General features: G+C 47.4%; 7 protein-coding genes across 7 annotated transcripts in view; 2 read left to right on the top strand and 5 right to left on the bottom strand.

Moving 5' to 3' along the window:
• P2RX2 (purinergic receptor P2X 2) overlaps positions 1-3,226 on the bottom strand; it is a 16,876-nt gene extending 13,650 nt beyond the window's left edge. The window contains exons 1-2 of the mRNA XM_056859585.1: positions 3,096-3,226; positions 1,460-1,595 (exon numbers count right to left, since the gene is read on the bottom strand). Coding sequence (XP_056715563.1) covers positions 1,460-1,595; positions 3,096-3,226 — 267 coding nt within the window. The remainder of the gene's footprint in view (positions 1-1,459; positions 1,596-3,095) is intronic.
• A 5,635-nt stretch (positions 3,227-8,861) lies between these two features.
• LOC130485891 (2'-5'-oligoadenylate synthase 3-like) lies at positions 8,862-51,260 on the bottom strand. The gene is made up of 21 exons (XM_056859038.1): positions 51,051-51,260; positions 49,564-49,852; positions 48,539-48,711; positions 45,992-46,230; positions 45,299-45,437; positions 44,192-44,229; positions 43,304-43,399; positions 41,996-42,122; positions 40,866-41,090; positions 39,202-39,516; positions 38,162-38,356; positions 34,938-35,155; positions 34,143-34,281; positions 20,213-20,675; positions 18,732-18,751; positions 16,604-16,843; positions 15,117-15,405; positions 14,087-14,259; positions 11,536-11,774; positions 10,834-10,981; positions 8,862-9,383 (listed from the first exon to the last, which is right to left on the bottom strand). Exons 1-21 carry the CDS (start codon positions 51,258-51,260, stop codon positions 8,862-8,864), a joined length of 4,497 nt encoding a protein of 1,498 aa, XP_056715016.1.
• A 5,859-nt stretch (positions 51,261-57,119) lies between these two features.
• LOC130485892 (polyubiquitin-like) lies at positions 57,120-58,739 on the bottom strand. The gene is made up of 2 exons (XM_056859039.1): positions 58,734-58,739; positions 57,120-57,641 (listed from the first exon to the last, which is right to left on the bottom strand). Exons 1-2 carry the CDS (start codon positions 58,737-58,739, stop codon positions 57,120-57,122), a joined length of 528 nt encoding a protein of 175 aa, XP_056715017.1.
• A 9,418-nt stretch (positions 58,740-68,157) lies between these two features.
• Positions 68,158-97,984, bottom strand: LOC130485893 (2'-5'-oligoadenylate synthase 3-like). Its single transcript, XM_056859041.1, has 19 exons — positions 97,805-97,984; positions 96,011-96,299; positions 95,207-95,382; positions 92,620-92,870; positions 89,306-89,432; positions 87,048-87,269; positions 86,467-86,769; positions 85,734-85,928; positions 83,274-83,485; positions 82,268-82,406; positions 81,161-81,198; positions 80,273-80,368; positions 78,965-79,091; positions 77,835-78,059; positions 76,196-76,484; positions 75,142-75,344; positions 71,909-72,126; positions 71,114-71,252; positions 68,158-68,199 (listed from the first exon to the last, which is right to left on the bottom strand). Exons 1-19 carry the CDS (start codon positions 97,982-97,984, stop codon positions 68,158-68,160), a joined length of 3,471 nt encoding a protein of 1,156 aa, XP_056715019.1.
• Positions 97,985-122,193: 24,209 nt separating this feature from the next.
• On the top strand, positions 122,194-150,092 carry PLA2G3 (phospholipase A2 group III). Its single transcript, XM_056859042.1, has 8 exons — positions 122,194-122,668; positions 129,882-130,014; positions 131,894-132,028; positions 132,312-132,841; positions 133,693-133,822; positions 134,019-134,153; positions 137,147-137,364; positions 150,081-150,092. The coding sequence occupies exons 1-7, from the start codon at positions 122,194-122,196 to the stop codon at positions 137,331-137,333; spliced, it is 1,725 nt and encodes a 574-aa protein (XP_056715020.1). The 3' UTR covers positions 137,334-137,364; positions 150,081-150,092.
• Positions 140,004-181,592, bottom strand: INPP5J (inositol polyphosphate-5-phosphatase J). The gene is made up of 12 exons (XM_056859043.1): positions 180,739-181,592; positions 171,510-171,620; positions 166,017-166,125; positions 163,345-163,461; positions 162,468-162,643; positions 156,403-156,514; positions 152,986-153,095; positions 150,525-150,708; positions 149,737-149,874; positions 145,310-145,387; positions 142,934-143,038; positions 140,004-140,627 (listed from the first exon to the last, which is right to left on the bottom strand). The coding sequence occupies exons 1-12, from the start codon at positions 181,590-181,592 to the stop codon at positions 140,004-140,006; spliced, it is 2,718 nt and encodes a 905-aa protein (XP_056715021.1).
• Positions 181,593-205,690: 24,098 nt separating this feature from the next.
• SELENOM (selenoprotein M) lies at positions 205,691-213,965 on the top strand. Its single transcript, XM_056859214.1, has 5 exons — positions 205,691-205,813; positions 209,451-209,486; positions 211,025-211,059; positions 212,193-212,271; positions 213,660-213,965. The coding sequence occupies exons 1-5, from the start codon at positions 205,691-205,693 to the stop codon at positions 213,852-213,854; spliced, it is 468 nt and encodes a 155-aa protein (XP_056715192.1). The 3' UTR covers positions 213,855-213,965.
• The last annotated feature ends 3,194 nt before the right edge of the window (positions 213,966-217,159 follow it).

Genomic DNA, 217,159 nt, shown 5'->3' on the forward strand with positions numbered 1-217,159 from the left:
TGAGTGGGGGTGATGCCACTGATTCAGTTAACCCAGCTTCAGCCTGCCCAAGTACACCATATACTGATCTTAGCAATGGCCCACTTCCTACAATGAGGCTACTGAATGCCACCAATAGATCCTACCAAAATGCTCTGCCCCCTCCCGCACCGGGGTGGACGCAGGTCCCATCCCTTCCTCTCTCTTGGGGGATGGATAAAGGGAGAGGGAGAAAACAAAACTAACTTGTGACACCCATTCAAGGTATACAGACTGAGGTAAAGTTTCATGCAATGTGTGTGTGTGTGTGTGTGTGTGTGTGTGTGTGTGTTAAAGTGCAGTCAAATCGTTTCCGACTCATGGCGACCCTATGAATGAAAGTCCTCCAAAATGTCCTATCTTTGACAGCCTTGCTCAGATCTTGCAAACTGAGGGCCGTGGCTTCCTTTATTGAATCAACCCATCTCTTGTTGGGTCTTCCTCTTTTCCTGCTGCCCTCAACTATTCCTAGCATGACTGTGTTTTCCAGTGACTCTTGTCATCTCATGACGTGACCAAAACATGATAGCCTCAGTTTAGTCATTTTAGCTTCTAGGGTCAGTTCAGGCTTGATTTGATCTATAACCCACTGATTTTTTTTTTTTTGGCGGTCCAGGGTATCCGTAACACTCATGCAAGAGTGGTCCTATACCTTCTAGAGCACTGGTCTTCACCTGATGGATCAGGACCCCAAACTGGATCACCTGAGGTAGATCATCATCACACCAGGGCCACATCTGCTATTTTCTTTTGCCTTTTTAGATTTTTTTTATGTCAGTGGTCAGAGTACTGGACTTAGTCAGGGGAGACCCAGATTCAAATTCCCATTTGCCATGAAACCTACTGAGAGATCTTGGACAAGTCATTTCCTCTCAGCCTAACCTACCCCATAAGGTTGTTGTGAGAATATGTGGAGGAAGAGAGAACCACGTGTGCCACCCTGAGTTCCTTGGAGTAAGGGTGGGATTAAAATGGATTAAGTATCCATTAAGGATGAAGGGCGGAGTATAAATCGAAAAATAAAATAAAAACAGACAGTTGAGGGATATGAAGAGAAAGTGTGTAGGTGGGTGGGGGAGACAAGCAAGAAGATAGACCTGTACAGTAAAAAAATGGCTAAGAGGATTCCATGTAGCAAGGTGCATCCAGGATGTAAAAGAGATGAAAGCTATTGGTCTAACCCTGTGCACTCTTACATGAAAGTAAACCCATTACACATAATGGGACTCCCAAGCACTCATGCATAGATTCATGCTGCATAGCTACAAGACACCCCAACCCACCAACGGCTTTGCAAGGCCTCAGGCAAGATTCTTTCCTAACTTTGCCCAGAATCTTTTACATAACCCTGAAGGGTCTGCCCTTGGGCTCAACCACTGGCCTTAGGCTTTTGGGTGCATCTTCCCTGCCTGTAAGGGAGCGCCTCTCATGTTCTCCTCACCTCTGGTGGCTTCACGTACTCCTCCACATCCCAAACCTTATGTTGTGATCGGGTGACTCCCTTCACCTTGGTGATGACCGAGCTCTCGGGGCCCGACTCGCTCTCCTGGTAACCCTTCTGGATGATGAACACATACCTGTGATGGATGAGACTTTTTTAAAAAAAATGAGGAGACAGGTATCTTCCCCCTTCATGCCAGACTTGTAGGGAGACTGCATGTAATCGGTCACAGCTAGCCAATGCAGAAGGCTCTCTGTACATGCTCCAACTCTGACCCAGCCAACCTTTCAGTCTCAAAGGGGTAGGGGGGCGGATCTCTACTAATGCACAAAATGGGAGAATTGTAATAGAGTCCAAAGCCAAAGTCTGAAATACACTCTGGGGTTTAACGATATGGAACCTCCTGCTAAAATCAAGCGCTGAACCAAGTTCTTGGATTCATCTACCGGGGAGAGTTATTGGAATACAGAAGCATAGAGAATTGGTTCAATTTGGGCAAGATCAGTCAGCAGAATAGAAAACGTCTGTTTAATATTCTTGTTTCTTCTGCTAGCATTACAGAGTATGAAAAAGCAATGCCGGGAGATTGTCCAAACTGAACAGAATGCAAATTATATTAATGGCCCATTTCACACTTTCAAAAGTGAAGCCCTGGAACTGAATATGAGCTGTGAAGCAAGACTCTGGATAAAATGAAGCCGTTTGAAATGTTAGTATAATGAGGATGGGAAGACTGAACCAGGCCATTGGTTTATGCTAGGTGTCTCCCAAAGTTAGCTTCCTGAGATCATTTACCTGGAGATACCAGGGACTGAACCTGGGACCTTCCAAATTGTGGCCTCATCTCCTTAGGTATAAAGCATCAAACTGACAAATGGCAGCAGTACGTCTTTTGGCTTTGGCAGTGCCATCAGATCGACTTGAGAACCAGACCTCACAACCTGGCTCAGTTTAAGTGCAGGAATTTGAAATTGTACATATTTTTCACATTTTGTAAAGCAGATCTGTTACAGCAACATGCTTTTGGTTGGTATTTTAACTTTAATAGTGAAAAATTGGTGGTTATAGAGGGTACATCACTAGAGGTCACCACATACCTTATTTATATAAAAACAAGTCTACCTAAATTAAAATACATAATTTAAACAGTAAGTTCCTTGTGGGCAGAGACTTCTCTCTTTTGCTTAGGTGACTATGAGCAGCACCATGTTACACTGACTATGTAACCCAAATTCGCACACACACACACACACACACACACACACACACACACACACACAAATATATCCATACATCCTGTCTTCCTCTGATAAATACTGATTTACCCCACTTGTGTGTGTGTGTAAAGTGCCGTCAAGTCGCAGCCGGCTTATGGCGACCCCTTTTTCGGGGTTTTCATCGCAAGAGACTAACAGAGGTGGTTTGCCAGTGCCTTCCTCTGCCCAGCAACCCTGGACTTCCTTGGTGGTCTCCCATCCAAATACTAACCAGGGCTGACCCTGCTTAGCTTCTGAGATCTGACGAGATCAGGCTAGCCTTAGGTGAAGCTAAAAATGGAGGTGTGAGCTGCCTATGAAGAATAGTTCCAGACGCGCATCTCACCTCTGCCCATTGAGGATTTCATGGGAACACTTACCAAATAAAATAGACCAGGATAAGTAGCTGGACCAGTCTGTAGATCACTCCCAGCTGCCGATTCTTCACGATAATCACCTTGGAGGTTTCATAGTTCCAGAACTCCCAGAAGAAATCCCAGCAGCCCATCATGGATCCTTCCCCAGCCTTGGGGATGGGCAGGGGAAGCCCAGGCAGTTTGCACACACCCCTCTTGGGATCTTCTCTCCAACAGTCTCTTAGCGCAGCCAGGATCTTCTTGCTCCTTTCCCCCCCTACCCTGCAGCTATGGCATGCCCTCCTCGCTGGGCGCTTCGTATTATGGCAAGAGCATACCCATGCTTTATTTCCCCATTCTGTTCATCCCAGGGAAGCCTTCCTCAGTGGTACCGCAGCAGCACCTCCCATGCTTTCCTTCTTGCAATGAGCAAGACACCTTTGCTAGAAGCTGCGAGGCTGGAGGATTCCCTTTACAGCAAGACAATAGCTGCCCATCCCTGTGGCAAGGGTGCCCCCTGTGGCCAGAGATTGTCAGTGTGTTTCCGCCAAACAAGCACACACCATTCCTTCTGCCTCCTAGCCATTCCTCAATTGTGACCCCTCCACTCATTTTTACTCACACGTGTCATCTTGGGTCACCACCAGCACATCCTCTGGGGTACCAAGAACTGGCACAACCATGGACAGGGTACAGGATGGCACATAGAGGTACCCCATCAAAACCTTTTCACAACAAGCGGGTGGGTCGGTTCAACTCATGGTCAGGATTGGATTTTGTCCATTCATTATGGCCAGGAAGGACTTTCTTGCCCTGGTCAAATTGTTTGGGGACCAGGTGCTTTCCCCAATAGCACAGCACCTGCATGAGTCTCGGGGCCCATCGTGACCAGCATTCTGATTCAAACAGGTGCCAGAGAGGTGCTTCCAGGAAGCTTACAAGCAACAGCTATCTCCTGATACTCAGAGGTAGACTGCCTCTGATTATGGAGGTTCCATTCAGCTATGATGCTAATGATACTGATAGGCCTATACATATATATATATATATATATATCAGTTTTCATGCTGGTCAGCCAGGAAGTGACTGCAAAGCCGGCACATACCTGCTTCGCATTTTTTAAGAGCCCCTTTAACGCGACCTTTTGTGTTTGCTCCACCCCTGCATCGAAGAATCCCCTCAAGGAAGCATGCAAAATCACAGCCGCGCTTTAGCTATGCAAACTGCGGTTGCTAATGGAAGGAACGAAGGAGCGGGCGAGTGGGGGTGGAATTTCTCCTTTTGCGTCGGGACCGTGAATAGGCATTTTAAAGGTCGCTTTTAAAAAAAGAGCTTTGAGAGTACCCTGCATGAATGGCCGCAGAGTACCTTCCTATCAGTGTCACTCTGCACACACCTGAGGCATCTACATTTGGGGCGGTGTCATATTTTTAAAGATGGACTAAGGCCTTTGTCTCAGCTTTATTTACACAATGTATATATATTGCCTCTCCACAAACCTGCTTGAGGCCACTCACAAAATAATCAATAAAATCATAAAAGCAACAAGCATAAAGTTATCTATATTAAAACAAGCCATGAAAGCAATATTCAGCAGCTTAAAATGATGTCTGTAACAGCCCTCCAGCTAGAAGCAGACCCTAAATGTCATGTTTGGGGGGGCAGAATCTACAGGTAAAAGTCTGGGTAAAGAGAAATGTTGTGGTCTAAAGGTTAATAGAGTAGGTGCCATGTGAGCCTCAAAAGGGAGGGCATTCAGGCAACTGTGGTTGCCACCTGCCTCATTTCTTCTGGCAGGAGCACAGAGAACAGAGCTGGAAAGATGGTCTTAACTTTCAGATGAGTCAGCAGGGACAAGAACCAGCCGTTCTGAGTTGTGTCTGAAAACAAATGGACAACCAGTAGAGATATTTCAGCACAAGGGTAACACGATCCTAGCATAGTGTAGTGGTTAAAAGCAGCAGACTCTAATTAGGGGTATCAGGTTTTATTCCCCACTCCTCCACATGAAGCCTGCTGGGTGACCTTGAGCTAGTCACAGTTCTCTCAGAACTGTCTCAGCCCCACCTACCTCACAAGGTGTCTGTTGCACAGAGAGGAGGGGATTGTGATTGTAAGCCGCTTTGAGACTCCTTAAAGGTCGAGAAAAGCATGGTATAAAAACCAACTCTTCCTCTTCTTTGGTGCCAGAGAGAAGATCTGAGCCTCCAGCTGCAGGCCAGGATCCAGCAGCACCCCCAAGCTATGAACCTGCTCCTTGAAGGGGAGCACAGCTGCCTCCAAGGCAGGCTGCCTCCGCAGTCCTCAAGTGACTTTGTCATTGACTAACGGCATCACAGTCTTATCAGGATTAAGCTTCAGTTTACTGGACCTCATCCATCTCATTACTGGCTTCTTCAGGCACTTCTTTGGGACTTCCTCAGACCCACCCAACTCACTTGTTAGAGAGGAAGAGAGCTGGGTGTCATCTGCATGTGGGTGGCACTTCACAGTTCTGTAGAATATTACAAAACACAATTTTGCAGAATAGCACATGACCTGCCAGCTTGGACAGGTAACTTGTTTCCTGGCAAGGCGCCTCTGGCCTTTGCAGCTGAGGCCCAAAGTAAAGCGGAGAGTGATTCCTGAAACACAAGCCTGCCCCACGTAAGGCAAAAGGTGGGGTGCAATTAGGGTTGCCAGCTCCGGATTGGGAAATAACTGGAAATTTTGGAGGCGGAGCCTGAGGAGGGCTGGGTTTGGAGAGGGGAGGGGCTTCAATGCCATAGAGTCCAATTGCCAAAGCGGCCATTTTCTCCAGGTGAACTGATTTCTATCGGCTGGAGATCAGTTGTAATAGCAGGAGATCTTCAGCCACCACCTGGAGATTGGCAACCCTAGGTGCAACTGAAACAACCCAAGTGAGGCCTGGGAGGTGCTGAATCTTTCATTTCCTCACAGCCTCTACCTCCAAATCCTCTGATTCCAGAAGCAAACCTGACTGGAAGGAAAGATAGGGTTGCCAATTCCAGGCTGGAAAATTGATGGAGATTTGGAGGTAGAGCCTGGGGAAGGCGGGGTTTGGGGAGGGACCTCAATGGGGATGTGATTCCATACAGTCTATGTTGGAGTATTTGAATAATATAGCAGAGTTTGCCCAGTCATAGAAGTGGGATATTGTGTGCAGTAAAATAGAACTCCCAAGAAGTATACTGCAAAAGTAAACACATTTATTCAAGTAGATTCAGTATACATTCAGATTGCAGTCAAAAGAAGAGACACCTAGGCTAAAGAATACTATTCCTTCCACAAGTGGCCAGATAATCCAGCATCACATATGTGGAAGTATGACAGCATTGTTTCAACAGGAGAGACCTGGGGAGACATGGGACTCCATGAAGAGCCATCTGGAGAATGGGACAGAGCAAAGCACACAGAGAGAGGAGGGGTCAGAGGGCAGCTCCCAGGTTAAGACAAAGAGAGGTATCCCATTCAAGGAGATAACACTTATAAACACTTAGACTGATGTGGCGCCCCTAGGGTTGCCAGAGCGAGGTTGGGAAATACATGGAGGTTTTGGGGGTGGAGCCTGAGGAGGGTGGGGTTTAGAGAGGGGAGGGACTTCAATGGCATAGAGTCCAATTGCCAAAGCAGCCATTTTCTCCAGGAGCACTCTGTCACCAGGAGGCCAGTTGTAATAGCGGGAGATCTTCCGCAGCCACCTGGAGGTTGGCAACCCTAAGCACCCCCCATTGTCCAGGCACGCCGAGTCATTCTCTCCAACAGTCTATCCTCTGACACGGCCATTTTCTCCAGGGGAACTAATCTCTGTAGTCTGGAGAGTAGTTCGAATTCCAGGAGATCTCCACACCCCACCTGGAGGCTGGCAACCCTAGGGGACGGGGACTTGGAAGCAAACTGTAGGGATAAGAGCAGGCAGATCCTACCCCTTCCTTTCACCTGTGCACCCCTTTTATTTTATTTATTAAAACATTTATACCCCACCTGTCGTGGGTCAGTCAGGACTGGATGGCAATGAGGACTCATCAGAGGAAGAGGGGCCCTGTGTAGCCAGCCCAGAGCCAACAGAAGGCTGCCAGCATGGGACTGAGGCTCAGCACACTGTCTGTCTGTCTGTCTGTCTTCTGTCTGGTAAAAATCTCAGAAAGACGTGTAAACAGGAAGGGTACCAGACCCAGTCTTTTTTGTGGGGGTTTTGTTTTTATTAATATAATACTGCTAAAACTGTTGTGCCGCAGTAACCATATTCCAACACGCAAGCTACACGCATCCCCACAGAAGCCACTTGTCAGTGGCCTCCCCCTTTCCTTTAGCACCAAGTAGGCGCACACACATTCCAATGTGTGATAACGGAAGGCACCGACAGCCTTCCCTCCCCTCCTTTAAGTTTCGTTTCTCCCTGCAAGGGAACAATAGAGTCCCATTGTTTGTTGTAGTAAAGCTCGCGCACACGCCGTAGAAACTAATGACGTTGCATTGACAAGCTAACATCGAATGTTATTGGAATGTCAAACGTCTATAAAACCTCTTGCACTGCCCCTCCCTCGGTGTGACAGGATGGCAGAGCTCATTGTCTGTGTTCTGAATCACCCGGTTATGACTTCTTGGCCAATAAAGCAAGCCATAAAGCTCACACCAGCCTCCTTGCCTTCATTGACCCATTGGACTCTATGTCAATGGGGGGGCACTTCAAAACTAGCTTGAACAGAACATAGAAATGCAACAAGCAATGCTGGAGAAACATCAACAGAGCTAATACATTGAAGTATTGAAACAGGACCAAACAGGGAGTGGGAAGAGGTTTAAACCATCGAGTTTGGTTTGCAAGAGAACATCTCAGAACTAACCTCCTCCTTTTTTCAAAGGGGGTTTCTCCTAGGCAGTGGTTTGCAAACTGTGGGGAAGGCCCTACTTGGAAGGCCTGGGAGGCCACAAAGTTGCAGGGACAAACAAGATCCTGAGGCAGACCTGTGCTACATCAGCCAAAAACTAGTGTGCTGGGTGCCCCAATTTGCATATGAAAGGAGACAAGGGTGAAAGTAAGCTGGTACCAGCTGGTACAGAGTTAACAGGAAGAAAGTAGCTGAAGTAGTACTGCCCATCGTCTGCTTCAGGCTCCCCAAGAGGGACAATACCGGCAAGACATTTAAGTCAGTTTCAGACCTAGAAGAAGGTGTTTCCTTTTCTTTTTTTTATAATATTTTATTTTGATGGGGTACAGAAAGAAGAAGGAAGGGGGAAACAAGGGGAAATCAAAAAAGGTATACCTATAACTGTGTCCGAGCTTCAATATCATACATACACATTTCTTTGGCAATTAAACTAAAACTGCAGGTTTCTAATTCTGATTATTGATTTAACAAGCTTCATATTTACACACTAAAGAACAGAAAAGTTTAGAGCACGTGAGTAATGATCATACAGTGGCTGCCATTTTATCTTAAAATCGTCTATTATTTTCATTTTCATCAAATGCATTAATTTAGACATCAAAGCAAAGTCAAATTGTTATGTCTGGAATCGTACTGGATTTCCAATAGGTTGTATATAAAACTCTGGCGGAAGAAGACTGTTTCTAAGATGCCTCCATGTGTGTGGCTTTAAGAGCAGGTCAGAGAGCCTCTCCTCATGCCAGTGTTGGAATTGTTCCTCCCAGTTTACAGATATTTGCATGCAACAGCAGGCTGTATGTATGTGTGTGATGGGATACAAGGATCTGTGTGCATCGCTTTTGGGATAAATGACAATAGTGGGTGTCCCTCCCCCAAAAAAACAGCATTGAGAAGATTTTTAAAAATCAGAGAAACACTGAGCTAAGCTCAGGAGGGATGCTTGGCCAACGCAGCCGCCTCGCAAGCGCAGATTCAAGAAGATGGTGCTGTGTGGGGCAATGTCGTAATTGGACAATTTATAGCCATTCTCCAAAGGCCTCCCACCATAAGTCAGCCAGAACTGTTCTTCCCGGATGTTCTCTTGTTGCTGAACCCGGGCTCTGAAGTTTTCCACCTTCTCCGAAGGCATGACCTGGTACGTGCTGGTCCTGCCTCTGTCATTCTTCAGGAAGATGGTAATGAGCTCTTCGTTTTTTACCACCAGCATGATGGTATCTTCAGATTTCAGCCCAAACTCCGACAGCTGGGCCCCATCCCGCAGGTCAACGTGACTGTTGTTCTGGCAGGCCAGTTTCTGCTGATATGGTGGCACCCCTGATTTCTGGGCAATTTGGATTTTGAGATCCCAGATGGTTTTGCTAGCATGGATGTCCAGGGAATGCATCTGTCCTGTCAGCAACTTCACATTCAAGCGCAAGGCCTAAGGAAAGGAAAGAGCAAAACCCTTAGGTTACATACACTCTTAGGATAGGAACGTTGGTGGGGGGGTTTATATACACAACACCATACTGTAGCAATTCAGATAAACACAACCCCTTGGTACTGACTACGGTATGGAATCAACGTAATACAGAGCAATTAGTCTTTGGCATTTTTTTTTAATTGGGAGCAGGTAGTAGCAATGATTCAATTTGGCAAGTTTTAGAATATCCACACTGCCAACTGATACTGGGATAGGCCAAAAAAAGGTGCCCAAAAATCCCTACTCAACATGCACCAATTTTTAGGATTCCCTGAGCATTAAACCAAAACAGTCTATGTTGCAGATATTCTGAAGAAGTCCTTATGACACTGACACATTTTTGCATGTTTGAGGATGGCAGGACTGTAGGATACCTGATATGCACATGAAAGAAGCTTTTGGAAGTACCCCTGCATCAGAATCACCTTCTAGGTGAAAGCAGGGACATGCTTAGGGCTGGGCTCATAACTGGCTTTCGGCTTTTCATTTACTTCTTTCTCCCTTAAACCCAGGAAGGCCTTGTCGTCCTCTTTGCGCGTCTGCAGTCACCTTGCAAATAGCAGGGCAGGAATTCCTTATACATAAGTTGCCCCAGCCAGCTAAATCTAAAGCTGGGGCCCTGTCATGGAGCCTTTAAAATGTGAAGTATTGATTTACAGAGGTCACATCCAATTCTCTTTGCTTTTATTTGAATGGGCCAGTTTGCCTTTGGTTCTAAGAGCCAAAAGTGCATAAAGACTTCTTTTTTTAAAGATTTTGGGTTTTTTATAAATATAAACAGAAAAGAATAAAAGCCACATTGCAGACAACAATTACCATTACATCAAACAAAAAGAAAGAAAAAAACATGATATAATAAACAATCAGTGGGAGCTAAATGTTGCCCTGTGTCTCCTTCATCTGCTATTTTCATCTATGAAAACCAAGACCAAATTTGAGAGGGGCAGGGGAGACTTACCTGTCTTTCTGCAGCTGGTGGTCCAGGTGATTTTTGATATGAGTCCTCCCATGACACCTGCAGCTGAAACAAAGACAGGAGATTTGTGACTTATGGACTGACTACTCCATAATATCTCTTCCCTAGACTTTTGAGGACCACGCCATGCTCCAAATCTGGAAAGTAATCATCCTAAGGGCACCGATGGAACTGATCCATTGGAAGAATCTGGCATTAAACATCCCTGAAATGACGGCCATAATTGTCATATGTAATGCAAGCTAATTAATTCTGAGTATGAATGCTTTGGGTGGGAACTTTGTTTTGTTGCTCTGTTTGCTTCTTGAATATAACAGGCTGCCTGTTTTAGTAGAGTGGGCTTGGAGGATGGATGAACCTTTGTCGATAAACAAAATAAATCTTCCTAACACACGGACATTGGTGTGGCCATTCCATTCATTTCTGTCTCACCGGTACATCCCAATGATGAACTGAGGACACATAGTTGTTTGTGCAGCACTGCTGTTCCAAACAATATTCAGCTTCTCGTGCAAGTAGATCCCAGCGGCTCCCCTCTCCCAGGAGTCCAGTTGGGTCAGCTGGGTCCAGGATGACAGGTCTGAAATCCATCAACAGAAACAGCCAGTGAGGTATGGTGGTTAAAGTGCTGAACATGAGTCTGAGAGATTGCTAACACAATCCAGCTTGGTGATGTTTTTCTAGTAAAAAAATAAAACCTCTTCAAATGAAGACATAAGAAGTGACTATAGAGCAAATGAATACAGAATCCACCAGGTATTTAGCAATGTGCAGCCTGGGTGAGACTGATGCGGGGAACCTTGATCATGTGTGTGTATGCAAAGTGCCATAAAGTTGCAGCCGACTTATGGCCACCCAGTAGGGTTTTCAAGGCAAGAGACTAACAGAGGGGGTTTGCCATTGCCTTCCTCTGCATAGTGCCTCTGGTATTCCTTGGTGGTCTCCCATCCAAGTACTAAGCCAGGACTGACCCTGCTGAGCTTCTGAGAGCAGATGAGATCAGGATAGCCAGAGCCATCCTGGTCAGGGCATCCTTGATCATAGAAGAAGAATATTACAGGTACACTAGGGTATCCTTATATTCAGCTGCAAAGTGCAAGAGAACATGAAAGAGGAGAGTCATGGGAAACTGACCTGGGCTTCCGGAGCTGGCCTATCAGATATCGTCTGAGGGTCTCGTTCTCAAAGTCATAGTATTTTGTCCAAAATATGCACAGTTGCTTGTACTGCTGCAGGAGCCAAAGCACTGTCCGAAATCCTTCTGCCATGTCAAAATCTGTCTTTCCGCTTCCTTTCTCCCAGGCATAGACAGCCAGCAGCTCCAGCGCATATTTTGGGGGAAGGGACTCCCCGGTTCGGAGCTGCGATTTGTACTTGGATACATACACATGCTAGGAAAGGCAGGATAGAAAAAGCTGGAGTGTCAGTACTTGAAAGGTTTTATTAATTTCTGTTATGTAGTCAGGAGAATGCATTAGCAGTTGCACAGAGAAAGAAGAAGGGGGATGAAGGGGATGCTTGTGCTGTTACACACAGGACGTGATTGTTCTCATCTCGTTTTGTTATTGCTGGGGAAGGAGGGGGTCGTGTGTTTGATGAAACCTACTGTTAACAACCTGGGAGCTTTGACTGAGAAACAGGCTTTACAGTTGAAAAAAATAGCTCAGTTATTGAAGTTTTAAATAGTTTTATAATTTGTGGAATGTTAGCTAATAAAGCAAGTGCGATTTTTAAGTCAAGCCTTCCAAAGTTTTCATTTCATCATCATCATTAACCTTTATTGGCATGCCAGAGAACAAAAATAAAACAACAATATACCTCCAAAGGACAATACATATAATTCACAATTCGGGTTAATAAAACTTTTTTTGTTCTTTAAGAACTCCTGTAAGAAATTCAGCCACAGTAGCCGTAATTTTAGGATCCTGATCACTCAAGAGAAATGTACATTTCACTTCATTGCTCCTGTATCTCATGGACTGGAGCAAAGTAAAGAACAGTTTATCCCGCAGAGTCACATAAAGAGGTCAATCTAAGAGGATGTGATCAATTGTATCAAGCAAATTTAAACCACATGGGCATAAGCATTCATGCCTGGGGATCTGAAGATATTGGCCTGAGAGCATCCTAGATGGGAATGTGTTAATCCCAGCTAATAAAAAAACGCGGCGTTGAGAAGGTACCTCTAGATTATCCAAATACCTAGCCCTTTTACCCAAATCATTATTAAGGCCTAAAGCCGCAGGAGAACAGATGAAGGGTAGAGCTGGGTTAAGATTCTGTAGTTCTACATCCAGGAGACGTTGTTTAATTCTTTTAAAAATATAAGCTTCGTTGGCTAGGGTAAGGTTATCTAAATCAATTCCAATTTGACAAAGTTTAGATCTAATTAAATATGTCCCATGAAGAGTAGTGAAGTTCACTTTTCAAAAGATTTAAAAAGGAACCTGGCTCAGTTTGGAAATATAATTTGAACCAATTTCTTATTGTTTGAATCCAAGCTTTAGTGGTAATCAAGGTTTGCCCGATTTCGAGGCAAATTGTAAAATATGCAACACATTTAGGTATCCCCAGTATTTGTCTAAGAAATATGGCTTGGATGTTCTCCATTTCTTGATTAAGGGCTCCAATCCATAAGGGAATACCAAACAGAAATTGGGGGAGTATTTTTTGTGTTCAGGACTTTGATCACTGCAGGGACACATTGATTCCCTTTCGCGTAAAAAAATTTCTGAAGTTGGTTTAAGGACATCCTGGTAGCTTTGATAGTGTTATGTCGATGTACAGACCAATTGAGGTTATAGTTATAAGTAATCCCCAAATACTTATAGCTTTTAACTTGTTCGATTGAATCCTTCCCAATATGCCATTTATATAAAGACCATTTTTTAGAAAACACCACTACCTTTGATTTTGAGGGATTAATAAAAAGTAGGTTCAATTGGCAAAGTTTTCATTTAAGAAGGTGATCCTTCGATAGAAGTAAGTTTTGAGGGGGGATCATCCAGAGGAAGCAGCACTGTAATAATGGTGATTTCAATTATTGTTGATTTAGTACTGCATTTTTATCTTGCCCTTCCTCTTAGGAGCTCGGGGCTGTGTACATTGTTCTCCCCTCCCTTACAACATCCCTGCAAGGTAGGTTACGCTGAGACTAAACTGATCCTAGTGAATATTACTAGGGTCAACCCTAGTGGACATCATGGGTCAGCAGGGACTACAACCCAAGTTTAGTACTCTACCCAATCCACCACACCACCTCCCACATTGACTGAGTTCATGCACATGGGGAGGAGGGGTGAGAATGAGAACACTTCCTGAATATAATAAATAGAACCCAGTTCTCCAGATTAGAATCCGCCACTCTGAACCACTACACCACACACATTTACTTGGGAATAAGTTCCAGTGAACCCAGTGGGACTTATTTCTGAATAGACATGCATGGGCTTGTGCAGCAAGTTGGAGGAGACAAGTGATTGAGTACTAGTGCTTAGTGCACAAGTCACCAGTTCCAGATGGCACACAGATGGTACACAGCCTAAGGAAAACATGAAACCATTAAAAATCAGCCCCTCACTGGAAGACTGTGAAGTAGCCCGTGAAATGCTAGCATATAAAGAAAGAATTTGGGGGGACTAGATAGAAAATAGGACCCCATGCTGCCCAGGCAATTTTGCTGTACCTCTTTGTACCAGTGTTTCAGCAGGCGGATGAGGCTCTTCAGTTTAGTTGGCCGGTCAATGATGAAGTCCTTCTGTAACTCAGTGAAGCAGGGAGAGAACTCACCCCCTCGATGGCTGCTGTTGATCAGGTCAATGTACACTTGTGGGGAAGGCTTAGAGCCTGTTCTCTGACCTAGCACCAAAAACAAGAGTGGACCAAGAAGGCACAGAATGAAACCACTAAAAAATGTCATTTATGCTTACTGTTCTGTTTCAATAGGTAAAGGTCCCCTGTGCAAGCACCAGGTCATTCCTGACCCATGGGGTGTTGTCACATCCCGACGTTTACTAGGCAGACTTTGTTTACAGGGTGGTTTGCCAGTGCCTTCTCCAGTCATCTTCCCTTTATCCCCAGCAAGCTGGGTCCTCATTTTACCGATCTCAGAAGGATGGAAGGCTGAGTCAACCTTGAGCCGGCTACCTGAAACCAACTTCCGTAGGGATCGAACTCAGGTCGTGAGCAGAGCTTGGACTGCAGTACTGCAGCTTACCACTCTGCGCCACGGGGCTCCTACAGAACATTTTTCATCTGGCCCTAAGCAGGACTAGATTAAGACATCCTGAGCCCCTGACCTATTTGAAATTTAAGAGACCCCATAAAAATACCAAAAATGATAATACAATATTTGCGGTTTTTTGTATGCAGAAGCTTCTCCTAATCTGAGGCCCTACTCTGTAGTTTACCTCACTTGTGCATAAATACACCTCAGCCCCCAAGCCAAAGCTGATCGAAAATTCTGACAAAGGAGATAGTTAATGACCTTCCCATCCCGCAAGGTTTCAGTCAGTTATTAATAGGACTGTTCAACTATTGCAGTTGATGCCATAGTACTCTGGTGTGAAAAGAAGACAGAGGGATAGAGGAGAGAAATCAAGGAGGGTAGTGCCATTAGCACCACCAATCCTGTTGGGGGAGTTTGACCCCAGAAGTGGCACCACCCCCAGTTCTGGTAGGGAAGAAGACTCCATCCCTCATGCAAACATACGCACCAAGCGCATCAAAGGCTGGCAGCACATCAAACTCAATCGAATCCTTGAGGTCATAAGAGCGGAGCGTGAAGCTGAGCACACGGGGATTTGGCCACCTGGACGGCTCAAACAGGACATCTATATTCTTATCTTCTTTGTTCTTGAATTCTTTGAGTCTCTTCTCAATCTCCTCGATCATCTCCTTCCGGTGTGACTCCTGGTCCTTGTATTGCTTGAAGATGCTGAGAAACGCCACAAGATCAGCATCCGAGCCCCCTTTTAGAGCCGTGCCTTTCCCTGATGAGCCTCCCTGTGAAGGAGAGTTGTATACCATGAGGCTACATAACGTGACCAGGAAAGAGGAGCCAGGAAGGTTTGGATCACAAAGGCAAGAATCACCAGGGAGACCAACAGAATTCTTGTGCATACCCTTCTGTAAATGACTGGCTGTCATCCCCTTCCACTGGGAACAGTAATGAGCTGTGGTTTGGGATTTTGCTGTGATGGTGCCACTTTGTGTTTGGTACTCAGAGAACTGGGTGTGTTTGCATAAAGAGTCTCTGTGCACTTCAGTGCCATAGAGTCCAATTGCCAAAGTGGCCATTTTCTCTCTATCGCCTGGAGATCCATTGTAATATTGCCTGGAGATCACATGAACACACATGAAGCTGCCTTCTACTGAATCAGACCTTGGTTCATCAAAGTCAGTATTGTCTAATCAGACTGGCAGCAGCTCTCCAGGGTCTCAGGCAGGGGTCTTTCATATCACCTTCCTGCCTAGTCCCTTTAACTGGAGATGTGGGGATTGAACCTGGGCCTTCTGCATGCCAAGCAGGTGCTCTACCACTGAGCCACGGCCTTTGATCAGTTGTAACAGTAGGAGATTTCCAACTGGTACCTGGAGGTTGGCAACCCTAGCCATCCTGCAAGGAGGCCCTGCCAAAGCACCCCATTGCCAGAGGTCAGGGGAGGCTGGATGAACGGGGCTGGGAACAGCCTGGAAATGAGAACTGGGGTTTGGGTGCAAAGCCACTGCCCAGGGCTGTTGGGTCAGAGGAGCTGCCTCCTATTGTTCTTTCTAGGCCACCTTGGGGATCCTTCAGAGAATCCAATTGCATATCACATACATAAACCTTTATCGGCATAATGGCGACATTTCCAGATGCATATCACACTGCTCCCAGGGTTTAGTGGAAAAGTGTGATAAAAGTGCAACAGGCCTTGGAAGCCCCCCCCCCCCCATTCCTTCAAGTCTCCACCTCTCCCTGTTCCTCCAAAATGTATGCAGCTCTCAAGTGTCATTAGGGCTAACCACTGTTTCCCCAGGGATGTCTGCAAAAACCCCGAGGCCTTGGACGCAGATCTCCCTCTCCCATCCCATCCCCACCCCTATGTCAACCAACTGTATGACTGGCTCGGTTCCCTGTGCCGCCCCCGCCCCCCCGCTAGGGGTGACCCAGGCCCCGAACCCGACCCCCCACCCCCAAACCCAAGGCTCCAGCACCGACCTTGACCACCTTCAGGACCCGGGGCCGGGGCGGGGCGGCATCCTTGAAGCAGTTCTCCCGCAGGAAGGCGCAGATGATGTCGATGGCCCGGCGCACGTCGCTCAAGAACTCCTCGTCGGGCTGCAGGTGGTCCAAGATGAACTTATCCAGCCTCCCGGCGGCCGTCTGGTAGAGCGCCAGGGGGGCACCGAGAGAAGCGGAGGAGAGCATCGCCGGCGCCGCCTGAACCTCAGCTTGAGCCTGCAGCGAAAGAGGCGAAAGAGGCGCCGAGCCGGACTTTCGTTTCCCGCACCGCACAGCAGTTTCGCTTTCGGGCAGAAATGCCACTGGCCCCCTTCTTCTCTGCAAAGGCGCGCCTCTCGATGTGCGTGTGTGTTAAGTGCCGTCCAGTCGCTTCCGACTCATGGCGACCCTATGAATGAAAGTCCTCCAAAATGTCCTATCTTTGACAGCCTTGCTCAGATCTTGCAAATTGAAGGCTGTGGCTTCCTTTATTGAGTCCATCCATCTCTTGTTGGGTCTTCCTCTTTTCCGGCTGCCCTCCTGGTATCCCAGCCGCCGCCTGGCAGACGCCGTTTCAGGAGGGCTCCTTTCAGCGGAGAGATCACAAGGGGGCGGCTCTGCCCAGCCCCCGGCCGCTTTTCTGCTTCAAACCCCCCCCCCCCATAAGAACATCAGAAAGGCCCTGCTGGATCAGACCAAGGCCCATCAAGTCCAGCAGTCTGTTCCCACAGTGGCCAACCAGGGGCCTCTAGGAAGCCCCCAAACAAGACGACTGCAGCAGCACCATCCTGCCTGTGTTCCACAGCACCTAACACAATGCTCCTCTGATCCTGGAGAGAATAGGTCTGCAGCATGACTAATATCCATTTTAACAAGTGGCCATGAATAGCCCTCTCCTCCACGAACATGTCCACCCCCTCTTAAAGTTTTCCAAGATGGCAGCCATCACCACATCCTGGGGCAGGGAGTTCCACAATTTAACTATGCATTGTGTGAAGAAAAAAAACAGAGAGACACTTCAGGAAAGAAAATACCAAGACCACGGTCACACAGCCCGGATAACCTACAAGAAACGATGAACTCTGACCGTGAAAGCCTTCGACAATATTCCTTTTATCTGTTTTGAATCTCTCACCCTCCAGCTTATTACTTCTTTATTACACATATATTACCTAAATATTTCTTATTCTATTTTCATTTCATTTAATTCTGTTCAACTCCACTCTCGAAGCTGTGACCCGAAATTTACAACTCTACACTGTTACAAGCAGAGCAATTCTGCATGTGCCTGCTTAATGCAGAAGCACTTCACTGTAGTGCAGAATATCCTAAACACCGTTTTGCAGAATAGCGCGTGACCTGCCAGCTTGGACAGGTGACTTGTTTCCTGGCAGAGCTCCTCCAGCTTTTGCTGCTGAGGCCCACACTAAAGCTGAGAGTGGCAGGCCTGATTCCTGAAACTCAAGCCTGCCCCATACACATGTAAGGCAAAAGGTGAGGTGCAACTGAAACAACCCAAGTGAGGGCTGGAATGGAGGTGCTGAAACCCCCCCCCCCCCCGCAGCCTCTACCTCCAAATCCTCTGATTCCAGGAGCAAACCTGACTGGAAGGAAAGATAGGGTTGCTAATTCCAGGCTGAAAAATTCCTGGAGATTTGAAGGTAGAGACTGGGGAAGGCGGGGTTTGGGGAGGGACCTCAATGGGGATGTGATTCCCGCTCTGTTGTTCCCAGATTTTAACAAACAAGCAAAATGCTCCAGATCCTCGCCTCAGACTTTTTGCCCCCACCCCCCACCCCGCCCCAGGGGCGCTGCTGCTGCCTTTGGCCATTTATGCAGGGTCAATTTTGAAGCTCGCTCAAAGCTTTTTTTTTTTTTATGCGACCTTTAAAATTACTATTCACGGTCCTGATGCAAAAGGAGAAATTCCACCACCACCCCTTGCCTGCTTCTTGTTTGCATAGCCATTAGCAGTGGCATGGCTAACGTGCAGCTGTGATTTTGCATGTTTCCTTGAGGGGATTCTTTGCGATGGTGGCGGAGCAAACACGAAAGGTCGTGTTAAAGGGGCTCTTAAGTAATGCAAGTAACGCTTTTCTCATTACTGGCTCTACATGCTCATTACCATCCTCACCAGCTTAATTTCTGATTTTCCCACAGGAGAAAAGACAAGAGCACTGCCACAAGAAAGCTGGGCAACCCTGCTGCTGCTGGGGATGTATGTTGCAGCTCTATGCAAATGTTGCAGTAGTGTGTGTTATTGGCTACCATACCGAGCTTCCTGTTTTGTTTTTCAAGTAAGTTTTTGAAGTGACCCAATTGTCTGTAGAGTCCAGTGAAGACAATAAGGAGGAGGTTAGATTAAACTAAACAGCTCTTTTATTTGGCCAAAGAAGAGCTGGGTGGAAACAGACCGCAAAATACAGGAGCAGAAAGCTGCCACCATGAACAAAGGGACAGGAAAGCTTTTATACTTTATTTAAAGAGGCGGATACCTTTTACCATATAAGGCAGAATAGTGAACACACTTCCAAAGAATGCGAAGAAGCAAGCAGAGCTCCTTCTTGCAGATGCAAGGGGGGGTGGGTTTGCAGATACGCAGGCGCACAGAGAAGAAAAGCTCTACTTAGTTGAGATGACGCTGGATTCAAGGCTATGGGTGATGTGGTCCCCTAATGATCGTAGAGTCCAATCAGACAATGAGGGAAAGGAGGTTGATATTGAACTTACAGCTTGCTTTATTGATCAATACATCGAGCCGGGTGAAAGACAGGTCCACAGCCAGCAGACCCAGGATCCAGTCCCACCCCGAGGCGTGGTCACAGTAAAACGTACACATTCCAAGCAAAATAAGACACTTTCTTTGAACAGGGCATCCTGGCTGTCAGAGTATACACGTGTATTCTACTTTGCAACATTAAATGAATAAAGCCCTTCTATGCAGTTCAGAGCGTTAGGAACAGAAGGTCTTCTCAGCCTTTGGAACTTGTGTGTGTCCTTTAGGGCAGGCTAGTTTCCAACTGAAAGGGAGCGGGGAGCGGGCTGGAATGCAAGAGAGGTGTGTGTGTGCAGGGGGGGGGGGAGCCGAAAGGGCTTAGGAGGTCACTTAAACTCGGCTCCTCTCCTGGACCAGCCCGGGAACACCCCCAGAACGTCCCTGGGAGGGTGGCACACAGAGGTGTGCCAGCATCCCTGGGTAGCACTGCCACAGCAGTGCCGGGAGGATGGCATGTGTGTCCCCCCCTGGCATCCATGCCACCCTGGGCAGTGTAAGTGGAATAGGCACAGGGGGCCTGGACACTGGTGAAGCCCCTTCCTGGCCTCCTAATGGCCTGTAAGATGCCTTCATGCAGATGGCTTTAGGAGTAGGTCAGAGAGCTTCTTCTCTTGCCAGTGTGGAATTGTTCCTCCCCGTCCACAGATATTTGACTGCACCAGCAGGCTCTATGTATGTGTGTGATGGGATACAAGAATCTGTGTGCATCGCTTTTGGGATAAATGACAATAGTGGGTGTCCCTCCCCCAAAAAACAGCATTGAGGAAATTTTTAAAAATCAGAGAAACACTGAGCTAAGCTCAGGAGGGATGCTCTGCCAATGCAGCCACCACGCAGGCGCAGGTTCAGGAAGATGGTGCTGTGTGGGGCAATGTTGTAATCTGACAGTTTATGGCCATTCTCCAAAGGCCTCCCATCATAAGTCAGCCAGAACTGTTGTTCCCGGATGTTCTCTTGTTGCTGAACCCGGGCTCTGAAGATTTCCACCTTCTCCGAAGGCATGACCTGGTATGTGCTGGTTCTGCCTCTGTCATTCTTCAGGAAGATGGTAATGAGCTCTTCGTTTTTGACCACCAGCACGATGGTATCTTCAGATTTCAGCCCAAACTCAGACAGTTGGGCCCCATCCCGCAGGTCAATGTGACTGTTGTTCTGGCAGGCCAGTTTCTGCTGATATGGTGGCACCCCTGATTTCTGGGCAATTTGGATTTTGAGATCCCAGATGGTTTTGCTAGCATGGGTATCCAGGGAATGCATCTGTCCTGTCAGCAACTTCACATTCAAGTGCAAGGCCTAAGGAAAGGAAAGAGCAAAACCCTTAGGTTACATACACTCTTAGGATAGGAAAGTTGGGGGGGGGGCTGATAAGGGGTTGATATACACAACACCGTGCTGTAGCAATTCAGATAAACACAACCCCTTGGCCCTGTCTAGGGTATGGAATCAATGTAGGTCAGAGCAATTAGTCTTTCACATTTTATTTAATTGGGAAGGGGACTGCCTTCTCCTATGAGCATGGTAGCAGCAATCATTCAATATGTCCAGTTTTCAGATATCAATACTACCAACTGATCCTGGGTTAGGCCCCTAATCCTAGATACTGTAGTTTGGTGAGGGTGCCAAAAAAAATCCCTACCCAACATGCACCAATTTTTAGGATTCCCTGAGAATTAAACCAAAACAGTCTATGTTGTAGATACTCTGAAGAAGTCCTTATGACACTGACATGTTTTTGCATGTTTGAGGATGGCAGGACTGTAGGATAACTGATATGCACATGAAAGAAGCTTTTGGAAGTGCTCCTGCATCAGAATCTCCTTTTAGGTGAAAGCAGGGGATGTACTAAAACGAATGACAAGTCAATCCCTGAAAGCAGGGACATGCTTAGGGCTGGGCTCATAACTGGCTTTCGGCTTTTCATTTACTTCTTTCTCCCTTAAACCCAGGAAGGCCTTGTCGTCCTCTTTGCACGTTTGCAGTCTACCTTGCAAATAGCAGGGCAGGAATTCCTTATACATAAGTTGCCCCAGCCAGCTAAATCTAAAGCCGGGGCATTTGTCATTGAGACTTTAAAATTTGAAGTATTGATTTATAGAGGTCACATTCAATTCTCTTTGCTTTTATTTGAATGAGCCAGTTTGCCTTTGGTTATAAGAGCCAAAAGTGCTTGAAGACTTCTTTTTTTAAAAGATTTTATTTTTTATTAATAGAAACAGAAAAGAAAAAAAGCCATATTACAGACAACAATTACCATTACATCAAATAAAAAGAAAGAAAAATGCATATGATATAATAAACAATATAGGATGCTAGCAACAATTATGCTTCAAGTGCGTGAAGACCTCTGATGGGCATGCACGAGGACAAGGCCAGATGTGCCCTGACCTGCATCTTAAACAAGGGAACCTTCCTAAAATCAAGCCCTGGCCACTCCATCACCCAAGAAGATAGTTTCAGAGGGAAGCCGTGTTGGTCAGCAGTAGAACAGCTAGATTCGAGTCTAGCAGCACTTTAGAGACCAACAAGATTTTGGGGGCAGAAGCTTCTGAGAATCAGAGCTTCCTTTATCAGATAATCTGACAAAGGGGTATCTGATGAAAGGAGCTTTGACTCTTGAAGCTTATACCCCCAAAATCTTGTGGGTCTCTAAGATGCTACTGGACTCGAACCCAGCTGTTCCATCACCTAAGTTTCTTATCAATCTGTTTACAAAGCAGTCTTCCGTCTGGAGTCAGCGGAAATGTTGCTCCCTGGATCCCAAGAAGTCAGAAAGACTGGCAGCATCCCTCTTCCTTTTAACCCAGTAAGTGGTAGCAGCAGTTAGTATTTGGGGTGTTTTAGTGGATTTCATTCCAATTGTCAAACTGGAGCTGCTAGGCACACATCTAATCTGGTTTCCCAAATGATTTCCTAGGGCTAGGCTATCAAAGTTAGGATCCTCCAAAAGACCTCAGGGGCATACCAGCCTATTTAACTGGTCAGAGGGGACTTAGCCAGCAGATGGTATAGTCGTTTTCACCACTAAGGTAGGCTAAGGGGGTCACCTCCCCAAATGAAATTGACTAGACCATTGGGGGACACTGATAAAACACCTATGTGCTTTTTTGTATGAGTGAAATGCTTCTTAAGATAAAGTTGTACAGCAGCCTGGGATAGCAACTGTGAGCAGATTTTGTCTGCTGTTTAAGTAGCTGCTTCTTCATGCATTATGTTCTGGGGCCCTACCCTATGTCAGAGGAGCCACAATCACACCTGCGTTATGGGTCCTCCTCGATGCTTACTTGTGTGGTTCTAAATTAGGACCTGGACCACATTGCCCATGGAGAAGAGGCTTCACCCCCACCCACCCCCCATTTTGAAACAGCAAAGGGGGGCACCATTGGGGAGTTTCCTGAATTTCCCCAAATTAGTGCTCATGGGGCTGTTTCAGGCTGGAAAAGTGGCAGAGAGGGGAAGGCGCACTGTGGTCCTGAGCCGAATTCAGGAGAACCCCCAACTCACACAGCGTCTGACACAGGTTGGGGACGAAGTGCGAAGTGGTGTGTCCACCTTCACAAGAAGCAACACAGGGAGGCCTGAGCCCCTCTGTAACGAGGAAGCCCAGCTGGATCACCAAGCATGGCGTTTGTGAGTGAAGGGGGGCGGAAGACTAAGGGGCCAAAACCTCTCCAGGTCTCCCACCTTCCACAGAGAGCGGCCCCACTGGGAGAGAGCGGCACAGCAGCTCTGTGAACCAATACAGCGGGTGCCTGCAATCCAGTCATAAGGACAGGCGTTTTGCAACATTGCCATGATTCTTCCTTCCCCCTTAACATTTTCTATTTACTCGTCAAAAAAAGGGCAAGAGCCCAGTAGCACCTTAAAGACTAACAAAAATATTTTCTGGTAGGGTATGAGCTTTCGTGAGCCACAGCTCACTTCTTCAGATACAGCTAGAATGTGAATCCATCTGTCTAAGTAGAGGAGAGTGAATTCAGCATTAGTATGTAAATGTAATTCAAGCATTAGTATGTAAATGTTAACAGTATGTCAATGTGAATAGCAGGCGTGATGGGATTAGGTGTGGTATGCAGAAGAGTCTGTGATGTCCAGGGGAAAGATGGGTGTGGAGAAATCAGCATTGGTAATGAGCCATGAATGCAAGGTCTTTATTCAGCCCAGGTAAATGCATTGACTAAACTGAGGCTGTCGTATTTTGGTCACGTCATGAGACGCTAGGAAAAGTTGAGGGCAGCAGGAAAAGAGGAAGACCCAACAAGAGATGGACTAACTCAATAAAGGAAGCCACAGCCTTCAATTTGCAAGATCTGAGCAAGGCTGTCAAAGATAGGACATTTGGGAGGACTTTCATTCATAGGGTCGCCATGAGTCGGAAGCGACTTGATGGCACTTAACACACACACACAAATGCATTGGCTTTCGTTTGAATATCAACTGTAATTCAGCAGTTTCTCTTTCCAATCTCCAAAAAAAAATCGTCAAAAAAAGAACAGCCCCCCCCCCCCACGCTCCAAAAGATCCTGTTAAATAGAAAATAACTATTTACGGTGTAAGGAGCAACTTATTGCCCCACCCACATCGCAACTAGCCTCCCGATTCCTGCCTTTAACCGAAGCTTGATGGGCAAACATCGCCTCCCTCCCCGAAACCGTTCATCCTCCCTGTCAATCCCTGCCCAGAGCGACTTCTGCCCCATAGCTGCTTTGCAAGACGCCAGGACAGGGGCAGCCCGTCCGATTCCGGCCAGCCGGCCGCCCGCCCCCCCTGCCAGGACGCCGCTGCCGCCTTCTTACCATGTTGGGGAGCGAGGAGGCGAGGCTGGTGGATCGCAGTCGCGCAAGGAACAGCCGGCTGGGTTGGGTGCTGCGCTCCGCGGCGCCTTTATACCCGCGCTGTTTTCCAGATGTCAACAGCAGGAGGAGCCTCCGATGAAACAAAACCACCGCAAGTCTGGTTTTTTTTTTTGTTTGTTTGTTTTTGTTTTTTTAGGAAGGGGATTCCAGTTTCACTTTCCTTTTCCTCCGCGGAGAAACAGAAACGGAAGGAGGAGGGAGACCGAAACTGAGCGGGGAGCTGGCGCAAGATGCCCCCGGGGGGTCATCGGTCCGCCTGCCTTTTTTTAGCAGGAGAGGTTTCTCCGTTCATCACCCCCACTGGCCAGGTTCTCCCCATACCTGCATACTTTCCCTCCCCGGGAACGTAATAAATACAGTCAATATTTTGTCGAAGGCTTTCACGGTCAGAGTGCATTGGTTCTCGTAGGTGATCCGGGCTGTGTGACCGCGGTCTTGGTATTTTCTTTCCTGACGTTTCGCCAGCAGCTGTGGCAGGCATCTTCAGAGGAGTCACACTGTCCTTCAGTGTGACTCCTCTGAAGATGCCTGCCACAGCTGCTGGCGAAACGTCAAGAAAGAAAATACCAAGACCACGGTCACACAGTCCAGATAACCTACAAGAACCAACAGTCAATATTATTTTTTCCCTTTAAGAAGGAGAGCCAGTGGTGACCTGGGTTGGTTTCCCCTCTCCTACACGCGAAGCCACCCTGACCTGGATGGCCCAGGCTAGCCTGATCTCGTCAGATCTCAGAAGCTAAGCAGGGGGTCAGCCCTGGTTAGTATTTGGATGGGAGACCACCAAGGAAGTCCAGGGTTGCTGGGCAGAGGAAAGAGCAAGAGTCCAGTAGCACCTTAAAGACTAACAAAAATATTTTCTGGCAAAGTATGAGCTTTTGTGAGCCACAGCTCACTTCTTCAGAAGAAGTGAGCTTCAGAAGAAGTGAGCTGTGGCTCACGAAAGCTCATACTTTGCCAGAAAATATTTTTGTTAGTCTTTAAGGTGCTACTGGACTCTTGCTCTTTTCTACTACTGCAGACAGACTAACACGGCTACCCACTGTGAATTATCTTCATGGGCAGAGGAAGGCACTGGCACACCACCTCTGTTAGTCTCTTGCCATGAAAACCCCAAAAGGGGAAGTGGTAGAGAAAGCCAGCATATAAAAACCAACTCTTCCTCTTTTTCTTGTCATATTGCTTAGAGTGTTGGGCTGGAGAGATGAAAGAGCAAAACGTCATGGGTTCGAATCAGCCGTGGAGTTCACCAGGTGACCATGAGCATAAAATGGGGAAAGGGCAAATCCTGAGCACCTTGGAGGAATGACATATTCCGGTGTCGCAGTAGCAATGATCTCATCCCCAGTACAAGGAGACATCTGTTTGCTATGTCATCCTTTGCTTGCAGTTTTAGTTTTTAGCTGAGATAATTGGGGAAAGTTTTTGGGAAAGTTTGGGAAAGTTTTAAAAGGTTATTTTGATGAGATAGTTTCTGGTCTTCTATCTAGCTATTTCAGATATGTATTGATCATGTGATAAAGTGAACAGATGTGTTTATGCTGACTTGCTTATTATGATATCTAACCAGGTACTTCGCAAGTCACATGATTGTGATAAGTGACTTCAGAGATTGATCAGATAGATACGTTTTGCTATAACTATGCATGAATCTGAGGACCAAATCAGATTTCCTTGAACTGAAGCTCAGAGATTGAAGGACCCTTGCTTGGTAAGATATTAGGATCCTTTTGGCTTAATTGATATTCCTTAAGAGCACTGAATAAGAGACTGAATCCTGATTTATTCTAACAGACAACTAGTTTTAATATGCATTAAAATAATGTTAGGAGAATTGATTATACTTGCCTGCTTAATTACATTCTGTATAAGTTCAATAATATTAGTATTATATGTTATATTGTCTTGTTTATTAAAAAGAACCTTTCCTTTTGTTAATAAAAGTTGGAAAGATTCACACAGGTGTCAATTCATTTGCTGGTTACCTAAACAGAGAAACAAAGGACCTATGTCCTGAGAAAAATATTGTAATATCAAAAAGGTTGGATGAGGTGTTAAGCCTTTTCTAATTTGATAAAACGGGGAGGATTGTGATGCTGTGAATAGCGACGAAGAGCAAAGCCTTGAGCTATTTTCAGTTCATACCGTAGTTCTCTGAAGTTACAGGCCGAAATCCAGTCTGTTACACGGGGTTGCCGATTCCCAAAACTGTAGGACCCCCCTTCAAGTGCTTTCACAGCCCAGGTTTACTCAGGAGTAAGAGCAGTCATGTTTAACCGATTCCAATTAAAACTTTTTCAACTGACTGACCCTTTAAACCAATAAATGTGATACATGTAAATAAATAAACCTGTGTATTAGTCAAATATCCACAGAGGAGTCTGTGTGAGATATGAACTCAGTGTTTCATTTAACTTAATAGAAGTAATTACAAAAATTAATTTTGAAAAATAGTACGTTTCTTTTTTGGATTCCTTAGTACAGGAACTCACCACAACCAAAATAGCCCCCAACAGTAAATAATAAACCATGGATGTATTGTAATTTTTAGTCCAATCTTATTGCAACGTTTAGTATATATCTTGCACTGTTTCTATAGCATCCTTTCTTGGTGAGAATGTCAGATGACGCATAAGTTAGCTAGCTGACAAATGAAAATTTGCCTCACCACTTAAAACTGGCCTTCACTGATAAATCAGCAAAGGTGCTGATTTTGAAACCAGCTTGCCCCTGTTAAAATATTCCTGGGTTTCCTGGAAGTATTTCAGGTACCTGCCAAATTCTTGTAGATGTTGCCCCACAGGCCTAACCAGCATGAGATCCATTTCTCCAGCTCTCTCAGTTCTACCCCACCCACTATCCTGGTACGCTATGCTCCTTTTGCTATGCAATTTTTCAGATTCTTCTCAAAACTCCTTCCGCAAATTTACCTAGCGTTTCCAACTTCCATGTGGTGGCTGGAGATCTTCTGCTATTACTTCAGATCTCCAGGTGACAGAGATCAGTTCCCCTGGAAAAAATGGCTGCTTTGAAAAGTGGACTCTATGGCAGTATACTCCATTGAAGTCCCTTCCTTACCCAATCTCCACTCTTCTCAGGCTCCGTCAAAATCTCCAGGTGTTTCCCAACCCGGAGCTGGCAACCCTATTTAAACCAATTGATCTGGCTGGGCCTACCTTTAACCAACAGAAAAATACAAGTCTTGCAGGAAGGTCTTAGTTGAGCCAGTTGACATACTCATTACCAGTGGGGATTTAGTTTTGGCTTCTCTCTCTCTTTTCAAAACACACACAAGCTCTCTCACACACTGGAGCTGCAAAATGTTGTGTTCATTGCAGGGATGGGGATTGAAGTTGATCTAAGCATCCCCCCACTTTTGTATGGGTACAAAGATTATCAGACAGTTCCCACAAAAACCTTTCCCCACCTCCTGCAATGGCAGATTTGGAGCCCTGCCATGTTTTTGTAAGTCTTACTTTACCACACATAAAAGTTGAAACCATATGTAGTATTGTATGACAAACACGTAATTTGTCAGTGTGTGCATGCAAATTGCCCAACTCACGATGTTTCATTGTATATATGAAGGTGAACTGGCAGTGCTCCCTCGTTGGTTGTGAGTGGCAACCTTTGGCTCCACCCGCCACAGCCTTCCCCGTGTTAATCTGAATGTATGCTCACGTTTGTGGGGTTTGGTAACAGAAAAGCCCAAAGGATGGGTGGAGACCATCCTAACCTCCCTCAGTCCTGAGACTGTAGCACTCTTGAGGGCTGTTACAGGGAGACATAGCCCAGCAAGTATGTTGGGCTCAGGCTGTTTAGAGGGTTAAAGGTTAAAACCAGCATTTGGCAGCCACTGTAGATGTTTCAGGTTCTCAGCACTATGGAAGAATTCACTAGCTTCCTTCAGCAACTGAGCAGTCGCATTTTTTATTAATTGAAGTTTCTGAGCTGTCTTCAAGGGCAGTCCTTCACCATACACCACATTACAGTCCTCTAGCCACAAGGGTACAACAGTCTGGACAGTATCTCTATCTGATTATCTGGGTTGACAAAGAATAGCAGCAAGATCTCATATTGTACAATACTCTTTTCTGAATTTTTTCATTACTTTTTAACAAGCTAAACAAATATGCAATGCTCAACAATATAAAAACATATACAAATATTTGTGAAGATCAGAGCCAGCTTTGTATTATCTTTTAAGATGATGTAGGGAAACAACCAAGGCACCATATTAAAGCAGAACTGTGGGGAAATACTATTTTCCCAATCTCTGTGCCCCACATACACACACACACAAGATAAACAAAGAGCAAAGAAAGAAGGGAACCTGAAGTAGATGAAAGAGTCTTTGAAAACCTCCATCTCTTTGGACATCAAGTGCTCAGGTTTTACTGGGCAGGGAGTGTTTATAAATATTCCTACAATTCAGAAATATATATAATTGCCAGCACATGCAGGCAAGGGACAGATGGGCCTGTGTGGCAATGGAAATAAGAGAATAAGCAACATGGGAAGAGGCAGAAGGCTCAATGGTTGTACTGTGTGTGGTTGTGGCAGGCAGATGTGTACTGTTTGCACATGTGAACAGTAAATGGACAAGTTGGCAGAAAATAATGGATCAAGAAATCTTCTCCATAGCATCAGCCTCATGGTGCATGTCCCCTCAACCTTAACTGCCCTCCCCCCATCTTCAGGAAACTAGCAGCTGCTCAGGGATCAAGAAAGCCATGTTCTTTCTTCTGTTGTCTTTTTTTTCCCTTCAACTAATTTCAACATTTCATAGCTTCTGGAAGGCAATGTGCATACTGAATCATCATTATGCAGTTCAGGGAGAGAGGGTCTTTTGGGGGAGGTTTTTTTTTGCAAATATTTATTTGCAAAGCTAGAGTGTCCTCTGAGCATGCAGAAATCCCAACCTTTTCACTGCCTTATTGGTAAACAGAGAAATAACGTTAGGAGCACTATGACTACTGTACAATTGTGAGGAAAAAAGAAGAGACAACAGATTGGGGAGGGTAATAAAGTATTGCAGACAGACAACATGTACACATACAGTTATACAAGTATCCACAGCTTTCAAAACATTAGGGCTAGCAAGATGGAAACTGAAGTGGAAAAATCTGAGATGAGACAGAAGCTCTTAAAATATGGCGCACAGGCCACACTGAAGCCAGATTGGTATCATGGAAGTAGCTCCAGGAGTAGAGACAGATGAGCTTCTCCAAGGAGGAAGCAGAAACTGCTGAAGCGGGTCTGTGCCTTTCAAGTGTCTAGGCTCTTAGAATGGACCACTTCCTGAGAAGTGATATGTTATCTTATTCAGCCAGTCACCTACTAAGCAGGACTCAACGACTTTACCTACTTTAAAAAAGCAGTAAATATGTGTAAATGTAAGTTACAAAGTCTTCACATTCAGTTACAATGTATTCCGTAACAATGTATTCCGTAACGTATTCAGTAAAAGCAAACAAGTTCTACATACTATTCAGTTTTAAAATCCAACTCTTAAAATATAACAGTCAAATAAGTCTGATTTAGTTCAAAGTATCTAATTCACAATATCTAGAATAATATATTTGAAGCCAGACATACCAACAGCCTTCTTCTGAGACCCTCTGAGAGAGGTCTGAAAATCTAGCCTTTCTGTGCCTGTATTTATACTGTTTCAAACCCCTCAATAATACTCAGCTCAAACCCAACCCCTTTCTGACTATATATTACTCTTCCTACACCCTTGACACTGAGAGACACTGTCCTTCAGTGTTACTACTCTGAAGATGCCTGCCACAGTTGCTGGCGAAACGTCAGGAAAGAAAATTCCAAGACCACGGTTACACAGCCCGGATAACCTACAAGAACCAATGAACTCTGACCGTGAAAGCCTTCGACAATATTTCAATAGCATCATGTTTACATGTTTAAATCATAAAATACAATTATTGCTTATATTGCAGTATGTCATCATTATCCAACATTGAATAGCCTTGTAGTGTAGAGAGTGAAGAGTATTTCTGCTCTTGATGACATTGGTAAGACATGCAATGTAGCAGAACATTCTGTTCTGTAGCTAAAAAGATATGAAAGGGCTGCAAGGGCTCGGTTTTTCTCCATTGAAATGGCTGGGGAAGGTCAGGAAAAAAACAGGAAAAGCGTAGCAAAGTAAGTCAGTTCTGACACTGAAATATTTGCCAGTATTTTTCAGAAACATAAGCCTCTGTTTTAATATTTCCAGACTTTCTTTCCTTCTTAAAAAGTAATTAAAACCTCTGCTGTATTGTTTGCAGTTTAGTTTATAGTTTGTATGTGTAGTTTTAGTTTTATAGTAAATATTTCTGCATATGTACAACACAATATCATAGTTCATGTGCTGTAAGATGTCAAAGACTGTGACACTGCTAATATCATTCAAAATCTGATGTGAGAGTCAGCATGCCATAATAGTTAAGAGTGTCAGACTTGGATCTGCCAAACTCTGGTTCAAATCCCCACTTTTAAAGGGCTCAGCAAGAGGGTGAAGAGTTGGCAGAGAGTTAAAAATGCTAAATCATTTTAACTTTCACCCTGAGAGGTGATTAGCAATCGGTTGTGGCTGGGATGCTCTGGAATCCCTTTCTTGTTGGTATGCCCGGGGTGACTAATGCAGAACAACAAGTTTGGGGAAACCACTCTGAACCCGGTGCTGAGGCTGTGTCTCCACTGTGGATTTCCATAGATCAATGCTGGAGGAGGATTAGAATCAAGACACAAAATATCTGGCTGATTCATTCTTAAGAGAATAAAACAGCACACTGTGGTGTTTCCACAGGCCACAGTCAACCAAGCAGTGATGAGAAACCCAGTACCCATGACATAGTTTTTCTGATTTCTTCAAAACGACAGTACAGAATGCCCCATTCCAAGTATATCCATACAGCATCCAATTAGATGAGACTGCAAGGAGTGTCCTCACAGTATGGTGCAGTAGGACTGCTCTTCCTCCTTCATGACCTACCAATGAAATAAGAACACACAAAGCTGATGGATTCATGACTTACTGACAAAGTCGGTAAGAGTATTGCCTCTGGTGGAGTCCTAGAATTATGTAGAGATCCCCCCATCACTACCCCCATCTGCCGTTTGGAAGCTATCAAGCTATCCAGTTACCTCAGTTGCCGGCCTTTAGTCTACCAGAAAAGGGGGGGAGAATCCATTAAATAGGATTATTCTACAGATTAAAAAGAGGATCCAAAGCACTGTGTCCTTTTTGTGGGTTTTTTAAATTATAAAAGCATATATATCTATACAAATAAGTGGCAGGTTTTAAGGAGTTTGCATGGGCAAAAGTACAGCCGACTCTCTGACATCATTTTAGGCTCTTTGTCTCTCTAGTTGATTCTACCTCCTCTTGTAAGCTAAAAGTTCATGATAAATTTCCATGAAGCTTCACAGAACATGCTAGGAGGATGTTGAGACTCCATGGGCATAAATAATTTCACTAGGCAAGATTAGCTCCTTCAGACAGGACAGTATGACTCCCAAAAACTCCACAATATGTATTTTCAGAAATGCTGAGTAAGGCTGCCTTGTACAATGGAAGCTTTTAAGTCCTCAATAATCAGGACATCATGGATGTTGTAAGACCTCATACTATGGCCAACCATGACAGCACCTCTGTCTGGACCCTGTGATTCTAGAACCATCCTGCACCCTCCCCTCCAATCTGGCAAGTGATCCTCCTGACCACACAGAGAAACTGGATCTTTGGAAGGTTCTGGAATTCTGCATTAGACCTCACTGAAGATACTGACAGCTTCCACACTTGAAATACACTATGTAAGCAAAATGTATGCTTCCAGTGGGAGCTAAGTTTTGCCCTGGGTCTCCTTCATCTGCTATTTTCATCTATGAAAACCAAGAGCAAATTTGAGAGGGGCAGGGGGAGACTTACTGGTCTTTCTGCAGTTGGTGCTCCACCTATAAGTTTATATGTGATTGGACTATATCTCCCACTTCCAGCCTGGCAGGTGCTGTAGGATGCTTCTTCCTCCCATGACGCCTGCAGCTGAAACAAAGACAGGAGATTTGTGACTTATGGACACCCTACTCCATAATGTCTCTTCCCTAGACTTTAAGGACTACGTCATGCCCCAAATCTGGAAAGTAATCTTCCTAAGGGCACTGATGGAACTGACCCATTATAAGAATTTGGCATTAAACATTGCTGAAACTATGGCCATACTTGTCATATGTAAAGCAAGCAAAGTAATTCTGCATATGAATTCTTCAGGAGGGAACTTTGTTTTGGTTGCTTCTGGAATATAACATGCTACCTGTTTTACTAGGGTGGGTTGGGAGAATGGATGAATCTTTGAAGGGGAGGAATTTATTTTTGTTTAAAACATTTATACCTTGCACTTTCCATGAAACATACGTGAAGTGGGCACTGCCAGGTTCTTAGACGATATCCTGACCCTACTCAGCCCCCTGCTCGCCCTCCCCCTTGGCACCAGAGCTTTATCCAAGAAAGTTGAACAACTATCTAAGGACAAGAGTACTGGTGAGAGTGCAGGAGTGTGTTCACAGTTCCTCTCCTCAGCTTGCAAAACCTCACTCACGAAAAATGGAAGGTGGGTTAACCTGCAACCTCTCTATTTGGTGGTGGAAAGTGCGGTCAAGTTACTGTTGACTTATGGTGACCCTGTAGGGTTTTCAAGGCAAGAGACATTCAGGGGTGGTTTGCCATTGCCTGCCTCCCCGTCATGACTCCGTTATTCCTTGGAGGTCTCCCATCCAACTACTAACCAGAGCCAACCCTGATTAGTTTCCAAGATCTGATGAGAATGGGATATCCTGGGATATCCAGGTCAGGGCAACCTCTCTATCCACCTAGTGCATTTTTATCCCACCCTTCCCCCAAGCTCTTTTCCCACACTAGTGGAAATATTCAAACTGGGAGCATACCATGGTCTGGTATTCCACAATTCAGAAGTGGAGGGGTATTCCCAAGTAGTACTTAAAGCACTTTAAAATGTACATGGGATTTCAGCCTATGCATGACCTTTTCTATATTGGTTATTGGCCCCAGGTTCTATGCTGTTAGGAAGTAGGCTTTTTCCTATTTCCCCACAGTAGTGTGGTACATTCATGTACCTCGAAGGATCTCTCCAGCTTTTCTCTAATCTTTCCCGAAATTGTGAAATTTTGGGAAAGAGCACAGCTTGAATGGCTGCCTTATGGTGGGAAATGTCCAAATTTTCCCAGACCCACCCAAATGGCAGCCATTTTCTGCTCCCAATCCCCATGGCAGCCATTCCCCCCACCCCACTCCTATAAATGGCTTTTTCGAGGCGGCTTTTGAGTTGGTAACTGACAAACTGGTCATTTACCAGCAAAAATAATTCCTTGAAAGAACCTCCAAATGGCATGGAGGAAATAGACATGGCAAGGAGTGGGGCAAGGAAAAAACTGAGAAACCTGCCACATGGAAGCCCCAGTGCCCACGTGCTGCATTGGCAGCCACAGTAACAGTGTGTCTTCCAGAGGAAAGTGTCACCATATAGAACAGCCTAGTGGCAACTCAAGAAAGGGCCTTCTCAGTTGTGGCAACAGGATTATGGGATTCCTTCCCCATGGAGAGCCATCTGCCCCCCTCTGGCATTGTCTTCCGCCAGCAGGTGAAGACTTGTTTCATCTGGCATTCCCTCCCTGACCCTCCTTTCTGTGTATGTGGTCTGTTTAATTGATGTTTCTAATTGTTTTTATAGTACATTATTTAAAAGTTGTTTTAATGTTTTTGATTGATCCTCGCCTTGGGGACCCTGAGCTGGGTGGAAAGGCAGCATAAAAATGTTGTCGATAAACAAATAAATCTCCCTAACCCACACAGACATCAGAGTACCCATTCCATTCATTTCTGTCTCACCGGTACATCCCAATGATGAACTGAGTAGTTTGTGCAGCATTTCTGTTTCAAACAATATTCAGCTTCTTGTGCAAGTAGATCCCAGCGGCTCCCCTCTCCCACAATCCCAGTTGGGTCAGCTGGGTCCAGGATGACAGGTCTGAAATCCATCAACAGAAACAGCCAGTGAGGTATGGTGGTTAAAGTGCTGAACATGAGCCTGAGAGATTGCTAACACAATACAGCTTGGTGATGGTTTTCTAGTAAAAAGTAAAACCTCTCTTCAAATGAAAGTGTGACAGTGACATGCTTCTCTGAGGGCAGGCTAGTAGCGCCCCTGTTTATATTGTTCAGTTTATGGTTGGAGATGAACTGTTGAAACATTAACCCCGTGTGGGTATGTGAAACAGCTGCACCGAGCTAGCTGCGCTGTTTGGGTTTTATCCAAGCTGTCTCAGCGCTGCAGCCTAGGTGAGACTGATGCAGTGATCCTTGATCATGCATGTATATGTAAAGTGCCATCAAGTTACAGCTGACTTATGACCACCCAGTAGGGGTTTCAAGGCAAGAGACTAACAGAGGTGGTTTGTCATTGTCTTCCTCTGCATAGTGCCTCTGGTATTCTTTGGTGGTCTCCCATCCAAGTACTAGACAGGACTGACCCTGCTGAACTTCTGAGATCAAATGAAATTAGGATAGCCTGGGCCATCCTGGTCAGGGCATCCTTGACCACAGAAGATACAGGTACACTAGGGTATCCTTATATTCACCTGCAAAGTGCCAGAGAGCATGAAACAGGAGTCATGGGAAACTGACCTGGGCTTCCGGAGCTGGCCTATCAGATATCGTCCAAGGGTCTCGTTCTTAAAGTCATAGTATTTTGTCCAAAATATGCAGAGCTCCTTGTACTGCTGGAGGAGCCAAAGTACTGTCCGAAATCCTTCTACCATGTCAAAATCTGTCTTTCCACTTCCTTTCTCCCAGGCATAGACAGCCAGCAGCTCCAGCACATATTTTGGGGGGAGTGATTTGTACTTATATACATACACGTACTAGGAAAGGCAAGATAGAAAGAGTTGGAGTGTCAGAACTTGAAAGGTTTTATTCATTTCTGTTATGTAGTCAGGAGAATGCATCAGCAGTTTCATAGAGAAAGAAGAAGGGGGGTGAAGGGGATGCCTTTGCTGTTACACACAGGAAGTGATCCTTCTCATCTCGTTTTGTTGCTGCTGGGGGAGGGGGGATGTGTGGTGAAGTATATTTTAATGTTGAATACTACAGTTAACAACCTGGGAGCTTTGACTGAGAAACATGCTTTACAGTTGAAAAAAGTAGCTTAGCTATTGAAGAAGTTTAAATAGTTTTATCATTTGTTGAATGTTAGCTAATAAAGCAAGTACAACTTTTAAGTCAAGCCTTCCAGAATTTTCATTTAGGAAGGTGATCCTTCGATAAAGGTAAGTAGTGAGGGAGGGGATCAGCCAGTGGAAACAGTACTGTAATAATGGTGATTTCAATTACTGATGATTCAGTATTGCATTTTTATCTTGGCCTTCCTCCTAGGAGATTGGGGCTGTGTACAGTGTCCTCCCATCCCTCACATCATCCCTGTAAGGTAGGTTATGCTGACTAAACTGACCATAGTGAATACTACTACGCAAGTTTAGTACTCTACCCATTGCACCACACCACCTCCCACACATTGACTTAGTTCACGCACATGGGGAGGAGGGGTGAGAATGAGACAAGTTTCCCAAATATAGTAATTTATTGTGCCTTGTAACAGCTGATCATGGAATCAGCCAAATGTATAGAGGTCGTCCTGAGAAGTGCCCCAGAATGGATGCAAGAAGTGTTATTGCACCAGCAAGGTACACTGGTTACAGTGTGATTAATCGATATTTCAATTTATACACACACACACACACACACATGTACACTCAGAAATTCCAAAACACATTTCATTTTAAAAAGGACACTTGGCAAAAACCATGAGATTATTTAAAAGGAATCCAAAATAGGTGGTAAAATATTTGTGACGCCAAGTTACAGCTGATTTATGGCGACCCCACAGGGTTTTCATGGCAAGAGACTTTGGGAGGTGGATGAGTGGGGAATCAAACCTGGTTCACCAGATTAGCATCTACCACTCTTAACCACTACAACACACACATTTACTTGGGAATAAGTTCCAGTGAACACAGTGGGACTTATTTCTGAATAGACATGCATGGGCTTGTGTAGCAAGTCAAATAGAGGAAACAAGGGATTAAGTACTAGTGCTTAGTGGACAAGTCACCAGTCCCAGATGGCATATAGTACACAGCCTAAGGAAAATATGAAACTATTTAAAATCAGCCCCTCACCGGAAGACTGTGAAGTAGCCCATGGAATGCTAGTATATAAAGAAAGATTTGGGAGGACTAGATAAATAATAGGCTACTCATCCTAATACCTGATCCAAGTAGACTGCAGGGAAGAATGATTAAGTGTATAGAAGAACAAAGTCTATTGTGTAAGAATCAGCATGGTTTCTGCAAAAAGAAGTCCTGACTCAGCATCCTTTAGGAGGTCTTTGGGAATGTCAACAAACACGTTGGGAGAGACAACCAATTAGACATTATATACTCAGACATCCAAAAATATTTTGGATAAAATCCCTCACCAAACAATAAACTTAGCTGTCATGGGTTGAGGGCAGGTCCATGCATGGATTAGTAGCTGATTGACAACAGGAACAGTAGTAAACAAGACAGCTTTGCTTGGAAGAAAGTGTGTTGGGACTAGTGCTAACTAAATTGGTATGCTATAGTGGTTTGAGTGTCAGACTAGATCTGGGAGAACCAGGTTCCAACCCCCACTCTGCCATGGAAGCCTGCTGGGTGACCCTGGGCCAGACTTTCAGTTTGAGTGGGAGTGACATTGCTGAGACCTGAAAATATCAACACAGACTGACAACAATATATAAGCAAAATCCTTAGTGGTGTAGCTCAGCATGTGTTGAAAATAAAATGAAGGGAGGACAATGTAGCCTGCCCTAATCTCCTATAAGGAAAGGTGGGAGGAAATGTACTGAATAAATGTACCAGCACAATCCTTGGCTCATGACTGAGCTGTGAGTCACCCAAAGAACTAGATGGACTCTGAATTCAGATAGATAAATGGGATTCCTTCTTCACGAATGAAACTAGGTCTTCCAATTCACTACCACAAGAGGACCACCAGATAAGGAGGCTATAAAAGTTGGTTTGGATACATTCATGAAGCAGAAGTCCATCAGCTGTCTAATGGATTGAGAGGCGACCCCCTTGCAATCCTGGCAGAATGTTCTTTGGAGCTGGCTCGGTCTGGATGAGTCCGGGACCACTGCTGGTCCTGGACATGGATATTAAGAATCAGTGTATCTGTGACTTCCAGTTGTGAGGGTAAAGTGACGTCAAATCACAGCTGTCTTTTAGCAACCCAGTACGGTTTTCAAGGCAAGAGACTAACAAAGATGGTTTGCCATTGCCTTCCTCTGCATAGCAACCCTGATATTCCTTGGTGGTCTCCCATCCAAGTACTAGCCAGGGCTCACCCTGCTTAGCTTCTGAGATCTGACGAGATCAGGCTAGCCTGGGCCATCCACGTCAGGGCGACTGCTAGTTGCAAGGGGGAAACAGTGGGAGAGGGCTAGCACCTTAGAATCAAAGAATCATAGAGTAGGAAGGGATCCACCAGGGCCATCAAGTCCAACCCCCTGCACAATGCAGGAAACTTACAACTACCTCCCCCCTCCACACCCCTAGTGACCAGAAGATGGCCAAGATGCCCTTCATGTGGGTTTCCTAGATGCATCTGGCTGGTTAATGTAGGAAACAGGACACTGGACTAGATGGACTTTTTTTGAGCTAGCCATGTTCTTATCTTAGTGGGGGTGACATGGCTGAGACCCAAAGCTGCAGCACAGGATAACACCAATTATGAGAAAAATTCTAGCAGTGCACTTCCAACTCTCTGAGACCTCTTGGCACTTGGAAATAGTACCCCATGCTCAGCACCAAAGCCCAGGCACTCTTGTCAAGCTGCTGTACCTTTTTGTACCAATGTTTCAGCAGGCGGATGAGGCTCTTCAGTTTAGGTGGCCGGTCAACTATGAATTCCTTCTGTAACTCAGTGAAGCAGGTGGAGAACTCACCCCCTTGGCAGCCACTGGTGATCAGGTCAATGTACACTTGGGGTGGGGGTGGGGGAGGCTTAGGACTTATTCTTTGACCTATCACCAAAAACAAGAATGGACCAAGAAGGCACAGGATGAAGCCACTAAGAATCATCCCTTATTCCTACAGTTCTGTTTCACTATAGAACATTTTTCATCTGGCCCCAAACAAGGTTAGATTGACACAGAGGCCCTGAGCTATATGAAATGTCAGAGACCCCATAAAAGTACCAACAGTGACAATGTATTGGTTCTTGTAGGTTATCCGGGCTGTGTGACCGTGGTCTTGGTATTTTCTTTCCTGACGTTTCGCCAGCAGCTGTGGCAGACATCTTCAGAGGAGTAACAGTGAAGGACAGTGTCTCTTCACTGTCCTTCAGTGTTACTCCTCTGAAGATGCCTGCCACAGTGTTACTCCTCTGAAGATGCCTGCCACAGCTGCTGGTGAAACGTCAGGAAAGAAAATACCAAGACCACGGTCACACAGCCCGGCTAACCTACAAGAACCAATGAACTCTGACCATGAAAGCCTTCGACAATATAATGACAATGTAATATTTGAATTTTTTGTACACAGAAGCCCCTCCTAATCTGAGGCCCTACTCTGTGGTTTATATCACAGCTGTGCCCTCAAGCCAAAGCTGATCAAAAATTCTGATAAAGGAGATAGTTAATGACGTTCTTATCCTGCAAGGCTTTCAGTGAGTTATTGTTAGGGCTGTTCAACTGTTGCAGCTGATACCATAGCACTCTGGTGTGAAAAGAAGACAGAGGGATAGAGGAGAGAAATCAAGGAAGGTAGTGCCATTAGCACCACCAATCCTGTTGGGAGAGTTTGACCCCAGAAGCTGCACCACCCCCAGTTCCGGTAGGGAAGAAGACTCCATCCCTCATGCAAACATACGCACCAAGAGCATCAAAGGCTGGCAGCACATCAAACTCAATCGAATCCCTGAAGTAATCAGAGTGAAGCGTGAAGCTGAGCACACGGGGGTTTGGCCCCCTGGACTGCTCAAACATGACATCTATATTATTTTCATCTTTGTTCTTGAATTCTATGAGTCTCTTCTCAATCTCCTGGATCATCTCCTCCCGGCGGAACTCCTGGTCTTTGTATCGCTTGAAGACGCTGAGAAACACCACAAGATTGGCATCCGAGCCCCCCTTTAGAGCCGTGCCTTTCCCTAACGAACCTCCCTGTAAAGGAGAGTTGTATACCATGAGGCTACATAACATGACCAGGAAAGAGGAGCCAGGAAGGTTTGGATCGCAAAGGAAAGGGTCACCAGGGAGACCAACAATGTTCTCGTGCGCACCCCTCTGTAAGTGACTGGCTGTCATCCCCTTCCACTGGGAACAGTGATGAGCTGTGGTTTGGGATTTTGTGGTGATGGGGCCACTCAAGGAACTGGGTGTGTTTGTATAAAGAGTCCCTGTGCACAAAGGGCTGAAATGCACTGCACTTCCTTCTTCTAACACACAAGCACAGAGATGCTTGCAATATGCATCCCTTTCATGGACATGCACACACACAAAGGGCATTTTGAGTAATCATTACATATTTTTAAGGTCCCTATGGGACTCAAGGTATTTGTGATGCAATCCGGTGGGGGGGGGTCTTTCCTTATGCCGCCAATATTTATTTATTTATTTACATTATATCCCACCTTTCTCACCAATGAGGACCCAAAAGTGGCTCATGTCGTTCTCCTCTCCTCCCTTTTTTATCCTCACAACAACCCTGTGCGGTAGGTTAGGCTGAGAGTGTGTGACTGGCCCAAGGTCACCCAACAAGGCAGAATGGGGATTTGAACCTGGGTTTCCCAGATCATAGTCCAACACTTTAACCACCCTTAGGCACTCAATGTCCCACAGAATCCGAACAGTTCGGGAATTTTACAGGGTTTAGTTCAATTTCTTTTCTTCACTAGGCTGTCAAAAAGACTGGCCTTGGAGCAGCCTGATTCCTTTCAATGAGAAGACCAGCAGTCCTGCAAGGAGGGACTCCCGAGCACCCCATTACCAGCAGATGGGGAGGGAGGCTGGATGAACGGGGCTGGGAAAAACGTGAAATTGAGAACTGGGGTCTGGGTGCAAAGCCACCGCCCAGGGCTGTTGGGTTAGAGAGGTTGAAGCATCGCCAGAGGAGCTGCCAAGTAGTGTTCTTTCTAGGACACCTTGGGGATCCTTCAGAAAATCAAACTGCATATCGCACTGTTCCCAGGGTTTAGTGGAAAGCGTGATAAAAGTGCAACAGGCCCTGGAAGCTTCCCCCCCCCCCGACAATTCCTTTAAGTCTCCACCTCTCCCTGTTCCTCCAAAATTTATGCAGCTCTCAAGCATCATTAGGGCTAACCATTGTTTTCTCCGGTATGGCTGCCAAGAACCAGAGGCCATGGACACAGATTTCCCTCTCCCATCCCACCACATCCAAACCCATGTCAACAAATTGTATGACTCGGTCAGTTCCATGTGCACATGCCCCCCACCAGGGGTGACCCGGGTCCTGAGCAACCCGCCCCCAAATCCAAGACTCCAGCACCGACCTTGACCACCTTCAGGACCTGGGGCTGGGCAGCATCTTTGAAGCTGTTCTTCAGGAAATCACAGATGATGTGGATGGCCCAGCGCACTTGTCTCAAGAACTTCTCATTGGGCTGGAGGTGGTCAGCGATGAACTTATCCAGCCTCCTGGAGAGTGTCTCATAGAGTTCCATGGGGGCAGAGACGCCAGCAGCGGAGAACATCGCCGACGTCACCTGAGCCTGAACCTGCAGGGAAAGAGGCGAGAGAGCCGTGGACTCTGGCCCGTCCCTGACTTTTGTTTCCCGCACCTCAGAGCAGTTTCATTTTGGGGCAGAAATGCAACTTGCCCCCTGTTCTGCAAAGACACGCCTCTCAATTGTGGTTGTTGTTGCAGCTGCCACCAGGCAGATGCAACTTCAGGAGGGTTCCTTTCAGCAGAGAAGGAACCCACAGCCGCTTTTCTTAAAATAAAAAAAAACCCTTTATTTTTCTTTTTGTTTCCTCTGCCCAAGGAGACTCCAGACCCCATCAGTCCTTCAGGTTATGCAGATTTATTAAGGTACTGAATGAGGCACTAGGAATGAGGGTTTGTTCTGCGCCTTTCCCCATTGCTGCGCAAACAGCAGACACCTTTCCTACCCTTGACCTTTTTCTAGCCAAAGGGAACAGGAAACAGAAAATCAAAATGGTTAGAGAAAGACACAGAGGGAAAGGACGGGTACTACAATTGTACAGACAGGCATATTCCACAGTAAAACAGACAAACACAAAAAGTGGTTTCAGCAAAATTGCCTTCCTTAGTGTTCACCAGTCATAAATTGTACAATATATAATAAATGCACATAGACAATGCAGTGCCCTTGCTGACCCCTGACCAGGCTACACAACAGGAATCTACTACTGTGCTGGCCCCAAACCATTTAGAGGTTTAAAGGCCCAAATTAGGACTTGGATTTACAGCCAGAAACACACTGGCAGCCGGTACTAATCAGTGTGCTGAGATCCCAGCAGTAAGTGTGACGAGCCGCCCTGCCATGGCTCGACACTCGCCCTTGTGCCCCACCCCAGGAGCAATCCGGGAACCCCTAAATCCCTCCCAGGAGGTCCCCAGGTTCAGACAGACTCACTGGGCCAAGGGAGACGCCCTGACACAGTGATAAGCCAGCCGCGGGCAAATGACACGCCCCCGCAGCTGTCGCCGAGCAGCCGGGGATGCAGCCGGCCCGCCAATCAGCTGGGCAGATTGGAGGGCTGCCCCGCCCACGCTGAAACAACGCCTGACTCCCAGCAAGCAGGGGAGGAGCTGGAGCTTCGGGCCCCCCAGCAGGAGAGGCCAGGGAGGAGAGAGCTGGAGATCTGGCCTGAGGCTAAGGTCGCCTCTGCCAGCATAGAAAGAGCCTGGGGAGATTTGCATGGCTTGCAGACTCTTCTCTTTGTCTGAGGTCTGTGATGCTCAGCCTGCGAGGGCGGTGTGGGCAAGGTGGACCCAGCAGCGACAGGAGGTACTGAGGGCAGTTGTCACAGTAAGCCCCAGATAACATTCAGGAAGCCAAAGAGAAGTTTCACAGAACCTTTCAAGGGCAGCCCTACATACAGTGCATTACAGTAGTCTGTTCTGAGTGTAACTGTGGCAAAGTCAGATGCCTCCAGGAAGCGAAGCCACAGTTACACTCTGGCCTTATGCCTGGCTAGTAGGAGGCTGCGGGGGTGACCAGGAGCACTTCCTGTCAGTTTACTAACCAGGCATAAGGCCAGCGTTTCCCAAAAGGCAAGACTGGATCTTCAAGGGGATCCACTACCACCCCAAGATCCTTTTCTTGGTCTGTCACTGCCAGCATAGATCCCAGCAATGTATATGTGAAATTGGGATTTTTTGCCCCAATATGCATCATTTGCTCACATTGAATCTCATTTTGCCACTTTAATGCCCAATGTGGAAGCTTTTATTTTGTCCCTGTGTTTTCTTCTAGTGTTTGGGGTGACTTTTTCTTTTTAGGGAGGGCTGGGAAGATGGAATAGTAACAGATACGTAAAAGCAAGAGGACATGATGGAAGCAAACAGGTACTCCTCAGGCCAGTAGATACTACTGAAAACCTGCTGTACTGAACTGTACTGAAAATCTGCCCTCTGCTGGGATGGATCACCTTCTCAAAGCTCTGACGGGTACTTGAATAGAGCTATCAAAGAACCATCTATGTTTTTTAATTATATGTTTTTAAAGCTTTTTATGTATTTTGTTAATATTGTAAGCCACCCTGAGTTATGTAGGAAGAAAGGTGGCTAATAAATAATGAAAAAAATAAATTTACATTATTTTCATCATAGGCTCTGGCTCCCACCATGTGGCCCCCTTTGGGCTGATAGCAATAAATCCACTCACTGATTTCAGGCAGCAAACCCACAGAGCTATTTTCCTCGGTGAAAAACCAGAGTACTTAAGAGGCATGGGAGACTTACCGGTTGTTCTGGAACTCTCGTCTGATAAGCGTCTGGAAGAGGTCTACTAATTCCAAATTGGTAGCTGGGGTAAATCGCTTCTTCCCCCCATCGCACCTGCAGCAGATAAACAGATAGGGGGTTTGTAACTTGTGGAGGAACAGACTATTTTATAACACTGTCACAGACGTCCCTTTTGAGGAGGCTAGTCAGGCCAGGATCTAAGAAGCTACCAAGCTATCCAGTTACCTCAGTTGCCAGCCTTTAGTCCACTAGAAAAGGGGGGAGAATCCATTAAATAGGATTATTCTCCTACAGATTAAAAAGAGGATTCAAAGCATTGTGTCCTTTTTGTGGGTTTTTTAGTTATAAAAGCATATATATATATATCAAATAAGTGGCAGGTTTTAAGGAGCTAGCATGGAGAATAGGGCTGTGCATATCGATAAACCTGAGCCGAAAATAAACCGAAAAATTGCCATTCCGGCTTATTTTCGGCTCGGGTTTACCAGTAGCAAAAGGCAGGGAGAATCAGCCGAGCCAAATAGGCAATTCCTGGTAAAGCCAATTAGAGAATTAGAGAATTGGCTTTTCGGGAATCCGCTTTCCCCCTGGCTTTTGTTGCAAGGAGAGCTATCTCCTTGCTTCCTGCTGCAACCTACCTTGATTTTTTGCTAGGGAGGACAATCTATGTAGGGGAGGGAGGAGGGCCATGAATTCTCATTGGCCAGGTCAGGAAGAATAGTGTTCTTTGGCCAATCACAGAAGCTGGAGTTATTTTTAAACTTTTCTGTACTTGGCCAAAGAAAGACCAGGCCATTCCTGAGAGGTATGAGACAGTTTGGTGGCTTCCTGGTTCTCCCTCTGCATTCCTGGGTCTTGGTGCCTCACCCTGACCTGATTACTTACCTGCTGCATAGATTACATGGATTGCATTGGATTTCTGCCTGGAGGAGAAGACATCGAAAGGTTTGAGAATATAATCATTTTTCTTTTCAACTAGTTGCATTTGGGGGCTTATTTTCTAAATTTTGCTAGTGGGGGGAGTTTGAAGGACTGATTGAGGGGGGATCCTGCTTCTTTCTCCTGTTTGCTTGCTCTAACACAGTTGGATTGTGGGCCTTTCCATTTTGCTACATTTTGCTAAAAGCAAGCAGGCCTTTGTCCTGCTGTTGCTTGGTGGGGGGGATTGCTGATTTGAGGGGCTGATTTGTTTCCCATTCCCAGTTCAACTGCTTGGATTCTGGCTGGGCCTTCAGTTCTGAATTCTGCTTGAAGGCAGCAGCAGGCCTTGGTTGATTGGTTGGTTGGTGGGGTTTTCCTAGTTTTTTGTGGGGAGAACCCCTTGGTTGTTGTTGGAATTGGTCTGTTTGTTTAGAGAAAGGTTTTTTTCTGGCAGTTTGGTGTCTAGTGTGCCACATCTGGGCTGGCAGCAGGGCCCCCAGACCTCCAGCTACCTGACATCATGTGGCTGGACGTGGGTTTTGTGGGGCGTGTGCTGGCAGAGCGTGCCTGGGGGCTGGTGTCTGGCTTCCACCCAGCACATAGTGTAGGTTTTGTAGGGGATGGCAAAAGGGCCCCCACTTTTGATATTGTTGTGGTGTGTTGTGTTTCACCATTAGATTTATCTATGTGGTTTCTTGTGCTGTTGGATTGGGTTGGTGTCTGCTGGTGTAGGTAGGGCTTGTGTGAGTTATTGGGGAGGGAGGCACTGGCCTGTGCTCATCTCTGCTTTTCCACTAGAACATAGACCTGTCCTCCCATAGCTTTCAATGGGCCATTTTTTGTTTTTTGCCTGGGCCCATGCAAAGCTATGGGAAAGTCTATGGGGATTTTTATGCGAAACTCCTGTGGGGGCATTTTTGCAGGTAGAGGTCCCAAATTTTCAGGGTAACTTGAAGTTTGGTGGGGAGACCCTCTGCTGGGTGGAAAGGCAGCATAAAAATGTTGTCAATAAACAAATCTCCCTAACCCACACAGACATCAGAGTAGCCATTCCATTCATTTCTGTCTCACCGGTACATCCCAATGATGAACTGAGTAGTTTGTGCAGCATTTCTGTTTCAAACAATATTCAGCTTCTTGTGCAAGTAGATCCCAGCGGCTCCCTTCACCCACAATCCCAGTTGGGTCAGCTGGGTCCAGGATGACAGGTCTGAAATCCACCAACAGAAACAGCCAGTGAGGTTATGGTGGTTAAAGTGCTGAACATGAGTCTGAGAGACTGCTAACACAATACAGCTTGGTGATGGTTTTCTAGTAAAAAGTAAACTTCTTTTCAAATGAATGCATGATAAGTGACTATAGAGCAAATGAATACAGAATCCACCAGGTTTTAGCAATGTGTAGCCTGGATGAGACTGATGCAGTGATCCTTGATCATGTGTGTGTATGTAAAGTGCCATCAAGTTGCAGCCGACTTATGGCCACCCAGTAGGGTTTTCAAGGCAAGAGACTAACAGAGGGGGTTTGCCATTGCCTTCCTCTGCATAGTGCCTCTGGTATTCCTTGGTGGTCTCCCATCCAAGTACTAAGCCAGAACTGACCCTGCTGAGCTTCTGAGAGCAGATGAGATCAGGATAGCCAGGGCCATCCTGGTCAGGGCATCCTTGATCATAGAAGAAGAATATTACAGGTACACTAGAGTATCCTTATATTCAGCTGCAAAGTGCAAGAGAACATGAAAGAGGAGAGTCATGGGAAACTGACCTGGGCTTCCGGAGCTGGCCTATCAGATATCGTCTGAGGGTCTCGTTCTCAAAGTCATAGTATTTTGTCCAAAATATGCACAGTTGCTTGTACTGCTGCAGGAGCCAAAGCACTGTCCGAAATCCTTCTGCCATGTCAAAATCTGTCTTTCCGCTTCCTTTCTCCCAGGCATAGACAGCCAGCAGCTCCAGCGCATATTTTGGGGGAAGTGACTCCCCGGTTTGGAGCTGCGATTTGTACTTGGATACATACACATGCTAGGAAAGGCAGGATAGAAAAAGCTGGAGTGTCAGTACTTGAAAGGTTTTATTAATTTCTGTTATGTAGTCAGGAGAATGCATTAGCAGTTGCACAGAGAAAGAAGAAGGGGGATGAAGGGGATGCTTGTGCTGTTACACACAGGACGTGATTGTTCTCATCTCGTTTTGTTATTGCTGGGGAAGGAGGGGGTCGTGTGTTTGATGAAACCTACTGTTAACAACCTGGGAGCTTTGACTGAGAAACAGGCTTTACAGTTGAAAAAAATAGCTCAGTTATTGAAGTTTTAAATAGTTTTATAATTTGTGGAATGTTAGCTAATAAAGCAAGTGCGATTTTTAAGTCAAGCCTTCCAAAGTTTTCATTTCATCATCATCATTAACCTTTATTGGCATGCCAGAGAACAAAAATAAAACAACAATATACCTCCAAAGGACAATACATATAATTCACAATTCGGGTTAATAAAACTTTTTTTGTTCTTTAAGAACTCCTGTAAGAAATTCAGCCACAGTAGCCGTAATTTTAGGATCCTGATCACTCAAGAGAAATGTACATTTCACTTCATTGCTCCTGTATCTCATGGACTGGAGCAAAGTAAAGAACAGTTTATCCCGCAGAGTCACATAAAGAGGTCAATCTAAGAGGATGTGATCAATTGTATCAAGCAAATTTAAACCACATGGGCATAAGCATTCATGCCTGGGGATCTGAAGATATTGGCCTGAGAGCATCCTAGATGGGAATGTGTTAACCCCAGCTAATAAAAAAATGCGGCGTTGAGAAGGTACCTCTAGATTATCCAAATACCTAGCCCTTTTACCCAAATCATTATTAAGGCCTAAAGCCGCAGGAGAACAGATGAAGGGTAGAGCTGGGTTAAGATTCTGTAGTTCTACATCCAGGAGACGTTGTTTAATTCTTTTAAAAATATAAGCTTCGTTGGCTAGGGTAAGGTTATCTAAATCAATTCCAATTTGACAAAGTTTAGATCTAATTAAATATGTCCCATGAAGAGTAGTGAAGTTCACCAAAAGATTTAAAAAGGAACCTGGCTCAGTTTGGAAATATAATTTGAACCAATTTCTTATTGTTTGAATCCAAGCTTTAGTGGTAATCAAGGTTTGCCCGATTTCGAGGCAAACTGTAAAATATGCAACACATTTAGGTATCCCCAGTATTTGTCTAAGAAATATGGCTTGGATGTTCTCCATTTCTTGATTAAGGGCTCCAATCCATAAGGGAATACCAAACAGAAATTGGGGGAGTATTTTTTGTGTTCAGGACTTTGATCACTGCAGGGACACATTGATTCCCTTTCGCGTAAAAAAATTTCTGAAGTTGGTTTAAGGACATCCTGGTAGCTTTGATAGTGTTATGTCGATGTACAGACCAATTGAGGTTATAGTTATAAGTAATCCCCAAATACTTATAGCTTTTAACTTGTTCGATTGAATCCTTCCCAATATGCCATTTATATAAAGACCATTTTTTAGAAAACACCACTACCTTTGATTTTGAGGGATTAATAAAAAGTAGGTTCAATTGGCAAAGTTTTCATTTAAGAAGGTGATCCTTCGATAGAAGTAAGTTTTGAGGGGGGATCATCCAGAGGAAGCAGCACTGTAATAATGGTGATTTCAATTATTGTTGATTTAGTACTGCATTTTTATCTTGCCCTTCCTCCTAGGAGCTCGGGGCTGTGTACATTGTTCTCCCCTCCCTTACAACATCCCTGCAAGGTAGGTTACACTGAGACTAAACTGATCCTAGTGAATATTACTAGGGTCAACCCTAGTGGACATCATGGGTCAGCAGGGACTACAACCCAAGTTTAGTACTCTACCCAATCCACCACACCACCTCCCACATTGACTGAGTTCATGCACATGGGGAGGAGGGGTGAGAATGAGAACATTTCCTGAATATAATAAATAGAACCCAGTTCTCCAGATTAGAATCCGCCACTCTGAACCACTATACCACACACATTTACTTGGGAATAAGTTCCAGTGAACCCAGTGGGACTTATTTCTGAATAGACATGCATGGGCTTGTGCAGCAAGTTGGAGGAGACAAGTGATTGAGTACTAGTGCTTAGTGCACAAGTCACCAGTCCCAGATGGCACACAGATGGTACACAGCCTAAGGAAAACATGAAACCATTAAAAATCAGCCCCTCACTGGAAGACTGTGAAGTAGCCCGTGAAATGCTAGCATATAAAGAAAGAATTTGGGGGGACTAGATAGAAAATAGGACCCCATGCTGCCCAGGCAATTTTGCTGTACCTCTTTGTACCAGTGTTTCAGCAGGCGGATGAGGCTCTTCAGTTTAGTTGGCCGGTCAATGATGAAGTCCTTCTGTAACTCAGTGAAGCAGGGAGAGAACTCACCCCCTCGATGGCTGCTGTTGATCAGGTCAATGTACACTTGTGGGGAAGGCTTAGAGCCTGTTCTCTGACCTAGCACCAAAAACAAGAGTGGACCAAGAAGGCACAGAATGAAACCACTAAAAAATGTCATTTATGCTTACTGTTCTGTTTCAATAGGTAAAGGTCCCCTGTGCAAGCACCAGGTCATTCCTGACCCATGGGGTGTTGTCACATCCCGACGTTTACTAGGCAGACTTTGTTTACAGGGTGGTTTGCCAGTGCCTTCTCCAGTCATCTTCCCTTTATCCCCAGCAAGCTGGGTCCTCATTTTACCGATCTCAGAAGGATGGAAGGCTGAGTCAACCTTGAGCCGGCTACCTGAAACCAACTTCCGTAGGGATCGAACTCAGGTCGTGAGCAGAGCTTGGACTGCAGTACTGCAGCTTACCACTCTGCGCCACGGGGCTCCTACAGAACATTTTTCATCTGGCCCTAAGCAGGACTAGATTAAGACATCCTGAGCCCCTGACCTATTTGAAATTTAAGAGACCCCATAAAAATACCAAAAATGATAATACAATATTTGCGGTTTTTTGTATGCAGAAGCTTCTCCTAATCTGAGGCCCTACTCTGTAGTTTACCTCACTTGTGCATAAATACACCTCAGCCCCCAAGCCAAAGCTGATCGAAAATTCTGACAGATAGTTAATGACCTTCCCATCCCGCAAGGTTTCAGTCAGTTATTAATAGGACTGTTCAACTATTGCAGTTGATGCCATAGTACTCTGGTGTGAAAAGAAGACAGAGGGATAGAGGAGAGAAATCAAGGAGGGTAATGCCATTAGCACCACCAATCCTGTTGGGGGAGTTTGACCCCAGAAGCGGCACCACCCCCAGTTCTGGTAGGGAAGAAGACTCCATCCCTCATGCAAGCATACGCACCAAGCGCATCAAAGGCTGGCAGCACATCAAACTCAATCGAATCCTTGAGGTCATAAGAGCGGAGCGTGAAGCTGAGCACACGGGGATTTGGCCACCTGGACGGCTCAAACAGGACATCTATATTCTTATCTTCTTTGTTCTTGAATTCTTTGAGTCTCTTCTCAATCTCCTCGATCATCTCCTTCCGGTGTGACTCCTGGTCCTTGTATTGCTTGAAGATGCTGAGAAACGCCACAAGATCAGCATCCGAGCCCCATTTTAGAGCCGTGCCTTTCCCTGATGAGCCTCCCTGTGAAGGAGAGTTGTATACCATGAGGCTACATAACGTGACCAGGAAAGAGGAGCCAGGAAGGTTTGGATCACAAAGGCAAGAATCACCAGGGAGACCAACAGAATTCTTGTGCATACCCTTCTGTAAATGACTGGCTGTCATCCCCTTCCACTGGGAACAGTAATGAGCTGTGGTTTGGGATTTTGCTGTGATGGGGCCACTTTGTGTTTGGTACTCAGAGAACTGGGTGTGTTTGCATAAAGAGTCTCTGTGCACTTCAGTGCCATAGAGTCCAATTGCCAAAGTGGCCATTTTCTCTCTATCGCCTGGAGATCCATTGTAATATTGCCTGGAGATCACATGAACACACATGAAGCTGCCTTCTACTGAATCAGACCTTGGTTCATCAAAGTCAGTATTGTCTAATCAGACTGGCAGCAGCTCTCCAGGGTCTCAGGCAGGGGTCTTTCATATCACCTTCCTGCCTAGTCCCTTTAACTGGAGATGTGGGGATTGAACCTGGGCCTTCTGCATGCCAAGCAGGTGCTCTACCACTGAGCCACGGCCTTTGATCAGTTGTAACAGTAGGAGATTTCCAACTGGTACCTGGAGGTTGGCAACCCTAGCCATCCTGCAAGGAGGCCCTGCCAAAGCACCCCATTGCCAGAGGTCAGGGGAGGCTGGATGAACGGGGCTGGGAACAGCCTGGAAATGAGAACTGGGGTTTGGGTGCAAAGCCACTGCCCAGGGCTGTTGGGTCAGAGGAGCTGCCTCCTATTGTTCTTTCTAGGCCACCTTGGGGATCCTTCAGAGAATCCAATTGCATATCACATACATAAACCTTTATCGGCATAATGGCGACATTTCCAGATGCATATCACACTGCTCCCAGGGTTTAGTGGAAAAGTGTGATAAAAGTGCAACAGGCCTTGGAAGCCCCCCCCCCCCCATTCCTTCAAGTCTCCACCTCTCCCTGTTCCTCCAAAATGTATGCAGCTCTCAAGTGTCATTAGGGCTAACCACTGTTTCCCCAGGGATGTCTGCAAAAACCCCGAGGCCTTGGACGCAGATCTCCCTCTCCCATCCCATCCCCACCCCTATGTCAACCAACTGTATGACTGGCTCGGTTCCCTGTGCCGCCCCCGCCCCCCCGCTAGGGGTGACCCAGGCCCCGAACCCGACCCCCCACCCCCAAACCCAAGGCTCCAGCACCGACCTTGACCACCTTCAGGACCCGGGGCCGGGGCGGGGCGGCATCCTTGAAGCAGTTCTCCCGCAGGAAGGCGCAGATGATGTCGATGGCCCGGCGCACGTCGCTCAAGAACTCCTCGTCGGGCTGCAGGTGGTCCAAGATGAACTTATCCAGCCTCCCGGCGGCCGTCTGGTAGAGCGCCAGGGGGGCACCGAGAGAAGCGGAGGAGAGCATCGCCGGCGCCGCCTGAACCTCAGCTTGAGCCTGCAGCGAAAGAGGCGAAAGAGGCGCCGAGCCGGACTTTCGTTTCCCGCACCGCACAGCAGTTTCGCTTTCGGGCAGAAATGCCACTGGCCCCCTTCTTCTCTGCAAAGGCGCGCCTCTCGATGTGCGTGTGTGTTAAGTGCCGTCCAGTCGCTTCCGACTCATGGCGACCCTATGAATGAAAGTCCTCCCAAATGTCCTATCTTTGACAGCCTTGCTCAGATCTTGCAAATTGAAGGCTGTGGCTTCCTTTATTGAGTCCATCCATCTCTTGTTGGGTCTTCCTCTTTTCCTGCTGCCCTCCTGGTATCCCAGCCGCCGCCTGGCAGACGCCGTTTCAGGAGGGCTCCTTTCAGCGGAGAGATCACAAGGGGGCGGCTCTGCCCAGCCCCCGGCAGCTTTTCTGCTTCAAACCCCCCCCCCCCATAAGAACATCAGAAAGGCCCTGCTGGATCAGACCAAGGCCCATCAAGTCCAGCAGTCTGTTCCCACAGTGGCCAACCAGGGGCCTCTAGGAAGCCCCCAAACAAGACGACTGCAGCAGCACCATCCTGCCTGTGTTCCACAGCACCTAACACAATGCTCCTCTGATCCTGGAGAGAATAGGTCTGCAGCATGACTAATATCCATTTTAACAAGTGGCCATGAATAGCCCTCTCCTCCACGAACATGTCCACTCCCCTCTTAAAGTTTTCCAAGATGGCAGCCATCACCACATCCTGAGGCAGGGAGTTCCACAATTTAACTATGCATTGTGTGAAGAAAAAAAACAGAGAGACACTTCAGGAAAGAAAATACCAAGACCACGGTCACACAGCCCGGATAACCTACAAGAAACGATGAACTCTGACCGTGAAAGCCTTCGACAATATTCCTTTTATCTGTTTTGAATCTCTCACCCTCCAGCTTATTACTTCTTTATTACACATATATTACCTAAATATTTCTTATTCTATTTTCATTTCATTTAATTCTGTTCAACTCCACTCTCGAAGCTGTGACCCGAAATTTACAACTCTACACTGTTACAAGCAGAGCAATTCTGCATGTGCCTGCTTAATGCAGAAGCACTTCACTGTAGTGCAGAATATCCTAAACACCGTTTTGCAGAATAGCGCGTGACCTGCCAGCCTGGACAGGTGACTTGTTTCCTGGCAGAGCTCCTCCAGCTTTTGCTGCTGAGGCCCACACTAAAGCTGAGAGTGGCAGGCCTGATTCCTGAAACTCAAGCCTGCCCCATACACATGTAAGGCAAAAGGTGAGGTGCAACTGAAACAACCCAAGTGAAGGCTGGAATGGAGGTGCTGAAACCCCCCCCCCCCCCCGCAGCCTCTACCTCCAAATCCTCTGATTCCAGGAGCAAACCTGACTGGAAGGAAAGATAGGGTTGCTAATTCCAGGCTGAAAAATTCCTGGAGATTTGAAGGTAGAGCCTGGGGAAGGCGGGGTTTGGGGAGGGACCTCAATGGGGATGTGATTCCCGCTCTGTTGTTCCCAGATTTTAACAAACAAGCAAAATGCTCCAGATCCTCGCCTCAGACTTTTTGCCCCCACCCCCCACCCCGCCCCAGGGGCACTGCTGCTGCCTTTGGCCATTTATGCAGGGTCAATTTTGAAGCTCGCTCAAAGCTTTTTTTTTTTTAATGCGACCTTTAAAATTACTATTCACGGTCCTGATGCAAAAGGAGAAATTCCACCACCACCCCTTGCCTGCTTCTTGTTTGCATAGCCATTAGCAGTGGCATGGCCAACGTGCAGCTGTGATTTTGCATGTTTCCTTGAGGGGATTCTTTGCGATGGTGGCGGAGCAAACACGAAAGGTCGTGTTAAAGGGGCTCTTAAGTAATGCGAAGCAGGTATGCGCCGGCTTCACAGTCACTTCCTGAACGACGGTTCACCGTGAAAAACTCAAAAAAAATATGCGGGGCACTTCAGCCTGGAACGCACTGCTAATTACCAAGCATAAATGGCCTGTGTCTGGGTGAAGGATGAAGGAGGGGGCAGTGTCCAGAGTGAAGAGTGAAGTGCCTGATCGTCCGTAGAGTCCAATAAATAGACAGTTAGGAGGAGGTTAGAAATTAAAGCAATCGGTTCTTTATTTAGCTAAATAATAGAGCTGGGTGGGGGCTGACTGCTAATGCCAGAGCGGAGAGTCACCACGAGAGAACAAAGGAGAGCTAGGATCCTTTATGCCTTAGGGTCAGGGCAGATACATCATAAAGACAAAAGAGCCCATACACAATTAGATACCTGAATACATTAATTAGCATAGCCTGTAAAATAGCCCGAAGGTGTTTCTAAGAAAGCGCTTTGTACTCGCAAGCGGGAAAGAGAAAGTACATTCCTAACTTTAGATAAGAGAGTCCTCTTGCTAACTCAAGGACGACGTTGCTTAATAGGCGAGGGGCCCTATCTCACAGAAACAGTTTTGCAACTTATAGTCTTTTGATGGCAACTTCCCCAAACATTTATGGCATATATGTGTGCGTGTTATATTAGCCCTTATACATGGGCACAAGAGGAGGGGTGCTGAAGGGGGGGGCTTTGGCTGCTTGGAGCAAGCGGGGGCAGAGAGAAGCCTTTGGAATCCAGCATTGGATTGTAGCTTGCAGAGCAGCATTTCGGGGTATGTGTATGTGGGGGGGGGGGTCCTTGGCAGAAGCCTAGACGTACAGCCCCCATTGGCCTCCCCTCCCTGACCACTTCCTTAAACTGAAAAAAAATGGCTTCTGGGGGAGGAGTTAGAGGGACAAGCGAGAATGGGAGTGAGAAGAGAAACCCAAAATGGAGACTATTAATGGAAATGGCCGTGATTTGCCTTGATTTTGCCTCGCGACAGACTTTAAATTAGTCATAAAACAGGTTTGGAAAACCACGGGGCAGGTGAGCACAGTGGCTGCGAAGTGACTCCTGAAGATAGAAAAAATCATGAATACCTTCAAAGAAGCCCCGGGACAGTTCCCCCGGGAACGCGAGGCTAACAACCAAGCATAAATGGCCATAGAGAGAGGCATCCCATTCAAGGAGATAACAGTAGAAAAGAGCAAGAATTCAGTAGCACTTTAAAGACTAACAAATTTCTGGCAGGGTATGAGCTTTCATAAGTGAGCTGTGGCTCACAGAAGCTCATACCCTGCCAGAAATTTTGTTAGTCTTTAAAGTGCTACTGGACTCATAGAATCATAGAGTTTGAAGGGACCACCAGGGTCATCTAGTCCAACCCCCTGCACAATGCAGGCATTTCACAACTACCTCCCCCCCACACCCCCAGTGACCTCCACTCCATGCCCAGAAGATGGCCAAGATGCCCTTCCTCTCATGAACTGCCTAAGGTTATAGAATCAGCACTACTGACAGATGACCATCTAGCCTCTGCTTAAAAACCTCCAGGGAAGGAGAGCTTACCACCTCCCGAGGAAGCCTGTTCCAATGAGGAACCGCTCTGTTAGAAAATTCTTCCTAATGTCTAGACGGAAACTCTTTTGATTTAATTTCAACTCTTGTTCTTTTCTACTGCTATTGACAGATTAACATGGCTACTCATCATGATCTCTGTCCAAGGAGATAACATCTACAGACTTTGAGTGATGTAGCGCGCCCCCAATGTCCAGCACGCTAAGTTCCCCCCACCAATGTCCAGGCATGCTGAGTGAAGCAGGGTATGAACTTCACTCCAACAGTCTATCCTCTGACCCTGCCATTTTCTCTTGGGGAACTGATCTCTGTAGTCTGGAGAGTAGTTGCAATTCCAGAAGGTCTCCACAGGAGGCTGGCAACTCTAGGGAAAGGGGATTTGGGGGCAAACTGTTGGAATAAGAGCAGCAGGCAGATCCTACACCTTCCTTTCACCTGTGCATCCCCTTTATTTTATTTATTAAAATATTTATACCCCACCTTTCCTTTTGGTGTACAAAAACTAGTTAAAACATTATTAAAACCAAACAATTAAAGAAAACCCCTGAACCTCTCCCCACCAACCCAAAAGATGCCTGTTGTTTATACCCAATCAAAGCCCTGGCAAACAGGCAAGCCTAGCAGCGCCTCTTGAAGAAATCCAGTGAGGGGGTCCCCCTCCGCTCTTTGGGGAGCTTGCTTCACAGAGCAGGAGCCATGATGGAAAAGCCCCGGGTTCGGGTCGATGCCAAGCAAGTAGGGAAACAGCCAGCTGGTGGCAGCCTCCCCGTTTTACAGGCAGACCCACACATTTGAAAATACGTTGCCGTTGCCATGTCTGGGCTTGCATGGACAGCCAAGAAGTGTAACCCTCTGGTTGTATTTTATGGCTTCCTTTATAGCTTAGGCTGCTCTGAGACCCAAGTGTAAGGCTAATCATGCAGAATTTTAAAGCAAAAGCAAATATTAACCAAGAAAACGCTTTTCTCATTACTGGCTCTACATGCTCATTACCATCCTCACCAGCTTAATTTCTGATTTTCCCACAGGAGAAAAGACAAGAGCACTGCCACAAGAAAGCTGGGCAACCCTGCTGCTGCTGGGGATGCATGTTGCAGCTCTATGCAAATGTTGCAGTAGTGTGTGTTATTGGCTACCATACCGAGCTTCCTGTTTTGTTTTTCAAGTAAGTTTTTGAAGTGACCCAATTGTCTGTAGAGTCCAGTGAAGACAATAAGGAGGAGGTTAGATTAAACTAAACAGCTCTTTTATTTGGCCAAAGAAGAGCTGGGTGGAAACAGACCGCAAAATACAGGAGCAGAAAGCTGCCACCATGAACAAAGGGACAGGAAAGCTTTTATACTTTATTTAAAGAGGCGGATACCTTTTACCATATAAGGCAGAATAGTGAACACACTTCCAAAGAATGCGAAGAAGCAAGCAGAGCTCCTTCTTGCAGATGCAAGGGGGGGTGGGTTTGCAGATACGCAGGCGCACAGAGAAGAAAAGCTCTACTTAGTTGAGATGACGCTGGATTCAAGGCTATGGGTGATGTGGTCCCCTAATGATCGTAGAGTCCAATCAGACAATGAGGGAAAGGAGGTTGATATTGAACTTACAGCTTGCTTTATTGATCAATACATCGAGCCGGGTGAAAGACAGGTCCACAGCCAGCAGACCCAGGATCCAGTCCCACCCCGAGGCGTGGTCACAGTAAAACGTACACATTCCAAGCAGAATAAGACACTTTCTTTGAACAGGGCATCCTGGCTGTCAGAGTATACACGTGTATTCTACTTTGCAACATTAAATGAATAAAGCCCTTCTATGCAGTTCAGAGCGTTAGGAACAGAAGGTCTTCTCAGCCTTTGGAACTTGTGTGTGTCCTTTAGGGCAGGCTAGTTTCCAACTGAAAGGGAGCGGGGAGCGGGCTGGAATGCAAGAGAGAAGTGTGTGTGCAGGGGGGGGGGGAGCCGAAAGGGCTTAGGAGGTCGCTTAAACTCGGCTCCTCTCCTGGACCAGCCCGGGAATACCCCCAGAACGTCCCTGGGAGGGTGGCACACAGAGGTGTGCCAGCATCCCTGGGTAGCACTGCCACAGCAGTGCCGGGAGGATGGCATGTGTGTCCCCCCCTGGCATCCATGCCACCCTGGGCAGTGTAAGTGGAATAGGCACAGGGGGCCTGGACACTGGTGAAGCCCCTTCCTGGCCTCCTAATGGCCTGTAAGATGCCTTCATGCAGATGGCTTTAGGAGTAGGTCAGAGAGCCTCTTCTCTTGCCAGTGTGGAATTGTTCCTCCCCGTCCACAGATATTTGACTGCACCAGCAGGCTCTATGTATGTGTGTGATGGGATACAAGAATCTGTGTGCATCGCTTTTGGGATAAATGACAATAGTGGGTGTCCCTCCCCCAAAAAACAGCATTGAGGAAATTTTTAAAAATCAGAGAAACACTGAGCTAAGCTCAGGAGGGATGCTCTGCCAATGCAGCCACCACGCAGGCGCAGGTTCAGGAAGATGGTGCTGTGTGGGGCAATGTTGTAATCTGACAGTTTATGGCCATTCTCCAAAGGCCTCCCATCATAAGTCAGCCAGAACTGTTGTTCCCGGATGTTCTCTTGTTGCTGAACCCGGGCTCTGAAGATTTCCACCTTCTCCGAAGGCATGACCTGGTATGTGCTGGTTCTGCCTCTGTCATTCTTCAGGAAGATGGTAATGAGCTCTTCGTTTTTGACCACCAGCACGATGGTATCTTCAGATTTCAGCCCAAACTCAGACAGTTGGGCCCCATCCCGCAGGTCAATGTGACTGTTGTTCTGGCAGGCCAGTTTCTGCTGATATGGTGGCACCCCTGATTTCTGGGCAATTTGGATTTTGAGATCCCAGATGGTTTTGCTAGCATGGGTATCCAGGGAATGCATCTGTCCTGTCAGCAACTTCACATTCAAGTGCAAGGCCTAAGGAAAGGAAAGAGCAAAACCCTTAGGTTACATACACTCTTAGGATAGGAAAGTTGGGGGGGGGGCTGATAAGGGGTTGATATACACAACACCGTGCTGTAGCAATTCAGATAAACACAACCCCTTGGCCCTGTCTAGGGTATGGAATCAATGTAGGTCAGAGCAATTAGTCTTTCACATTTTATTTAATTGGGAAGGGGACTGCCTTCTCCTATGAGCATGGTAGCAGCAATCATTCAATATGTCCAGTTTTCAGATATCAATACTACCAACTGATCCTGGGTTAGGCCCCTAATCCTAGATACTGTAGTTTGGTGAGGGTGCCAAAAAAAATCCCTACCCAACATGCACCAATTTTTAGGATTCCCTGAGCATTAAACCAAAACAGTCTATGTTGTAGATACTCTGAAGAAGTCCTTATGACACTGACATGTTTTTGCATGTTTGAGGATGGCAGGACTGTAGGATACCTGATATGCACATGAAAGAAGCTTTTGGAAGTGCTCCTGAATCAGAATCTCCTTTTAGGTGAAAGCAGGGGATGTACTAAAACGAATGACAAGTCAATCCCTGAAAGCAGGCACATGCTTAGGGCTAGGCTCATAACTGGCTTTCGGCTTTTCATTTACTTCTTTCTCCCTTAAACCCAGGAAGGCCTTGTCGTCCTCTTTGCATGTTTGCAGTCTACCTTGCAAATAGCAGGGCAGGAATTCCTTATACATAAGTTGCCCCAGCCAGCTAAATCTAAAGCCGGGGCATTTGTCATTGAGACTTTAAAATTTGAAGTATTGATTTATAGAGGTCACATTCAATTCTCTTTGCTTTTATTTGAATGAGCCAGTTTGCCTTTGGTTATAAGAGCCAAAAGTGCTTGAAGACTTCTTTTTTTAAAAGATTTTATTTTTTATTAATAGAAACAGAAAAGAAAAAAAGCCATATTACAGACAACAATTACCATTACATCAAATAAAAAGAAAGAAAAATGCATATGATACAATAAACAATATAGGATGCTAGCAACAATTATGCTTCAAGTGCGTGAAGACCTCTGATGGGCATGCACGAGGACAAGGCCAGACGTGCCCTGACCTGCATCTTAAACAAGGGAACCTTCCTAAAATCAAGCCCTGGCCACTCCATCACCCAAGAAGATAGTTTCAGAGGGAAGCCGTGTTGGTCAGCAGTAGAACAGCTAGATTCGAGTCTAGCAGCACTTTAGAGACCAACAAGATTTTGGGGGCAGAAGCTTCTGAGAATCAGAGCTTCCTTTATCAGATAATCTGACAAAGGGGTATCTGATGAAAGGAGCTTTGACTCTTGAAAGCTTATACCCCCAAAATCTTGTGGGTCTCTAAGATGCTACTGGACTCGAACCCAGCTGTTCCATCACCTAAGTTTCTTATCAATCTGTTTACAAAGCAGTCTTCCGTCTGGAGTCAGCGGAAATGTTGCTCCCTGGATCCCAAGAAGTCAGAAAGACTGGCAGCATCCCTCTTCCTTTTAACCCAGTAAGTGGTAGCAGCAGTTAGTATTTGGGGTGTTTTAGTGGATTTCATTCCAATTGTCAAACTGGAGCTGCTAGGCACACATCTAATCTGGTTTCCCAAATGATTTCCTAGGGCTAGGCTATCAAAGTTAGGATCCTCCAAAAGACCTCAGGGGCATACCAGCCTATTTAACTGGTCAGAGGGGACTTAGCCAGCAGATGGTATAGTCGTTTTCACTACTAAGGTAGGCTAAGGGGGTCACCTCCCCAAATGAAATTGACTAGACCATTGGGGGACACTGATAAAACACCTATGTGCTTTTTTGTATGAGTGAAATGCTTCTTAAGATAAAGTTGTACAGCAGCCTGGGATAGCAACTGTGAGCAGATTTTGTCTGCTGTTTAAGTAGCTGCTTCTTCATGCATTATGTTCTGGGGCCCTACCCTATGTCAGAGGAGCCACAATCACACCTGCGTTATGGGTCCTCCTCGATGCTTACTTGTGTGGTTCTAAATTAGGACCTGGACCACATTGCCCATGGAGAAGAGGCTTCACCCCCACCCACCCCCCATTTTGAAACAGCAAAGGGGGGCACCATTGGGGAGTTTCCTGAATTTCCCCAAATTAGTGCTCATGGGGCTGTTTCAGGCTGGAAAAGTGGCAGAGAGGGGAAGGCGCACTGTGGTCCTGAGCCGAATTCAGGAGAACCCCCAACTCACACAGCGTCTGACACAGGTTGGGGACGAAGTGCGAAGTGGTGTGTCCACCTTCACAAGAAGCAACACAGGGAGGCCTGAGCCCCTCTGTAACGAGGAAGCCCAGCTGGATCACCAAGCATGGCGTTTGTGAGTGAAGGGGGGCGGAAGACTAAGGGGCCAAAACCTCTCCAGGTCTCCCACCTTCCACAGAGAGCGGCCCCACTGGGAGAGAGCGGCACAGCAGCTCTGTGAACCAATACAGCGGGTGCCTGCAATCCAGTCATAAGGACAGGCGTTTTGCAACATTGCCATGATTCTTCCTTCCCCCTTAACATTTTCTATTTACTCGTCAAAAAAAGGGCAAGAGCCCAGTAGCACCTTAAAGACTAACAAAAATATTTTCTGGTAGGGTATGAGCTTTCGTGAGCCACAGCTCACTTCTTCAGATACAGCTAGAATGTGAATCCATCTGTCTAAGTAGAGGAGAGTGAATTCAGCATTAGTATGTAAATGTAATTCAAGCATTAGTATGTAAATGTTAACAGTATGTCAATGTGAATAGCAGGCGTGATGGGATTAGGTGTGGTATGCAGAAGAGTCTGTGATGTCCAGGGGAAAGATGGGTGTGGAGAAATCAGCATTGGTAATGAGCCATGAATGCAAGGTCTTTATTCAGCCCAGGTAAATGCATTGACTAAACTGAGGCTGTCGTATTTTGGTCACGTCATGAGACGCTAGGAAAAGTTGAGGGCAGCAGGAAAAGAGGAAGACCCAACAAGAGATGGACTAACTCAATAAAGGAAGCCACAGCCTTCAATTTGCAAGATCTGAGCAAGGCTGTCAAAGATAGGACATTTGGGAGGACTTTCATTCATAGGGTCGCCATGAGTCGGAAGCGACTTGATGGCACTTAACACACACACACAAATGCATTGGCTTTCGTTTGAATATCAACTGTAATTCAGCAGTTTCTCTTTCCAATCTCCAAAAAAAAATCGTCAAAAAAAGAACAGCCCCCCCCCCCCCCCCACGCTCCAAAAGATCCTGTTAAATAGAAAATAACTATTTACGGTGTAAGGAGCAACTTATTGCCCCACCCACATCGCAACTAGCCTCCCGATTCCTGCCTTTAACCGAAGCTTGATGGGCAAACATCGCCTCCCTCCCCGAAACCGTTCATCCTCCCTGTCAATCCCTGCCCAGAGCGACTTCTGCCCCATAGCTGCTTTGCAAGACGCCAGGACAGGGGCAGCCCGTCCGATTCCGGCCAGCCGGCCGCCCGCCCCCCCTGCCAGGACGCCGCTGCCGCCTTCTTACCATGTTGGGGAGCGAGGAGGCGAGGCTGGTGGATCGCAGTCGCGCAAGGAACAGCCGGCTGGGTTGGGTGCTGCGCTCCGCGGCGCCTTTATACCCGCGCTGTTTTCCAGATGTCAACAGCAGGAGGAGCCTCCGATGAAACAAAACCACCGCAAGTCTGGTTTTTTTTTTTGTTTGTTTGTTTTTGTTTTTTTAGGAAGGGGATTCCAGTTTCACTTTCCTTTTCCTCCGCGGAGAAACAGAAACGGAAGGAGGAGGGAGACCGAAACTGAGCGGGGAGCTGGCGCAAGATGCCCCCGGGGGGTCATCGGTCCGCCTGCCTTTTTTTAGCAGGAGAGGTTTCTCCGTTCATCACCCCCACTGGCCAGGTTCTCCCCATACCTGCATACTTTCCCTCCCCGGGAACGTAATAAATACAGTCAATATTTTGTCGAAGGCTTTCACGGTCAGAGTGCATTGGTTCTCGTAGGTGATCCGGGCTGTGTGACCGCGGTCTTGGTATTTTCTTTCCTGACGTTTCGCCAGCAGCTGTGGCAGGCATCTTCAGAGGAGTCACACTGTCCTTCAGTGTGACTCCTCTGAAGATGCCTGCCACAGCTGCTGGCGAAACGTCAAGAAAGAAAATACCAAGACCACGGTCACACAGTCCAGATAACCTACAAGAACCAACAGTCAATATTATTTTTTCCCTTTAAGAAGGAGAGCCAGTGGTGACCTGGGTTGGTTTCCCCTCTCCTACACGCGAAGCCACCCTGACCTGGATGGCCCAGGCTAGCCTGATCTCGTCAGATCTCAGAAGCTAAGCAGGGGGTCAGCCCTGGTTAGTATTTGGATGGGAGACCACCAAGGAAGTCCAGGGTTGCTGGGCAGAGGAAAGAGCAAGAGTCCAGTAGCACCTTAAAGACTAACAAAAATATTTTCTGGCAAAGTATGAGCTTTTGTGAGCCACAGCTCACTTCTTCAGAAGAAGTGAGCTTCAGAAGAAGTGAGCTGTGGCTCACGAAAGCTCATACTTTGCCAGAAAATATTTTTGTTAGTCTTTAAGGTGCTACTGGACTCTTGCTCTTTTCTACTACTGCAGACAGACTAACACGGCTACCCACTGTGAATTATCTTCATGGGCAGAGGAAGGCACTGGCACACCACCTCTGTTAGTCTCTTGCCATGAAAACCCCAAAAGGGGAAGTGGTAGAGAAAGCCAGCATATAAAAACCAACTCTTCCTCTTTTTCTTGTCATATTGCTTAGAGTGTTGGGCTGGAGAGATGAAAGAGCAAAACGTCATGGGTTCGAATCAGCCGTGGAGTTCACCAGGTGACCATGAGCATAAAATGGGGAAAGGGCAAATCCTGAGCACCTTGGAGGAATGACATATTCCGGTGTCGCAGTAGCAATGATCTCATCCCCAGTACAAGGAGACATCTGTTTGCTATGTCATCCTTTGCTTGCAGTTTTAGTTTTTAGCTGAGATAATTGGGGAAAGTTTTTGGGAAAGTTTGGGAAAGTTTTAAAAGGTTATTTTGATGAGATAGTTTCTGGTCTTCTATCTAGCTATTTCAGATATGTATTGATCATGTGATAAAGTGAACAGATGTGTTTATGCTGACTTGCTTATTATGATATCTAACCAGGTACTTCGCAAGTCACATGATTGTGATAAGTGACTTCAGAGATTGATCAGATAGATACGTTTTGCTATAACTATGCATGAATCTGAGGACCAAATCAGATTTCCTTGAACTGAAGCTCAGAGATTGAAGGACCCTTGCTTGGTAAGATATTAGGATCCTTTTGGCTTAATTGATATTCCTTAAGAGCACTGAATAAGAGACTGAATCCTGATTTATTCTAACAGACAACTAGTTTTAATATGCATTAAAATAATGTTAGGAGAATTGATTATACTTGCCTGCTTAATTACATTCTGTATAAGTTCAATAATATTAGTATTATATGTTATATTGTCTTGTTTATTAAAAAGAACCTTTCCTTTTGTTAATAAAAGTTGGAAAGATTCACACAGGTGTCAATTCATTTGCTGGTTACCTAAACAGAGAAACAAAGGACCTATGTCCTGAGAAAAATATTGTAATATCAAAAAGGTTGGATGAGGTGTTAAGCCTTTTCTAATTTGATAAAACGGGGAGGATTGTGATGCTGTGAATAGCGACGAAGAGCAAAGCCTTGAGCTATTTTCAGTTCATACCGTAGTTCTCTGAAGTTACAGGCCGAAATCCAGTCTGTTACACGGGGTTGCCGATTCCCAAAACTGTAGGACCCCCCTTCAAGTGCTTTCACAGCCCAGGTTTACTCAGGAGTAAGAGCAGTCATGTTTAACCGATTCCAATTAAAACTTTTTCAACTGACTGACCCTTTAAACCAATAAATGTGATACATGTAAATAAATAAACCTGTGTATTAGTCAAATATCCACAGAGGAGTCTGTGTGAGATATGAACTCAGTGTTTCATTTAACTTAATAGAAGTAATTACAAAAATTAATTTTGAAAAATAGTACGTTTCTTTTTTGGATTCCTTAGTACAGGAACTCACCACAACCAAAATAGCCCCCAACAGTAAATAATAAACCATGGATGTATTGTAATTTTTAGTCCAATCTTATTGCAACGTTTAGTATATATCTTGCACTGTTTCTATAGCATCCTTTCTTGGTGAGAATGTCAGATGACGCATAAGTTAGCTAGCTGACAAATGAAAATTTGCCTCACCACTTAAAACTGGCCTTCACTGATAAATCAGCAAAGGTGCTGATTTTGAAACCAGCTTGCCCCTGTTAAAATATTCCTGGGTTTCCTGGAAGTATTTCAGGTACCTGCCAAATTCTTGTAGATGTTGCCCCACAGGCCTAACCAGCATGAGATCCATTTCTCCAGCTCTCTCAGTTCTACCCCACCCACTATCCTGGTACGCTATGCTCCTTTTGCTATGCAATTTTTCAGATTCTTCTCAAAACTCCTTCCGCAAATTTACCTAGCGTTTCCAACTTCCATGTGGTGGCTGGAGATCTTCTGCTATTACTTCAGATCTCCAGGTGACAGAGATCAGTTCCCCTGGAAAAAATGGCTGCTTTGAAAAGTGGACTCTATGGCAGTATACTCCATTGAAGTCCCTTCCTTACCCAATCTCCACTCTTCTCAGGCTCCGTCAAAATCTCCAGGTGTTTCCCAACCCGGAGCTGGCAACCCTATTTAAACCAATTGATCTGGCTGGGCCTACCTTTAACCAACAGAAAAATACAAGTCTTGCAGGAAGGTCTTAGTTGAGCCAGTTGACATACTCATTACCAGTGGGGATTTAGTTTTGGCTTCTCTCTCTCTTTTCAAAACACACACAAGCTCTCTCACACACTGGAGCTGCAAAATGTTGTGTTCATTGCAGGGATGGGGATTGAAGTTGATCTAAGCATCCCCCCACTTTTGTATGGGTACAAAGATTATCAGACAGTTCCCACAAAAACCTTTCCCCACCTCCTGCAATGGCAGATTTGGAGCCCTGCCATGTTTTTGTAAGTCTTACTTTACCACACATAAAAGTTGAAACCATATGTAGTATTGTATGACAAACACGTAATTTGTCAGTGTGTGCATGCAAATTGCCCAACTCACGATGTTTCATTGTATATATGAAGGTGAACTGGCAGTGCTCCCTCGTTGGTTGTGAGTGGCAACCTTTGGCTCCACCCGCCACAGCCTTCCCCGTGTTAATCTGAATGTATGCTCACGTTTGTGGGGTTTGGTAACAGAAAAGCCCAAAGGATGGGTGGAGACCATCCTAACCTCCCTCAGTCCTGAGACTGTAGCACTCTTGAGGGCTGTTACAGGGAGACATAGCCCAGCAAGTATGTTGGGCTCAGGCTGTTTAGAGGGTTAAAGGTTAAAACCAGCATTTGGCAGCCACTGTAGATGTTTCAGGTTCTCAGCACTATGGAAGAATTCACTAGCTTCCTTCAGCAACTGAGCAGTCGCATTTTTTATTAATTGAAGTTTCTGAGCTGTCTTCAAGGGCAGTCCTTCACCATACACCACATTACAGTCCTCTAGCCACAAGGGTACAACAGTCTGGACAGTATCTCTATCTGATTATCTGGGTTGACAAAGAATAGCAGCAAGATCTCATATTGTACAATACTCTTTTCTGAATTTTTTCATTACTTTTTAACAAGCTAAACAAATATGCAATGCTCAACAATATAAAAACATATACAAATATTTGTGAAGATCAGAGCCAGCTTTGTATTATCTTTTAAGATGATGTAGGGAAACAACCAAGGCACCATATTAAAGCAGAACTGTGGGGAAATACTATTTTCCCAATCTCTGTGCCCCACATACACACACACACAAGATAAACAAAGAGCAAAGAAAGAAGGGAACCTGAAGTAGATGAAAGAGTCTTTGAAAACCTCCATCTCTTTGGACATCAAGTGCTCAGGTTTTACTGGGCAGGGAGTGTTTATAAATATTCCTACAATTCAGAAATATATATAATTGCCAGCACATGCAGGCAAGGGACAGATGGGCCTGTGTGGCAATGGAAATAAGAGAATAAGCAACATGGGAAGAGGCAGAAGGCTCAATGGTTGTACTGTGTGTGGCTGTGGCAGGCAGATGTGTACTGTTTGCACATGTGAACAGTAAATGGACAAGTTGGCAGAAAATAATGGATCAAGAAATCTTCTCCATAGCATCAGCCTCATGGTGCATGTCCCCTCAACCTTAACTGCCCTCCCCCCATCTTCAGGAAACTAGCAGCTGCTCAGGGATCAAGAAAGCCATGTTCTTTCTTCTGTTGTCTTTTTTTTCCCTTCAACTAATTTCAACATTTCATAGCTTCTGGAAGGCAATGTGCATACTGAATCATCATTATGCAGTTCAGGGAGAGAGGGTCTTTTGGGGGAGGTTTTTTTTTGCAAATATTTATTTGCAAAGCTAGAGTGTCCTCTGAGCATGCAGAAATCCCAACCTTTTCACTGCCTTATTGGTAAACAGAGAAATAACGTTAGGAGCACTATGACTACTGTACAATTGTGAGGAAAAAAGAAGAGACAACAGATTGGGGAGGGTAATAAAGTATTGCAGACAGACAACATGTACACATACACTTATACAAGTATCCACAGCTTTCAAAACATTAGGGCTAGCAAGATGGAAACTGAAGTGGAAAAATCTGAGATGAGACAGAAGCTCTTAAAATATGGCGCACAGGCCACACTGAAGCCAGATTGGTATCATGGAAGTAGCTCCAGGAGTAGAGACAGATGAGCTTCTCCAAGGAGGAAGCAGAAACTGCTGAAGCGGGTCTGTGCCTTTCAAGTGTCTAGGCTCTTAGAATGGACCACTTCCTGAGAAGTGATATGTTATCTTATTCAGCCAGTCACCTACTAAGCAGGACTCAACGACTTTACCTACTTTAAAAAAGCAGTAAATATGTGTAAATGTAAGTTACAAAGTCTTCACATTCAGTTACAATGTATTCCGTAACAATGTATTCCGTAACGTATTCAGTAAAAGCAAACAAGTTCTACATACTATTCAGTTTTAAAATCCAACTCTTAAAATATAACAGTCAAATAAGTCTGATTTAGTTCAAAGTATCTAATTCACAATATCTAGAATAATATATTTGAAGCCAGACATACCAACAGCCTTCTTCTGAGACCCTCTGAGAGAGGTCTGAAAATCTAGCCTTTCTGTGCCTGTATTTATACTGTTTCAAACCCCTCAATAATACTCAGCTCAAACCCAACCCCTTTCTGACTATATATTACTCTTCCTACACCCTTGACACTGAGAGACACTGTCCTTCAGTGTTACTACTCTGAAGATGCCTGCCACAGTTGCTGGCGAAACGTCAGGAAAGAAAATTCCAAGACCACGGTTACACAGCCCGGATAACCTACAAGAACCAATGAACTCTGACCGTGAAAGCCTTCGACAATATTTCAATAGCATCATGTTTACATGTTTAAATCATAAAATACAATTATTGCTTATATTGCAGTATGTCATCATTATCCAACATTGAATAGCCTTGTAGTGTAGAGAGTGAAGAGTATTTCTGCTCTTGATGACATTGGTAAGACATGCAATGTAGCAGAACATTCTGTTCTGTAGCTAAAAAGATATGAAAGGGCTGCAAGGGCTCGGTTTTTCTCCATTGAAATGGCTGGGGAAGGTCAGGAAAAAAACAGGAAAAGCGTAGCAAAGTAAGTCAGTTCTGACACTGAAATATTTGCCAGTATTTTTCAGAAACATAAGCCTCTGTTTTAATATTTCCAGACTTTCTTTCCTTCTTAAAAAGTAATTAAAACCTCTGCTGTATTGTTTGCAGTTTAGTTTATAGTTTGTATGTGTAGTTTTAGTTTTATAGTAAATATTTCTGCATATGTACAACACAATATCATAGTTCATGTGCTGTAAGATGTCAAAGACTGTGACACTGCTAATATCATTCAAAATCTGATGTGAGAGTCAGCATGCCATAATAGTTAAGAGTGTCAGACTTGGATCTGCCAAACTCTGGTTCAAATCCCCACTTTTAAAGGGCTCAGCAAGAGGGTGAAGAGTTGGCAGAGAGTTAAAAATGCTAAATCATTTTAACTTTCACCCTGAGAGGTGATTAGCAATCGGTTGTGGCTGGGATGCTCTGGAATCCCTTTCTTGTTGGTATGCCCGGGGTGACTAATGCAGAACAACAAGTTTGGGGAAACCACTCTGAACCCGGTGCTGAGGCTGTGTCTCCACTGTGGATTTCCATAGATCAATGCTGGAGGAGGATTAGAATCAAGACACAAAATATCTGGCTGATTCATTCTTAAGAGAATAAAACAGCACACTGTGGTGTTTCCACAGGCCACAGTCAACCAAGCAGTGATGAGAAACCCAGTACCCATGACATAGTTTTTCTGATTTCTTCAAAACGACAGTACAGAATGCCCCATTCCAAGTATATCCATACAGCATCCAATTAGATGAGACTGCAAGGAGTGTCCTCACAGTATGGTGCAGTAGGACTGCTCTTCCTCCTTCATGACCTACCAATGAAATAAGAACACACAAAGCTGATGGATTCATGACTTACTGACAAAGTCGGTAAGAGTATTGCCTCTGGTGGAGTCCTAGAATTATGTAGAGATCCCCCCATCACTACCCCCATCTGCCGTTTGGAAGCTATCAAGCTATCCAGTTACCTCAGTTGCCGGCCTTTAGTCTACCAGAAAAGGGGGGGAGAATCCATTAAATAGGATTATTCTACAGATTAAAAAGAGGATCCAAAGCACTGTGTCCTTTTTGTGGGTTTTTTAAATTATAAAAGCATATATATCTATACAAATAAGTGGCAGGTTTTAAGGAGTTTGCATGGGCAAAAGTACAGCCGACTCTCTGACATCATTTTAGGCTCTTTGTCTCTCTAGTTGATTCTACCTCCTCTTGTAAGCTAAAAGTTCATGATAAATTTCCATGAAGCTTCACAGAACATGCTAGGAGGATGTTGAGACTCCATGGGCATAAATAATTTCACTAGGCAAGATTAGCTCCTTCAGACAGGACAGTATGACTCCCAAAAACTCCACAATATGTATTTTCAGAAATGCTGAGTAAGGCTGCCTTGTACAATGGAAGCTTTTAAGTCCTCAATAATCAGGACATCATGGATGTTGTAAGACCTCATACTATGGCCAACCATGACAGCACCTCTGTCTGGACCCTGTGATTCTAGAACCATCCTGCACCCTCCCCTCCAATCTGGCAAGTGATCCTCCTGACCACACAGAGAAACTGGATCTTTGGAAGGTTCTGGAATTCTGCATTAGACCTCACTGAAGATACTGACAGCTTCCACACTTGAAATACACTATGTAAGCAAAATGTATGCTTCCAGTGGGAGCTAAGTTTTGCCCTGGGTCTCCTTCATCTGCTATTTTCATCTATGAAAACCAAGAGCAAATTTGAGAGGGGCAGGGGGAGACTTACTGGTCTTTCTGCAGTTGGTGCTCCACCTATAAGTTTATATGTGATTGGACTATATCTCCCACTTCCAGCCTGGCAGGTGCTGTAGGATGCTTCTTCCTCCCATGACGCCTGCAGCTGAAACAAAGACAGGAGATTTGTGACTTATGGACACCCTACTCCATAATGTCTCTTCCCTAGACTTTAAGGACTACGTCATGCCCCAAATCTGGAAAGTAATCTTCCTAAGGGCACTGATGGAACTGACCCATTATAAGAATTTGGCATTAAACATTGCTGAAACTATGGCCATACTTGTCATATGTAAAGCAAGCAAAGTAATTCTGCATATGAATTCTTCAGGAGGGAACTTTGTTTTGGTTGCTTCTGGAATATAACATGCTACCTGTTTTACTAGGGTGGGTTGGGAGAATGGATGAATCTTTGAAGGGGAGGAATTTATTTTTGTTTAAAACATTTATACCTTGCACTTTCCATGAAACATACGTGAAGTGGGCACTGCCAGGTTCTTAGACGATATCCTGACCCTACTCAGCCCCCTGCTCGCCCTCCCCCTTGGCACCAGAGCTTTATCCAAGAAAGTTGAACAACTATCTAAGGACAAGAGTACTGGTGAGAGTGCAGGAGTGTGTTCACAGTTCCTCTCCTCAGCTTGCAAAACCTCACTCACGAAAAATGGAAGGTGGGTTAACCTGCAACCTCTCTATTTGGTGGTGGAAAGTGCGGTCAAGTTACTGTTGACTTATGGTGACCCTGTAGGGTTTTCAAGGCAAGAGACATTCAGGGGTGGTTTGCCATTGCCTGCCTCCCCGTCATGACTCCGTTATTCCTTGGAGGTCTCCCATCCAACTACTAACCAGAGCCAACCCTGATTAGTTTCCAAGATCTGATGAGAATGGGATATCCTGGGATATCCAGGTCAGGGCAACCTCTCTATCCACCTAGTGCATTTTTATCCCACCCTTCCCCCAAGCTCTTTTCCCACACTAGTGGAAATATTCAAACTGGGAGCATACCATGGTCTGGTATTCCACAATTCAGAAGTGGAGGGGTATTCCCAAGTAGTACTTAAAGCACTTTAAAATGTACATGGGATTTCAGCCTATGCATGACCTTTTCTATATTGGTTATTGGCCCCAGGTTCTATGCTGTTAGGAAGTAGGCTTTTTCCTATTTCCCCACAGTAGTGTGGTACATTCATGTACCTCGAAGGATCTCTCCAGCTTTTCTCTAATCTTTCCCGAAATTGTGAAATTTTGGGAAAGAGCACAGCTTGAATGGCTGCCTTATGGTGGGAAATGTCCAAATTTTCCCAGACCCACCCAAATGGCAGCCATTTTCTGCTCCCAATCCCCATGGCAGCCATTCCCCCCACCCCACTCCTATAAATGGCTTTTTCGAGGCGGCTTTTGAGTTGGTAACTGACAAACTGGTCATTTACCAGCAAAAATAATTCCTTGAAAGAACCTCCAAATGGCATGGAGGAAATAGACATGGCAAGGAGTGGGGCAAGGAAAAAACTGAGAAACCTGCCACATGGAAGCCCCAGTGCCCACGTGCTGCATTGGCAGCCACAGTAACAGTGTGTCTTCCAGAGGAAAGTGTCACCATATAGAACAGCCTAGTGGCAACTCAAGAAAGGGCCTTCTCAGTTGTGGCAACAGGATTATGGGATTCCTTCCCCATGGAGAGCCATCTGCCCCCCTCTGGCATTGTCTTCCGCCAGCAGGTGAAGACTTGTTTCATCTGGCATTCCCTCCCTGACCCTCCTTTCTGTGTATGTGGTCTGTTTAATTGATGTTTCTAATTGTTTTTATAGTACATTATTTAAAAGTTGTTTTAATGTTTTTGATTGATCCTCGCCTTGGGGATCCTGAGCTGGGTGGAAAGGCAGCATAAAAATGTTGTCGATAAACAAATAAATCTCCCTAACCCACACAGACATCAGAGTACCCATTCCATTCATTTCTGTCTCACCGGTACATCCCAATGATGAACTGAGTAGTTTGTGCAGCATTTCTGTTTCAAACAATATTCAGCTTCTTGTGCAAGTAGATCCCAGCGGCTCCCCTCTCCCACAATCCCAGTTGGGTCAGCTGGGTCCAGGATGACAGGTCTGAAATCCATCAACAGAAACAGCCAGTGAGGTATGGTGGTTAAAGTGCTGAACATGAGCCTGAGAGATTGCTAACACAATACAGCTTGGTGATGGTTTTCTAGTAAAAAGTAAAACCTCTCTTCAAATGAAAGTGTGACAGTGACATGCTTCTCTGAGGGCAGGCTAGTAGCGCCCCTGTTTATATTGTTCAGTTTATGGTTGGAGATGAACTGTTGAAACATTAACCCCGTGTGGGTATGTGAAACAGCTGCACCGAGCTAGCTGCGCTGTTTGGGTTTTATCCAAGCTGTCTCAGCGCTGCAGCCTAGGTGAGACTGATGCAGTGATCCTTGATCATGCATGTATATGTAAAGTGCCATCAAGTTACAGCTGACTTATGACCACCCAGTAGGGGTTTCAAGGCAAGAGACTAACAGAGGTGGTTTGTCATTGTCTTCCTCTGCATAGTGCCTCTGGTATTCTTTGGTGGTCTCCCATCCAAGTACTAGACAGGACTGACCCTGCTGAACTTCTGAGATCAAATGAAATTAGGATAGCCTGGGCCATCCTGGTCAGGGCATCCTTGACCACAGAAGATACAGGTACACTAGGGTATCCTTATATTCACCTGCAAAGTGCCAGAGAGCATGAAACAGGAGTCATGGGAAACTGACCTGGGCTTCCGGAGCTGGCCTATCAGATATCGTCCAAGGGTCTCGTTCTTAAAGTCATAGTATTTTGTCCAAAATATGCAGAGCTCCTTGTACTGCTGGAGGAGCCAAAGTACTGTCCGAAATCCTTCTACCATGTCAAAATCTGTCTTTCCACTTCCTTTCTCCCAGGCATAGACAGCCAGCAGCTCCAGCACATATTTTGGGGGGAGTGATTTGTACTTATATACATACACGTACTAGGAAAGGCAAGATAGAAAGAGTTGGAGTGTCAGAACTTGAAAGGTTTTATTCATTTCTGTTATGTAGTCAGGAGAATGCATCAGCAGTTTCATAGAGAAAGAAGAAGGGGGGTGAAGGGGATGCCTTTGCTGTTACACACAGGAAGTGATCCTTCTCATCTCGTTTTGTTGCTGCTGGGGGAGGGGGGATGTGTGGTGAAGTATATTTTAATGTTGAATACTACAGTTAACAACCTGGGAGCTTTGACTGAGAAACATGCTTTACAGTTGAAAAAAGTAGCTTAGCTATTGAAGAAGTTTAAATAGTTTTATCATTTGTTGAATGTTAGCTAATAAAGCAAGTACAACTTTTAAGTCAAGCCTTCCAGAATTTTCATTTAGGAAGGTGATCCTTCGATAAAGGTAAGTAGTGAGGGAGGGGATCAGCCAGTGGAAACAGTACTGTAATAATGGTGATTTCAATTACTGATGATTCAGTATTGCATTTTTATCTTGGCCTTCCTCCTAGGAGATTGGGGCTGTGTACAGTGTCCTCCCATCCCTCACATCATCCCTGTAAGGTAGGTTATGCTGACTAAACTGACCATAGTGAATACTACTACGCAAGTTTAGTACTCTACCCATTGCACCACACCACCTCCCACACATTGACTTAGTTCACGCACATGGGGAGGAGGGGTGAGAATGAGACAAGTTTCCCAAATATAGTAATTTATTGTGCCTTGTAACAGCTGATCATGGAATCAGCCAAATGTATAGAGGTCGTCCTGAGAAGTGCCCCAGAATGGATGCAAGAAGTGTTATTGCACCAGCAAGGTACACTGGTTACAGTGTGATTAATCGATATTTCAATTTATACACACACACACACACACATGTACACTCAGAAATTCCAAAACACATTTCATTTTAAAAAGGACACTTGGCAAAAACCATGAGATTATTTAAAAGGAATCCAAAATAGGTGGTAAAATATTTGTGACGCCAAGTTACAGCTGATTTATGGCGACCCCACAGGGTTTTCATGGCAAGAGACTTTGGGAGGTGGATGAGTGGGGAATCAAACCTGGTTCACCAGATTAGCATCTACCACTCTTAACCACTACAACACACACATTTACTTGGGAATAAGTTCCAGTGAACACAGTGGGACTTATTTCTGAATAGACATGCATGGGCTTGTGTAGCAAGTCAAATAGAGGAAACAAGGGATTAAGTACTAGTGCTTAGTGGACAAGTCACCAGTCCCAGATGGCATATAGTACACAGCCTAAGGAAAATATGAAACTATTTAAAATCAGCCCCTCACCGGAAGACTGTGAAGTAGCCCATGGAATGCTAGTATATAAAGAAAGATTTGGGAGGACTAGATAAATAATAGGCTACTCATCCTAATACCTGATCCAAGTAGACTGCAGGGAAGAATGATTAAGTGTATAGAAGAACAAAGTCTATTGTGTAAGAATCAGCATGGTTTCTGCAAAAAGAAGTCCTGACTCAGCATCCTTTAGGAGGTCTTTGGGAATGTCAACAAACACGTTGGGAGAGACAACCAATTAGACATTATATACTCAGACATCCAAAAATATTTTGGATAAAATCCCTCACCAAACAATAAACTTAGCTGTCATGGGTTGAGGGCAGGTCCATGCATGGATTAGTAGCTGATTGACAACAGGAACAGTAGTAAACAAGACAGCTTTGCTTGGAAGAAAGTGTGTTGGGACTAGTGCTAACTAAATTGGTATGCTATAGTGGTTTGAGTGTCAGACTAGATCTGGGAGAACCAGGTTCCAACCCCCACTCTGCCATGGAAGCCTGCTGGGTGACCCTGGGCCAGACTTTCAGTTTGAGTGGGAGTGACATTGCTGAGACCTGAAAATATCAACACAGACTGACAACAATATATAAGCAAAATCCTTAGTGGTGTAGCTCAGCATGTGTTGAAAATAAAATGAAGGGAGGACAATGTAGCCTGCCCTAATCTCCTATAAGGAAAGGTGGGAGGAAATGTACTGAATAAATGTACCAGCACAATCCTTGGCTCATGACTGAGCTGTGAGTCACCCAAAGAACTAGATGGACTCTGAATTCAGATAGATAAATGGGATTCCTTCTTCACGAATGAAACTAGGTCTTCCAATTCACTACCACAAGAGGACCACCAGATAAGGAGGCTATAAAAGTTGGTTTGGATACATTCATGAAGCAGAAGTCCATCAGCTGTCTAATGGATTGAGAGGCGACCCCCTTGCAATCCTGGCAGAATGTTCTTTGGAGCTGGCTCGGTCTGGATGAGTCCGGGACCACTGCTGGTCCTGGACATGGATATTAAGAATCAGTGTATCTGTGACTTCCAGTTGTGAGGGTAAAGTGACGTCAAATCACAGCTGTCTTTTAGCAACCCAGTACGGTTTTCAAGGCAAGAGACTAACAAAGATGGTTTGCCATTGCCTTCCTCTGCATAGCAACCCTGATATTCCTTGGTGGTCTCCCATCCAAGTACTAGCCAGGGCTCACCCTGCTTAGCTTCTGAGATCTGACGAGATCAGGCTAGCCTGGGCCATCCACGTCAGGGCGACTGCTAGTTGCAAGGGGGAAACAGTGGGAGAGGGCTAGCACCTTAGAATCAAAGAATCATAGAGTAGGAAGGGATCCACCAGGGCCATCAAGTCCAACCCCCTGCACAATGCAGGAAACTTACAACTACCTCCCCCCTCCACACCCCTAGTGACCAGAAGATGGCCAAGATGCCCTTCATGTGGGTTTCCTAGATGCATCTGGCTGGTTAATGTAGGAAACAGGACACTGGACTAGATGGACTTTTTTTGAGCTAGCCATGTTCTTATCTTAGTGGGGGTGACATGGCTGAGACCCAAGCTGCAGCACAGGATAACACCAATTATGAGAAAAATTCTAGCAGTGCACTTCCAACTCTCTGAGACCTCTTGGCACTTGGAAATAGTACCCCATGCTCAGCACCAAAGCCCAGGCACTCTTGTCAAGCTGCTGTACCTTTTTGTACCAATGTTTCAGCAGGCGGATGAGGCTCTTCAGTTTAGGTGGCCGGTCAACTATGAATTCCTTCTGTAACTCAGTGAAGCAGGTGGAGAACTCACCCCCTTGGCAGCCACTGGTGATCAGGTCAATGTACACTTGGGGTGGGGGTGGGGGAGGCTTAGGACTTATTCTTTGACCTATCACCAAAAACAAGAATGGACCAAGAAGGCACAGGATGAAGCCACTAAGAATCATCCCTTATTCCTACAGTTCTGTTTCACTATAGAACATTTTTCATCTGGCCCCAAACAAGGTTAGATTGACACAGAGGCCCTGAGCTATATGAAATGTCAGAGACCCCATAAAAGTACCAACAGTGACAATGTATTGGTTCTTGTAGGTTATCCGGGCTGTGTGACCGTGGTCTTGGTATTTTCTTTCCTGACGTTTCGCCAGCAGCTGTGGCAGACATCTTCAGAGGAGTAACAGTGAAGGACAGTGTCTCTTCACTGTCCTTCAGTGTTACTCCTCTGAAGATGCCTGCCACAGTGTTACTCCTCTGAAGATGCCTGCCACAGCTGCTGGTGAAACGTCAGGAAAGAAAATACCAAGACCACGGTCACACAGCCCGGCTAACCTACAAGAACCAATGAACTCTGACCATGAAAGCCTTCGACAATATAATGACAATGTAATATTTGAATTTTTTGTACACAGAAGCCCCTCCTAATCTGAGGCCCTACTCTGTGGTTTATATCACAGCTGTGCCCTCAAGCCAAAGCTGATCAAAAATTCTGATAAAGGAGATAGTTAATGACGTTCTTATCCTGCAAGGCTTTCAGTGAGTTATTGTTAGGGCTGTTCAACTGTTGCAGCTGATACCATAGCACTCTGGTGTGAAAAGAAGACAGAGGGATAGAGGAGAGAAATCAAGGAAGGTAGTGCCATTAGCACCACCAATCCTGTTGGGAGAGTTTGACCCCAGAAGCTGCACCACCCCCAGTTCCGGTAGGGAAGAAGACTCCATCCCTCATGCAAACATACGCACCAAGAGCATCAAAGGCTGGCAGCACATCAAACTCAATCGAATCCCTGAAGTAATCAGAGTGAAGCGTGAAGCTGAGCACACGGGGGTTTGGCCCCCTGGACTGCTCAAACATGACATCTATATTATTTTCATCTTTGTTCTTGAATTCTATGAGTCTCTTCTCAATCTCCTGGATCATCTCCTCCCGGCGGAACTCCTGGTCTTTGTATCGCTTGAAGACGCTGAGAAACACCACAAGATTGGCATCCGAGCCCCCCTTTAGAGCCGTGCCTTTCCCTAACGAACCTCCCTGTAAAGGAGAGTTGTATACCATGAGGCTACATAACATGACCAGGAAAGAGGAGCCAGGAAGGTTTGGATCGCAAAGGAAAGGGTCACCAGGGAGACCAACAATGTTCTCGTGCGCACCCCTCTGTAAGTGACTGGCTGTCATCCCCTTCCACTGGGAACAGTGATGAGCTGTGGTTTGGGATTTTGTGGTGATGGGGCCACTCAAGGAACTGGGTGTGTTTGTATAAAGAGTCCCTGTGCACAAAGGGCTGAAATGCACTGCACTTCCTTCTTCTAACACACAAGCACAGAGATGCTTGCAATATGCATCCCTTTCATGGACATGCACACACACAAAGGGCATTTTGAGTAATCATTACATATTTTTAAGGTCCCTATGGGACTCAAGGTATTTGTGATGCAATCCGGTGGGGGGGGGGTCTTTCCTTATGCCGCCAATATTTATTTATTTATTTACATTATATCCCACCTTTCTCACCAATGAGGACCCAAAAGTGGCTCATGTCGTTCTCCTCTCCTCCCTTTTTTATCCTCACAACAACCCTGTGCGGTAGGTTAGGCTGAGAGTGTGTGACTGGCCCAAGGTCACCCAACAAGGCAGAATGGGGATTTGAACCTGGGTTTCCCAGATCATAGTCCAACACTTTAACCACCCTTAGGCACTCAATGTCCCACAGAATCCGAACAGTTCGGGAATTTTACAGGGTTTAGTTCAATTTCTTTTCTTCACTAGGCTGTCAAAAAGACTGGCCTTGGAGCAGCCTGATTCCTTTCAATGAGAAGACCAGCAGTCCTGCAAGGAGGGACTCCCGAGCACCCCATTACCAGCAGATGGGGAGGGAGGCTGGATGAACGGGGCTGGGAAAAACGTGAAATTGAGAACTGGGGTCTGGGTGCAAAGCCACCGCCCAGGGCTGTTGGGTTAGAGAGGTTGAAGCATCGCCAGAGGAGCTGCCAAGTAGTGTTCTTTCTAGGACACCTTGGGGATCCTTCAGAAAATCAAACTGCATATCGCACTGTTCCCAGGGTTTAGTGGAAAGCGTGATAAAAGTGCAACAGGCCCTGGAAGCTTCCCCCCCCCCCGACAATTCCTTTAAGTCTCCACCTCTCCCTGTTCCTCCAAAATTTATGCAGCTCTCAAGCATCATTAGGGCTAACCATTGTTTTCTCCGGTATGGCTGCCAAGAACCAGAGGCCATGGACACAGATTTCCCTCTCCCATCCCACCACATCCAAACCCATGTCAACAAATTGTATGACTCGGTCAGTTCCATGTGCACATGCCCCCCACCAGGGGTGACCCGGGTCCTGAGCAACCCGCCCCCAAATCCAAGACTCCAGCACCGACCTTGACCACCTTCAGGACCTGGGGCTGGGCAGCATCTTTGAAGCTGTTCTTCAGGAAATCACAGATGATGTGGATGGCCCAGCGCACTTGTCTCAAGAACTTCTCATTGGGCTGGAGGTGGTCAGCGATGAACTTATCCAGCCTCCTGGAGAGTGTCTCATAGAGTTCCATGGGGGCAGAGACGCCAGCAGCGGAGAACATCGCCGACGTCACCTGAGCCTGAACCTGCAGGGAAAGAGGCGAGAGAGCCGTGGACTCTGGCCCGTCCCTGACTTTTGTTTCCCGCACCTCAGAGCAGTTTCATTTTGGGGCAGAAATGCAACTTGCCCCCTGTTCTGCAAAGACACGCCTCTCAATTGTGGTTGTTGTTGCAGCTGCCACCAGGCAGATGCAACTTCAGGAGGGTTCCTTTCAGCAGAGAAGGAACCCACAGCCGCTTTTCTTAAAATAAAAAAAAACCCTTTATTTTTCTTTTTGTTTCCTCTGCCCAAGGAGACTCCAGACCCCATCAGTCCTTCAGGTTATGCAGATTTATTAAGGTACTGAATGAGGCACTAGGAATGAGGGTTTGTTCTGCGCCTTTCCCCATTGCTGCGCAAACAGCAGACACCTTTCCTACCCTTGACCTTTTTCTAGCCAAAGGGAACAGGAAACAGAAAATCAAAATGGTTAGAGAAAGACACAGAGGGAAAGGACGGGTACTACAATTGTACAGACAGGCATATTCCACAGTAAAACAGACAAACACAAAAAGTGGTTTCAGCAAAATTGCCTTCCTTAGTGTTCACCAGTCATAAATTGTACAATATATAATAAATGCACATAGACAATGCAGTGCCCTTGCTGACCCCTGACCAGGCTACACAACAGGAATCTACTACTGTGCTGGCCCCAAACCATTTAGAGGTTTAAAGGCCCAAATTAGGACTTGGATTTACAGCCAGAAACACACTGGCAGCCGGTACTAATCAGTGTGCTGAGATCCCAGCAGTAAGTGTGACGAGCCGCCCTGCCATGGCTCGACACTCGCCCTTGTGCCCCACCCCAGGAGCAATCCGGGAACCCCTAAATCCCTCCCAGGAGGTCCCCAGGTTCAGACAGACTCACTGGGCCAAGGGAGACGCCCTGACACAGTGATAAGCCAGCCGCGGGCAAATGACACGCCCCCGCAGCTGTCGCCGAGCAGCCGGGGATGCAGCCGGCCCGCCAATCAGCTGGGCAGATTGGAGGGCTGCCCCGCCCACGCTGAAACAACGCCTGACTCCCAGCAAGCAGGGGAGGAGCTGGAGCTTCGGGCCCCCCAGCAGGAGAGGCCAGGGAGGAGAGAGCTGGAGATCTGGCCTGAGGCTAAGGTCGCCTCTGCCAGCATAGAAAGAGCCTGGGGAGATTTGCATGGCTTGCAGACTCTTCTCTTTGTCTGAGGTCTGTGATGCTCAGCCTGCGAGGGCGGTGTGGGCAAGGTGGACCCAGCAGCGACAGGAGGTACTGAGGGCAGTTGTCACAGTAAGCCCCAGATAACATTCAGGAAGCCAAAGAGAAGTTTCACAGAACCTTTCAAGGGCAGCCCTACATACAGTGCATTACAGTAGTCTGTTCTGAGTGTAACTGTGGCAAAGTCAGATGCCTCCAGGAAGCGAAGCCACAGTTACACTCTGGCCTTATGCCTGGCTAGTAGGAGGCTGCGGGGGTGACCAGGAGCACTTCCTGTCAGTTTACTAACCAGGCATAAGGCCAGCGTTTCCCAAAAGGCAAGACTGGATCTTCAAGGGGATCCACTACCACCCCAAGATCCTTTTCTTGGTCTGTCACTGCCAGCATAGATCCCAGCAATGTATATGTGAAATTGGGATTTTTTGCCCCAATATGCATCATTTGCTCACATTGAATCTCATTTTGCCACTTTAATGCCCAATGTGGAAGCTTTTATTTTGTCCCTGTGTTTTCTTCTAGTGTTTGGGGTGACTTTTTCTTTTTAGGGAGGGCTGGGAAGATGGAATAGTAACAGATACGTAAAAGCAAGAGGACATGATGGAAGCAAACAGGTACTCCTCAGGCCAGTAGATACTACTGAAAACCTGCTGTACTGAACTGTACTGAAAATCTGCCCTCTGCTGGGATGGATCACCTTCTCAAAGCTCTGACGGGTACTTGAATAGAGCTATCAAAGAACCATCTATGTTTTTTAATTATATGTTTTTAAAGCTTTTTATGTATTTTGTTAATATTGTAAGCCACCCTGAGTTATGTAGGAAGAAAGGTGGCTAATAAATAATGAAAAAAATAAATTTACATTATTTTCATCATAGGCTCTGGCTCCCACCATGTGGCCCCCTTTGGGCTGATAGCAATAAATCCACTCACTGATTTCAGGCAGCAAACCCACAGAGCTATTTTCCTCGGTGAAAAACCAGAGTACTTAAGAGGCATGGGAGACTTACCGGTTGTTCTGGAACTCTCGTCTGATAAGCGTCTGGAAGAGGTCTACTAATTCCAAATTGGTAGCTGGGGTAAATCGCTTCTTCCCCCCATCGCACCTGCAGCAGATAAACAGATAGGGGGTTTGTAACTTGTGGAGGAACAGACTATTTTATAACACTGTCACAGACGTCCCTTTTGAGGAGGCTAGTCAGGCCAGGATCTAAGAAGCTACCAAGCTATCCAGTTACCTCAGTTGCCAGCCTTTAGTCCACTAGAAAAGGGGGGAGAATCCATTAAATAGGATTATTCTCCTACAGATTAAAAAGAGGATTCAAAGCATTGTGTCCTTTTTGTGGGTTTTTTAGTTATAAAAGCATATATATATATATCAAATAAGTGGCAGGTTTTAAGGAGCTAGCATGGAGAATAGGGCTGTGCATATCGATAAACCTGAGCCGAAAATAAACCGAAAAATTGCCATTCCGGCTTATTTTCGGCTCGGGTTTACCAGTAGCAAAAGGCAGGGAGAATCAGCCGAGCCAAATAGGCAATTCCTGGTAAAGCCAATTAGAGAATTAGAGAATTGGCTTTTCGGGAATCCGCTTTCCCCCTGGCTTTTGTTGCAAGGAGAGCTATCTCCTTGCTTCCTGCTGCAACCTACCTTGATTTTTTGCTAGGGAGGACAATCTATGTAGGGGAGGGAGGAGGGCCATGAATTCTCATTGGCCAGGTCAGGAAGAATAGTGTTCTTTGGCCAATCACAGAAGCTGGAGTTATTTTTAAACTTTTCTGTACTTGGCCAAAGAAAGACCAGGCCATTCCTGAGAGGTATGAGACAGTTTGGTGGCTTCCTGGTTCTCCCTCTGCATTCCTGGGTCTTGGTGCCTCACCCTGACCTGATTACTTACCTGCTGCATAGATTACATGGATTGCATTGGATTTCTGCCTGGAGGAGAAGACATCGAAAGGTTTGAGAATATAATCATTTTTCTTTTCAACTAGTTGCATTTGGGGGCTTATTTTCTAAATTTTGCTAGTGGGGGGAGTTTGAAGGACTGATTGAGGGGGGATCCTGCTTCTTTCTCCTGTTTGCTTGCTCTAACACAGTTGGATTGTGGGCCTTTACATTTTGCTACATTTTGCTAAAAGCAAGCAGGCCTTTGTCCTGCTGTTGCTTGGTGGGGGGGATTGCTGATTTGAGGGGCTGATTTGTTTCCCATTCCCAGTTCAACTGCTTGGATTCTGGCTGGGCCTTCAGTTCTGAATTCTGCTTGAAGGCAGCAGCAGGCCTTGGTTGATTGGTTGGTTGGTGGGGTTTTCCTAGTTTTTTGTGGGGAGAACCCCTTGGTTGTTGTTGGAATTGGTCTGTTTGTTTAGAGAAAGGTTTTTTTCTGGCAGTTTGGTGTCTAGTGTGCCACATCTGGGCTGGCAGCAGGGCCCCCAGACCTCCAGCTACCTGACATCATGTGGCTGGACGTGGGTTTTGTGGGGCGTGTGCTGGCAGAGCGTGCCTGGGGGCTGGTGTCTGGCTTCCACCCAGCACATAGTGTAGGTTTTGTAGGGGATGGCAAAAGGGCCCCCACTTTTGATATTGTTGTGGTGTGTTGTGTTTCACCATTAGATTTATCTATGTGGTTTCTTGTGCTGTTGGATTGGGTTGGTGTCTGCTGGTGTAGGTAGGGCTTGTGTGAGTTATTGGGGAGGGAGGCACTGGCCTGTGCTCATCTCTGCTTTTCCACTAGAACATAGACCTGTCCTCCCATAGCTTTCAATGGGCCATTTTTTGTTTTTTGCCTGGGCCCATGCAAAGCTATGGGAAAGTCTATGGGGATTTTTATGCGAAACTCCTGTGGGGGCATTTTTGCAGGTAGAGGTCCCAAATTTTCAGGGTAACTTGAAGTTTGGTGGGGAGACCCTCTGCTGGGTGGAAAGGCAGCATAAAAATGTTGTCAATAAACAAATCTCCCTAACCCACACAGACATCAGAGTAGCCATTCCATTCATTTCTGTCTCACCGGTACATCCCAATGATGAACTGAGTAGTTTGTGCAGCATTTCTGTTTCAAACAATATTCAGCTTCTTGTGCAAGTAGATCCCAGCGGCTCCCTTCACCCACAATCCCAGTTGGGTCAGCTGGGTCCAGGATGACAGGTCTGAAATCCACCAACAGAAACAGCCAGTGAGGTTATGGTGGTTAAAGTGCTGAACATGAGTCTGAGAGACTGCTAACACAATACAGCTTGGTGATGGTTTTCTAGTAAAAAGTAAACTTCTTTTCAAATGAATGCATGATAAGTGACTATAGAGCAAATGAATACAGAATCCACCAGGTTTTAGCAATGTGTAGCCTGGATGAGACTGATGCAGTGATCCTTGATCATGTGTGTGTATGTAAAGTGCCATCAAGTTGCAGCCAACTTATGGCCACCCAGTAGGGTTTTCAAGGCAAGAGACTAACAGAGGTGGATTACCATTGCCTTCCTCTACATAGTGCCTCTGGTATTCCTTGGTGGTCTCCCATCCAAGAACTAGCCAGACTGACCCTGCTTAGCTTCTGAGATCAGATGAGATCAGGATAGCCTGGGCCATCCTGGTCAGGGCATCCTTGATCACAGAAGAATATTACAGGTACATTAAAGGTAAAAGATAGGTAAAGGTCCCTTGTGCAAGCACCAGGTCATTCCTGACCATTGGGATTACATCACATCCCGACATTTCCTAGGCAGACTTTGTTTACAGGGTTGTTTGCCAGTGCCTTCCCCAGTCATCTTCCCTTTACCCCCAGCAAGCTGGGTACATATTTTACCAACCTCAGAAGGATGGAAGGCTGAGTCGACCTTGAGCCGGCTACCTGAAACCAACTCCCGTCGGGATCGAACTCAGGTCATGAGCAGAGCTTGGACTGCAGTACTGCTTCTTACCACTAGTGTACCACTCTGGGCTCACAGGTACACTAGGGTATCCTTATATTCAGTTGCAAGGTGCCAGAGAGCATGAAACAGGAGTCATGGGAAACTGACCTGGGCTTTCGGAGCTGGCTTATCAGATATCGTCCAAGGGTCTCGTTCTTAAAGTCATAGTATTTTGTCCAAAATATGCAGAGCTCCTTGTACTGCTGGAGGAGCCAAAGTACTGTCCGAAATCCTTCTGCCATGTCAAAACCTGTCTTTCCACTTCCTTTCTCCCAGGCATAGACAGCCAGCAGCTCCAGCGCATATTCTGGGGGGAGTGACTCCCCAGTTCGGAGCTGCGATTTGTACTCATGTACATACACGTACTAGGAAAGGCAGGATAGAAAAAGTTGGAGTGTCAGAGCTGGAGAGGTTTTATTAATTTCTGTCATGTAGTCAGAAGAATGCATTAGCAGTTCCAGAGAAAGAAGAAGGAGAATGAAGGAGATGCTTTTGTTGTTACACACAGGAAGTGATCCTTCTCATCTTGTTTTGTTGTAGCTGGGGAGGAGGGGGAAGTGTGTTGAAGTGTATTTTAATGTTGAATACTATTGTTAACTACCTGGGAGCCTTGACTGACAAACAGGATTTACAGTTGAAAAAAGTAACTCAGCTACTGAACAAGTTTTAAATAGTTTTATAATTTGTTGAATGCTAGCTAATAAAGCAAGTGTCACTTCTAAGTCAAGCCTTCCAAAGTTTTCATTTAAGAAGGCGATCCTTCGCTAGATGCAAGTATGGGGGGGATCAGCTAGAGGAAACAGTACTGTAATAATGGTGATTTCAATTACCGATGATTTAGTATTGTGTTTTTATCTTGCCCTTCCTCCTAGGACAGGTGTGGGGAACGTCAGATCTGGGGGCCGTTTAAGGCCCATGAAATCATTTGGTCTGGCCCTTTGTGGGTCCTGGCAGATCTCTAGCTCAGAAGGATCTAAGACTGGTGATCCGCCCCCTCCCGCAGACAGGAATAGCCTCTATTCGAGGCAGATGTGAGTTTGTTTTGCCGAGAAAAGGAACCTTTCCCCCTTGCAGAAGAGTCGTTAGCTATGGAGCTGCTAGGACCGCCCAAGAAACTGTGTTAACTCCTTCCCACCCGGGCCATGGAGAAACACAGTCCCTCTGTACTACAAGAGGGCTGGGGGCGGAAGTGGCGACCATGGAGGGGTTAAAGGCGGCAGGACCAGAATGCTCGGGGGTGAGTTCTTAGCCAGTGTGTCCTCATTTCATCCCTGCAGGCAGAGGTAGCAGGAGCCAGCTGTAGAATCTGGCCCCGACCATGCAGAGCAGGAGCAACTCCAGCATGTGGCTGGTCACCTATGCCCGACCGGTGTAACAGACCATCCTGTGTCACCAGGTCGGCGAGTGCACCACTGATTGGATGCCTGCCTGCTTGCCCGTGCAGGGGGTCATCTGGGGCAGCTGCCTGCTTGGGGCTTGGTCGGCTAATTATTAAGCTGATAATTTTGTATGGCCCGCGAATGATGTTATAAATATCCAAATGGCCCTTGGCAGAAAAAATGTTCCCCACCCCTGACCTAGGAGCTCGGAGCTGTGATTGACATTACTGAGACCTGAAAATGTCAACAGACTGACAACAATATATAAGCAAAATCCTTAGTGGTGTAGCTCAGCATGTGTTGAAAATATAATGAAGGGAGGACAATGTAGCCTGCCCTAATCTCCTATAAGGAAGGGTGGGGGGAAATGTACTGAATAAATGTACCAGCACAATCCTTGGCTCATGACTGAGCTATGAGCCACCCAAAGAACTAGATGGACTGTAAATTCAGATAAATGAACGGGATTCCTTCTTCACAAATGAAACTAGGTCATGAAATTCACTAACACAAGAGGACCACAAGATAAGGAGGCTATAAAAGTTGGTTTGGATACATTCATGAAGCAGAAGTCCATCAACTGTCTAATGGATTGAGAGGCGACCCCCTTGCAATCCTGGCAGAATGTTCTTTGGAGCTGGCTTGGTTTGGATGACTCCAGGACCGCTGCTGGTCTTTGAGCGGTAGTGTACTTCTGACTACCAGTTGTGAGGGTAAAGTGCCGTCAAGTCACAGCTGTCTTTTAGCAACCCAGTAGGGTTTTAAAGGCAAGAGACTAACAAAGATGGTTTGCTATTGCCTTCCTCTGCATAGCGACCCTGATATTCCTTGGTGGTCTCCCATCCAAGTACTAGCCAGGGCTCACCCTGCTTAGCTTCTGAGATCTGATGAGATCAGGCTAGCCTGGGCCATCCACGTCAGGGCGACTGCTAGTTGCAAGGGGACAAAAGTGGGAGAGGGCTAGCACGTGGGCTTCCTAGAAGCATCTGGCTGGTTAATATAGGAAACAGAACGATGGACTATATGGACCTTTGTTTCAAGCTAGCCATGATATCTTAGTGGGAGTGATGTGGCTGAGATCCAAAGCTGCAGTACAGCGTAAAACCAATCTAGGAGCAAATTTCTAGCAGTGCACTTCTAACTCTCTGAGACCTCTTGGCTCTTGGAAATAGGACCCCATGCTGAGCACCAAAGCCCAGGCACTGTTGTCAAGCTGCTGTACCTCCTTGTACCAGTGTTTCAGCAGGCGAATTAGGCTCTTCAGTTTAGGTGGCCGGTCAATGATGAATTCCTTCTGTAACTCAGTGAAGCAGGTGGAGAACTCACCCCCTTGGCAGCCACTGGTGATCAGGTCAATGTACACTTGGGGTGGGGGTGGGGGAGGCTTAGGACTTATTCTTTGACCTATCACCAAAAACAAGAATGGACCAAGAAGGCACAGGATGAAGCCGCTAAGAAATGTCCCTTATTCATACAGTTCTGTTTCACTATAGAACATTTTTCATCTGGCCCCGAATAAGGCTAGATTAAGAGATACGGAGGCCCTGAACTATAGGAAATGTAAGAGACCCCATAAAAGTACCAACAATGACAATATAATACTTGGAATTTTTTTTGTACACAGAAGCCCCACCTAATCTGAGGCCCTACACTTTATGTCACTTCACTTGTGCATGAATACAGCTGTGCCCCCAAGCCAAAGCTGATCGAAAATTCTGCAAGGCATTCAGTGAGTTATTGATAGGACTGCTCAAGTATTGCAGTTGATGCCGTAGCACTCTGGTGTGAAAAGAAGACAGAGGGATAGAGGAGAGAAATCAAGGAGGGTAGTGCCCTTAGCACCACCAATCCTGTTGTGGGAGTTTGACCCCAGAAGCTGCACCACCCCCATTTCCGGTAGGGAAGAAGACTCCATCCCTCACGCAAACATACACACCAAGTGCATCAAAGGATGGCAGCACATCAAACTCAATCGAATCCCTGAAGTAATCAGAGTGAAGCGTGAAGCTGAGCACACGGGGGTTGCTCCACTTGGACTGCTCAAATGTTACATCTATATTCTTTTCATCTTTGTTCTTGAATTCTTCGAGTCTCCTCTTAATCTCCTCGATCATCTCCTTCCGGTGTGACATCTGGTCCTTGTATCGCTTGAAGACGCTGAGAAACACCACAAGATCGGCATCCGAGCCCCCTTTCAGAGCTGTGCCTTTCCCTGATGAGCCTCCCTGCAAAGGAGAGTTGGATGCCATAAGACTACATATCATGACCAAGAGGAGCCAGGAAGGTTTGGATCGCAACGGCAGGGATCACCAGGGAGAACAACAGTGTCCTCGTGCTCACTCCTCTGTAAGTGACTGGCTGTCATGCCCTTCCACTGGGAACAGTAATGAGCTGTGGTTTGGGATTTGGCTGTGATGGGGCCACTTTGTGTTCGGTACTCAGGGAACATGGTGTATTTGTATAAACACTCTCTGTGCTCAAAAGACAAGACTCCAGAACTGACCTTGACCACCTTCCGGACCTGGGGCAGGGTGGCTTCTTTGAAGCAGTTCTTCTTCAGGAACTCGCAGATGATGTCGATGGCCCAGCGCACTTGGCTCAAGAACTCCTTGTCGGGCTGCAGGTGGTCGAAGATGAACTTATCCACCTTCCAGGAGGGCGTCTCATACAGCTCCACGGGGGCAGAGATGCCAGCAGCGGAGAACACTGTGGACGACTCCTGAACCTGCAGGGACAGAGACGAGAGAACCGCGGAGTCTGGCCCGCCCCTGACTTTCATTTCTTACAGAACAGTTTTGTTTTCGAGCGGAAACTCAATTTGCCCCTTTTTCTGCAAAGGCACACTTCTCAAAAGCGGTTGTTGTTGCAGCTGCCGCCACGCAGATGTAACTTAAGAAGGGCTCCTTTCAGCGGAGAGGCAAAAAGGGCTCTGCCAAGCCCACGGCCACTTTACCCCCCCCCCTCTCCATCTCCCCAAAGGGACTCCAGACCCACCAGTCCTTCAGGTTATGCAGATCTACAAGGTACTGAATAAGGCATTAGGAGTGAAAGTTTGCTCTGCGCCTTTCCCCCCTGCTGCCCAAACAGCTGACACTTTTCCTACCCAGGGCCAGATTAAGACCTTTAGAGGTCTTAAGCACGTAAAAGATTTTGGTGCCCCCATATATATGTAATTCAAAATATAAACAATAATAAACCATCAAAAATAATATATTGCTCCTATTGTGATTATTCTCAGTTCCCACTTTTTCTTCATCCTTATGTTTTTTTAAACGGATAAGAGAAAAATTGTGATGTTCAGGTTTTCGGCGAGTCATTGTATGCATGTAATTTTTTCATTTATTGCGGGGGGGCCCTTATTCTGGACCTTGGTTCAGCTTCACCATTTGCAGTTTTGTTCCTAACGATCCATGGTAAATCCGGCAATGGAAAATGTCTGTGGTGCCCCCATTCCTTTGATGCCCTAAGCATGTGCTTATTTTGCTTAATGGTTAATTCAGCCCTGTTCCTATTCTTGACCTTTTTCTAGCCAAAGAGAACAGGGGACAGAAAATCAAAATGGTTAGAGAAAGACAGGAAAGAAAAGGAAAGGACTGGTACTACAAATGTACACACAGGCATATTCCACAGTAAAGCACACCCCAAAAAAGTGGTTTCAGCAAAATTGCCTTCCTTAGTGTTCACCAATCATAAATTGTACAACACATAAGAAATGCACATAGAAAACAATGCAGTGTCCTTGCTGACTCCTGACCAGGCTACACAACTGGAATCTACTACTGTGCTGGCCCCAAACCATTTAGGGGTTTACAGGCCCAACTTGGACTTAGCTTTACAACCAAAAACAAACTGGCTGCCGGTACCAATCGATGGACTGAGATCCCAGCAGTAAGCCTCTGATAACATTCAGAAGGCCAAAAAGAGGTTTCACAGAACCTGTCAAAGGCAGCCCCACACAGAGTGTATTACAGTAGTCTGGTCTAACTGTGGCCATGTCAGACTCATCCAGGAAGCGAAGCTGCTGGTCTATGAGCCTAAACTGACAGGAAGCACTCTTTGTCACCCCCACAGCTGCTTACTAACCAGGCATAAGGCCAGAGATTCCCAAAAGGCACGACTGGATCTTCAAGGAAAGTTCAACCCCACTCTTTAAAAAAAGTAACATACAAACATACAGACATTAAAACATAAATAGCCATAATTTAACAATTATAGATATATACTTGGAGCTTACCATTCAAAATTACAGCTTAATTATCAATTTATGTAAAGCACATTACTGTATGTTCTTAACATATTTTTCCACATCTGATAACATATTCATTACTTATTTACTACACATCCATTATCTAAATCTTATTCTATTTTCATTTAATTTAATTCTGTTCAACTCCACTCTTGAAGCTGTGACCTGAAATTTACAACTCTACACTGGTACAAGCAGAGCGATTCTGCATGCGCCTGCTTAATGTGGAAGCTATTTTTGCTCCTGTTTGTGGAAGCTATTTCTGTTGCTCCAGAATAGGGCATGGGGTTTGTTTCTGATTGGGAAGAGCTTTGGGGACAAATGAACCCTTCAGAGGGAGGAGTATCTTATGTAAAAACTAGACAACCCAGACGAGATTCTGGCAAAAGGGTGTGAATTCACTCCAATTTCTGGCACTTGGAAGCCTATCCACTAAGGGAGGGGACAGAAAGTAACTTCAGCACCCCACGGTCATTTCATTCCAGAAGAGGCGTTTCAGTGTACCGTGACCTCACCAACACATCCCAATGAGGAAGGTAGCATTTCTGACGAGAGCAATGTTCAGCTTCTTGTGCAAGCAGATCCCAGCGGCTCCCCTCGCCCACAATCCCAGTTGGATCGGCTGGGTCCAGGATGACAGGTCTGTAATCCAATAACAGCAACAGCCAGTGAGGCACAGTGGTTAGAGGATTTCACACAAGGCCAGGCAACCTCCATTTACAGCCCTGCTCAACCACCATGAAGCTTATGACCTGACCATAGGCAAGCTAGGTCCCGTTTTTTCCATCTGCTGTTGAATAGAAATGTTACCTTTTAAATACTGCAAAGCATTCTGTAGCAACCACCAGACTACAGCCCTCACTGTACGTATTCTCTTTGCTAAATGTCAGATAAATTAGACACATGGGTTGGATTGTGGGAGGAATAGAATTTTCAGGCATTACAAAAGTCCAAGAGAGCCTGCGTGGTGTAGTGGTTAAGGTGTTGGACTAGGAACTGGGAAACTCAGGTTCAAATCCCCACTCATGCCATAGAAACTTGCTGGGTGACCTTGGCCAGTCACACACTCTCAGCGTTGAAACTGACAAGTATTTGGATGGGAGGCCTCCAAGGAATACCAGGGGCCTGACGCAGAGGTAGGCAACGGCAAACCACCTCTGTTAGTCTCTTGCCTTGTCTACCAGGTCTCCAAAAATCAGCTGTGACTTGGTGGACAAAAACAAAACAAAGTTTGAATGCTATGTAGCTTAATTTACAGTGAGGCAAAAAGGTTGAGGAACAAATAATCCTGCTGAAACTGTGATCTTTTAATCAATACCCAAAATATAAATACATTAAAAATTTAAATAGAAGATCAAGATAACCCAAACCTATGAACCAAAGGTATCTCAGCTTTAATAGTGTTCTTCAGTGGGCTCCAAAATGTGAAAATCGTATATTCCCATAGAGTTTGCAGAATAAATGAAGTGGGTGGGTAGTGAACCCAAAGGGGGTCTTCTGGGGAGGGGCTGTGGCTCAGTGGCAGAGCATCTGGTTGGCTTGCAGAAGGTCCCAGGTTCAATCCCCAGTGGCATCTCCAGTTAAAGGGACCAGGCAAGTAGGTGATGCGAAAGACCCCTGCCTGAGACCCTGGAGAGCCGCTGCCGGTCTGAGTAGACAATACTGACTCTGATGGACCAAGGAGGGTCTGATTCAGTATAAGGCAGCTTCATGTGTGTTCATATTTGGCAACAACATAAAATGTAATCCCTATTTCACAAAAGAGTATAAAACAAACTCCCTTGAAGGAATTATTTTCAGGACTTTTCCTAGAAAATTTCCACTGCAAATTATCTTTCAAATCCTTGAAAGGTAAAAATCCAACAATCATACAAAGGAACTATTATGAAAAAAATGGGTTAAATTTAAAACAAATATATTCAGAAATAATACCCACTATAGCAGATCATACATTAACAGCGGGTAAAGTTTGTAGCTAAAAAGGCTCCTATAAATTGTAATGAAACCAGACAACATTACTATTGCAGTGATATATATACCATTAAAGGTACAAGGACTTCATATTAAGAAAATTTAAGATCACTAGTGACGGGGAATTTATTGAAGGTTCCAAGGAGGGTTGCCCAACGATGCACTCCAAACAAAACAGAGCCGTTAAAGTAATCCTTTATTAATAGCTCGAGCTGAGAAGTTCACCTAGTCTTAGTTACTTAAAGACAAGGAAGTTCTAATGGGCTCATTATGCATACAACTTTTATAGTTTTAATGACATCACAGCATTACTAAGGAAGAACTGCAAAAGAATTATCCCATCCAATTAGACATAAACAAGTATTCACACATTCATGCAGCTTAGAAATTGTCTCGCTTCTTGTAGCAACAGGGAAGGTAACTCAAAATTCTCCTCTGTACCATCTTATCAACGCCCAAAAACAGATGCCTTGTTTTCTTTGCCGATAGCCCTTTTAGAATAGCAAAGCCAGCATAAAAACTTGTCAGAGTACAAAGGCCCATTTTCAACCAGAGAAACCTAGCAGACAATAAAGATGGCTCCGCTCATGCCAAGTTAAAATTCACCCACACCAGCTACCATATAAAACAATGCAGTAGGAAAAAAATGCCCCACCAGTGTTTAGATTGCACACATATCCTAAGTGCCTCCAATTAGAATAGCACTGCATTAAAAAATACAATCAGTCTTGGTCTCTTGGGCAGGGGTCCCCAGCGTAGTGCCCATGGACACCATAGCACCCGCCAACACCTTTTCTGGTGCCCACAAATTGTTTATAGGAAGTGGGTGGGGCCAGGAAGGGCTTTAGCCCAGCAAGGCTGCTGATTGGCTGTGCAGTTTTTTAAATGTTGCTTTGGCAGCAGCTGCCATTACAGCTCAAGGATCTACATTGTGTTACTGAAGTTAAGCAGTGGCAATCGTTTTATGGCTGGCTTGCCGCCTGTGGCAGCCATTTTGTGGCAGCCATTTTGTTTCTGTGCCCACCATCATGTGACAGAATTCCAGATGTGCCCATAGACTTTAAAAGGTTGGGGGGCCCTGCTCTAGAAGATCTCAGTATGGAAAGATCAAATGGGGAACTATCCCCTGATATTTTTAGATCAGAAACATCAAAATTTATCCATTAAAACGATCTGTAAAAAATTCTTGAAGGTATATAGTCCTATGACAGAGATGTAACAGCACAGATACTGAAAACAGCCACTAGAAAGGGCATAAAATATATAACAAGCCGCATGCTAAGAAATGCCAAGCAATAACAGAGTATATATGCACTTAGAGCAAATATCCTACATAACCACTATCCAAACAACATCTGGCGTAACAAATGGAGCAGCTTCTGTTACCCCACAAGTATGGAATGTAGATTAATTATTGCTTTTCTAGTATATCTTTCATCTTGACCTGGATGGCCTAGGCTAGCCTGATCTCATCAGATCATGGAAGCTAAGCAGGGAGACTACTTGGACTGGAGACCACTGAGAAAATCTAAGGCTGCTACACAGAGTCAGACAATGGCAAACCACCTCTGAAGGTCTCTTGCCTTCCAAACCCTATGGGAGTCGCCATAACTCAGCCATGAGTTGATGGAACTTTCCACCACCAGTAGACCTTTTGCCAAACGTACAGTCCCAATCTTTGCAGGACACACTATTGCAGAGTAAGTTCATACAATGTACTGCAGGCAAACAGCCTTCTGCAATGTGTGGCAGTGAGGAGCCTCCGGCAGAGATTCTTGCGAGGAGAAAAAGAGGAAACTACAGGCACAGAAGATTCATATTTTCATCTGCAAAATGCTGGAGCATACAAGAGACTGACCTGGGCTTCTGGAGCTGGCTGAGCAAGTACGATTTCAGGGTCTCATTCTCAAAATCATAGAATGTGGTCCAAAAGATGCAGAGCTGCCTGTATTGCTGAAGGAGCAGCAACACCGTCCGAAATCCTTCTGCCATGTCGAAATCTGTCTCTAGACTTCCTTGCTCCCAGGCATAGACAGCCAGCAGCTCCAGCGCATACTTTGGGGGGAGTGACTCCCCGTCTTGGAGCTTCGTTTTGTGTGGATGGACATACTAGGAGGGGGAAAGTTGGGGTGTCAAAACTTAAAAGGTTTGGTTTCTGTTATGTATTCAGAAGCGTTAATTAGTCATTCCATTCCCACAGAGAGAACAGAAGCAGCAGAAAGCAGATGGAGGGAATGTTTTTTGGGCTGTTTGGTTCTGTTTTGTGATATAGCATGTTATTTCTTAGGGCTACTTGGCAGATTGCTCTTTTGTAAAGGGAGCTGCCTAAGACAATCAGATTTATGCTTGGTTATTTGCCGCGTGATCCAAGCAGAAGTGCCCTGCGGCTTTTGGGAGTTATTAATGAATTTCCCCTCCTTCAGAGGTCAGCCCACGGCAGCCGTGCACTTTGTCTCGCTTTTCCCAGAACCTGTTTTATCGTGATGTTAAACTTTGCCCTGGACCCACTGTGACACAAAATTACGCAAAATCCATGAATAGAAGCAGCTTCGGGATTCCTTGCTCACGCCCCTCTCTGGTCTCCCCTCCTATTCCACTTCAGCCAGCCTTCCTTCAAACCCTAATGAAAATAGCAACTGGGCTGGTGAGGCAGCGGCAGCCATGGGGCAGGAAGTCTCTAGTGGGTAGTCATGTGTGTGTGGAAGGGTTACACTGCAGATGTAATGATAAAATGCTTAATTTATTAATTAATCAATCATTATATTGCTATTAGGGTTGCCAGGTCTCTCTTTGCCACAGGCGCGAGGTTTTTGGGGCAGAGCCTGAGGAGGGCGGGGTTTGGGGAGGGGCTTCAATGCCATAGAGTCCAATGGCCAAAGCGGCCATTTTCTCCAGGTGAGCTGATCTCTATCGGCTGGAGATCAGTTGCAATAGCAGGAGATCTCCAGCTACTACCTGGAGGTTAGTACAGATGCAAAAATTATTAACAAAGTGCAAAAATATTTATAAGCTACTCATTAATACACAAACACATCATGGTGCACATATAAAGACATGACCCACAATATCACAAAGTGAAAAATATCCAATGAATCCACTTTGTCTGTGATCACTTTGTTTGTGATATTGTAGGTCATGTCTTTATATGTGCACCATGATGTGTTTGTGTATTAATGAGTAGCTTATAAATATTTTTACACTTTGTTAATAATTTTCGCATCTGTACTAATTTCCTAATGTGGTCAGTATCAGTACAGGGGTGTCTATCTTTTTCTCCCACTACCTGGAGGTTGGCAACCCTAATCGCTATTTTATATTAATATTAAATTATATTAAGTGTTATATTAATCGTTATATCATGAAAATATTAATAATTTAAACGTTTTATCGTTAAACTTGCAACGTAAACCCAAAAAATGCTTCAGCTCCTCACTGGAAACTTCCTGCCCTAGGGCCGCTGCCACGCCTGCCCTTTCCCAGTTGAGAATGTACAGCCAAGCTCTCTCTTCTCCCGCTTCTTTTTATTTGTAAAGCAAACCACAGCTATTTTCTTGTCCTTGTTCTTATTGGTTTAATGGAGGGGGGAGAATGCTCACAATCAGAGGGAGCCTCCGGTCAGCTTGCCTGAGGGAAGCTCTGCTTGTGAGGACAAATAGGGGAGTGGGCGGGCTTCTCTGTCTCCTAAGGCTGCTGAAGCTCACCGTCGCCAAGCCATTTTATAGCTTTCTCAGGCAGCAGGCACTAGAGAGCCTACCCTGCACCTAGCAAGCCTGGTCTCCTCAAGCTAGGAAAGGTGTAGGTGAAGCAGGATGGCACGGAACAGGGCAGTTTCTTTCCCAGCCAGCTTTTCAGGGTAAGGAGGGGGAAATTGTAGCCTGCACTAAGTGAACCCAGTGCCAACATCAAGGGGGAAACGAACACACACAGCCCTTGCAGTGATGGGGGGGGGGCGTTCAAAGGCTTCACTGTAAAATGGCCACTTTGATCATATCTTATGAAAGAATCCTGCATTGTGGCTGGAGACCTAATTAAAAAAAAACAAACACATCCAATCACAACGTGTTTTCAGGGGGGGAGGGACTCAGATGTTCCACTTTTTCGCGGGGATTTCTTCTTGGCTGACGTTCGCTCCTGGTACTCTTTAAATTTCATTGGGGCAAGAAGCCTTCATGCATAAGGTTTTTAAACTTTGGACTAGAAAACTGTGCACCTAACAAGAGGCAAATTTCCCCCTGCATAAATGCCCAGCATGTTTTGTTCTGAAAGAGATACCATCAGAACTTGTAGCACTTGTATTTGAGATGGGGGGTGGAGAAAGCAGCAAAAGCAGTTTAGGGTTATAAATCTCTCTCTACCTGCCCCCCCCCCCCGACCGCCACCTCTGATATGGGCGTAGGAGATCTGCTGCTCTGCAGGGCCTGGACAGTCTTGTCAAACTGCCATACCTTTTTGTACCAGTATTTCAGCAGGCAGATGAGGCTCTTCAATTTGGGGGGCCGGGCTTTGATGAATTCCTTCTGCAGCTCCGTGAAGCAAGTGGAGAACTCACCACCTCGGGGGCAGCTTTTGATCAAGTCCACGTACACCTGAGGATCAGGCCTGGAGCCTTTTTTGTACTGGCCTATCACAGAATGCAATAAGACACAGGATGAAACAGGTAGCTTACAAATGCCTCTTCTGCACACCACTCTGCTTTATGGTCTTTTATGCAGGGCTGTTTTCCTCACCCCTCTGATGACTTCAGGTCTTTGTGTTGATTATGCATGCTGTTTCCAATTGCCTCACTCTCCCCCTGTGTTTCTGCGTATTTTGCCCATGTTTTCAGGGACCTGTTTTATCTCAAATTTGAAAACAGGGCAAAATGCGCAGAAACACATTGGAAATGGCATGCATAAGCAACACAGACCCGAATTCCATAGAAGGGGTGATAAGAAGGGAAACAGCCATGCATAAAAGACCATAGTAACTGGAAAGGGGATCTTGAATTTTAAACACTGCATAAATAAGCATCTGGCCTAGAGGAGAGAAGAGCCAGAAAACAGGCAGGCCTAATAACAGGTGGCCATTCTCACCTCTTTGGGCAAGACCATAGCCCTGAACCCAAGCTTATTTAAACTATTTAGACCCCATTTTTCTCCAAATCAATGGGATTTGAAGCTGCTCTGCAAGTTTTAGGATAATGGGGGGGGGAGGGTTTTTTTAAATTCTGGTTAGGAAGAAGATTTCATCCCTTGAGAAGACATCCTCACCGAGAGCATCAAATGCTGGCAACACGTCAAACTCAATCGAATCCCCAAGGTCATCAGAGCAGACTGTGAAGCTGAGCATGCGGGGCTTCAGCCACATGGATGCCTCAAAAGTTACACTTAAACGCTCCTTGTTCTTTTCCTTGAATTCTTCAAAACTCCTCCCAATCTCTTGGACGATCTCCTTCTGTTTTGTGTCCTGATCTATGTAATCCTTGAAGACGCTGAGAAACACCACAAGGTTGGCTTCTGAGCCCCCTCTGAAAGCCGTGCCTTTTCCCAACGAGCCTCCCTGCGAAGGAGAGATACATCTTGTCACAGGTAGTACATTTAATTCCAACAGGTTGCACATCGTGGCCAATAAAGATCCTAAGCAGCATAATATTACAACATAATTAGGGCTGCCAGCTCCAGGTTGGGAGCCTGAGGAGGGCGGGGTTTGGGGAGGGGAGGAACATCAGTGCCACAGAGTCCAATTGCCAAAGTGGCCATTTTCTCCAGGTGAACTGATCTCTATCGGCTGGAGATCAGTTGTAATCCCAGGAGATCTCCAGCTAGTACCTCCTGCTATTACAACTGATCTCCAGCCGATAGAGATCAGTTCACCTGGAGAAAATGGCCGCTTTGGCAATTGGACTCTATGGCACTGAAGTCCCTCCCCTCCCCAAACCCCACCCTCCTCAGGCTCTGCCCCCAAAACCTCCCACCGGTGGCAAAGAGTACCTGGCAACCCTAATATCATTGCAGCAATAGGTGTAGGAAGTTATCTGAATTCTCAGCTTTCTTTAAAAAAAAAAAGATTTCATCTCACAAGCATAGATCTCTGCAAGGGAGGGGACTAGACTGTCATTACAATGGTATATCGATAAAACATCTTGAAGTGCCAATTTTGGAAGGCATAAAAAGCCCCCAGCGTCAGGAGGGAACGGCTTCCACAGGGACAGGGTCAGGAAAAATGGTTGCCACGCAGGCTGGAAAAGCTGGGTTTCCCCACCCACGCAGCAGCCACTCAAGCTTTACTGCAATCTTTCCCAAAACTTTGGAGCTACGCAGGTCTGAGAAAGATCAGAGAAAAGCTGGGGAAATCCCTGAGGGTGCACCATGATGCTGTGGGGAAGCAGGGGGGGGGGGAAATACTTCCAAAAGGCATTCAGTTCCCAGCTTGCTGGGGGTAAAGTGTAGACGACTGGGGAAGGCAATGGTCTACCACCCCGTAAACAGTCTGCCTAGTAAACGTCGGGATGTGACATCACCCCATGGTTCAGTAATGACCCAGTGCTTTGCCTTAAAGCACTGAACTCTGGGCAGATAACCCGTTCAAAAGAAACAGAACGCAGGAGAGACCTACATAGATGGTTCTGTTTAACAGGGGCAGCCCTCTCCCCCTAGGATCTGTCCCTGGTACATCATTGTCCTAAACTTTAGGTTTGTTTTCTGTCTTTTCGGGATTCCTTGTTCAAGTTTTGTGTGAATGCTTTCATCAGATAGAAGGGTTCTATTTGCACATTGAGTAGCCAACTGCGGGCTGGGAAATTCCTGGAGATTTGGGGTGGAGCCTGGGGAGGGCAAAGGTTGGAGGGAGCTCAAGCAGGGATGGGATGCCATAGAGTCCACCCTCCAAAGCTTCCTCTGTGGGAGCTGATCTCTGTAGTCTGGAGATCAGTAGTAATTCCTGGAGAACTACAGGTCCCACCTGGAAGCTGGCCGACCCTGTTTACACATTAACAGGTAGGGCTTGTACTTCTTATACACACATACACACTCATCCCTTTGTATTGCCTGGTCTCCAGCACTGACCTTGATCACCTTCATGACCCGGGGCTGGGGCGGAGCTGCATCTTTGAAGCAATTCTCCCACAGGAACTCGCAGAAGATGTCAATGGCCCGGCGCGCTTTGCCCAGGAACTCCTCATTGGGCTGGAGGTTTTCAGAGATGAACGTATCCAGCTTCCTCGCTTCTGTCGTGTACAGTTCCATGACAGAGAAGCCGGCTGAAGAGGTGATTCCAGCTGGCTTCTGAGATCCACTGAGAAAGAAAAGGGATCTACCGGGCACTTTTGGTCTCTCTTCACTTTCGTTTCCCAGCCCTCAGAGCAGTATCATTTTCCCGGCTGTAACTTTGAGCAGAACCACAGGCTTGATCCAGGGCCAAACTGAATGTGTGTATTTAAGCCAACAGCTGCTGCTTCTGGGCAGATCCTGTCATGCAGCCCAGAATGCCCTCCAGGCACCCACCAGTTTGGGACTACTCCTGTCTCCGCTGACTCAGAGCAGGGAACCACCCGCCAACTGATGACATCCCACTGTAAACCTCCACACCACGTGACTAGTTAGCAATGAACCATCTTGTATGTTTTGATTTCTTGCCAACTTGTCCAATTTCAGTTCCAGGGCAAGAAGTAAAGTATTGAAGAACATAAGAAAAGCCATGCTGGATCAGACCAAGGCCCAGCAAGTCCAGCAGTCTGTTCACACAGTGGCCAACCAGGGGCCTCTAGGAGGCCCACAAACAAGACGACTGCCTGTGTTCCACAGCACCTAATATGATAGGCATGCTCCTCTGATACTGGAGAGAATAGATGTGCATCATGACTAGCATTCCTTTTGACTAGCAGCCATGAATAGGGTGCCAGGTCCCTCTTTGCAACCGGTGGGAGGTTTTTGGGGTGGAGCCTGAGGAGGGCGGGGTTTGGGGAGGGGAAGGACTTCAATGCCATAGAGTCCAATGGCCAAAGCAGCCATTTTCTCCAGGTAAACCTATCTTTATCAGCTGGAGATCAGTTGTAATAGCAGGAGATCTCCAGCTAGTACCCGGAGGTTGGCAACCCTAGCCATGAATAGCCCTATCCTCCATTTAAAAACTAGTTTGGGGGGGGGGAGATATTACAGTGTGGCTGTGGAGGGGGAGATGCTGCTGGCTATAGCTTGGAATGGTCAGCTGGTGCCTTTCAAGAAGGCCAACCCAACAATACAGTGTTCCCCAGTCCATCCCCAGGTCCATTGTAGACCTGTACACATTACTGTGAACACACTCATGATCAGTCTCCACTTCATTTTCCAATGTACACACATTGAATAATTCCTGCAATGCATTCAGCACATGTACAGGGGAAGGTGTGGTTTAAGCCCCACATTTATCCCTAGTTCTGGTCCCCAGTTCTGTTTTTAAAGTGAATGTGCACTGGCTCTTTCTTACAAACAGGTGTCTGTGCATAACTGCAAGGTGTATAAGAATTCACTGAAACATGTGAACAGGGCTACCATCAAGCAGACTCACACTGGAATTTCTCAGTTAAATTGAAAGATGCTCAGGCATTTGGGGGCTGATTCTGATCAGGTCCCCAGCTGACAGTGAGAGGGGACTCCCGCCCTCCAGTGTTGTTTTTCTGGCCACTGTGTTTGGAACATGGTACTAGACTTAAAATTTCTCTAAGGGGGTAAATAGCAGCTAGGCCTTCCAGCCCCAGGGATGATGGAGAGCCAGTTCAAAATGGCAACTGTGTCCCCTGCCCCTACATACCACAGGGCTACTTTGGGGTCTGCCCTCAGAGTACACCTGTCAGTGTGGTGTAGTGGTTAAGAGTGGTGAACTCTAATCCGGAGAACTGGGTTCGATTCCCCACTCCTCCACATGAAGCCTGCTGGGTGACCTTGGGCCAGTCACAGTTCTCTCAGCCTACTCCCTCAGCCTCACCTACTTCACAAGGTGCCTGTTGTGGGGGTGGGTGGGAGAGAAGGCAATTGTAAGCTGCTTTGAGACTCCTTAAGGTAGAGAAAATTGGGGTATAAAAACCAGCTCTTCTTCTTCCAGGGCTGGCCCTCCACTCAAGCCACGGCTTTAGGGCAGCACCTTGAGGAGAGTTCTGGTGCTCCACACTCTGTTCATTCTCAGCCACCAGCAACAAGGGAGGTAAATAGCATCACCATCTGGGTCAAGGCCACTAGGGTCTGGGTCCAAGCAAAGCCCCTGCAAGATTGGACCCAGCCAGCAATGGTGTGTGTCCAGGAGGGAGTGGGTGTACCTTGCTTGGGATACAAGAAAAAGCACCTTTCAGCTTTTTGAAATTACCAAAACGTACTGCAGACTCCTCTGGTTTACACCTGCAGTCTAGATGCCCAATTGAAAAGAGGAATTAAGAATTCACATTTTGTCCCCTCCATCTTATATAACCGCTTCATCTCCTCCTTCAGTTGCCTCTCACTGTCTAGGTAAAGACTGCAAGTTTCTTGGGGTGGGGATCTGTCTTTATTGCATAAGTATACAATACAAATATTGCTAAAATAGTATTAATATATCATACTAGTTATTATCAATTTGCATTGGGACAAAAAAATTCTTTGTAAAGCTGAGCACACTCTTTGGGCTTCTGCATACGGTGTGTGTGTTAAGTGCCATCAAGTTGCTTCCGACTTATGGCAACCCTATAAATTGATGACCTCCAAAATGCCCTATCGTTAACAGCCTTGCTCAGGTCTTGCAAACTGAGAGCCATGGCTTCCTTGATTGAGTCAATCCGTCTCATATTGGGTCTTTCTCTTTTCCTGCTGCCTTCAACTTTTCCTAGCATTATTGTCTTTTCCAGTGACTCTCGTCTTCTCATAATGTGACCAAAGTGCAATAGCCTCAGTTTAGTCATTGTAGCTTCTAGGGAGAGTTCTGGATTGATTTGATCTAGAACCCACTGAATTGTCCTTTTGGCAGTCCACAGAATCCATAAAAGTCTCTTCCAACCCCATATTCTGTGTACTGGACAGTTCTATGTATTCAAATCTTGCAACCAAATCTTAGACTAAGTTTGAATATTCCACAGGTTACGTGGAGACTGCCTCGGGGTGATACCTTTCAGCATTGCGCCACAAGATGGCAGCAAAGGATTACAACTAAAAGTCTTGGGCAGCACCCCTTTCTTTACATGAAGCTTGTTCAGCAAATCTTCCCAATAGAATGTAGCTCATCTTTCTGTGCAAAAGGCGCTGTCTTGATTTTCTGCCTCCCCTACCACTCAAACGTCTTGGGCTGTCATCTGCAGAAGCACAGAAACTGCCAACTGACCAAGAGGAAATCAGCACAGCTTGCTCAGGCACTTGATCTGCACGGCAGCTAGATTCGAGTCCAGTAAAGCCTTACAGACCAACAAGTCTCTGGGTATGCATAAATTAGCAGTTGATTTGCATAAACTGACCTGCACAGATTAGCAGCTGAAGCTCCTCCCCTCACACCTGGATATAAACATCACTTGCTAATGTCTGTAGATCAAGCTGCTGTTAAAAGCACAGGAGCAGAGCCCAGTCAAAATAGGTTGGCAACTCTATCCGGTTCCTGACAACATTATTTCCTGTTCTGAAAAGGTCCTAATCTTAAGCGCAGCCAGCTCCTTTCTGTCCCTGCCCACCCCACAGCGATTCCCGTGAATCCTTCTTTAACAAGACCAGACAGTGGTCTTCTGTCACTGGGCTGGCATCTTTTTCTTTTTCTTTGCATAAGGAAATGTGTTCCCCTAAATTGCCTTGTCTGTCCCCAAGAGCCCTTTCTCCAGGGGGAGTCAATCAAACATTGCTAATTGGAGGCCAGCAAGAGGCAATGCAATTAATACAACCCGTGGAAAGGTTGGTGGGTCCTATAGGTTGACATGTATTCCGTCCCACAGCTGGTGGTAGAGATGAAATGCAAGGCAACCCAGGATCAGAAAGGAACAGTCTGGACACAGTCCAAGATGAGAAAAATGGGTATTTCAGTAAACACACTAAAGAAGCAGAATTTCACCACAGGAAGTTAATTAATAAAACTGTCTTCCTGAAACCAAGACGGGGTGGGGGATATCTTTAGGCCTCCCGTTGGGTTGCACAGCCCAGCGCATTGTCGGTAAATAAAGTTGCCACATTTTTCTTGCCCTGCGTTTATGTCTCAAACAGCAGGCTGACCACATAGTTATTAAGCTGGTGGAGATTTCCACACCCTTTATCTCCTCAGCAGTAAAAGCTTTGCTGGCTTCGCTTCCATATTCAGGCTCCTGCTAATAATGCAGGAGCCGGGCCGGTGGAGGAAAAGCTGCTAACCAGATCTGAAAAAGGCACTGGCAAATAAATCAGGGGGTCCTGAAATTACCGCAAGATGGTTCTTGCTGGCACAGGTGAGCAGGCTTCCCCTCTGTGGTATCTGGCAAGTACTCTTGTGTTAGGATAGAAAATCCTGGAAGGGCTGGCCTTAGGTGGCCAGGTGCCTCCTGCAGAGAGTCTGCCTGTCTCCTCAAGAGGAAGGAAGGAGTGATGAAAGCTTGTCCTCTCCGTGTGCTGCTCCAGTGACCTCCACATCAGAGAGCCAGCATGGTGTGGTGGTTAAGAGCGGTGGTTTGGAGCGGTGGACTCTGATCTGGAGAACCAGGTTTGATTCCCCACTCCTCCACATGAGCGGCGGAGGCTAATCTGGTGAACTGGGTTGGTTTCCCCACTCCTACACACAAAGCCAGCTGGGTGACCTTGGGCTAGTCACACTCTCTCACCCCCACCTACCTCACAGGGTGTCTGTTGTGGGGAGAGGAAGGGAAGGCCAGTTTGCCAGTTTGATTCTCCCTTAAGTGGTAGAGAAGGTTGGCATATAAAAACCAACTCTTCTTCTCACCTGCCTGCGTTACAGATGGCAAAAGAAGAGGGTGGGCAGAGGAATGGCACAGCTGGATGCTTTTCAACCTAGGGTTGCCATTAGGCTGGGGGAAAATGCCCTGTCCCTTAATGGGACACTATTTACCAGTTGACGTTATCTACGACTATGCCATGAAAAATTTCTACTCACCATTTCCACAATTCAAGCCTCTACTAAAGAGACAAGACTTTTCTCCAGGCCTGTTGGCAACCCAACATGTGCCACTGTCTTCAGAGGCAAAGAGTCTATAGCTACTAAAGACAGGGCTTTCTTGGTTGTGGTGCCTTGCTGTTGTTTTTAATTCCCACCCTGTCCTTCTCCACCTGGTTCTAACTCTGATGACTTTCTGGCACCAGCTGGAAGTTTGATTGGACAGCTTTGACCATTACAGACGGTGGGCATCTCCTTCCATTTAAAAAGTTGTTCTGTTATGTGCCACTCTGTTATCAGTGGCATTTTTACAGCTGCTGTTTGAAACCATTTTAAGCATCTTGCTGCAGGCTTGGAGCCTAATCTTTACTCTAATTTTAATGCTGCTCTTCCGCTGGAGGAAGACAATGACAGAGGAGGACTGATAAATCTCCCTGGGGAAAGAATCTCATAGGTTTGGTGCCATGGCAGAGAAGACCCTTTCTTAGGTTGCCGCTCATCTAGCCTCCAACAAATCATATCACCTGCTAATTGCTATATTAAATGTGTTAAAAGGCATAACTAATAACTACAAGGGCCAAAGACATGACTTCATAGAAGACGTGATCCTGCTGGTTACATAATACTTGCGCTCAACCTTCAGTGGGACAGTGACAATTGGCCAGGAGGGCACTGCCCCTGTGACGCCGGAAGGCAGAGTCCACCCTATTTGGTGCCCCACATGCCACAGTCCCCACCTCTCTCAGATCCAATCTGGCTCCTTTTCTGCGGCAGGACATTGAATCCTCCTTCTCAAAATAACAATTGTGTATTTATAAAATGCACTGGGTGCATCATCAGGGGCCAGGAAGTATCCCCTTCCCATTCTACTCAGGTCACATGGAGACCCAGGCTATCCTCTGTGCCAGGCAAGCTGGCTTGCAAGCCCCGGCCCCCAAAAGGGTCCCTGTACCTTACCAGAAGGGAGAATTTCCCCTGCCTTTTGCATCACTTCTCCTTGCCTAAAGGTCTTGCATTTCTTAGATTCTAAGCCCTGCAAAGCCAGGTCTGTTATTTTTTATGATTTATGTATAGCCCTTTATTTTATTTACAGTGCCATCGTAAGCACCATTATACCCTTCTGTCCATTGAAGTCAATGGTCTTAGAAGGGTGTAACTCTGCTTCAAGTTGCGATCTTGTATATTTATCCCCCCCACTCCCCCCCCCATCTTCCTCTTGTGGTTGCAACACTGCACAGACTGAATCAGCCGCACCCCAAGGAATGGTACCTTCTATGGAATGGGGGCTATGTAAGAGCATCTCAACAGCGCTTGCGCTAAAGGGCTTCTGGCGGGCTGGGCCCCTGAAGTCAGATCCATCCGCCATTCTTCAGGTCGCCTCGCCCCACGCTAGGGTCACCTTTGTACTGAGTCAAGCAAAAGTAGTCAATGTGACCTGCTCATTTCAAGCAGGGAGGAGTCCATCACAGACAGCAATTTTATTTATTTAAAATACTTCTGCCCTGCTTCTACAAAAAGCACAAAACCACAAAGAAAACCACAATTAACTTATTGGGAGACCTCATGTATGTCACTTCTTAATGAAGGTTTCACAGCAACCAGAGTTTGGCTGGGGAAACTTAAAAGGTTTACTAAATAACGTGTCAATTATCAGTAAAGTTCAAGTGAATAGCTTCAGTGATCCAAATGGTCTTTCTTCTACTGGCTCCCGGTGACTCTCTTCCTCTGAATTTTGATGTTGTTTAGTTCTTCAGTTATACAAGGCTGGAGACCCCTGATGTAAGCACTGATTCAGGACAGAGACAGCTACACCCGGAAGTCCAGATGAAAAAAAAATACAGAGCATCAGGATATTGCCAATGGACAGCTCTTTGCATACCTAAGGTTCAGTCCCCAGCACCCCCAGTTAAAAGGATCATGTTCAGCAGGTGATGGGAAAGTTACCAAAGACTGTGGAGGGCAGTGCGGGTCCTTCCAACAGATTCAGGAAGGGCTTTTCCTCCTGGTGCACTGAGAAAGGCTGCGCTAGTCCCAGAACAAAGAGTGACAGGCACCATTTGGCTTCATCTTCCATCCAGCATCAAAGGTTTTCAGAAGCTGCCCAAGATGGGAGAGAATCGTCCAGAGACTTCAAAGTGGATCGGCAGATCTGTGTCCCTTGGTAGACATTCAACAACCATTTAAAGGTGTAGCATCCCCACAACAAAGCGAGATTTCTGGGGCCATTTATGCTTGGTCACCCCACCGACTACTTTGGGGTTTTGCCTTGATTATGCATGCATTTCCCGACAGAGGTCACCTTGCTCTCCCTGTGCATTTCCATGGGTTTTCCCCATGTTTTCTGGATCCTGGCCAAACACGAATCCAGAAAAGGTGAGCAAAACACATGGAAATGCTTGGGGAGAGCGAGGTGACCTTTCATAGTTGGAAAATGCTAGCATAATCAAAGCAAAGTAGTCGGTGAGGTGAGAGTGAGGAAACAGCCAGGCATAAACGGCCTGAGCGTGTTTTGGAAGCGAGGCAAAACTGGCACAGAACTCAGCAAAGGAACGTCCCCTCCCCATTTCTCCTACTGCGGGGGGCACGATTCATTCCTAAAAAGGTCACAAAGGCCAGTTCTGATCCCTTCAGGAATTCCAGCCGAAATGTTTTTGCTAAGCCATTTCTTCAAGTCACACAGGCAACTCTTGATTTCCAGAGTTCTGCTACACCAGGTGGAGCTCTTCAAAATAAGGCGGCAGAGTGCCTTTTCTACCCCTAGTGATTCACCTTCCCCCACCCCCAAAAAAATCAGAGTGCAGTGCTTTAGGTTAAGGAGATGCATGGCAAAGGGAGAGCTCATACATCTCTTGCAGTGGAGAGCAACTCGTTTTTTGCAGCACACAGGCAGTCGGCCAGCTGGTAGGGCCAAGGGAAGGTTGAAGGCCAACAGCCTCTGTGTCCTTCTGTTATCTTCCAGGAAAACCCAAACTTCTTGTAGCCAAAGCAGCCAGGAGTCCCTGATGCAAGGTTGCCACAGAGGAGCAGCAATTGCCTTGGGCTTCCCAGAACCCAGCATTCGAGCAGTGATGTCACTTACATGCACAGGGTTTTTTTATTTTTTATTTTTGAAATGGTGCTGCTTTTAATTATAATTCATGAATTAATTTGAGAATTTTTTGCTGGGGGATGGACAGACTGATAGGTAGGATTTCAAGATCTGTCCCTTTAAGAACTGCATGGGAAAGAGAATTGTGGCAGATGCCCCATTCTCCTTCACCGTGCCATGTTGATTAGAATAGTTTCACCCAGAGGAGCCCTGATTAGAATTGATTGGAATAGTTTCACCCAGAGGAGTCTGGATGTGGCACGTAGCATGTTCTGAAGTAGAACTGTGAGTGCTCCAATACTGGTTTCAAATATTTTACCAAGTTTATTAATGAATGTTGAATAATAGTCAAATGGTGTATTGTTATAAGAGATTTTATTCTGGGGGAAGAATAAGTTGACGGGCTACCCTTGGCATGGATAAAAAGAAACGTTAAATTTTCCCTATCTGTCTTTTCCCCTTCTTTTTTTTCTGTACCTCTTATTAAAAAAGAAAAATAATAATTAAAAAAAAAGATTTTACCAAGCTGTATCAAATTTCAAACTGTGCCTGGGCTGAAAGATTAACACAATCAATTCCTTGCATGTGACCTTCCTAAAACATCTACCTCCAGGTTGTCACTTTTATCATGGCCTGGCTGCTTTGGGCATTTGCCAGCAGGCTGGAATTCAGACATCAACAGCTGATTCTCCCCCACCCCCTTATTTGCAAATGCCAGGAAGAGCGTCACTAAGGCTGAGGTTCTGTGAGCCAGGGTGATGTCAAAAGGTTGGGAACAAAGTCAGGAAAACGGAAGATGACGACTCCAGGACTTTTGGGGAGAGAAAACAAAGATTGTGTAACATGAGCAAAGAAGAAATGTGTCCCAATCCAAACAGTATCCATTGTGACAATTCTGCATGAACAACAGCCCCCAAATTCAAGATGGTGCTGACCTGGTGCACATTAGCTGTCCCCCGGGGATGTGCTAATCCTGCTCAACACGCACCGTGCCTTCAAGCCCCTTGCTGTGTTCTAGAGCAGACTTGCTACCTTTAAAAAAAAATGCCAACAGACCTCCTATGCAGGAAAGGCAAAAGTTTATCAGACACAATTTTAGCATGGCAGGGAGCCATAGAAAGATACCTGAAGGGTCACACACACACATTGCACAAGTTGGGGAAGGAGGGGAAGAGTGATCTTTTTCTAGACCTTTTCGTAGAAGATTCTAACTGTGCATTCCTGAGGGGAATGCCTGCGCCGGGCTTAGGAGGCAATGCAGCGGCGCTGCCTCCTAATGAGGTTTCGGCGGGGCCTGGTGCAAAAAATCCGTGCAACCCCTAAAAGGTGTCATATCTCACTGGGGGGAAAGGGGGGCGTTCCTGAGACATAACGGCTTAGGAGGCCACCTAACGGTGGCCCCAGCCCCAGCCCGCCGCCGAGATCCCATGACGGGATCCCATGACGTCCAGGGAATGCCTCCCAGGACACCGCTGCGGCCTTTGCCGGTGGCCCGGCCCAGTGCCTTCACACCAGCACTGGGGCCACAAACGCCGGCATACGCTGCCCGGGCGCCGGTGCTGTGGGCCCTTGCGCCGACGCAGGCCTTCACCGGCCTCCAGAAGACTTTCGTCCTGGCCGCCGGCGCAGCTCAGGAATGCGCAGAAACAACTATAGATCACGATGCAGCTCCTGAGGGACAGATCCCAGCTTGTTTGCAAACACACGTACATTCTCCTTGGAGCCAGAGAGCAAGCTCCTCTCCCTTAGCAGCCAAAGCCACGGCAACAGGGGGACCTTTGTGATGCCTCAGGTGATGGCAAGGGCCACAGCACAGGAGCCATGTCATAGCCATAGGCCCGGACTCTGGACTCATCCCTGCCACTGGCTCTCGATGCTTCCTGCCACCTCGGTGGGAAGCCTCTTATCGCCCCGCTGATAAGCACTATTAGCAGATAAGAGGCTCCGCAAGCCAACCTTGACCTTCCAAGATCCCTCCACATTGGAGCAGGCTGTCGTGTGGCTGGACGTCCCTGATCCACCGCTATGGGCCCCTGCCACACGAGGTCAGGGCTTTGCCGGCAAGGGAGAGGAGGTCCCTGTGCTGCAGAAGAGAGGCTGTTGATGGTTCTGCATATCAGGCTCAGGCTCTGGGTGATGAGCTCTCCAGACGCCCTTGGGCTAGGTCATGCGCTCTCGCCGCTTCTCCCCATCCGTAAATAAGCCTGTGATTGTAAATTAGGTCAATTACCCATGTAGTATTGGCCAGCATTGGATGCTACTGTGAAGCGGAGGGTTTCCCCTTCTCTCCGCAGCACCGTGGTACTGGGTTTTCCTCATCTTTTCTGCAATCTTTCCCAAATCTGCTTCGGGAAACCTTTCCCAAAACTGCTGTTGTTTTGAGAAAGATTGTTGCAAAGCCAAGGACTGACTGGGATTTTCCCAGTCTTGCCCATATCGGCATGATTTCCCCTTCCCCAGCTCCTGCTGTTGCTACCCACGAAACAGCAGGGTGTGTCTATGAGTTTTTTAAAATCTGTAATCGACATTGCTATGTGCCGGTATAACAGTAATGATGCATCAATTACTGGTTTTGGTTTTTTAACTAGAAAAAAAGACCACAGCAAATCACTAAGGGGAACATGCAAGGAAATCTGCCACTTGAAATCCCCTCTGCCCTTAAGACCTTCCAGAGGAAAGCACTGCTGTGTGGGTAAGTGTTTAGTTTGTGCACTGCAACCATTGTGAATAGAAATCCTGCCAGGGCCAGGAGATGGAAATGTTTGAAGACAAGGCTTTCCAGAGCACTGTCCTGCAGCCACAGGACTATGAAGGGCAAACTTTTAAATGCTTTTATTCTTTTTATAATGCAGTTTAGAAGTAGGGTTGCCAGGTCCCTCTTCACCACCAGCGAGAGATTTTGAGCCTGAGGAGGGCAGGGTTTGGGGAGGAGAGGGACTTCAATGCTGTAGAGTCCAATTGCCAAAGCGACCATTTTCTCCAGGTGAACTGATCTCTATCGGCTGGAGATCAGTTGTAGTAGTGGGAGATCTCCAGCTATTACCTGGAGGTTGGCAACCCTATTTAGAAGAGATCCAACCTGCAAGGCCCACTGGCCTCTTCACAGCAGCATCTAGGCCAGGTGCAGGGCAGTGATTCCCAAGAGCACAGAATGTAACTGTGCTGGCCTTATGGAAAGGGACATGAGCTCTTGTGCATCTCCCGTTCGTTTCTTTCTTGGGAGGGTTTTTATTTTATATTCTATTTTTTTAAATTAATTTTCCAAATGGAAAACCACCACCCAAACAAACAATAACTACAGACCTTTTTAAAAACAAACACAGAAATAATATAATAAACAAAAAAAAACCCATAAAGGTGAATCAGATTATTGACGGAGAGCTTAATATTTAACAAATTTTCCTGCGAAGGATGTGTGTAGCTAAAACATGCTCAGAACATGTGCAAAGTGCCTTTTCCTCACCAGAACTACTGGAGTAGATGAATTACCTCCTAATGACATAGAGTAGGTAGGTCCCCAACTAGGTCCAACTTGGGTTGCCAACCTCCAGGTAGTAGCAGGAGATCTCCTGCTATTACAACTGATCTCCAGGCAACAGAGATCAGTTCACCAGGAGAAAGTGGCCACTTTGGCAATTGGACTCTATGGCATTGAAGTCCCTCCCCTCACCAAACCCCACCCTCCTCAGGCTCTGCCCCCAAAAACCTCCCACCGGTTGCGAAGAGGGACCTGGAAACCCTAGGTCCAACTTAACATGAAGGATTCTGGGAACGGAGCCTAACTCCCATGGCTGAATTCCCAGGTTGCCACAATCCCTCTCTTTTCATTACTATTTTGATTGCTTTCTATCAGTTATTTTGTTTCTCTGTCCAGGATGACAAGTACCTTTCTACTACAGCTTTGTTAGAATCTTTCCTGTCTATAGGCCATCCGGTATATTGCTGATTTGTGAACACTTTTCTAAAAATTTGACTCCAAACTTTGCAATTCAGTGATATGTAACTTTCGGTTAACTTCCATATTGTTTTGAGTACTCTAGTCATCCTGGAGAGAAAACTCCAGGATGCCCGTGAACAGAGCGATAATATGACAAGACTGCCGAGGTTCTGGTCTGGCGACTTGTGGCCGGAGGCTCTCAGGGCCTCTGAGGTCCTAGGATTTTACTTGGACTTCCATTGAGTCTCATTCATTGGCCTAGAACTTCCTCCAGAAACGGGATTGGCACAGAGACCCCAAATCCATCCGAGGAACATATCCTCAAGGCTGCTTTGTGTTGCTCCAGATTACTTCATCTCATAGTTCAGCCATGCCCAGGTTCCACTCACAGCAGCGATTCTCATTTTGCTCTGAAGCACGCACTGGCGGGAAGGGGAGGGGGCTCACCCTTTTACAAAGGGTGAATTAAAAAAAAACATTTGGGATGCCTACTTAGGATGTGTCATTTGCTCCTCTTGAGGTTCAACCCAAGCACCTGTGGCCTAAGCCCTGGAACATGTAAACAAATCCGTGTCTCTGAGCATGACTTGAATGCCAAGGATTGAACTTCAGACCCTTTGCCTGCAAAATAGATGCTCTATCACTGAGCCATCACCCCACTGAGTAACTCCAGAAATGTGGGATGAGGACATGAGTTTCTACAGCTCAGCTCAGATGTCACAGGTATGTTTGTGAGATCAGTGAAGAATACCATAGGGTTACCACATTACGTATTCCCAGCGATGTATTAAGAGTTTGAAAATGTTATAAAAAATACTGTTCGCACTTTCTATGTATTCCCACCAATGTATTAAGAGTTTGAAAACGTTATAAAAAATACTGTTTGCACTTTGTTTGGCCCCTTTAGCTGTGAAGACGTCTTCCAACCATTTTGTAGCCGTGGCATCCAAAACCCTTTTAAAGTGATGTTTTTTATAACATTTTCAAACTCTTAATACATCGCTGGGAATACATAATGCGGTAACCCCCCCAGTTAGTGTGGGGGTGGGGAGTAAAACTCAGTTTGAAAAAATGTCCCTATTCAGACTTCCATATTTAATCTTGGAGTGCTGTATAAAGAGAGAAGGTTTGTGCTTAATGAGACAGCAAGGTAGACTTCCCCTGACTATGGAAGATCCACTGATTTAGCAATTGGTAATAACCTCTTTTCCTTTCTGTAAATGTATTGAAATGTATTAGGACAGCAAGGGAATAGCTTGTTGCTGGGCAGGATATCTCTGGGGGTGTATGTCTGTGTGCTAAGGAATTGGGGCAAGAGTCATGGAGGGTTACAGTAAACCATAACAAGAACTGGGTGAAACTGTTACTCTACTGCCGCCTCGATGTCTGGAGTGCTATCAGCTTCACCCTGAATGTTGATGGGTTGTCACATCTTGAATTTGGATAAATATCTCTCCCTCAGTACAATCGGGGCTCAGAGATTTCTGCCCATTAGGGCCTCTGAGTCAGCAGCTGCAAATAAACTGTTTTCTTGAAATAACGATCTCAGGTCTCTCTCTCCCCGCACGAACCCCCGTTTACCACATCATTACCATGAACAAACTCTGCCTTTTGTGATATGTCACTGACCCCATGCCGAAGAATCTGAATTCCACACACGCATGAGCCCCAGTGATTTTCTTTAAAAACGACAAAAAACTATGAATTGACTGAAACAATTGTACATCATCTTTCAAATCATTGAATCTACAGGGATTCAAACTCTATTCCAGGGAACCCCACTGGAAAGCAAGAAGGGATTCTCGGAACCTTATCCAAGACTCCTCCATAAGATCAATCACATAGTCCAGCCATGTCCTGAAAGATGGCATGCTCTGCCACATCCAATCTTCCCCCTGAAACACTGCAGTTGCAGAAGAGTGTTGGGTGTGTTATTGGAAACACGTTTGGCTCACGTGAGGTCTGGCCAGCATTTTGCAGAAATTTAGCAAGCACTCCTGAAGATGGCTTAGAATTCTCTGCTTCATGTTAGGGTTCCTCAGCAGAAGGGTTGTTACCTGCAGGCTTCCCTGATGGTAAAAGGTTTGAAATCCCACAAGTTCAAGTTCATTATAGCCTTTTCATTGCCACACTTAACTTTGTGTGAGGGTCTCTGTCTTTGTGTCTCTGCTTTCCATCACCTGCGGTGTTATCAGTGAACTCGTAAAAGCAGTTCACACCTTCTGGTCTCAGGCGCCAGGCCTGATGGCCCATGTATCTTCCCCCCCGCTGTTCTTCCTGCCAGTACTCCCTCAGGCCGGTGCGGCCTTGGAAGTGTGATAGCCGCACCAGACTTCCTGGGATCCGTCTGATGTTTTGTATTATGCCAAGCTTGTAACTTCCCATAACAATAAGTGTGAACCCCAGTGCCCCAGTGCCCTGGAGTCAATATATTCTGTAAACCCGTATAGCCCCTCACTTGCAACTTTCTACCTGTGCCTGTCTCATCTCCTGAAGGCTTCAATAAATCTATTGTTTCTGTATCAACGTCTGAGCAACTGATTTGGAGAAGCAAACTCAGAGAGGGGGATCTCTCACATTAAGTTGCAAGTCCTTGCCTCTCGGACTGCAGCTGTACCGCTTTGGACAGAATGTCAGCCGACGAGGACACCACCCCTAACCCCGATGCTCCCAAGGAACCGGACGAGCCGGAGAAGCCGGACCCGAAGGAGGAGGGAGCCAAGCCAAAGAAACCCAAGGGTCGCGCCCCCGACCAAGATCGGGACGGACGTCCCCGGGGGCTTACTTATTGGCTGGACTCTCCCAAGGGCTGGTCGCTCTCGCGGACTGCGGCGAAGGATCGCCGGTTGGCCTTCCCCAGCACGGGACTCGAAGGGGACCCGGCCCGCAAAGAGGCCCTCATGGAGGAAGAACGAAAGCAGTGGCAGGAAGACCGCCGGGCTATGCAGGAGCAGATGGAGATCATGCAACGCGTAATGGGTGAGATGGCCACGACCCTAGATGCGCTGAAGTTGCAACCTCCAGCCGGTGCTCCCCCAGACGGGGCGCCGGTAGTTCCGCCCGCAACCCCTGCCCCCCCGGCCCGTCGGGACCTGAAAGTCACGTATGACGGGTCGGGAGACCAGTTGACCTTTTTTATGGTCCAAGTAGACATTTTTATGCGGGAACAAGGCCGAACCTTCGTTTCTGAGGAGTCCCGGGTGCAGTACGTGGCTTCCTTACTGCAAGGGGAGGCGGCTGCCTGGATGGTGTTGCAGTATGAACTCCGCTCGCCGGTGCTGCGAACCCTGGACGAGTTCATGGTAGCACTCCGAAACCGTTTTGAGGACCCGACTCTGGGTGAGCGGGCTAAAGCCTCCCTGATGCAACTGCGCCAAGGGACTAAGTCGGTGGCGCAGTATGCAAGTGAGTTCCAGTCACTGGCTAGCCGAATTCTGGACTGGAGTGAAGCTACCTTGGTACAATGTTTCAGGGAGGGTCTCAACCCAGACCTCCAACATTGGGCCTTCATGCAAGGGAACCCCCCGGATGTGGAAGGTTGGGTTCGCCATGCTGCTGACATCGAGAATCGCAAACAACTCCTGAACTTGTCCAAGCAACGGATTGGGCGAGACCCCAGGCCCCGAGGTGACCGTGGCCGGGAACTCCGGCAAGGGGGTGGCGGGGGTCTCTCGGCCGCGGAACGCCGCAAGCGGTTCGAGGCCGGCGTCTGCCTGATCTGCGGGGGAAAGGGTCACTTTGCATCGCAATGCCCCTCTCGCTCAGGCCGTCCGACCCCCCCCCGCCAAACCCAGGCCGAGCCGACGAAACCGGCCGCCGACAGCCAGCCTCGCCGCAGAAGTGGACCACTGAGCCGGCGCTCCGGCGCACCCTCCGCTCTCCACGCGCGCCCCCAGGATGGGGCATCCGACTCTACGGTCCCATCGGGGTCCCGGATTACAAATACCGCCTTTGATTCGGACGGCTCCCCGGAAGCCACCACCCCGTCCCCCTCTTCCAGCGAGGAGGAAGAGTGGGAACAGCCGGCAAAAAACGCCGTCGGTCTGCTGTAGAGGGGGCTCCGCAGCAGACCGTCCCTATCGTTGTGCAAGGAGCTCCACCGATGGTAAGCGCCCAAGAGGACAATGTATTTGTGCGTGTTCATCTGTCCCTACCCAAAGGGGGTCCCCCGTTAGAGGTCCCCGCGTTGGTCGACTCGGGGTGTGCCCGCACCATGATAAATGAGGAAACTGCCAAGAAGTTGGGTGTCCGGCGCAAGCGGCTTCCGGGACCCCTCCGTTTTTCCCAAATGGACGGGAGTGACTTTAAACGGGGCCCTGTGACCCACAGAACTGCAGCCGTGATTATGTCCGTGGGGGAACATTGGGAACGGTTGTATTTCACCATCGCCCCTATTGTAACCCCTGTGGTGTTAGGGATGAACTGGTTAAGGGGACACAATCCCTCCATTGATTGGGTTAAACGGGTGCTTTCCTTCCCCGAAAACCCCTGTGGGTTGCATGACAAGGAACGGGTACTCAGAACTCCAGCCGCCGCACTGGTAGGGTCCCCCGCCCCAGTCTCTCCTCAATTACCCTCTGAGTACTCGCAGTTTACTGATGTTTTCGATGTTAGAGAGTGCGACGAACTGCCTCCCCACAGAGAAACGGACTGTGCCATCGAGATTGTAGGGGAAGGCAAACTGTCTAAGGGAAAGGTTTACCCCATGAGCCCTAGTGAAAAGACTGTATTGCGAGACTATCTGGATGTCAATCTGGCGAGGGGTTTCATACGCCCCTCCAAGGCTCCTTATTCAGCCCCAGCTTTCTTTGTAAAGAAAAAGACGGGAGATTTAAGACTGTGTATTGACTTTCGCAGACTGAACGCAGTCACCCAGTCTAATGCTTACCCCCTCCCTCTTATTCCTGACCTTCTAGCACAATTAAAGGAGGGCCGAATCTTCACCAAACTGGACTTGGTAGAAGCCTACCACCGCATTCGCATCAAAGAAGGAGACGAACCCAAAACGGCCTTTTCCAGTTGTTTTGGGATGTTTGAGTACCTGGTCATGCCGTTCGGACTTTCGGGGGCTCCGAGTGTCTTTATGCAATTAATTAATGAAGTTTTGCATGATTTACTGTTTCGGGGGGTGGTGGTATTTCTCGATGACATTCTTATTTACTCTGAGACCATGGAAGAACATGTGCGCCTAGTGCGAGAAGTGCTCCAGCGGCTGCGGGAGCACAAACTGTATGCTAAGGTGTCCAAGTGTGAATTCCACCAACCTTCTATTACATTTCTGGGGTACGTGATTTCCCACCAAGGGTTGGAAATGGACCCCGCCAAGGTCCAGGCGGTGCGGGACTGGGAAACCCCCACTACCCGCCGCCAACTTCAACAGTTTTTGGGGTTTGCCAACTTTTACCGGAATTTCATTCCCAACTTTGCCCAAGTTGCGCTTCCCCTCACTGCCCTGTTGCGTACCAAGGACAGGGGGGCTAGCGCCGCGCTCCCCTCAGCCCGTCTGCAATGGTCCCCCCAGTGCCAGCAAGCTTTTGAACGTTTAAAGCTACTTTTTTCATCCGAACCCGTTTTGGCTCACCCGGATTGCACCAAGCCCTTCGTGGTGCAGGTGGATGCCTCGGATGTAGCCATGGGCGGGGCCCTATTGCAGAGGGATGAGGGGGGACGGTTGAGGCCATGCGCCTACTTCTCCAAGAAGTTTTCCCAGTCCGAAATCAACTGGGCCATTTGGGAGAAGGAGGCAGCAGCGGTCAAACATGCCCTTACCATATGGAGACACTTCTTAGAGGGGGCCGAGCTGCCGTTCGAAGTGTGCACAGATCACAAGAATCTTGAGGCTCTCAAGGGAGCTAGAAAACTCAATGCCAAACAAATTCGGTGGGCCCAATTTTTTGCAAAATTCCGGTTCACCCTCAAACATGTCCCTGGCAAAGAAAATGCCCTAGCTGATGCTTTGTCACGACTTCCCCAGTATCGCAACGATTTCGATCGCCCCGTCGACTCCCTGTTCACTCCCGAACAGCGAGGGGAAGTCCCTGGCTTGGCCGTCACCACCCGATCCCAAGCCCGCCAACCGGAGACCCCCCCTACGCTCAAAGGTATCCCGGAAGCATTCCAACAGCGACTCCGGGACGCCTCCTTACAGGAGGAGGAGCACCATCTCCTCCCCACTGGCTTGGAACGAACCAACACTTGGTGGGTGCAAGGGGGGAAACTATATGTCCCATCTTCCCTTCGCAAAGAAGTATTGGGACTTGTACATGGGGCCAGGCTAGCGGGTCATTTTGGTTTCATAAAAACGCTTCACCTGGTTCGAAGGCAATTCTGGTGGCCCGGTATGAGATCTGATGTAGAGTTGTATGTGCGCAGCTGCCCCACCTGCGCCACAGCCAAGAAACGGATGGGAAAACCCCCGGGGCTTCTCAAACCGCTTGAGAACCCCTCCCGTCCCTGGGAAGTCATCGCCATGGATTTTATCACCGACCTACCTCCAAGTCGGGGGAAAACGGTTCTCTGGGTTATCACAGACCTCTTTTCCAAACAGGTTCATTTCGTTCCATGTGCAGGTCTTCCTTCAGCCCAGGGCTTAGCTAAACTGTTCATCACGCACGTCCTCAGGCTACACTCGATCCCGAGGAAGGTCCTCTCCGACCGGGGGGTCCAGTTTGTTGCCAAATTCTGGCGGGCTTTCCTAAAGTTAATGGGAGTGGAGGAACAGGGCCTTTCTTCCGCCTATCACCCCCAAACGGATGGTCAAACGGAACGAGTAAATGCGGTAGTAGAATGTTATTTGCGTTGCTATGTAAATTTCCACCAGGACGACTGGGTCGACCTGCTGCCATTTGCCGAATATGCGTACAACAATGCGCCTCATTCCTCTACCGGCTTTAGTCCCTTCCAAGTTATATACGGGACGGATTTTGGCCCTTTCGGTTCTGCCCCCGTCTCGCCAGAGCTCCAGTCTACCCCTGATCTTCAGGAGTGGATTCAGGTGGTTAAATCCACCTGGCCATGGTTGCTCAAAAATCTGGAAAGGGCAAAAAGCAAGTACAAGGAACAAGCAGACAAACACCGGTCTCCGGGATGGGAACTCAAGGTGGGGGAGCAAGTCTATCTGTCCACCAAAAACCTCCGCTCTCTTCGCCCCTGCAAAAAACTGAGCGACCGTTATGTAGGACCTTTCCCCATTACCAGAGTAATCAACGAGGTTACCGTGGAACTGAGTCTCCCTAAGACTCTCAAGGGAGTTCATCCAGTCTTCCATATAAGCCTCCTCAAACCTTATGTAGCAGCTCCCCAGTTCCACCCCCCTCCCGCTCATGAGATTCCTACCGTAGTAGGAGGGGATACCCATTTGGAAATATCCAAGGTTTTAGATTCCAAATGGAAGAAAGGGAAACTGTTTTACTTTGTTCGCTGGAAAAACCTTGGCTCCGCTCATGACGAATGGGTGGCCGCACCCCACATGGCGGCTCCTCGCTTGGTCCGAGAATTCCACCTCGCTTATCCCGATAAGCCTCGTCCTCTCGGAGGGGGGCCTTAAGGGGGGCAGAATGTGAGGGTCTCTGTCTTTGTGTCTCTGCTTTCCATCACCTGCGGTGTTATCAGTGAACTCGTAAAAGCAGTTCACACCTTCTGGTCTCAGGCGCCAGGCCTGATGGCCCATGTATCTTCCCCCCCGCTGTTCTTCCTGCCAGTACTCCCTCAGGCCGGTGCGGCCTTGGAAGTGTGATAGCCGCACCAGACTTCCTGGGATCCGTCTGATGTTTTGTATTATGCCAAGCTTGTAACTTCCCATAACAATAAGTGTGAACCCCAGTGCCCCAGTGCCCTGGAGTCAATATATTCTGTAAACCCGTATAGCCCCTCACTTGCAACTTTCTACCTGTGCCTGTCTCATCTCCTGAAGGCTTCAATAAATCTATTGTTTCTGTATCAACGTCTGAGCAACTGATTTGGAGAAGCAAACTCAGAGAGGGGGATCTCTCACACTTTGCTGGACAGACACCCTTTCCCAAGACCAAGATCTCCTTCTAGAAGCCTTCTTATACTGCTATCAGAGGAAAGTGAGTGAAAAAAGCCACACATGGTCCTGTTTGCAGCTGGATCTATCAAGAGCAGCCTGATCCAAGAAGCAGTATGTATGTGTGTGTGATGCAGACACTTACTTGGCTCTGAGGACAGAGGCTTATCCCAGCCAAATCATGCCCCACACACCATCCAACACAAAATAGGGCGATGCTTGTGACACTTCATAACAAGGGTCATTACCAGATCCTCCAGTTGGCCAGTAGTGAAGATTCAACCCTGCCTGCTTCCCACTGTATTCATTTACAAAAGCCCATCCTTCACTTTTGCAAAAGGCAAGGAGACACTAGAAAAAAACATAATTGTCCTGCAATCAGTGATCAAAATGAACTTCACCAGCCTGCAAAATGGCCAGCAGTACACCTCTATGTTCATCCGTGTGCAATTTACAAGGATGCCTCCCCACCCCTTGCACAGAGACTTATATAGAGGGAGTTGAACTCTGAAGAATAGCAGATCTAAAACTTAACTCATGCTAACTCAACATTGTAACAAGGGACCCCCAAAAGGCAAAAATAGGAGCTGTGATTTATTAGGACCAGGAAACAAAATAAGAGGGAAGGGGGACAGAATGAGGGGGCCACCTCATCCCTTTGATACTGCAGCTACATAGGCCAGGGTCTGTGTGGTACCACCCTGGCCTGATCAGGCTTTTGGCAAGGCAGAGAAAGGCACAACGTTGGACCAGCTTCAAAGGGAATTAAGCCTACTGGAACAGCTCATGCTACACCAGATGGGATTTTGTTACAAATCTGTCTCCACCCACATTCCATGGCGCGTAAATCTGGTGGATGGGAATGTCTCATACGGCTTTCTTTCCTCTCCGTGGTCTTATCCATAAGGCCAGCAGACCTGTACTGGAAGGAGAAAACTTCTTTCCGGGGTGGAGGAAAGGTCCATGTTTCCCATTCCCACGGCATCATCATGCAGAGCAACAGCTAGGAATTTCATTGTCTAGCACAAGCTCACAATTTGACAACCTGTTTTCTCCACTCCCCATCAAAACCAGATGAATAAAGAATGGCAGTGATCCTTTAAGTGTTCCTGATGTCATTTCAGAGTTCTCATTGCTGATGAAGACTGGTCCCATCCAGATGCCATTGTGCGCCAAACCTCCAAACCCTGCTAGCTGCTGGCATCTAATATGTCTGATTTATCCCACCTGCAATATTTGTTTGCTGAATGTGATCTAATGGGTGAGACTGCAGGCACACAGTCAATGAGAAGCTGTACAGATACTGCTGTGTCTGGCCTGCTGCCCACACTAAGCCTCCGGGAAAGTAGCTAATGTGTTTTTCATCTAGGTTTCATCCTGAGATTTCCCCCCACACTGCAGAGACAAGGCCCTTTCCCTTTTGTCCAACTGACAATACAGCATAGAATAATCCTGCTTGCCACAGGAAGAGGGACAGGGGGATAACACATGGACTGGTGTGGGGGCAGGAGAAGTCACAGCTAACCGATCTGGTGGCAGATTTTAAAGTATGTGGGAGTGTGTCTCCAGGTAGCAAGCTGGCAAACTCTGTCCATGTTCCTGGAGTACTAGGAGCTGCTCAGGGTTAGTGGTGGCTTCCAACAGGCAGAAATCGCTCCTAGACTGATAACTTATCAGTTGCTTATCTCCAAAAGGTGCCACATCACCAGGCGATTGAACACAGAGCAACTTTCCCTGCAGATGGGCCGAGGAGGAGGAGATCTACACGGGTGACTTAAAAACAAAAAGAGAGAATGACCTCCATAAACCCTCTTCTGAGGGCCGATTCTTTCTCCTTTAGTTACCCAGACAGAAATGGTCTCCTCCTGTTCTTCCCACCCCCACACGCAAAGCTAATCTTAGACCTAGTAGGGGAGACAGGTACTCCTAGCTATCTTCTTTCCCCTAGAGGAGTTCACAACAGTTTCAGAGGAACAGTTTCAGAGTGTGAACCCCCTGGGCCAGCATCATGGCCCCAATCCAAAGTGCTCCCCACAGAGTTGCTTTTTGAGGCTTAAATCGTATGTTTGTTGGGCAATTTAGTCATAGATGGCCTGGCCCTTATTTAATGCAGAGTAGCAGAAGCAGCCAGAAGGAGGGACTGATCCTTGCAGACCTCTGCTCCCCAAAATAAGCCTGCATCCATCCAAGCAATAAGTGCTGGAGTTGTGCCTGGTTCAAAGCTTTGCTTTTGTGTTGTCTCGAATGGGATCCCCCCCTGCCCCGCCAACCAACACATATAAACTGAGGTTGTGCAACCCAAAATAAGCAGTGCCACCATTTTTGAAATTGAGCGACAGCTATGACTACAAACATACCATCTCACAAACTAACAGACCAATTCTTCTGCTAAGGATATCCTAACTAATCCTTTTAACTGGAGTCGCCAGAGATTGAAGCTGGGATTTTCTGCATGCAAAACAGATGCTCTACCACTGAGCCACAGGCCCTCCCTCCCTGGAGGGGGAGAAAAAGCATACAAAGCAAGTTCACAGCATTCTTATGCATAACTGTATGTTTCCCACCACCACCACCACCCCTGGCAGGATCGCAGTGGTATGCAGTGCAAGACTGCATCTATTCCTAGCACCAGTCAGAATTGCACCCTCCTCACACCTGTTCAAGTCAGCTTGGGATTCCTGCAGGGCAGGTACTTCCCCCCTGCGTCACCATCGGAGGATGGCAATGAGTCACTCCAAACAAGTGGCCTGATCTTCTGAAAGGGAGGGGAGAGGGAACCGGAACAGGAGCAGGGCAGGGCACAGATGGAGATGGCAGCTGTCCAGGGAGACGGGTATTAGCTGGGGCTCCCTCTGGGCTTCGGAGGCTACCAGCCACAGGAAGCCCCAAAGACAACATGATCTGTTATGTGTCTTTAATGGGGTGGGGTGTGTGGGGGGGGGCAGGGCATAGGTTTCTTGCAATGGCTGAATTGCAAGAGACAGGACACAGCCTCCCCGGTTAAGTATCTTTACAAGAGAGAGAGAGATCCTCCTTGGAGTTTTCGCAATATGCAACTAAATCTGCTCATTGCTTAAAGCCAGATGAACCCATTAAGATTTTTAAAAAACGTAACTGCATTTTGCAATCAGCTCTAGTTACCAAACATCCATTCAGTGGCGGACTGGGTCTGAAAATATTGGTTGCCAGGAGATAAAGGGGGCCCACCCACAATATAAGGCTATCATTTAATTTTATAAGAAATAAATAAAAATTTCAAAAAACGCATGAGTGGAATAAACGGTACAATTAAAATTTTAGTCGCCTACAGCAATAGTATTAGAACTTAAATTATATTTTCAAGCTACTAAAAGGCCATTAACATTTTAACATATTGTCTAAGGTTTAAGGGGCCCCACTTCATCCCATCGGGCAAGCTGACACCCCAGCCAGTCCGCCACTGCATCCATCCGCTTCGGGCCTCGCTTGCGGGCATCCCGGCAGAGGCACCTGCTAGGAGCAGGATGGCGGTCGAGAGGGCTCATTTCCTGGCCGCCTGACCCAGCAGGGCAGTCGCTTTTCGACGGATGGCTCTTGGGACTAATAGAAAAGAGCAAGAGCCCAGTAGCACCTTAAAGACTAACAAAAATATTTTCTGGCAGGGTATGAGCTTTTGTGAGCCACAGCTCACTTCTTCAGGTACAGCTAGAATGTGAATAAATCTGTCTCATACACTGCCAGAAAATATTCTTGTTAGTCTTTAAGGTGCTCCTGGACTCTTGCCCTTTTCTACTACTTGGTTAGTTCATGGTTCTGAAGTTCTGAAGAAGTGAGCTGTGGCTCACGAAAGCTCCTACCCTGCCAGAAAATATTTCAGTTAGTCTTTAAGGTGCTACTGGACTCTTGCCCTTTTCTACTACTGCAGACAGACTAACACCCACTGTGAATCATCTCTCAATTGTCTCTCACAGCTCCTACCCCGCCAGAAAATATTCTTGTTGGTCTTGAAGGTGCTCCTGGACTCTTGCCCTTTTCTACTACTGCACACAGACTAACACGGCGACCCACTGGGAATTATCTTGGGACTAAGAGGCCTGGCACGGGCAGGGGACCAGGGGGCGGCTCAGACGAGTCGTGCCCCCCGCCCCTAACCGGGATCGCGGACTAGCCGGGCCGAAGCCACGTGCTGAGGCCGAGAGGGGCGGGTCGCGAGCGGGGGGGGGGTTCCCCAGAGCCGTCCAATGACGAGCGCCCGGGGTGGTCCAACCCTCCCCTTGTCAAAAGGCGCCGCCGCGGGCGGGCAGCTCCATTCATTCATTCATCCATTCATTCATTCATCCATTGGCCCGTGCGTCCGTCCGCTGCGATGGCCTCCTGCTCCTGGGCGCGGCCCTTGCTGGCCGGGCTGCTGCTGGCCCTGGCGCTGCCCCCGGCGGCGTCGCGCGGCCCCTGGAGCGCGGCGAGCACGGCGTGCCACACGGTGTCGGCGGCGGCGGGCAGCGGCGGCCGGCTGCGGAGCTTCGTGTGGCGTCGGGGCGGCGGGGCCGGCGCGCTGCTGGTGCGGGGCGCGTGGGACGCGCGGGGGCGGCCGCTGGGCTGCGCCTGGCGCGCAGAGCCCGCGCTGCTGGCCTCCTGCGAGGGCGGCGCGGGGCGCGGGGCGCGCGCCGCGTGGGGCCCGGAGCTGCGGCGCGACCTGGACGCCTTGGCGGAGCGGCGGGGCTGGTGCCGGGGAGCGGAGCGGCCGGGGCCGGCCCGGGGCGGGCGGGTGCGACGCGGCTGGACCATGCCGGGGACCCTGTGGTGCGGCGCGGGCAACTCGGCGGGCAGCGCTTCCGAGCTGGGTAAGCGGCGCGCGGGCGGGCGGGCGGGTCGCTCGCTCGTCGGAAGGGACAGCTCTCTCGGGGGGATGTACTCAAACGAGTGACAAGTCAGCCCATTGGAAGCCATGCGGGAGGCTGCACGGCCCATTGGAGATAGCGGGAGAAGAGAGCGTCGGTTGCCTTGCGTTGACTCCATTGAAAGACATGACAGCACAAAGTCCAGGAGCACCTTCAAGACTAACAAGACTATTTTCTGGTAGGGTATGAGCTTTCGTGAGCCGCAGCTCACTTCTTCAGAAAGCTCATACCCTACCAGAAAATATTCTTAAGTAGTAGAAAAGGGCAAGAGTCCAGTAGCACCTTAAAGACTAACAGAAATATTTTCTGGTAGGGTATGAGCTTTCGTGAGCCACAGCTCACTTCTTCAGATACCTGAAGAAGTGAGCTGTGGCTCACGAAAGCTCATGCCCTACCAGAAAATATTTCTGTTAGTCTTGAAGGTGCTACTGGACTCTTGCCCTTTTCTACTACTGCAGAAGTGAGCTGTGGCTCACGAAAGCTCATACCCTACCAGAAAATATTTCTGTTAGTCTTGAAGGCGCTACTGGACTCTTGCCCTTTTTGACTACTGCAAACAGACCAACACGGCTACCCACTGGGAATTACAGCACAAAAACGGTTGCAAACAAAACGTGGTCTTCTCCCATTATCTTCAATGGGCTGTGCAGCCTCTCCCATGGCTTCCAATGGGCTGACTTGTCATTCGTTTGAGTACATCCCCTCTTTGGGGGTTTCATAATTCTGTAACCATGAATGTATGAATAAGTATATATAGGTACTCTTTTGTATTTTCTTATGTTGATTTTTTTTGTTCTTTTTTTGTGTGTGTGTTATGTTATAAAAATTAATAAAAATTTATATATGTATATAAAAAAAGGAAGGGACAGCTACCGACCTGCCTTCGTGTAGACATCAACCCACAGGGCCCGCCTGCCGCCCCGATGAGGACTCCAAGCGGCAGGGAACAGGTGGCATTCGAATAAAGAGTCCTCCTGAGCATGTGCAAAGTGCCGCTCCCAGTCCGCGGACAGCCCGCACACATCAGGGAGAGATTCCCAGTGCGGAGGCGGTTTCCAGGGGGATTCGAACCCGTGCACCTGTTGCCTGGAACCTGCACAGTCTGCTCTGGCAGTCTTCGGGAATAAGGGGGAGAATTTACTAACAGAGGGGTTCCTCGGTGAAACAGGCTTCCTCGGGAGGTGGTAAGCTCTCCTTCTCTGGAGGTTTTTAAGAAGAGGTTCGATGGCCATCTGTCAGCAATGCTGATTCTATAACCTTAAGCAGATGATGAGAGGGAGGGCATCTTGGACATCTTCTGGGCATGTAGTGGGGGTCACTGGGGGTGGAGATAGTTGTGAATTTCCTGCATTGTGCGGGGGTGGTGGACTAGATGACCCTGGTGGTACCTTCCAACACTATGATTCTATGATTATTCTGAACATGCTCAGAGGAACTCTGTTCACCAGTTTAGGTGGGGGGAGGGAATAGCCCTAGTGATTTTGTGGCATAATTTGTATTCCTCTCTGCACTGAGGGCCAGCCCTGATATCAGAGGAGGCTCTGAATTCGAGCCTCCCTCCCCTCCAGCCCTTGGAAAAGCCCCAGTTGCCCAGGCTGAACTGAGTAAGTAAGAGGCTGCGCTCAGATTCAAAGCCAAAAATTTTAGGTAGGCACAGCTGCTCTCAAGAAAACTCCTAAAGCAAAAGCTGTACAATACCTTTTCTGATCAGCCAACTCAAAACATTGTTCAAGCTTTGGGGTACTGCTAAACTCTTAATCATGTTTAAAAACCAAAGTGGGGGGGGGATGTTTCAGGGCACATTCAGGAGGCTGCTCCTGCTTGGAAAGCCCTGTGCAAGACATTCATGAAAGGCCTTGAGGTCATGACTGGAAACATCTTTTCCCCCTCCCCTCTTTTTTAAAACATCAAACCTGATGAGTTCTGGAAGACACTGCTTGCCTGGAAAAGGCACTGAACGTTTTTGGTTCTACAATTTTTCACATATCGTCTCCTAACGTTGTCTTCAAGACACCTGTAGTGGGGCTGTTCCAATCTTTTTCTCCCCCTTCTCCACCCCCCCATCCCTGGGAGGAGAGTAGGGTCCCCTTTTCAGGCAGTTTCCCTCCCCATCGGCTTCCCAAATCCCACTTCTGCCACCGGTGACAATCCGCTGGGTTCACTGGCGTCCACTTCTGCATATGTTTTCAGAAATCCTGGAGATTCGGGATTGGGGGCAGCTCTGTCCCTGGCTGCTGCAGAAGCCATAGAAAAGGAAGCGTTAATTAATTCCAAGTGGAGAGTGGGATGCCCCTGGGGAAGCTGGAGAAAGACATTGGGCTCCCCTGCCTAGTCTGGTCGGAGTCCTCCCTGCAGTCTGACCCATGAGTGGAGAGGGTGGGGGCTGCCAAGAAGAAGAGCCCTGAGAAGGGTTGGGGGACAGGAAGGAAGGTGGTGCCATGTCCTCCCAGCCTGGGTCCTTCCAGCTGCCAGACTGTCAGCCTGAGGGTCCCTTCCTCTGGAGCCATGCACACCCAGGCAGCGCCTCTTCGCACTTCAAAGAAAATTCCCTCTGCTTTGTTCATTGCGTTATGCTCGGAGGAAGCTGCCAGGGGTACCACAGTGAAATTTCGTAGCCGAGGTTGCCAAATCAAGGAATAGCAGATGTGCTTGATTACTGAGCATGTCCTTAGGCAAGAAATGGGTACATCCTGTGCTAACCAATCATCTTGAAGTTAAAACACCATCTAAAGGGCAGATGAGGCTGTGTTCAATGAGCGTCCACCGTTCACTGTGATTGCAAAGCTGGTGTTTCGTCATCCCTGGATGGGATAGTAGGTTTGGCAAGGATGGCTAGAATGCTCTCTCATCAGCACACTGCTGGACATTCTGGCAAGGGGGAATAAATCCATATCCACTTTAGAAGAAAGCATATTGTGTTGAAATTAGAACCCAGGTAGTCCACCAAATCGGTGGTAATTCTGAACCTATGGAACTGCCTTATTCTGAATCCCACCTTTGGTCTATCAAAGTCACTCTGGCAGTGGCTCTCCAGGGTCTCAGGCAGAGGTCTTTCCCATCACCTGCTACTAGATCTTATTTTATCTGGAGATGCCAGGGATTGAACTTGGGTCCTTCTGCATGCGAAGCAGATGCTCAACCATTGAGCCATCCCCACCCCAGTTCTGAGTGTGGCCCTTTGCTGGAGAACTTTAGAAGCGCTTTGCCGGATCTCACCATAATAACCCCAGTAAATGCTCAGTCACCAGTGGAATTGGCCAACAGTCCATTTGAGGCATACGGTTTCTGGATCTCTTCCAGATAGCTTCTTGGAGTTTCTGCCTGGTTCTAAAATACTGGTTCCCAGTTTGTGACAGAAAAACAAATGGGATCCTTGCTAAAGTTCAACGTTCATAATTTTCGGTTGAGATAGTATTGACTTTGAATCAAGATGGTTTTCTGGACCAGGTGTTCTTTTTGGGGTTTTTTTCTGATAGGCTGAGTGTTAAAGGTGGACCCCTCCCCACGTCAGATAGCATTGCCAAATGTCCCTACAGCCATACCTCTTTTTTAATGCAAAATGGATTCTTACAGTGTAAAATTGTTGTATGCACACAGGTAACGGGGACAGTAAGGGTTTCTGCTGATGTACAAAAGGAAATATTGATTAATTTAAATCACTTATCTACCACCTCATAGCCACAAGGCTTTAGAGGCAGTGTACAGGAGTAAAATGTTTTTTCATACCATAATTAATCCGTGGAATTCACTGCCACAAGAAATGACCACTAAATGGAGTATTTTTTTTTTAAATGAAAGGATTAGACAAGAATAGGTCTGTCTACAGCTACTAGCTGTGACAGGTAAATGGAACCTCCATGTTTAGAGGCAGTATACCTCTGGTTCCCTGAGGCTGGGGCAACAACCTGTAAGCTTTTTACTAGTTGACTTACTGCTGTAGAAAACAGGAACGTTGGACTAAAATGGATCTCTTGAACATTTGTGCCAATGAATATATATGCATATGGTACACAGGTAAGCGATGCTTCCACAGGTGAGAAGGGAAACAGAATGGCCTTTTAGGCTACATATCTGGATGCATCCACAGGATATGTGAGTTAGTAATTTAATCAGACCATCTAGATCTATAAAACGCTGAGAACCAGCTTTTGGAAGTACGTGTTTTTTGTGAGGTTTGAATGTTCAGAACAGAAGCAGGACTTTGCATGTCCAAGTTATCCATAACCTGGGAAGGATCCTGACAAACCCCTTTCTTCTGCTGAAAAAGACAGTTGCGTTACTGCTGTACTCAACCCACACCCACCCAGGACCACAAGGGGACAGCATTATATTATATTTTCCTGCCGCCAGTATATGGCCAGGATTTCCAAGCTGGGGAATCCAAATGCTTGTTAGCTGCTTGCGAAGCAATGTGCATGTTGGAAGAAGGGAAATAGTGTAATAGAGCTTCACTTTGCAGGAGGTTTCAGAAGTCTGCATGGACAGCAAAAATACAATTCCACCAGTCTACGATGACCGTCTAGTCAGCATTGACAAAAAACATCTAAAATGTCTCGCAGATTGAAGGAATGTGAATAATCTCATTGTGAGGCGTGTGCGCTGCATCTTTGCAGGTAGCCTTTAAAAGCCCAACTGCCTATTTTGTTCAATCCACTCCTCTTCCACACACTCCCCTCTCTTCCTGGGGACTGCAGAGCTTGTCTGGCTGCTAGAAATACAGGGTTCCAGGCTAAAAAAAAAAGCCCTGCAGTTCTGTTGCGGTTGCGTTTACTTGGACTTCCATGGGCCACCTTGAGTGCAAAAGCAACTCAAGCCAGCATTGTTAGAGACAAGGAGGGGAGCCCTTGAAATGACTTGCACCTGTATAGAATCAGAGAACTGAGATCCAGCAACCTCTGTGGCATTGCAAGAGATCCTGGGGAGGTCCCTGCCAATCATGTGATGCAGCTGCCTGGGGGCAACAAAATAAACACACACACACCACATATACAAACATATGAAGCTGCATATTAATCAGACCTTTGTTGTATCAAAGTCAGGGCATTTTCACACAGCCCAAATTATGCACTTTCAATCCACTTTCAATCCACTTTAAAGTTGGATTTTACTGTGTGAACTTGCAAAATCCACTTGCAAACGATCGTTAAGGTGCACTGAAAGTGGATTGAAAGTGCATTATTTGGGCTGTGTGAAAGTGCGATCAGTATTGTCTGCTCAGACTGGCAGTGGCTCTCTGTTTCAGACTCTGGAGAGCCACTGCCAGCCTGAGCAGACAATACTGATGGTAGTTTCACACAGCCCAAATAATGCACTTTCAATCCACTTTCAGTCTTTCCCACTACTACCTGATTTTTTTTGTAATCTGGAGCTGCTAGGGATTGAACGTGGGTCCTTCTGCTTGCAAAGCAGATGCTCAACCATTGAGCCACAGCTTCAGCACTGCATTGTCTCTCCGAGCCTTGAAGTCCTGTGTGTCCCCCACACACACATACGCTGGAAAGACCATCCTCGGCACTATTACTGCTGCCACTGCCCATCTTTAAAGTTCTAGGAGAGTTACAGCGCACACCTATGCAGAATCATTCTTGTCTGAGCCCATTGGTTTGACTTGGCTTTGATTGGAATGCCTGCATAGGGTTGTACCGAATGCCACACCCCTCTCTCCTGCCCGGGCAAGAGTACTGTTGTGCCACCCCCTCAGCTAATCTGCCTGGGTTTGTTTTTTTTCACACAAGCAGGAAAGTAATTAATTGCCTTGCAGATACAATGAAGGGACAGGTCCCTTTCATAAAGAACTGCAAAAGGTCAATTGAAGTTGGTGCCTCTTTTTCACAGTTGTCTTGGCCCTTGAAAGATGTTGACAGTAGACTTAAGAGTCCAGATTGTTTAAAACATAAGAAAGTCCCTGTGCCATCTGTTCCCCACCTATAAGAGATTTTTGGCTTTCCGATCTCTGCACTCATGAGGGATAGAGACCTTTTTTTTTTTTTTCCTAATTGGGATTTCCAGTTTCGGTGTCCCAAGAAGAGTGCATGTGTGTGCGCAGCTGCATGGGATACAGAGCATGGGCTGTGTTTAACCACACCCTGTGAGGTGCTGTCATTGTTCCTCAAGCCAGTGGGAACCCATTTGGAACGCTGTTCTTTTCTTCGTACACTTCTGTAGCAAATGGGTGTGAATTCTGAAACAGAAGCATAAACAGAAGCTGATAAGATTGACATTTCGGGAAGCTGCAATTAGCCAAAGAAAAGCTGTTCTGTTTGCGGAGTGTGGGTGTGGAATAACATTTTGAGAACAAGATGCTTCAAAATCCCAGGGGCAATGTAAAGGGCTTCTGCCTGTAACTTTGTCAGCTACAGTAATTGCCAATTAGGGGGGCAAAAGAGCGTGGTACAGTCTTGCACGACTGGTTCCTTCTGATAATGAGTCAGGCCGTTGTTCTCGTGAGCGCCGCTTTGCCTTTTCTGGCTCGCAAAAACTGCTTAGAATCTCAGAGGCTTGTCCTAGTCTTGCTATTTGAGCTCCTTTAACTGGAGACTACGATAGATTTGTGAGCTCCTTCCACTGAAGACTGAATTACAGACTTTGTGCATGCAAGGCAGGTGCTCTGTTGAGGAGCAATAGGTACTTTCCTGAGTTTTCTAACGTGTAGGTGGCGGTTCCCCATTGGCTAGCAGGATTTGAACCCATAACACCACAGCACAAACCTAATATAGTGGCAGCGTAGACCACTGAGCTGTTATTGCACAACCAGGATGGCATGGGACAGTTGCGGGGGTCACATGATCCACAGCCAAGTGAGATGGTTGCTGCACTGAGACCACTCCTGCCAGTTCCTGTCAATTGGGAGGGGCTGTGGCTCAGTTTGTAGAGCATCTGCTTGGCATGCAGAAGGTCCCAGGTTCACTCCCCGGCATCTCCAGTTAAAGGGAATAGTCAAGTAGGTGATGTGAAAGACTTCTGCCTGAGACCCCGGAGAGCTGCTGCTGGTCTGAGTAGACAATACTGACTTTGATGGACCACGAGTCTGATTCAGTATAAGGCAGCTTCATGTGTTCATGTGCCCAATCTCAGCACCATATCTAGTCATCCTGCGGCCATAGATTTTGGGTGATGATATAGGCCTGCCATCTGATCCTGGCTCCTTTCATTGCAGGGGTTTTCCAGGGCCCAGATGTGTGCTGTCGAGAACACGACCAGTGTGAAACTCAGATCACTGCCTTGGGATACAAATATGGGATGCGGAATTACCGATTCCACACCATCTCTCACTGCGACTGCGATGCTCGGTGAGTATAGGGGGTGACATTTTTGTGGCTTCTGATGTAGGGATATGATTTTTAGGGTTCCTGTCCTGGATGAACCCTTACTCTGTGGGGGAGAGACTATATCTTAGTGGCAGAGCACAGCAGAAGGTCCTGGGTTCAGTTTCTGGCATCTCCAGTTAAGGGAGTCGTGAGCAGTTTGGCTGGGAAGGAGCTCTACGAGCTGCTGCAGTCAGAGGCAATCCTACTGGGCATGATGGTCCCACCGGCTGGCTGTGTGATGCTCGAGCTACCTGCTTCTGAGCCATTTGCATGGGGAGGAAGTATCCCTCTGGCCTCAGTAGGCAGGAGGTGGGAGGCGTTCCTCCCAAGTCCTTTGTGTGACTTTTCATCTCCCAGCCCTTGCTTGTGTGCACCTTTTGGGACACTGTGCTTCCCCCTGAGATAGCTTCCCTAACCTCTCAGGCTTGCCCCCACTCTGTATCTGAAGCACTCAGTTTATTTCCCACCAAGGAGCCTTTTTTAGAGCGCTGTGACCATTTTGTCAGCTGCTTCCAGCACCTGCTAGGGAGAGCAATCAGCTTAAGTTCCTGGAAAGCAGCTTTCGATTGAACATTAGGATAAACTTTCTAACAGTAAGACCTGTTCAACAGTGGAAACCAGTTACCTGGGAAATGACATAGAATCATAGAGTTGGAAGGGACCACCAGGGTCATCTAGTCCAACCCCCTGCACAATGCAGGAATTTCACAACTACCTCCCCCCCACACCCCCAGTGACCCCTCCTACTCCATGCCCAGAAGATGGCCAAGATGCCCTCCCTCTCATGATCTGCATAAGGTCATAGAATCAGCATTGCTGACAGATGGCCATATAGCCTCTGCTTAAAAACCTCCAGGAAAGGAGAGCTTACCACCTCCCGAGGAAGCCTGTTCCACTGAGGAACCGTTCAAATTCCTACTCAGCGGTCAGCCTTGAGCAAGTCCCTATTTCTCAGCTGCACCTGCCTTGCAGGGATGTTGTCAGGCTACAATCACACTGTGTCTTGGAGGAAGAATGGAATTGCTATAGTCTGGGTGGCCCCTGGGTGGGTGGTAAAAGCCACACAACAGGGTCAGCCTGAAACAATGTCAGGGTCTCCCTTCCAGAAAAATGATTTTGTAAATTAATCAAAAGTAAAAGAAAGAAATATACTCTCAAAAACTGCCCTGAGGAGGCTTGAGCATATTAAGAGCAGCTAAGCCAATTAAAGGAGAAAAGGGTGTGTGAGAGAGAAATCAGCCTGTTCAAGCACTTGCAAGCTTAATGAATCTTTTTAAAAAATAATTTTATTGTATAAAATTAAAGGGTACAGAAGGAAAACAAGGTAAAGGGAAAATATGAATACCAGATATATGGTTTTAACTAAAAGTTGACTAAAAAAAATATTCTAATGCAGATTAGATGAATCCTGGAGTGGGAAGGTTTTGAGGAGTGGGGTAGGAATTCCACATTGCTCTTCCCTGTGATCCCTCACAGGGAAGACAGCATGGTGTAACTTGATCTCATTAGATCTCGGAAGTATTTGGATGGGAGCCCACCAAGGAATACCAGGGTTGCTGTGCAGAGGAAGGCAATGTCAAACCGCCTCTGTTAGGCACTTGCCTTGAAAACCCCATAAGGGGTCGCCATAAGATGGCTGTGACTTGATAGCATTTTACAAACACACACATGATCCCTCGCAGTTCCCACTAGAACTTGAAAAGAGAACATTGCAGCAGACCTGAGAAATCAGCTAGTCTGAGGGGGGCGATGGGTTTGCACAGCTCCCCCCACTACCTGGACAGGGGCCTGAGCCTGCACAAGGCTGTCTTGCAACACACACACACCTGAGTTCTGTTCATTCCTCCGTTGCCTTCAACAGGTTCAGGCAGTGCCTGATGTCCCTCAACGACACCATCTCCAACTTCATTGGCGTCAGCTTCTTCAACCTTCTGGAAGTTCCTTGCTTTGTCCTGGAGGAGAACGAAGAGTGCATGGAGTGGCACTGGTGGGGCGGGTGAGAGATCCATCTTATAGGATTCTGTGGTTGGGGGGCTTTCTCCTGGATGGGGAGGTGCAGGGCCAGCTTGACCCAACGGGCGGCGCCAGCACCTGCCCAGGGTAGCTGCATTCCAGAGTGCATCTGCCCTTCCTCAGTTTCATATGCATCTTGCCTGTATAGGAACATCTGCTGTAGGGTGACCGTCTGGCTCTCGTAGACACCGCTTGAGAGTTAGTGAGCGGCGGGGTTGTTAACAGATATGTGGAGTTCTTGTTCTGACGCCTCCTTTCCATGCCAGGTGTAAGAACTATGGCCCGATGCCTTTGGCTCGCCTGGTTGAACAAAGCCAATACGGACACGACCTGCCATTCAATGAGAAATCTGACCTTACCACGTCTCTTCCACCTCCTTCTCGTCGTCCCGGAAGGCATAGGGGCAAGAGCCGGAAGCACCCTCGAAAGAACCGCCGGAAGCGCCCTGGTCAAGAGGCTGCCAAGAGGCAGAGGCTGGATCCGGAACATGAGAAGAGGCAGGATTTGGTCACTCCACTGATCCCCATCTCCAGGCTAGATCTGACCGTGTCGTCCCCAGTACCCACAAGCCCAAGGATTACCCCCATAACCTGGGGAGCCATGCCCCTGTTGCCTACGGTTGAGGCCACTGCAGAAGCAGGTATTTTGCAGACAGGAACTACACCCTCGAGGGGGCATCCGGCCACCCAGCAAGCCCATCCAAAAGAAGCCAGGCTGCCCAGTGAGGTGCTACAGACAGGGAAACCACTCTTGGCCACCAGTGGACCCAGATACACCACTCTGCCAGACAGCTCAGGTGAGTGTCTGACCCACTGCCAAGTGTGTGTGGGGTGTATTCATTCTTGGAGAGGACCATGTAGCACTATAAACTGCTTTCACTTTATAAAATTGTGAATGGACTGAAGAGTAAGCAGCGTGACATCTTTCTCTCTTTTTCATCAAACTGAAATAAGTGTCTTTGCTGTATCTAAAGCTGTTGTCTCAAGGCAAGCGGGAATCTGATTGGCAGCAGATTCTGGATTGATAGAAAGAAGTGGGGGGTTTTTGGTGGGAGGTTGCTTATTGCATAAAGAAGTTACTGACCCAATCTGCTGTGCTGGCCACTGTTGTAAAAAGGACAAATTCATCCTGTGTAGATCCATTATATTTTTGTCTTTACTTTGTGCATATCTTTTTTTCCTTATGTTCTTTTTAAAAAAATCGTATTAGCTACTGGATTATAAGTTTCCCCCCCCCCTTGTTCTTTTTTTTTCCTGGGGGGGGTGGGGGTGTTTAAAGAAAGAAATTTTTTAAAAGGAAGACAAATTCATGGAGGAGGAGAAGGGCCTCAATGGCTAGGAGCCACAATAGCAAAATGGAACCTCTATGTACAGAGGCAGTATATCTCTGGGTACTAGATGCTGGGTACAAAGAACAGGAGAGAGCTGTTGCTTTGTATGCCCTGCCTGTGAACTTTCAGGGAGGGGCACCTTGGTGTTTTTTGTTTGAAGGAGAATGCTGGATTAGAAGAATGCTGGGCCCGATTCCATAAGGGTTGCATGGTTATGAAAAGGGGATACGCTGTGCAGGTACTTGCTGATCTCTGCCCTGGCGGCTTTGATGTTCCTCCTTCCTTGGCTCTAACTGCCAGCCCTCTTTCCTCGCTAGCTTCCTCCCAGAGCTGTAACTGCTACAGACGCCTGGACCAGTGCCCATACAGGATCGCGCCCAACGAGGTCAAGTACCAGCTGCACAACTTGGACTCCCGCACCCTCTACCACTGCAACTGCACCCGCAGGTAAATCCAGTTGCTTCCATTTTTATTTATTTTATTTTTCAATTTATATCCCGCTCTACCCCAGCCGGAGCATTCCCCATGGCATCATCACGGGAGGTTGGGGTTGAGCATCTCTAGCAGGAAAGAAGTGTTGCAGGGGGTCTGATGAGGTCCAGATTGTTTTTTTTTTTTTACTGAGCTGTTTTCTCCTTACCAGGCTGGCCCGGTTCCTGCGCAAGACGAAGGGTCCCAACGAGGTGGAGGAGGAAGTGCTATCCGACTACGTCTCCTCCTCCTGTTTCCAGTTGCAAGCCCCACCGGGCTGCATGGAGGGAGAGGAAGAGCGCCCCAAGTAAGTGCCACAGACGTGGGTGGAGGAGGGTGAAATGGGTGATGCTGGCAAGAAGCAGCAGCTACAAGCAGGCAGCCGGCCCAAGAGCTTTCACCAGCCCTAAGGCACTGCACCATGCAAGCTCCAAGACCCCTTCCCACGACTGCCAGGAGCCCCCGAGAGCAGGGGTGCTCCTGCAGCAGCCTTTGAGGCCTTGCGTGGGATCCCAGCAAGCACCTTTTTCATGGGGAGGGGCTGTGGCTCAGTGGTAGAGCATCTGCTTGGCATGCAGAAGGTCCCAGGTTCAATCCCCAGCATCTCCAGTTAAAGGGATTAGGCAAGTAGGTGATGTGAAAGACCTCTGTCTGAGACCCTGGAGAGCTGCTGCCGGTCTGAGTAGACAATACTAACTTTGATGGACCTTGATGGCCTGTTTCAGTATAAGGTAGCTTCATGTGTTCATGGCCGCCCCAGTTTTCCAGGCATTTGGAAGGACTGATTTGGCACTTTAGACACACACAAACCCTCCCCACCATTTGCTTTTCCAGATCAACATAGAGCTTCATCCCCCAACACTGAACCGGCCGTGAGCCATCTGTCTGAGTTGGAATCTCTCTGCTTTTGGGACTAGTTGGAGTTGCTTGGCAGTGAGGGGAAAGGATTCTGTACGAGCCCAAATTCCTGCCCTTTATTATTTTGCAGGCTTTATGGTTCAGCCCTGGCACTGCAGAAAGGTTTGAGGGTGGAATCCCGGCTCGTCTTGAGGCCTGTCCGTCCCCCTGACCGGTGTCCTCCCCTCCTCCACGTTACTCCCATGTAGTTAGCCCCCTTTGTTCTGTTCTTGCACCCCAATCGGTGTTCAGGGCAAGGGAAGGGAATACTTTGCAAGCTGGGCCCCAACTTGATCGTGAGAGGGAGCAGGATGAAAGTAGTGCTCTTCCAGAGAAGAAGGGTCAGATGTGCCAAAGAATTTAATGGCCAGCAAGGTAATGGGACTGGTTTCCCTGATTGGGATTTTTTAGCCCAAGATTCCTTGCAAGAGGGGGGCTGCTTTGGTTTGTGCCCTACTAAAAGTGGGATGTGTAATTGCTGGATCCATTCTGCTCCTTTTTGCCTCTAGATGGCAGCACTGGATCACCCTGGAAGGCTGGAAGGGAAGAAACAGATCTAATAAGAATGCCTTCATAGTTTTAAGACTTAAGACAGGGGTGAGGAACCTTTTTTCCGCCAAGGGCTATTTGGATATTTATCACATCATTCACAGGCCATATAAATCATCAACTTAAAAATTAGCCGACCAAGCCCCAAGCAGGCAGCTGCCCAGATGACCCCCCCCCGGCACGGGCAAGCAGGCAGCCATCCAACCGGTGGCGCACTCGCCCACCTGGTGGCACAGGATGGTCTGTTGCACCAGCCGGGAGTAGCCGTCCAGCCGCACGCCGGAGTTGTTCCTGCTCTGCAGGGTCGGGGCTGGATTGTACAGCTGGCTCCTGCTACCTCCGCCTTCAGGGATGAAATGAGGACACACTGGCTAAGAACTCGGGGGGGGGGGCACGCATTCTGGCCCTGCCCCCTTTAAGCCCTCCATTGTCGCCACTTCCACCCCCAGCCCTCTTGTGGTAGAGGGAATATGTTTCTCCATGGCCCTGGTGGGAAAGGGTTAATACAGCTTCTTGGGCAGTCCTAGCAGTTCCATAGCCAATGACTCTTCTGCAAGGGGGAAAAAAGGTTCCTTTTCTCAGCAAAACAAACTCACATCCGCCTTGAATAGAGGCTATTCCTGTCCACGGGAGCGGGTGGGTCGCCAGTCTTAGATTCTTCTGAGCTAGAGATCTGCCAGGACCCACAAAGGGCCAGACCAAATGATTTCGCGGGTCTTAAACGGCCCCCGGGCCTGACATTCCCCACCCCTGACTTAAGAAGTGGCCTTATACCAAGTCTGTTGGTCCTGTCTAGCATAGTGTTGTCTGCTCTGGGTGACAGAAGCTTTCTGAAATCTCTGGCAGAAGTTTGTTTCCTAGACTTGCTATCCACTTTTTAAAATGTGAGAGACCAGAAATCGAAACCGGACCTTTCTGAATGCAAACCAGCAGCTCTGCCACTCACCTGCAACTCTCTCCCTAGTGATAAAGGCTGTTGCTGGTTCCAAGTAAAGGGGAGGAGGGGCTGGGACCTCTCCCCCCGTGCTGTGCAATTATTGTGACTAAACCAACCCTCTACAGCAGCTTTAGAATGTTTAAAGCCCTTCACATAAGGTGCCCAAGCAATCGTTACAATAGCCCTGTGAGTTAGGTCACTCCCCATATCCCCATGTTGCAGATGAGAAGAGGGGCAAAGAGTGGCTTCCTGCCTCCCCAGTGTGAGTTCATGTGTTTGGAGGCGAGACTGCAGTTGGAGCCCTCCCAGCTCACATGCTTGGCAACCAGGTTTCGAGTAGGAGTATATTTGTGTGTGTGATGGGGGGGGGGGGTTAAACACACAACACATGAACTCATGAAGCTGCCTTATACTGAATCAGACCCTCCGTCCATCAAGGTCAGTATTGTCTACTCTTACTGGCAGCGGCTCTCCAGGGTCTCAGGCTGAGATGTTTCACATCACCTACTGCCTGGTCCTTTCAACTGGAGATGCCGGGGATTGAACCTGGGATCTTCTGCACGCCAAGCAGATGCTCTGCCTCTGAGCCTGGGCCCCTCTCTGTGGAAGAAGCCCTGCCTCTTGCTTCCTGGCTGTCCTTCCTGCAACTAGTGGACACTGGGAGGGCTGCTCAGAATTAATATTAAGTGCCGTCGAGTCACAACTGACTCTCGGCAATTCCTCATGGGCTTTTCAAGGCAAGAAATGAGCAGAGGTGGTTTGCCCGTCTTCCTCTGCATGGCAACCTTGGTCTGCCTTGACGGTCTCCCATCCAAGCACTAACCACGGCTGACCCTGCTTAACTTCCGGGCTCTGATGATCTCAGGCTAGTCTTGCCTATACTGAGCACCATTAACCTGATGCATTTTCTCCTGCAGCTGCATCGACGTAGGCAGAGCCATCTTGGCCCCTGCCCGCCATCTCACTAACAGACTGACCCGGAAGCAACCGGGGGCCTCCTTCAAACGGAAGCGGCAAGAATGGGCAGTGCCGGACAGGCCTGTGCAGCTGTATGAAAAGTGTATGCAGTTGGCACAGGCACCACACCCCACCATGCTTCGTTGAGGTGGCGACAGAATTTCCAAGTGGACATTGTGTGCGTGGGGAGGAAGAACAAGACCTAGGAATGGGCCATATCCAGACCAGACCTGAGACTGACTGAGCTTCCCTGGTGGCACTTGTTCTACTACAGGGCCCAGTGTGACTTTCAGACTGCTTCTATTGTTCTGCTGGACTAGGAGTAGCAAAAGAATCCGCTTGGGGCAAAGCGCTGGAATTTCCTCCGCAGATATGACATGCGTGCTCTCCGTCTGCTCCCTGCCTCAAGCCTTGACTGTGAGACAGAAAACTGTGCACCGTGTAGATACTGGAATGAACCCCTCTGCGTTCGACCCTAAAAGAGGGAGAAGCCTTCCTGCAGGATGCGGTTACTGTAGGATTCAAACAGCTTGCTCAGTTGCCATTGGGTTTGCCCATCTTGAACACGTGAACACCTGAAGCTGCCTTCTACTGAATCAGACCATCAAGGTCCATCAAAGTCAGTATTGCCTACTCAGACCGGCAGCGGCTCTCCAGAGTCTCAGGTAGAGGTCTTTCACATCACCTACTTGCCTGGTCCCTTTAACTGGAGATGCCGGGGATTGAACCTGGGACCTTCTGCGTGCCAAGCAGAGGCTCCACCACTGAGCCACAGCAATGGCTGGTCAAGGGCCTATCCAGGACACATTTGTGGGCCTTGAACATTATGGTATCTCTCAGAGGTCAACTAATCCAGTTTGACTTGAATCAGGGGAGGCCCGGACTGGTACTTAGGGAAGCCAGGAAACCTGGGTCGTCCTGGTGGCATTCTTTGTAACCCTCTTTCCTAGGGAATGGAGTGACCCTACCCCTAGCTCTTGGAACACCAAGGGCTTTTTTAGAGGGAGTAAAGTTCTTGCTGTGTGCTGCAGTTTGGTTACTTACCACCTGTGAAATTCACCCGACACTCCCCTGGCGTGGAAGGCAGGGGCAGGAACTCTGCACCTTCCCTGTAATTTATTAGGACCTAGCTAAGGGTTACAAGTGTGGCATGTAAATAATGTGACAATAAAGTGTTTTTATTAGTTGGGTAGCAGGCCAATCCTCTTTAAAGATATTAGGAACAAAACATAGACACTGGAAAGCGGTGTGTAAGAAGAAGAAGAGTTGGTTTTTATATGCCAACTTTCTCTACCACTTAAGGAAGAATCAAACCGGCTTACAATCACCTTCCCTTCCCCACAACAGACACTCTGTGAGGTAAGTGGGGCTGAGAGAGCTCTAAGAGAGCTGTGACTAGCCCAAGGTCACCCAGCTGGCTTCATGTGTAGGAGTGGGGAATCAAACCTGGTTCTCCAGATTAGAGCCTACCGCTCCAAACCACCGCTCTTAACCACTACTACACCATACACCTGACCTTTTTACATGTGCATATGCACAAACACAGGCATGCTCCAGCCATACCTCTAGCGTCATGCTTTGTGCCCAGCAAGCAGATACCACAGGGGCACTCATTAAGTTCATAGATGATTTATTGGAAAGGAGGGGGGAAGAGGTAGGACAGATTGCATCAACTCTGAACTCGTCCCAGCGAAGGTCACAGATCTGCCTACGGGGAGACCAGCCCCCCCCTCCTCCCCCCAGTTGCCTGGGGCCGCTTTCTTTGTTCTTGGGTCCAATGCCTCACTGGCCTAGCAGTGCCCAGGAAACCAAACTGGCCCCAGTTCCTTTAGGCTTCTGAACCCCCAGAGCCAGCCTTGCCCCCAGAACAGTAGGCACAGAGGGCCACACCTTTGTTCCTACAACCCCCATGGGGTCAACGCTACGTTTTATCCACCTCATCCTCCTCTAGGTACTCAGCACCAAATGCCTCAGTAGAATAAGGAACCCCACCACCCTACTGCTGCCCTAACTGGCTGAATAACCAGAGCCAGCTACCTTGGCAACGGTAAAGTGGCCTGCTTCCTGTTCATAAATCTAGGCCTCTCCTGCTTCTGCCTGCCCTCAGTTCTTCTCACCCTTGCTGCACCCTGCCTGTTTGATCCTGCTGCCGGGCAACTCTCTGGAAGCAGGCTGAGCCGTAACCCTGTGCGGCACCAGCTTTGGCCTCCAAGCCCACCCACCCCCAAAAAATCTTTTTCACCCAATTGAAAGCAGCAGCACCCCCTCTCTTCAAGCACTTCCTTCCATGGGATGGGTTCCTCCCAGCCTTCTCCCTACAACTGGCTACCTGGGTTGTAAGAGCTACCTCCAGCCAAACTGACTGACGCTTGTTCTAGGGTTTTTAGGGGGGGGGGGAAGCTGTCACCCTCATCCACGCAGTGCTGCAAGTTTGACAACAGAAATCGTCTTCTGGGAGGATAGGTCTCGTCTCAGAGCTAAACTATTCCTTCACTGGGTGGAGAACTTGGAGATAGTTGTGTGGGGTTTTTAAGGCTGCGTGACCGATAGAAGGTGAGGAACCCAAAGGAAGAGGCCTTTCGCTCACAACCCTGATGAAGAGCAGGGTTGATTGTCAGGCGGACTGAGTCGGGAGGCAGGGCCTCACGAGTGGCAGCACCTCCCGGAGTGGAAGGGCCTTGCATCACACCAGGGGGGAGACAGTGATCACACACAGTGGTGTACTGGCTGGCGAGGACACGAGGAAGTAATACTGCAAGCTCGCTACGCAAGATGGTTTTACAGTGGGCTCATGACGGCTGGCCTGGTTCTGTCCTCTCAGAGTCCCGTGTCCCTGCTGTGGTTGTTGGGGTCCTGGGGGTCCTGGGATCCCCCCTCCTTCGGGGAGGTGCTAAAGAGAGCAGACAGCCCCGCCGTAGGGCTAGTGGGGCTCATCCTGTGGGAAGGCAGGCCCTGGTCAGTGCTCTCCCGACGGTGGGCCATGACTTGGTCAATCGTCTCCAAGCGCACCGCTGGTAGCAGGCCCAAATTGCGGGGGTCAGCCCTCGCCAGGGGGTTGTCGTCGAAGCGCCAGGCTGCCTGAAGCCGGGAGCCTGAGCCGCTATCTGTGTTTGGCGCCATCTCCCGTGACTTGGAGCGTTGCCGGGAGCTGTCCTTGGAGAAGTGGATGGTGGGAATGTCTGCCTTCAGGATGCTGCTGGAGCGGCGGCCCTGGGGGGACGGGCTGCGGCTGGGGCCCTGGTCCCGGCTTGATGACCGAAAGATCAGGCCCTGGAACTTGGCCAGGCTGGGGCTGCGGCTTCGGTGGCGCTTCATCTTCCCGGGACTGGGGCTGCGGGACTTGGGGCCGAGAAGTACCAGGGTGCTGTCGTCCTCCTCTTCGGAAGAAACGCTCGAACTATCCGTGGGGCTGCTGACCTGCTCCACGGTGGGCAGTGAAATCTAAATGCCGGGGGTAAGGGAGAAGAGTCAAATTGTAACGGAAAGTTCTGCTATAATCCCAATTATTTCCAGTAGCATAAGAACATAAGAAAGGCCCTGCTGGATCATACCAAGGCCCGCCAAGTCCAGCAGTCTGTTCACACAGTGGCCAACCAGGTGCCTCTAGGAAGCCACAAAAAAGACGAGTGCAGCAGCACCATCCTGCCTGTGTCCCACAGCACCCAAAATAATACGCATGCTCCTCTGATACTAGAGAGAATAGGTATGCAGCATGACTAGTATCCATTCTAACTAATAGCCATGAATACCCCTCTCCTCCATGAATATGTCCACTCCCCTCTTAAAGCCCTCCAAGCTGGCAGCCATCACCACATCCTGGGGCAGGGAGTTCCACAATTGAACTATGCGTTGTGTGAAAAAATACTTCCTTTTATCTGTTTTGAATCTTTCACCCTCCAGCTTTAGCAGATGACCCCGTGTTCTAGTATGGGAGAGGGAGAAAAACGTCTCCCTGTCCACTCTCTCCAAACCATGCATAATTTATAGACCTCTATCATGTCTCCCCTTAGCCGCCTTCTTTCTATGCTAAACAGCCCAAAGCATCTTAACCGCTCCCCATAGGACAGTTGCTCTAGTCCCCTAATCATTTCATGAAGCAAAATATATATAGCTAAGACCAAGCGGCGGTCTGAGAAAGAGTACATATTGCAGAGTTCTCATGGGCCCTAAATTGCACATTGCCTTCCCCTAAGGGTCAGTGGAGGTCATGGTCTGCAAAGAAGGTTATCACTTCTATGGCAACATCACAATCACCCTCCACACTGACAAGTGCAGTGCTTTATGCATTAATGGCAGCTGTACAAGGAAGAAGAAGAGTTGGTTTTTATATGTCGACTTTCTCCACCACTTAAGGCAGAATCAAACTGGCTTCCAATCACCTTCCCTTCCCCTCCCCACAACAGACACCCTGTGAGGTAGGTGGGACTGAGAGAGTGTGACTAGCCCAAGGTCACCCAGCTGGCTTTGTGTGTAGGAGAGGGGAAACAAATCCAGTTCACCAGATTAGCCTCCGCCGCTCACGTGGAGGAGTGGGGAATCAAACCCGGTTCTCCAGATCAGAGTCCCCCCGCTCCAAACCACTGCTCTTAACCACTACACCATGCTGGAAAAGACAGTCTCAGGTTCATCTGTGTGGAGGGTAATGCCACTCCATCAGCCCCACTGTCAGCAGCTTTAGGCCCTTCTCCACAGGGTCCCAAAGGGCCAGGATGTTCTTTAGAAGTCAATGAAAGCCACTGAGAATGGGGCCAGCCCCTCTGGGTAGCACCACAGTGCTCTAGTGTGAAGAAGAGAGAAGCCACGGATTGGCTTTCTGGAAAAGAAGAGTTGTTTTTATACCCCGATTTTCTCTCCCTTAGGAGACTCAAACCAGCTTAAAATCACCTTCCCTTCCTCTTCCCACAACAGACACCTAGTGAGGTAGGTGAGGCTGAGTGCGGAGAGAACTGTGACTAGCCCAAGGGCACCCAGCAGGCTTCATGTGGAGGAGTGGGGAATCAAACCCGGAGTCCACCACTCTTAACCACTACACCACGCTGGCTCTCAAAAGAGGGTTGTTCCAAGCTGTGTGAGCCTTGCCCCTCGACACAAAGATCAGAACAAGGTGCCAAGGCAGACCAAGTACTGAACTGAACCCACTTCCCACCAAATAGCAGAATTTTGTAGGCAATGCACATTCATGAATATCAAGTCAATTTGCACCTGTCTGCATCCTTCATTCAGTTATTCACCAGGAAGTTCAAGTGTGGGGCAAGGAGAGTCCTCTGGTCCCCGCCACTGGAAATCCCACTCCACTCCTTACACCCCTGGCCCTTCACTGTATGGAATTTCATGAAGATTACACAGATTCACGAAGGAGAGGCCTGTTGACAGCTCTGAGCCTTGATGTCACCATAGAACCTCCGTGTATAGGGGCAGAATACCTCTGAATAGCAGATGGCATATCAGGGAGTTATCCATATTATACTTTTAAGCCTCTTTTCATAGTCTTGAGGGTTAGCATCTTGTTCCCTCTTTCCTGTTGCTTGTATCTTTCAGTCTTCCAACATCTTACCAAATATTTTCAAAAGGTTACACAGTCAATTCGGAACTAAGCAAATGGAAAACCAGCACATTTAAATCCTTATATGGACGTGCATTTTGCTTACAAAACCTGGATTTTCTTATACTCATATTTTAAAAAATAACAATAATGCCACAGTATAAACACTTTGGTCAACTCAGCCACCCGTTTCCCTGATGCTCACCTGGAAGGGCTCCGTCATACCCACCATGCTGCTGTAGTTGTTGCTATAGTAGCCCAAGATATATTCGCCTTTTCCTTTAGGCAAGGACTCCTCTGGAAACGTTAACTAAAATTTTGAAAGAGACAGAGAGTCAACAAGAAGAGTTGACGTGACTGAACAGTGAAATGACATCTCGCCTTGTGGGTAGCTTGTATAAAACTTGCGTTAAGTGAGCTGCTGAGATTAAGGCAAATTCTGTTGGAGGAGGCTAAAACAGTGTGAAATAAAGGTGTTGTCTACAATCCCCCAGCCCGTTGCTCAGTGCCTCCACCTGAGAACTGCTGTACAATTTCAGCAGCCCAACGGATCAGCTACGGAGTTGGCTCACTCAAGAGTTTCTGTTGGGAAACAGCTAGCGAGTTTCGTTTGTCAGACAGTTAAGGGTTAAATGTTTGTATTGATTTACCTGGTCACAGGAAGATGATGTAATTACGGTAACTGTCAGTGTGTCTATTGCCTATTGGTTAGCAGAAACTTCATGCTGTACATGCTGCAAGTCACGTAGGCAACATTTGAATTATACTGCTCCTTTGTTTAGAAGTGAGAAGCAGTTACAGAGGAAATGTTTTGGAGCGAGTTACGCTTTGGATTTGAAACCACCGGGCTCCCGTGAAACCGCTGGCTCAGGACAGAAACCGGTGCCATGAAAAATACCCCACAGAGAACAAAGGACTATGCCTTAGGTACCTGCTGGAGAAATCTAGCAAGTTTATTAGGGGACTAGAAATATAGTAAGAAGGATTGTTGTTGTTTTATATCCCAGTACCTTTTCCCTGATAGATAAAGATTTTGATTCTTAAGCAAGGAAAGACTGTGTGTGTTATTTTTGTGTGCATCCTTTTCTGACTCATGCATGATCATTATCAACCGTCCATCGACTCTAATGCACAAGTAAATTAATTTCCAGCAGTTTCCCCGTCACCTAATGAATGCACATTTGCACATCCAGATGTTGCAAGTCTTTATATTTTTAAACACCTGAACACATGAAGCTGACTTATACTGAATCAGACCCTTGGTCCATCAAAGTCAGTACATCTGCTCTGACCGGCAGCAGCTCTCCAGGGTCTCAGGCAGAGGTCTTTCCCATCACCTACTTGCCTGGTCCCTTTAACTAGAGATGCCGGGGATTGAATCTGGGGCCTTCTGGATGCCAACCGGATGCTCTACCACTGAGCCACGGCCCTCCCTCACAGAATTCTAGTTCCCAGACAAAATAATTAGTATTTCAGACCCCAGCGAAGTTTCTAAATCTGACAGTTGAGACACACTTTCTCCCCACCCCACCCCACCCCTCAAAATGAGAGAGGAGCGCAGAGCAGCGATCGTTGGAGACACACTACAGGCATCCTGCTCAGCGGATGCATAATTCTGCCGCATCAGTTCGCTGCACCTGGGGTGGCTGAATGGCTGAATGATCCAATCACACTCTCGGCAGAGGCAGGATTATCTGCCTCCAGGCTGATTAGAATGAGGCAAGCAAAAAACAAACAAACAGATACTTATGGAAAGATGTGGTGTATAGCTTGGAGATCACAGGAACCTAGGAGTTACTTTTATGAGAAAGAATAGTGGTTCAGGATCTGGACAGCCAATAAAGACGTTAAATTTGGAGGCCCTGCTTCAGCATAATTTGCAAATTAGGTATCCAACAGCTACCAGCACAAATAGTGAGAAAATAAGCACTGTACCTAATGAATAGGCTTTGTTGGAAGAAACATGCTCCATGGTACATGGAAAGCAACACCCTCTGGCCAACCCAGGTTACACAAGTGTTCTTACATAACTTCTGTTGGACTCGGGGAGACCCAATCACCCCTTGGCCTAGACATATTTTCCCAGCCTCACCTACCTCACAAGCATACAATGGGGTAATGCTCATGTATGCCATCTATGATAAATAATGATTTATCAAGCTGGCCACTGTTGGAAACAGGATGCTGGACTGGATGGATCCTTGCTCTGACCCAGCAGGGCTCTTCTTACATTCTTATGTTTGGTTTGTTAACAGTGCCTCCCAAAGGTGCTTCCAAGCCTCCCAAGTTACCTATCACCCAAACCATGCAGATGACTAGGAGTTTTTGAAAAGGGTGGGGGGCTTTTTTGCATCTGGCTGTCAAAACTTGGGGCATGAAATTTACTTGATCGCAACGTCCCAGCAGAGAGCAAGCCAAGCTGCACATTTAGCTGGTGGGCAGGATCTGCTGCCTGTTGAGACTCAGATTTGGAACAGGGAGGGAGGGGAGGGACACTTCTACTTGCAGAAGGAGCATGCACCCTTCTTGCAGAATGAAACCTCCATTCATCAGCTTTCCTGTGGCTCTGGCATTCCCATACCTGGTAAACGTTGTTCTCGGTGTCCTCCTGCTTTGCCCACATGTAGGCGACATAGTCCTTGTAGTGTCGAAAGCCCACCTGAGGGGAAGAGAGATCAAGCGAAGGCTCAGTCAGCAGCGGCTCGGTTCCCCCGGGGCACCACTATCAGATCTGATTCTTGGGGTTACTGCCTTTAGAACTGAAGGATGCCAGCTCTTGGGCTCCAAACAGGCTTGCACTTACCTGGGCAAGATCTGGAGGGCCCAGTGTGGAATCCCAGCCCAGCTGCTTTGGGGGCAGAGCTCAGTATGAAAGAGTTGTATGATGGGGGTACAGAATTTTTATATATATATTCACACACACACACACAATAAACACACGCATAGACTAATTTATTTATTTACTTTAAGTATTTATACCCTGTGTTTCCCCTCAGTGGGGAACGAAAGCAATTTGCAACATCATTATCCCCCATTGTATCCTTGTAACAACAGCCCTGTGATGTAGGTTAGGCTGAGAGTGAACGGCTGGCCCAAGGTTATTCTGTGAGCTTCCATGGCAGAGTGGGGATTTGAACCTGGGTCTCCCAGGTCCTAGCCTAATCACTATGTCACAATGGGTGTTATACTGTTGCATTTATGTTGCTTATATTAAAAAGGTAAAGGTCCCCTGTGCAGGTACCGGGTCATTCCTGACCCATGGGGTGACGTCTCATCCCGATATTTGCTAGGCAGACTTTGGCCAAGAACGCATGGTCCCTTAACCCACTTTATTCCCAGTTTCAGCCAGGATCAAATTGACCCGGGCTGGGGGGAAACTGTACGCATTACCTTGAAAAGCAGGGACGAAACGGTGTGCAAATCCATCCATGTAAACAGATAGTGTAGGAGACGTGCACAGTTCCTGTTTAGCTTGCAAGATCCCCGCCCCCGGTGATTGGTCGTTTCCTGGGGCAGGCAAGGCCCTCATTGGTCAATTTGAAATGACCAATCACCGGGGGCGTGGGGTGTGTGCCAAACTAAACAGGAACTTCATGTCTCCCGTGCTTTCTGTTTACATGGATCAATTGGCACAGTTTCGTCCCTGCTTTTCAAGGTAATGCGTAGTTTCCCCCCACCCCCAGCCCGGGTAAATTTGATCCTGGCTGAAATGCGGAATAAAGTGGGTTAAGGGACCATGCGTTTTTGGCCTTTGTTTACATGGTGGTTTGCCAGTGCCTTCCCCAGTCATCTTCCCTTTACCCCCAGTAAGCTGGGTACTCATTTTACCGACCTCGGAAGGATGGAAGGCTGAGTCAACCTTGAGCCGGCTACCTGAAACCGACGTCCGTCGGGATCGAACTCAGGTCGTGAGCAGAGCTTGGACTGCAGTACTGCATCTTACCACTCTGTGCCACAGGGCTCCTGTTGCTTATATTATTACTACATATTTGAAATATACACACAAAGGTGTTTTCTTTTTCCAACCAGAGCTAGAGTAGGCATTACAATGTAATGGAAAAATTTTAAAACCTCACAAAATGTCTAAATTCTTTTTCTCCCCTGAGGAAGGAAGCCAGGGAAATGGCAGACGTTCTTAAAAAACCGAACGCAGGAGGTTGCTTGGATGAAAGAACTACATTAATACAATTACATATTTCTTTCCAAAAGGAGGCTATTTTAGCGCAGCTCTGGAGCATGCAAACTAAATTATTCATATATTGTAAATGCTTAAAAAGCAGCAAACAGCATCTAAGATTTAGGCATGACAGGGAGGGAGGCAGGCTAGCTCTAGCAGAGTTGCCAGCCTACCAGAAGGGGGCGGTGACCTTTTTAACTCTGTTTATTGGCAGCCTCATTGGGTTTTTGCTGTTTTCAGTGAGTCCGTTGGCCAAAAAAGCAAAGGGCTGGGCCTCTACTGGGTCTATGATTATCAAAAAGGTAAAGGTCCCCTGTGCAAGCACCGGGTCATTCCTGACCCATGGGATGACGTCATATCCCGACGTTTCCAAGGCAGACTTTGTTTGCGGGCTGATTTGCCAGTGCCTTCCCCAGTCATCTTCCCTTTACCCCCAGCAAGCTGGGTACTCATTTCACCGACCTCGGAAGGATGGAAGGCTGAGTCAACCTTGACTATTATGTAGTTGTAAAAGTATCTTTTATAGTGTATTTTTTAAATTAAAAATGCAACTTACAAACATATATTGTTTGTAAGTTGCATTTTTAATTTTAAAAATACACTATAGCCCTAAGCAGTGTACACGCTACCATTTCATACACTGTAGCTGGTGATCCTCATTTTCACCTTCAGGTGGGGTATCACATAGGAAAACCAGGTCTAGTAGGGAGTATCTTTGATAGGGTTGCCAGGTTGCCCTCTTCACCACTGGCGGGAGGTTTTCGGGGTGGAGCCTGAGGAGGTTGGGGTTTGGGGAGGGGAGTGACTTCAATGCCATGGAGTCCAATGGCCAAAGCGGCCATTTTCTCCAGGTGAACTGATCTCTATCAGCTGGAGATCAGTTGCAATAGCAAGAGATCTCCAGCTACTACCTGGAGGTTGGCAACCCTAATCTTCATTAACTTTATGCATCAGGATACTCATCTTTGTTGCTGTAACCCAAGTGCATTTCCCAGCACACACTCTTGTGCTCTATATGACACTGATGGTCAGTTGCTCCCATCAACACCCCCACCACACACACATGACTCCCTCCTGGCAACCACCCTCCCATGCATCTCAAGGACAGAGCAACTAATGTTTGCACAAGGGATTCAGACCCCTCCCATGGGGTCTGGCCACTTTCTGTGCACAGCAAAATTTACCAAGCCTGTTCAGATCCCTTAAACGTTACAATATCCAGGAGTGGGAGATTGGGTCAGGGAGAAAACTGAAGGGACATTCCTGGAGAACGATGCATGCTCCTGCATGTGCAGCTTTGCAAGCAATCTGTTAAATTCTATGGAGATAGATCACAATGGGTCGCCATGTTAGTCTGTCACTAGTAGTAGAAAAGAGCAAGGGTCCAGTAGCACCTTAAAGACTAACAACAATTTCTGGCAGGTATGAGCTTTCATGAGCCATAGCTCACTTCTTCAGATACGGCTGTATCTGAAGAAGTGAGCTGTGGCTCACGAAAGCTCATACCCTGCCAGAAATTTTGTTAGTCTTTAAGGTGCTACTGGACCCTTGCTCTTTTTTACTATTAAATTCAGAACGTGCACCAGTAGCAGCTGCTAGCCTTGCTAGCATAATGATTAACAATTAATGCCACCAACTACAGGGCCACAAAAAGTATATAGACTAGAAACGCGTCTAGTACGAAACTGCGAATGTAAGGTGAAGCTAATTGCATAACAGCAGTTCAATTTCAAGTGGCATCACTAGAACAGACATAGAGCTGGTCTCTTGTGGACTGAGCCCCAAGCCGCTGACATTAGAAGGCTTTGCTGGCAAATCAGAAGGTTATGTTAATGGGGAGAAATCTTCAGGTGTGTAGGGAAACAGCTCAGAACATGGACTCCTGAAAATCTCTAGTTTAAAAACAATATCGAGCCTTGCAACTGTGAACATTCTGGCCAGTACATGGGCAACGCCTGCTGAAAGAAGCCAGAAAAATCCCTCTATGTGACTGCTAGCAGGGGTGGGCACTTTATTTTTCCACATGTTTTCTTTCCCCATCACTAGCAAAGCAAGCATGTTTTACGCAAAACAGTAAGAATTATGCAAAGCCTACATAATTTGTCCAGGTCACAAAATTCAACTTTGCTTGGTGTGTAATCGCACGTTGCCTGGCACGTTGCCTTAGGTCAGAATTTAATTTTCATTACTGAGCACACAGGCCCCTCCCAGGCACACTTAACCCCGGTTCGTCTCATTTTAGAAACTGCAGTTCTGTGCCAGATGCTTCCCATATCTCTGATGTGCCCCTGCGTGTGAGACAGACACCCAGTTTTCCCAACACTGTAGGACCATAAGCAAAAAAGGATTGGCTTGCCAAGGCTATCAGGCCAAAATTCCTAGAAAGGGAAGTTGGAAGCAAACCCAGCCCCAACCTGCTTTGTTTCCCAGTTCTTAGTGTTGCCAGCCTCCAGGGGAGGCCTAGAGTTCTCCCAGAATAGATCTCCAGACTACAATGCATTTGCATTTATTTTTTATCCCACTTTCCCCCGCACAGTTGGGACTCAAAGCAGCTTAAAACATTGTTCGCTCCTCCTCCATTCCCTCACAACAACTAGGGTTACCAAACTCCAGGTGGCGGCTGGAGATCTCCCACTATTGCAGCTGATCTCCAGATGACAGAGATCAGTTTACCGGGAGAAAATGGCCACTTTGGAAGGCGGACTCTATGGCATTATACCCCATTGAAGCTCCTCCCCTCCGCAAACCCCGCCTTTCCCAGGAAACTTCCCCCCCCCAAATCTCCAGGAATTTCCCAAGCCAAAGTTGGAAACCCTGGACAGATTTCTTACCCGATACAGAGCAACCCAGTCCCAGGAGCTGCGATGGTAAGTCGAAGAGGTCTTATACCAGATGATGGCTTGCTCTGGCTTTGTCCACTCATCTGAGACCTGAATCTCCACCATGGGAACATCAACCCTGGAAGCAAACTGCCCAAGAGAGGTGCAAAAGAAGGATGTGATAAGGGTGAGAGACCACAACCTTTGCCCATCCAAACAACATGCAACAGTTTGGGAATGAGGCTAACTCTGCTGGTCTTGGACAGGTGGGGGGCAGGCAGGCTAGAAAATGTCAGCATGGAATGGGCTATGGCAAACCATACCCCCATAATGAAGGCTGCGGTGTCAGCAATGAGGGGGAAAGGGGGAGAATAAGATGTTAAACTTGTATTTTTCAACATTGTAAACCATCTCAAGAACCTGAAGTCAAGTTTAACAGGCACTGTAGCATTGCCAGTAATTGGTAATTTAATAATGGGGGGATATATTCTGAGACCCCACATTATTCAAGGCCCTAAACTGTAGTGTAGTTTGCTTGAGCATCTAGCTTTGTCTACCACAAAGAGCTATGGTCCCTCTCCTAATTGGCACACCTAAGACAATCCATCAATATGAGGTGGATTGACTCTATAAAGGAAGTCACGGCTGTCAGTTTGCAAGACCTGAGGAAGGCTGTTAACGAGAGGACGTCTGGGAGGTCACTGATCCATAGGGTCATCGTAAGTCAGATGCAACTTGATGGCATTTCACACACACAGATCCCTCCAAAGGAGGAGCCCCGTTCTGAGTCCCAGACTCACTTGCACAGCAAAGATGGAGACCACAGGCTTATGGTCGCTCACTGTGTACTCCATGTGGCTGCAATAGCACAGCTGGGTCACAGACAGGAAACCGCAGCTGGTCCTCCCAGTATGTGTTGGGATGCTGGAGCCTTTAATCTTCCACAGGATGCGGTCCGTCCAAGCGGGCTTCCGTTTTTTGGCACTGTAAGGCACACAAGGGAACAGGTCAATTGTCAACAGACTGAGATCCTCCAAACAGGGCTGATTAACGGTTATGGCAAGTACATTACAAGGGAGGGTTTCCCAAACTTCTGAGAGCTCGGGGGGGGGGGGAGGATTTCCTGAATAAGGGCGCTTTCACACATGCCGAATAATGCACTTTCAATAGTCTTTCAATGCACTTTGCAAGTGGGTTTTACTGTGTGAAACAGCAAAACCCACTTGCAAACGATCGTTAATGTGCATTGAAAGTGGTTTGGAAGTGCATTATTCAGCATGTGTAAAAGCACCCAAGTCAGGGGTACACTTCATGGTTATCCCCAATAATGTTTGATTAGAGCAGTGATGCTCAGGAGCCACATGTGGCTCTTTGACATGCCAACTGTGGCTCTTCTGAGCACCCATTTGGCACTTGCCCCATGTTTCAGGGAAGTAGGCAAGGCCCCTGTGGGGCTTCTGGTTGGCAGTTGGCTCCCACCATGAAACAGCCGCCACTGGAGGAAGAGGTAAGCTGCAAGACTAGGAGGTGGAAGTAAATGTGAATCCTTCGGTTGATGGTAATTGTGAATGTGGCTCTCCATTAGCCATGGAGTGAGAACCACTGAATTAGAGTATTTAATGGAAGAAATTAGCCACTCTCAGGGGAGCCACACCTAAGTTTCTGTGAGAGTCACTGTCTTGGGTATGCCTATAAAGTGGTATACCCAAGACATGAAGGAGCTAGAAAATATTTTGAAGCCATGAAGGAGCTAGAAAATATTTTGAAGTGTAAGGATGTGTCACTAGCCACCAAGACTAGATTAATTAATGCCATCGTATTCCCTATTACTATGTATGGGTGTGAAAGCTGGACAGTGAAGAAAGCTGATAGGAAGAAAATAGATTCCTTTGAAATGTGGTGTTGGAGGAGAGTGTTATGGATACCGTGGACTGCCAAAAAAATAAATCAGTGGGTTATAGATCAAGTCAAGCCTGAACTGACCCTAGAAGCTAAAATGACTAAACTGAGGCTGTCGTATTTTAATCACGTCAAGAGACGACAAGAGTCACTGGAAAAGACAGTCATGCTAGGAAAAGTTGAGGGCATCAGGAAAAGAGGAAGACCCAACAAGAGATGGATGGACTCAATAAAGGAAGCCACAGCCTTCAATTTGCAAGATCTGAGCAAGGCTGTCAAAGATAGGACATTTTGGAGGACTTTCATTCATAGGGTTGCCATGAGTCGGAAGCGACTTGACGGCAGTTAACACACACACACACACACACACACACAAAGTGGAAGGCAACGAGTCCATGCATTGACTCATGCATAAATGCAATACACAGCCTCGCCTGAGTGAAGGTAATACTGTTCCATCTCTGTATCAAGAGTGATTTAACAACCCAATGACATCTTATGCAGAGACTTATCAAAATTACCCCCAAGCAGAGACAGATTGGAAGGAGGAGAGGCCAGAGCACAGAATCATACAGAGATGCAGCAGGCAGCCTCCTATGCGGGTGGGTACTTTGGGCCCCTGGGAACCTTTCCTTATTTAATTACTGTGTTTTTCATGGCATTTTAACAGTTCTCTCATGGCACACAGTTTGGGAATGACTGCCACAGGCCAGCCCCACACATGCTAACATTTGCACCATAGCACTAAATCAGAATACTGCAAAAAAAAAGAAAAAAAAGAAGAGGTAACACTTCTGGCTGCTGTGCAAAGCACTATGTGAAGTCTTGGGGTTGCTGCCAGGTCTGGAGAAATGCCTTGTGGAGCATGGAGGTAAATGTATTTACTTAGTTTATAGCCCACCTTTCTTGCTAAGTCTCATAACAGATTACAAAATCTAGAAAGGAATTCAGTCGGACAGCATAAGATATCCAATAAGCAAAGGAACAACAACAAATAAAAACTATCTAAGGGATGACATCACCTAGTAAATAACATCCCATTAAGCTTCTATTAAAGGGACAGGGCTTTTTTTTCTCCAGGCTTGTTGGCAACCTCAGGGGCACTCAAGAGGAAAGTTCAAGGCTGCCCAACCAACTCCACTCCAGTCTTCGCCCAGATTTTTGGCACCTTGTGATGTGGAAGGGAAGGTGATGGCCCTTGCAGTCAGCATGCACCTATGGTGCACATAAAAGAATGTACTGATTTAATTTCAGCATCTATTGATTTAATTTCGGCATTCATGCATGCATACATGCATACGAACAGCCCAAGGGTGCTCTGGAAACACAGCTCCCCCTCCAGCCCAGCCTCACACCTCATACCTGGTGTCATACATGTTGGTTCCCACATCAAACTTAAAGGTCGGGGGAAAGTTCAAGGATCCTTCTTGGAAACCTTTGAGGATGGGCCATGTGCTCTTCGCAATGTTCAGCTGCATGGGCAAAAGAGGGAGGGAGCATGAAGGTATGGGTCGCAGCATACTTAGGGTCAATCTATTTCACAACCATCTCAAGTTCCAATGGCTGGGGGGGGGGAGTGGCTGCAGATAAATGACCCATCATGGTCAGTGCAGAACGCGCCTCTTCTCATGGCTGTGGGGTAATGAAGAGGCCGTAAGAACATGTCCTTACGGTATATCCTGCCCCATCTAATGCTGAATGTACACAGGATGTTGTGTGCTGTACAGAGCACAGAAGTGTCATACACTAGTATAGATAGCAAGCCATCTCGTAGAGGGACAAAACAGAGAAAAAACTTCCATATTCATAAAGGTCTATAAGAAAGTATTAGCCATGTCAGCTAAACAACACCTCCATGCACAAAAGCAGTATCCCTCAGAGTCGCAAATGCTAGCCAGCAGCAAACAAGGGGAGGTGTCAGCTTTCCGTGTCCCAGGATATGGTTGGAAAGCAGAAGCCATCAACCTTGCTGAAGCTAGCACCTAGATGGGATATGTCCTGGAGAAACCCCTGTCCACGTATGCTATTTCCATGATGGAAAGATGCTGCTTTAGAGAGAGAAACCATTGATCTGACCCAATTGGGCAGTTCTTGTGTTCCTCCACGAGAAAGATGCTCACATTCCCTGTTCCCACATCACTGACTTGGGAATTCAGTCCTCCCCCAGTAAGTGCAGGAGCTATCAAGAACAATGAGATGATGAACCTGATAAATAACGGGGCTAGCAGTTTTGATGGGCATGAACGTCGTAGGGCACTTGTGAAGGCAGGCGGTAGAGTAGGACTTGGAATACTGCTTCTCTTTGCTAAAATGCCAGCCTCCGCCTCTCTCCTCCCATCCCCTGAGAACGAGACATAAGAGCAACTACCACATGGCATGCTAGAGTCAGGGCTGCCCTTCATGCCCCATTGATTTTAAAGCACTGGTTAGTCATTAGCTTCCTGGGGGGGGGGGTCACACTCAGGTCTTCCCTGCCCACTAAAGCAGGTGGCCGAGGGAAGGTGTTCTCTACTCCACAGGAAACAGGTTCAGAGTCAGGGTCCCCAAAAGCAACAGAATCAAGCAGTACAGCAGGGCTGTGAAGGCAACTTTTGGGAAAGACCTGAATTGCTCCTGGGAGCAGACTCGAGACTGGTTTTATACACCTCTGTTAGAATTCAATAAACTGTGAGCAAAAATGCTGGAGTTAAACCTTGCCAAATACAAAATCAGCTGGTGAGGAAATGACAACATGCCCCACTAATCTTAGAATAAGGGTGTTGCTTCCTCTTTTCTGATGCAGATAAAAAGGGAACCATTTATGCAACACACCTTATTTGTCAACCTATGCCCAACCTATGTTTTTCATGCACTTGCAGAAAAGATTGTGCAGATGTGAGCAAACTTAAAAATACAGCTGCACCTAAAGATTAGCCACAGTAGCTGGGCACAGACTGTTACTTCAGCCCGGGTACCGCCGGCATAGCCAGCTCCACAAAGACCACCTATAGGTAGTGCCAATCCCACATCCTCCATCATGAAGTCAAGAGAGCTCAGCTCAAGACACCCCTGGGCCCTTGCTTCACTCCCTCCACTATCTCTTGACAGGATGGACAGTGATGACTCAAGAGTTTTTGGCACCCAACGCAGGATATCCAAAAGCACCCCCACCCTCTCTAAAGCACCCCCACACTCCCAATGCCCATCTATATAGCTACATAACTAGCTCAAAGTCAGCCAGTGAGCTTCACTGCTAAGTGGAGATTCAGACCCAGATCTGACATGTTCTCGTCCAAAAACAAAAGCCATATACCGCCTTTTACTTGGATCAACCAAAATAACATGACACATTGTGCGAGCTTCTGAGTTCTCCAGAACTCTTCATCATGGGGGGGGGGGCTGGGGGAGGGGATGAGTTAAGATTATTTGCCAACGGTTGCATAGAGTTGGATTTCCATGTTACAAAAAAGCAGAAACTGGGGGTGTGCGAGTCATTTACATGCTGTATTTTCATGCTTCTGATATAACAGGCCAAAAGAAAAATCAGGCATCTTTGCCCCCAGCGAGGAGCTTAGGTATTCTCACATCTCGCTAAGGGGAAGATGTAGCAGCAACTGCCCCCCCCCCTTTGCATATGCTTTTAAAGGTGCAGAGCTTCTGTCGGGGGCAGGGGAAGGTGACAGTCTAATAGTACGTATACCTTACTTCTTGCCAGGGTTGGCTCTTGATACACTGAAAGCTTTAGAAATAAGGGGCTTGACAGATAAGAGACCAAACTACATGATTTAATGTCCTGAGTTCCATCTATTTAGAGAATAAAACCACCTCCTGCCGTTCCTCCCAGCAGAATCGTTCCATCCTCCTAGTCTGGACAAAATCTGGATGCAGCAGAATGCAATTAATTCAGGGCATTCTGAAACACTGGCTAGGGTTGAGATGGGGGGGGGCGTCTTAGTGACAGGCCCTTTCTTGAAACTGAAGGGACCCACTCTGCCGCTCTGATGGAATTTGGGGGACCTGTTGGTTTTGGGATATTAAGCTTTCCCCTCAGTTACAACTTTTTTAGGGCAGCAAGCATCAAGGCTTTGGGTCACTGCCGTGAGGGTAAGTTGCGTATTGTGCATGAAGGGTGCAGAGATCACTGAAGCGGGAGGTTTAATAAAACGATAAAGAGGATTTATTTACGTAGAGGTCATGTGGTGGATTCTCTCGAAAGCTTGTAGTTACCTGGTCTGCTCATCACCAGAGTCAGGCTTCACAATTCTATCCCCTCCCGGAAGGTAGAGCTAAACCACTCAGCCACGCTACCAGGCAGAGCTACACACAGCACTGTCTGATCCCTTGCTGAGACAAGTCTCCTCTCTTGTCTGCACTCTTCCTCAGGAAGCCCTCAGCTCCCTTCTGGAAGGAGATTGGGTGATGGAGCAGCACGAGGGTTTTCAGGTCCCTCTTGGCAACCAGCGGGAGGTTTTAGGGGCGGAGCCTGAGGAGGGTGGGGTTTGGGGAGGGGAGGGACTTCAATGCCATAGAGTCCAATGGCCAAAGCGGCCATTTTCTCCAGGGGAACTGATCTCTATCGGCTAGAGATCAGTTGTAATAGCAGGGGATCTCCAGCTAGTACCTGGAGGTTGGCAACCCTAAGCAGCACTCCTATAGGCTCAGGTGTGAAAACAGCCAAGTGGGTGTTTTACCTGTCAGAGGCAGGACAGCCTCCTGTCCGTCACAGTCTTCCACAAGCAGCTCACTTGTTATTGCTCTGCTACACACACACTCACAAACAAACAAGCACAAAGCCCCTACCTGGTCTTTTTCCCAGAGCTGGTTAAGGATGTTGTTGTCAATAGCATATTTCACAAAGCGGATGTCCAAGCTCTCAATGCGGAAGTTGAGGTCCCCAAACCAAAAGACAATGCTATTTGGGAGAAAGAGAAGATAAGGTGACCCTCACTTGGCTCCATGTTTACAACCTGTTAGCACTACTGCAGTTAAGTTGGAGGGGAAGAAAGATTCTATCAAAGCCATGAAAGGTAACTGGAGCCTCCATGTTCAGCAGCAGTTCATCTTCGCATACCAGGTGCTGGGGCAGTACAAACAAGAGGGGCTGTGAACTTAAGGCTCTGCTTTGTGGGCAAGTTAGCTAAACGGAGCCTCCACATTCAGATGCAGCACACCTCTGTCAACAAATGCTGAGAGAAACCTGTTGCTGCCAACGGATGGCAGTTGGAAGCAAGATGCTGGCCTGATCCAGAAATCCCATGAGGAAATCCAAGAAGGCTTTATTGTCAAAGCCTGCCAGAAGAACCAACTGATGGGAACAAACACGCCCATGGCCAGAAATGCTCTATGGTAAGGGGAGGGCAACTTGTAAATCAGTGGGAAACAGCAGAAATATCAGCCCAAAAAGCTTCCTGTTAATTTGTTATATTGAATTGACTTTAGGGCCAGGTGCCCAAGTACTCATTAGAGTCCTAGCTTCTAGGATGGCCTCTAAGAACTATTCTATCCACAAGGCACTGTCTATCTGTCAGATATAACGTTATTTGACAGCACCATTTTTATATTTTGCAAGCATCCAACCACAACCTCATCAGAACAATGCTTCACTTGGGCATGCCAGAGGCCTGTAAACAGGTGGAGGGATTGGCAGGAGTGCAGAAGTAGAACTGTGCAGTCTTGAATTCCTTCTCAACAGGAGAGACTGAGAAGAGCTTAGATTAAAGGCAAGGGAAGAGGAAGGATGGCAGGGCCAGAATAGGATTGCCAACCTCCAAGTGGCCAAAGTAAACAAGCAAAAGTAGCAAGTGCAATCAATGTATTATCGAAAATAACAAGATAAACAAGCAACGCTAAGCAACCGAGGTTACAAAGCAAGTAGGTAGAAACAATAACTTAGTAGTAATACATGTGCAAAAGTTCATATAAAGCATATAGTTGCGTTTCTGGTCAATTTCATATTCTTCGGACAACGGAGGAGTAGGTGGTGGTAACGCGGCTCCGGAAGTATTCCAGCGCTTTCGCTACACGAGGTAGCTTCATCAGCCACAAGGGCTTAATTGTACAATTCCTAGGATAAATTTGGAGCTCCCAAACGGGCTGCTAGCAGAAAATTCATACGTGGTGCAGACTGTCAATGTATGAATTTTCTGCTAGCAGCCCGTTTGGGAGCTCCAAATTTATCCTAGGAATTGTACAATTAAGCCCTTGTGGCTGATGAAGCTACCTCGTGTAGCGAAAGCGCTGGAATACTTCCGGAGCCGCGTTACCACCACCTACTCCTCCGTTGTCCGAAGAATATGAAATTGATCAGAAACGCAACTATATGCTTTATATGAACTTTTGCACACGTATTACTACTAAGTTATTGTTTCTACCTACTTGCTTTGTAACCTCGGTTGCTTAGCGTTGCTTGTTTATCTTGTTATTTTCGATAATACATTGATTGCACTTGCTACTTTTGCTTGTTTACTTTTGCCTACTACTGTTTATTTGATCAATACTCATTACAGTAGAGTGAGTTATTTGTATAGCTATAGATAACCTCCAAGTGGCGGCTGGAGATCTCCCATTATTACAACTGATCTCCAGGCGACATAAAGTCAGTTCACCTGGAGAAAATGGCCGCTTTGGAAGGGGGCCTCTATGGCATAGACCCTATTGAAGTCCCTCCCCTGAATGTTGGATATGCCAATAAAGGTATCTGAACTGAACTGAAGCCCCTCCCCTCCCCAACCCCTGCCCTTCCTAGGCTCTACCCCCCAAAATCTCCAGGTATTTCCCAATCCGGAGCTGGCAACCCCAGGCCAGAAGCACTTCTGGACCTTCTTCAACCGTGAAAATGCTGTTTCCTCACCTTGGGTATTGAGGTATTCGGGATATTTGACCAACGGAAACAGTTCTTCACTCAATGAATAATTAAATTGGAATTCATTGCCTGTGGAGGCAGTGATGGCCACAAGTACAGATGGCTTTAAAAGGAGGTTAGACAGATTCATGGAGGAAAGGTCCATCAGTGGCTGAAGATCAAAGCGACTAAACGGACCCTATATAATCAGAGGCAGTAAACTTCTGAATACCAGTGCAAGGAGGCAGCATCATTTTCTCCATGGGTACCACGCTTTCCTCCCCAATGGGGACCCAACGCGGTTTACAACAATACCCCCTCCCTCATTTTATCCTCACAACAACCCTACGAGATAGGTTAGGCTGAGAGTGTGTGTAGGGGTTGCCAGGCCCCCCTTGCCCACCGGCGGGGTTGCCTGATCCAGGTTGGGAAATTCCTGGAGATTTGAGGGTGGAGCCTGGGGAGGACAGAGACCTCAGTGGAGCACAATGCCATAGCATCCATCTTCCAAAGCATCCATTTTCTCCAGGAGAACTGATCTCTGTAGTCTAGAGCTGAGCTGTAATTCCAGGAGATCCCCGGGCGGCATCCCTAAATGCGTCACTGGCCCAAGGTTACCCAGCAAGCTTCCATGGCAGAGTGGGCATTTGAACCTGTCCTATTCTGACACTCTAACATCAGGGGAAGGCCTCGGCCTCTATGCCATGTTGTTGGCCCTCCAGGTTAACTGGTTGGCCTCTGTGTGAAAGAGGTTACCAGACTAGATGAATCGCTGATCTTGTCTGGCAGGATCTGTTCTTAAGAGCCTAGAATATGTTTACTTGTAGGTATGTCAGCATAGGGTCTCTCTGCAGCTGCCCCTTCCAGTCTTGTTTTACACCTGCTTCAGGTTCTCTGCTGTTCACTCATTTTGGCCATCCCATTTCTGAGTCAACACTTAGGCCATTTATGCAGGGCTCTTTCCCTACTGTCACCCCCCCCCCCCCGCCCACTGTTCCGGGGCTTCCTTTTGATTATGGACGCCTTTCCTGACCGTCAGAAATCGCCTCACTCTCCCAGCGCGCTTTGCCAGCGTTTTCCAGATTCTTGCTAAAACAGCATCTGCAAAACGTGGGCAAAATGAATGGAAGCACATGGGGAGAGCGAGGCGACCTCTGACAGTAAGGAAAGGTATGCAAAATCAAAACAAAGGATGGGAGCAGTCAGCGGGGTGACCGCAAGGGAAATAGCCCTTCATAAACGGCCTTAATTAGAAGTTCTTGGAATCTTGTATGTGTGTGTGTGACAGAGAGAAAGTACATTTGCAGTTCTAGTGATTGCTATTTTATAATCACAAAAAATTAATGAGCAATCACTCAATTAATCATAAAAAAGAATGGTAAGGAGCAATCACTTAAGCTTGAAAGAGAAAATCATAATTACAGTTTCCCTTCCACAGCAACAAGGATCTATTTAGGAATGCCATGGTCACTGCAAGTGAACAGAAAGTAACTACTTAAGCAGCCAAAACCTAAGTTGAAAGTAATTAATTAAGATGAAATGGCTGTAAAACAAAGTAGCAGAATTTAATGGGACGGTAGCCCTGAGAATCCTCAGCGGCACCTTCTGCTGACCACCCTGGAGAGGATGGAGCTTTTATTGCATTTTATTTTATTTTTCTAAAAAGCTATAAATCAGGTCTGCAGTGGGTGGAGGAGCTGCCAGGAAAACACTGGAATGCAACCTGTTTGCAACAGCATCATCTGGATTCTCTTTTAAAACTAAGTGAATGAAGAAATGCATTAAGGTGCTGTTGTAGACTCAACCCAAGAGTCAGGCCAAACTTCCCTATACCTTTCCTTTGAAAGGCAGTGTGGGTGGGAGACGCTGCTCGAGCATTTCACCTTATATTTGTCGCTGAAAGGGCTAGGGACTTGTATTTCGATGAAGCCAAGGAAACACCAGCCGCATAAAGCTCAGTTTCTTTCTTCCCTCCTTCCTACAGCTCCAGCTCTCCTTGCTCCTCCATTTTTTCCCTACCTTCTAATATCTCTTTCAGCACAGAGGGAAGTCCATCTACTCAGTGACTGACAGCAGACTCTCTAAAAGGTATGGTTACCAACTCTGGGTTGTGTGTGTGTGTGTGTTAAGTGCCATCAAGTCGCTTCCGACTCATGGCGACCCTATGAATGAAAGTCCTCCAAAATGTCCTATCTTTGACAGCCTTGCTCAGATCTTGCAAATTGAAGGCTGTGGCTTCCTTTATTGAGTCAATCCATCTCTTGTTGGGTCTTCCTCTTTTCCTGCTGCGCTCCACTTTTCCTAGCATGACTGTCTTTTCGTGTCATCTCATGACGTGACCAAAATACGATAGCCTCAGTTTACGGTAGTCATTTTAGCTTCTAGGGTCAGTTCAGGCTTGATTTGATCTATAACCCACTGATTTATTTTTTTGGCAGTCCACGGTATCCATAACACTCTCCTCCAACACCACATTTCAAAGGAATCTATTTTCTATTTTCTGGGTTGGGGAAAAACTGGAAATTTGGGGGTAGAGCTAGGGGAGCCTGGTGTTAATAGTTCGAAAGGTGGCAGAGCCAGACTTTAGGTAGAGAGGCACGGGAAAACATTGACACAACCAGTTTGCAAATTCTGGTTTTATATGTGTTCACACAAACACAGATGCAGGCTCGGGAAATCCAGGGGCTGCCAAGCAACACTCCACATTGGGGGAATGCAGCATTCGAGCTTGTGATCTATTCCCTCAGAGGCAATGTAGGTCAGCATGGCACTTCTAGCCCTCCTGGCTCGCTTCCAGCCCGCTCTGCTGCTGCTGAGCGGATCAGGTGCCTGGCGCAGCAGCTTCGGATATCATTAGCTGCTAAAGATCCTCAGACCTCAAATGTCACTGCATGGGTTCAAAAATTGACACCAGCGGGCACATGCTCAAATCAGATGCCAAAGCAAATGTGCAGGGGTGGGAGGACTGCCCTTCCCCACAACCCTCTTTTGTTAAATGTCTAAAAGCAAAGATTTTTCCAGAAGCAAAAAAAAAAAAAAAGTGGCAAAATCTCCTTAGCTCTGGGATTCTGTTTTGGGGCAACTGACAGATTGCCTGTTATGAAATCCATGCAAGCGAGCTTGAAAGCCTCCTCATCAAAGCATGAAGGTGAATACACAGATGCCATTGCTCTACTATCACTTTTAAACCTGTAAATAAATTGATTTCTACAGAAAGAATGCAGGTCTCGGATAAACTCATAGCTCAGGGACAGACCACAAGCTTATGCACAGAAGGTCCTCGGTTCCTTCTCCAGCCAGAAAGATCTGCACTAACAAGGCCAGAAAAGAGAACTGCCTGTCTGCAAAAATTACACAGTTCTGCACGTCTTTCTCTTGACATTTTTTTTAAATGAAAAGCAGCCTCGGAGGCTGTCACTGAGACAGGAATAGAGGCAGCCCATTACTGATAGGAAGTATTTTTTCACACAACGCATAGTTAAATTGTGGAACTCCCTGCCCCGGGATGTGGTGATGGCTGCCAACTTGGAAGGCTTGAAGAGGGGAGTGGACATGTTCATGGAGGAGAGGGGTATTCGTGGCTATTAGTCAAAATGGATATTAGTCATGATGCATACCTATTCTCTCCAGGATCAGAGGAGCATGTCTATTATCTTAGGTGCTGTGGAACACAGGCAGGATGGTGCTGCTGCAATAGTCTTGTTTGTGGGCTTCCTAGAGGCACCTGGTTGGCCACTGTGTGAACAGACTGCTGGATGTGATGGGCCTTGTCTGATCCAGCATGGCCTTTCTTATGTTCTTATGATAATGTCTGGTTTTCAGTAAGTGCCGTCCCTTGTCGTCTCCATCACTAGTCACCTTTGGAGGACTTCATGCGCAGGTTCACCCCAAAAGACTGGCCCATATTAGGAGACCCCTGAGCCCTAGAGCTCCTGGGAGGGGAAGGGAAGGAGGGGCTCAAGGTCCACCCAACATATCTTTTCCCACCAAGGTCAAGTTCGGGAGGATGCAAGAGGGTACTCACTCGTGGTCGAGGATGCCACTGGCTGCTGGCCCTTCAAACTGTTGTAAATTGAGGATGGTGGTGAAATCCTCCTTGCGCTGCTCGGCTTTCTCCATGTGCGCCGGCAGGTGGCAGTTCAGGAAGCAGATCATGTTCCCAAAGATGGAGAGGCGCACGCTCACTCCACCCTTGTTGCCCTGCGTGGAGAGAAAGGCGGAGGGGGAAAGAAGTGCAGAACTGTGTAATTTTTGCACTCAGGCAGTTCTCTTTTCTGGTCTTGTTAGTGCCGATCTTTCTGGCTGGAGAAGGAACCGAGGACCTTCTGTGCTTAAGCTTGTGGTCTGTCCCTGAGCAATGAGTTTATTCGAGACCTGCATTCCTTCTGTAGCAATTTGCAAGGACCAGAGTGGGGGAGGAACGAACTGCTCAAGCCCCCTGCTCCATTCAGTGGTGAAAATGAGCAAGGTGGGCTGTGGGGTGGGGGTGGACCACTACAGTTCAGTATAATGATGATACTGGGAACCACGAAAAGCTAAATTGTATCCCTCCCCGGCCCCAGATAAACTTGTCTGAACTGCCCTCTCAGAACACCGACAAGGGAGGTCCATTAATTCCCAATACGAGAAGTGCCACGGCACAGTCCTCTGTGTGGGAGCCTGCCATCTGCCCCAAGAAGGGAGCCCTGGACCACTGCTCTCTGTATGTGATCAGAGGCATTTCCTGTTTTTTTCCCCCCAAGACACATAATACCCCCTCTCATGGCACCGCCGCGTCCTCCAGTTTGGAAGCTGCTCTGACCTGTCTACATTTTCTGATTTCTTCCATGCCCTTAGGCTAGCTGGAAAGAAGAACTGCAGAGACGAGGCAATGGCTGCATCGGTCCTCTCGTCATACTCACCCAATATCCGCCCATCCCTGTCCTTGTGCAGTCTGTCTGGATGTCCTGTAGAAAGGGCAGATGGTAGTACTTGGAGAAGACCATCAGGATGACCCCTTGCATCCGCACCGTACTCACCTGGAACAGTAAGAGGCCGGAAGGCATTTGTTAAGGATGCCGAGCAATGAGTTCAAACCCAGGCTCCCCCAATGCCCCACGTACTCTTAGGGGGGGCTTTTCTCCCCGCTTGAATTCCTGCAACGGATACGAGCGACCATTCCACCCCCATCTCACCCACCCCATGTTCTTGCCAACACTGGGACAGCTGAACCTCACAAGAACCTGCACTGAGATACGAAAGATACACTAGGGCAGAGGTTCCCAAACTGTGCTCCAAGGAGCACTTGGTGCTCCGTGAAACATCTCCTAGTGCTCCACGAAGAGATTGGAAAGAAAAAGACTAGTCATTCGGTTTAGTATATAGGTGCTAGGTGAAAATTAGTGCTCCATGACGAATTTCTCTCCTGAAAAGTGCTCCATGACTCAAAAAGTTTGGGAAACTCTGCGGTAGAGAACATGGCCCAGATAAACAGAGATTACACCTTGGATGAAATTATCACGGCAGCTGTTTCATCATTGTGCTGCAGAGGAAGACTGCCTAGATTTGTACACCAGGGTGGAGGGTCTAAAAAAACCTGCAGAGAGCTGGTGTTGCCTCATGACTGAGGTCTGGACCCCACAAACAGCAGAATGAGGTTGCAGAGTGGACTGAGCCAATGCAGGAAGCAACTGCCATTTTTAATTTGAAAAGATCCTGCAAATAAAAAAAAACCTTTTTTTTTCACAGTAGGGAACACACATGAACCTATGAAGCTGCCTTATGCTGAACCAGACCCTTGGTCCATCAAAGTCAATATTGTCTACTCAGACCAGCAGCGGCTCTCCAGGGTCTCAGGCAGGCTCTTGCCTAGTCCCTTTTAACTGGCGATGCCAGGGATTGAACCTGGGACCTTCTGAATGCCAAGCAGATGTTCTCCCACCGAGCCACGGCCTCTCCCCAAAGAAGGTTGTTCAGCTAGGTTTCAATTTGCAAGGCAGCCGTTTCTTTGTTTTTACAGGAGAGCATTCAACACTCGCAGTGACAAAATGATAAAGCCCGCTCTGCCCCCTCAGATATCTACCACTTCCTTCCCCCATCATTCTGCCATATACTAGGCTTCAGAGCCTGATAATGGGCTGTTCAACCCACACCTTAGCCAGAAGCCTTGCCGGGTAGCCTGAGGCAAGCTACTGGCCTGATCTATACTACTAATTTATTATAGCTACTTTGACTATTGTGGCTTCTGCTTCCCCCAGAATCCTGGGAACTGTAGTTTTGTGACCCCTCTGAGAAGCCCTCCCAGTTTCCTTTGGAAGAAGGAAAGACTATATCTTTTGCTGGAGAGCTCAGGTGGTTTTTGACCCTGGTGGGAGGCATCATATGTGGATGTCTGTGTTTTCTTGGAGGGGGCAAGCAAGGACCTACAACCATGTCTTCTGCTCCAATTCCAGGGGTCTTGCAAGCTGGCTTACAGCAGCAACTCACAGCAAGGGGGTGTGGTGAGGGAGCCCCCCTCAATCAGGCAAGTAGCATCACTGTACAACAAGTGCTTTTGCCTAGGTGGTGGCTGGAAAGTCCGGAGAAAATTGTGCAATATTTTATTATTGTTATTCATAACTTCATTGATATCACTGTATTGTGTGTGTGTGCATAAATGCACACATTTGGCACTGCAAGAACTTACAGGTGCTAGTGGAGTATCAAATCTAGAAATAAATAAATAACACACAGGGACGGATGAACCCCAGATTATTCCAAAGTAGGTGTCAGCTTTGGAAAGCTTTGGTGGGTGTACAGTGGAATTTGGCTGTCAGAGTGAGCACAATCAGTTATGTCCCTTCTCCCAAAAAAGCCATGGAGAGGTAGCCCTACATCCAGTGGGATGCCAGGATGTGTTCTCAGCCTTGTGAATCTGCAGCCACTCCTATCCTTCCCCTACAGCCTTGAACACTGTGAAGTTCGCGTCTCCATGGCATTGCTATGACAACAGCTGTGATGTGATTAGGAAGAGGTGGACTAGGTTTACCCAGTCACCCGCCAAATTCCAGCACACAAACATCAAAAACATCCCTGATTTCTCCAAGGCTACTGCCATCTTAACTCCCCTGAATCTTTCCCCAAATCCATAAGAGAGGGAAAAGGCCAAAGGAAGGTCCCACTTGTCACGCATACCAGTGGCACCTCATTAGTCAACCCCTGCAACTCAAAAACCCATAGGACTTGGCTAGAGCTGCTAGACACACAAAAGTACTTGAATACCCTTGAGAATCTAGGGTGCCCAAACTGTTCCAAAACCTTCTTGAGAGCCAGGATGGTGTAGTGGTTAAGGGTAGTGGTTTGGAGCGGTGGACTCTGATCTGGACAACCGGGTTTGAGTCCCCACTCCTCCACATGAGCGGCGGATGCTTATCTGGTGAACTAGATTTGTTCACCTATCATACCCATCCTGGCAGGCTCTTGTTAAGGATTCCAGTGACAGTGTTCATGAAGGGCTTTGAATGCTGACGGCGCTAAATATGATTATCTCTATTAAAAAAACACACACACCCTATCATTTTCCACCAGTGTCTGCCAGATCTTGATTAGTGCTTACCAGTACAAAATTAAACGGGCTCAACACATCCATGAACAGTTCGCTCCACTGGTCGGTGAAGAGGGCATCCTTCAGTCTCTTGTTAATCATGGAGTTTACCTCCTGCAGCCTGCAAACAAGCTCAGAATCACCAGCCAGTCGGTACATGGAAAGCACACGCGCCTGCCAGCATTTCACATTCAGTAAAAAGGGAAGGCAAGTATTCTTGTGGCGCCCCAATGCTCACTCCACTGCTTGAGGGTGCCTTTCCCCCACTGCACACTGCTGAATGTTCTCTTCTGCATTCAATTATTCCACAACAGTTTGATTGTTGCTTTTCTGCTAAAGGTATATTAGAACTTTACCTAAATGGCGTATGATAGGTCAAAACAAACTTCCTCATGTGAGAGACTTTTCTCTATGGGGCACCACTGGTCATGTGCTATATTTTTATGCATGTACATTACAGAGAGAGCCAGTGTAGTGGTTAAGAGAGGTAGACTCTAATCTGGAGAACCAGGTTCGATTCCCCACTCCTCCACATGAAGCCTGCCGGGTGACCTTGGGCCAGTCCCAGTTCTTGCAAAACTCTCTCAGCCCATGCAGAGGCAGGCAATGGTAAACCGCCTCTGAACGTCTCTCGCCTTGAAAACCCTACGGAGTCACTGTAAGTCAGCTGCGACTTGACTGTTTTCTGTGGTTCAAGTCTCAGAGGTTCTGTTCAGTCACACAAATGCTACGGTTTGCTTTCATGGGACATTGGCCAGGCGGCATGCGAAAACTAGAAAGCTTTGCTTCCCTCTCGCTCTCTGAGAACTCTTAATCACATGTGCTGGCTCAGCCTCTACAGCAAAGGAAAGGGGGGAGAGGAAAGCTGTTCCTTCTTCAGCCAGCATAAATCACTGGCAATTAAAGCTGCTGTGTAACCTGCAGCAGAACATGGTTCATTTGTGGTTCTGTTTATTTCTTATTGTAACTGTTAATTGTGATAATCCGTAGCATAAAGAAATGTCGTTAAAGCATCCTTTAGACAAGAGCCTGAATGCCAGTCTTGCCTTCCTTTATCAGCACTCTGAGGACCTTGGCAACAGTCCCTCTATGTTCCACGCTGTGTTTGGCAGGACCTTTAAAGAACCTGAGCATACAGCAGCGATTCTTATCGCCCACCATATGGCAATCTACAAATCTTGGTGGGCAATCAGAACGCCAGTGGGCAAACAGAGGGCATTTTAGGCAGCCCATCTCCACACCTGCAACAGCTTCCAAGGGCCAAAGTAGGCGTTATGGCAGCCACGGGTCCAACTTGTGGCCGCTGACACCATTTTAGAGAAGAATCTGGTCATTTAAAGAGGGCCAGATTCTTCTCTAAAATGGCATTGGCAGCCATGGGTCAGACCTGTGGCTGCCATAACGTCTAGTTTGTCTCTGACAGCCAGCTGGGGAGAGTTGTTTTATACAGTTCACCATGCCCTGGCTGAGCATAAAAACCCAGATCCTAAATTTCCCCTATAGGACCATAAAAAAGTGGACCACACCAAACAGGAACCAAATCTAACCTTAAAGAGTTGGCTGGTGGCCATTAGGCTCAAGGGTTTCCATTCAGTGTATGCCTAAGATCAGTGTATCATATCAATAAATCATAATTACTGCCTAGATAGTAGAGATATGATATCCTACATGTTATATCATTATGCATATCATAAAAACACCTTAGGGATATCTAAGCCCCCTGAAATCAATGCATTTAGGCATGCCTATTTTTGCACAAGATTGCAGTTTAGGTTTGGTGGCATTGGTTGATGGCTTTGATTTGGGCAGGCATCAAACACAAAATCTAGCAAAAAAGCCTCTTGCACTGTTGGAAATCACCCTGGGCAAAAAGAAGGAGCCAGTATTAAACAAAAAGGATCCCCAGGTCCAACCCCTGATTGCTACCTGCTCTTATTATGTAAGTTTCTCTGCTTTAAAATAATTTTGAAGCTATCCATTTAACATTTTTTAAATTTCTAAATCCTGTTGTTTTTAAATTTTAGATTTGCAGGGAGAGGGGATTGGTGTTCTATGGCAAATATTCCATGATAGTCTATACTTAGCTGAACATTCAGCGAATATTTGGACAATATTCAACGTTAACATTCACAAAGCAGATTTCCCCCCCCCCCTCCACTGGGTTTTTTCCCCCTGATGCATTCTTTGTTTGCTTTCTCTTCCATAATACAATTGTTTCCATAAGCTCAGCCTGTTTGCATCTTCCTGCCTCCACGAAATACCCTGAGGAAACAGATCTCTCCCCCCCCCACCCAACACCTAGGCATGGCTTCTCTGCTGAACTGACTGGAATTTGCAGCACCGCTAAGTGGTACTAAGGGAAGGGATTTGTTCCAACAAAACAAGCAGCAAGAGCATTTTAGTAAAGAGCAGCAATTGATCTTTGGGGATGAAGAGGCTCCTACAGTGTGTTTTCAAGATAAATTAAGCTGTCTAGCAAAGAAGTGAACTAGCGGGGGTGGGGAGAACTATACCAGCACGGCCTTAAGGGATGATCTATTGGATGAGATCCTAATGGTTTTTCTAGGAATCAAAGTCTAAATGAACCTCAAGAGGGGGGTGGAATCTGCGAAGGCACACTGTTTCCCAAACACAGTTGGATTTTTGTTTTCTAGATTAAAAATAGAGACACACCTAAAAGATTCTCCCCCACCCTTGATCAGCTCCCAAGCAATGGCCAAACGTCTGCTTTACCCGTGAGATACCTTATATCTCAGCTTATATTGCCTCCCTTTGCACACAGACAGAAAGAGCTTCCAGGAAATGGGGACACGTCCGAGAGTCCCCCACCCAGGTAAGATGCTGCACAGATTGCAGTTGGAACCCTAATGCATCCTTTTGCCCTTGAGATTGTTGGAAGTGAAGGACTTTGCATTGTCCCTTAGCCTCAGACTTCAGAGGAGGACTATAGAGGGTCAGAGCTGTCTCTCTCTTCCTTTCTACTGCTCTGACTGATTTCTACTCTCAGAGAATCTTCCTCCCTTCTGACTAACACCTTCTGTCTCTCTCTTCATCATGGAATCATGAGGGCAGGACACACCTTGTGCATCTCTGTCCATCCTAGTATAGCTAGTTAGATTATTAGAATACTATCTCTATCCTATCCTGAAAGGAGTTCCTTTAAATAAAGGACTCATATTTCTTTACCAGAGATAATAGTAGGCTCCATGTGAACTTTATTTCCTCAGCAGTAGCCTAACACAAATTCCACTTTGCCATATGAAATCTGCTCAACAGAGATTATGTCACTGCATAGTGTCATAAGAACATAAGAAAGGCCCTGCTGGATCAGACCAAGGCCCATCAAGTCCAGCAGTCTGTTCACACAGTGGCCAACCAGGTGCCTCTGAAAGCCACTAACAAGACGAGCGCAGCAGCACCATCCTGCCTGTGTTCCACCGCACCCAAAATAATAGGCATGTTCCTCTGATACTAGAGAGAATAGGTATGCAGCATGACTAGTATCCATTATAACTAACATCCATGAATACCCCTCTCCTCCATGAATATGTCCACTCCCCTCTTAAAGCCCTCCAAGCTGGCAGCCATCACCACATCCTGGGGCAGGGAGTTCTACAATTTAACTATGCGTGTGAAAAAAATACTCCCTTTTATCTGTTTTGAATCTCTCACCCTCCAGCTTTAGCAGATGAGCCCATGTTCTAGTATTACAGGAGAGGGAGAAAAACGTCTCCCTGTCCACACTCTTCAAACCATGCATAATTTTATAGACCTCTATCATGTCTCCCCTCAGCCACCTTCTTTCCATGCTAAACAGCCCAAAGCATCTTAACAGCTCCCCATAGGACAGTTGCTCTAGTCCCCTAATCATTTCATGAAGCAAAATATATATATCTAAGACCAAGCGGCGGTCTGAGAAAGGTACATATTGCAGAGTTCCCAGCAGGCTGATAATATACATGTGACACTCCATGCAGCACACCCCTGCTGGCTTTCTACCTTCATAACTGGTATTTTATTAATTAATTAATTATATTATATTATTCTTTGGTGCTGTAACCCTGCCCTTTACTCTCTTGCAGTCTTCCTGTACCAAATAAGAACTGAGTGCCGAAGTTCCTTGCCCTGCAGCTATCTGCTGCTAATCCACATAGATATTCAAGTTGCTCGGTACTCCAACCGGATGGAGAGAGTTACTCTGCCAAGATAAAAAGATTTTATACACACCTACAGATCCCTAGGCCAAGAGCCACAGGCTCACGCCTCTGGTGAGCAGGAGCCTTGGAATTTAAATGCTCACAGCCCCCACCTCTCACACACAAGCTCCAATCACAACAACCCCACTTAACAAGGGAACAATCAAGCTTTCAGGCAGCAATCAACCTTAATCACCCACTGGCACAACAATCACAACCCTCTCCCAGCAAATCTCAATTAAATCCTCAGTTTAGTTAGGCTTCCCAGTGTTTTAAAAAAGGCAAAGTTTAAACTCACCCCTGCCTGTAGTCCCCAGCTCAGCTCAGCTGAATCAAAATGTGTCATGGTTAAAGCGTCGGACGAGGATTTGGGAAACCCAGGTTTGAATCCCTACTCTGCCTTGGTAGCTTGCCATTACACCTTGGGCCAGTCACACACTCCCAGCCTAAGCTACCTCACAGGGTTGTTGTGAGGATAAAATGGAGGAGAGGAGAACAATATAAGCTGTTTTGGATCCCCCATTGGTGAGAAAGTGGGACATAAATAAATAATTAAATGGACGAACAGAGAAAGGATTGTTGTTGCGTGGCACCTAACCTCTTTGAGGGGCACAAATTCTTGGATGCATCCAACATGGTGGCTTCATGCTCCAAGGCCCACCTCACTTTCTCTCACATGTATGCCGATTTGACCTGCCCACAGTCTGGGAATTACTTAGGGTCATGTAGGCATTCGGGAGATCATCAAACTCCATTAATCTTTTAAAGTCAAATTGCAGGTGCCCGTAGGGAGGGAAACAGGTGTCTAACCCACCTCTGCATGGTTTCGCTAACTGAAACCATCACCCATATTGTAATTAGCCCTTTAAAGGGGGGGAGTTTATCTGTCTTTTGCCCGGGGGCAAAGGACAGATAAACTCCCCCCCTTTAAAGGGCTAATTACAATATGGGTGGTGGTTTCAGTTAGCGAAACCATGCAGAGGTGGGTTAGAGAGCAAAGGACAGATAAGCATGAGCGGGCCCTGGTTTCAGTCTGCAAAACTTACCGGAGCGGGGGGGGGGGGTGACGGGTGACAGAGCTAAAATCACTTTGCCATTCCCATGTGGCCTTTACCCAAATGGGGTCTGAGTCTGTAATTTGACTCTGAAAGTCTACGGGAAGAGGTGCGATTACAGATCTCTCAGCCTCCTCTTCTGTTTTGAGCCATACAGGATCCCAATCCACACCACTATCGATGACGTTGCACTGGAAGGGGTTCCCACCCACACAGAGAGGAGTAGCCTTTGGCCGCCCGGCCATTTTCCTTACCCAACAGCAATCATGTCGGTGTCATTGGAATCCCCTGTGTTGAGGTGCAGGAGGGATGTCACGTCGCTGGGGGGCATGGCCGTGCCCACGTTCCAGGTTACCACGGTGATGCTAAGAGAGGAAACAGCAGGAAACAGGCCATAAGAAATTGAAACAGGTGCAGGTGACCTCCAACGTAGACCTATAGGCTAGTGCACAACAAGGCCTCGCTTCTCCTCGTTTATGCCATGTGGTCCCTTCCATTCAGGACTGCACAGAGAAGCCATGGCCACTTGCACATGGGAAGTTAGCCCTGGCATGGATGTATTGTGGTGCTTTCTTGCACCTCCCAGGTTCTCCTCATCATTCCTGTGATCTTTCCTAAAAGTGCTTTGCTGCGATGCTGTGGGAAAGAGCACAGTGGAGCCAACATGGTGAGGAAAGTCTAGGTCTTTCCCAGGTCCAGCCATATCGGTAGGGTTGCCAGGTCCCTCTTTGCCACCAGCGGGAGGTTTTTGGGGTGGAGCTTGAGGAGGGCGGGGTTTGGGGAGGGGAGGGACTTCAATGCTATAGAGTCCAATGGCCAAAGTGGCCATGTTCTCCAGGTGAACTCATCTCTGTCAGCTGGAGATCAGTTGTAATTGCGGGAGATCTCCAGCTAGTACCTGGCAATTGACAACCTTACATATAAGTGGCATTTTCTCTGCCTCAGTCCCCACAGCAGATATTTCCCTTCTCCTGCAAACCACTAGGGGCTTTTCCGAGTCTTTTTTAAAAGCGTAATTGACATATCAATGAAACGGTATATTGATGCGTCGATTACGGATTTCAAAAACACTCAAAAAAGCTCCTGCCCACAGTCGTCCACAGGAGGAGAATGGCCACCGCAGAGATTGGAGCAAGAAGAATGTGGGGGAACGTGCCATGCGGAAGCCCTGATGCCTCTGTGCTGCACCCCCAGCCGCAAAGAAGAGGAAACTACTGAAAAGTGCAGCCACGTGGCACAGGCCCACGATAGGAACAACACCCCAAACAAAATGAACCGGCCACCGTTTCTGTGAATGCGCTGGCTGCCTCTACAGCAAGAACCGCTGATCATGGACATGGATGAAGCTGCCTCTGCATATATATCCACATGGAGGCATCTGCTCACCATCCTGTACGTGGGAAGAATCACTTGGAAGGAAGTGGGGGAAAAGCAGTTGGTTCATCTGTGTGAACTGGCATCCATTGATCAGATGGCAATAATGATTGATGGGCATCCAATTCCATGGGACGCTGGCCCAATGAGGCCATATTCTCCAGAGTGCGCGCACACACACAAAGCTGTTAAACAGAAGAAACAACCAGCATGGTGTCGTGGTTAAGAGCGGTGGTTTGGAGAGGGGGACTGTGATCTGGAGAACCGGGTTTGATCCCCCACTCCTCCACATGAGCAGCGGAGGCTAACCTGGTGAACTGGGTTTGTTTCCCCACTCCTACGCATGAAGCCAGCTGGGTGACCTTGGGCTGGTCACACTCTCTCAGCCCCACCTACCTCACAGGGTGTCTGTTGTGGGGAGGGGGAAAGAAGGTGATTGTAAACCGGTTTGATTCTTCCTTAAGTGGGAGAGAAAATCGGCATATTAAAAAAAAAACCTAGCTAAAAAACTAAACTATCACGTAAGTTCAAAATACAGCATGTTCTTGTTGGCAGAGTAATTGACAGAGCAAAGGTGCATAACCTGATTAAAGTGCAGATAAAGCTTTATTCAGGAACTAACAGATGGAGTGGAATGTCTGAGAAAAAGCAGGGGTATTTCCTTAGGAGTAGACAAGGAATAACACTTAACAGGAGAGAAACGGACCTCACTATCCTATCTAGCTGCCCCCCTGCAGGGTCTTCTTCTCTTCTTTGTACACCAGACACTGCCTATCCCAACACTCCTTCTCAAGGTCTAGTGTCCAAAGCCCACAAGATTAACCTTCTTATGCAGACTTTCAAACTTTTCTCAAGAAAATGGCTTGGAGAGAGAATCTGCAATAATTTTTTCTATAGGACAGTATTGCAGCTCGACAAGCCCTTCCTGCATGTTTCCTACTACGTGGTGCTTCACATCCATGTGTTTAGTTCTTGAGTACAAGTTTTATGCACCCTTGGTTGTCTTCAAAGAGCTGTTCCGGCTCCTCTGCCCCAAAGTCTTGCATTAGTTACAGTATCCACTGGAGTTGTCTAGATTCACTCTGTATTTCTTCATCCTGGCTCCTTCACGGACCCTGCTCCATTTACACCATGCCGTCCTAGCAACACTGGCACCAATACATCTTAGTACTATAGTCAGAAAACTGAAAGCCACAAGCACAAAAAGTTACATGCCCTTGGGAAGAAGAGCACTAATATAAACATTCAGAATATTTAACAGTACACACATAACATCTCTGATGCATGGGCCTTTAATGTCAAACTTCCTTAATAATGAAAAATAACTGTATTTAAAAAAAGAATAAGTAAAGAAACGTCCCTTAAAACTTCCTATGCCAAATTAATCTTGAGGAAACGATGCAGTGATGACCACTAGATTAGATTGGCTCAAAAAGTGAGTAAGAAATAGGTCTGTCAGCAACTATAAAACCTAACAGCTAAATCAAATCTGCTTGTGCAGAACATATCTCCAGGAACCAGATACAGAGGACAGACAACAGGGGAGAGCTATTTCTTTCAGGCCTTCTTTGTGGATTCCCAGAAGCAGCCAACTGGTTATTGTTGGGTTGTTTGTTTTTTTTGCCAAACTCCAAGTGGGGCCTGGAAACCTCCCAGAATTATAACTGATCTCCAGACTACAGAGATCTGTTCCCCTGGAGAAAACTGCAACTTCAGAAGGTGGATTGTATGGCATGTGTGTATGTTAAGTGCCGTCAAATCATTTCCGACTCATGGCAACCCTATGAATGAAAGTCCTCCAAAATGTCCTATCTTTGACAGCCTTGCTCAGATCTTGCAAATTGAAGGCCGTGGCTTCCTTTATTGAGTCAGTCCATCTCTTGTTGGGTCTTCCTCTTTTCCTGCTGCCCTCAACTATTCCTAGCATGACTGTCTTTTCCAGTGACTCTTGTCGTCTCATGACGTATGGCATGGTACCTCTATAAGATCTCTCCCCTCCCCAAACCCTCGCCTCCTCAGGCTGCACCCCCCAAATCTTCAGGAATTTCCCTACCCAGATCTGCCAACCCAGACAGTCCTTGGTCCAATCCAGGAAGGCAATTTAGATGTTCTTTGGCAGGCCTCAGGGCTGTTGAGAAGTTTCAGATTATGTGGAAGCCGTTTGACAAGGACATTCAGAGGCTTGTAACTGGAGGTGTGGGGGTGCCATTTCAGCACACAGGACACTTCAGTTATGAAGTCTCACCCCCCCCCACACACACACACATAGTGATCCCCACTGGTGCATCTTTGGAAGGGTTTACAGCATTGACTGAAGTCTCGTACAACTGAAGCCATCACAGGGATAAGCCGTCCCTCCTTGCTGGGCCTGGACATAACTTTGGGGGTGCTTCACATGCAAATGTTTGAGCTAAAGCATACACTACCCATCAGAGAAATTAGCACAAGACTGTTCGTAGGGGCATGGCAAGACAGATTCTGAAAGCAGGACTGCCCCTGGGGGAGTAGGTGAACAAAACTAGAGGACAAAACTCAAGGGGGCCTTGGTTGCTCTTGGGGCTGAGTCCGTCACTGGCAAGTCATGTCATGAGTTCGTGTATGGTGTGCGGGCTAGACATTTGTTATTGAAGGGGGTGTGTATGGAAGTAACATGCGTCTGGCTCTAAGACTGAACGGGCGAAAATGCATGGTTGCTTTATCCTCCTTTAATCCCTGTTTTAGACAGGATCGAACACACATTAGGCAAAACGCATGTGTTCGATCCAGGCTGAAACAGGGATTAAAGGAGGGTAAAGCAACCATGCGTTTTCGCCCAACGTTGCTCGGCGGAGAGTGATTGAGTGTTCGACCTTGATTGGTGGGGGAGGTTTTCTTTAAGGCATTAGCCTCGTCCTGGTGGCGGCAGGGGGGGGGGTTTCTCTTCTGACGGCCTTCACTAGTGAGTAGGATGGTTTTATTTACTTGTTATGAATTTGGTGTGTTTTCTTTCTCTTCTTCAAAATAAATTTCATTTTACAAAACGAATGAGAGGAGCTGCGCGTGTTGTGAGTGCAACTTTCCCGGGGAAGAACCGAAAGCCGGAGAGATAAGGGCTTTGGCAAAGAAAAGCTCTCGCCCTTGTTATTAAATGAACCACACCTTGCCCATTGGGAGTCTGAAAGGGCCGTCGTCAGTGTTTCAGACCTGGGCGAGAGGCTGCCGGTTGATACAGTGTGGCAAAGGGATTCTTTGTCCTAGTAGCTCCTGGCAGCATCGTCTACAAGGGAAGGAAAGATTTCGGGCTCGATCATGGGTCTCTCTTCCCCCCCCCCCCCAAGGAAGGCCTAGGAGGCAAGGATCATCTGGTTTCCTGGGTCCTACAGAGCACAGTGGCTCCCATACAAGGTTGCCAGGTCCCTCTTCGCAACCGGCGGGAGGTTTTTTGGGGGGAGCCTGAGAAGGGCAGGGTTTGGGGAGGGGAGGGACTTCAATGCCATAGAGTCCAATTGCCAAAGTGGCCATTTTCTCCAGGGGAACTGATCTCTATCGGCTGGAGATCAGTTGTAATAGCAGGAGATCTCCTGCTACTACCTGGAGGTTGGCAACCCTACTCCCATAGCATCATGCCTAACATGCAACCAGGAAGCAGAGCGTTCCACTCACACCACAGCCACAAACGTCTTGGGGGCAAGCTATCCTTCACAGCCCTATCCCCAGTAGAGGGCAGAGAGTACTGGCTCACCTTAGAAGGCTGTACTGCAGCAAAAATAAAGCGCTTTGAACTTTCAAATAGTACCCTACAAATGCAAAGCATTAAAGTGATCAGCAGGGGCATGCCCAACTGCCAATGCGACCTTGGCTGTCCTGTGCTCGCTGGCAGAGCATGGCAATAAATCCTGGAGCATTAGCACAATTAAACGGTGTGCTGGAAAGGGAGACAAGCCTGGCTTCTGGGCCTGGCAAAAGGCACACTGCAGGGATGAAGAAATAGCCATCTGCCTTGACCCCGACCAACATCCCCAATACAGGAGGGTCTGTCGGCCAGCGCTTCGTGCACTACCCGATCCAGCAGCCTTGTGCCTCCCGCAGCGCAAAGAGAGACTTTCCCATGAACCACAGCTGCCACGCTGCAACTAACACAAGCTCGCTACATTGACGGGAAGTACTCCTTGGCAGGGCTCAGATGTGCCGGGGCCAGGCATCTGATTCCCGTGAGGCAATGGCCCTCTGTGCACGACCTGAATGGGCCCCTCGCCAGTCTGCAGGGTGGGAAACTGAGCCTGGCTGAGAAGTGCCCCTGAGGACTACTAGAGAGAATTACATCTCCTTTCCCATTTCTGCCTTTAAGTGATTACTCTTCAGAAACACATCTAGTTCTGGGTTCCCTGAAGCAGAACGATACATGGTGTGCATTTATTTTTAATCTTTCACGTCAATGCAAAAACTAAGATGACTGGTAGGGAAAGAGAGCTTCTTAACACTGGAGCAAGTATGGTGTAGAAGAGTTAGAGGGCGATAACGCACGGTCGCTTTAGCCTCCTTTATTCCCTGTTTCAGCCATGATCGAACGCATGCTTTTTGCCGAACGTGCGTTCGATCCTGGCTGAATCCTGGCTGAAACAGGGAATAAAGGAGGCTAAAGCGACCATGCGTTTTTGACCAGAGTGTTGCTTGAGGAGCCCTGTAGGGGTAAAAATAGCAGGGTGGGGGGTAAATTTCAAGTGGTAGATTATACAAGGACACAGTTAAGAAGCTTGTGCACGTATACACACATACACACACTTTCTCCCACAAGTTGCAGCTTTAATGGCTGCCTGGGTTAAGAGAGCCCTTAAAAAGAATGGAACTCTTATTTACTCATCTCCTGCCTTTCTCCCAAATTGTGACCCAAAGTGGTTTACATCGTTCTCCTCTCCTCTGGTTTATCCTCACAACTACCCCGTGAGGTAGGCTAGGCTAAGAACGTGTGACTGGCCCAAGCTTCCATGGCAGAGTGGGGTTTTCCACTTGGGTTTCCCAGATCCTAGTCCAACACTTTAACGACTACACCACAGAGTATTTGTGCCACCTTTACAGATTTTAACAGCGAATTACTATAAACTATAATATAAGCCCCTGTGTACCAAGTATGTACAACAAAGACACAAAAAGCATTACTTAAAAGAAAGGGGTGTATGTATGACTGTTTGTAACACAGAAGCAGTTATTATGAGGTGCATAAAAAGTCATCTCCACATATTATCTTAAAATCCATGGCTTTTCCTTCCCCAGTTTGTCACAAGTATATCTAGGAGGAGCCCTTTGCCCTCTGCTTGGAATCTTGAGGCCTGCTTGAACCACTAAGGAGCCATTTCAGATGTCTAAGGTGGTTGCGTTGGGTAAACTAGAGTTTGCCCAAAATCTGACAAATGCAGCATTTAGGGGAGGAAGGATTTAAGAGCCATGGAGCAGGGCCATAGCTATTTCCTCAGATACTATAACTCGGTTTCTGTGTTCCTAAAAGCTGGAGCATGCATTACAAAAGTCACATGCAAACAGTTGGCAACGGTGTCCACGTAATGTCCTGTGGCCACCACAGCCAAAACTGTAGCAGTCACCATCAGGTTACTTTGGCGCTCTGCACAGATAGCTTCCCCAAGCAGGACTACCCAGTGCAGAATTTGAAGGAATCGGATGTACAGCAAGAATGGAGGGAAAACAGCTGGTACTTCTGACTTACTTCCAGAAGAATGGGCTGGATCCTGCTTGTTGCTTGGTAGGGACTGGGCACTGCCTCCACCTAGGATTGCCAACCTCCAGGTGGGGGCCTGGAGACCTTCAGGAATTACAATTGGTTGTCAGACTACTTAGATCAGAGTCCATGGAGAAAATGGCTACTTTGGCCAGGGTGCAGAAATGGTTAGTTACAAATCTTCCAAGGCAGTTCACTGGCATGAAAACGCTGCCGACCAGGTGCTAGTATAATGTGGGAAAAGGTACCACACAGCCACATCGTGCAGAAACCATTTGCAACCATCTCCAGGTGACCTAGTGATACCAGCTTCCAGGTGGGACCCGGGGATCCCCCGAAACTATACCTCATGTCCAAACTACAGAGATAAGTTCCCTTGGAGAAAAAGGATGCTTTGGAGGGTGGACTCTATGGCATTGTACCCCACTGAGGTCTCTGTCCTCTTCAGGCTCCATCCCCAAATCTCCAGGAGTTTCCCAACCTGGATCTGGCAACTCTACCCATTCCCCACTGGTGTCCAGCCAGGTACCTGGCAACCCTAAGGGGACCCCTGAAGAATCCACTCCACTTCCAAGGGACAACATCTTACAGAAGTAACAGACCTATTCTCCCACAAATATTTACAAACATACCATTCATTAGGGTATATCAAAGCATCCAAAGCAGTCTGATTAGTCCAGCTTGGCCTAAGCTCATCAGGGCTTGGGAACTAAACAAGGCCGGCCACAAACAGTACTTGAATGGGAGACCACAAAGAAAGACTGGGGTTGCTACGAGGAGGAAGGCAATGGCAAACCACCTCTGCTCATCTCAAGCCTGGAACATCCTGTGGAAAGGGTTGTGTGGAGTTGGTTGCAACTCAATAACACATTTTTAAAAAGCAACAACATTATGAGGCCTGCCTTAGATGGTGCAAGGGTTGTTGCCTGGATCCAAATCTGCAGATTCAGCAAACCAAGGGACTCATTTTTACCCTTTTTCCAAGAGTCTTTCTATGATTTATTAAGATTCTTAATTTGAGCTTCTGCTCTTTCACTCAGATTAGTTTGCTGTGAATAACTATCCATCCCAATTAAGAGTCGCCAGCCTCCAGGTGGTGAATGGGGGATCTCCAGGCAACAGAGATCAGTTCACCTGAGAAAATGGCTGCTTTGGAAGGTGGTCTCTATGGCAGGGGTGGGGAACGTCAGGCCCCGGGGGGGCCATATAAGGCCCGAGAAGTCATTTGGTCTGGTAGGCAGAGGTAGCAGGAGCTGGCTGTAGAATCTGGCCCCGACCATGGGGAGCAGGAGCAACTCCGGCGTGCTGCTGGAGGGCTATGCCTGGCCGGTGCAAAAAAACCATCCTGTGCCACCAGGTGGGTGAGTACGCCCCTGGTTGGATGCCTGCCTGCTTGCCCACACGGAGCGGGGTGTCATTTGGAGCAGCTGCCTGCTTGGGGCTTGGTCGGCTAATTTTTAAGTTGATAATTTTGTATGGCCCGCAAACGATGTCATAAATACCCAAATGGCCCTCGGCGGAAAAAAGGTTCCCCAACCCTGCTCTATGGCATTATACCCCATTGAAGTCCCTCCCCTCCCCAAATCCCACCTTCCCCAGGCTCCACCCCCAAAATCTCCATGTATTTCCCAACCTGGAGCTGGCAACCCTAATCCTAATGCAAAACTGGCACTTGGCAACACAGAAAATAATTCCCACTCCACCCATTTCCAAACCTGCATCGAAAGAGAGTCTTTCAAGTTACCCAAATGTAACTTAAGCCACATTGACTATTGGACCAGAGCACCATCTACGGTCTTGTCTATCTGTGAAGGAGAATGAAGCAGCAGGCAGCTGAGATGGTGAATGGACTGCTCCGCTTCAAACTGCAGGCGAGGGAACATGTTTTTCCCAGTTCCCCTACCTTAATAATTCTCTGTAAATGGAAAACTCGCATGGCTTATGAGGGGAACCTTTTTCCTTGATGCACTGGGATTTTTTTATTTACAGGGGGTTTGTCCACGGTGAAAATATTTAAAATGTAACAGACACACCCTCTGTATTCTGAAGTGGTAGAGTCCATTTTGCCACCTCTGAATTCTACCATCTCATTCTGCTACACGTTCAGGCTGGGGCATAGATAACAAATAATCAAATTGAATAGACATTCCCTGCCTCCCGGAAAGGACCCTGAACTGTAGTTTTGTGAGGGAGTTAAGGATTCCAATGAGAATCCTCCACATCCTCACTAAAGCACTCTTTCCATGATTTGGAGGTGGGAAAAAGACCCAGTTAAACTGGTATGAAACCTACCCAAATTCTAGACAGGGCCTCGGTCGCTTTAGCTTGGACATACCCATTTTCTCCACCATGCAGCCTTTCCCTTCCCCTGCCCCACACCCCATCAAGGTCTGCCTCACCGAAACTCATTGTCTGGCTTGGGTTTGGGCTTGTTCCATCTTCTCAGAAGACTTTCTTTGGCATTACTGTTGCTGCTGCTGCTCACATCCAGCAATTTGGAGGAGTGTCCTGTCCTCCCATAGGAGATGTATTCCTCCGACTCAGCCTTGGACAGCATAGGTGATTTTGAAGGGGCGGCCCTTCCCCCTGAAATGTACTCACTAGAGACAGCTTTGGGGAGAGACATGGGTCTGTGGGACGAGCCAGTCCGGTTGAGGCAGATGTGATCACTAGATTCAGCCTTTGGGAGGGTGTCCTTCAGTTCCACAGTGGCCAAGATGGCAGAGGTCATTGGGTCCAAGGCGCAGAGTCCAGGCATAATGCCACGACTCGGTGACTGGCTCAGTTTCATGGAAGGCGACACGCTGGAATGGGAAGAGGAGCTGCCAGAGGCTGGAGAAAGTGGACGTAGTTCTACTGGAGACCGTAAACTAGGTGTGCTGAACATCTGGGCCCCACCAGAGCCCTCTGGCTGCGCTCTGCTAGTATCCAGGGAGAGAGGTTGGATTTGCCTGCCGCCAGCCCTCTCCTCAAGCCCCGAGTGGCGAGCCCCTTCAGGTTGTGACCGAACATGGGAAGGGTCAAAGAGGGTGTCGGGCCTAGTCCCACGAGGAACGTTCCCTCCACCGTACACATTGTTGATGGAGCCGCTGGATCCTTCAGGCTGGTACCGAACAGTTCCATCCAAGCTGAGCTGGTTGGGGAACAACCCAGGAGATACCAATCCCACAATGCTGCCCCGGGGCGACACGGGCTGAGCCCCGACAGGGGAGGAAGGGCCTTGGTCCAGGCTGCCATGGTGACTTGGCTCCATCTTGGAGAAGGAAAACAGAGACAGCTCATTAGATGAACTGAGCCACAAAGTATCATCTGGCATCCTTTCTTCAATAAAGATCTTGATGCCCTTTGGTGGAGCTAAAGCTATATTTAATTCCCCACAGGAGACAATCCTACCCCAATCAAATAAGAGCTACACAACCTGAACAAAGGCCCAGTTGGAATCCTTTCTAGGTAGGCCCTTTGCAATCTCCATTCCCTGCAAAAAGTCACTGTCCCCCAACTTCATCTTCCTCCTCAGGACAGCTACAGATTTTCCCCAAAGCCCACCTCCTTGCTTCTTGCCCCATTTATGCATCATTGGAGGAACAGAGGCCTTTGTGGCATTTATGGCCCTGGAATGACCTTACTCAAGGACACAACAAATTGAGTTGCCGCTTTGGATTTCTATAGTTCAGATAGTTTGGGTGGTCAAGGGGCAGAGCAAAAAGGCAGTAGTTTATGTGGGCTGGTGAAGGCCAACCAAAATTGCCCAGAGCTAGATCAAAACACTTTAGCACCCCACCCTCACTAACTGGCACAAGGCACAAGTTCTCCTGTGAATGCCCCACTGAAGTTAACTATCATAGTCTTTCACAGCTCCCACTCACTGCAATGGAGTGTGTACAAGAGAACTTCCTGGCAGATTTATGTGCCTGAGCTCACATCTGTCTTCCACTCTGCCACCATTAATGGTGCCCAAAATCTGACGCCCAGAATCGTGCCTGACTTGGTCTTGAAGCATGAATGCCTCTGAATCAGAAATCACAAGAAGTTCAAACTGTTTTTCAGAAGCTCTGCAAGTTGATGGCCATCACAACGTCCTGTGGCAATGAGAACTATGAGTTAATTGTGCTCTGCAAGAATTCCTCCCATTTTGTCTACTTCCTGTCAGTTTTCAATGAGAAGGGGGACTTGCTGGGACTGGCAGCCATTCTAAGCAGAGTTATACCCTTCTAAATCCACTGAGATCCAGGCATAAGTCCACTTAGGACGGCACTAGTAGACCCAACCGTCTTTTGACAACTTCCTCCTACCTAAAGGAAGACTCCAGGTTGGTTTAATTCCTCCCCATGTATGTGCAAAGTCTTCGGATAGTCCAGGGAACAGGTTTATTCAAAGGTTCCCACTTTCACAGGGAAGGAATTGCATCTTGAATTTTTAAAATGTCTGTTCTGGTGGTTTCATGGCCCTTCCAAATGTGGTACCTGAAGCCATTCTTTCTCTTCCCTTTTTCTGTCTCTCTTTGACGGAGATGAGTTACTTTCCATGCCCCCATGCCCAGCTTCTCCTGGTAGCTAGCTTCCTTTGCCCTGTCCAACAGCCATGGAACCTTGGAGCTGGGGGGTTCTCTCTCCTCTGAAGGAGGGCTTCACCCATTCTCTCTGCAACATCCAGCAGCAGGGCCAGAAAGGGGCGATGGGGGCAGGAGAGTCTAAAGCCTTCTTAATATTCGACATAGCCATGCCAGGAAAACCCCTACCCTTCTCGTCTAAAATGCCAGGGCCCCATGGACTACCCTTGGGGTACATTTAGAATATAGCTTCTGATATGCCATGATGGGTAGCCGTGTTAGTCTGTCACTAGCAGTAGAAAAGAGTAGGAGTCCAGTAGCACCTTAAAGACTTAACAAAATTTCTGGCAGGGTATGAGCTTTCGTGAGCCACAGCTCTGAAGAAGTGAGCTGTGGCTCACGAAAGCTCATACCCTGCCAGAAGTTTTGTTAGTCTTTAAGGTGCTACTGGACTCCTACTCTTTTCTACATCTGATATGCATTGCTGTGGCCCAGATAATAGCTCAACATCTTGGGTCTGTGCACAAAACCTGGTGGTGGGCTCTAAGTAAGCTCACAGGGTAAGCTTGGCTCACTTTCTCCCCTCCAGCCTCAGTTTCCTATTTGTTAAAATGGGACTAGCAGTTGCCTACCTTGCAGGGTTGTTACATGGAATGATTCTTTTATAGCCTGGGCATGCAGCATTTCTACTGGAAAATATACCATGTAGAATATGTAGACAGCCACAAAACAGATGGTTAAACTCATATCACACACCTCTTTTATTGCAGAATAAATGCCACCCCCTGGTTCTACTCCTACATGCTCTTTCTTTAAAACCTGTGCATTAAAAAAAACCTTCTCTTCTTACTAGTGTGTAGTTGCCTGGATTACTTGGACCTGGGGGGAAGGGGGAGAGAGATTCAAGGATATTAATAGCTAACTAATGTTAATTTATCTCAACATGGCATAATTTGCTACACACCCTAAGGAAAGCCTAGACCCTTCATTGTGAACACATCCATATCAGGACAAATGCACCACACCTTTAGAGGCAGGGATGGCTCAAGATAACATGGGGGACAGCCTTCCACTGAGGAACAGGGGTCACCGCTGAAAGGCCTCCTCCGCTGGCATCATTCAACTGGCTCCATTTCAACTATACATAAGCAGAAGATATTGCCAGTAGATAGTGCCTCATGATAGTCCGGTCTGACTTGCACTCCGCCGCCACAAATCCCTCACTTCACCATACCTCACAGCCCGGTGGCTTCTGTCCACAGCTCCTGGCAGCCATTGTGGTCAAAGGTGGAAGAAAAAAGAGGGGAATAAAACCCAACCTGGGTACCCAAGGTTAGGTAGAAAGTGTGTGTGTGTGTGTGTGTGTGTGTGTGTGTGTGTATGGGCCTTCATCAGTGGTTAATTAAAACCCATGTTAAGCCTGAACACATTTACAGAAATAAATAAATAAATACATATACAAACAGTTCAAACCCAACCAGGCATGTGTATAGGTTGTAAAATCTATTACCAATTACTCAAACATCTGGTCAGATTGGTTCTAGTTGTAATACTGGTTTGTATATGTCTCTCATATACTATGTGTGCAGGTATGAACCTAGTAGAGCAACCTGATGAAGGCCCAATAGGCCGAAACGCGTTTGGTATGTGGTTACAGATATCAATCCTAGGAAATGCCATTGTGCTATTTTGCCTGGCTCCTGTGACCTTACAGAAGCAGTTAGAAGACTGTTTTCTCTTCCATGCTGTGAAAAGTTTCACCTGCTGATTTCTACACATCAAACTGTTGTTTAAAAATATTCTGGAAGGGAAGGAGGTGTGTGAGAGAGGATGGACAGAGGATGGGGTTGCCAATTAACCAGAGAAAGCACCTCTGGCCTGCTCCTGTGCATTTAACTGCAGCTTGGTGTGTAGAAATCAGCAGGTGAGCCCTTTTTATGCATGGGAATAAATATGGTCAACATACTAACTTCTGCCCACAGAACTGCTGCTATTAAGAACACAGAGGGACTGTTCTCACGCATGCCAAATAATCCATTTTCAGTGCACTTGGCAGATGGATTTTACCATGCGAAATGGCAATATTCACTTGTAAACCATTGTTAAAGTGCATTGAAATTGGATTGAAAGTGAATTATTCAGTATGTGTGAAAACGCCCAGGAGCAGGTAAGTCTGTTTGTACCTGGTCAACAGGCAACCCGATCTCCTACCTCCCCTTTGGTGACTTGCAACCTCTTCCTCACTAGGCTAAATTCAGATGGTACGCTAAATGGGACAGGGACCTCTCTGTTGCTTGTGCTACTCTCTAAGCACCAGGTACATGGATGAAACTTTATACATAGCTTAGTAAAGAACATTAATAACAAAAGGTCTTTCCAGATGTAGCAGCCGGCTTTTTAATAAGAAGGTGCAGGGACTTCGGCCTGCATAATGTTGGGGCTCAGGTGCCACACTGAGCCAAGTGAGACCCAGATTCAAGCCCCCACCCTGCCATGAAGCTAACTAGTTGACCTTGGACCAGTCACTGTCTCCCACCCTAGCCTACTTCACAGGGTTGTTGTGATGGTAGAACAGAGGAGGGAAGAAAAACGTACTCTGAGCCCCTTGAAGGAAGGACAGATAGAAATGTAATAAAAAATAAACAAACCCTTCTTAGAAGAAAGTGAATTGAAAGTGCATTGAAAGAGGCCAGTTTCTGAACTGGAATTCCTCACTTTAAGTTGTATTTTGACTGTACAGGACAAAGGAAATGCATCTCTGCGCATGCTCTGAAGTAGTCCCTTGCAGATCACTATTTTTCCTTGTCCCCAAAGCTGGCAGTGAACACAGGTTCTGGGGCTCAAAAAGCCCTGCCCTGCCACAGCACAGGGCAGCCTGCCTGGCCGCTTCCTTTTGCGTGAGTCTCCAAGGACAGAAAGGGATCCGGCATTGCACCGGCCACAGGACAACCCTTTCAAAATCTCTGTGCAGGTATTCTGGCCCCCCACCCCCAGCTTCCACAGAGGCTAGCATAAGAACATAAGAACATCAGAAAGGCCCTGCTGGATCAGACCAAGGCCCATCAAGTTCAGCAGTCTGTTCACACAGTGGCCAAACAGGTGCCTCTAGGAAGCCACAAACAAGACGAGTACAGCAGCACCATCCTGCCTGTGTTCCACCGCACCCAAAATAATAGGTATGCTCCTCTGATACTAGAGAGAATAGGTATGCAGCATGACCAGTATCCATTCTAACTAATAACCATGAATACCCCTCTCCTCCATGAATATGTCCACTCCCCTCTTAAAGCCCTCCAAGCTGGCAGCCATCACCACATCCTGGGGCAGGAAGTTCCACAATTTAACTATGCGTTGTGTGAAAAAATACTTCCTTTTATCTGTTTTGAATCTCTCACCCTCCAGCTTTAGCAGATGACCCCATGTTCTAGTATTATGGGAGAGGGAGAAAAACATCTCCCTGTCCACTCTCTCCAAACCATGCATAATTTTATAGACCTCTATCATGTCTCCCCTTAGCCGCCTTCTTTCCAAGCTAAACAGCCCTAAGCGTCCTAACCGCTCCCCATAGGACAGTTGCTCTAGTCCCTTAATCATTTTGGTTGCTCTTTTCTGCACCTTCTCAGTTGCCAACCTCCAGGTGGTGGCTGGAGATCTCTTGCTATTACAACTGATCTCCAGACAATAGAGATCAGTTCCCCTGGAGAAAATGGCCACTTTGGCAATTGGACTTTATGGCATTGAAGTCCCTCCCCTCCCCAAACCCTGTCCTCCTCAGGCTCCGCCCCAAAAATCTCATTATTTCCCAACCTGGAGCTGGCAACCCTAACAACACCCATTCTGCCCCTTCCCCCATGGAAGCCCCTTCCTGAGAGCTGAGATTTGTAATATGGGCACGACACTGTAACAGCTAGCCCAACTGTGCCGTCATCGCTACCTGAATAGGAAACTGGGCGCCGAAGTTCGATTCTTAGAATTACAGCGTGCTAAGGTTTTATCATGCCTTAGAATGTTTTTAAAGAGGTTCGATTGTGTTATTTGTATTTTAAGTAAATGTTATTTGCATTTAACTGTGTTGGTAGCCGTCCTGAGCCCGGCTTGGCCAGGGGAGGGCGGGGTATAAATAAAAGATAAAAATAAATAAAAAGATAAAGGGACCTTTTCCGCACTGCATTCATTCATCCTAGAAGAACAAATTAGCCCCTTCCCAGACAACAGTTCTTTGAATGCATCCCTAAGGTCTCCCTTCCCCTCCCCTACTCTTTAGTCCCTAGAGAAAATGCCTTCTCAAATGAAGCATGATATCAGTCTTGTAAGCAAAAGCAACCTTAGCCTCATGCCTCACTTTCCTGATCTGTGCCAGGCATATCCGAATGGAGAGGCACAGTTTCCCCTCCCCATCCCCGTTTCTCAGCTCCTCTCTGTGCCCTTCATTTCCCCTCTTTCTCACCTAATGTCAGCAGGGAAGTGGAACTCCAACATGCTGACAGCAGCAAACTAGAGGACGTTCCCTTAGCCCTCCCTTTGCAGAAGGGGACCTCCTCTCCTCTGTCCTCTGCCTGGCCCCGCCTTCGCCTGTCTTCCGGCCAGGTAGATGCTCACCTTGGCCTTATTGCTTCACATCCTTCCGAAGAGGCGGGCCGGTGGCACAGAGCCTGCAGCGGGCTGCCGTTGCCACCAGCAGGCAGGGGGAGGTGTTGGCTCAACAGCGCCAGCTGCAACTCGAGAAAACAGTCCACAGCCTTTGCTGGCAGCCCAGCCGGCGCTACCAGGGGTAGGGAGAAGGGCCTGGAGGGAGAAGGGCAACGCAAGGATCACAAGGAAGAAGGTAACCCACCGTGGAGGAAGGATGATGGAGAGGGATCAAAGCATGCAAGACCAAACTGCTTGTCTGGTGGCATCTGGGGAGAGAAGAAACCAAAGGGACTCCCTCCCAGAACACCTACATGAAGTCACTTCTCTGCCTCTCTTCCTTAAAAGCCTTTCTCACAGCCCACCATTTCTGCAATAATAATTCCTTAGACCTCAGGCTAGCCGGGACACAGTGGGGGTGCATGTGACTTACATTGGGGGCACAGCTATCCTGTGACCCCTGCCTTCAGCCTCCCCCACACCCACCCACACACAAGAGAGAGCCACTGTGGTGTAGTGGTTAGGAACAGTGGACTCTAATCTGGAGAACCGAGTTTGATTCCCCATTCCTACACATGAGCAGCAGACTCTTATCTGGTGAACCGGGTTGGTTTCCCCACTGCTACACATGAAGCCTGCTGGGTGACCTCGGACCAGTCACAGTTCTCTCCGAACTCTCTCAGCCCCACCTACCTCACAAGGTGTCTGTTGTGGGGAGGGGAAGGTAAGGCAGTTGTAAGCCACTTTGAGACTCCTTAAAGGTAGAGAAAATCAGGATATAAAAACCAACTCTTCTTCTTTTGAAATTTGAGAGCCAACGTGCTATAACAGAGAAGTGGACCGGGATCTAAGAGACCCAGGGGGGAATCCTCATTCTGCCATGGAAGCTTGCTGAGTGACCTCAAGTCAGTGACACGCTTTCAGCCTAACCGACCTCACAGGGCTGTTGTGAAGATAAAACGGAGGAGAATGATGTAATCCACTCTGGGTCCCCATTGGGAAGAAAGGTGGGTATAAATGAAGTAAATAAATAAAAGGGAAGAGGGGAGAATCCTGTTCCATTCAGGAAAAGAGCCGGGTATAACTACTGAAACAAATTAATAATTACTTGTCCCTCTGAGGAGCTTCATATATACCGATGGCTCTACATAAAACGATCATTACTACCCAAGACAAGTGGAGAGACAGCACTGGAAATGATGGATCGTATAATCACTGCGCAGAGGAGGGAGGGGTTCTCTCACTACAATCCTGCCCCATCTGAAAGGACAATGAGTAATCCTGGACCACGAGCGAGAACTGAGTAGTACTTCTCCAAAGGAATACCAGAGCTGGCTCTTACCCCTCATCCCAAGAAACAAATATTTGCGGCCCCATCCAGAAAAGGGGTTCAGACCCTGGCTCCAGCCTCCCTCGATTGACGCTAGGAAGATTTAAGCCTGCCGCACACAGGCTTCAACCTGCTGGAATTACAGGGTGGCTAAGCAAAGGGGGATCCTCATGGTGTACCCCCACCTCATGGTGGCTAAGCAAAGGGGGATCGCTTCTCCAAGCTTGTGGGGTGGGGGTACACGTTTGGTTCCTGAGCACCACCTCCCCCTGCGGGGTTGCATAGGCACCGGCGCTCACACCACAGAGGCACAGATAAACGAGCAGGGATGTATGGAAGTGCTGGAGCCCACCGTGCACCGACCAGCCACGCTGATGGCCACATCTCCCTCCCTTTAGCAAGAGTAGAAAAGGGCAAGAGTCCAGTAGCACCTTAAAGACTATTTTCTGGTAGGGTATGAGCTTTCGTGAGCCACAGCTCACTTCTTCAGAAAGCTCATACCCTACCAGAAAATATTTTTGTTAGTCTTGAAGGTGCTACTGGACTCTTGCCCTTTTCTACTACTGCAGACAGACTCACACGGCGACCCACTGTGGATTACCTTTAGCAAGAGGCAGGCTGTGCCCATGGACCCAGAGCGGAGGGACCAGAGAGACAGCGAGTCCTCAGGGAGTTTCGGACACCCCCAGCAGGGCAGGGCAGGGGACCCTCCCTGGGAGCCCACCTGCCACCCCCACGCCGGCCAGAAAGACCCGCCTGATCCCCTCCTCGGGGAGGAGCCAGGCGAGGGGAAGGGAAGGTCGCCTCCATGCTGCCCCGGACGCCTTCTCCTCCAGAGGGGCATCGGATGCCCTTGCCGGGGTCCAGGCGCCTACCCTGCAGGGAGGGCGTGTGGCCCCGCTGGTTACCTTGAGGCGGCTGCCCGGCTCCGGGGCCCCCGCCTGCGAGGCTGCTCTGCCCCTGGGCATCCCCTGCCTGCGAGGCGGCGGCGGCGGCGGCGCGGGCTCCATCCTTCCCGGCCGAGGATGCTCCGCTGCCTCCCGCAGCCCGGGGGAGCGGCGACGTCAGGAGCCCCCCAACCTGCCGGAGGGTTTCAAGGGCCCGGCGGCGACCGAGATGCGCTGGGGAGCGCGTGGGCCACCCCGGCTGGGAAACTGCAGCGCCAGGAGCGGGCTGTGATTGACAGGGACCGGGGGGCGGGGCTTCGCCAGGAGGAGAAACGGGATGAATGATGCATAAAGCTGGATAAATCAGGCCAAAAAAAGGAAAAAAACAGCAAGTTTGCATGCAGGCTGTACAGTTGAGCTTTTCATGTTGCCCGTGGCAATTTCCCACATGGTATGGGAATTGTTTTCTTTTTTCTTTTTAAACAGTAATGCAGGGTCCAGGTAACCTTGTAATCAGGTGACAAGTCACCAAAGGAGGACCGAACTGCTGTTCCTTCAAGACTGATGTAAGAGAGGTTTGGGGCATGTGTAAAACCCAGAGCGCCCTGACCTGGATGGCCCAGGCTCGCCTGATCTCCTCAGATCTCAGAAGCTAAGCAGGGTCGGCCCTGGTTAGTATTTGGATGGGAGACCACCAAGGAAGTCCAGGGTTGCTGTGCAGAGGAAGGCACTGGCAAACCACCTCTGTTAGTCTCTTGCCATGAAAACCCCGTAAGAGGTTGCCATAAGTCGGCTGTGACTTGACGGCACTTTACACGCACACAAAACCCAGAGCACGAGAAGCGGTGCTTTCTAAAGTTCTCTATTCTATTTCTTTCATTTAAACCCCCTTTACCTCCCCCATATGGAGACCCAAAGCAGCTTGTTTACAACACTCTCCCTTCTTCCATTTTATCATCACAACAACAATGTAAATGGGGAGCCAGCGTGGTGTAGTGGTTAAGAGCAGTGGCTTGAAGCGGTGGCGTCTGATCTGAAGAATCGGGTTCGATTTCCCACTCCTCCACATGAGCGGCAGAGGCTAATCTAGTGAACTGGATTTGTTTCCCCACTCCTACACACGAAGCCAGCTGGGTGACCTTGGGCTAGTCACAGATCTCTCAGCCTCACCTACCTCCCAGGGTGTCTGTTGTGAGGAGGGGAAGGGAAGGTGATTGTAAGCCGGTTTGAGTCTCCCTTAAGTGGTAGAGAAAGTCGGCATATAAAAACCAACTTTTTTCTTCTAGTCCAGCAACATTGACTGTCCCAAAGTCACCCAGAGCGCTTCCGTGGCTGAGTAAGGAATGGAATCGGGGGTCCCCCAAATCCCCAGTCCAACATTAAGCCGACTTCACTACTCTGGCCTCTACACTACTAAAAGTACAGGTGCCCTCCCAAGGTATAAAAGGACAATGACCCACACTGCAGGGTTGTTATGAGGGCAATACAAGATATGTTTGCATGCATTAAAACATAGACTTGGGAACTGCAAGGGAAATGAGGGCAAAGCTTACTGTTACTGTTGTGTTTTTTTGTTTTGTTTTTAAATTCCAGAAGAGGTGTTTAAAAATGCTGGTGCTGAAACCTGCCTGGAGACTTTGCATTTTCCTGCCTTCTAAACAAACAAGGTTGTTGTGAGGATAGAACAGGACAAGCCCCTTGTATTCTGCACTAACTGACTTAGAAGCAGGGAAGGAAGACATACCCACATTGGCTCCTGAAGAATACCAATTTATCCCAGGGACCGAGCGAGCTGCCTGCAAGAAACCCCAACCAGAACCCCTGCACCCCAGAACTTCACGGAGTCCCACAACACCCTCTCTCAGTCTCTCTCCTCCCTCTTCTTTTTTTCTTATTCATACTCCAAATTAGGTCACTGTTGGAAAAGAGGGGGGAGGAGGGATCCTGCCTGTTGTTTCGGCTCCTGAGCGCTACATTCTCCGGTTACTCTTCCCCACATCCGTTCTCACCCGGCCTGCACTATCGGTGCCCTTCCCAGGTCAGACTCATTTGCCTGCTGACTCCTGGCACGCCCAGTTTGATTTGCTTCCCTGGGAGGCAGGTGTACAACAAACAGACAGGTGAAAGTCCCTGTTCGCTTTCTTTTCCCTGACGTCGAGCACTGGATTTCCTAGTTGCGTTACTGTGCCTTCAAACATGCCAATTGCTCACCTCCATTGCAAACCACAGGTATTTTTTCTGACTGCTGGTTTTACTCACAATCGCCCTGCACCACAACCTTTGTAATTTTATGCCTGTGTAAGCAGATATTCTTTTCTTGTGTGTGCTATTCAAGAATGGCTTGGCGTGAAACAGCCTTGAGAATGAAAATAGGAAAATATCATCCAGAGTGTCATGGCTAGATCAGACTAAAGACCATGGAGTTCAGCATTCTGCTTCAGAAAACATTCAGTCAAATGCTGTTAGAAACTTTTCTCCGGAAGGTCAGGAAGTGACTGGCTACTCCTAGTTTGTCCCCAGGATCTGGGGCTCGGTGAACATGGAGATTCTACCAGTAGGCTTATAAGCAGAGTCATCAAAGAAAAAGAAGAAGAGTTGGTTTTTATTTGCCAACTTTCTCTGCCACTTAAGGGAGAATCAAACCGGCTTACTGTCACCTTCTCTTCCCCACAACAGACACCCTGTGAGGTAGGTGGGGCTGAGATAGTGTGACTAGCCCAAGGTCACCCAGCTGGCTTCCTGAGTAGAAGCGGGGAAACAAATCCAGTTCACCAGATTAGCCTCTGCCGCTCATGTGGAGGAGTGGGGAATCAAACCCGGTTCTCCAGATCAGACTCCACCGCTCCAAACCACCGCTCTTAACCACTACACCATGCTTGCTCTCGCTTGCTTGTCAAAGCCAGCTAAAGTTTCACATTGTGATTAGAATATGAAAGAATAGCCATGGTGAAACCAAATTCCAATTTCCTCTAGAACCGCTTTCTTGAATCCCAGCACACATATCTCCTTGGGCCCAGAGCCTGACAGCAAACACAAACACATCCACCAGTGTCTATTCAATAGACATCTTACCTGTTTTTGCACCGTGTGCACACGGCAGCAGTTTGCAGGTGATAACATTTATCTCCACACCACAAGAAACTTCCCTTGATACTTTTCGCAGGGGCTGCTTTACAAGCAGGCCAAAGTAGGCTGGGGTGAAGATGTCCGGGCTGTGCAAAACAAAAGAGACCGCACACATATTGTACCCTCCCAACGCACCCACAAAAAAAACTGCCTGGTTGGATCACTTCCGGAAGTGTCCTAAATATTGTTGCTGAAACCGGAGCCTCCCTGCACCTGTTTGGCTGGTCATAATGCCTGCCTGTCTTAGGAAACATAACGCCAGAGGTAAAGTGAAGTGACGGGCAGGAAGGCAGAAAGATCTCACCTGCAGAGTCCAATCCACGCAGAAGCTCTCCGCCCTACATCAGGGGCGGGGAACCTTTTTTCTGCCAAGGGCCATTTGGATATTTATGACATCATTCGTGGGCCATACAAAATTATCAACTTAAAAATTAGCCTGCTATATTTGGTCAAACAGCCAAGAGGCACGACCGGAGATGGCTCGAAGTGTCTGCCACGCGTCGCAGAGCGACTTGCATTTGAGCTCTTCCGTCCCCAGCTGGGCCCAAGAGATTCAGGCAGGGCAGCATCCTTCTGAGCTAGAGATAAGCCAGGACCCATGGAGGGCCAGACTAAATGATTTCGCGGGCCTTATATGGCCCCCGGGCCTGACGTTCCCCACCCCTGCCCTACACTGATGTGAATAACAGCAGCACTAGAGCATGGCTAACTGCCACGTCACTCTACTGCTCACATTCCAGTAAATCTCCCACACGGGGGGCCTGTGCCATTTCTGCAAGTGAATTCCACACAGCAACCACACAAATGAGCATTCTTAGTTTTTATATAGCACTTCACATCCTGTTTTTGCTGAATTCCTTAGAACACTCCTGTAAGGGGAGGGGCTGTGGCTCAGTGCTAGAGCATCTGCTTGGCATGCAGAAGGTCCCAGGTTCAATCCTTGGCATCTCCAGTTAAAGGGACTAGGCAGGTAAGTGATGCGAAAGACCCCTGTCTGAGACCCCGGAGAGCCGCTGCCAGTCTGAGTAGACAATACTGACTTTGATGGACCAAAGGTCTGATTCAGTATAAGGCAGCTTCATGTGTTCAAGGTAGCCCAGTATTGGCAAGGAGCTGAGATAATGTGGCTGACCTAAGCACGTCATGGCAAAGATGCGATCTGAACCCGAGCCTCTGCTATCACGGCTCATAGTCTTAGCCACTGTGCTACACCAGCACCTGGTACCTGACTAAATGCAATTGTGCATGATCCAGACATCTCTCTCCTCCACAGCCTAGAGCTGCCTCCTCTTTCATCATCCCCCGCTGCAATGCTTGCTTTGCAGAAATTAACAGGCAAGAGATAACCTTTCTCTTCGAGCCATGAAAAGCTTCTTTTGCTATCATTAGCAGTTTGAAATGCTGTGAAAGATACAGCCGCAGGGACTGCTTGACAAGCAAGCGAACGTAGGCTGGAGTAGAGCTGTCTGGGCAGTACAAAGCAAAAGAGAAATGAATGCAAGCAGATGGTGCCAACAAAAAAAAAAAAACCACCCTGTTGACGCAAAAAAGGCTTATGACATATCTGTGCCATTCACTTAAACCGGCTTCATAGTCATTCTTTTATCCCAGGGAACCCTGGGAACTGTAATTCCACAAGGGAGTCTCCAAAGGAGAAACCTTAGCCTCACCAAACTACATTTCCCAGAATCCCTTTGAAGGGGAGCCACGACAGTCTGGCATAAAACCAACATAGATTTGCATTCTAGCTATGCTTTCGCTCATGTGTGAATGAGTGATCAAGGATTATTTTGGAGGTATTACTTAGCAATAGTGGCAAGATTTTGCATTTGTATATACTGGCCACCCAATACCAGCTCCATACATTAATAGTTTATCTGCTGAGATTTGACTGGCATGCTGTGCAGACAGCCTGAGCCCTGAGACATCTCCTCTTCCCCTAGTTTAAAAATCCAGCCTCATAAAGCATTCAGGAGAAGACGAAAGCTTGAACACAGTTGATTGTCATGAGGCCTGTTCTTAATAAAAGGCATTCCATGAGTTGTGTTTGGGAATCTTGCATTGACCTGCATCCTCCAATATTTTTATACAGAGCTGCAGAATACTCAAAGCACTTCATGTTCAGCGTGGCATTATCGTTTGTTCAAAACCCCTGTGAGATTAAGCCAGGAGAGGACGGGGAAGCAAATGGCTCAGGAACAAGCTGGGCTGCGTGGCCCCTACAAGCCAGGGCTGGCAACAACAGGTGTCACAACTCACACATAATCTCCTGCAGCACTGCTCACCCGTCATCTGAGTTAAGCGGCCCCTGCTGTGCGAGGAAAGTGACTGGAGCTTGGCACTGCTTTCTTCTGGTTGCCAGTGACCCTCCAGGGGAGCAGTGCACCTAAGGCTGCCAACCTCCAGGTGGGGCCTGGAGATCTCTCGCTATTACAACTGATCTCTAGAGAGGGTTGCCAACCTCCAGGTACTAGCTGGAGATCTCCTGCTATTACAACTGATCACCAGCTGATCAAGATCAGTTCATCAGGAGAAAATAGCCGCCATGGCAATTGGTGTCTATGGCAATTGGTGTCCCCTCCCCAAACCCCGCCCTCCTCAGGCTCTGTCCCAAAAACCTCCCACTGGTAGCAAAGAGGGACCTGGCAACCCTATCTCCAGATGATAGAGATCAATTCCCCTGGAGAAAATGGCAGCTTTGGAGGGTGGACTCCCTGGCATTATACCCCACTAAGGCTTCTCCCCTCCCCAAACCCCACCCTCCCCAGTCTCCACCCCCAAATCTCCGGGTATTTCCCAACACAAAGCTAGCAACCCTAAACCCCGAAATTAAATGGCTAATCTGTCCCTAGATAGAGCCCTACTGACAGCCTGCTATTTCCTGAGGCTTGAGGGAGGCCATTATTTAGCCATTGAATCAGCCTCAAACAAGTCAAAGCATTGTCGAAGGCTTTCACGGTCAGAGTTCATTGGTTCTTGTAGGTTATCCGGGCTGTGTGACCGTGGTCTTGGTATTTTCTTTCCTGACGTTTCGCCAGCAGCTGTGGCAGGCATCTTCAGAGGAGTACCACACCCTCATTAGCATATTATCTTGATTCTTACAGGACAATGATCTGCACATTACCTTTAATACTCTGCAGGACAATGATTCAGCTCAAACCCAACCCCTTTCTGACTATATATTACTCTTCCTACACACTTGACACTGAGAGACACTGTCCTTCAGTGTTACTCCTCTGAAGATGCCGGCCACAGCTGCTGGCGAAACGTCAGGAAAGAAAATACCAAGACTACGGTCACACAGCCCGGATAACCTACAAGAACCAAGTCAAAGCATCTTTCTCACATTTATTCACAAGTGCACTTGTATCGAGTTTTTGGACAGCAGCAAGGTTTTTGGACGGGCTAAGGAGTAACCTGGATGGCCCAGGCTAGCCTGACCTCGACAGATCTCAGAAGTTAAGCAGGGTCAGCCCCGGTCAGTATTTGGAATCCCCTACACTGCTACGAGGTCAGGCATGAATGGCAATGTCCGCCCTCTGGCGGAGTATGGTGGCATTGCAACCGCATGGCTGATGTACCAGACGGTAAAAAAGACTGTGTAAACTGTCAATTGATGTCTGGTCTACAGGAGAATTGCACAACTTTAAGGTTGACAATGAGGAAATTGAAATTGTTCAAGACTTTCTATTCCTTGGCTCCACCATCAACCAAAAGGGAGACTGCAGCCAAGAAATTAGAAGGAGATTGAGACTGGGAAGGGCAGCCATGAAGGAGCTAGAAAAGATTTTGAAGTGTAAGGATGTGTCACTGGCCACCAAGACTAGATTAATTCATGCCATCATAGTCCCTATTACTATGTATGGGTGTGAAAGCTGGACAGTGAAGAAAGCTGATAGGAAGAAAATAGATTCCTTTGAAATGTGGTGTTGGAGGAGAGTGTTACGGATTCCATGGACTGCCAAAAAAACAAATCAGTGGGTTATAGATCAAGTCAAGCCTGAACTGACCCTAGAAGCTAAAATGACTAAACTGAGGCTATCATATTTTGGTCACGTTATGAGACGACAAGAGTCACTGGAAAAGACAGTCATGCTAGGAAAAGTTGAGGGCAGCAGGAAAAGAGGAAGACCCAACAAGAGATGGATTGACTCAATAAAGGAAGCCACAGCCTTCCATTTGCAAGATCTGAGCAAGGCTGTCAAAGACAGGACATTTTGGAGGACTTTCATTCATAGAGTCGCCATGAGTTGGAAGCGACTTGACGGCACTTAACACACACACACACACACACTCTACAGTGTTTACACGAGGCAGAACAAAGTGATTGCATCCCAAGTTGGTTGTGTGGATTGTAGCACTTCAGGCTGCAGGTTAAGGATGCCACTTTAAAAATTCTTCCCCATAGAAATAATGTCTGCAAATTAAAAAAAAAATACATATTAGGAAGAAAGATTCTGCCTGTTCTCTCCTGTTAAAATTTAGTATATTTTTATCCCACGCTTCCTCTGGAGCATTAGGGTTACCAACTGGCCTGGAGGGGGAAATCCTGCTCCTTTAATAGAGGCTTAATGGATGTTATTTACCAGCTGATGCTATTTACCTCGCCATGAATTTCAGCTGTCTATTTCCATATATTAAGCCTTTATTATAGGGACAGGACTTTTTTTTTCTCCTGGCCCATTGGCAACTCTAGGCAGGATACATTATTCTGTGCTCTTCCATTTTATCCTCACAGCAACAACCCTGTAAAACAGCTTAGGCTGAGACAGAATAATTAGTCCAAGGATACCCAGTTTCAACCATGGCAGAATTGGGATTTGAATTTGGGTCTCCCATATCCCAGTCTAACACACACCACTACAGCATGCTGACTTTTAGCTTTCTGCTAGTAGATACGGGGTGCCTTTAAACTTGAGAGGCATTCAGAAACATGATCCTTCCCCTTCTTACACTCTGAAGCACCCCAGTCCGCTCTGTGACCCCGTTCCACTGCATGCATACACCAGAGCTTGTTGCACTCACATGCAGATCTACAGACTTCACAGACTTTCTCTTCAGGCAGGAACAAGAAGGATTACAACCCAGTTTGCACAGCCACAAAAACACATATTACAACCCTCCTACAGTTTCAGAATACAAGAGGGGAGTGTGGCATGTTTAAATGCTGCCCCATGATCTCCCTGCTGGCTGAAAACTAGCACATTGAACAGAAAACTGCACTAGAACCCAACCCCTAGCCTTTTATGGGCAGAGAATGGTTAATGCTGGGGAACCATCCTCATCAACCCACACGTGTTCACTTTCTGATACAGCTCACTTCCAGAAAACTACCCACCAAACCAAGGAGGGCAGAGATGAAGCTGCAGCTGAAGGGGTCACATTCCTCCCACATGTATGTCCTGGATAATGAAGTCACACACGCAGTCCACAAGATGAAGTCCACATCTTGAAGCATTTGCCCGTTTGCATTGCAAGCTACACCAAACCTTCAGGAGAGAGTAACCTTAGCAGCCCACAGAGCAGGAGCAATCCTGATAAAATTAACGATCACAGCAAGCTATTTTTACCCGTCTTTCCTCCTACTAGTTTAGAGCAGTGCCCATGTGTTTAGGGTAGCATAGCGTAGTAGTTAGAGTGTCAGACTAGGACCTGGGATGACCAGGTTTGAATCCCCCACTCTGGCATGGAAGCTCACTGGGTGACCTTGGGCCCATCACACAAACACATGAATGCATGAAGCTGCCGTATACTGAATCAGACCCTTGGTCCATCAAAGTTAGTATTGTCTACTCAGACAGGCAGCGGCTCTCCAGGGTCTCAGGCGGAGGTCTTTCACATCACCTACTTGCCTAATCCCTTTAACTGGAGATGCCAGGCATTGAACCTGGGACCTTCTGCATGCCACGCAGAGGCTCTACCACTGAGCCACAACCTCTCTCCATGGCTCTCCAGGGTCTCAGGCAGAGATCTTTCGCATCACCTATTTGCCTGGTCCCTTTAACTGGAGATGTCAGATATTGAACTCGAGACCTTCTGCATGCCAAGCAGATACTCTACCGCTGAGCCACGGCCCCTCTACATGGCTCTCCAGGGTCTCAGGTGGAGGTCTTTCACATCACCTACTTGCCTAGTCCCTTTAACTGGGGACTAATTGTAAGCACGCAGCTCTCATCTGTGGTTTGACGTAGTAGAGGTCAGGAAAAACCTTTGCGCTCATTCCTCCAGCTGTTATGGTGCACTCCTATATAATGCAAGACTTCCCACATTTCAGCTCATTGGGACTCAATCAGAAGATAAAGCCCGCACAGTCACCCACACTCCTGCCTGTTGCTTTGCTGTGTCCTTTCACACTGTGCAGGAGTGAACAGTGACTCAGAGGGGAGTGCGGCGCCCCCTGTTGAGACACCCTCGCTTGACACCGCTTGGCGCAGAGCGTTCTGCGCGCCCTGCCGCTCCATCTGACTCACGACTCCCTTCCTGCTTTTAAATTTACCCACAATTGCCGTGACTCATCCATTCGCTGCTGCAAAGCCCGGAGTCCTTAAGTGTTTATTATTATCTACTTTATTATTAGAAGTTTAGTGTTCTTCCTAGATGAAGGCCAACCGTGTTATTATTCTTGGCAGAGCAATGCAAGCAACCAGCTGGCCGACTTTGGATTTCCAGAGCTGTGGGCTACTTGAGAAGGGTCAGAGAGGAAACTAGCGGAAGAGGAGCTTGGGAAGAGCCAGGAGAGGCTGGGATGGAACCAAGGTGGGTAAGGGAGCAGGGGCTGGCAGGCCAAGAGAGGAATGTGGAGGGCCAGGTTAGAGAGAAATAGGATACTGGTGGAGCACAGCAGAATCTAGCAGGTAAGGGGAGGAGTCTGTTAAAATGCCCAGCTAGTGTTTCTGCCCCATAACCCTAGTTATTGAATAATGGCCAAACTGAAGGTTACACTGGGCATTCAGAATTGTATCCCCTGGTGTCTCTGACCCTAACAACAGCTGGAAGGGGCCCAATTTGGATTGGAGCTACAGTGCTGGCCCAGGAGAGGTTAACTCTTTCCCAGTGTTTCCTGATCTAACACCCCCCCCCCCCTGAAGTTGCAATCAGTTCCGGTAGGAAAAGAAGACAAGCACCCCATCTTTGTCTTCTTTCTTACTGGGATTAATTGCAACCTGGGGAATGGAGCATGTTTTGGGGAGGGGGTGTGGCTTGGTGGTGGAGCATCTGCTTTGCGTGCAGAAGGCCTCCAATTCAATTGCTGGTGTCTCCAGTCAGAAAAAGGAAGAGGTGATGTGAAAGACTTCTGCCGGAGACCCCAAAGAGCTGCCTGTCAGATCAAGCAAATAAATGGAAACACCTACGCTGCAAAAATGTGTGTCACAACCCAAACTACAGCATGAGGCTCAAAAAATAACCAAGTGAGAAATTAGTGGAATTCTTTTTCCCAATTCAAGTTATAAACCTTTAAACAATGTGTACATTCATATGTTTTTCTTTTCAAATCATGTGTACATTCATATATGCATTACTCAATTTTTTCAATATGATAATAAATATTCTTATGTCTAATACAATAAATATTACAATACAATACAAAGCCACTTTACATTCAACAACTTTTTAAACTAATGGTGATGTCAGCTATAAAGGTGATATCTGCAACCCTGGATTGTCAGATCAAGCAGGCAATATTGACCTCAACAAACCAACAATCTGACTCAGCTTCCTGGGTTGTTCAGGAAAATGGCACAATGGAAGAAATTAACCCTGCCTTGCCAGGCACCGTGGCCTTATCTGAATCCTTCCTCCTGTGCTTGTTTTTTTTAGGGTTCAAAAAAATCACATTGGGAGATCCAGTCACAGCTGTCACTTGACCCTAATAGCTGACACAGCTATTGATCAGACCAATAAAAAACTAGCTGGCTGATAGTGAACGAAATACCCGTTATCTGCATCCTCAAGGGCTCTGTGAGGACAGCACATCAGACAGAATGTGTCCAGTAGGTTTCGAATGAAGAGCTGGTCCCTTTGGACCCCCCCCCCCCACTATTTCTGAAGCAGGCATGCTTCCACATTGCCCCAAGATACGTTCAGCCGATAGCAGAATGCTGCTGGCGTAGAGAGGACAGATCCGACTAATCGCTCCACAAAGACTTCAGGAGTAGTTCCAGCTGACTGCTTTTGTTAATTTCTTTTACTTTGAGAGCCAGCGTGGTATAGTGGTTAAGAGATGTGGACTCTAATCTGGAGAAGTGGTTTTTTAAAAAAAAATTAATGCTTTTATTATATTTATATAGGGTACAGAAGGAAAAAAGGGGGAGGGAAAAATTCACTTCCGTCTGCAATAGGCAGTTTGATTCCCCACTCCTACACATGAGTGGGAAACTCTAATCTGGTGAACCGAGTTGGTTGCCCCACTCCTCCACATGAAGCCTGCTGGGTGACCTTGGGCTAGTCACCTTTTTGAGCTCTCTCAGCCCCACCTACATCACAAAGTGTCTGTTGTGGGGAGAGGAAGGGTAGGTGATTGTAAGCCGGGTTGAGACTCCTTAAAGATAGAGAAAATAGGAGTATAAAAACCAACTCTTCTTCTTAGAATCACAGAATCATCGAATCATAGAGTTGGAAGGGACCAACAGGGTCATCTAGTCCAACCCCCTGCACAATGCAGGCAATTCACAACTACCTCCCCCCTCCACACCCCCAGTGACCCCTACCCCATGCCCAGATGGCCAAGATGCCCTCGGTCTCATCATCTGCCTAAGGTCATAGAATCAGCATTGCTGACAGATGGCCATCTAGCCTCTTCTTAAAAACCTCCAGGGAAGGAGAGCTCACCACCTCCCGAGGAAGCCTGTTCCACTGAGGAACTGCTCTAACTATTAGAAAGTTCTTCCTAATGTTTAGACGGAAACTCTTTTGATTTAATTATGTGTAACAATTAGAATCTTCTACTTCTACTTGTTACTCATAATCTCTGACCCCCCCCCATTTTTTTAAATTTTGTGATGTTGGGTTCCTGAGAAAGGGTATAGAATTGAGACCTGTGGTGTGGAAGTAAAAAAAAAAGTAAAGGTCCCCTGTGCAAGCACCGGATCATTCCTGACCCATGGGGTGACGGCACATCCCGACTTTTACTAGGCAGACTTTGTTTACGGGGTGGTTTGCCAGTACCTTCCCCAGTCATCTTCTCTTTACCCCCAGCAAACTGGGTACTCATTTTACTGACCTCGGAAGGATGGAAGGCTGAGTCAACCTTGAGCTAGCTACCTGAAACCAACTTCCGTTGGGATCGAACTCAGGTCGTGAACAGAGCTTGAACTGCAGTACTGCAGCTTACCACTCTGCACCACAGGGCTCCCGTGGTGTGGAAACACCTGGTTATATCACAGTTTGTGACCTTTGGGCTGCATGGCTCCAAAAGGGGTGTGCCTCCTGGGAACAGACACCTGTGCAGGCTGTGAGAGTCCCAGCAGCAATTCTGTTTTTTCAAATCAGCGTTGGGGAAAAGAAAGTCCTGGAGGAATAAGTAGCCTTCCTGAGGCCATTCAGAACAACAGCCCCCTCTGGCTTTGCATTTCCCTTCCACCGATGGCACCTGAGACCAGGGATGCAGGCAGCTCCACTGTTTTCATGCACACAGGTGTGTCCTGTTAGTGCTGCCAGCTGTACCTGGTGGGTTCCCTTGGCACCAGGTGAAGGGGCCCAGTGGAGAGCATCAGAAGAAAAAACTCAGGAATTGTTCGGGCCCAGCTGCGCCCTGGGCTGCCCTGGATAGCAGACACAGGACAGGGCTGTGCTTCCAAATATGGATCCTTGAAGCACGAGAGGGGATTCTCCCTCCCTTCCCAGCACCAGCAAAACCTCAAAATGACACACAGGCATACCCTGTTCTGAGATATATAAATTACACATAAAAATGGAGATTAGAGGCAGGAAAGGGTCAGACAATTTTGTGCAAGCTTCATTAAAATGATGAAGAAGAAGAGTTGGTTTTTATATGCAGACTTTCTCTACCACTTAAGGGAGAATCAAACTAGCTTACAATCACCTTCCCTTCTCCTCCCCACAATGAACATCCTGTGAGGTAGGTGAGGCTGAGAGAGTGTGACTAGCCCAAGGTCACCCAGCTGGCTTCGTGTGTAGGAGTGGGGAAACAAATCCAGTTCACCAGATTAGAGTCTACCGCTCATGTGGAGGAGTGGGGAATCAAACCCGGTTCTCCAGAACAAGAGTCCACCGCTCCAAACCACCGCTCTTAACCACTGCACTGGCTGAACAGGAAATGGGTGGGACTGGGGAGACCGCCAGACAGCCACAACCACCAGGGATGGTTTGTGTTTACATGTATGAGAGAGAGAGTCATGCCACATGGCAGGGGTCTGCAGCCTTTGGCTCCAGAGCCAAATGTGGCTCAGTAGATTGTACAAACATGGCTCTTAAAACACAAAAAAAGACACTGAAATATTTAAGTCAAGGGAAAGGTAGGTGGGATGTTAGAACAGCCAGTATGCGAAGGAAACGGCAGGCAAAGATTTTTATGGGACAAAAGGGCTTCTCAGAGATGCATTGCAGAAAAAGAAGGGATAGAGGCAAATTGGTGCCAATAATCCAGCCATGCCCAGAGCATACCAGTGCGCTAAAACCATCATATAAGGGCTCCTATGTATATGTATTTCTTATTGTGAGTTTTCATGTGTGATACTTCCCAACAAAACTCATAACAACCAACGTGCGGGCTCCAGAAACTTTATGGGCATGCCAGTTATCATAACTGTTAAATTGGATTTTTTTCAGTTTTGCCAAAGGGCTTTCTTATACCACCTCTTCATTAATCTCTTGCTCTGAATGTTGATGTAGTTTGGCTCCTAAGTATAGAAGAGGCTACTGCAAAAACAACATGGAATCAATTGGTGGAGCAAATTCTTTCAAGAGTAATCAAAGCTTCTTCTATGATAAATCTGTTACTCTTTTAAGGTGCCACATGATTGATCTTCTTGCTTGATTTGCACGCCTGTGTTCCATCCAATGCTTTGGACCCACCTGTGAATGATTTTGGGTGTTGCCCATCTCTCTCTCTCTGCTTAAATACTATCCATGGCTAGCTGAGGTCAGCTTCAGAGTTAATTTTTAAAAATAAAAAAATCCAGAGAGTTTAGTGTTCCTGTTAAGGCGCTGCATCACTTTTTTGAACTTCAGTCCCAGTTCTGAACTTACTGTACCATTCAGGACGCAGAGTAAGAGCTGAATGAATGCTTGATGAATTAAGCTCTGGTGTGTGTGTTGCTACTTCACACAGATTGGAATAGATGGGTGTTATTTTTGCAACAGGATCACCCACTCCCTGCTCTCTCACCTGGCAGTGCAGGCCCACCCAAGTGCGGCATTAACTTTTCCTCATTCCCAAGAGTTTAAAAGCTGTGGACCGGTATATGATAAATACTTACCTGGGTCAGACATTTCTGCTAGAGGCAGGTCACAGAGATATGCTATCTATTGATATTATGCACTAGAAAATAAGTTTCATCTTAATGTTAGAATTAAAGTTATCAAATTATATTGAGATATTATTGGGTTTTTGATTAATTACTTCTTACTAAGTGTAAGAATTTAGTATTTTTTAAAGAGAATAGAAAATTCTGTATAGGGCATCATAAAGAACTAGTGCAAGATTCTAAGGGGCAAGAATGAAGTTGATATCTTAATGTATTGGGCTGCCAGGTTCCTTTTCACAACCGGCGGGAGGTTTTGGGGCGGAGCCTGAGGAGGGTGGGGTTTGAGGAGGGGAGGGACTTCAATGCCATAGAGTCCAATCGCCAAAGTGGCCATTTTCTCCAGGTGAACTGATAGCTATCGGCTGGAGATCAGTTGTACTAGCAGATCTCCAGCTATTACCTGGTAGTTGGTAACCCTGAACACAGGCATGTGTATGTTTCCCCCTTTTTTACTCCTTTTTGTTTCTGTATCCTAATATACATACAAATAAAATTATTATTGTTAAAAAAGCAGTGGACAGTATCTGGGCATGCACAGAATTCAAGGGGGAAAGCGCTACTTGCTCAAGGCCCAGAGACACTCCAGACTTTCAGCGCCCCCCCACCCCCGCTCACACGAACCCCACCGCAAAACCGAGCCTGTCCCTTTCCCGTCCGTCGCCGATCTTCGGCACAAAAGTCCGAAGCGGATACGACGCCGTGCCGGACGCATTCGCCAAACTCTGCACAGGGACTTATTTTTTTAAGGCGAAAACGCACGGGAGGTTTGGCCTCGGGTTTGCCGCTCTCGAGATGCCCATTTCCCCCATCCGAGTTGTCAAAACTCTGCCTGGGGGCTGATGGTTGAGTCTTGAGAATTGGGATGGGGGAAATGTGCAGCCACACACCATGTAGGCCTGGGAGGTTTGGCCTTGGGCTTGCCGCTCTTTGGATGCACCTTTCCCCCATCCCAATTCTCAAAACTCTGCCTGGGGGCTGATGGTTGAGTCTTGAGAATTCGGACGGGGAAAACGCGCATCGAGAGCGCGGCAAACCCAAGGCCAAACCTCCCGGGCATCAATGGCCATGGCGTATGAAGTCCCCAGCGCCGGTGGCCCGCGTCTGCGATGGGGCGGGGAGGCCCGCCGGCCAAGGGGGAGAGCCTCTCCAAAGCAGCCTGTCGCGGCGACGCCCCTCCCGGCCCCTGCCGGGTCTGGCTGGGCGCGGCTGGCCCGCCTCGGTCCTCCTTCCCGGGGCCCCCGCCTATCTGACGTGGCAGCCGCCCTCCGAAGCAGCTGCGCCGGGAGGGAAGGAGGGAGGGGAGTCCGCTGGCGCGCCCTGCTCGGCCGGCCTGGAGCAGCCGCGATGGGGCGGCCGCGATGGTGGCTCCTGATCCCGCCGCTCCTCTGGCTTCTCCTGCCGGGGCCGGTGCGGAGCCTCGGAAGCAAGCGGAGCCGCCCGGAGGGCCTGGCGCGGGGCAAAGTGGAGGTAAGGCCGGCCCGCCCGTCCCGTCCCGTCCCGTCCCGTCGCGCCTCCTGCAAGCTAAGCTGCCCCGTTGACGCCCGGGAGGATTGGCCTCGGGTTGGCCGCTCTCTCTCGGACTACTGCTGGATCTCTCCAGGGCTTTGTCTAGACCCCCTTTGAAACCCATCTTCAACGGTTGCCACCACCCCACTGCGTGGCAGTTAATGCCATACATTAATTGTGGGCTATATAGAGAAGTACTTCCTTCTGTCGCTCCTGATCCCATTGCCCATCATTTTCATAGAGGGAAATGGTTTCGTTTGTTTGGACCGCCACAAGGCCATCCCCTATAAGGGTTTCCCCCTTCCCGGTTCTCAGAACTCTGCCTGGGAGCTTCTTATGGAGCTTTGAGAATTTGGAGGGGGGAAACGTGCACCCAAAGAGTGGCAAATTTAAGGCACAAACCTCCCGTGCCTAAACGGCCCTAGAGGTTAGGGAGCGCAGGGATCGAGGGAGGCGAAAAAGGTGGAACGTGAATCGGTCCCCTCGGTCACCCAAGAGCGCGTGCAGAGTGCCTTTCCAGCGCTTGGGGAAAGGCTCCCGGGTTCGAGCGGCGCGCGGGGCTTGGATGAGCGAAGCCCCCACCTCTGGGCTTGAGCGAGAATCCGTGACGGGCTCCTTTGAGGGCTGGGCGCGGATTTGGAAGAAATGTGGAATTGCTTTTTTTTCTGAGCCTGGGGAAGACGGCGAAGTGCGATAAAAAGAGTGCAGATCAGGGCCGCGGGTGAAGTACGAAGACGGCCTGTTGGACCATCAGCCCCGGCCCCCCTCAAGCTTTTCCAACAGGGAAGGGAAGGTCACCTCCTGCTGTAGCCTACATCTGCCATATGGCATTCAGAGAGACACTGTTTATGTGCACAGTTGCATTTAATGATGGGGAGGTACAGAAATACTAGGTCAGGATTATAGGGAAAGCTCAGAAGATGAGGAATGCCCTGTTTTCTCATTTTACTAGGCCTCTCCATTGATTTATTAAAAGCACTTATATAACATTTTCACTTTCTGGCTCAAATGGGCTTAGACCCATTTTGGAAAAACAGTATCCAAATGGGGGGGGGGGGGCTCCCTGAGAAGTTTTTTAAAAAGTTTGTTGCCACTCTTACTGGTCGGCAATAATCCTTCTTGGATTGTTGTATAAGTAGAGTCTTTTTTCCTGTGATTGTAGCATCTTTCCCCTTGCCCAGCTGTCGCCTCTGCTAATACAGCTGCCTCCATGTAAGAGTTACATAAGCAAATACACAATTCCATGTCTGAAAGAGTGTGCAATCTGTGTTGGAACAGCAGGATAGGTGGTCCACATGAAAATGAGATGCTGTAATAAGGACCCTGACCTGGATGACAAACCACCTCTGAATGTCTCTTGCCACAACAACCCTATGGGGTTGCCATAAATTGGCTGCGACTTGACACCACTTTCCACCAACAGCTGGCATGGGTATAAAAGTTCTGAGAGCGTGCGGAAGTCAAGGGTGGGCATGCAAGCTGGATTGGAATGAGGGAATATGGGCCCCTAAGAATGGGCACAAAGAATCAGGGTGAACATAAGGGGGCGCAAAGGTATAGCTCGGGGGCTGAAAGTCAGGTGGCAATCATGGGGAGACACAGGAAGGGAAATACAGGCCACAGGAAATTCCAGACTCTAAAAGGAACAAAATGCAAAACATTCCTCCGAAGGTCAGGTGAAATTGGAAGTATATCCAGCTTTTTTTATTTTGATTTGCCTATTTCCCTTTCCAATTTTAGTTTTTTTTTTAAGAGGCTATTTCTATAAACAACAGTTTTGTGCCTTCTCTAAATCATTCATCAGTTTGATAGGACCAGTTATTGGAACCACACATTACCTGCTGTGTTGCAGTGGCAATTTATTGCTCTGTGTTTTACTTGGTTTGGGTCTATTAATAGGTGGCCTTGGAAAATAACAGCAGCTGGTGGCAACTCCAAGGGGTGTCAGATGGAGAGAATTGTATTGGCCACTGGAGCTGTTTTGCCAGCCTCAGAGGCAGGTTCTGCAATGGCGAAAGGTTGCAGGATTGCTGGAGATTGCGACGAAGAACACTGCAGGGTAGAGGAATTGCAAGAAACAACAAACAGCATTGGCCTGAGATATTCTGGGGCCTGAACCCAAATGGCACCCTAGAACAATCCTGCCAGCGAACATGGTGTTTAATCTGCTGGGAAATTCTCCAGCACAGACTCCACTGAAATAATTTCCATCAGTTCTTGTAGGTTGTCCGGGCTGTGTGACCATGGTCTTGGTATTTTCTTTCCTAACGTTTTGCCAGCAGCTGTGGCAGGTATCTTCAGAGGATGCTGCTGGCGAAACGTCAGGAAAGAAAATACCAAGACCACGGTCACACAGCCCGGATAACCTACAAGAACCAATGAACTCTGACCGTGAAAGCCTTCGACAATAATTTCCATCAGGCTTGTGCAAGAGAAAGACCCAGTATTTTGTTCTGTGGCCACGGGCAGAACTCAACTTGAGCTATTTTTATTTATTTCTTTTTATTACCTAAAAGAAGACATAGAAAACTCATGATATATATATTATGGGGGGAAAGCTGAATACACATACAAATTATATCAGTTGAGCCTATCTCAACAACACCCAAAATCACCATGTTCAAGCATTTGACAATATACCTCTACTTTTTCTCCCAGTTTAACCTTATTCCAGTTTAACCTTATTCCAATAATCAGTAAAAGGTCACCATCTCTCAAACTCAACTTGTGTAAGCATCTTTTTTTCTCTTAGGTGTTTATACACTGAAATTTTATCCATAAGCATAATTAAACCAACATTTCTTTAACCCATCCTCTCTAGGAGTTACTCTCATTTGCATTCAGTTGCTTAACAAATAACCATATTTGTTTCAAACTTTTTGTCCATCTGTCCTGGCAATATCAGCATTGAACCGTATGGCACTTAACTACCTACTGTTTTGGTAGCTATTCTGCATCTATCTTGTGAGAATTTTTTCATCCCTGGGGCAATCCCACCATATATGCAGGAATGTCCCTTTCCTTTGAGAGCAACTCCAGCATAGAATCATAGAGTTGGAAGGGGCCATACAGGCCATCTAGTGAAGTCCATCCCCCTGCTCAATGCAGAATCAGCCTAGAGCATTCCTGACAAGTGTTTGTCCAGCCAGTGAGGGGGAGCTCACCACCTCCCTAGTAGTCAATTCCACCGTTGAAGAACTCTTAACTGTAAAAAACTTTTTTCCTAATATCCAGCTGGTACCTTTCTGCCCATAATTTAAACCCATTATTGTGAGTCCTGTCCTCCACTGCCAACAGGAACAGCTCCCTCCCCTCCTCTAAAGTGACAGCCTTTCAAATACTCAAAGCAATCATGCCCCCCACACTGATTCAGCAATGTCTGAGGTGTCACATCTCAGTGCACCCTGGGAAATGAAGTCCTCAGAGTATCTGGCACATTGAGGACTACATTTCTTAGGGTGCATTGAAACACCTGGTGAAGTAGAAGCCATTCAGCAGAGAGTTAGAAAAGCAGATACCTGTGCACAAACTGGCTGTGTCTGTGAGTTTGGAGGTATGCACGTGCCTCACTTTGATGCTGTGTTCTGTTCTTTCACAGTCTTGCGGAGGATGACGATTGAATCGCTTGAAAGAGGTAAGCATTGCTTAAGCTTCTTGGTGGTTTGACTTGACAGCTGGTGCAACCCAGTGGCTAGGTGAAGGAGGATGAGCAGGGAAGTCCCTGGTTCAGACCTTTCCTCGGTCCATTAATTCACTAGCTGGTGGCCTTCGGCAAGTTAGCCTCCCCCGCACACACACAATAGAGGTAATAATGCTGGCCTACCTTACTGGGTTGTTGTAAGGATGGATATTTTATTCAGTAGAGTTTTATCTCACCCTTCCTGTAGAGAGCTTAGAGTGGTATATACGGCTTGCCCTGCCACATTTTATCCCACAGCAGGCGGAGAGAAGTGCTCTGAGCAATCGAAATGGTTGCTTAAATGCTCACTATTATTAATTGGGAAGTACCTTTGCTCATTCTCCCAATTTCTCCAAGAGCAGGTGAGGGAAAAAACTGCATGTGCTTCAGTTCACACCAAGTCCAGGTGCAATGTGATGTGATCCTCATTAAAATTATAGTCAGTGATTATTAATACCACCGCCTGCACATCACACTTTACAGAGCAACAGAAACACCCCCCAAAAAGCCCAGACCAGAATGCTGCTGCCTTTTTTGCCCAGCCGCCTTCTGAAGATCCTTCTCCGCTGCCAACGTGGCACTCCATCCTGTTGATCTAGCATGAAGCCATGTCTTGTCTTCGATTCCCCCATCTCTTCCTTAGCACTTTCTCCTATTCAAGGCACTTTTCTGTATGCAACACAGGTCCTTCCATAGAGTCTCCCTTGACCAAAGAATTGGTTGGTGTTCCGGTCATTCCCTGCCTTGGCTTTCTTCTCTCTTGCCTTTATTTTCAGTCTCCAGTTATCTCACTGCTGTCCAAATGCAGCCGCCAAAATCGTTCACTTCCCTTGTTGACTGGATGTGATTATGGCTCCCACCTTCACATCACTATGCTGCCAATGTACCCCTTCTGGTGTCCAGACGCCAATCTTTGCTTGCCTACAGTAGCTGCCCCACCTTGCCTTCTTTGCCCTCCCCCCGACAATTGGGTCCTTTGAACTCTTCCCTCCCTCGCTTGCCTCCAAGGCTCTTGCTTGTTCCTCCGTATGCATTGCTGGTTTTATGGGTCTTCCCCATTCTACCCTTGTGTTGGTTACCCTTCCTGTTCCCTACACTGTTGAAACTGAGACTGTTAAGTACTTTAGGAGCACAAACCAGTCTTTACTTTTGTAGCTCTGTAAAAGGCATTTTATGAGAAGACAAGAGTCACTGGAAAAGACAATCATTCTAGGAAAAGTTGAAGGCAGCAGGAAAAGAGCAAGACCCAACAAGGGATGGATTGACACTATAAAGGATGCCACGGACCTCAGTTTGCAAGATCTGAGCAAGGCTGTTAAGGATAGGAACATTTGGAGGACGTTGATTCATAGGGTCGCCATGAGTCGGAAGCGACTTGATGGCACTTAACACACACCCAACAGGCATTTATGTAGTGGTTGTATAAACATGATGATCACGGTGGACCTGTGCACCTTCGGGCTGATTTTTGCTCCTCCATCCCTTTCTCCTAGGTGAAGGCCTTCATCACGGAGGATCTCCCTCTTTAGTATCCTTCTCATACTCCGCTCTGGTAAGGGGTGGAGAACTGCATTCCTCTCTGGGGTCCCCTGGTCTGCCCTTGCTGACAGCCAGGTTGTTTCAGCACATTCGAGAGACTACAGAGCTGCTTGGGTGACAGGGGAAGAAGCCACTTGGTCAGCATTAACTCTGGAACAAAATGATACGTATTTTCTCTCTGTGTAAGCACACAGCCTTGTTTTGATATGTGAGAGAGAGGGGCGGATTGGAGGCAGTGTCGCAGAGAGTAACACGGGAAGAGAGGTACGAGGTTGGCATCTCACACCCTGAACTGAAGAATAACTACAGTAAAATCAGAAGCAGGAAAGTTACTCTGTGCCTAAAGAGACACATTTTGTACATGCATTTATGTAGATGTATTCTGCTACACTCCCCAGTGGGGACTCGAAATGGCATGTAGTATTGTTCCTCCTCCATTTGTTCTTCACAGCAATACTGAGGTATGTTAAACAGAGAGAAGAAGAGTTGGTTTTTATATGCTGACTTTCTCTATCACTTAAGGGAGACTCAGACCGGCTTACAATCACCTTCCCTTCCCTTCCCCACCACAGACACCCTGTGAGGTAGGTGAGGCTGAGAGAGCATGACTAGCCCAAGGTCACCCAGCTGGCTTCACATGCAGGAGTGGGGAAACAAGTCCAGTTCACCAGATTAGCCTCCGCGGCTCATGTGGAGGAGTGGGGAATCAAACCCGGTTCTCCAGATCAGAGTCCACCACTCCAAACCACAGCTGTTAACCATTACACCATGCTGGCCAGAGAGTGACTGGCCCACAGTTACCCAGTGAGCTTCCATAGCAGAGTGGGGATTCAGACCTGGGTCTTCCAGATCCTAACCTGACACCACTACACTATGCTGGCTCTCATCAAATAAACACATTCTAACTCTGTTTTGCACCTGTTTTGTACAATGGGGTGTTGGGGAGTGGGTGGGGGAGCCCCAGGTCATCCTGATGTTGTCCTTGGGCACATTTCTGCTAACTTCCTCCAGGACTGTGGAAATTGTACATTTAAAAAACCTGGTTAACTAAAACTGTGCGAATTGGCACAGAGGCGCCCACGTGTGCCTTCGGCAGGCAAGCTCCTTAACAGCTTCTTCCAGCCACAACCTTGTGATGAAGCACCTCCCTGGAGCTGACCCTGAACTCGTGCTGCTGAAATTCAAACATGAAGAGTTGGAGGTGAGAACCAGCTATGGGGTGGAGGCCTGGAATCCTGTGCCTCTGTCCCCCTGGGGTCTGGAACATGCCAGGTGGGGCTTTCTCGCTTAAAAGATACCTGGAGGAAGGCAAGGTTGAAGTTTGGAAAACAAAAGACTGATGGTGAATGGAGGGATGGAATTGGTTGCTCTTAAGGATTCAGGTCAGAGAAGATGAACACATGAAGCTGCCTTATACTGAATCAGACCCTTGGTCCATCAAAGTCAGTATTGTCTACTCAGACCGGCAGCGGCTCTCCAGGGTCTCAGGCTGAGGTCTTTCACATCACCTACCTGCCTTGTCCCTTTAACTGGAGATGCTGGGGATTGAACCTGGGACCTTCTGCATGCCAAGCAGATGCTCTTCCACTGAGCCACAATTTTTATATTTGGTTGTTTTTTATATGCCAACTTTCTCTACCTTTTTAAGGAGAATCAAACCAGCTTACAATCTCCTTCCCTACCTCTCCCCATAACAGACACTTTGTGAGGTAGTTGAGGCTGTGAGAGTTCGGAGAGAACTGTGACTAGCCCAAGGTGACTTCATGTGTAGGAACAGGAAAACCAACCCGGTTCTCAACATTAGAGTCCGCCACTCTTAACCACTACATCACGCTGGCTGGGTTGTCTATTGTAGTTGTTGTGCGCTGGTTGCAAACTTCAGCTTGGCTTTCATGGGAATGGGGGGGCAAGTTGCAAATGTATGTTGCAAAAGCAGGGGCCCAGCCTAATAAAAATCAGAGTTCATAATTTATTTAAGATTTATATATTTTGCTTTTCAGATTAACAAAAATGCTTTGAATCGAAGCCATCAATGTCCTGTTCAAATCTTTCCCCCTCTTTGATTAGGCAGAAAGCTAGTTTTAAAAAATCCAGAAATTGTAAGTTTGTTCATTGCTAAGTTGGGTAATATGGTAAGAGCCCTGTGGCGCAGAGTGGTAAGCTGCAGTACTGCAGTCCAAGCTCTGCTCACGACCTGAGTTCGATCCCAATGGAAGTTGGTTTCAGGTAGCCAGCTCAAGGTTGACTCAGCCTTCCATGCTTCCGAGGTCGGTAAAATGAGTACCCAGCTTGCTGGGGGTAAAGGGAAGACGACTGGGGAAGGCACTGGCAAACCACCCCATAAACAAAAGTCTGCCTAGAAAACGTCAGGATGTGATGTCACCCCATGGGCCAGGAATGACCTGGTGGTTGCACAGGGGACTACCTTTAAAATGGGTACAGCTTCCATCACTGGGTAACAGAAAGAGTTGGGCAGGCAGCAGTTTATAGGCTGCTGTGCTGGGCAAAAACCAGACGGCAGGTCCTGTAGTACCAGGGGGCGTACGCAAGGGCCAGCGATTACTCCTCTGATACGGGTTTATTTTGTAGAGAATTCCATTGAGCGACATGACCCGGGAAGAGATCAACCAGCTCGTGCAGGACTTGGGGTTCTACCGGAAGGAGTCACCTGACTCGCCAGTCCCTGAGGAGTTTCAGCTTGCTCCTGCCCAGCCCCTGCTCACCTCGGAGGAGGCGAAGAAAGACCCTGTGGCAAAAAGAAAGGGTGGTGCAGAAGACCTCTAGACCTGCTGCTTAAGAAAACCTCAGGGGTGGATGCCGGTGTCGGCAACACTCGGAAGACTGCCGGTGCTCCAAAACTGCACATATGTAGATGAGCCATGCACCAGGAAGCTGTTGTGGTACACGCAGGGCTGTGTGTCTCCAGACTCCATGGGAGGACAGAAAAGTCAAAGCAAGTAAGATTAGCTGTGGGATTCAAGCATTTAGCCCTTTATGGTTAGAGTATGTTGTTGATACCTGCGGAACTTATCAGAAGCCTCCTCAATGAGTTTTCCAACGTTCAGAGCATGGGCATTATTAGCGCTTGGCTCTTTTCCTGCAAGCAGTTAAGAACGGCAGATGGTTGTGTGCAAAATAAGAGAGTGAGCCCACACTTGCATAATTCATGCAGGTCACACAATCTCCTTTTTTTTTTGGTTGCAGACTGTGGATCTTTGGCGTGTGGGCGCAGAGTACACACAGCCCTGGCTTGCTGCCTGTTGTCTAGTCTAGGGAAAAATGCAACAGAGCTGTCTGGAAAAGCAGTACCCCCATTTGTGTGGGTGGGGGGAGAGGTCATCCCTCTGCCCCTTGAGGCAAGCCAGACCTTTTGCCAGCAGTCTTTACCAACCCGGTTTCTCTTCTTGCAAACAATGCCGAGCCCAGCATTCTACCCACATTCACAAGATGACAGTTCCGTCGCTCTGGCCTCCTTCCATTGTAATGGCCATGTGTGGACCACCTTTCCTTCCTGGTGCAGAGTATGAGCCTCTGTGTTCCCCCCCCCCCCCCGCAGCAATGCCCTAGCTGTATGGGACAGGATGAAGCCCTCTGCTGAAAGTTCTTGGAGCCGAGGGTGGATAGCAGCGTCCCATCAGGCTCTGGAGCATGGCATGCTGGAAAGCATAGGCAGCACCCCCCACAACACCCCCCCCAAACCTCATAAAGTGTGCCTAAAAACAGTAAAGCCTCCTTCCTCCTCTGCACTGGCATGTAGGTGTGATTTTGTGCTGTTCCTTTGGTGCAAGCTATGAATATATTGCTGGGCACAGGGGAGCCATCCCGCTCATATTTTGAGGTTTGCAGCAACTTCCTCTTCCTTCTAGGCCCCATCCCAGCCACTGACTATTAATCTGCAATGCTCTAGACAACTCAGGGTAACTTAGGAACCATTTCCTCCTGCTAGCCTCCATCACACAGTTTGACAAGAGTGACTGCGCGTGCCCTCTGAATGCCGCCTATTTGTGAAGCGCAGGCAGCAAGGAAGGCAATTCCCCCTCCCTGGCAGACACCCCAGAATCTCAGCCTGAGTAACTTTTGGACACATTCTGACACCTACCCCATTTTCGCCAGTCTTTGGGGCTCGGGGCTAAATCGGGAAAGGACCGGGAAATGAACCTTGTACAGTTTTATTCTGGGGGAGGGGGGTGCTTTTTGGTGCTTATTCCCCCAAAGCATTTGGGATAGAGTGGGCTATGAATCTAAACACTGCCATGTTCCACTACCACCCCATACCCTGATTCTGGCTATAGAATTGCCGCTGTATCCAAGTAAATGGCAGCAGGATAGGAAAAGGTGCAAGCCACACAGTCTTTAAAGCTGCCAAGTGACAGCTTGCTTGGACCAGGGAATCAATGAGTGCCCTGTTAAAAAAGGCCCTTTGTGTTCAGGAAGTGCTAAAGGAGGGATTTACAGCAAAGGGTAAATTATACACTTACCAGAATCAGCAGATAAAGCTTTCCCTACAGGGTCTCACTATGGAATTATTGCAGGGTAAATCTTCCCTAAGCATGCACAGAGCAAAACTACTATCAAGGAGGAAGAGTTCAGAGTCTAACCCTTCCTATGATGTCCATTTCTTACTTGTGTGTGTGCGGGGGTCACTTTCACGGGGGAGCATCCAAGCAGGAACTTTCGGCCTGAAGCAATGTAATCCAGTAAAAACAAAAACAGCACTGGCCTTAAAGAGGAAAGGGTGCTTGAGAAAGTGCAACAGAAGAGACCAGCAATTGGAAAACCGTCTATCCAAACTTTTATTGTTTCGTTGGTGCTGAAACAGACGTTCTTGTGCTGATGGTGTAAAGGAGGTTACAATTCGGCTTCTGGCCAAGCAGTGCGGCTGAGGGCTGGCTGGTAGAGAGGTGCGGGGAGGAGGAGCCCAACCAGTTATTCTGTGACCCTGACAGCTCAGCCATTTTTCGACACACAGCTGGCTGCCCATCAGTCCCGAAAGACTAACCCCCTTGGGGAGGGGGAGAGAGAGCTTGGGCGAGTGGCCTCAGAGCATCTGGCTGGGGACGGCAAGGGCTGGAGCATCCAGAGGAAGACACAAGTGCTTGAGGGGTGCAGGCAAGGCGGCCTGTCCTTCCCAGTGACACACCGGGCACAGAGCTCAGCCCTGGTGGGGCCTGCGGTCAAGATCATGCCTGCAGAGCTCAGCATGCGTGAACACACCACAATCAGTGAGCATCGGAGGGGGGGGAAAGACCATTGGTGGCTATTGTCCTTGGCCTAGATAGCCCAGGCTAGCCTGACCTTGTCAGATCTCAGAAGCCAAGCAGATCCAGCCCTGGTTAGTACTTGGATGGGAGAGCACCGGGGGAAGTCCAGGGCTGCTATGCAGAGGCAGGCAATGGCAAGCCACCTCTCAGCACCTCTTGCCTGGAGAACCCTACAGGGGTCATTATAAGGCAGCTGTGACTTGACAGTAATGATAGCCAAATGGGCTCAGAGGCAGAACATCTCTTGTTGACTGCTCCCAGCACCTCCAAAGAAGGGCTGTGGTCTGTGGTCCCTACCTGGGGCCCTGCACCTGTTGGAAATGGGATGCTGGACTAGATGGACCAATGCAGCCGGGCTGCAGAAGGGGAACAGGTGACAGGAGCTGATTTGGGGATGGGAACTTGTCCAGTGGCACAATTGGCCGGGCAAGCGGCCTCGCGTTGTGCGCAGAGTCTGCCCTTTCTTCCCCACTGTAATGGGAAGGAAAGGCTGCCACTTCTCTCCCTTAGCCACTACTTGATCCTCTATCAGAACCAGAGGGCCCGGCAAACCCACTAAAGCCTAACCACACTTTCTAGTTTCAGAGGGTAGCCATGTTGCTCTGCAGCAGAAGAGCCAGGTTCAAGTCCCATAGCACCTCAGAGAGATTAACAAGATTTTCAGGGCATAAGCTTTCAAGAGTCAAAGCTCCCTTTTGTCAGGTAACTGACGAAGGGAGCTCTGGCTCTTGAAAGTTTATGCCCCGAAAATCTTGCTGGTTTCTGAGGAACTACTGGACTCCAATCTAGCTCTCACGCTTCCTAGTAAGGCCGTTCCACTGAACTCAG

Source organism: Euleptes europaea, chromosome 13 (assembly GCF_029931775.1).
Source record: "Euleptes europaea isolate rEulEur1 chromosome 13, rEulEur1.hap1, whole genome shotgun sequence".
Classification (NCBI taxonomy): domain Eukaryota; kingdom Metazoa; phylum Chordata; class Lepidosauria; order Squamata; family Sphaerodactylidae; genus Euleptes; species Euleptes europaea.

Bases quoted from the DNA above. Each gene is read 5' to 3' on its own strand.
- LOC130485893 (XM_056859041.1), bottom strand. From the start codon at position 97,984: ATGGAACTGTACACGACAGAAGCGAGGAAGCTGGATACGTTCATCTCT. The intron at 83,486-85,733 runs GTGCTCAGCATG...CGAACTGGGGAG, and splicing joins ACAACAGTGCCTGGGCTTTG to TCACTCCCCCCAGAATATGC. The intron at 75,345-76,195 runs GTGCGTATGTTT...TTTTGGTGATAG, and splicing joins GCCAGCCTTTGATGCTCTTG to GTCAAAGAATAAGTCCTAAG.
- INPP5J (XM_056859043.1), bottom strand. From the start codon at position 181,592: ATGGAGCCAAGTCACCATGGCAGCCTGGACCAAGGCCCTTCCTCCCCT. The intron at 163,462-166,016 runs GTAAGCACTAAT...TTACTGTTCCAG, and splicing joins GCCCGTTTAATTTTGTACTG to GTGAGTACGGTGCGGATGCA. The intron at 140,628-142,933 runs GTGAGCATCAGG...CCCGGCATTTAG, and splicing joins GTATGACGGAGCCCTTCCAG to ATTTCACTGCCCACCGTGGA.
- PLA2G3 (XM_056859042.1), top strand. From the start codon at position 122,194: ATGGCCTCCTGCTCCTGGGCGCGGCCCTTGCTGGCCGGGCTGCTGCTG. The intron at 132,842-133,692 runs GTGAGTGTCTGA...TTTCCTCGCTAG, and splicing joins CACTCTGCCAGACAGCTCAG to CTTCCTCCCAGAGCTGTAAC. The intron at 133,823-134,018 runs GTAAATCCAGTT...TCTCCTTACCAG, and splicing joins CACTGCAACTGCACCCGCAG to GCTGGCCCGGTTCCTGCGCA.
- LOC130485891 (XM_056859038.1), bottom strand. From the start codon at position 51,260: ATGCTCTCCTCCGCTTCTCTCGGTGCCCCCCTGGCGCTCTACCAGACG. The intron at 41,091-41,995 runs GTCAGGGCGTCT...CTTTCCCTGCAG, and splicing joins CGCGGCTGGCTTATCACTGT to GTTCAGGCTCAGGTGACGTC. The intron at 16,844-18,731 runs GTAATGAGCATG...CTTTCGCTGCAG, and splicing joins AAATTAAGCTGGTGAGGATG to GCTCAAGCTGAGGTTCAGGC.